The sequence below is a fragment of the Artibeus jamaicensis genome, unplaced genomic scaffold (genome assembly GCF_021234435.1).
Source record: "Artibeus jamaicensis isolate MK-2021 breed Jamaican fruit bat unplaced genomic scaffold, CSHL_Jam_final scaffold_1964, whole genome shotgun sequence".
NCBI lineage: Eukaryota > Metazoa > Chordata > Mammalia > Chiroptera > Phyllostomidae > Artibeus > Artibeus jamaicensis.
The window spans coordinates 25,262,416-25,506,208 of record NW_026522030.1 but is presented as its reverse complement, the minus strand read 5'-3'; the positions used below and the strand labels follow the sequence as shown (position 1 = coordinate 25,506,208).

General features: G+C 40.5%; 1 protein-coding gene across 1 annotated transcript; it reads left to right on the top strand.

Annotated features, from left to right (window-relative positions):
* Nucleotides 1-12,042: 12,042 nt before the first annotated feature.
* On the top strand, nucleotides 12,043-159,164 carry LOC128626019 (BDNF/NT-3 growth factors receptor). Its single transcript, XM_053656207.1, has 8 exons — nucleotides 12,043-12,061; nucleotides 13,827-13,874; nucleotides 19,592-19,780; nucleotides 77,604-77,734; nucleotides 91,560-91,732; nucleotides 97,516-97,750; nucleotides 157,948-158,106; nucleotides 158,979-159,164. The coding sequence occupies exons 1-8, from the start codon at nucleotides 12,043-12,045 to the stop codon at nucleotides 159,162-159,164; spliced, it is 1,140 nt and encodes a 379-aa protein (XP_053512182.1).
* Nucleotides 159,165-243,793: the final 84,629 nt, after the last annotated feature.

Here is a 243,793-nt window from a genome sequence, read left to right as displayed (position 1 = left end):
ATGTGGGACCACCCATTCTGCCAGCCACTGCCTTGCCACAAGTGTTCTCCACTCCAGCTGCCCATCTCCGACCCTCCTATAGGTCTGGATGAATGTTTCTTTTTTAACTTCTTGGTTGTTGGACTTTCATACAGTTTGATTTTCTGGCAGTTCTGTTTTTTTGTTTTTAAATTTGTTGTTGTCCTTCTTTTGGTTGTGCGAGGGGGCAAAATGTATCTATCTATGCCTCCATCTTGGCTGAAAGTCAGAGGTTGTATATTTGGAACAGATACTCTTATTTCTTAATATGTTACAATGAGTTTTGAAAAACTGTGCACACTTATTATTAACATTAATTTATTATGCTTTTATGTACACATTTATGTATGCTTTAGAGAGTACATATGTGGGTGTATACTCTCTAAGCCATACAGATTGGAGTCCTTTTATTAAATAAATGCCGCATATTTTTATAGAGAAGACTGCCTTTTAATAAGACCCATTTGGAACTTCACTGTTGTATCAGTCTTGGTAGGCTAGGTTATGTTGTAGAAACAAACAACCCTTAAAACAGAAAAGATTATTTCTCTTAATGCCGCATGTACAACACAGATTGGGAGGGTGCTGTTTTTCATCTTAGCCTCTCAGGAACCCAGAACCTTATGATTCTACCATCCGAACATGAGGCTTCATGGTTCTCTGCAGCAGGATGAAGTGGAAGTAGAAAACCCAGTTTACATCAAGTCTGACTATTAAATTGTCTGCCTAGGTGTGACACCTGTCACTTCTCTCTTTTCATTGGCAAAAGCAAGCAACATGGATTGATGATGGTAATGGGGGGTAGAATGGGGCCCAAGCCCCTGCTGGGCCAGGAAGGGGAGGTGAGCAGTATAGTGTTTAACACAACCACAAACCTATGTTATACCAAATTTGGCTCTTGATCAAAGAAGGTAAAAGTGAAGAGTTAGATTTCACTCATTTGTTTATTCAATAAATCTTCATTGAGCACCTAAAATGCACCAGACCCTGTACTCAGTGCTAGAAGTACAATGAGGAGACAAGACAGAAATATTTGTTGCCCATGAAGAACTTGGGGGAAGTTACAACAAGTCAGTAGATAATTAGAATTCAGAGTGAGACAAGCTATGACAGGAAAAGACAGTGTGCCTCGGAAGTACAGAGAATAGTAGTCAACAGTAATGAATGTAGCTTCTGTTGCTGTCTATCTGTGCTTCACAACTCAGTTTCTACTATTACTGTGGTGCCTTATGCCCTACTTTTAAATTCTTCTAGTTGGACCTAATCAGCAGTTGAGATATTTGTTGAGTACCTCCCATGTATAAAGTACCTCCTTTAGCACTGTTATAACAGTTAAGAAGCTTATGAAAGAGGGTGAAGAATTGAATTAGAAGATTTTTCGACTCAAAGTATTTCAAATCTAATAGGAGGAATATGATTATCTAAATAATTAATACAGTGAAGAATGTGGTTTTACCATGAGAGACAAACAGTCCAAATGTCAGTTGGTGATTGGAGAATAAATGGTTCATGTGAAATGAGTTTTAAGGTGGATTTGGTTGAATAAATGGGTTTAGGGATCAAAGATGGAGCTTTCCTTTCAAGTTTAAAAAACGTGGTACAAAGAAACAAAATGTAGAAGCTCCATATAGGCAGGGGCGGTATTTTATTCTATTCTTTATTACACACCCAGCATTAATCACATTGTCTAGCATGTCTCAGGTGAATGAATTAATGAGTAAATAGGAAAATTCAGGGCATGCTTATTTAAGAAATGCAAACTGAGAGTTTCTCTGGTATGTTGCCTGTGTTAAGGGGATTCAGTAATAAAGCTGAGGTCAAGTCAGGTTATGAATGTCACTGAGCATTTGGAACTTTATTATTTCCTTAGCCCCATGTTTATATAATCCTAGAATATTTACACAGGCCTTACATGCACATCAGCTCACACGATCCTAAAGCCGCCCCAGCAGGTGGCCAGGGCAGTAATTATTGCTCTGAGGGGAGACAATTATTAGAGGGACCAAGTCATTGTGGCTGTTGGGAAATGGTGGGTCCAAAACTGAAGCCCAGTGCTTTGAGTCCAAACCCAGTTTCTCTGCCCTTGTACTGCATTGCCCCTCTTTTCTGGGACCGGAACAGCACTTTTTGATGTTTGGGAGCAACAGAAATGACAGTATCAGAGCTCCTTCTATGAGGTGCCAGGTAAACTGAGGGAGAATGGGACTGGCAGCAAGAAGGCCAGTGACAAGAGCATCGGAAAACATAAGAGGAGACTAAACTCCCATGGGGCAGTGAGCGGAGACAGGCTAGGGTTTCTTTTAACAGAGATGGAAGGTTCTAAGGCGAATTCTATTCGGCTGGCCCATGACCTAGGACAGTGTTTCTCAGTTTTGACACCCCTGGTGTTTTGGGCCTTAAATTCTTTGTTTTGGAGGGCATTCCTGTGTGCTGCTGGCCATCTGGCACTATTCCTGGCCTTTATCCATTAAATGTGAGTAGCATACACCCTCCACCTCATTCTCCCCCATTGCAACAACCCCAAATGAACCTGGACATTGCCGCCTCTCTCCTGGGAGGTAAAATGGCCCCTATTTGAGAACCACAGACCTAGCCAGTCAGTTTTGATTAGTTGCCAGAAAAGTAGTGGATCTTAAGGAACATATTGGACATTAAGTGGGAAAACACTAAAGAAAGAAATGCAGTTTTATCTCATGGGTTTGGGTTTCTTCCACTGACAGTGTGTTGCCACTGCCAGTGATACTAAGCAAAGTGTCTGATCATTGAATTGTGTGTCTGGCATTGCATTTTAAACACTGGGTTTTTATTTCATTCTATTTTATGGTCATTGTATTCAATTGTTTTTATTCCACACCCAGCTTTAGAAGTTTATATAATCCTATTATGTCCTATTTCTTTATGGGAGCATCTTAATAGGAGAGCACACAGTAGTAAAATTAAATAAGTACCTTGGTTATTGTATTGGCCTTACACATTTCCTGACCTTGGCCGGATTCAAGATTATGGAGGGGGTGGTGGGATGGGAAGGGAGACAGTGGGTCACTGAAAAGAATAACAAAGGTACTGAAGGGACGATACGGAGCAGGTCACCATGTTCTCGGACCGCAGGGGAGAGTTTGAATACAGTTGATGATGGGAAATAACCTGTAGTGAGAATCATGGCTTGAAAAACTTACCAAGCTTTTCTCCCTTCAAAATTTCATAGTACCCCACAATAAACAGAAAGTCCTATGTGATGTTTTGCATTGGCTACAATGAATGTCGGTTTAGAGGAACTGAAAAAAAAGAATTTGCATGTTTTATATACATATGAATATAAATAACACAATCATAAATATGGATATAACCATAAATATGTAGCAGAAAGTGCATAGACATTTTCAAATGCATTCCATGTGGCAACACACCTTGTGCAAAGAAGAGTGCAGAGAGCAGCTTTCCTTGTTTTTGGCCTCACTTGATGACGGGGCACAATGGGCAGGTCTGAGCAAGTCAAGGAGGCCAGAGTCATTGTTTAAGTTTTCCATGGAAACAAAAGCTCATGGGAACTTGGCATAAAGTATAGGCCAGCCTCTGTGGGCTTGTAACTGTCTTTGAAGGTCACTAACACCACTTCTAAGGTGATTCCCTGGGAGTCATCCAGTTTCCCTCCCAAAGGCTGGCTCCCCGTGCTTATCAACATGGCTTTGCAGAGAATTTGGGGCAAAGTTCAAGCAGGCACTCGCCTAGTGTTAAGCCAGTGTGAACAGGGAAGTTTTCTATGTGTGCATCCAGGCATCACTTGCCTTCCCCGAAGGGAGCTTGTGACAGCTGAAAAAAAGTCTTCTTTGAGCATTTTGAACTCTCACTAGGGTTGTGCAGTAAGAAGGCAAAGCTTTAATTAGAATCATCCTGTCTGTCATCCCTTGTTAGTAAGCAGGGGTTGCCCCTGCCGTTCTCAAAGTTCCAGGCTTAGAAATGAATTATTTGGTATTCCAGGTTCCATTTTTACCCTTCAGGAGAGACTGTCACTACCTTTGTTAAAAAAAAGTTTTTAAAATTTACAGTATATTTTTTTTCTTTCTTTTTTTTTTAATTTGGCAAATTTTATTTATTTATTTATTTTAATTTTTTTATTGATTATGCTGTTACAGTTGTTCTATTCCCCCTTTATTCCCCTCCACCCTACCCCCCATCCCCACCATCACCCCCCCTTTAGTTTATGACCATGTGTCTCAAGTCCTTTAGATTCTATATTTCCCATGCTATTCTTGCCCCCCCCCATCTATTTTCTATCTACTGTCTATGCTACTTATTTTCTGTACCTTCTCCCCCCTTCTCCTCCTCCCACTCCCCTGTTGCTAACCCTCCTTGAGATCTTCATTTCTATGTTTCCACTCCTGATCTAGCTGTCCTTTTAGTTTGCTTTCGTTTTAGGTGTGGTTGTTAATAACTGTGAGTTTGTTGTCCTTTCACTGTTCATGTTTCTTTAACTTCTTTTTCTTAGATAAGTCCCTTTAACATTTCATATAATAAGGGCTTGGTGATGATGAACTCTTTGAATTTGATCTTATCTGAGAAGCACCTTATCTGTCCTTCCATTTTAAATGAAAGTTTTGCTGGATAGAGCAATCTTGGTTGTAGGTCTTTAGATTTCATGACTTGGAATACCTCTTTCCAGCCTCTTCTTGCCTGTAAGGTCTCTTTTGAGAAATCCGCTGACAGTATGATGGGAACTCCTTTGTAGGTGACTGACCCCTTAGCTCTTGCTGCTTCTAGGATTCTCTCCTTCATTTTAATCTTGGCTAATATAATGATGATGTGCCTTGGTGTGTTCCTTCTTGGGTCCAAGTTCTTTGGGACTCTCTGAGCTTCCTGGATTTCCTGGAAGTCTATTTCCTTTGCCAGCTTGGGGAAATTCTCCTTTATTATTTGTTCAAATAAGTTTTCCACTGGTGGCTGTGCCTTTCCCCCTTCTGGTACCCCTATAATTCGGATGTTGGAGCGTTTAAAGATGTCCTGGAGGTTCCTAAGACTCTCCTCATTTCTTTGAATTCTTGCTTCTTGACTCTTTTCTGTTTGGCCATTATTTGCTTTCTTCTGGTCCACTCCATTGATTTGAGTCCCAGTTTCCTTTTCATTGCTATTGGTGTCCTGTGCAATTCCATTCATTTCAATTAGTTTCGCCTTCATATATTTGTCTAATTTGTCAGTATAATCAACCAGTTCTGTGAGGATCCTGATCATCAATGTTTTAAACTGTGCGTCTGTGAGTTTTGCTATTTCTTCACCGCTTAGATTTATTGGCTCTGGGGCTCTGAGATCCTCCTGCGCCATTCTTGGTCTGTTCGGGGCCCTTTAAGAAGCGGCGCCTTGGATTCCCAGGTCGCTGGGTTGTGACGCTGTATGTGGGGGCGTGGCCAGAGCGGGAAATGGCGACCCCCTTTGCCGCTTCTCACAGCTGGGTGCGGAGGAGCAGTGCCTTAGGTGGTTCACCTGGGCTGGGCCGCTCAGAGTCGCTGGGTTATGACGCTGTATGTGGAGGTGGGGTCAGAGCAGGGAAATGGCGGCGCCCTCCACTGCAGCTTGCCGTGGGGACCTGCCGTCCAACCGCCCACTCCCTCGCCTGTCCACCCTCGCACAACTGCGCAACCTCAGTCAACACGCAGCCCCGGGCCCGGCTGTCTCCCCCGCGGTGGCTCGCCTGGTTGCTCGCTGGGTCGCTCACTAGGTCTGACCCTGCGCCTGGATTCCGCCGGCCTGAGTGTGTCTGGCCAAGTCCTCCTGTGCAACCCTGCTCCGCCAGCCGCTGGTTTCGCCCCTGACCGGTCAGGCTGATGAATTTGTTGTTAACGGACTTCCGAAAAGTTCAATTTTCTGTGTTCTGGCTGTGTTTTCTGTTGCTAATATTTAGTTTTCTCTAATCTTGGTTGTGTGAGAAGGCATGGCACATCCACCTATGCCTCCATCTTGGCGGAAGTCCTACAGTATATTTTTAAAAACAACATCTTGTCCAGTTTAATTGTGAATGAGTAAGGTGTAGATCAGCTGAATTTTCTTTGAAATAGTCTACATGTTCAAAACGAAAGGTGAAGTAGTTGGCAATTTTGTTTTCTCAAAATCAGATGTTTGTAATATCAGATCAGGATATTTCGCCACATTCCAGGCAAGTCTAGTTTCATCTATTGCTACTTGAGACTTCAGAACTTTTTCTGTAGGATTTAAGGCTTTAGTCTGCTTTTATTTTTTGAATGCTGCAATAGAAGCTGACCAATTTTCTCTAATTGAAATAATATCTAATCTCTGGTAAATTCCTGGCACATAGCAAGTATTAAGTAAGTAGTGCTTTTAAAAGTTGCTTTTGCAGAGCATGAGCCCTTTTCTCAAGATAAGGATATAGTGACCCAAAAGCATCTGAGTGTTATTCAGCAGGAGAAAATCTAGGCCAGTTGACAGAGAAATTTTCTTTAAATTGTACATGATCTCACATTCCCAAAATACCCTTGAAAGTTGTATGGAGCCATGTGGCAATCTATTCTCAGTCCTCAGTGCCTAATGATTAGTATTGTACTGTAGACTGCTAGAGCTTGAGCAGGCCTTCCATGCCATGTCTCACCCTCTGTCTTCAGAGTGGGAAATAAAGCCTAACGGGGTGGGACAATGATGCACCCAAGCTCACAGTCATCCACAGTGTAACCCACTGGCAAATGTATCCATCATGGGCTTCCTTCTCCTCCCTCTGTTACTTTCTCACTCCCCTCTCATGTTTCTTGGATGCCTTCCTCAGCAACTGCCTTCCCCTGAATCCTTGTGTTATGCTCTGTTTCCAGGACAGTCCTCTCTAAGATGGTTACTGACTTCCTAGAGCTCAAGTTCTAGTAAAGGACACAGATAATAAACAATAAATCAAATAAATTAGGTGATTTATTGATACATAGTGAGAGGAGAGGGGCTGAGAGAGCTTCTGGTTAAAGCGGTGAGGCTCAGGCCACTGGGATGTGACAGTTGACCTGAAACCTGGAGGAGGGGAAGTGCTTAGGCATAAGAAGAGCCAAGAAGATGATCCCGGGGAGAAAAAGTACAAAGTGAGCAGAGACAGGAAAGAGGCCACACTGTGGCCATTTATGAAATAGAGGGGTGAGGCGACTGTGAGGATTGGCTGAGGCGGTGGCATGTGAGACTCTACAGATAATCAAAAGTTTGTGCTAAATGCAATAAGAAACCTTTAAGGGATGTTAAGCAGGGGAATGAAATAATCTGATTCACACTTGAAAGTTATTACTCTGGCAGCCCTGTGGAGAAGAGATTAGGGGAGGCAAGAATAGAGCAGGAGTCAAATTAGAAGACTGCTGCAGAAATCGAGGTGACAGATGATAGATGATTCTCAGCACCCAGATCAACCATTGATAGGGAACGTGATTAAATAGAATATCACCACAGAATACAATGCATTTATATGTGCTTCAGTGGTTCTTAGCATTTGAATGTAAAGAAGCCTCTGAAAGTCTAATAAAATCTGTGGACTTTCCAGAAAAGGCAAATATACATGGATACACAATTTCAAATTTGTGATGGTGGGTTGGGAAGACATGAAGTCAGTTAATAAAACCTTAAATAATAAATAAATAATTTTAAGATCCAATTTACATATATTTTCAGGTGTACAATATAATGATTCAATATTTGTTTTTTTTTTAAGATTTTATTTATTTATCTTTCGAGAGGAAGGGAGGGAGAGAGAGAGAGAGAAATATCAGTGTATAGTTGCCTCTCATGAGTCCCCCGCTGGGAACTGGCTTGCAACCCAGGCATGTGTCCTGACTGGGAATAGAAACGTGATCCTTTGGTTCACAGGCCCATGCTCAAACCACTGAGCTACACCAGCCAGGGCTCAATATTTGTATATATTGCAAAGTGATCATCCCAATAAGTCTAGGTATCATCCATCACCTTACATAGTTACAATTTTTTTCTTATAGTGAGAACTTTTAAGATCTACTATCTTAGCAACTTTCAAATATGCACTACAGTATTATTAACTGTAGTCACCACATTGTAGATTACATTGCAGGACTTAATCATGTTACAATTGAAACTTTTACCTTTGACCCCTTTCAATGATTTTGTTCAACTCTCTCAGCCCCCACCTGCCTCTGGCAACCACCAATCTGTTCTCTGTATCTTTGGGAATATTTTTCTGTTTTCTTTTAAGATTATACATACCAGTGAGATGATATGGTATTTGTGTTTGTCTGACATTTTTACTTAGTATAATACCCTGAAGGTCCATCCATGTTGTTGCGAATAGCAAGGCTTTCTTCTTTTTTATGGCTGAATAATATTTTATTGTATACATCTATCACATTTTCTTTATCCATTCATCCACTGATGGGCACTTAGGTTGCTTCCACATCTTGGCTATTGTAAATAGTTCTGAAATAAACACGGGGGTGCATACATGTTTTTGAGTTACCATTTTCATTTCCTTCAGGTAAATACCAGGATGGAAATTGGTGGATCATATGGTAATTTTATTTTTAAGGTTCTTGAGAAACCTCCGTATTCCTTTCCGTAGTGGCTATATAAAAATCCCCAAAAAACAAAAAAAAATGTACTTTTTCTTTGTGTATATGTATTAGTTAGGGTAGGCTCCCCATCATGATAAATAGGTACCAAAGTGGATAATGGTTCAAACACAATAGTTCCTGCATATGAATGAGAGCTGAAGAATAAAGAAGCTCAGCTTTTTGGGACCTCAGTAGAATAACTCAGTTTCTACACTGTCTACACTCACTGGGAGAATTAGCAGAGAATTTCTCTGCTAACTTCAAGTCATAACATCCAAGTTTTATATAAATGTTATCTTCATTCTGGATAAGTAAAGATGAAAGCGTGGGGTAGCATGCATGGGAAGTCTTGATGGGCCAGGCCCAGAAGTGGTATCCATCACTCTGCCCACTGTCCGGTGCCTTTAATTCAGTGGTATTCCCACAACTAACTGCAAACAGGGCCAGTCACTGTAGTCTAGCTGTGAGCCTGGGAAACAAAAAAGAGGAAAATAAAGATTTCAGAGAGCAGCTAGCAGTTTTAGCTAAAATACACATATTTTTCTTCATATTTTTTATACCGGAGGTAGGTGTTCAGTGTTACTTGGAAAACAGTATAATAAGTCACATTGGAGTTTGGTGTTGGTCAGGGGGATTCCAGAACCTTTGTATTTCCACAACCAATTTAACTCAAAGCAAGTCCACTTCCTAGTCAGTGGGTATGGAACTTATATATAAAGGTTGTGTCTTTAAGTGAAAAATTACAATTAAATTTAAGTGGAAACTTGGCCCCAAAATACACTGTTCAGTAACCTGAGAAACTGGGATTTATTTGAAGCAAACTATTACTCACTCTGATTGTGTGTCAGTTGGACAAGGAGATGTGTATATTATCAGTGAAGCATCCATTGCATCCACTTCTTCTCCACTTCAATGACCAGTCCTTCTAGCTCCTTATCTGAGGTAACAGGCAATTGGCTACTCCATCAAGCACTGATTGAATGTCTACTCTGAGCTCAACACTGTCCAGTTCACACTTTCCTGCAACAAAGGCAGCTAAAAGCTCCTCTTTTGTGTGTCCTTTAAGGAGTGGGTATGGCCATAAGAAATTGGAGGTAGAGTACATTTCTGTCAATGAATTGTAATTTTCCGTTTGCTTCCTTTAGAATGTTTGAGATGCTTTTCTTGGGGATGGAGGGTGGTAAGTCTTGCCTTAATACATGAAGAACTTAATCTGAGAACACTGCAAATTTTAATTTCTCTAGAGTTAAAAGGGAGGGAAACTGATTTTTCTCCTGACACACTAAAATGATTTTTCTGTAACTTGACAGAAAAAAATCCAGAAATTGTATTCTCTGGAGTTCAGAACCCTTCTAACAACCTTGTTTAGTGTGTGTGCGCAAGTCAGCACCCACTGGGAAGATTGAATTTCTCCACTTTGCCTGTTCATTGCTCCTTCCTCTGATTCTCCTGCTGGCGTCATAAATATTCCTTTTCAGCTCCCCAAATTCTAGCTGTTTCCTTTGGGAAATGTTTGAAAAGCAATCTTTCTAGACATTTATTTTATTTAGTTTAAGTCTCCTCTTAGACTTGTCAGTGTGATAATGCGCTATTTTTTTTTTAATACCTTTCTTTTCTCTGCTCAGGGAAGATTGAACTTTCTTCAACATACAATGGATTTAATTGGTTAATTTCATAATTTAGAATCCTTGTTGGTCTAGATTCCAAAAGGGAGAGTTCCTTTAAGCACACTGCAACTACATTTACTTTTGAAGGAGCCCTTTATTTTGCAGTGAATAAAGGGTCTCTTATTAAACAGAATATAGAAGAATGTTTGGCAAGACTTGACTCCCAATGGGTGAAACATCACAGGAAATTGAGAAATTGTTTCTTTTTGGCCTTGTGGGAAAATTTTGCTGGTGAAATTTAGTGTTAAAGTTTTAAGAGTACTGCTTAAATCCATCGTGAAAGAACTGCCAGACAAGGGACAGCTTCTAGGGTAGGGGAGGTGGGACAGATGTACCAGTGTGACCTTGCTAATCTGGTCCATTAAATTTTCCAAGTACTCTGAGGTACGATCAGGAAGATTGTATTCTGCCTTACATAATAATTGTGTTACTGTTAAAGAAAACTTAGAAAAATTTTTTTAACAAGTTAGGCATAAGTTTGTCTTAAGTTAGCCTCAGCTGGATGCCCTTTTGTTATTTTCCTGCAAAACAGGCTGTCTTATGTACCCAAACAAGAAATGTGTCCTAGGTACAGGATCTAGCTTCTGCTTTCCCATAAAACTATGAGATTTTGAACTTGGGCAAGTCCATTCTGGGCATTAGACATGTATATTGTCATCCAAACACCTGTCCTTACATAGACGTCTTAATTTGGGATTTGTGCCTCACACCAATGTTGTCACTTTAAACTCCTAACCCTGTTTTCCTTCTAAGTTCCTTGGAGACACTGGGAGCAACATCATCATACATCTCATTGTCCAAACCCATAACCTTTGTTGTTTACTTCCCATACTCCCCTCATTTTGCAATCAGTCACCATGTCTTGTTGATCCCCCTAAATATGCCTGACAGCCATCTCTTTGTCTTCCCTGTCCTCCCCTCCCCAGATCCTGATTCAGGCCACAGTTTTCTCATGCCTTGCTTTGTCTAAGAAGCCTCCTTAACCAGTCTCGTGCCCTCTCAAAATCTTGTTTGTACACTGCAGCCCAAAGGATTTTTCTAAAACTAATCTTGATCTTGTTACTGCCTCGTCTGAGATTTCTTTGGGGGATGGTGAAGAGGAGTCACCTATAAAATGTAAACTCTGGGCCTGGCCCTTAGTTTGTTTCTCAGCTCCCTCCACATCAGCCCCTTGACAGAGGCAGGACTGCCCATGCTAGCCATGACTGGATTACTACACTAAGAATGCCCCCTGCTTTTCCCATTCTTAGCTAATTCTAACCTGTTGTCCAGAAGCCAGAGAACTCTGCCTTAACTCCTAGGCCCCACCCCTTAGAGTTGGACAGATGCTTCTCCTTTGAGTCCCATACACCCTGGACATACTTCCAGGGTAGTGGATTTTTTACTGTAAACTCTTAGAAGACAGAAGGCTATGCAGCTCATTTCTCTTTGAACTCTCTGCTATGCCTGTTGAATAAATAAATGATAATATATGACTATTTAAAGTGTTTTTTTATATATAACATTGAATCCTGATGATAATGTTGTGAACTTTGGCTAATTTTGGTTCTTTTTGGAAGAGCAACTCTTAGAGAATAAAAAAATAACCCCTAGCTGAGTCACTGTGGGCTGTTACCTTTGCTAAGTCTATCAGCCTCTCTGAGTCTCAATTCTTTGTCAATGAATAGAGGATAATATATTACAGGGTTTGGCTGAGGACCAAGGGAGAAGTGACCAGGGTTGGGGGAGGCACTTGGTGAATTATAATGACTGCACAAGTGTTATCTGCCTTATTCTGATTCTCTCTCTAATCCGCAGTCCTTTCTGTAGCCATGCTGAACACCAGCTCAGGTACATGAGGTGTGAGTGGTTTCCTGTGGGACAGGTCAGGGGTAGGTATTTTCCAGGTCTCTGCTCAGTTAGGTGGAGACATACCAATGGAAGGATGGATGTAGGAAATGATTCACCCTTATCTTTCTTATTGGAAATACACTCCTACCCTCTCATACACTGTTTGTGACAGTAAACCAGATACAGTGGGAAAGCAATTGGACTACATGTGTTGAGAGCCTTAACAATATTCATCTTTTTGATCCAATGATTCTGTCTCTGAGATTTACCCTGAGGGAATAATTTTTGAAAATGAGGATGGGAACACTTCAGATGTGTAAAGATGTTTCTTGCAGTTGTGTTTGTTGTAGGAAATGAATGAAAATAACCTGACCTGTGTGCATTGGTGAGGGATGGCTATGTCCTTCAGTGGGTTTTCTGTAAAAGAGAAATATTGTTTTGAAGAAATGTCCAGATAGAAAAGCAGTCTTAAGAATTCAATATACAGTTTAATCAAAACTATATAAATCAAACAAATACAGAAAACAAAAAGTGATCAGTAGGAAAATACATTCTGTTTTGGAAGAGATTGGTCATAGTTAAGGAATCCACAGGCACAGCCCTGCCTTGCTAGACCCAGGACCCTGTGAATGCGATTCACTGTCTTCTGTGCAAAGGAATCTTTATCTGGCATTGGATAGAGGCCAGACCTTCATCCCATCTCCCACCTGTCTTCTAAAACCTGGAAGAAAGCATTCACAGGAATATCAATCAGAAGGAAAATCAGCTTAGGATTTGGAGAACAGAAATTCTAGAATGCCAGTGAAGGAAAGGCTAAATATACTTGAAAAAAATAGTAATCATGACAACAATTTTGTAATACATTTTTGAGTGTGCAAATGGCTTTCTATACATTCTTTCATTTAAATTGGCTCTTCTACACAGCTTTTTATACTAATTTCTGTAAAAACCACTACAGATCTAAAAAATCTCAGAAAAACAGTTCCTTACTTGGGTTGCATTCCTTTATTGGCCTTGTATCCAAGGATTTCCCCGCTGTGCAGAATTCACTTTGGGCCCAGTGGAAACTATCTGGAGGAAAATAGTTGGGCCCAGGAAACAATAGACATTTCATCGTGGCTTCATTCACTGGAGTGCCTCAGAACACTTGGCAGGCCTTGCCTTACACGTGCCAGCGGAGCCTTGTGTTGTAAGAGGCACAGCTCTGCCTTGAGCTGCTCCTCCGGCCACCATCACACAGCAAGTCTAGTCGTGGAATCCATGTAGGACCGATTCCTTTTTTCCCTCTTGAATCCCCATCCAGCCCAAGGGTCAGTTCTCCCACAGGATTTCATGGTCCTCTTTTACTGCCTGTCTCAGCTCCAGAAAAAAATCTGCTTTTTCTTCTTATTTTCCTACATGGCTGAGGTTCAGAACCTCAGTGCATTTGTCAGATGCTTTGTGCAACTTTTCTGTTAGACTCCATGCTTTGGGGAAAGAGAGAAACCCAGGGAGGAAGAAAACTGCTTAGAGCTTTTAACCCTGGGTTTTGGCCATTTTTCTTGAAGATGGGCTGCTGTCCCTTATCTGACTTGAACTTTCATGTTCTCGGGATGAGAAATAAATCTTTACACACAAATCCAAGGGTTGGCTGTTTTGAGAGGAAGTGTCAGTCCTCAGTGGAGCTTTTTGGGGACCTGGAGTTATTTTAGTAAGGACAGTGCTGAATTCCTCTCTTTTCTGCTTCTCTTTCGAAGTTTATTTTATGTTTTGTTGTGGTTTTCAGATTTCTCATGGTTTGGATTTGGGAAAGTAAAATCAAGACAAGGTGTTGGTAAGTAGTTACTCCTTCTTTGGATAAGTAATGAGCTTGTGTTAATTCAGATGAAACTGTTTAGCCCTCTTCATACTTGTTGTTCCTTGAATCATTTTTCATGTTCTGGTTTCTGATTTGCTAAAGAAAGAGGCCTAGAATTCTTCCAGAAAAAGCATTATCATTGCTAATTGAGTTAAGTTATGGTTCTGTATTTTTGAAGTTGACTTGTCTTTACCCTATGGGGACATGTCAACTGTCAACTAGTTCTAGGTTACTGATGCATTTTTAAGAAGGTTAAGGATGCCCTGGCTAGTGTGGCTCAGTGGATTGAGCACAGGCCTGCAAACCAGAGGATCAAACCAGAGGTTTGATTCCCAGTCAGGGCACATGCCTGGGTTGCAGGCCAGTTCCTGGCAGGGGATGCGTGAGAGGCACTAATACATTAATATTTCTCTCTCTCTCTCTATTTCCCTTCCCCTCTAAAGATAAATAAATAAAAATATTTTTAAAAAAGAAGGTTAAGGAAATAAAACAGCACAGTTGACTGAATACTCTAGTCAGGAAAAACTTGGTTCTTTGCTTCCTCTCATTGGCCAGGATGAGAGGAATACATTTCTGATGCAATACATTTCTGAATTGGTAAGTCAGCTGTTTGTTTATGACTATTTCTCTTCCAAAACAAGACTAACATCCAGACACTGTGATTTGTGCTTGATTGCATTCTATCCCTTGCTGTTGTGTTGACAATTAAAAAGCAGAGCTTGTAACTACCAAATGAGTGAAGATAATGTATCTCATCTCTAGGACTGAAATCAGGTGTAATCTCCCAGGACCTCCAATTTGTTCAGTATTTTCTCTGGGTATAGGGACAATGAACAGGAATTGTCTAGAAGGCAAGAGAAGACAGATTTTCTTCCATTTTGCACATGCATTTCCAAGATCTAGCCATTGTGGGTATCTGTTGGTTAGTATCTGTTTTGTTTGCAAGGTTGACTGTAGGTAAAATTGCAAAGAGAACTGTATCAGTGTCATGGAGCCTTTCAGTTCTGAGCCACCCACCCCATATGTGTTCATCCATCCATATGAGGAACCCTGCTTCATTTCCCTTTTTGAGCTTGATATCAATCGGTTTGACCCTCAACCAGCCCCGTGAATTCCAAGGGAAAAGCTTTTAGCCAGCAATGGAAAAATGGAAATATGATCAAATTGGAACCTTAAGCTCAGCCACCTCAGTATTTGTCAGAGACTCTGCAGGGCAGATTTCAGATATTGCTGATCATAGTTGTTTCGAGATACCAGGGAGTGTCCTGCTGGACAATCTTGAAGGTGCCCTGTTTTACGGCTTGTGCTGTGTGTGTATGTCATGGAGGCAGGAGGAGCTGGGTGATAAACTTTCCTACACCAGTGCTGTGCGATGGGGTCTTCCCTCCACTAAACAGCAAATCACTGCAACCACTAAAACATTGTTCAGGCCAGTTTGCCCTGCACAGAGGTGCTGGTGCCTGGGAAGCTTCGATTTCACCCTTTGAGGCCACAGCAGAAAGAATCCTTCAGCATTGTTCTTTCAGCTACAGTTCATGAGAGGTGCTGCTGCTTTAAAATGTTGGTTTTGTTATTCTGCAGGTACGGTGAGGCCAAAAGGTCAGGAGATGACTGCCATTGATGAACAAATAATTCATTATTGATAGTTCCCAAGAGAAGAGGGCATGCCACATCTCAGGGGGGCTCCGGGGGGAAGCACCTGGGTCAATCAGGAGATAGAGGGAGTGAGGGGAAAATGTGGATTAGAGCCTTTATTATGGTTTCCTCAGGAAGGCCTGGTGAGGCAGGGTTAGCAGGTTTAGGATCGGATGGCTTGAGGAACTTCAATGGGTGTGGGGTGTAGGAGCTGTCCCTGGTTTTCTGATACCTGGCTCTGGGGTAACCAGGCACATGGATAATGTGCCTGAGGAGTGATGGTTTGATAAGAAATGTGCTTGGGGTGTTGGTTATGGATTAGTTAGTTTGTATATGAAAGGTACACTCAGGGGCGAATTCTTCACTATCTGTAGGAACTGGGTGACCCTTGATGGCTCCAGTGTCACCAAGGCCCAAGATGTTAAAGCATGAGAATACAGAAAATAAATGACATGCTTAACATGGCTGCTCAAGAACAGTTATCTCTCTGGTCACCTTGAAGGCATTGTTGGTCCTGAGAGATGACATTCCTTACCGGATGACCTTCATTGATTTTTATTGCAGGAAAATAGGGTCTGTAAAGTCAAAGATGTAGGGCATATTACCCAACAGCTCTGAGAAAAGAAAAATGCCTCTTTGAACTTGAGGCATATTAAAAAATAAGCTAAAAATGTTTCCAGGCATAACTCATATTTGTCAGCTCAGTAATTAGAACTCTCTACTCCAAACTCAGCAAATTGCACATACCCAGCAATTTAAAACTTCTTATTCATTTTATAAGACATTTTCTCAAGTCCTCATGTGAAATTCTTATAACACTGTGATGTGCCCCTGACTCTTCTGTCTGTCTTTTCATCGTGTCTCCTCAAGCACGTGCACAGACACAAAATGACACATCGTGTGACATGCACAGACAGGCTGCTGTCAAATTATGTAGACATTCATTGTCCCCGCTGAGAGCTTTTCTTCCCCTGCCCAACTTTGCTGAGCTCCATTAGATCAAAATGTTCCTAGAAAAATGGGCTGAATCCCTGTAACCTTGCCAGCCACATCAATCTTCCAGGATCTGGAGCATCAATAATGAAGAAAACAGCACTGGAATTAATATTCCAGTTGATAAATGGCTGAGGTTTGTATGTTGGTCAGATTTGTCAACAGCAACCTTCTGGCAAAGTGAAAAGGCTTCTGAAAAATTACCTCTGGTCCTTTATATCACTCCTATGCTTAAAAATTTATTCCCTGCCCCCAACCCTAAAAGAGAGCCCGTTTTCTTTAGATCTGTTACCTCAGAGTCTGGGGTTTTAATCAGAAAGGCCAGGGGAAGGAAAGGGTGTCTTTTGGTGGCGGCAGAGAAGCAAGAGCAAGCCTCTCAATTGAACTCTTTAAGTTAGAGCCCTGCTGTGTCTGTGGCAGATGATTCAGAGCTCAGATTCCTGGAAGAATCCCAACATTGTCTTCTAGGTATCAGCCTTCTCTGAAATGATGAAATGCTATGGGAATGTTGGTCATCTTATTCGAACTTGGGCTGGAAGAATCAGAGATGAAAGCAACTGGGATCAGTATGTTTCTAATCGTTGCCGGGGCTCCAGGAGCAAGTATCGCTGGCCTCCTGGCAGCATGTGGGGTATTTGAACATGACAATTCTTGTATTTCTGAGGGTAAATGTGTAGCCTGGAATTTGTTGAGAAATGTGTAGCCTTGACTGCTTAGCAAGTTCAGGCAGTAGCCTACCTGGGTAACCTCAACAGAGGGGTAGCTGCACCAAGAACAGTGAGGGAGCCAGCGGGGGGAGGTTTTATTGACAAGAGGTAGAAACCTTAGCCCAACACATTTGTATTTTCCATCTCTGGGTTTAAGCTCTGGGTGATCCAGGCCTGCCAGGAAGCAAATCATAAAACAGGGATGGTTAAGGATATTAGAAAGAACTTGTCTTTATTCTTGGCAGAGTTTCCTCTCTTTGCTAATGCCAGTGATCTCGGCACAAGATGAGCACAACTGGGGAGACTGCCTTTGCTCTGAGTGTTCTGTGACTTCTAAATTGGCTGTGTGAGGACTTGTTTGCAGAATTAAGCCAGGGTGTATCATTAAAGGCATCTTAAATGCATATCCCCTTGAGAGAATGTTTTTAAAAATTACCTATAATAGCAGTTGGCTGCCTCCTGCATAGTTTGTTTAAGATTCAGCTAGCTGGAGAATGTCCAATTGTTATCACTACATACTGTGATAATCCACATTTGAGGGGGAAAACAGACCTAGAATTGAGAGATGGATTACTGATATTTCATAGGGGGTTAAAAATGTATGACACAAAAACTTTTGTTTTTAGAATTGTGGTGCATCTCATTGAAATAGTTAAGTCTGAGGGAAGATATAAAGAATGGATGGAGGTGCTGAAACACATATCCTGGGGCTTGGATGAGTACACATACTCTTACTCAGGAAATAGTGATTCAGTCTTTCCTTTCCCTAGTACACATTTGCCTTGGCTGTCTATTCCATTCTGCCTGTTACAGCCTTCCCTTTGACTTTCCTCATCATTCTTTCCTTCCTATCTCCCTCTTAGCTTATGGTGATAGTCCTAGCCAGTGAGTGGTTGCTTTCCATGGGACCCTGCACCCATTCAGTACACTGCAAAAACACCTGTCATTAATATATGTCTAGGCAGCTTTGTCTACTTTTTGTGTATGAGTGATCACCATGAGCCACCAAGATCTTAATTGTTTCGAAGCTTTCATACAGATCTCTTTCTTTGTGAATCTACTTTTGGTTGAAACAGTATGAGTTTAGTGGCCAATGGATAAATGGTTTAGACAAAAGACACTAGGCCACATTTGTTGGCATATGCATTCTTGAGACCAGACTAGAAAGTTAAAGCGTTTTATGAAAAATTCTATGGTTACTGCTTTAGTATAATGACATTCATGGAATGACTCTGTAAATAAATAATATTATGGCTAAAGACAAAGCAGGTAAATTACTATGGGATGGAGCCATTATATTGTAGGCAAAAGTGGTGCAGCTATGGACAGCATATACAGAGAGAGGAACAGAGTAATTGCACAGTCCAAGGTAATTCTAGGCCAGCAGTTGTAAGTTCATTTAGTAATACCATAGCAATTCATACTCATGAAGCACACTTAAATTTACAACACAGTCTCATATCAGTAGTCTCATGAAATAACAAGTAGATAACATTTTAGAAATGTAAGTGAATGCAGAGGTAAAAAGAAAGTAAGTGTCTTGTCCGAAGAATAGAAAAAGAAACTCAGATCTTTGAGCTTCTAGTACATCAGGATCTTAGATTGATGCTGGGAATTTCAATGAGTGAGTGTTCTAAAGATGCTCAGAGAACAGAGAGGAAGACTGCATATTAAATTACAGAAGAAGGAAGTACAGAAATTGAAACACTGGCACGTTGCTGGTGGGAATATAAAATGGTGCTGCCACTTTGGGAAACAGTTTGGCAGTTCTTCAAAAAGTTAAACAGAGAGCTACCATATGACCAAGCAAGTCCACCCCTAAAATAAAAAAAAATGTATGTCTACACAAAATCTTGTACATAGCAGCATTATTCATTATAGTCCAAAAGTTAAAACAACCCAAATGTTCATCAGTTGGTGAACGGATGAACGAAATATGATATATCTGTAAAATGAAATGTTATTTGGCAATAAAGAAGAATAAAATAATGACACATGCTACAACATGAATGAACCTAAAAATATTATACTAAGTGAAAAAAGTCAGTATTATGTATGACTTTACCCAAAAGATCATGTATTATGATTCCACTTATAAGGCATTTTCAGAATAGGTAAGTTCATAGAGATAGAAAGTAAATTTATGGATGCTTAGGGCTGGGAGTGGGAGGGAATGGAAAATGACAGCTATTTGAAATGATGAAAATGTCCTAAAATAAGAGTATATTGATGATTCCATGACTCTGTGAATATACTAAAACTCTGCAAATTGCACACTTTCAGTGGGTGAATGCTATGTATGTGAGTTACAAAGACATTAAAGCATTACAGAGCAGTGTGTATTTTTTCCAACTCCAGGCCCAGCTTCAGTTATCAGCAATGATGACGACTCTGCCAGCCCGCTTCATCACATCTCCAACGGGAGTAACACCCCATCGTCTTCAGAAGGCGGCCCTGATGCCGTCATCATTGGAATGACCAAGATCCCTGTCATTGAAAATCCCCAGTACTTTGGCATCACCAACAGTCAGCTCAAGCCAGACACATGTAAGTACAGCTGTTTATACTTATTGGCCCATTTGCTGCATAGCTGTATCTATAAGCATGCTTATCAGAGCCCTTGACAGGGTTGACTCAAGGAAGGGGGGCAGTGAAATGTCAGGATTCTTGGGGCTTTGGGACCATGGAATAGATTCTTTACTTTGTTGCTTATGGAATTCTAAGGGTGTGTCTCCTGCTGGGCTTGGGACTGTGGGCAGTTACTGGCTTCTCTTGTAATCCATTTTCCAAAAACCATTTGTCAGCATGAAGTTGGAATCAAGGCATGCTTATCTTGAAAAAGCTAGAGAAAGAAACCAGAAATATCATTAGAATGCACTTATATCAGTTACTGAAAGACAGGCAATTGGTGGGATTTAAATTTGGTTTATTGAAAATCATTAAAATGTACGCTCTAGGTAGTCAGAAAGTGCTATGTTGTGCACAGGTGGTATCAGTTCTGATAGTTCTGTGTTCTTTGTTTAGTCCTAGTTCTCAGCATGAAACTTGTTGTGATTGCACAATAGCAAAGAACATGTTAAGTATGTTGACATATTTTTTAGAACATAATTAACCCATTAGCCTCTATCAAAAACTTAAAATTTTTTTCAGAGACTCTTACTCTATTGTTTTTGGACATTGCTCCAATATAAAAAATGGAGCACAACCTTAAGGACAACAAAAAAATAAAATCACAATGGACAAGCAGGCCTTATACCAGTGGAACTCCAGGACTTCCCTCATACATGAATAAGGAGCTATGAAGGAAGCCGATATCCCAGGGTTCTCTGGCACTGAATAATGGGTACCTTATGCTTATTTGCATATTTTCACTCCATCTTAAATGCTGTTGTCCTGCACTGCCTCAGAAGTGAGGCAGAACTATTACAAAGTTAGCATTTGGGGATTTACTTTTCACTTACTCTTCATGGGATAAGGTGGCTTAGTAATGAGTATCAGATTGGCTCACAGATGAGAAAACACATGTTATTTCCTACTATTTATTCAAATTTACCTCAAGATATTATCATAGTGGATTTGAGTTTAGTTGTTAGGAAGAACAGAATTATAAGTCTGTAGTATGTAAGTCTGGACCCCACCATAGATTTCAGTTAAATATGTAATATGACAAGATAAATAGAATAGCAGATGCAAAGACTATTGAGCTTCTTGAAATAAAATGTATTAATTGAAATCAAGGTATTTTTAATTCTAACCTTGTCATTATGGTGTTAACAAGATATGTGGAGGCATTTCTTAAAGACGTGTATTCTTTGTAGAGATAAGCATCCTCCAAAAGTCTTTGAAATACCCTTGCAAGGCAGTCAAATATTGAATAAGGCAAAGCAAGCTATTATGATGGGAGAGCATGCATCATTTTGATTGTTCTCCCTAGGAACACAGTACTTTGACACTCCTGTCACCACTAGTATCAGGCTATATAATATACTTCAGTAAGCCTGAGGCTGTATTATATAATTGAGGTTGACTAAAATCAACCTGTCCTCAAGAGTTTGCTCTCCTTTGTCGACAGAAGAAAACATAAAGCTGAATAATCAAGCAGATAGCATCATCTCAACAAGTCCAATAAAAGAAAATAAAAACATGCACAAGAAAGCAAGTAAACAAACAGATTAATGAGATCCTATAGAAGAAAGTGGACTATGTAGATGCTAAGTCTGTGGTTCTATCTAAAAGTTCTTTCTTCCTTTAGGACTCCCACGAGAAACTTTCCACAGGTCATTTCCTTAATATATAGTACATGGAGATTTTTATAAAGATTTCAAATTGCAAATTTTTATTGTTTTGGAGGAGTCTTGGTTTTGTGGCTTAACCACTCTATACCACCTCCTTTAGAAGGAATTGCAAGACATTTGAGGAGACCTGTAGCCTCCCTCAGCTTCTGTCCTCTACTATAGGGATCCAGACCATTGATTCTCCATTTGATGGTTTCTTCCTTCGACAGTTGTCCAAGGCTCTTCACCCAGCCATCCTTACTCAGCTTAGTATTTTCCATCACTCAGTATCCTATAGCAGAAGAAAATTTTTTTCTTCTAGGCTTCAAGTCATATACTCTTTCATGATTTAAAGAACATTTACAATTATACATCTTTCATGAATGCTTTTTTAAAGAAATGAGAATTAATAAGCAATTTACTTCTCTCCTTACCTTTAACCTTTTTTAATGTTATTCTTTACCCCCTAATTTTTCCCTTTATTTTCAACGTATCTGTTGCCTTTGGTTAAGAGTATGCCCACTCTCATATGTGTGTTTCTGTAGTCTTGTTTATGTTAGACTGTAAGCTCCTGGAGAGCAGAAACTATATCTGCTGAATTATTCCTTCATAGCATGAGACATGAGGTACTTTTAATGTTGGCCAGATGTTGACCAGATGTGGCTATATATTATTTGAAATGTTAATTACTAACAGACTTGCAACATGTAAAGATGACCATAGCCTTTTTCATTGGCTTTATTCCTACTAAACTTGCCTACCTAGTAGTTTATTTGTTAGACATGTTTTCAATACTATATTAGCCCATTTAAACAGATTTAAATAACAATTTTAGCAGGAATAAAATTTTAATAAAAAATCTAATCTTTGAACATCCTGATTGTAGGCATTAAGAAATTAAAATATTTTAAAATGCGTAGACCTTACATACAGAGAGATCTGTTGCTATAGGCCTATACAACTTTGTGAGATTATCTTTTAATTAAGTGATTCCTATTGAATATTTTTACAATTAACCTCTAAAGAACCTTTAGAGAAGGGATCTTCAAGAACTTGGGTAGGTTTCATCTGGAAAACAAATTTAAGACCATCTCACAAAAAGTCTAGAACTTTTCTCACATGCTTAAAGCAAAATGTCACCTGAACAGTACATCACCTACCTCTGGACCTATCAGAGGCTTAGGCCACAAGCAAGCATACTTATTTCTTTTTTCTAAATCTTCTTGGCTACCCAAAGATGTTGGCTTTCAAATAGCTGTGTGATCTTACAAAGAAAGAGTGGTCTCAGTTTTATTTTACTGAATTGTAAGAATCTAATGTAGCAAAGTTCAATTCACTAAATATTTATTGACTACCTATAATACTTCTACAGTGCTAGGGACTGCAGATTTGGTGATAATGATGGCATGTGTGTTGCTTTCCTTCAGGGGGTCTTGTAGAAGAGGCCAATGGTTAAAGATATCATCCTTTAATTATAATGCACTGTAATAGGATAGCTTAGAGGAAGGGTCCCAAATTCCAATTACTTATAAGATTATGCAGGTCAATCAATGTGAGAAGCAGACCAGATCAGAAATATGATATGGCATTTTGATGGCTGTGCTGAAACAGAGCCAGGTATTACTAGATACTCTAATTTTTCTAGTGAGAACAGGCATTTATTAAAATATTTTATGTGAAATTCCCAAGATTTATAACACTGGGTGGGAACAATAAATGATACCAGATTGATTCAGGGTACTTTATTTTACAGACAATGCTCAGAAGTGGCTTTTCAAAAATTACTCAGCCTCCCAACTTGTGTAACTCTGCTTTCAAAGCAAAACAAACAACAACAAAACATGAGCAAAAACAGATTTCTTTAAATGATATGTAAGATCATTTAAGTGAAAGATGTTAATACATTCTATCCCCAGAATTCATTTTTTACTACCAGGAGCTATGTCAGGTTTTCATTTACCAAATCTAGAGATGGTTTGCAGGATTTTAGAGCAATCTGAACAGGGCTGAATTGCTCCTGAGCGCTTTCCAATAGCAAGTCTGTCTACTTTATTGCAGGGCCCAGAGGTTCCCCCAAGACCGCCTGATAATAATTTGGTATTTGGAGGCTCCTGTGTCACTGCAGGAACTAAAGGAGGCTAAATCCATGCCTGATGGAGGAGAAGAGTTCTATGGTTATCTGCAAATTCTGGCCAGACAACATCTTGACGTCACTCCTTAGCTTCCATAACCTAGCCAAGCAAGAAGTTACCTTCCAAAGAGAAAGCAGTGTGCTCTAATGACTAAACCCTCAAAGTGCTATGCCACTTTAACTATAGACCCATCTCCTCGATCAATCAGGATGGCAAGATGGAGCTGAGGAGCTCAGCAACATCAAGTCTGGAGTTGGTCTTTAATTCAACTAGTCTGTATAGACGTGTCTGAAAACCACACCATCTGACAGTGCGGGGTAGTTTCCCAATAGGATTTACAAACTCGGCTCAAGGGCAGCTGTGCTGCTATTCTCTCCTTGACTGCTGAGAACATTTTTGCCAGGCAGGGTACAAAGGGAGGGAGCTGAAAAAAAGGAGGAAATAAAAAACACTAACCAGCAAAACCCCCAAGTCATCAATCTTGGGTTCTCTTGAAGGATGGGAATGTGTTATAGCTTCCCCTGCAGGAAAAGTAAATGCCATAGACCTACTGTCATTCCTAAAACTGTGTCTTTCCTGGAAAAATCTTGTAAATTAGCTGGGGTCTTAGGCCCAGGGCCTACATTAAATGAGAAATGTCTCTAAATATGTACTGTGTGTGTTCTCACTGAGCATGCCCTCTATGGATATCTAGGCTGCGTAACTCCCTGGGGTAGATGCATATAAAGAATTGTGACTTTTCCCCCCTTCGATTCCATTTCCAATTAAGTGGATCTTTACTGATTTTCTGCAGAATGTGCCATACTTCTCCAGTTATTATAGTTCATGTGGTGTATATGTATGTGGTGTGTGTGCACACATGTGTTTTCCTATTGGTTACATGCTTATTATCCAATTATGTACATAAGCACAGATTCATAGACCAGCTAATAATAAGGAAATAAAGTGTAATAAAGGGAGGGAGTGCTTTAAAATTAGTAGAAAATATCATGCAGGGCCCTCCTGTTCCCCTTAACTGTCATACCTACACCGTCATTGTGTTACCAACAAGGAGAGGAAAAGGGTGGGCGATATTTTTCACAGAATTGCAGAAGTTTTGAACACATTTGCAATGTTACTTTGAGTACATATGAGCAAAAATTTTGAATTATGTCAAGGGCCCTAGAAGCTCATTAGGTGAATGGGTGAGATCACAGTGAGTTACCTGAGGTTATTTCCAAACTTGAGTACACTCTGTGCCTATGGTCCATTTTGATGGTCAGGGGTAGGATTTACAAACACGTAGAAACCATTGCTTTAGCACTTATCTCTGTCCTTTGCTTCTTAATTTCACCTTTCAGAAATATATTTTCATCTAAGCATTTAACTGGCCAAATAATAGCTGCTTTGGGAACTGTTTACATCCCTTTGAAGGCCATGGCCTGCACTTTGAAAATAAGCTAAGTCCATTCTTCCCAGTGTGAGTGTTAGGACAGAGAGGATGCAGTTATTTTAGGATCCTTAGAAATTGCTTTGTTTGTGGCACACTGATTTGACCATTCATCCCTTGGGGGTCTTCATGGCACGTTGCTTGAATCCTGTAGGTCCCAGTTCAATTCTCCTTCCCTCTTGGTGCCATAGTCCTCCATTGCTAGCTATAACAGCTTGATATTATATTCTCTTTTCAACTCCAGAGGAGATGGTAAGAAGCTATCAAATAATGCGTTAAAAAGCACCTTGAGTCTCTAGAAGAAAGGAAATGAATACATGCTGTATAATTACACTTACAATGTAAGTCATATTATAAACTCCACTGAGGTAAAGATTTGCTAGCAAACGAGTTTCAATCAAATTTGCAAGAAGTAAAAGAAGAGATAGCACTTTATTAGCATTTGACCACTGGGTGTTATTATTTGTTTTCAAAAAAGAAATACCACCCAATTAGAAGATACCTAGATCCATAGAGAAAACACTTCTATCCCACAGGTAAAAGCTGAAAAGGAAAAACAATTATGGATTTAGGTCAAGGAGACCCTCATAGTGATATTTGGAAAGCTGTTCTACTTTCACATCATCAGCCAGCCAAGATGGAATTCTGTAGCCCCCTCACATCAAACATTACAGTCCAATTTCACCAAATCATCAGTGCTATGTGAAAAGCATGCCAGCAGATTCAGAATCTTAATGTGTTTATTCTGGGTGTTTCCTAAGGCCCAGTTCAACTGGAGGGTGGATACCAGCAGGATAAATCCAATCAAGTCACACCCCCATTTGCATTTCCAGTTGGTCACTGTTGCATGTACCAGCAGATTGTGGACCAGAGCCAGCTCAGCAAACAAATGCAGAGGAGCCTCTGTGTTGGGAAAAAGCTCCTGCTACCCAGATGCCTTGAACAATTGAGTGTTCCCTATGGTTAAGTTGAGGATGGCACAATGGGAGTTTCTCTTGGATGTGATACTCAATCCTTGATGGTGGCTGTTGTAACAGATGCAGATTTTCTCCTTGGAAAGTGCATGTTTTCTTTCTCTTTATTGATTCTGCCAGCCTGGGAGGGTAACCCACCATGGTTGGCTTCTTCTCAGATTACTCATCATGCCATCTCTCCTTAGCAAGACACAGTCTTGCTGCCCTTTCTTTATCCTCATTGATACGGTAATCGTACTTTTTTTGTTTGTTTGTCTATTTTAGTGTTCCTTTTCTGGTCGTCATTTCTTCTCTTGAAAGGCAGGTAAGATGAATTTGTTCCATAACACGGACAAGAAAAACATGGAGAAAGAACTAGTTAGTTCCACTTGATAGCCATACCCAAAGGCAATCGTGCTCCTCAGACTCAGTCCCTCAGCGGGAGCAAGAGCTGCCTTCTCAGGGGAGTCCCCAGTGGTGTTGAGTCCATGCCACCCTCTGTCTGGCCTGATCCCTTCTTCTGAAAAAATGCCTCTGGTTTCTGAATGAAAAAGCAGTATTTGTGGCCTATAGGGAAAGGGAATGTCCGTAGTTCAGTGACCACCTGGACTGAGGATATTTTCAATTTTAAAACCAGGATATTCTCAGTCAAACCATAGGGGCTGCCTGGCCACCCGAGTTGGTAGAGACCTGAGAGTTTCTGCCAATGAGACAGCATTAAGTCTCAATTGCCCCCAAATAAAATACTTTAAAATAAAAATAAATAATATAGTTTATAGTAGAAAATTTGGAAAACATAAAAAAAAGATGAAATAAAAAGTCTCCTGTAATTCTAATAAACATAACTGCTGACAATATTGTTTGTTTATACAGCTTTCTAGTCTTGCAAATGTCCTTTTAATCTCCTGCAATATAAAGTCTACTCATCTGTGCCCCAGCCTTTATTTGGACTGGGCTTTGTTCATATTTCTATAGCAATGGTTCATTTCGGGTAGATTGTGCTGGAAAATTTGTAGTGGGTATATTACTGCCAGTTTTAGATTTTATGCTCACTTCATGATCCGCAGGTTAAGACAGAGGTGGGGGCTCGATGGGCCACATCAGGTCTGGTCTAGAGTGATCCTAAGTCCATAAGAGCTCTGTTCATACATGGTGAACATCATAGAGAGGATGAGACATGTATTGTGAGCTGGGAAGACTCAGGAAGTAAGGGGCTCCCAATTCTGCCAAGGCAAGCTGGGAGTCCTGGTTTAGGGTAGATACTCTTGATGACTCCAAATGTAGATCACTGCTCAACTGAAGCAGCTGGCCACTTTTTGTCTCCCAGTTCTTCACCCTGGCTAGCCAACTCTTTTCATGGAGCTCAGTGTCCTGTATCTTAAAGGACCAAGGTAATTACATCTAATATATTTTCCACTATTCAGAAATATCTTTCTTCCACTCAGGTCTCTGGGCTGTGCAAGGACCTCTGATGACCTGTAATCTCCCCTTAGGCATTGAAACTTGCCTAAACTTGATGCAGTTAGCTGCCCAATAACCTCTAGTTTTTTTCTGATGTCTCAGGCATCTAGGCCTAAACTGGGTTCCTGGCAAGGAGACCTCTCAGTGGTACTCTCCAGTAGTATGCCAGTGTTGGTATTTTGCACAATAATATCACAATTGACATATTCTAAAAATGAGCTCAGAACAGGTAGATTCCTATGATTTATAAGAGATTAGATTTGTATAATTTTGAAACAAAGGGTGGGGGGAAGAATTCTAGAAAGAAACCAGTAATCTAATGCCTAGTTTTTATATTTTTCTTATCATTATTGCATAAGCTATGAATATATATAGACATCAGCATTCTTTTTACCCTGTTGCTATTATTTAGCACATTTATTTAACCATGCCATTGACCTTCTGGGTCCATTAAAGTAGAACCCAAGCTCATTATTAGATAATGATGGCATTTAGACCGAGTGCCATATTTCTAATGTTCCAACAAAGTGGTTGGTATAAAGGGGGCAGGATAAAATTCTATACCCTCTAATTATATGAAAAGAGCTAGTCTCCATGTTAGGGAATATCTTTACTACAGGAGGCTACATGATATGTCTGCTTGTAAAATAAGCAGAGTTGGCACCACTGACCAGCCACCTGGCTTATTTTCCTGCAAAAGTGATGGAGCTTCAGATTCATTTATACTCTCATGCCCAGTACTCATTCCCACCCTTGCTCCTGAAAAGAGTATACTTTTGCACATGAGTTGGCCTTCATTCTGTTGCTAAAGAACAGAGAGAAACGAACTGGTGACCCAGGGACAGATCCCACATTCTTCCCTTCTAGTAATAGAGTACCCCAATCAACTGGACTAACTGGGTCTCATGTCTCTGTCCTAACCCATAAATATCAGTTCCTCTGTTCAATTTGTTCTGCCATCCTTCCTCCTTTTCTCTGCTTGTAAGTTTCAGAAACCCTGATGCTGATGATCACATTTCTTCCTAGTTCCTAGTTCCATTAGTGCTGTTTCCTGATACCCACAGAAGCAATTATGAATCCATATCGCTGTTTGACCCTTATTTAGTAAGGGCTATTTTCTTCTTTCCCAAGTGCTGTTACTTTTAGGGTATTTCTTCCCTCTTAAAAGCTTTTGTCTTGAACTGATGGTAAAATTCCTCTAGTTACACATAAGGTTTTAGTTTTCCTTGAGTCCTATCTAGGCCTTTATCAACAGTGGTTTTTAAAGAGGAAAACCCTCATCTTCTTAGTGAGATATTGGTGGAGGGGAACTCCACCTTTGATTCCTTAACTCCTGAGCTTTGGAGAGGGAGTCAATGGCCAAGGAACAAAAGGGATCAGCTTATCAGCCACTTCTTAAATCCTGCTTCTCCTGTGGGATGATGTGTACTCTCTGCTATTTCCTGCACGTTACATCCCAAGTTTTAATTAAAGTGCATGTTAGCTAGATGGGGGGGTCTAATAACTGATACATGGGTACAGTCACTGGTGTGAACATCCCAGTGCTCTCTTTTGTTCTCTTAGAAGAAATCCACATTAAAGTGCCATGATTCTGTGTATGGGCCAAGCTATGAGATGGGTTATTGGCTTGTGGGTGAATTCAAGAGGTTCCCATATCCTCTGCCCACTTTTGAAAGGGGGGACTTCCGTGGGTGGGTATGGATGATGTTCCTCAAAGAGATCCTTCCACTGCTAGGTGCGCAGTCTGGGTATTACAGAGATCCTCTTTCAGAGGTCTCTTTGCTTGCCTTCCGCTGCAGTCAACAAGCAACCAGCCTTCTACTGCTGGGCTTTCTGCTGCCTTGCAGTGCTGGTCTCAGTGGTTCTGCCCTCTGATGGAGGTTCTGCCCTCTGATGCTGCATCATGATCTAAGGGGGTGGGGGGAGGTAGGGAGGGGCCTCTGTGGACTGCTACACATTGCTAAACTTTATTTTCTTCTCATATTTGATGCAAGAGAGTGGGCCTAAAACATGATTTGCATTCTTTTACTATGTTCAGAAACTCTAGAACTTGTCCACACATATCAATGTGATCATTGGAGCTTGGAATTCTTTATTATGCAGACATGTTCATGAAAATAAGATCTGTTGTATTGGAATTTGTGATGTAGTTTATCCTTCAGAGACAAACACGTATGCCAATAAAGACAATAGTGTCAGATCTGTGGTCTCTGCTGCCTACTTTTGTCACCCACTAATTATTCTCACGTACTTGAGACTATAACTCAGTGTTGGGATTTCTAAAAGCATCACAAACACCTCTAGAAGTTGTCCCCATTTGTTCCCATTTGGCTCCCAAGCAGCCCCCTTCGGCTTTTACACAGGCCCCTTGGCACCCAGGCAGGGCCAGGACTAGAGTAAGGTGAGTGAGGCCCTCCCTTAGGGTGCAGGACTTAAGGTGGGGGGCACCAAGAATCTCAGAAATCAAGATAAGTGATATTTTAATGCAATATGTTAAAATACAAAAATTAATGAAAAAACAATCTATGAAGAAAATAGCTAAGTTTTACGTAAAGACAGGATCCGAGAGGGCTGGGATAAAGTAAGTGTTGTCCTGACCCCTGACAGGGTCAGAGCCTACAGTTATTTACAGTTTTAACATTTTTCACCATAGATGTTTGCATTAATTTTTATTTTAGAAAACATTGCCTTAAAATACCATTCATCTCAATTACTGAATTTTGGGTGTTCTCTTAAATTTTGTGTATCAGGCATGAACCTCACTTCCCTGACCCTAGCCAGGCCCTGGACACAGGATCCTTGTGGCCTAGGTTTCGTAAACCTCTAGTGATTGCAAAGTTCTGTTTTGTATATATTTGCTAGTGGACTGGTCAGCCTTTAGTCTCCCCTCCCTTCCTGCATTCCTGGCCTAACTGTGCTCCTTCACCCCACCCCACCTGCACCTGGAGACACATTTCCCTTTTGCTCAGCCAGCCTCAGCACCTGCAGCACTAACCAATCTTATGCTCCCTGTGGAAATATCTGCAGAAACATGTATTCTCACCTTCCCACCACGATTTTAAATGTAACTCTCCGGAGGGAGGAAATAAACATGGCTGTGGGGAGAGAGAGAGAGAGAAAAAATTTTTTTGCAGGTAAAAAAGTTTATTTTAAATTTTACTGACATAAAAGATGTATAGTTAACAACTTACAAGTAATATTAACATATGCAACACATTTTATTGTAAATCTCATATAGCCAGCTGATTATCCCAGAATGCTTTAAGTTGATTCTTGCTGAACTCTTGTATCTGCATCCAACCTATGACTGCAATCCAACTATAGTTTGACAAAATCAGACTTCAAGTAGATGCTTGATTACAATCTAATTCAATAAAGAAGTTACCCATACTATGACATTATTGATGAATGAGTTCAAAATCCAACATGAATGACATAACAAAGACTTAGCAGAACTTGAATCATTTGTCAATGATGTGAAATATTTCCTTAGAGAGGAAGATAATAGTTTTCAAGTTACAGAAGACTTTCCTCAATTTTTTGTGTTATTTACAATGTAACAGCTACAAAGATGGCACAGTTTGAATTAAGTCTAAGATTAAGAAAAAAAATGGTAAAAAAGCAAGGAAGGTCAGAGGACCTTCTCAGTAAACTTGAGAATAATTTGGGAAAAAATTGGCTAAACTAGCAAACTATAAGTGAAATTCTTTTATAAAAATTCATTAGGTTTTGCTTTATTTTCCCATACTTGCAGTTTTATTAGCACACTTGCCGAATGAGAAATGTAATTGAGATTTTATGTTCTGTACCTGACTCTGACTCAGCCTGTTTCTTACTGTCACGAGCTCCCTTTCTACCATGTGCACTGTTTAGAATTTACACAACCAATATCTACTGCCCGGTATGCACTGGGCCCCAAGAGTTCTATTTTCATATTTTTAAAAATTAATTATTATTAGTGCTGGAAATGGTTATTATTACTCTGTTTTGAAGCTGGGAAAACTGAGACTCAGAGAGGTTAGGAGGAAAAATAAACCTAAATTATACCCCAGCACGTGGGAAAGTTTCTATTCAGGCCTAAATCAGCCTCCTGAAGTCTCGGGCTCTTTGTAGCCATCTGCTACTGCTGACCTTTTCAAAAAATAATATCTAGCAATTTTCTAACTCTGCAAGAGGAATAGTAGTGTTCGTATTGCACCTTTCATGTGGGTTTATCAAGGTATGCTGAGCGTATTAACCTTCTAACTTAAAAGCTGGAGAATGCCAGATGGTGGGCAGTGAACTTATCACTGGACAAGGAAGGAACCAGTGGTCGGTTGGCTGATCCAGGACCGGGGTTGGCACAGAGCCCACTGGGGCAGTCGTGAGGTTTTCTCAGTGAAGGTGTGGGCAGAAATGCTCAGCAATCATGAACAACCCTCGTTTTTATTTATTTTTTAACTTTGTGTTTTTAATTTATTTTTCAATTACAGTGGACATAAAATGTTATTTTTACTTTGGGTATACAACATAATGATTGGACATTTGTATTTGGGCAATTAAAATCCTGTAAAAATTCCACTTCTCCCCCCCACCCCACCTCAACCAATTCTGAAAGGTTTGCTTTTTTTGTTTAATTTGAGGAAATCTTAGGTATAGCATTCAATATCATAGATTGCTAACCCTTCCTGAATGCCTTCACTACTCTGAGACTGTCCCATGACATTTCCTAGGGGAACTTGATATCCATCTTTCCAAAGACAGAATTTGAAGAGTGCTGAGTGTTTTAAGAGAAATCTGAGGTACACACATTTGCTGAGTTTTCTTTTAGGCGATGATATGAATGAAGGTTGAGGCACTCATTGCACCTGTCCCAGTCACCCTGTTCCCGGAGGCCAAGGGGACGCAGAGCCAATAATGCCGGCTCACTAGCTATTCCACCAGCAACTGATGTGGATGCCAGCCATGTGAACATTGTGCAGCACAGACAAGTCACTTATCGGGCTCACCCTCTTTGATGCATTCTTCTATTTTCCGTGCAAAGGCCCACGTTTCCTAAAAGACTAATTAAAAGGGGTCAAAGTCCTTGTAGATCTTTAACCTTTAGGGAGTCTTTTGAAAAACATGAGTTGGCATTGATAAATGGCATTTTTCCACAGGAAGAGTGGGCATCAGCACCTTCATAAGGTCAGGGGACATTGAGGAGCTTATATTTTAAGCACCTACTTTATCACAGTCGCATATGCTTACACAGATCAGAAATATAGCTAATTTAACTGATGATATCTGAAACTTTCTGATCTCGCCCACAGTTTAAATCCTGAAATTACCTCCTATACTATGAAAAAGCACCTTTTGTGTTCTAAATAACCTATGATAGCACAGTGAAGAATGGTGAAGATCAGGATGTCAGGATCTCATCTGTGATGGAGAGCTACCCAATGGCAGCGACATGGCTTTGGGAGGTGATGGTGGAGTCATGGGGTAGCCCTTTGTTTGAGGCTTTGCCCAATCTTTTTCTTCTCAAATACCCAGCAAAACTGCGGGGCACCACTGCTGGATCAGACATGTCCTTATTTACCTTTCGCCCTGCATCCTCTAGCTAGCTAGGCAGCTGGAAACTGCTATTTGCAGTTTCCAGCAAGCAGAGTTCAGACCTGTAATCCTCACTGTGTGGTCCTTGTAGTTACTGTTATTGTTGTTGTTGCTGTGTGTATGGGAGACAGAGATAATGACTAGATATGCTTTGTAAGAATCAAATCACAGCATTCCAACCATTATCCATCCAATTTGAATTGATTGAGGACAGACCAGAAAACCTGCCTGGTTACAAAAGCCTCAGATGACTCTGAGGCATGTTAGAGTTTGGAGCTCATTGCGGTAGGCCAGACCCACTGTGGAAGGCTCTTTTCTGGAAAGACCATGAATCTGGGTGAGATGGGAAGGCAATTGCCCTAGGCACTGGCTCACACCTTAGTTGTTGGTGAGTTTTACCCGATTCTCTCTCCTTTGCTGATATTTGGCTGCCCTGTCTGTTCAGCAGAGAGCTCTTACTAGTCTCTAAACATGGAAATATCTTACTCCTGATGGGTTAGGGCATAGGAATTGTGATTGGGAGAGTATAGTATAGCACAGAGGTTTAAAAGGCATTTAAGGTACAGTATGGTCATCCTAAGCACAGGTGCAGTGTCTCCAAGAGAAAATGACTCCTGTTTCTAAACAGCCATCTGTTAACTAGATGCATTTATGAACTGAGGATTGCCCTGCATACTAACCCTACACCTGACACAAAACAGGTAAATAGCAAACGAGAGGAATCTCTACCTAATAGTTTTTTCACAAATACTTCATAAAGTTACTAAAATGCAAAAACTCAAAAACTTCACTATTTCAAGAGGAAAAGATCTGGTAGTGATTTGGTAAATTTTGTAATGCACCTAACCAACAAAATGCAGAAAGGTCCAAACTGGGACAGATTAGGTTCAATACTTCTTATAATCCTATGTTGAAGTGATTAGGAACTACGGTTACCTCAAAAGTTTACTTTAAAAAGTCAAGTTCACTAATTCAGTTAATTTTCTTAAGAGAAAATAGGCGATCATATTGCAAAATGGTAATAATGTTAACTTGTATCCATAGTATAAAGAATTACTGGGATATTATTTTATCCCTCCTCACAAATTTCTGTTTCTTTTGGAATTTCATCTTATGGGATTTGATATGTACAAAATAATGTAAGGAGAGATAATGGGATTTAAGGAGAGAAATGATTGAATCACCATGTCCCAATAAAAAGTGTTCAAATTACATTTGACTTCATAATGAAGTCTGCTTCAACTTACTATGACATAAATAAGATTGGGTAAGAGAAACCAGAAGTAAATCAAATAAATTAATAAAACTATCAGAGCTGCTTCAATGTTGTCTCCCAGACAGTGTCTGCTTACTTGTATAATAAAATTTGCTCTTATAAATTAAAACCCTGGCATGCCAGTTGGTGGAAAGCAAAAATTTAAGGAAGAATTACTAAATTGTTGGACCCGATTAGGGTGCCTTCTACTTTCACCGTTATCAGTAGCCCCTTTGAAAAATCAGACTTGAACCCTAGAAGAGCTAGGTTTAACTTTTGACTAGACTTTTTTAAAAATGAGATTAGAGACATGGACATGCATATGATATCAGTGATTAGCTAGCTGTTCTTCATGTTTTCCTAATTACACACATTTACTGAACATGAGGAATTTTCTCCTTCTGTCTAGATGGAGGCTGTGTCTCCACTAGCACAACGGTCTTTGTGAATCTTGTGCAAAACTGAATTTGCATTTCTGCTGTCACTTGTTGGGAGTTCATTATCTTGCACTACGACCACTGGGGAAAATACAATTTTCAGTGTTTAATGAAACTATGGTCTTCTCATAATGCTTATGATGCTCAAGCAATTTGTGAAGCAGTTTATCACGGATGCTTAACACTAATTACACTGTGTATGGTGCCAGCAATGGTGATTTTAAATATTTCCTTTATTTAATATATGTCAGGGCAAACAAGGTATTTTGCAATTGCACTATTATTGGTATTTCTCAGAGTTGAAGTGTGTTTTCAAAATATTAGACATTAAAAATAAAGCCCAAGCTAAACATGCAAGGAGTGAAATACGCTGGATGTGATGGAGAGGCCAGGAAACCAATGGAAAAAGCTGTCTGCATGCTTCCTAGTTAGCCTAGGGCAGTAGAAAGAAATAGTGTGTTGTCTGGCCTGCAAAATGTTTCCTGGACTAACTAGTAATTTATAACTCTCTCATGTAGAGATGATCACTGAGGCCCCTTCAAACTATTCAATTCCAAAATCTACAATGTAATTAAGCCCATTTATCAAAAATCATTTAGCGTTTTATATATGGCTTTACTAACTGGAAACCTAAAAGACCAGAAGCCTGTTTTCTGATGATCCCTTGAAAATGAGGTTCAAGTAACAAATCACTGAAAGGGGATCAAGTTCTAAATAGTGAGGCCGAGCCCCCGAAACATGATCTCCAGCTATTAAACAGCTTCTTGAAAAATGGCTATTGCACACACAATTTTAGAAGCTCTAGATCTTTATATTAAAGACATGATTTAAATGTGAACCACATTTAGTGTTCATTGTGCTATAATAAATTGAGTACGTGAAATGAACTTGTAGTTGAAGTTTTCTTTTCTTTTTTCTTTTGCTTTTAATAATCCTGAGAAGCATTATGCCAAGCACATGTGAAAGGCCTAAGATGAGCAATAAACAGAGTTAGTTCGGGCAACTTCAGAAGGAGAGGGCATCAGGAGGACCTATTTCCTGTGTGGTTTATTTAAACAAAGTATTCAAAATGGCTTTCCAACAGCAATCTTGAAGATACTGTGCTTTTTTTACATTGTGTTCACCAACAAATTAATTAGCCAGAAAGATGAGGTCTTCAGAGAACTCAGAACATTGTAGATAAAGAAAGGAGCTTTAGCTCTTTGTGTCAACACCATATGCTTTTGTAGATGTATGTGACCTATAGAAAGAATTTGCTGAGGACTCAGCTAAAGAAGTTTCATGCAAAGAAATTTCCAGAAAGAAAGTTAAGGTTATCATATTTTGTGAATTTGAACTTATATCCCCATATTTTCCTTCGAAGGTGAAATTTTGGTTTGGATGATGGACCCATGAGAAGTTGCTTCCCAAGTGCGCAGAGCTATTGGTCCCCTAACCTCTTCAATGCCCAACATTTGATGGTTCAGGAAGAGGTAATCACTACCTGAGCAGTGCCTAGGCTTGTGCTCAAGTCCAGCCTAGTGCGCTCCAACTGAGTACCTCACACTGTTTCAGACCAGCTTTGCCCTGGTAACCTGTGCACCCTGCATCTGTTTGTCTGTCCCAGTGCAGAGGCATCTGAGGCTTGTCACTGGACTCTGTTGGCTGAATACTCTCCCTGAATGTATTGAATGAGAAGATCCTTTTTGTGTCTTTTTATCCTACTAGCTCCCCATTACTTTTATCTCAACATCTTCTCCTCGACTTGACCCTTCACTAGCTTGAAACCAATCAGTTCTCACTTCTAGATTTTGCTTAGCTGGTGTTTTTCCTGGGCCACTGAGTATTTTTCCCCTGGGTTAAGAGGAAGGAGACAGAGCAAGCCAGGAAGCAGATGTCTCTTGGGTGGTGTGTGTCTTTGAGAGTCATAATTTAAAATCTGTATGAAAGGAACAGTGAATGAGTATGATTAGTCAGGCCAATGAGGGAGTAAATCCTAGTAAGCATTTTTTCTTGACTGCCTTAATGGAAGGCATGAGCTCTCGGTTTCTGCCAAGCTGGCTAAGGGTGAAATGGCATGGACAAAAGATAGATTCTGTGTGGGCTTGGACTCTGTTGCTTGGGGGAGAGGTATGCAGTTCAGTTAAAAAAAAAAAAGAAAAAGGAAGGAAGAGAGAAAGAAGGAACTTCATGCATTTTATTTTGGAAGAATTGATCATATATTTCAAGAAATGGAAGAGGTTCTTACAAAATCTGGCAAAAGCCAGATTTTTGGCAAAACTGATATTTTGTGATCAAGTGTGTGTTGCTCATTTTCCTCTCATTCCCTTAAGCCAGACACTTCCCCTAGGTCAGCTTTCAAAGCAAAGGAATACTTCAGGATTCACTTAAGGTTATCTCCCATCACCCCCCACCCTCCCCTGGTGGTGTGAATCTGGCTAACAGCTGCCAAGGGCCTCAAGACCTATTCATCATCAAGTAACTAGTTAAGTGCCCCCAGGAGGTGACGCCTTCCTGCTGTCAAAGGAATTAAAAAGCCATACTCCAGCATCATTTATGACAAGTAGAAAAGGCCTTGGAGCCGAATGATGTGGGGTTCAAGAAGAAAATGATTTAATATCCAAAAACAAAAGTGGCAGCCTCTCTGGAGCTTGACTGTAAGCTGTACTAAGCATTCGTCACATGGCAAGACGAAATACATCACTATATATAAGCATGAGTCCAGAGTGTGGTCCAAAATACTGTTTTTGTTTCTGGCCATCACTAGTTGCTGCATTAGGTAACCGTCTCCGGCAAGATGGCAGCATCCATTCTCAGCTTTGCTTTGTTATATAGATTTCAGCTTTCTGGCTTAGACCCGACTAGAAAAATCTAAGTTGGGAAACTACAGAAGGGCTGTGTTCACTTATTTTTCCTTAAGGAAAAAATTATTTGTTAGTGTTACTTAAGGTCGTAAATTGTTTTCTGGATATTATAGAGAACAAGAGGGACACATGATCTTGTTTTGTGTCCTATTTGCTTAAGATTTAAATAAATTTCACAAGGAGTAACAAAACCCATTTTTTAAAGGTACATGGCATTTTGACAAACCACAGAGTAGAACAGAAAACAAAACAAATCCAGCCTCGTTACTTTCCAAGTAGTTAATAAGGCAAACAGAAGTCAGCCAAGACAAAAAAGGCAGAGGAAAATGTTATTCTTGGGTTCAGAGGTTAGTGATGAACATTGGCAGAACTCAACTTGTTCTGGAAAGGGAAGGGGAAAGGAAACTTTCTTTTTGAGACTTATCGGAGCTAAGTGTTTCCACGTACATTATGTTGGATAAAGTTCACATTCAGGCAATTTCTAATGGATGAAGAAAGTACGATTTGGAGAGTTTAAGTAAAATTCGTAGTCTAGGCAGAAATCGACAGACAAGACACAAGCCCACATTTCCTGGCCTCCAGGTCATCTGAAGTCTTTTGCCTCCACCACTCATCACCGAGGGCCCAGTCATCAGCCCTGTGGAAACCCCTAGGGGTTGGGCTCAGTTCTTAAAGTTCTCCACACACCATGAGGTTGACCTGACCCCAGACACCCACTTCAACCCTTAACAGCAAATGGTTAAGTCCATTATCAGGACAAGTCACAGGTGACAGAATCTGCTTTGGTGTAGATCCCTGAGAAGTTCAGCTTTTACCTATTGGCCAGCTGCCTTAAGAATGAACTTTCTTCATTTGTTGACAACAATGACTTTTACAAATGGCCCTTCTAAAACATTTTTTCCTCCTTGCAATTCTAGAATACCCTTGATGCTTTCTTTCATCAGGACCCCAAAATGTTTTTGTATTTGAAACTCGATATAACTTTAACATATTGTTGCTTGTCATATTCTAAGGGTACAACTTTTTCAGCCATCATGGTGGGGGGGGACAATTGACAATTCTTTTTATAACACAATCATCATTACTAGTACAGAGACAGTGACATCGAACAGACTTGGACTTTAATCCTGGCCCCACACTGGTGCTCCCATGACCCTAACCTCGATCAGCCTCAGCTTCCATTTTGCTGAATGACATTAACAGCACAATAAAAATACTAATGGCTACTATCTGGAGGCACTTATTAAGGGCCAGTTGCTGCACTAAACACTTGGCCCACATCATTGTGGTATGCATACAATAAGACTAACGATGCCCACTTGCTCATCTTCTGCTTCTGCTGCATCTTCCGTGATTTTCAACGCATATAACACATCTAGCATCATGCCTGGCTCATTGTAGTCAGTGGGTGTGAGTCTTGTCCTCCTATCCTTTTACTGTCCTTTTCTTTCTCTGCCTTACCTTGGGTCATACCAAGTTCTCAAATACTCTGGATCTAGTGCTGGGTAATAATAGTGGGTCCATGGATGTGACTGATCAATACTAATAACTGTGACCCTTGTCATCCTCATGAGACAGGTACTGAATAATTACTCATAATTATTCATTATGTTAACTCAGAGATTTTAATCTGTCAGAGAGGTGCTGAGGGTCTTGCTAGGAAGGGACTATTTGATGAACTGCTAGAGTGATGGTTTATTTCTTAGTTTGAGCTTTAGGTTGTCCTGGGTAGAGCAGACATTGACCAGACTTTACTGATATTTTCCCACTTTCTAGGGTCAGTTACATCTGGCCAAATGAATGAAGTCTCTTAGTGACAGAAGCAGGAATTTGAGAGAAACATAAGTAAGAAATCTGGAGGAGAGTGCCAGTTATAAATGATGTCCCTACTTACACAATGTCTTAAAATGCTCCCGTTAGCAATCACCTTGGTATAAATAGGACTGATTAAAAAAAAAGCTTAGCTCTGATCACCTAACAAAGGCTTAAGGTACAAGCTCCTCTTAATCACATATCAACTACAAATTATATCTGAATCTGGGAGATTATCTTCTTTAGAATTATATTCTAAGGAAATGCTTCTCCATCATGTCACTGAAGTTCCCTGACTGACTGGTGGATCAAGGTCTCAGGGTATAACTCTAAATGCCTTCTTCCATTGTTAAATTTTTTTTGAAATAAAAATTGTATTTTAAACATGTGCTTTGGTTATCTAATTCTGTGCCCCAGACCACCCCAAAATTCAGCAGCTTAAAACAAGAACATTTTATTATTTTTCACAATTCTAAGGATTGACCAGGGATGTTCTACATTATACTCTCTTTGTTTGGACACTAGAGAGGTCCAAAATGGTCTCTTGCTCATGGAAGGTTGTTGCTGGCTGGGAATTCACTGGGCTTATCAGCCAAGAGCTTTCATTCCCTTCCATGTGGACTTCTGCACATGGATGCTTGCATTTCTTCACATCACCGAAGACTCAAAATACTCAAATATTTTAAAAAGCACATCAGAGTGGCCAGGTATTCTTACAACTTAGGGTCTAGAAATAGCACAGTCCCACTTTCACTGCCTTCAATGGGTTAAAACACGTCCTAGGACCAGCCTGGACTGAAAAGAGGGAACTTACACAAAGGCATGAAAATAGGGTGGTGTGGTTTATTGGAGGCCACCAAGTATTAATCCATAGCAAGAAAATTGTACACACTATTCCAGAATGTATGGTATATGCTGGTATGAAAATATATTACCCCAAGGAGCTGAGTGAAATGAACTCTTCTGGAAATTATCAGTACTCATGTCTTGGTTTTGCTTAATCTTGGCACACTGCCATGGAGATGCCACTTAAATAGCAAGTTACATTTGCCTTCTTTTCTCAGTTGGGTCTTGGGACCCAGTGGGGTTGAACTGGGAGGAAACTAGGATGTAGCCGAGATGGTTACTCACGTATTCGTCTCACTTAGTGTACATCTGTGACTGAGTCCTAAACCCAAATGCCAGTGATTTCTATTGATATTCGTGTCCATGTTTTCATTCTTTCACCCTTAGAAATAACAGTTATAAATTAGAACCTACAGAAATATAGAAAGAACCCTGTTTTGTTAAGATTTCCAGAGATGGAATTTAAGTTGTTTTACGCAGGCAATATATTATGCTTTAAAAATAAAGAGGAAGAATTCTTTACCCACATATGTCAACCTAAAAGTATTTTTTTAATAGGTGAACTTAGGTCAATGTGATAGCAAGATGGATGTTGGCTAGGAGAGCTATAGGGTATGGTTCTAGTAATCCAGTCTAATTCATTTTTTTTTACTGGTGGGGGAGTTTTTCACCGAAAGCAGTAACAGAGATAAGTTTGAAATAGCACAGCAGCCAGAAAACAAATCATATATCTAAATGCATCTGCCCTTATTTCAGGTCAAAGCCTGCAAATTATCCATAGGACGTTTTTCTTACTTAAGTTATCTGAGCTCTGCTGCAGAGCAGAATTGTATGTTGTAGTCCAGTAGAGAGAGAGGCCCCAGCAGCAGAATCCATGTGAAGTACAGAGTTGTATGCACTGCCCCTCACATCTGAAGCCTTCCCTGTGAGATACTCCATTTGGCACACCTGTGAACTCTGAAACCTGACTTCTGAAGTGTAGAACTGCATTTCTTCCTTCCATTTCCTATCTTATTGACCAAAAGTTTCAAACATACAGAAAAGTTGTAAGAATTCCTCGGTGAACACCCATATGCCCATATGGATTCTGCAATGGAGATCTCTCTCTATCATCATCAGTACATCTGTTTTTTAGAAGCATTTCAAAGGAAACTGCAGGCAACAGAGCACTTTAGCCTTAAATACATCAATAAGCATAAGCTAGAGTTCGATATTGGGGTTTGGTTTCTATCCCTTCCTCCCTCCGTCCCTCCCCCTTTCCTTCCTTCTTTCCTTCCTCCCTCTCTTCATTCCTCCCTTCTGTCATTCTCTCTCTCTATCATTCTCTATCTCTTTTTCTGTTTCTTTTTTTTCAGACAAAGTTACTTGTAATGAAATACATCACTCTTAAACAAACTGTTCCATGACTTTGACAAATGCATACTCCCAACTAACCCAAACCCTCATCAGCAACCAGAATATTACTACTCACCCCATCAATTTTCTTCCTGTGCTTTTCCAGTCAATCTCCTTCTCCAGCCCTCCATCAGACAACAGATCCTCACCATTGTAATTGTCTTAAATCATAGATTCATTTAGCCTGTTCTAGAGCTTTATATAAAAGGCAGCATATGATATGTATTCTGTGTGAGAACTGGGCTTTCTTATGAAATCCTTTCTGACCATTGTAAACCCTGGAAATGTGCTTCTTTGTGCTCCATTCAGAGCTGCTTCTGGAACCACTGTGTGTCTTGCTGCCTCACAGGAGTAAGAATTGTTGTTCTTGGAGTCATCCCTGATGCTCAGCAATTTTGGAGCAGTTGACTCTATGTCCTGATATTAGCAGCAGCTTCCCAATGACAAGGTGGATATGGCCATGTGGGTTGGTGCATGGCAGAGGTGAGAAGGGATAACATCCCCACACAGACACCAAAAAAAAACAGACACGGCTGTGTTTATTAGCGAGTTTGCCTTTGTGTCTACAGATCAGATTCTGTATTATTGATTTTATTTCAATTATTCCACAAAGCAAAAAAGGAAATAGTTTGTTCAAAACATGCGGCATGATTCAGGGGGAGAATGGTGTGTATCTGTGGATCAGAGTAAGAACTTTTGGCCAACCAGGCAGCACCGCTCGCTCTGCCTCCATCCATTGTAGAAGAAGCATGCATGCAGGAACTGACATTATCTTTGAGGCTTTTCCAAACCCACAGAGCTCTTTTGACAACAAGAAACGGGTCACTCTACTTTCCAAGGTAGACATGGTACATTCAGTAACAAAGAGAGGGCGGCACAGATGAAATGTGCCTCAGGAGGCCTCTCCAACCAAGTGTTACAGGGAGATATCATTAGGCTGTTAATTCCAGAGGGCCAGACTGTGCAGCGAGTATTTACCCAAGGCAGAGCCACTCTGTGTAATTCAGATAAATGAAAACTCTAACAGGTGCCTGACAACTGCATGCACTGGTCAGATCCCATGCTTGGAGGGGTTTTAACCCACATTCATCTAAGAAAGCTGTTGCTCCAAGGCCTTGAATGCATTCCAACTGTGAGCTGGTCCTCTGTGTTTTGCATCTCACATACTTAATTTAATAGGACACAGTTTGTATAACCAGACCAGCAGCAATCACACTTATCTCCACTAACAGATGATTTTATTTAGCTTTGTATGTTAATGGGTCATTGGTTGCTGAGCTAAAGCAAAGTCGAGCAATTTTCTTTCTTTGCTTATTGCAGCTTCACCATCCCAATTCTCTGTTCTATCTCATTACATGGACCAGTCAGGTTCCACTCAGCAAAAAACAGGGCTCCCTGACCCTCCACACACCCTCTACCTAAATATCCTATCTGAACTTCAGCATGCCTGACAAGGCTAACCAAAAACAGAAAGCTTCTTTGACTTTTACAGTCTGGCAAGATTGTGGTCATGTAAAATGACCATCCAAACAATAGGTCATCCACAAAAATCTTACCATGAAGCCTAATTTACAACTATATCGAACATGAGTGATGACAGACATCACACGAATAAATTGCCCTTTGCATGGCAAAAAAAACCCCAGTAGATACTATTGATCATCTGTATTGTTGTCTATGATGATTTCAAAAAAACACACAGAATTGGGGACACAATTTGTAAGCCTTTTCTTCTAATTAGGTACAGACAAAGCTTAATAGACAGAGGGAGATTAGACAAGCATCAGAGAAGGTAAGCATTTTCAACTTGGCTCACCTGGGTTAAAATTGCAGGAAAATATACAGGATTTAAGTTTATCCAAGCAATAATGGGGAAAATGTTATAACCTTTAGATAATAGGCAACTTGAGAAAATAACATACAACTTACCAAAGTCAGGACAAAGAGAAGGAAGTGTAGGATATTGACAGTAAGCCTGGCAAAAGGACAGGAGGATCAATGGATTTTAAACTTAAAAAATGTTTTTTAAATTCTAAAGACATACTTTACAAATTTCCAGCTTTAACGTTTAAGCAATGATGTTGATGCAGACATTTCCACTTTCTCTGACTTGCTGCCTGCATGTGATTTTGGAGGTGGATAGGTTTGGAATTTCCTGGCACTTTGACCCATTGTCTGTTAAGAGCAGCGATCTTTGAGGAAAGCCTTTTAAATTATTTTTCTCCGGAAATGATTCTCCCCAAGTAGCTCTTCTCCTCTTCTACATATTGTCCTGTCCTGGCAGCCAGATAATCAAATCTTGAGGAGGGACAGGACTTTTCTTCACATATTTCTGGAGCCAGTGACCAGGCACTCAGAGCCACAATCAAGAAAGTAGAGATCAGAAAGGCAGGGTTGGTCTAGGGGACTGTCTTGGCTTTTTGGTAAGGTTTTATGTCTTTTAAACTGATGCTATTGTCTCTTTAAATGTTAAAGAGGAAAGCCCCCTTGAACCCCTGATGGCATTCAATTATGGTCATGATTATAAAGTGTCTCAGATCTTCGGGGATTGTGAGAAAATCGATACAGTGTTGCAGAGGAGGGAACATAGAGCTCTTAGGAATTGCCTTTGCCAAGTTTCACTCCCTTCTCCCTTCTTACTGTGGCAGCAGGAGAAGCTTAGAGTGTGAGGGTCTTGCTTGCTGAGTGGAGGGAGCCTGAATAGTTATTACCTGATAATAAAAGACAAATGGTGCCCTGAGATCTTTAACTCATTCGATGAGATTTCTAAAGGGTGTGATAGGCAGGGCACTTGTCTGTGTTGTTCTCTCGTAGAAGTTACATTAATTTCTAAACAGCATTTTCCTAGGATCATTACACTGCCCATTTGAGTAAGCTTCTCCCTCTCTCTTGTTTTTGTTGTAGTTCTGTTGAGATAGATTTTTAATTATGGGAAATTAATCATGGTTGGCTGATTTGTTTTTAGGTTTTTTTCAAGGCAACATTGGTTGTGGACATGGCTACACTTTTGGAAGAAATTATGTAACTACTTTAGATTTAACCGGATGATTTGCTTATTAGGATAAAAGTGCATGCAGGCATTCATTTAGCAACTTTCAGTGAACACTGTTTGGTGCCAGGCACTGCGTAAGAGTATAAGCTCCACAAGGACAGGGACTCTGATTTCCTTTACCCACTGCTAAAACACTGCCTGGCAGAGAGGGGCACGGTAACATGTTGGATGGATGGATCGTGCAGTGATTGAAATCTGAAGCACACATTGTTCTCTCCAAGACTAACCCAGTACGAATGACTTGTGGTATCCCCCAAAAGTGGAAGGAAAGAAGGAAGGAAGGAAGGAAGGAAGGAAGGAAGGAAGGAAGGAAGGAAGGAAGGAAGGAAGGAAGGGAGGGAGGGAGGGAGGGAGGGAGGGAGGGAGGGAGGGAGGGAGGGAGGGAGGGAGGGAGGAAGGAAGGAAGGAAGGAAGGAAGGAAGGAAGGAAGGAAGGAAGGAAGGAAGGAAGGAAGGAAGGAGTCTTGTGGTAGGCCTTCAAGATGTCTTTAAAGTGATTTATTGTGCTCAGTATTCTGGCTACCCAGCCCTTTTACACATCTCTGAAACAAAACTATCAGAACATATGTTCATTTAACGGTTCTGCTTGGTACTCTACCAAGGGAGTTATAGCAGCCTCTACCTGATACATAGAAATAAACACAGGGAGGTGCAAAAATGAGGAGACAAACACGTTCCATGTGAAAGAACAAAACAAAATTCCGGAAAAGGATCTAAACAAAATGGAGACAAACAAAAATCTACTAAGATGCAGAGTTCAAAACAGTGGTTGTGGGGATGCGCATATGTTGGCAGGCACTCATGTTAGACAGGGCAGTGGGGAATTTCATCTCCTGCCACACAAAGATCTGAAGAAGATCAGAGAAATGCCGACAGAAAAGGCTTGTGAGGGAAAGACCAAGGGATGTTTACATCTTTGTAGCCATTGCAGCTGAAGCTTAACCCTAGGGTGGGGAGCAGGCCAGACCCCCTGTTTAGTGCTCAGTGCTGCCTTTGCTTTGCAAGGAAAGCCCAGGAGATAAGACAAAGGGTACAGGTCCTGCCTGCTGCTGCTTATTCTTTCCACAAGATCTAGAGTTGGCTTTGTAAACCATCCTTATAAGGCAGATTCATCTCTAACAAAAATGCTGCTGCCTCTGTGGCTTTAGCGTGAAGTGACTGTAGCTGATAAGATTTGATAAAGCCATATAAGAGAGGCTTGGCAATGTCTAACTTCTGGGCCTGACAAAGTCTGCTTCTCCCTCAGAACTGCATTCTCTGGTGCCATCATTTTCTCAGAAGAATGCCTCCAATTCACCAGTTGTTTGTGGTCTTCCAGGTGATGTTGTGATATATAAAATTGTGTCTGCCTGTGGCCAGCCACAGTGTACTGAGTGAAGTAGACCTCTGTGTGGATACACAAACCTTGTTCCTACTATGTACACAATCAGACTTGGCTTAAAAGGAAAGATGGTTTGTTTCTTTTAGTGTTTTCAGCTTATTTCTGACTGAGGGCTTGTTTTACTGAGGTACTTGTCTTCAGTGACAATGAAGTCGGGCATAGTAGGTTTTTTGGAGTGATTTGAACTCTGAGATTTGGGGGGCAGGTAGATGCTGATCCTCCAAGCTCATGCATTAATGGTTCCTTTGGGAAGGTAACAGCATGGATGTTTGGCTCCTTGTATTGAGGAATACTAAATATGTTTTCAAATTCTAATTACCTAGAGATTTTTTTCCTCTTACCTAGTTCTAAAGCAACTCACCATCAAAAGCTGAACATGTATTTCAGGACATAACATAGGTGAGAGTACCTAAAATATCTAAGGAGGCACACAGAGGACCCCAGACATGGTAGCAATTCATTGTCAGCGTGTACCAATCCAAATAAAACATTTAACAATTTGGTCATGCTACTGATCATTATTTTTTTCTCTCTGGAAAGCTGGGAGGGCACCAGTCTTACTACCACCAAGCCACACTCCCAGGTCTGGTATTCCCACTCCTGCAACTGTTTCGTTAAAGGTCAAAACAGCAAGTTTGAGAAACATTCTGAGTATGGGTCAGGAATCTGAGCCAGCTGATTGTTGAAAACAACGTGTCATACTACTCTATCGCTTTTATGTGAGAATTGAATTTTTTTATTCCTATTGTGAAGATTTGGTCCTAGAGGAAAGAAGGGAAAAGGAAAGAGAGAGAGAGAGAGTCAGGGACAGACAGAAGAATGAACAGAGCAGCACAGTAGAGTGGCAGACCCCCTAGGTTCCCACAGATCAGGATTCTGGTCCTTGATTGGGTGAACACTCAGCTCCTTCAATTCTTAGTTTCTATCTTAGGACCATTTAGAAAATCCAAGGAGGGATGAGATATAATAATACCTATTAGGTTGGTATAAAGGAAGGAGTCCATGTTAAAGGAACAACATACTTTTGTGCGCATCTCAAGTAACACACATCTCAAGCTGCATCTTTCTCACAAGATACGGCACCAAAAGCTTCTCTTATTGGGAATCAGACCAGTTCCACTGATATCAAGGAAAGAAAGTGATGGCTTCTCTATAACATGATTGCATTCAGAATGTTAGTGTTGTCTGGGACCTTATAAATCATCTAGTTCTACTCTTCATTTAAAACATCAGACAACAGTTTGAAGAGCAACTGGTCTAGGGTCTCATAGCTAATAAATAGCAAAGATGGGATGAGAAACCAATCTATTTGTTTTTGTTTGGGGCTCTGTTACTACCCTTTCCTTTTGCCCATACCTGCCGAGATCAGAGGATGCAAAGGATTTTGTGTTTCTTAATGTGTTCATGGGGTTGTGGATAGTGAAGAAAGGATATTCTTGAAGCTTTTATTTTTAAATGTGGATCCCCAACAAAGAGTCCTAAGAATACCAAGGGCACAGTGATGGGCTAGCTTCTATGGTCCTTTGCTCATCATCTGTAACTCCCAGCCACAGCAAACCTGAAGTGAACTGAAGCAGCTGCACTTCAGAGGCATGCTTTGGTAAAGGTTTTTTTAATATATACTTTTTATTTTGTTGATTATGCCATTACATTTGTTCTATTTCCCCCCTCCATTCCCCTCCACCCTGCACACACCTCCCTCACCATTCTCCCGTTTAGTTCATGAACACGTGTCTCAAGTTCTTTAGATTCTATATTTCCCATACTATTCTTACCCTCCCCCTATCTATTTTCTATCTATTTTTTATGCTACTTATTTTCTGTACCTTCTCCCCCCTTCTCCTTCTCCCACTCCCCTGTTGCTAATCCTCCACTTGATCTTCATTTTTATGGTTCACTCCTGATCTAGCTGTTCTCTTAATTTGCTTTTGTTTTAGGTGTGGTTGTTAATAACTGTGAGTTTGCTGTCCTTTCACTGTTCATCTTTTTTATCTTCTTTTTCTTAGATAAGCCCCTTTAATATTTCATATAATAAGGGCTTGGTGATGATGAACTCCTTGAATTTGGTCTTATCTGAGAAGCAATTTATCTGTCTTTCCATTCTAAATGAAAGCTTTGCTGGATAGAGCAATCTTGGTTGTAGGTCTTTGGTTTTCATGACTTGGAATACTTCTTTCCAGCCCCTTCTTGCCTATAAGGTCTCTTTTGAGAAATCCGTTGACAGTCTGATAGGAACTCCTTTGTAGGTGACAGTCCCCTTATCTCTTGCTGCTTCTAGGATTCTTTCCTTCATTTTAATTGTGGCTAATGTAATTATGATGTGCCTTGGTGTGTTCCTTCTGGTCCAACTTCTTTGGGACTCTCTGAGCTTCCTGGATTTTCTTGAAGTCTATTTCCTTTGCCAGAATGGGGGAAGTTCTCTTTTATTATTTGTTCAAATAAGTTTTCTACTCGTGGCTGTTCCTCTTCCCCTTCTGGTACCCCTATAATTCAGATGTTGAAACATTTAAAGATGTCCTGGAGGTTCCTAAGTCTCTCCTCATTTTTTTGAATTCTTGTTTCTTCATCCTTTTCTGTTTGGTCATTTTTTTTCTCTTTCTGGTTCACTCCTTTGATTTGAGTCCCAGTTTCCTTTCCATTGCTATTGGTTTCCTGTGCATTACCATTCATTTCAATTAGTTTAGCCTTCATATGTTCCTCTAATTTGTTACTAAAATCAACCAGTTCTGTGAGCATCCTGATCACCAGTGTTTTGAACTGTGCATCTGAAAGTTTGGCTATTTCTTCATCACTTAGGTTTATTGGCTCTGGGGCTCTGAGTTGTTTTTGAGCCATGTTTTGATCTTTCTGCACCTGTTACCTATGAGGAAAGGCACCTTAGGTGTGTACCAGGGCGAGGCTACCCAGGTCGCTGGTTTGTGACGCTGTATGTGGGGGAGGGGTCAGAGAGGGAGCAATGATGGTCCTCTCCGCTGGCCCAGTCCACTTCACAGCTCGCCCCCGCCTGTTTATCTGAGCACAAATGTGCAAGTCCGCTGCCCCGGCCACTGGGGCCTGAGCAATCTGTCTCAATGCTCACCTCTTCACTGGTTTATCTGCGTGCAAATGCGCAACTGACTGCAGACAGCCAACCATGCCTTTTCCCTGGGTTCCATCCATAGCTAGCCCGCAGCTGGGATCCGCACCCTCAGCTGCCTGTGCACCACCCTGGTCGGGGGATCTTTTTTTTCCTGACCCGCTCCGCTGCTGGCTTTGCCTCTCTCACCAATTTAGCTGAGCGGTTTGTTATTTTCGGACTCCATATTGTTCTATTTTCTGTAGTTTGGTTGCATTTATTATTATTAAAACTTTATTGTTTTTAGATTTGGTTGTGCGAGGACGCAAAGTGTTTCCACCTACGCCTCCATCTTGGCATAATTTGCTTTGGTAAAGGTTTGACAGTGCTGTTTAAAAAGTATTTGTGTTTGTGAATCTAAAAGTAAATTGTCAATTTTTCAGTGATCGGACCATTAGCATTGCCTCCTCCAGTCACTGAATGGGAAGGAAGCCTCCTCAGCTCTTCTGAGATGACAGCCTGTATAAAATTCAAAGCCTCATTTCACTGATTCATTTTAAAATCCTTTCCCCAAGTTTTCAATTTAAAAGTTTTCATCAGTAAAAAAAATGATCAACTTGAGTACAAAAACTTTTCTTTGCAAGCATCAAGGAGCAGCATATTGATCAAAAGATGAGTGAGTGGGTAGCAGGAGGTAAGGAGCCAGTGTCCTAATGAGCTGCATACAGGCAGTTCACATTTTAACTTAGAAATAGAATCAGTAAGTGGAGCATGGTAAGTAGAAGGTGCTTTCTAAGAGAAAATGTGCAGTTACAGATTGTATATTTGATTAAGGGTTTTTTCAGCAAATAACTCATAGATAGGACCCCCCAAAAGAAGAGACTAATATAGAGTGCTATAAGCTATGTAATAATTTTTTAAATTTAAACAATGCTCTCTAAGCCCCATTAAATAAGCATAAATCTGCTACTATTAAGTGTATGGTTTTAGCCACATTGCTCAACTGAGCCCTAGACATTTTCTTTATGAAATAGGTACAATAAAGCCAGCAAGGTCTAAATACAATAATAATTGTCAAATCACCAGCATGGTTTCAAATGCTTACAAATTCTTGCAGTGATTCTGCATCCTCTTCTCCAGCCCACCTCATTAGGGTCACCATGTAACTTAAAGATGAGAGACTTTAAAAATTCTATTGGATTGCCCAGCTGAAAATCTATGCATATGACTATTTAAATAAATTAAAATTAAATAAAATTTCAGTTTCTTATTTTAGATGTCTATGAAATAGGATGACACAGATAGATCGTTTCCATCACTGCAGAAAAGTCTCTTGGACAGTGCTCTCGACTCTGCAGTATCTCTAAGTGTGACACAGTTCTGACCAATGCAGTTCTAATGAACACAAGTCCTTGGGCAAAGCTTTCTGGGAAGACATCTGGAACTGCCAGGTCAATGCTGTGACCCTGGGGTGACTTTAAGGATGGAAGCCCAGAGTATGGCATGGAGCTGATTATTGGGAGATATTTTACAGCTAATTATATTCTCGCAATTTTTCTCATCTTTCCAAATTCCTATGTTATGATCACCCCAGCACTAAAATACTTGCTAACTCTGTTTTTGTTTTGTTTTGTTTTGTTTTTTATGGGAAAAGAAGTCAGCTAGAAGAAGCAGTGTATTCTTAGTAGGCAGGAAAATCTTTCCTTCTTCTTCCCCTCTCTCCCTCCCTTCCTTCCAAAATATGCTAAGGGCATTAACTGGCCTGAGAACACTGTTTTTTACTGAATCTGGAAATGCCTCACTCATGTCTCTATAGAACTTTCTGCCTGGAGTATTACTTAGCAGATGCTCCAACTATTGCTGAGCAGCTGCTTCAGGCTGTTCAAAATTAGTGAATCTAAATGAACAGTACCTACAATGCCAAAAAGAAGAATTGAGAAAAAAGATTTGCTAGGTGCTGCAAAGCAGATTAAATATGGAAATACCCTTACATTATTCTCTGGCTTCCCTTTCTTAAAGAGAAGTTTTTACATATTGTTGTTTCCTACCCTGTATGCTAGGAACATGGTGTTGTGAACTGAGAATTCATGCATTCTAATCCTCATTGTTGGATTGCCTTTTTGCCTAACCTTGGGCAGAGGACACCCCCTGTCTTTAATGTATTCCTCCAGGAGTCACTGAGGATGCTGTAAAGAGTTTAATTATTAACAGAATTTACAGAGACTTGCCTAGCTGTATAATTCTAGCAAAACTTATTTTTAATCTTTAAGTTGTTTTTTAATTTATTGGTTTTAGAGAGAAGAACAGGAGAGAGAAATATTGATTTTTATTGTTCCACTTATCTATGCATTCATTGGTCGATTCCCGTATGTGCCCTGACCAGAGAATGAAGCCACAACCTTGACCTATCAGGACAACACTCTAACCAATGTAGCTACCCAGCCAGGGCCCTTTCATTTTTATATATACTTTTGAGTTTTAATAAGATATGTTTTAGCAAGGTAACCACATATTCTCCAAGCATGGGTTCTACTTAATGGTTTCTTTACATGCTTTCCTTAATCTCATCTTCCTCCCTCCACTGTAGGTGGCATTTTCTACCATCACCCACCACCATAGTATTTTATCTTCTTCTAACAACTGCAGCTTAAGAATGTAGTTAAAGAAATGGAAGCAAGTTGCTAAAAGGGACATCTGAATTTTCTGTGAATATTTTCATTCAAACTATGTTTATCCTTTGATATCAGAGATGAAAATTTAGTGATATTACTTCAAATAACAAGGTATTGTGTGAAGAGAGGAGATATTTCTCCTACATTACAGATACTTGTTGACTATAAGGCCATTTTTTTGAAAGTTGGAATGCCTCAATCTTACAGGAACTAGTTTATAAGTGGTGGTTAGACTGTGAAGGTGACTCAACAAAAGTCTATTTCACTCAAGGTCAGATCTCTAGTTTTGCAACAAAAAGTAGTGGAAAGTAATACTGTTATAATCCAAGTATTTAAATAAAATAGAAAACACATTTTTTTTAGTTTATAAATATCTGGCTTTTTTCTCCTTTAGACTAATATTTTCCTAGCCTTACCTATATTTTTCAACCTTAAGGAGCATTATACATTAATTTTCTTAACAAAAAGGAGAAAGAAAGGTAGACAATAAGATGATGCTGATGTGACGGTATAAGCATTAGGTGAGAGAGGAAGGCCCACAGGGGTTGAGATGACACACACATTCGTGAGAAAGGATTTGCTAGTGTAGAATTATCTTTATTCTGGAAGGAACAATGTAAGTGAGGGGTGGAGAAAGGCCATTTCAGAAGGGGAAGAAAGAAGGTGATGATGAGGGAAGGGGTATTTCCTCAAGGGAAATACCAGGTGTCACTATTATCCCCATACCTATGCCATGGAGGAGTTGTAGAAGGGGTGTGTGTGTGTGTGTGTGTGTGTGTAGTATAAACTAGGAATATGCAAGGAAATGATGTGTACAGAAGTGCAGGTCTAAAAGTGCAGGGCAAAGTGTCCATCAATGGATGAATGGATAAAAAGAAGTGGCATAACACATATTTATTAGCCTTAAAATAGAAGTAAATTGTGTCATTTGCTACAACATTGCTGAACTTTATAGACATTATGGTAAGTGAAATAAGCCAAATGCAAAAGGACAGATATCTTATCATTCCACTTATGTGAAGTAGCTGGAGTAGTTAAATTCATAGAGACAGTAAGTAGAATGGTGGCTGCCAGGGGCTGATGAGAGAAGGGAGTGAGGAGTAGTTGTTTAGTGGGCACAGTGTTTCAGCCGTTCAAGATGAAGAGACTTCTGGAGATGAATGGTAGTGATGATGGCATAGCAGTGTCAGTGTACCTAATGCCACTGAGTTGTACCCTTCAGAAATGGTTAAGATGGTAAAGTTTATGTTATGTATAGTCTACCACAGTAAAAAAAATGTTTTAGGCATGATTAAAGAATCATGAAATTTTCTGTTTCACTTGAATGGTAGAATATAGGATGTAGAAAAGATAAGAGGAAAATAATTTTCTACCAAATTATCTTATAAATCTGTACTTTTTAACATACATGCTTCAGCTCATTAGTGCATCATACCAGTCACTTTTTAAGAAAATAAAATTGAACCCAGTTGAGTTTTAAAAAGTGCACCATCCTAATGAAAGTAAATATGCTTTATGAAATCTAGGGTGAACACTGGCATATGCATCTTAGGTTGCAAGATAAAAATATTTTTTATTTGGATTGCAGTCAAAGTCAGGGAGTAATATTGTTGGTGGGGTGCCCTAGGACAGTACACCTGGAGTATCAGGTAGACAGATTCTACACAGGAGACCATTGTATTAATACAGACTAAAGGAGGAAGGGTCTTGTCAGAGTGATGGCTTTTAATAGAATGAATGAAGATAGACGTGAGAGAAATCATAGAGGCAGGATTGATGGCCACTGATTACATGTACGCTGTGACAGCAAGGAGAGAATCTAAAGCAATTTGTATCAATCTGGGTGTGAAAGAATAGTGAGAGAGATATGAAAGACATGGGTGGAGGGTCAGGACGGGGAGGCCGAAGGTGCCGTTGACTTCTAATACTTTGCATTCCAGGAGTAGAAAAGACATTCAGGGCAAAATGTTCTCAAGAAAGTTGCAAATGGGAAGTCGGGTCAGAAGAGCTCTGAGGTTTGAAATATTGATAGAGAGAGATCTGTATAGGAGGATGATTTGAGGCTTGAAAATAATGTGTAGTTGGAGTGGAAGAGAACATGTAAAAGCGGAATAAGAGGGCACTGATTCTGGGGTTCCAGGCTTGGGACTGCTGAGAATTCAGGAGCAGCAAATAGAGGCAAAAGATGAGGAAACCCAAGAACTAGTGCCATGGAAGTGAAAAGACAGAAATTCTAATGAGTGGGCGACAGTGTCAAGTGATGCAGCAAGGACAAAGACGAAAGCTGAGAGAGACACTGGGTTTCTGAGGTGGAGCCAGTCGGTGACCTTGGAGGGCAGTTTTACCGGACCACTGATAGGCAGAGTGGGGAGATGACGAGTGTGTCAGAGACAGAAGGACGAGTGGCTGCGGTGATTTGATCAGGCTCTTCCCATGGACTGGCTCTTCCCACTCTTGCCCAACCACTGCATCAGTGATTCTGGGTTTGGTGTGTTTCCCATCAAAATGGATCCATCCCCTGTCCCTCCCTCTCAGAGCAGTAGGTTTAGTGGATGGCAATGAACCCTGTCCAGTCACATAAAAACCAGGTAATTCTGGCCCCAGCAGAGAGGCTGAAGGCAAGTGAGAGAAGTTTTCAGAGAGAAGTGGGCCCTGGTGCTTTTAAGACCACATGTGGCAGCGATTCTGTCTGTGGAAGACTGCTTTCAATATTTCTGTTTATGCCTATGTAAATTGTACCTCATATAACAGCCTGCCCTCCCAACCCTCCTGGACTTATTCTTTATCATTTTTCTTTTGTAAAAGTGATTTTTAAATAGGTGTTTCTTTTAACAGAAGGATATTTAAAGCTAATTATATGGCTTAAAAAATCCAGTACTCTTTTGGGGAAATTCAAAGCATTTCTGTGAGATGCAATGGGGATGAGGGTATGTGTGGCCATCCTCCAGTGAATGTGGAATCAATATTGGTTGAACTGAAACATATGAATCTCCTTCAAACCACCAAAAAATGTATTTAGCATCACTAATAACAAGTGGTGATAAGTGTGAACTTGACATCTGCAGTTCTGTTTGTAGCTGGCAGGGCTGCTTCTAGTGCAGGTTTTAACTAGATGATGACATGAAAGGCAAGGACGTATGGTGAACCCAGTTAGAAGGTCCTCACCTGTGAAGAATGGGTTTCATTTGGATAAATTGCATAGCCATTTCCATAGCAACAGAACATTTTCAGAAAATGAGCTGAAAAATGTGTTGCATTTGGGGTTCCAAGTACATTTTAGTAAATGCACTTTAGTATTTGGTAAAAGTCTAGATTCTATGGTTCCCTTTCATTGTCAACAGGAGCAATAAACAGAATTATACTCTCTTGAGTTAGTTTGCTTCTTTCTCAAAATGTGGAACAAAAAAATAGCACACACATTTTTGTACCTGCCTTGCAAAAAAAATACCAAAAGCTTTGCTTAATTTTGCTCAAGCTGGTGGATAAAATTTACACCAATACAACTATCAGGAAATGAAAATAATGCATTTTTTGTTGATTAAGTAGATTTTGCCTGGTTCTCTTCAAAGGTATTACTTTTCCCGCCTTTTAAAGAATAAAGTTTTTCAAAGAATATAGATTTGACCTAAATACAAAGTGGTTATGAACTCCAGCATCTTGTCCTGTGTTGCTTTTTACTTTGTTCTTTTTCTGAATGCATTTGAATATGTGGATTCAAAATCTTGCCCAATTTTACAGTTTCTGATCTCTCAACCTCATATATAAAGGCTAGTTTTATATCCTTTGGCAGATGTCCCCTGGAGATGTCCCCTTTAGTTCTAGGAAAATATTCAGTTGTGGTTATAATTAACCAGAGAGCACTGTCCCTTTAAGATGTCAAAGTACAGGAAGCTTAAGTTATTCTGATATTGGCCACCAAAAAGAGAAACAAGACCCCCTCTGGTCGGACCCTTCAAACAAGCCGGTCCATTTCATTTCCAGGAGAGTGTAGGGAGCCCCACTTCCCTCTGGGTCCACATGACTGCCTTTGGCAGATCCTCAACATACCTTTGTTGGATGGGTGACTCAATGAACACGATACCTGGAATCGTACCCTTTGGGCAGCTATGTCAAATTGGAAGTGACTTATCCAGTCATTGAAATAGGTACCATGAAGGCCTTTACACATTCCTAGACTGTGGAAGTTTTCTGTAGTGAACATTGATGACTTTTGCAATCAGACAAAAACAAAGAGAGAAAAAAGTAAACAGAACACTAGTAAAAAGAATCCAGAGATCTAATTGCTTTTTTAAAGATGGCATTAATTTACTTCATGACACATTTCTTTAATATTTTTCTCATTTACAGCAAGCAATGTTTTAGCAGTACACAATACACATACTCACATGCTCAATGCATTACTGATAAAAAACATTAAGCCAACATTTATTGAGCACTTATTACATAGCAGGGTGCTTGCTAGGCACTGTGGGGGATTTATGAATAAATAATATACAAGCCAGGCCCTCAAAGAGCTCTCTTTTGATGCAGGTGGGATCAAAGCCATAATTGTTATTAACGAATGGTAGCTTTTAGTGGCACACAGTTTCGTACAAGCGAGCAATGTGCTTTGTTCATATTAAAACATGTCCAATGGCGTAAGGCACATCTCTGACATTTTTTAACGAAACGTTTTTTACTTTGAGATAATTGCAGATTCATATACAGTTGTAAGAAATAACACAAAGCAATCTCAAGTACATTTTACTCAGTTTCCACCAATGACAATATCTTGAAAAACTATAGTACAGCATCGCAACGAAGGTAGTGACATTGATACAGTCATGATACAGAGCATTTCCATCACTATTAAGATTCCTCATGTAGCTAAACCTTCTCCCTCCTTAGGCTTCTCTCTCTTGTCCATAACCCTTGGCAACCACTGTGTTCTGTTTCTATAGCTCTGTCATTTCAGGAATGTTTAAATATGTGTGTGTGTGTATTCATCCATCTATCTTTTATTTTCAGCTTACCTATGTTGTTATAGTTGAGTGACTTTCTTACAGGAGCCATTAGAACTGAGTCATGTTTCTTAATTCATATGTCAATTTCTGTCTTTTAATTAGTGTATTTAGATCATCTTACTTAATATAATTATTGATATGGTAAGCCTTAAGTCACCCATTTTATTTATTTTGTTTGTTTTTTCTTTTCATTGTTATTTTTATATCTCTTTTTTCTTCCTCCCACTCTCCTCTGGGTTACCTGAGCTCCTCTTTTAGAGTTTTCTTTTGATGTGTCTGTAGTTGTTTTGAGCATGTCCTTGTGCACAGTGGTTGCTCTTTGTATTATATTGTACTCAGGGTGGGGAAAAGTAGGTTTACGGTGGTGAGTGTGCACACCACAGAGTTTATTCTTGTGTTATAATTTATTAATTACTGCATTAGTTTCCATACCAACAACTGTAAACCTACTTTTGCCCCACCTTGTATGCATAATGTATTACCATCTACTGATTTTGAAAGTTCAAATGAAATATAGAAACCTCATTTTTTCACTTATATTATAATTGCTTTCATTATTTCTTCTACATGTATTTAAAATCACAACAGACAATATTATAATTTTTGCTTCCAAAAAGAAATTAGAAAACTCCAAAGGAGAAGGGAAATGTATTTGTCCAATCTTTCCTTTCTCTGTTCCCGAAGGATATTTTCACTGTACATACGTTTCTGGGTTGATAGCATTTTTCTTTCACCACTTGAATAAGTTTGCGCTGCTTTTTTTCTGGGTTCTATCATTTTATATGAGAAATCCACTGTCGTTCACATAGATTCCCCTTTCTGGATAAGGTATCATTTCTCACACTGGCTTCAAGATTTGTTTCTCTGTTTTTAATTTTCTGAAGTTTGACTGTAATCTTCATAGTGTGGATTTCTTTGAATTTATTCTGTGTGGTATTCACTTCTAGAGTCTTCAGGTTTGTCCTTTGCCAGAGTTGGAAAGTTTCAGTCTTTATTTCTTTGACTACATTTGGACCACACTTTCTTTTCCTCTTCTAGGATTCTGCTAACGTCAATGTTAGATCTTTTGTTATAGTTCCACAGATCCAGCTGCTTAGGCTCCATTATTATTTTCAGTCCATTTTCTTTCTGTTGTTAAGACTGGATAATTTTTATAGTTCTATTTCAAGTTCACTGAATGTTATCCTCTGTCCCCTGTATTTTGTAGCTGAGCCCATTTATTGAGTTTTTAATTTTGGTAATTGTATTTTTTGGTTCTAAATTTCCCATTTGGTATTTGTTCATATCCTCTATTTCCATGCTGAGACTATTTTTTTCATTTCTTTTAATGTGTTTTTAGCTGTTCGTTGAAGCATTTATGATAACCGCTTTATAATTTTTGTCATATAGTTCTAACATTGCTGTTATCCTGGTGGTGTCATCTATTGATTTTATTTTTTCATTCAGTTTGAGATTTTTCTAGTTCTTGGTATAATCAGTGATTTTTTTATTGAAGTTTAGAAATCTAAGGTATTCTGTTTTGAGACTTAGAGTTTATTTAAATCTTCTGTTTTAGCTAGCTTTCTCTGATATCATCCTGGTAGGGGAAATGGGGAATCTGCCTTGTTACTGCTGGTTTTCCACTCAACCTCTGTTAACACAAAAAGGCAGTGTCCTTGTTACTGTTCTGGTGCTGTTGGGAGTTCCTCTCCCTATTAGGCCTCCACTGATACATACCCCTTGGTTGGGAGGGGTGGAATGCCTTTTACTTCTCCCCACATGGCTTCCCCTGATACTGCAGTATATGGGAGAGAAGAGTGGCCTCATTATTGCTGGGTGGTGGTGGAAGTTTTGACTCCCCACCTGAGTCCTGAGTCCCCCAAAGTGGGGACTCAGCTACCTCTGACATCACCCTTGCAAGGAAGAAGAGGGTTGTCTATTTCCTGCAGAGTGGGGATGGAAGTACAGGCCCCTGCATTGTCTCCAAGAATACTGTAGTGGCGGTGGGTGGACACTGTTACTGCCTGGTGGGTATGAAAGTCTCAGTTCTCTGCTTGGCCTTTTCTCTGATATCATGTGGGCCCATGGCCGGGTACCTTATTACAGCCTCATGAGGATGGAAAGCAGTCCAGGCTCCCCACATAGTCCTTGCTGGCATGGCAGAGGGTGGAACCACAATTTTCCTGTGGGGGTTGGTAGGAGTAAAGTGGTAACTGTGTTAAGATTTTTTTTCTGACTTGGCTGCTGCTTTCCTGGTCTTTTTAGAAAGAGAGAGTAGCCTTTTTCTCTGAATATTTTTCTGCTTGTGTATATTCAGGTTCCTGGCTTCTTCATTTCCAATCTGAGAATATATGAGACAAAAATATAGTTCAAGGAACTCATCACTGTGTAATTCCAAGGTTTCTAGTCCATCTCTCCACCTTTCAGAGTTTTCTAATGTTTATTTTCTATATATTGTCCAGGGTTCGTAAGTTTGTGGGAAGAGCTGAGAAAAATATGTCTAGTCCATCTCCCTGGAAGAAGTCACATCTCTTACATTCTAAATTAGCATTATACATCCCAAAATGCTGAGCTTTTTGGAATATTAATAAAACTACTTAAATGTAGATTCAGGACTGGGGGCACTCACCTACCTGACTGAAGTCTGGCATCTAAAATCTATTAGTCCAGAGTTAGCAACATACAGTGCTCCAAAGGCTAAGTTGGGTCTACCTCCAAGCTGAGGAAGTCTAGTTTAGTTTGTGGATAGTGGTAGAAAGAGCTGTTTAACAAACAGTGGAGTCCTAGTTACAGTTAATCTGCCCTGCTAGAGTTGGGACCCACCAAGAACCTGGGAGGATGAGAAATAACATGCAACCATTTGAAGAAGGGGCCTGGAAGGACTTGGCTGGGCTTTCTAATGGGTTCCCAGCTCAGAAGAGAACTGAGATACTGTTTAGGAAACTGAAGGAGTCCAGCACTGGCCAACAGACAGGGTTAATCAGGATGATCAGAAAAATTTAGTGCTTTTACATGTTAAAACATGATGAACCTTGAAAATATTATGGTAAGTGAAAGGATGCCAGACATAAAAGGACACCGATGGTGTGATTTCATCTATATGAAATATCCAGAGTAGGCAAATCCATAGAAAACCTATTAGTGTTTGCCAGAGGCTGAAGGGAGGGGGAAATGGGAACTGACTGCTTCCTAGGTACAGAAGTTCTATTTGGGGCAATGAAGAAGTTCTGGAACAAGATAGTGATGACGGCTGCACAAAATTGTGAATGTACTTAATGCCCCTGAATTGTACACTTTAAAATACTCAATTTTAGGTGTATTTTACTACAATTTAAAAAATGGTGGAAAATGAAAACAAAGCAGACACAAAGAAACAGCAGCAGTGCCCAGCAGGCATTACTTGTGGTCAGGGCTCCCTTTCCCATTCAGCCTCTGATCACCATAATGTTCTACGCAGGCATTTCCAGTTGATAGAAGATATAGATGAAGAAATCTGGTTTTCATCTCAGGCAAGGAGCTGATTCTGGGCACATGGCCATCCAGTCTCCAGTGGGACAATGGATCCTAGGTCCTCCCAGGAGCAGGCCCAGGGCTGCTCATTTTTTACCTTCCTTAATCAGAATAGGTTCAGGGCCTGGGTGCGGCTGAGCCTGCCTCCAGTTACAGCAGCCGAGATTAGTGGAGGGCCAAGCGGCAGAGAAAAAAAATCATCTCGTTTTTTCATGTTCAGATCCAAGACATAGCAGGCAGCTCAACAGTGTTAGTTCTTGAAGATTTCGTGGCAGCCTGCTTGCAAGTAGAATTTCAGGGGAGAGATGGGAGTGATTTATGGTGACATCTATTAAGCTTTTATAGAACATAATACATGTGTTCTTGCTCCTACCGTAAAAATTAATTGTTGCTAATTAGTTAGGGCTGCCAGCTCACTTGTGTATGAGTCTGTCACACTCCCTTGTCCTAGTCCTGTTAATTAGGCTTCCGGAGTCTCATCCCATCCCAGTGTCCTGTAGCTTTCCTCCCACTGTATATTTCTAATTTAAACAATCAAGCCTGCTTGTTAGTGTCGACTGGTCTTGGAAAGAGGTTTAACTTTGAGGGCGTAGAGGTCCTTGTAGATAGTCTAATGATGTCAGGTGAGACTAATCTTTTTTTTTTTTTTTTGCATACTACCAGGCATTATGTAAGTATATACAATCCAAAATAAATAACTGTTTTTCAATAATTCTTTTTATGGAATGTAAAAGTCCTGCAAAATAATACACCTAAGTTCACAGGTATTTGTTTTAGGTCATCAGTTTCAGGGTTGCCAGAGCCTGAGATGGAGGTCATTCTGCTGGAATGACGGCCCATAAACGTGTGTGCCGCACTAGGAGCAACTGGGCTGGGCAGCTCTTGGACACAGGACAGCTGCCTGGCCTGAAGCATTATAAGTATCAGTTCTAAGGGAGATGCTAAAGGTGCTGAAGATGTCATGAGAGTGATGAGCTGTCCACAGTCTAGCAGCCCTCGGAGGGGCTCTGGTACATTTGCCTAGGGAGTCCCAGTTGTGTAATTGCTGTTGACATTTCCATGGGAAAAAGGAGGACACTTCTGTTGAATTTTTTTTGAGAGCCAGGAGCTTGCTTTGTCCATCCAGTGTGAATTTCAAGGTGACAGTCTCGTGAAGTTATTACCACCTAAAATGAAAATAAAAAGACCAGGTTTTTTTCTAAATACACTTCTGTACCCAATGACGCCTTTTCACTCCTCTGCTCAATAAGCCAATAAAACAGCCAGGCGCAGAAGACAGAAAATTCCCGTTTACACTGATTGCATCGTGTGCCTCTGCCCACCTCCTGTGAGGCGGCTGATTTCACACATCCCTATGGCAGAGTAATGTGACTTCATTGACTGGCAAGCAGCTGTCAGTGCAGCGTGTGAGGTGTCTGGGTGTGTGTGTGTAATGCCCACACACTGCAGTGAAGAGGGAGTAGAAAGCACAACAAAGCTATTAAAATTTAAAGGGGAAGTGTATCTTTATCACAACTCACTTTTGAAAATGAAGGCTGTAGCTATGTTCAAATCTAACCATGTCTATGAACCCACCTGGCAAGCAAAGGGCAGGACCAATTGCAACCCTTAGAGTTTATTGTGTTGGGGCAGGGCTGGGAAGGCAGGATGAAGTACAGAGACTCCAGCTGGCCCAAGCAATCAAGGTATTAGGATCCAGATGATCCATGTACCAGTGCCATGCTTGTCGCTGTCCTCCTGCCTCTTGTCCTCCTCATTCTCTGCTCTACATCTGGGACTTTTTGCATTGGCTTCTGCTCTCCATATTCACCTGTATCTCCTCAGAGCAGATATGGGCCCAATGGGTCCACATGACAACAACTTCTGATGGTGCAGAGATTCATATGACGTGAATCTATAGTTCCCTGAATAGAGAAGGTCTGAGGTGATCCCAAAGGTGTTTGTGCATGGGTATAGTCATTCTATTTTTGGGTGTTTGTGCATGGGTATAATCATTCTATTTTTGAGAAGCCCTCCAGGATAGAAGACTAAGGGATGAAATAAGGAAGCTTTCTGACAAATGCATGTGATTTTTAATGAACTCTTTGCTTTGGTAACTAGATTATTTAATTTGGCAGCAGAGTTAGGGGGAAACTTGATTGAGAAAGGCATTCATGTTTCTGAGAATCATGTGGAGTATGGTAGATGAGCGAGTAATGCTTTTACTTCCATTATTAAATAACACAGGTGTTAGAATTTATAACTTTCCTTTATTTATTTATTTTATATTTTCTTTTTTTCCTTTTGTTTATTTATTTTTAGAGAGAGGGGAAGGGAGGGAAAAAGAGGAAGGGAAACATCAATGTCTGGTTGCCTCTCACGTTAGCTTCCACTGGGGACCTGGCCTGCAACCCAGGCATGTGTCCTGACTGGGAATTGAACTGGTGACCCTTTGGTTCGCAGCTCACATTCAATTCACTGAGCTACACCAGCCAGGGCAGCTTTCCTTTTATTTTCATTGCCATGACTCTAAACCACGATTTCATGACTATGCTTTTATTAATGCAACAATCTCCTAGCTACTTTCTCAGCTTCAGTTCACATTTAATACACTATGCATATCCCTACCAAACAATATACTAAATATATAATGCCCCCCTCTCATTCAGGAACCTACAATAGCTTCCATATCCTTATAGAATCAAATCTAGACCCCTCAGCTAACCTTCAGGCTCTCTATGATCTGCTCCTGTTTAACCTATTGAAACTTCTATTGTGGTTTCCAACCCATCACCTCTGATCATGCCCCTTGTTGAATAGAGTGATACTATGTCCACTATCCTTCCTTTAAGCCTTTGTTTCTCCTTCTTATTAAGAATCCATCTTTACCTTCAGTTATTCAAATGAATCAATTTTTTACATTTCAACCCAGGTCTTTTTTTTTTAAGATTTTATTTATTTATTTTTAGAGTGGGGGAAGGGAGGGAGAAAGAGAAGGAGAGGAACATCAGTTGGCTGCCTCTCACATGCCCCCAACCAGGAATCTGGCCTACAACCCAGGTATGTGCTCTGACCAGCACATTGAACAGGCAATCTGTTGGGTTTCAGAATGATACCCAACCCATCAAACCATACCAGTCAGGGCCAGACATTTTTTGATCTGTGAAACATTTCCTGTAATTATCATCCACATTAACTTCTTTCTTGAGTTCATATGCTTCTAGCAGGCCATTGCTTGGCATTATTTCTTGCATTGATCTTAGTCTCTTTTCTACAACTTTTGTCTCCAGAATGAACTTTTTACTTTCTTGATTCTTAGATTCCAGAATGCCTTCTGTGCCACTTGGGTATAAAGAACATTTAGCTTGGAATTAAAAGGCCAAGTTTGGGGTCTGGCTCTATAACTGACTAGCTGTGCAACCTTGGATGACCCCCTTGGCCTCTCTGAGCATCTGCTTCTTCGGCTATAAGACAGAACTCAAAAAGGTTTCACAGTTTATTTAACAGAGTTGTTCAAATGCTCAAATAAAATAACATGTGAGAGTGCTTTATGAGCCTTAAAGCATTCTGAGACCAGAAAGCCCATTGTTATTGTAGTTGTCTATAATATTTAACATTAAATTGAACCAATAAAATGTATCTGTAAGGCACTGTGTACTCTTAATTGCCAAATTGTTATACAGTTGTGGTCACACTATATAACATTTATAATACATTTTATTTGTCATTGTGGTTTTTATTTAGAATACCATTTGTTTTTGTTGGGGTTCCGGGTCAGGTATTTTTATTCCCATCATACAGCTAAAGGAAAGAAATCAAAGTTGGGCAAAGACATTAACAACTGCTTTGAAGTTGTGTAATTAGTTATTAACAATTGGACTGAGGCCTCTCTTTCTTCCTCTTAATCTCTGCCTGCAAATTCTAGCCACTTCACTCAGTGCTCCCCCTATCGCCACCCTGGGCCCTGTCCATGGGACATTTTCCTCCTTGTTTCTCACTTTCCTTCCCCAATGGGCCTTTTCCTCCTTGGCTTTCATTGGGTCTTGTACAGCTAGGTGGTTTCATCTGAGCTTGTAAGGATCTCTGTCCCATCTATTTCATTATAATCATGTGCATGTTCATCAGGTAGAGGGACAAAATATAAGACTATGTTACTGTCCCTTACAAATACTATTGAGTCTCTCAATTATTTTTAAGTTGAGGAGCCTAGATCAGGGAAGTGACCTGAGTCCGATATGGGGCCTTCACTGTCAGGTTCTGGCTCCACTGCTCTGACCTCCCACCCCACCCCCGCCACTGCCAAGAAGTCAGGTTGTCCACCAGGACTACCAGGCAGGGCTGCACAGCGTTCATCCATACCCACAGGGACACACTGTTGCTGCTGATTACTTCCTCAGCTTCAGCATACTGTATAATTTAAACTTCGACTTGTTCTTGAATAAATTTGTTAAACATTATTTACTCCAAATATTTGATGCCATTTTAACACTTTAGACCATGCCAATCCCAGATGTAAATGGTTCATATTAACATGTAAGAACAGATTTTTTAGTCACCCAGCTTAATTTCCCTTTGTCTTAGTGACATTGAAAATCTCAGAAGTCAATTTTTATGAGACTTCATTACAAAACTTGAGGAATCATACGAGCAGCCGAATTTGTGTGACCCTCTCCAGAATCCTCAACAGGACCCCAGAGTCCAGGAGGCGGGAACATCTCTCTCCTTTCTAAAGCAGTGTGATTAGGTAAATGCGACTCAGTTGTGCACTTTTTACAGCCATTCTCCACAAGCTGAATTTGTAGCATTGACAGCAAAGTTTGGAAGTGCTCCAGTGCACAGAAGAACACACAAGTCCTTATCAAAAGACAGAGAGGAAAGGAACCCAAGCACCATGACTCTCACATTATAAATCTACTTCCAGCTCATAAACTGCCTTCAACACTGTGCTTCTCGAAGTGAGTTCACACCCCAGTTTACAGCTCATCAGAGATGGAGGGTGTAAATAGACAGAGAATGAAGGAGATAAGCCTGGTAGCTGCAGAGAAAGGGTGATTTGGCTTCTGGGGACAGGATATAGCAATATTCTGCTGACTGCATACAGCCTTTAACTTCCCTGCCTTCCCCTGTTTTTATGCTTTTGAGCTATATACTGTATTTGGTTGATAAATGTCTGTAATGAGAAGGATCAGGGTATAATTAAAATGGCACTAGATTTAACATTGGACATGTGGAGAAGAAAATGCAGTCTGTCACCCACTTAGCCTTGCAATACACGGTATTAAGCTGGTTCTATTGACACAAATTCCATTTATTGCTTTCCAGTTTATAGAAGGGTAAGGCACTTAATTGTATCATATTGTGAGTTGATTGTACATCACAACAGTTTTGGCACAGTTGCAATAAAGATCAAACTCATAGAATATGGGAAGTGATTAGGGCAGAGGAAGGCAGGGGTGCTAATATGCTCATCATATACAAAATAGTATCAGGATACCTGAAATAGAGATGCAATATGATAGATATTAAATAGAAGAACTGAAAATAATAGTTATCAATTATTGGTAGGATGTGGGAGATAATATGATAGTTTTCCTCCTACATTGTGGAAAGTGAGTAAGTGTCTTAAGTTAGGGAAAAAAAAGAAGGTATAACATGTTAATTAGAATTATGGATATAATCCCTAGAAAAAACAAAATTCAAATTGGATCAAACCCAGGAGAGCAGGACTGAAGAGAGGAAGGAACATGGAAGTGTACAATTTCTTTTTTATCTTAAGCTCTTTAGAAGTACTTATTTGTTACCAGTTGCATGTATTGCTTTGCTTAATTTTTTTTTTAAATTAAAAAATGTATGGATTCTTTTCTAACATTCAGAAGTTCTATTTGCAAAGATACAACCAAGCAATAAATTAGGCTGATCCAAATGAAATAGCCGGTATTTGTCTCATTTGGGCCTGCACAAATGAGATTGTTGAAATTTCATTTGGTTCGACATAGATGGTTTTCAGATTTTAGACTTAACATGAAGGTTCAGTATATGATCAAGTCAGTGACACACTGGCATTTTGGAAATGTCATAATTCATTATGTCTTACAAGGCCCTTCTTACCAACCAACTCTTCCAGCCCAGCTCACCTTACAAGGCAAAATTCAAATGGCACATCCTCTCACCTCAAACTCTGTACTCAGAGGATTTGCTTTCTTTTCCTTTTAAACACCCTTAACCCTGTATTTTTTTATATCTGTCATGGAAATTTTTATGTTCTGCCTTTAATGACTGTTACTGTGTATTTCTCTCATCTCTCTAATAGCCTGCCCATCCTTTGGGGAAAGATTTGTGTTCTATTGGGAAAGACTGCATGGGTTTTGAAGTCGATCCTACCTTATCTTGCCCACTTTCCAGCTGTATGCCTTTGGGCAAATTATTTAACATCTCCAAGACTCAGTTACCATATTCCTAAATGGAGACCATATTCCTAAAATGTTTCCCCATTGGTCCATCAGGATGTCTGAATAAAAGAATGTATGTACACTGCTTAACACAATGCCTAGCATGCAGAATATGTGTATTCTCTTCCCCTAAACACTAAACAGTTCTTTTGGGGGGGGTGGAGGTGGGGTGTGGTATCTTGGATTAAAAGATGCTGCAAGTATTGCAAAACCCTTTGAAGAAAAGCTATAAGTAAGGATTACCTTTTGAAATATGGCTTCTCAAATAAGCTTGTTAAGGAATAAATATCAAAGGACTCTGCTTTGCATAATAATTAGAAGCCATCCAGAGTTAAAAAACATTTGGGGTGCATCCCCCAAAATCTTCTCTGGGACCCTCATTCTTAGACAGTAGCCCTTGTCATTGGTTATGAGCTCTACTGAGCATCTGCCTTTCTCTGGAATTAGGACAGAGTCTACAGCTGAGGAAAGCATCCTGGGAAGCTGGCATGGAATCCTGGACCTCATAAATGCTCACTGACTTTTCACTGCTTATAGACTAAGGGCTTGCCCCTTGTGTTCAGAGCTTTCATCCTAAAGACTCCAATCCACTTCTCTGAAGTTCACTCAGTGACTTCATGGAGCCTCTCCTGATGGGTCCACTTATGTAGCACTTTGCTTGCCCCTCTCATCACCACCCTCTGATAGCATTATTGTTATAGCTGCATTCCTCTTACCAATTCCTACCCCTCACTAGAGCATATGTACAGGAATTTCTGTTATATGTATATAGCATGTATATATTATATATCTACTTCTGTTAGGGTAAACTCTTAAAAATTAATACACAAGTCAGGAAAGCCCTGGAATGCACGTGGTGTGGTTTGTGAATGATCTCCATCAAAACCAAATTTCTTTTACAATGGGAGCATCCCTGTGAAGGTACATTGGCAAAGGCCAACTAACTTGAAGAAGTCATTTAGGAAAATGTAGTAGCTACTGGTTTAAACTATTAAGCAAAGGAAAGTTTCCATAATGTGGGCTCAGGAGTGGAGGATCCCAAATGATAGAACAGATACCAGCATAGGACCCTTAAATGGAGGTGTGGGCACACAGCTGGGACTGGGGAAGTGGGGTGTTAAAGGAATATTTTCCATCCTCAGGAGCAGAAGGAACTTTAGGGCTTAGGAACACAGGGTCACAGAGATAGGCAAAAACTGACTGGCCTACCTGCCAGGGTTTTGTATAATCACTCTGCATAATTATTCTTGAAAATACAAACATTGCTGGAGCTGATTGACAAGTATTGTTCCAGCAGGGAGGGGTGTCAAGGCAAATCAATCCAATTCTACCACATGCCAATGTGAAGAACAGATATAATTTTGGCTCTTAGGGGCTGTCAAAGCGAAGGATGTGCCGTATGTGTATTTCAAAGAATGGTGTTCCCTACAGTCTAACAACTTGAAAGATTTCTGGGGCTTTCCCCCTCCTTGCCTTTTTTCTACAATAAGTTTTGGTAATTTAACTTCAAATAACTCAGTTGCATTTATCTACTATAATGATTGGGTTAAATTAAGCATTACTCTGGAATGTTGCACAGCTATCCTGCTCTCATTCAGCATGAGGGCACCAAAGTTTGGTTTAGGAGGGAGGGATCATTTTGGATGCCATTAGATATTGTGTGGAGCACCCGGGTTGGTACCTGTTGCCCTCCCAAGAATGCAGAGTTACCTTGCAAGAGTCTATCTTGTCTATCACTGGACCTATTTCAAGGCTTAGCCTAAAGGCCCACAATGGGGCCCTTGGGGATCCCTGAAAGTCCACTTCCTCCTTCAGTGACTTAATGCTGTGATGAGCATCAAGGCCAAGGCCCTCAGAAGTGGCTCACTCAAAATCTTTCTTCTGTTTTAGAATTTTGCTGTGCCCTCCACTGCACTGTACTCTCAGAGGCTTCCCCCCAAATCTCACTCCCAGTTTTCCTTCCTCTTTCCCTCACTTGTTCCCTCCCTCCCTCCCTCTTTTTCTCCCTCACTCTTTCCCTTCTTTTCTTTTTGCACCTTTTAAATTTCTTACTCCCTACTCTTCTTCCTAGCTTATAAGCACTCCCAAATTTCTCCCTCCTCAAATTCCCCTCCAGCCCCATCTTCTAGATCCAAGGTGCCTGCTATCTAGACTGACCTGTCTGCCCCTGATCTCCCATAAGAGCAATCTCCACCCACCACCTCCATGTCTTCACTCACCACTCACCCTACTGCCCCAATAGTCTGATATTTGCTCTCCTTAAGCTCGTTTGTGGTTCCTTCTTTTGCCTCTCTGACCTGTCCAATTTGGTCCCATTCTATGACTCATTGTTCTCTGTCTTTCTCTGAAAACATTATCCTTGGCATCAACCTCTATTTTATTTGGAATCATGGACCTGACCTCAGCTTCCCTGGGAGCAGTCACTCTGAGCTGTGTGCATCCCATGAACAAGAGGCTGGAGAGGAAATATAAATGATACCTGAGTGGAGCTCACCTTTGGCCTAGCACAGGTCTCTGTGCCAATGAGTTCTATAGCTACAGCCTAATTGGCTTCTCTGCCTCCAGTTTACCTTGCCGGAATAATCTAATAATTTGTACTTAACACTCACCCATGCTAAAAAATCTTCAATGATTCTTGCTAGAACTCATATACAAAATAAAGTCATGGACTCACAGGTTGCAGGATGTGTGTGCTGAAGCCGACCTAAGATGCCATTTAGTTCAAATATACTCATTTAAAGATGAGGAAGTGAAGGCAAAGGGCAGTGACATCATTGTTCAAGAGTCTATACCTTTTAGTGTCCAAACTTGTTTAAACTACCTAGTGAGGTATTCAAAGCCTGTTGTGCTCCAGTCTCATCCTATTCCTAGAGCATATCATCTACTGCCTCTTCAGGAGTAAACCAAGATAAATCATTATTTCCCCAATACACTCTGGACTTCTCCTCATCATCCTTGCTCCTTCTCTCCCCCACCTATAACACTCCCTTCCTCATCATTTTTATTTCTTGTTCAATGACTCATCCATTCTTACATTTTCATGTTATTATTTATTCACAGAATACTTTAGATTGCTGAACATGTTCTAGACCCAACAGTGGTTGTGCAGAAATTATACCTGTTCTTCTACCCTGTCCCCAGAGCATCCCCGAGTGTGCCCACAGACATTGACTTTTATGCCATTGGATGATGAGAGCTGTGGACGACTGCCTGTGCAGTGCTTGGCTGAGGGTGGCTTTTGTGTCACGTTTCAATCTTATTGAGTTCTGCTTTGAGAAATAGTCTTAGGAAACTCACTATTTACTCTAGGGCCAATGTGAGGACATTGATTCCCTGTGTAAAATCCATTCAGAACATTCCTTTGAAAACTAAATGCTATAAAAGCTCTTACCACAAGGAATGTCTGTACTTTTACTTTGGGTAGTAAAAATTTTATAAATTACTGTTTTTCTTTTGGCTTCTGCTGCCAGGAAGCTCAGAGTCAAATTATTACTTAATTTTAATAACCTCGTGGGACCCTAGAATTTGCACGTTTGCATTTCTACTTAATGCCTTGTCTTTGCTTTCCTTTCATTTTCCTTGACTTGAGTTCTTACTTAAAGTTTGCTTTCCTTGCATAGTCCCGTAAAGTATTTAAAATCTTTTATGAAGGAAGCAAAGGTATAAGTAAGGTATGATAGATATACGTATTGTATTTTTCTGTCCCTTTAGTTTGTAAGTTTCTTGATTTTTTTTTTAAAGAATTTTATTTAACTAGGGTCTACTTTGCTCATCCTTTTTCTCTAGACCTTAGAAAAATGCCCAGGCCATAGTAGTCACTTAATAAAAGTGTGTTGAACTAAATTGCTAAAAGTAGACCCATGATTCCCTAGGTGAGCAAAATCTACCTGTTACCAATGGTACAAGCTTGGATGAGTTATTTAGCTCATCTGATCCTCTTCTTTCTACTTTAATCTGAAAACAGAGATAAGGGTACCAGGCTAGATTGCTGTGAAGATTGATAACCCCTGTAAGCCTCTCAACACCTGTGCTGGTTCTTAATAGCAATCAGCACATGTTAGGCCCCCACTTCTCTCCCTCTCATTTCACTGGAAATAGCACTTGGAAAAGGATAAGTGTATTGCTCTATGACCACAAGTAAGTCAATTAATTGTGGTGTCATCTGTAAAGTAAATGTGACTATTGACCTCATTTAGAAGGATATGAAAATTAATTGATGGTAATGCACATTGGGATTTTTTTCTTGAAAAGTGCTTAAGAATGGCTCAGTATTATTATATTTTATTTCATCATTAATATTATTTATGAAGACTTGGCCATGTCTTTTCCTGGTGTGTTTTATGTCTGTGGTCTTAATAGCATTTATTTTCATTTTATTACCAACTTTTATCTTAATAAAAATGTAGATGAAATTCATAAACATAGTTTCCATCTTTTATGCAAATTTAATTTTATAAGGTAGATGATTTTACCTGTTTTGATATGTTGCCCATGAAACAGACATTAAGATAGATAGTAAGTAATTTTTGTTTATTATATTTACATCAAACTCAAGCATTTTTCAAGGTATTTAACTTTAATATCCTGCTTTTCACACTCATATTTTATGTTTATTGGTCATTTTTAATGAAATTCTTCATTATGAGATGTTTGGTACATTTCAGATGATAAATGTGAATGCTTCAAGCATTTCTACTAGAAAAGATAATTAACTAAATGAAATACCTGTTCCCATATTTACATCAGGAAGTGCTCACTGCCTTCAGTCTGAACTAGGGCCTGTGTTACAGAGTCCAAGGGTGGCTCTTCTGAAAGCCAGGACAACTGAGTCCTAGTTCAGCCACCTTATACCTGTGCGGCCCTGGGAAAGTTGCTGTCCTGACCAAAGTCTCACGAGTTGACTGTCAAACACCCAGGAGTCAGCCTCACTGATCTTTAAATTCTCTTCCCATCACAGCATCCAATCCTCTGAGATGGAACCTACCTTTGAGGCAACTGGCCCTACATTTAGGTCTATAGAGAAGCAGAGAGATTGCTTCCAATACAGAACATTATCTTCTGAGTCTGCATGACTTTTTACATTCCTATTCAAAATTTATCTTTCCTTTGGGCTGTAGATAACTTAGTACTTGGCATATACAAGATTCAACAAATGTCTCAACTTAAGGTGTGTGTGCTGAGCAGGATGTGTCAACGAGGCCAAGGTTCATTCTTTCTTTTCTTTCTTTCTTTCTTTCTTTCTTTCTTTCTTTCTTTCTTTCTTTCTTTCTTTCTTTCTTTCTTTCTTTTATTTTTTCATTTAGTCTTTATTGTATTTTCCCCATTACCATTTAGTCTCCTTATACCCCCACCCCACAGCAGACCATCTGAAACTGCCAGCATCTTTGTAAACTACTCAAGCTACTTTGTGATAAAATGCATTTTTCAGCTGTAATGTAATATTACTACAGAACAGGGAACCTACTCAACTCTGTTACATATGAAGCAAATGACCAAGGACACCAGATTTCCACTCTGGAAAATTCTATTAATGACAAAGATGGCCAGTCAGTTCTCAGCCACTCATCTCGATTACTATTGCTGGTCATGGACTTCTCCTTGGTTCTATAGAACAGATTTATTTGTACAATAATCTAATCATCTGCTTTGTTTTGACTGTTCTGATGTACACAGATCAGTTTGCAGGCCACATGAGTTTGGTGGTATATTACTTAATACCACATACGCCTCTTATTGATGCCTCCTTCTCTTTGAGCAAGGTACAAAAGAGAAATTTTATCTATAATACTTTTTTAAAATCAATTATTTTTTGAGTTTTTCTTCAAATCAAGGAAGTCATTTATGGTACAGTTTGAATATTTATTTATTTATTTATTTATTAGTTATTCCTCTGGGTTTGGATGATTTTAATTAAGTCTCTAAAGTTCAAAATAGGGAACTGTCTGACCTCAGGGAAAGGAAGTACATAAAAACTTTTCATGCTTACCTGACAGCTTATTTATTGTGGAATCCTTAGTGCTAGTCCACAATGAAATAAGGAGCTTGTCTGGAATCAGCGTATTGCTTCCTTCATTAAGAAAGTCTTGCTTCTATCAAGTCATTTTATTGCCATGCACTAGCAAAACCAAACCCTCACAGATCCTCACCTTTTAACTGCAGGGTAAATGGCACCCCAGTGTTTCTACAGCTTATGCAAGTTGTAGAACCTGTCTGTGTCCCAGTCCCTGAGAGGGATGGCACTGGCAGGTGAAGAGGGAGCCTGTCAGCCAGGAGCTCCGTGTGTGAGAGGAGTAACCCAGATGTCAGCAAGGAGGGGGCAGAGGTTGTTTAGGCTGATGGCTCCCTAAGACAGGCACTTTGTGATAGCTGGGGGTCTGGCAGGGGAGAAAGAAAGAGCCAGGAATCAGGCCCAAGGGATACTTATGGTTAAGGGGTGGGGATGGCTTCAGTTTGGGAGGGTGGTAGGGTGAGTTTGGGAATAAGCATGGATGTCTTACAGGCATAGCCAAGGTTTTACTTGAGTCAAGGAGGTGAAGGGAAGTTTAAGGAGAGCTCAGGGGTGAATGGTGGTAATCCAAGAAAGTCCCACAGAGGAGTCTGTGAAGGAGGTGAAGGGGTGACATCAACTCAGACTGGGGCACTTACCAGAAAAGCTGGGTTGAGAGGGCAGATAAAAAGGGATGCCATAACATGGTACCAAGGACTTTCTGTGGTGATTGCAGGAAACAGGAAGTACGGCAGGTTGGGACAAGTCCTGATGCTCTTTGGAGGAGAATGGAAAAAAATTTCTTAGCTCAGTGATGTGATTGCCTCAGGGTAGTTGTCATTCCCACTCCTGACATCTGAGAGGATTGGGCTACTTTATTGCTACATACTCGATTGAGCTGTTGTCAATTGACTGAAATAATACAATTAAACAGTGTTTGCCTGAGGTCTTATTAACATTCAGCACATATTTCAACAAATATTTAATAGCAGCAACTGTAAAGTACTGTAACACCTAGTCAGGAATGCAAATGTAAACTGTTACCTATGCCCCTGAATGCCTTTCAATCTTACACAATAAAAGAGAGATTAATTCTGTTTAGGGGGAATACATTGGCAAAAGGCCCCCATTCATACAATCTGTTAGTTCCCAAACCAGCAAAGTAAATTAATGCAAGATAGCCATTTTTGTTACAGAACAGACTGAGTGGGGCGGGTGGTGAGTGATATATTATTACCAAAAGGACCCTCCTTTTTCTCCATGGGTTCCCCACCGGAGTAGGTTCACTTTGCCCACCACCAGAGGAAAGACTTCTCTCAATGCCAGAAACTGGTGAAAGGGAAAGGAATTATTTATTTAAAAGTTATACAGACTCAGAGTAATGACTTAATATCTTCGTTAAAATACTAAAATTCTTTAGAATACCCACAAATGTGCACAGTCCTTCCTTCTCTCCTTTGCTCAGTCCAGGGTACCATATCTCAGGAACAAAAGTGGAAGTCCATGATTCAGGCTCCCAGCATCATCAGCTGTGTTGCCGCCACAATCTCCAGTTAATCCAAAGCCATGTGGTACCTTCTCATGGCCAACCAGCAAGAGTCCTTCTACCCCCTTTCTTCCAGGAAAAGTCTTTCCTGCTGCCTAAGCCACATGGCAAAAGGGAGCACCCCAAAGCTGGTGGTCCTAACTTTCACCCAAGCCATGTGTTTCCAACTCTTCCCACAGCCGTGTGGTCCTCTCTCTGTATGGCTGCTGCACCTCGGTTTAAATCCTCGAGCCAATCTTCCTCTGCTGCCCCATTTCCTACTCCTCCCACAATCAATTATACCTGCCAGCATTCCCATATTTGTCCAGCTTTACCGGGCTGCCATAACAAGTCTGGGCAGGCATGGACCCATGGTGTGGAGCCAATCATCTCCAAGCTCTTTCACAGGCACTGTAACCAGGCAGAGTTGCTTCCCAGTTGCATCCTGGGTTGAAGTCATCCCCATCCCCTTGGCCACAGCTATTTAACGTATCTATGAAACCAGTTAAAGGCTATAGATATGTTAAATGACCATGCCAGAGGTTAGTTGCAAAGCCAGTTGCTATGCAAAACAGCTCTCAATGGCTCTGCTCCATGTGTCCCATCCCCCAGCTCAGACTGGTTTGGTGAGTGTGAGGACATCCTATATATATATTTCTCTAATATTTCCTGAATACCCTGAATTCTGGACCCCATTACAAATCTCTATTTGTGGGCCCCCCTTGGCTGCACCCTGTTACAATTTCTTAAAGAAAAGAGGCATTTAATGCTTTCAAAGTTAACATGAAAAAAACTGGTCTCATCCATTTTAGTTTTGGAGGTGATGAAATTTTTTTTAATCTATAGCTTTATAAACTTATTTTCCACCAACTTTTTCTCCTCCTTGGAAAACGTTTTTAAAAATAAGAAGAAAATGTAAATCAAATAAAAAAAGTTAAATACTTGCCTCAACCTAGTGAGAGTATAAAGTAAATCAAGTGGCTATTTAATTCCCAGTGAACATGTGACAACCATGTAGTTAAATAGTAGATTTAAATAGGGCAGCTAATTCTCTGCAAAATTACCCTTGTCTCTTTATGTGGGCACTCTACCTAATGAACACATTTCTCTCCGATTAAATCCAGGCGTTTCTATTAGAGCATGAGATATTAATTAATATACATTCTTATAGTCATTAATATAGTTGCTCATAAAAGACTTTTTGATTTCTATCATCCTGAGTTCCAGAGGCCCATGGAAGCCCTCACTAATTCGAAGCACATGAATTACCAGGGGAAAAGTCCTATTAAATTAAAACCTTAATCACCACTTGCATTTTATATTAAGTTGTATCTAAAAAGAAACTGTGTAGCATATTCATCAACATAGAATGGATAAAACAAATGGTGGTACAGTTCTTCCACAAAATATTATAAAGTAGTAAAAGCAAAAAAGAATCACTACTACACACACATTGTAACTCAATAAAACTCAATCTGAAGGGCATTGTTGAATGAAGGATGTGAGATATGGAAGAATACACATAAGTATGATTCCATTTATCTAGATTCAAAACCAGGCAAGGCTAAACAATATCTTGTTGAGGAGATAGCATGAGTAAGCAACAATAGAAGAAATGACTGACACAAGTTCAGTGTAGTAGTTACCCCTGGGAGGAGAGTAGAGAAGTGGATACAGTCAAGAAAGAGCACAGTGGTGCTTTTGAGTACTAGTGACACTCTGTTTCTTAGATGGAAATTTGGATTTATGGGCATTCATGTTATTATCATTATTTAAACTGCACAGATACGCTCTGTATTTTCTTTTGTTTTTATAATGCAGTTTGTAGTAAAAAAAAAACATTTAAAGAAAGGTTATTCAATTAAACCACAGTAACAAATCCTTTCTCTGTGCTCAGCACAGGAGATCACAGGAGATAGACAGGGCTCGTCTTAACCTCCGGGAGTTTACAGATGTGAAATAGTTAAGGGATAAGTCAGAATTCAACTAAGCATAAGCCATGATATAATTTGAATCCAGAGGGGGTCTTTGGTGATCAGAGTCACCCTGGAAAGCTTTCTGAGAGGGTGAGGATTTGAACTGGCCTTTGCAGGGCAAACAAAACAAAGAGGAGGCAAGGGAGATTATTTTGACTATTTACTATATTACTTATATATTTTTATCTCTCTTGTCATGCTCAACACAATTTGCAATTAAAGAGAAACTTTGTGGTGTAGGAGAAAAAAATAGACTCTGCATTCAGACAGACCAGTGTTCAAGTCCCAACTTCTCACTTCCCACACAGGATCATTGGAATTCCTGCAGAGAGCACTGCTTCATGAGGGTCCTGAGAGTGAAATGAAAGAACACTATTGGCCACACATTCCAAGCTCTAGAGAGTGCTGCAATCTTTTTTTAATACGGCCATTTAGGGATGAGGAGTTCAGAAAAGAATGCAGTTGATGTCCTGGTGCTCCCCTTGTGCTAAGGGAGTTCATAACTGACATTGCTGGTGAAGAGACATGAGCTTGCACTGCAGTGCTGTCTTCTACGGCCTCCTTTTGGGCTTCTCCACCAGCCCCGTTCTGAGGACTACTGTGCTCTGCTCTCTACCTCGCAGCTAATGGGCTTCGAAAGGCCTTTGACTGCCTCCTGCCTTGTTCCCCAGAAAGGAATGTGATTGAGTGACAAGGGCCTGCTCTGCTCTACACCAAGGAAGGAAATATTCGCTCTTCCCCAGAAGCATTTCTTTGTTTTGAAGAGCCAAGCCTAGGGCATGATCTTAGAAAGGGACTAAGAAAGGCAGCTTTTGGCACAGCCTGGAAATTTCTGGTCCCAACAAAAAGAATTACTGAGGATCAACCACGGTCTAGCCCACTCACCAAGAGACTAGCACTGGGGTGAGGACAAAGCTTTAATTCACAATGCAGGTCTTGTATTTTCCTTTTGTGTCCTTTGAGCCCCTCTCCCTCAGGAGCCTGAGGCAGTTTAACAAAGGATTCGGATTCCTAACTGTCTCTCTGCCTTTCCCCACTAGACACTACTAACAAATGTGTGCAAAGCATCTGGCTTGTAAGACTCCTGCCATTAAGGTCCATTTCTTTCTCATTTTCCCCCTTTCCTAGTCTGTGAAGTCCACTGATGACATCCTGCAGCCAACAGCTAAGTCACCACTTTAGTTCTATCAAAAATAATAAATGAGCTCTGGAGAGCAAGCCGATGCAACCGCCTCCCAGCTATTTGGGGTGGACAGGGAGCATGGACACTGGGCTTCTCCTCTGGTCTCCTGTGTGTAGAGAAGAGCTCAGGATACAGGCCACTGATCCTCCACCCTCTGCCTTCACCTCTGTGTGCTTCAATTCCAATTTCCATTCTTTCTTTGTTTTACAGTTGTTCAGCACATCAAGCGACATAACATTGTTCTGAAAAGGGAGCTAGGCGAAGGAGCCTTTGGAAAAGTTTTCCTAGCTGAATGCTATAACCTCTGTCCTGAGCAGGACAAGATCTTGGTGGCAGTGAAGGTAAGAGAACATTCCAGAATGTCTTATTATCCACAGTCGCAGTAATGTGTGGAAGTGTTACTTGATTTTAGTGGCCAAATCAGGAGCATTATGTCTGCTATGAAGGATATGTTCAAATTCTTTTAACTACATGGACAGTGAGAAGGATATTTGGGGCACATCCAACTGTTTTAGGTTCCTTTAGGGGCAGTCTACCAGTCTGCAGGCTGTGGCTAGCTTGAGCTACTCTTCCAAGTCAACTTCAACTTAATTCTGGATGGAGGTCATTGGGGTCAGACAGAATTTAACCGCTAAGTCTTGGAGACGCAACCCGGCTCCTCAGATTGCTTGGTGCTTGTGCCCAACTCAGCTGGACCTTGTCTTATGTTGCCTTTCCAGAAGGGAGACTGTGGAGTCCACTCCCTCTCAGCCTCTGTTCCGCTGAGATCTGTTATTCCTTATCTAGTCCCTCCCACATGTGTCCAAGGCACCAGGGCTGCGTATAGTGCAGGCATGATTGCATCCTGGGGTGCATGGCATTTCTTGTGGACTCTGCCTCCCTGGCAGATACAAGGTTTTACTAAAACAAGAAAGCCTGAAATTCCTTCCTCATAGCCATTTTCTCAAAAATTCAGAAAAGAGACCTGATCTTCAATAAGATAAAAATTATTGAAGAGGGTAAAATTTCCACTGAGCTCTCTAAAACACAAGAATTAACAAAATCACACAAAAAGTTCTGTAGATCTTTTACATATGTATTGCTGAAATTTAAGAGAAACTCATGAAAGTATTGAATAACATATGTAAAACACTTAAAAGGGGCAAATATTTATAAAATGAATTAAGTGGCAAATGAATGTGGACATAGCTGATATAATCATATGTGAATTCTTGACTTAATATAAGATGATTGAACTTGGGGTTGTTTTTTGTTTGGATGTTCCTTTGTTCTGCCAAATGCACAATATTTATATGGATGGTATTTGTTTACTAGTTATAGCACGCCAACTTAACTTTTTTAATCAAAAGTATATTCCATTACTTTATGGAATGTTGTTACTTTATTTAATGTTGTACTTTACATTAAAATACTTCAGTATATACAAAATGGGTAACTGAGGAGAGAGAAAATTATTCTTGAGCTTACCCATCCTGCAGACTAAACACAGTTTCTGTTAAAGTCCATTCAAATGAAAACTGCATTTGCTTTTCTTGTCATCAAAAATAAGTCAAGCAGCATCAGTACTCCTAGACTCTCAGAAAAAGCTCCTAAAATCTGCACTTTGGAGTGAATAAAGGTCAGACCTTTCTAGGAAGGATACATGTAATAGCTATCAAATAAACGTTATCCCACTAAGAGAGCAAATGGGGTGGAGGTGAGATAGAGGGGAAAAGAGAGGAGAGGAGACATAAGAGAAAGGTGAAGTCAAGTTGGGTTAAGGTGTGAAGTTAGAATTCTTCAGTGACTTTGGAAATGTTTAATCCCTGCTATTGCTTCTTCTTTCATTTACTCAAAAAGTTGGTTATTTTTAAAACATAAAATGTTCAGAACATTTGGCAGTGTTAAATCTTCAGTCTTTGCTTTCTTCTTCTGCTAACTTTTTTTTATAAATAAGACCAAAAGGTGCCTCTATTTTTGTAGATTCATAGAACTGATAAAATGTTAGAACTAGAAGAAGCTTGGGGAACATCTAATTCTGATCTAGCCATGTGTTATAGACAAAGAGACCGAACACTGTGGATTTATGTTCTGGGCCCAGGTTTCCCACTGCTATTTGGGGGCCACCAGGGAGCTAAATCAGGCCTTCAGACTCTGAATTCACTTCATGGGGTCACAAGGTGAGAGAGGCTTTGAATGTGAGAAAATCCTGGGAGGTTAAGGAATCCTAGGTGACAGCGTAGGAGTGGCTGAGAGACCTCAGCCAAATATATAGATGCACAAAATTTCTTGGTATAACATTTCACCTTAGTATCATTCCTTATTCTGTGCTTGCCTCTCTGTACTTCTGGTGCCCTTAAGGAAAGGGTGTTACATAGCTAAGCCTGGGCACAGTCAGCTCTATGTTACATTTCTTCCCAAACACATGCTAAGATCACATCAGTTCTTGGCCTGGTAATGACAAGGGATTAGTTTGTGACAGCCATGTATAGCTGGTTATCCTGCCCATAGCGTGCTGCCAGCTGGGCATATCTCTCATCACCACGGTCAGGGAGACTTCTCTCTGGTTTAAATCCCAGTCATGGCCCTGATCATACCTCTGACCCAAACCCAAAGCCTTGTCCTCATGCAGTTCCTGGATTTGCCAAAAAGTGTCTGCACTTTTGAGGAGTGACTTAAGAGGAGTGTTTGTTCTTTAGTTAACATTGCTAAACAAAACAAAACAAATGGATCTGCCCTTTTGTAAAATCCTGACTCCTTCTGTTTGCTAGTCCCCTTCTTGAAATTCCAGTGAAACTATTATCTCAAGCAGAGGACAAAATGCCTACAACTTAAAAATTCATTCCAACTTCAAGGTCACACACCTAGGAAGTCTCATTTCACTAACTTTGAATGTGCATTTTTGCTGGAATCAGAGGCTTTGCTTATGTTTGCTAGCATGATCACAAGCTTCCAAGAGGATGCCCGTTTTAACTTTCCGGGATCCAGAGGCCGCAGCCATGCCAGGAACAAGTCAAATTCTCCATGGACTCCAGGGTGAATTAGATCAAAATAGCAGAGGAACCAACCTTTCATGGAGCTGCCTCTTGCCAGCCTGCCAGCCTGACCTGCTCATTGTTAGGGCTGTGGGCCAATTGGAAGTCTGTTCAAAGGCTATCTAATGAGGCTGGGTGGAAGATTCTATGGTTCAGTCCCAACTAGAATAAAAGGATTTTTCTGAGGAGTGAAACAAACTGGACACTGCTTCCAGATCCTGCACAGCCTGTCACCTCTGAGGAGTGGCTGCCAGGGCTGCTCTTCTTCCATTGGAGGCACCCAGGGATGTCTTTCTGCCCGTTGCCTAGCAACCCCTGCAGCATTGATTATGCATGCTAAGAAATAGCAGCTATTGTCCTTTTTTCTTCTCTGGAAAGAACTGACTGGTTTGAAATCCAAGGCTTTGCATTCAGACTGACAAATGTCAGGTTCCTGTAAATTTGGGTGTTGTCTGCTCCAAGTGATTTAAGAGCTTGAGGGATCCACAGGAGCCAGTTTAAGATGGAAATGAACCTAAGGCATGTGCGGGGCACTCAAGGGCATGTGGAGGCGGAGCTCGTCTCTCCCATTAGAGTATCTGCATGTTTGGATTCAATCTGATTACCCTTTTCTTGATATTTTTGGATGACCTTTTTTTTTAGTGAAATGTATTTGTCAGCCATTTCTCCCTTTACACTGAATTACAACTGAAGAACCCACAAAAAGGATGAGATGCAAAGAAACCAGTCTTTGATCAAAATGAGTTAATTTACCTTTAAGTACCTCAATTGTCAAGGAAACATTTCACTGTAGTTTCCCTGCATTCCATACATGAGCTATTTTTGGCTCTATCCAACATCCATTTCAATAGCTAGAATTCCTACAACATTGTATTATGAATGTTTGCTAATTTTTGTTTTTTAAATACAGTCACAAATACTAGTGGATTGATGGCCTCTTCTTTCTCTCTCCACTAACTTAGGTGTATTAATAGGAACATCAAGTGCTAAATACGAGAGAGCCCTTAGAAATCATGTATATAACCCAAGTTTTCTATGTGATGGATGAAAAAACTAAGATCTGGGCAAGTCAAGTGACTCCCTCGAGGTGTAAGTTAAAGTGAGCGAGAGGTGCTGCCCGGGAAGACTTGAGAAGATGAGAAATGGTGAAACCTATGGTCAGGAGGACTTTCTGTGGGATCTAACTTAGAATTTTTGCTTTTCATGTTTCTGAATATCTTCTTGTTAGCAGAGGACCTAATGATAACTTTTTTCACCAAGGATTTGGAAGAATTGATTGATAAGCCCTCTGGCACATTACCCTGAGGCAGCCACAAGTACCACCCAACACATTGCTGCTGTTCCATGTCTGGGGGCCCCTCCATCCACACAACTCCCACCAACCCATCAGCTCTCAATTCAAGGTGCCTTTCTTTGGGGAAACTTCTCATAGCCTGTGCTCCCATCTAGGTCAGATCACCCCTATTATTTGCTATGAAGGCATCTCTTGTCCTTTATGGCATTTGTCAAGGTTGGTGATTATATATATATATTCATGGTCTTATTTAATCAGTGGCATGAATGTCTGTCTCCTTCACTTGGGTGGCATATTCCTGAGGGTGGGGACCATGTCTTTAAGCACATGGCCTAATATGTGTAACATGCAGTAAATGCTTGTTAAATGAATGAAGGGATGGATGGCAAATGAATGGGCAGATAGACCATAGAAAAAGTGATGAGTTGGCAGTTGGCATGTCTAGGTAAGGAAATGATTTGATGAGCTATTGACATTCATAGAATTTTATAGCTGAGAGGAACTATGAAGATAATATGTATAGAACAATGTAATCTAATGAAGAATTATTTTAGAAATGATCAAATCACTGTACAGATACATAGAGCTATTCTTTAGCCTAGGTCCCATATTTTGCCAATGGGGAAGCAGGAACCCAGAGGAGATAAATGACCCACCCAAAGGCATACAGCTTGCAGGAGGTCATTTAATGTCACACCTAGGACTAAAACTCAGGGTTCCTCATGTCTATTGTGCACCACACTTTTACTTATTAAATTTTATGTATGTCCTGATAAACTAAATTGAGAAAATTCAACACAATGCCACTTATGAAATAATACAAAGGAATGTGTTAGTTGTTCTCATTTGCATGTAATGGTTAGAGGCACTTACATGCTTTCCAAGTAAAAATGTAATTCAAGGGAATAGGTAGAAATAAAGAAAGTGGTTCTTGGAGTAAGGGTTTTGGCTTCAGCAAAACATAATCAGCTTTGAGGAGAAGAGCAGTATAATGCTCATTGAAAACTAGTTCAAGATGGTTTAATCAGAAAAGGGAATTTATTTACTCAAGATAATGGTAAATAAACTCTGCTATAGGTATCCTAGCTTCTAGCACTGCAAATTTCAGGGAATTAGTTCTTTCTTTCTTTTTCTTTCTTTCTTTCTTTCTTTCTTTCTTTCTTTCTTTCTTTCTTTCTTTCTTTCTCTCTTTCTTTTTCTCTCTCTTTCTTTCTTTCTTTATCTATGTATCTTTGTCCTGCTTTCCTCTATATTGACTTGCATTCTCAGGCAAGTTCTTCTGACACCATGGTAAAGATTTGGCAGTAATATCTCTGGGCTTAGGTCCTGCCAACCTAGCAACATAAAAGAAAGCTTTTCTTTCCCAACAATTATGCAAAAGTCCAAGGTCTGACTGTTACTGGTGTGCCTTCAATTGTGCCACCAGGACCTATGGCCAAGGGAATAGAATATTCTGATTATCCAAGCCAAAGTCACATGCATATCCCTGGAAATGGAGGATTGGACTAACTCTACCCAACATACATGACTTAAAGTGGGGCATTGATTTCCCAAAAGGATATTAAAGATGCTATAGCCAAACTGCAGGACAAATAGGCCTCATTTCAATAGGAATAGTTGGGATCCAAAAGTTCCCTAAGGACTTGAGGTTGTCCTATGACTGTCCCTTCTTCATTCTCTCAGTAAGACACTAGGGATTGTCCTCTAGGCTTCCTTGCTAATGTAGTGCAGCTCTCTCTCATCTCTGCTGTTCTCTAACCTTTGACTGCAGCTTCCATGCCAGCTGCTGCTCACATGGTCTCTATTACTAACAGTATTATTTCTCAAGCAGGAAAATACTCTGTGTCCAGTTATTCCCCTTAGTCTTTATGCCAGGCAATCTATCTGTGGTCCAACCAGCCAAAGAATTCACATGCACAGATGAGACCACCTATGGGAAAGAAGTAACTAAGAGTCAGTTGTCTCAGAATATGTTTAAGGACAGAATACAAGCTTGAAAGGGAAAGCTCATTCTCTCCAATTCTGGAATAGTAAAACAATTCATAAATGGAAAAGTGCATCAAGCATTCATCAATTCAAATGCTCTACCCAGACAAGTTTATTTCTGAGACAGATGGCTATTGTCTTTCAGTCTTTCTGTTTTGTGTGTGCATGTTTGACAGTCATCATATTCATACTCACATCTTGATTACTGTGGAATCCCTCTCCCATTCCTCCCTCTTCCTGTGCTTCCCCTCCACTTCTCCACTTGCACTGACATGTAAATCCTTGTTCCTGCAAAATGGAAATGGATGGTAATAAGATTAGTGTATTTAGAAGAATTTTTGTTGTTGTTGCCCTAACAGGACATAATGTTGCACAAAGTACTATCAATTCCATCTTTACTTTGTCTCTAAGAACAGCAGTTGTAGAACTTCTAATGGTGGCTAGTTAAAAGACTTAATCATCCTAATGGTCCAGACATTGCTTCATTGATTTCTATTATTTTTTAGTGCAAGTGTATTCTTCCCTGGTGTGTGTGTGTGCACACACACGTGCATGCTTACATGCATTGTAGAATGGAGAGCAGCAATCCCCTCTAAGAATTCCTTCTGCACTTGAGTCAGATAGGCTCTAGTTATTAAGTCCCAATAACTTCAACTTTTAACCTTTGTCAGGAGATCTTTTTTTTGTCTTGTTAACCTTCTTCCCTGCTCTATCTCTAGTTTATCTTCATCTTTTCAGAAATGCTATAACCAAAACAGTGCATCACTCTGTTGAGGACTGATCTGGTATCAAACGTATCTGGAGGGTTCATGCCACACCTCTGAATCTCTAGAATGGGTCCACTGTGGTAGCTGTGTTGCTTTTGAATCGATGTTAACATGATAGCTCAACTCACAGTGGAGTCACAGTCTATAGGCTCCACCAGTTCCTGAGTAGCTGGTAAAATTGACTCAGACAATTGTATGCTGGCATATTTAAAGCCTGTAAATATATTGCAGTTTTCCATATTGGAGACCAACTTCTAATTCACTCTTTTGGTCAATATTTCCCTATCAGTTAGTTTCATATCTTCCCAACACTTAGCATTTGTAATATGCAAGTTTATGTAATATGTACACATAAACCATCAATTTTGTCCCCTAGATTACTGAGAGTATTTAAAAGTATGTGAGTTAGAATTTAGGCTCATGTTTATAACTGGATGGTCAAATTGTTAGATTCTGAACTATTAAAGTCAGCACAGCTGTGAAAAATAGATATAGCAGCAATCAACACCCTGGCTATGAACCTTGTATTTGAGGTTGTCACTTCATATATAACTGAAGCCCTTCCTCACACAGGCCAGCTGTGTACAATTGAGTTGATACGCACAGAGAAGTTGATATGCACAGAGAAGTTGATATGCACTATGTTTCTAGTACATAGTGACCACTGTCTTAGTGTTTGTCATCATTATTATTTTCTTACAAGGATTTAATTTGTTTTTTACACTTGTAGGGACATGGGGGAGTCACCTATTATAATCTCCTTAGTTTCTAAGATTTTATTTTTACGAAATCTTCCTACTTCTGAATTTATTAAAATATACTCTTCCAAAGTTCACTTTTATGAGAATTTGTTGAAGCTCCCTGTACCTTTCTTTAGAGGAGAACCAAAAGTTAGAAGAATCATACAGCAGTGACTGTGGCTTACTCTAAATATTTGGCTAACCATTGCCTGTAAGAATGTTATAAGAATGGTGTCTGTCTTAATTCTGTTTCAGTCTAGCATTGCTCCTTAACATTCCCGAGAAGCAGGTTGGCCCATTAATAGCCTAATGAGGTGGCTTTTGTAGAACAGAGCTGTCCAATAGAAGTATAACATGAACTACAACTGCAAGCCACATTTGCATTTTAAATGTTCTTAGTATACATAATGAAAAAGAAAAATAGGTAAAACTAATTTTATTAATATATTTCATTTAACTCAACATATCTAAATATTATTACTTCAACATATGAATGAGATATTTTATCGATATCAAGTTTTCAGAATCTGGTGTTTTATACTCACAGCACATCCCAATTTGGACTAGTCATATTTTAAATGACCACTAGCCACACATGACTATTGGTTTGCATTTTGGATAGTGCAGGTCTAGAAGATATCAAAAGAGTAAGAGTCTCCCTTAGCAATAGGTCTTGACCCCAAAGATCCTGACCTGGAAGGACTTAGGCATGTTAACAAACATTCTCATGCATTTGGTTGCCTCATATGAGAATTTACTTATTGCCATCTATGTTTTAAGCATGGTGGTGGGCATGGGCATAGTGAGGTCTTCCCAGAATAGTCTCTTCAAAAATCTTTTACTTTAACTCTGTTTCTGTATACTCTAAAAAGTATAAGAGAAGAATTTAACATCACTATAAAGAAAAGGACACCATCTCTATTTTACCCTGTGTCTCCTAAACCACCTACATTTTGAAGTTCAGAATCATTTATCATGTCCTACAACATCCAATAACGGGATGATTTTAAATAAGCTCTCTTGCCTCTTGTACTACTTTCCTGTTAGCCTTATTATTTGGCAGAAACATTTCAGATGAATATGAATTTTCCTTTCTTCTACTTTACTTCAGTAACTTCTCAGTTCTGTGCTGAAGTTTATTTCCTGCTATTTCATTCTTTCAGCTCTAAATCAATGTGTATGCCAGGCAGTAGCTCACGTTAGCTCTGGATGGGACCACTTCCTCAAGAGTGTCTTCAGAAAGGCTGGAGGTTTTGGAGTGTCAGGAAATTCATGATAATAGGTAGAAATGAAGTTACAAAGCAGACACTAGGAGTAAGAAAATAGCAATGCTCAATGATGGGGCAAATATGCCTGTCAAAATGAAACTTATAAAGTAGAGGGAATTGTCAGGGAGAGAGGCTGCCACCTTATGTCCATTGCCAAGGGACTCCAAGAACCAGCCAAGCCTCCCTTAATTGAGTAGAATGACAATCAGCATGGTACTAAAACAGAGATGATTTTTATAAATAGAGTTGATAGCAGGATTTTTCCAACTTCTGATTGCTGTCTGGCTATGGTTCCACCCTTAGAAAAATTCTGTCCTTAGAGTGCCAAATTCAGAAGATGATTTTGCCCAACTCGTTACCACCCTATTTTCTGAATCTCTTAAAATAGAATTGAATCATAATTTAGAGAAAGAATCCAACATGCAAAAATGGATGGGCACATAGGATGAAGCCAAGTTTGTGGATGCATTTGCCCCATGAATAGTGAAATATTCTCTCTTAAATCTGAAAATGTTATTGAAGCACATTTTTTGAAATTAAAGTAAAAGTGAACTCTCTTCTCATAGTGGTTTGCTTTTGGGAAATAGAAATATCAGATGCTTGTTAACTCTGTCAGTTTTTGTCCCCTGTCCCAAGGAAAATACTATCTTGTCTTCTCTCTAAGTCTACTCCTCTATCAAGTTGACATTCCCTGCCCCTACCTCACCCCCACTCACACACACACACACACACACACATAGACACAGCAGTATTTGAATCAACACTACATAGCTAAAACTTGAGAAGAAAGACTACATGCAGAATTTGTTCATGCCTTGTGACAATGACTTAAATGTGTCCCATCCCCTTCTCCAACTCTCTGTTAAAGACACATGAAGGGCTTACAACTACTGCTATCTCAGAGACTCGGAGTAGCCTCTGAGTAAAGAGACTGGATCCTTTAGAAAACACTGCAGGGTGGAAGGGCTTTTGGGAGGGAAATGGTGGCAGCATCAGGAGCAATACTGCTCTTGGGTCTTGCACTGTCCCCACACCTTATCCGTGAACATTTTGTCCTTACCGGGTCCTCAAGTGAGCAAACTGAACACAGGCCTGTTGTGTTTTCAAATGCAAATCTCCCAAACATTACTTCTACAGGGACCCTGGAAGGCATACAAACTTACACTGTCTCACCCAATCCTCCCAGTGGTCCTGTGAAGTAGATGATATTTTACCCTCACTCTACAGAGGAGAAAACCAGAGTTCAGAGAAGTTCAGAGCAGGGCCAGGATTTGAACTGGATCTTCAGATTTTAAATTAGCATTCTTTTGATTTGAGCACCACCATTGTGAAGATCTGTCTTTTGACTAGAAAGAGAATACAAACATTTGGGACCGGCTTTTCAGGACAAAGTGCATTGGAAAGGGCCCCCATCTAGTTTGCATTCTCCTGCCTGCTTTCTTTTCCTGGCACTTCCTTTATTTCTGTTCTTTACTTGGGGCCATGTTCTTTCCAGATGAGCATTCATGGTTTGTTCCTTTCTAATGCTCTCTTACCTCTGGTTTACACAGACTTCATGGGTCAGGGCTTCTTTGGTTGCCCGACACTAGTTTAGGCAGATGGTGATAAACAGGTGAACCCAACACACTTCTGCTGTCAAAGAAAGTAGGGGAGAGAGACATATATTCAAATCTGTAATGCAAGTCCAAGTGTGAGAAATGTTCAAATGTGTGCATTTTGTTCTGTGAACCCAGGGGAAGGATCCAGCTGAAGACAACATCTCCTTCGTGTTCATTTCTTTGCCTCATCTGCTATTTTTGTACATAGAAGTCCAGTAAAACAAAATAGCAGGTAGATTTTTTAAAAAGACAGATAAAAGCATACCCATAGATAAAACCAACCTATACAAGTCACCAACATAAACCCCTCCTTCCTCCCTGTGTAACAGAGGGTTACAAGGAGTTTGTTTTGGGTGGTAAAAGCCCTGTTTCTGAAGCTTTGAGGGAGCAGTTTCAGATCCTAGATTCTTGGCCACTGTTCATTTTGACATTAAGTGAAGAAATGTGCAGTTTCCATGGAAATGGACCTATGAAAATTCGATGGCCTCTCTGGGCACTTGCTGGCCCAAATCTTCTCACTGTTCAAAGCAGAACTGGTGGTACTTCTAAGAGATATTTCTTAGAAAACCATTTACTAAAGTAGGAAACCCCATCACCAGACCCTTTTATCTAATGGTATCTTTAGAATTTGGCATAAGAATTAACTGCTTTGGGCCTAATGAAAACTAGACTAGTAATTTGTCTCCTTGAGTCAGGTCACCAATGGGGAGAAAGCTTCAAATTTAGCCAAAGGCAGTTAGTGAAAGTGCTAGATTCCAAGTGAGGATGATAGCAGAAAAGATTTGGGGATCTTGTTGCTACCTCTGCCATCTAGTCTTTCCACATGGCAGATGTGAAGCAGGCCCTGCCTATTCACCTGTGCCCTCCTGTGTGGAGAGCAGCCCCAGGCGTGGTAAACTGCATATTGCAAACTCATCCTGTGGAGACTCAATCTTGAACCACCTGGTTCTTCTCCCCTACTCACTGGAAAAGCTGCAACAGTCCTCAGCTGCCAGCTTCCTGTGAGGGCTCAGCAAATTCTTTCATGGTCACACTTCCTTCCTAGGGTGGCCTCCAGTTGATGGCTGATTGATAATTGGTTGTAATGGCTCATCCCCATTGGCCCTACTCAGGACAACTCTGAAGGGTCATCCTCTAGGGTCAGAAAAGGCTCTGTGGAGACTGCATTATAGCTCAACTTCATCCTCTGCCCAATTCTTCCCACAGGTATTAATCCCAAGAGCATGCCTTGGTCAATGTCTTGTCTACTAATCTCTATCTGCTCTCCAAGAACTTGACCTGTGGCAAAACCCAAGGTCTATAGGTTGTCCCAGTCAGGAGTATCCCCCACAGGGAAAGTGGGTCAAGGAAGTGAGCTACAAATGACCATCAGGTATCTGGCAGTGCTCCTCAACACAGGACATAGCGTGCAGTCTTACACTCAGTCTGCACCCGGTGTATCACTGTGCTTTCATTCTGTTCCCATTTAAATGAATGTGGTGCTCACATTTGCAGTCTGACTTTGATAATGACTAATGGCAGTCCCCTGGTAAAAGTATCCACACACTCATGCCACCTCTACCAAGAGGAGTCCTCTGGGCTTTCCTCTTCTTTGTCCCTCAGTTGAAGCATTTGCTGCCTTTCCTCTTTTGCTCTTATGTTTGCTTCTTGTGGCCTTGATTATTTAGTCTACAAACCTCTGCTGAAGACTTGCCATGTGCCTGACACTGTGCCCAGTGCTGGCAATGCAGATGGAAGGCTTGAGGAGCCCACCATCTATACCAGAGATAATCAACTACACATGCAATTTGAATGTACTGTCACTAGTGATATGGCACAAATTAAGTATGAGGTGTACCAGTGAGGGTCATCCAACCTAACCTGGGGCAGAGAGGATGTAACAGTAATGACAGGGTCAGGGAACATTTCTCAGAAAGGTGATATCTGAGCCCAGTCCTAGAGGACTGTTAGGTGTTAACCAAATGTATTAGTTTCCTATGGATGCTATAACAATTACTGTCAACTCAGTGGCTGAAACAACACACATTATTTATCTCACAATTCTGTTGGTCAGCCATTGAGAACCAGTTTTGCCAAGATATCAACAAGTCTGAGTCCTTCTGGAGGTTCTAGGGTGGAATTCATTTCCTAATCTTTTCCAAGTTTTAGAGGCTGCCTATATTTTTTTTGCTTGTGGCCTCTTCTTCCATCTTCGAAGCCACCAGCATAGTATCTTTTCTCCTCTCCAACCTCTGCTTCTGTCTTTACATTTTCTCTTCTTGATTCTCCTGCCCCTCTCTCCCAAGTCCCCCTGTTTAGGATGACGATGGGCCCACTCAGGTAATCCAGGATAATCTCACACACCAGGATCCTTAACTTAATCACACCTGCAAAGTCCCTTTTGCCATGTAAGGTAACATATTCATGTGTTCCAGGGATTAAGATGTGGACATATTTAGGGGGGCACTATTCACCCTTCAACACCAGTGACAACACCTGAGTCAACATTCCAGGCAGAGGGATGAATATGTGTAAGGACAGGAAAGTGTGGCTCGGTGTCATTTGGGCAGCTACAGACATTTCATAAGGTAGATGCATAAGTTTCAAGAGAGGCATGTCAAGAAGACATCAAGCTGGACCAAAAGGCAGGGGAGCCAGTTCATTTAGAACATTGTGTTTTAAACTTAACTTATCATATGTAACTTATCTCCCTATTTGCATATGAGCACCCAAAGCCAGGATTTGGGTTCACGTCTTTTAGATGCCACCATAGCTCTGGCTCAGTGACTGGCACAGGACAGGAGCTCAGCACATGTATGTGGCATCAACACATGCCAGCTTTGCCCTGCCATGACACCGTGGTGTCAGAGTGGTTTGAGCCAAGAACCAAAGGCTGGTGTGATCCTGGGCATCTTCATCCTGGCACTGTAGCTGGCCTGCTGGCACGGATGTTTCCTGAGCCAGAAGTGTGTGTGGTTACCATTGGGAAAAGGATTTTTAGAGTTTGCCAGATAAAACTGGCAAAATGGTCATTGTCAAGCTGGAAGATGGGTACATGAGAGCATATTATGCTTTTCTCTCTACTGGATATTGCCATAATATAAAGTTTTTACAAAGTTATATGAGCAGAGGTAAGGTGCACATTGCATCCCTAAAAAGCACCACGGGCACCAAAATGGGAGACAAGTCCATGGTAATAGCTGAGCCTAGACCAGGGTTAAAAGGGATGAAGACTCTAAAGCACTCAAGTCTATAACTTAATGAGGTAACATCTGTGCAGGTGCTTTTAACCGTAAACCTCTGCATACCCATGAGAGACTTTTCCTCAGTTATTAATGCAAACATTATCTCCTCAGAAATGAGGCCATTTTTATTCTTCTGTGTAATTAATGAGTTGAATTTCCTTCCCATCCAGGAACCTCAGGGCCCACCGAAGTAGTCCCTTCTCCATGTAACCTCTCTTTAACATGCTTCATTTAAGATATGCTTGTTTTCTCCCCTCTCTGTCCCTCATCCCCAGACACTGAAGGACGCCAGTGACAACGCACGCAAGGACTTCCACCGTGAGGCCGAGCTGCTGACCAACCTCCAGCATGAGCATATTGTCAAGTTCTATGGTGTCTGCGTGGAGGGTGACCCACTCATCATGGTCTTCGAGTACATGAAGCATGGTGACCTCAACAAGTTCCTCAGGTAGAGCAGCGGGGAAGGGCCAAGGCAGGAGGTGGGCTCAAGGTGGGAGCAGGCAGTCATGGTTCAGACAGCCTGAGTTAGAGCCTCCTAAGTCGTGTCTGCCCTAACATGCTGTTTTCTTTCAAAGAGAGCTGCCTTAGGCTTTGAAAGATGAGCAAATGTGCTGCCCGTGATTTCTTGGTAGATGGTGTAATTTAAAAGAAACAGGAACGATGTCAGGGGCAGGTGGCTAATTTGCACCTGCGTTTGCTGGCCTCAGTTTCCTTCCATACAAAGAGGGTATAACACTATCCACATAAAGGGCTAGTGCCAGGACTATTGTGATGGGAGCTAATCAATAAATGTCTCCACACCTTTCTTCTCTGCCTCATTTTCCTGGGACATTTAGTATACCTTCTGTGTTATGGTAACACCCACACCTCTGTTCTCTTCTGTTTTTTGTGGGTGCCAAAGAGGGCTTTCCACCAAAATCAGTGCCAGTAGCTTCATGCAGCCATAGGAAGATTCAGAAACTGTGCAGTCTAAGGAATAAGCCGATTACTGAGAGAGCAGTAGAAGGAAAGACTGTACTTCTGTGTTCAGAAAGTTATCATGTGGCCGTTTTGATCCCTTTCACCATCTCTAGTCTCATAAATACATGTGCACTTAGTTCTCCTTTGCGAAGATGGGCCCCATTTTTCTGCTTTGCTTCTGGCTGTGTGGGTGATGAAATGCCAGGTAAGATTAGGAATATGGAACCAACTCATGGTGTTCAGAGACAGTCATCCTAATCATGTATTATCTAAGGGCAGTAAAGTTTTTCTGGTAGGGGATAGGAGAATGGATGATGGTAGTGTTTGCATACCATCTTGTCGGACCTAATGGGAAAGGAGAAAAAGAGGCTGAATTTGGTTGAGGTCTACCTGTTCATAGGAGAAACAGTTTTTCTTTGTTCCCATGCTCTGAGCTACTTCTTTAATTACAAATGGTGCTTTCCCCAAACACATAATAAATCCACATGTGCTCACCTGGATACAATTAAATGGTCCTGTGAGCTCAAACTGTGCACACAAGTGTAGCACACATGTGTATCGATTTTTTCATTTTTCAGCTCCATGCCTTCTCCCTAGCTCTCCTTCCTGCCCTCCAGAGGGAGCCCGCACCAGGTTCTCTCTTGGCATCTTACGCAGGGCATGAAGCTTTTGGAAACGTCCTTTGCTCCATTTTAGAACCTGCTGAACTCTGGGAACAAGAGGTTTTCCATGCCAAGACTCAGGTTATTAGGTGTGATATTGTGCCGAGAACAGTCTATCCAAAGGGAACCCAGCCCTTAAACCGCCACGAATGCATTCCCACGTGTCATTGGCACTGCCCTATGAAGACAGATGCCCTCAGTTATCTCCCACCCTTTTTATTTCTCCAAAGGGCATCCACTGAGTGCCAACATGGTCAGGCTAGCTGGGAAATGAGCAGTAAAACAAAGACCTTGGTTTCAAGGAGATTAGAGTTTCTCCTCTAATCTTTCCAGAATCCCTGTCTAATGAGGAGAACATAAACAAGGCTTTTTTCAAGCAATGAGAACTAATTTTATTAAGCCTTTCTGAGAATTTTAAGTGTTGTAATTTGTATTAACTTTATAAACTATTATTACCATCATTATAATTTTACAGTTGAAGAAACTGAGTCACACAGCTAGTGAGTGACAGGGCTTGGATTCAAACCCACAGCCTCTGGCTGCAAAACTCATGGCTTTTCACCACCGCTATCCTTCCCCTTGAGGTAGCTGTTAAAAAAGCGGAAGTAAATCACCATGCTATGGAACTCCAGAGCTGGAACAGTGTGGCTAAGGGCCAACTATAATCTGCATGGAGAGTACAAGCCAAGGAAGGGTGAGCAGCTGAACCTTCCTGCTCTCCATGCCAGGGGGCTGATGGGGCTTTTTCCCTCTTAAAGAATGTTCTCCTGGCAGAGATGAGATGTGTTTTTCCCAAGAGCTGCAGGGTAACCTGAAGAGTGAAACAGAGGGCTGTTGTGTTAACTTTATTTATACTCTTCTTAAGAGATTGCTTAGAAAACTTACCTGTCCTTTATTTACAGCAGGACTTTCTGTTCAAGGGAAGCGAGCAGACGCCTGCCCCATCCTAGGCATGGTTGTGCAGAGTGTGGTAGGCTTTGGAGGACTGCCAGCTTTCTGGAGCCTTCTGAGTGTGAGGCTAGAGGACGGGGTTTTGTGCAGAGATGGCCTTTTGCACTGACCTCTAACTTTTACTTTTCCCCGGAGTTTTTGAAGGGACAGATTCTTAGAGGAGTCTAGGCTGTGGCTAATCAACAACTTATTTCACTCTTTGCACTAAATCTTGAGGTTTTCACACTGGCTTTGATTCTTTGGATATTTCAGGATTTCCCATAGTTTATGTGCTCCCCTAGGTCCTTCGCCTGGTACTGAGGTCACATAAGGTTTCCTGTGATGAGTGAAAACATTCTCACTTTCCCTGCCTCTTAGTGCTGGGAAAGAAAGGTTGGGCTTGAACAAACTTTAGTGAGGTGGGAGGGGCCAGCCCCTCAGAAGCCCTAAGAATGCGGTCACAGGCCTATCACAGAAAAGAAATACCTGAAGGAGAGGTTGTATTTTCACTTCACCTCTCCACTTATTTTTTAAGGAAGCTCTTTGGTCCTGGATGGGTAGATCAGTTGGTTAGAGCATTGTCCTGAAATTCCAAGATTGCAAGTTTTATCCCTAGTCAGGGCACATGTAAGAATCAACCAGTGAATGCGTAAATAAGTGGAACAAGAAATTGTCGTCTCTCTTTCTCTCTCTCTTCTCCCCCTTCCTCTCTCTATAAAATCAGTGAGTATAAATCTTAAAAAATTCTTTTTAAAGAGGATCTTTTTTTGCACAGCCATTCTCTCTGCCTTTTTTAAAGAAGATTTTATTATTTATTTTTTATAGAGAGGTGAAGGGAGGGAGGAAGAGAGGGAAACATTGGTGGGAGAGAGAAACATAGATCATTTGCCTCTTGCATGCACCCAAATAGGGATCCAGTCAGTAACCCAGGCCTGTGCCCTGACCAGGAATAGAACTGGCAACCTTTCGCTTTGTGGGATGATGCCTAACTCGCTGAGCCACACCAGTCAAGGCATTCTCTCTGACTTTTTCTAAAAAGTCATTAAATTTACTGGGTGACATTGGTTAAGAAAATTATATAGGTTTCAAGTGTACAATTTGATAATACATCATCTATATATTATATTGTGTATTTTCCACTCAACATCAAATCTACTTCCATCACTATATATTTGACCCCCTTTAGGGGCATCAAACTCATTTTCGACAGGGGCCACATCAACCTCACGGCAGTCTTCAAAGGGCTGAATGTAATTTTAGGACTGAATAAATATAACTATGCCTTAACTAGGAGCAAGGACCTCGGTGCTGCTGCTGTGCAGAAACAAGGTGGAGGGCCGGATTCAGCCCATGGGTCTTAAGTTTGGCACCTGTACTTTTTACATAAAAGTTAAAGGAGGTAAAAACATTTTAAAAAGAGAAGACAATAGCTATGCAATTTCTAAGTGAACTCAGCCTAAATAGGGATAATTTGTGACAACAAAGACATAAAAGGGGAGGGATAAAGGTCTCTCTGGCTTTTTGATGAAAAGCCACAAAATACCATAAAAGCAGAGTTTTGAATGCTCCTCACTTCAGTGCACTGAGGGAAGTGCAGTCAGTATCTCCACTTTACAGATGAGGAACCAGGTCCAGAAAGGTTCTGTAGCTCACCTGAGGTCAACACTAGTGTGTTAGGACAGGATTCAGACTCAGTTCTGATGCCCAAGAGCCTTGCCCGCTGCACAGGAAGACTCTTCGCTCCAGCAGGAGATCGCTGAGCTGAAGAGACCCTGGAGGCATTTCCTTGTGTGATGCTCCCCAGTGTGACAAGAGGAAGTCAAGGACTGTGGTTTGAGTGGAAGAGAAATAAATGTCTTAGAATTTGCCTTGAGCAAAAATAGAAAGCTCCTCCCTAAGAACCATCCAATCAGATATTTAGAAATGGAGGGGACCTAAATGATCACAGCATAATATCCTCCTATGTTTCTGACTGATGGGGAAATCACACACTGGAAAAGTTAAAAGGTCCCCCCAGATCAGGTGCTGGACACCCCAGCGACTGAGAAACTCCCCACCTCCTTGCCCAGTGCTTGTTCTTTAGGAATAAAAGAACGAAAGAGCAGATGGTCGTATGTTTTGGAAATCAGGGAAAGGGGGAGCCACTGTGTGTTGGAGCCCTGATGGATGGGATAAATGCCTGTGCTTGAGTTAACTCATCCCACTGAGGGTGGGGCTGGCAGGGGTGGGGGTTGGGGAGGGGCAACACTACTAGATGGAGGTTCTTGGAGAATTCTGCTCTCACATTTTCAAACACACAGCTCTAGAACCTTGCAGGTATAGTCACCACTTTAAAATTCATTTAAAATTTTCTGTATTTATGTTAAGTGTCTGGAAAGAGATGTTATTAGCACTGACTTTGAGAGGGAGAAGCCCTTTGACCTTGCTTTTTACTTCTTGCCCCACAGCGCCACCTCTGGCTTCCAGGAGCAGTGACATCAATCCTGGCTCACCCCTCAGGGTTCCAGAGTGGGGATGCAGGTCCTGACTACAGATCCTGAGACTGGGACCCTCCCCTCCCTGGAACACCTAGAAGCGTTACAATGCCTTACATCAGTGATTTTCAACCGGTGTGCCACAAGAATTTCTAAAACATGCAATGCCTGACTATTCAGTCATAGGCACCAACCTCTTTTCCCCTAGATTGTCAAATAAAAAAAATGACAACAGCCAAGCAAATACCCTATCTGGTGTGAATAAATCAAAATGATACCCAATTTTGGTGAGATTTACCAAAAATATAATATACATTTTGGTGTGCTGCAGAATTTTAGTAATTAGTTTATGTGTGCCATGAAATGAAAAAGTTTGAAAATCACTGCCTTAAATCATTCCACAGTTGGGAAAAGGCTGATGTGTAGGATGGGGAAAAGAGAAGATACAAAAGATCACAATCTAATCCCCAAAAAGTGTAAGGAATGAAAGTTCCCCAGGAAAAGAATAAATGTGTTGTGATTCAAAGACGCTCTCCTACATGGTGGCCAGTGCATGAGCTGAGATGGGTGGGGAAGGAGTAGGCACAAGGAGATGATATTTTTCACAGGAAATGAATGCCCAGGCCAAGTGCCCTGGGATTCTGCTGAGATGGTTTTGCAGGAGATGAGGGCAGTTTAAAAACCACAGAGCAGGTGGAATGGGGGACGCTGGAGATGCCAGCTCCGGCCCTGGTGGGGCACTCCAGACGGGTTGGCCTGGGTGGCAGGTACTCAGCTGCAGCATGCGGCCAGGAGGAATGGGAGGGGTGGGACTCAATGACCCACTGCTCTAGGAGAGCCAAACTCTCTTTTTAGTTTGGGTTTTCTGTCTGTTTTGTTTTGTTTTGTTTTGCTTCAGCCACCTACTGCTTTTCAGGGGCAGGGGGTCTGGCCAGTGCCTGACCACCAGCATACTTCTGGAGGCCCTAAAACATGAACCTGTCCGTATGTTGGGGTGGGGGCACCTTCAGGTCCACATGGAATTCTAGACTTTCGGGAATTGAAGCCTGGGTGGTGTTGAAGTATAACTGTGGGTGAAGCGTGTTTTCCTCCTCTTCCTGCACAGTTGGGCAGCATCTTTTAGCACCAGCAGCTGATGGGAGCCAGAGGGACAAAGGGCCCCTCCAGGCAAAGAGCTCCAGCAATTCCTTCTATGTCCTCTACAGGGCACATGGACCTGACGCCGTGCTGATGGCCGAAGGCAACCCGCCGACGGAGCTGACGCAGTCACAGATGCTGCACATTGCCCAGCAAATCGCAGCGGGCATGGTATACCTGGCGTCTCAGCACTTCGTGCACCGAGACCTGGCCACCCGGAACTGCCTGGTCGGCGAGAACCTCCTGGTGAAAATCGGGGACTTTGGCATGTCCCGGGACGTGTACAGCACTGACTACTACAGGGTGAGTCCCTGCGCCCACAGGAGGACCCCAGGGCCCCGTTTCCCTGGGAGTCCCTGCTTTTATTAGTTTGCTAGGGCTGCCGTAACAAACTACTGCGGGCTAAGTGGCCTAAACAGCAGACGTTTATGTCCAAGATTAAGGTGACTGCAGGATTGGTTTATTCTAAATTCTCTCCTTGACTTGCAGAGAGCACCTTGTCCCTGTGTCCTCACATGGATTTTCCTTGGTGCGTGCACAACCCTAGTGTCTCTGTGTGTGTCTAGTTTCCTCTTCTTATGAGAACACCAGCCAGACTGGAGTACCTCCCACTCTAACAGCCTCATTTTAACTTAATCACCACTTTAAGGCCAGGTCTCCAAATACGGCCATATTCTGAGGAACCGGGAATTAAAACCCCAGCGCATACCTCTGGGAAGAGCACAGTTCAGCCCACAACACCTATCCTGCTCTTTTCGTGCGTGGTTTTCCAGAGCAGTGTGTGATGTCTCGACAAGGAAAGTTCTCAGCCTGAGAATTTTGCCAGGGAAATTTGAGGGCTTGGGGGAATTCCTAGAGGGCATGAAGTTAAAGAATTTTAAGGTTTGCACTTGTTCTGTGAAATTATGTCTGGAGCCTTTGTTTGAGGCCTGGCCTCAGGTAAACTCTTTATATAAATAATCATACACCAGGCCTTGGAAGTTTCCACACAGAGCCATCTTAGTTGACAGTGGATTAGCTGGTGGCCTTGGTGAAATGTGAGAAGTTTCATCCGGCCTGTTTCTGAAGAGCCCCACCCAGCCCACCTGGGGTTCCACCACTAAACACACCAAGGGATAGTTATAAACAATAATTCATATCCACTGCTTACCAGGAACTGGGCCTTTGGCATGTCCTATTTGTTAACTAAGATCTTGGGATTCAGGTATGAGACAGCTTTGCTGATCTTGATGAACATCTAATGGAGAAATGTGTGGCCTAAGCAACAGCTTTCTCTTTAGCAGTAAGTTAACCAAGGTCGCAGAGTGCCTGGCACAAAGTAAGTGCCCAATAAATGTTTTCAACCATATCATTATCTGAATCAATAAAGTTATGCTTTATTTCCAAAGCTAGGACTGAGCTAGGTAGAACCCAATGTCCTTTTCCACAGTCTCTAAAATAATAATGCAAAGGAAAAAAGCTGGAAACTCTCAACAATGTGAAAGTAAATCACTCCATTAAAACATTGGCAAAGGATTTAAGTAGAAATTCTTCAAAGATAATATACAAGTGGCCAATAAGCACATGAAATGATGCTCAATATCATTAGTCATTAGGGAAATGCAAATCAAAACCACAATGAGATACCACTTTATACTCAATGGGATGGCTGTAAGAAAAAATAGACAAAACAAGTGTTAGTGGGGGTGTGCAGAAATTGGAACCATCCTAAACTGCTGGTGCAAATGTCAAATGGTGTGGCTGCTTTGGAAAACAGTTTGGCAGTTCCTTGAAATTCAACAATGAATAACCCAGCAGTTCCACTCGGAGGCATATACCCCAGAGGATCGAAGTTGTAGGTTCACACAAAAACTTGCACAAAGATGAAATAGCACCATTATTTGTAATAGCTATAAAGTGAAAATAATATGTGTCTTTCAACTGATAAGTGAAAATATCATAACTTATGCAGTGGAATGTTATTTATTAATTAAAAGTAATAAGTACTGATTCATGCTATAACATGGATGAACCTTGAAAACATTATGGGAAGTGAAAAAAGCCAGACACAAAAGGTCACATATTTTATGATTCCATCTACATAAAATATCCAGAAAAGTCAAATCCATAGAGACAGAAAGTAGATTAGTAGCAGCCAGGGACTGGGAGCAATAGAGAAAGAGTGTGAAAGCTACTAGATATGGAGTTTCTTTCGGGGGTGATGAAAATGTTCTAGAATTGTGTACCGGTTGTTTGGTATATTTATAGATACACTGAAAACCATTGAATGTGTATGTTAAAAGAGTAGATATTATGGCATGTAAATTATATTTCAATTTTGAAAATCTGAAAAAGACAATTCTAGCAAAATGACAACAGTAGACATAATGGGTTAGTCCTGGTTGTTTACACATCATGAGAATATCTTGCCATCTACCTTATTTTATTATATGTTACAAAGAAACATATAATAAAGAAAAGTCCCCACTTAGATGCCTTATTCTTGAAGTACTTCCTTCTGATTGATTGAAGAATGATTTCCAGTTCCTTATTTGTTAAATGTTCCTGGAGCTAGCCCAGTCATTAAGATGCCACCTTTATTCAACCCCCTGCCCCACACCATGGTCTCTGCTCAGGTGCAGCTGCAGGGTTCATAGTGTTTCCTTGGTTGGTTGTTGTTCCCACTGAGGAGGAGGAAGAAGAAGAACCAGACTTACATTGGCCTCTGGTGTAGGCGGGAAGAGCAGGTGAGGAATGTAAGACCTGGCAATGTGATAGTAGTTAGGAAAACCAAGAAATCAATGACTTTCACTTGGCCTTCTCTAAGATTTCAAAATGATGTTTTGAAAACATCATGGAAACTTTTTGGTTCCATGATAGTATTTATCATGGAATTCCTCTGCAGAATATTTTTTTGCTTATTAAAACATCAAAAGCATATCAGTGGGGTCCATCCTGTTGAATTTGTGAGGCAGACAAGCAGAAGCTGTTGCTCTGTGTTTGCTGGTAAACTTCAGAACATCTTACAGTGGCGATTCCCAGAACACTCTTGGCTGTCACATCAATTATCTACCTGTTGTACCACCTGTAAGCTTGGTGTTAAACCCCTCCCCATCATGGTGCCTCTTCATCTCCTCTGTCACAGCAGCTGGGAAATGTGTTCACTTTACAGTTTGGGTTTCTCCTTTGCAGGCACCTCTTCTTTATTCTCCTCTAATCTTCTTCAAAAGCCTGCACCCTCCACAGTGACGGGATGCTGTAGATAATGTGACTTGTGTTAAATATCCTTTCCGCCATAGTGATGAGGGAGGATTTTTGTGTTAGCCGAGGCTATTTTATATAGAAGGATGGCGATTGGACCTGGAGTCCATTTTACTGAGAAGTAACATGTCCCTTATTTTTAAGCAAGAACCAGTCTCACTGGCAGCCCAAACGGTCTCCTTCTGGTGACTTATGAGCAGCCTTGTGGGGTGACCACAGCTCTGTGCCATTTGGGGCGGGAGTGGTGATGGCAGCTGTTTCTCCATTGGTGGTGGAGCGAGGGGAGCTGGAAGCACCAGGAAACGGCTGCCTCAAGGCTTCCACCCTGTTGCAGCTGAGCTAATTATATCTTCCCAATGAAGGAGGAAATCGGAACGCTACATTTGCATTGAAACCAGCCTGATATGGTGGGTCCAAAATTACTCTAGCATTTATGTTCTCTGAATTGTTTTAATTAGCAGCTCTGCAGTACTTGTCTTCTATTTTGCTTTTATTCCCTCCCACCACTGGCAAAACCTGACATTTAGGGAACATCTGAACCAGATTTCTGTCACATTTTATCTATCACAGACCTAGGATCTTGCTCTACTTGGTCATTACTATGCCACAGTGGATCCACTGAAATTTTTCTAATGTGCACTTTGGTATTTTTCGTCATTTGGATCTAATGTGTGCTCAAAATGAATGTGATCTGTTGGTGAATAGAGAGCCCTAAACCTCTGAGATCCTAGCTTTTATGTCTTTTTCTCCTTTGGGCTTTAGTGTTATGTTAGACTGGTAAGGAATTCTATTCTTTAATTCATCTTCCACTTAAGAGGGAAAGAAAAGGAAGTGGATTAGGCATTGATTTAGGGTAAACTTTTAGCAAAGTAAATGAATATAACTTGACCAAACAAGACCATGGTCAGAATCCTAAAATGTTAAAATAGTATTAGTAACAAAGTCCAAAATTCATCTTTAGGTGCTCAATCCCAGGTTGTGAGCTGCAGAGAGAAAAGATGGGTTGTACTAAAATCAGCTGATAGAACAAAAAATAAAAAGAACTGATTTGAACTTCAGAACTTTTTCCTGCCCACACTGGAGTGAGAGGGGTGATGGACTAGAAAATAAAGTCCTAAACCACAGAGGAGAGGGGAAGGTTTAGATGTTTTAAAAACTGGACAAACACATAACAAATAATCAAGGGTTAACTTTCATGCCTCAGTCTTTGAAAAGAATGTATTTATTTTTAAGGAATATTTTCATGTAATGTGAACCCTTCTAGATTATATGGGTAGGTAGTCAGATTAGATAGATGATAGATAGATAGATAGATAGATAGATAGATAGATAGATAGATAGATAGATGATAGATAGATAGATAGATAGATAGATAGATAGATAGATAGATATTGACACATTTCACAATTGTTTTCAGTGAGTGGTTGTGTAATATGCCAATGTCATTTCCTTTGTGAGAAATATAATTGCACCTCCCTGGTGAATGACTGCTAATTCTTAAGAGGTAATTCTAGCTTCACCTGCTCCCTGACTTCCTGCAAACAGAGTAAGTGCTCATGAATCTGAAGTCTCTCAATACTTTATATAAATCAACATTACAGTGTAGAGCACGTTGCATCATGGAAATTTGTTTATATATGTTTCCCACTAATAGGAGAGCAAAAACAAGATGATAAGTTATACATCTTTGTATCCACACAGACTAGCTATATCAGGCAGTCAATCAATGACTATTGAACAGGATGCACATCAGGAAAAGCCTTTATGAGTGAGTCTTTTTAGCCCTGTAGATAAATAGAGAAGATGCTCAGATCACAGGTGTGCCTGGCTATGAGACTAGGAGCACTGACTTTAAGAAGTAAAGCTAGGGATACGGGGAATGTCCTTATCTCCGACAATTTCTTTTCAATGGTGAGCTCAAAGCTGAAACTCATTTGAGTTTATACTATAGTGGAAAAACTTCCTTTGGTATACTCTGCCTAGAACCTTTAAAAACTAGGCACAGTGTCCAACTTAAGAGGCAACACATCCCCTTCCCAAAAGAGGAAAGTCCTCTATGTCATTAACTCTCTGCATGTATTGTTTCCTTATTTTTCCCTTTAATGCACAATACTTACACAAAGACTCTGAACTTTCACATGAGCAATTACAGAGCTTTCTGTTCACAGTCATTGGATTAAACTGGTCCCAGAAACATAGGAGGTTATTATTTTATGAAATCATCTTTAATTTATGTCCTGTACAACATTTAGAGAGAGCACAGCTTAGAAGAACCTGTCTGCCAGAGAGAAATCAGAACATTGAGTTCAGACTAATTCTGTATTAAACTAGATTTGCATAAATTGTTTCAAGATTCTAAATTGGCTTAGTTAGCACTCAAGTCTTTCTAAGAACCCTTTACATATGCTTTTGGGAGTTGCAACAGTGTGGGTGATTGTCTTTTCATTCACTCATTCATTCATTTATTCAGCACACATTTAGGAAATGGCTCCTAAGTGCTAGATGCTGCACTAGATACTAAAGGAATCCAGATAAAAAAGACACATGGGCTGTGACTTGAAGGAGTTTTCAGACATGTGACAATGTGATAAATACAGTAATAGAGTTAAGTACTGGCAACTCTGAAGAGGAAGTCACCAGCTTACTTTGGTAAATCAGAGCAGGGTTCACAGAGCTAAGACACTGGAGCTGGTATTTAAGATACAAACCCTAAATTGTTCTATTGGCAAGAAGGCTCCAGGCCAGGAAGAAAGAGAGACATTCTTGGCATAGGAGGTAGTATCTGAAAAGAGATGGCAGTGTAAACATCACAGAGTGTGCGGCCAGGGAGTGGGGGTTCCTTTGCATACATCTAAGGTAACAAAGTAGGCTATTTAGGCTATTATCAGATTTTGCCAGTGCCTGCTTGCCATGCCAAAGACTTTGGACTTGGTCCTTTTGGCAGTGGGAAGCCACCGAGTGTCTTTATGCCAGAAAGTGACATGTCAGATTGCATTATGTCAGTTTATGAAAGTAGATCCAACCAACAGGTTCCTAGATCCCCCCTTCCTGTGCATATTTGATTGGCCTAGAGCAGTGTCTCTTCAAACTGGGTCTATGAGCTGTCAGTGAGTGGTCACCAATAAGAGAGATCTGTGATCACTAGGTAAACAATAATTTCCTTGCTGCAGAACTCCTCAGAGTCTTTATTTCCTTGCTGTGTGGACTTTCAAGAAGGGCTGTAGAAAGTGGCTGAGGCCATCAGAAAAGATTTTGCCTGGAGAACCTTTGCCCAGGTCCCTGGTCCTATCCATTTCCGAACCAGTGAAGACTGTTAGCTGGAGATGGGATAAATCCCTCATGTTTTTTCAGTCCTCCAAGTCCCTTATTCCTGAAGTCAATAGCCCATCTACTTTGTACACAGAAGTGCTATATGCAGAAATTAAGTACATGTTTAAGTGCATTGGAAAGGATGGTAGGACATAGACCATTGGCTTGGAAGGGCCAGAAGGATTCTGATTTCTTAAAGTACTGAGATGTATTTTCAGCATGGACTTTCTCCCTTTTCTATTCTATTTTTAAGGCAGTCAGGCCTCAGCTTCTTATGCTGGTTACATTTCATACTTTTGCAGTACTCAGACCAGAGCCCCTTATACAAGGAAGGTAGCAACAAAGAGTTAGCTGAGGTAAAGAGAAAAGAGCATCAGACTGGGGTCTTAGAGGCAAAGGTTCAAATCTTTGATTTGCCTTTTCTAATCATATGATTTGATCAGATAGGAATACATTTAACCAAAGGTGGAAATATGCTGCTAGTGGTGGCCTAAGAAGATAGGGAGTTGATTTCATTCTTTACAGGAAGTTCACAGGTGAGCAGTTTCTGATTGGTTAAGAGGCTTCCCAATGTGAGAGCTATGGCTTGGCACTTTACATTTTCTTGGTTTTTTCCTCATGACTACAAGATGGCTGTAGCAACTCCAAGCATATTAACACTGTAATCCGTAGAGGAAGGAGTCAAGGCAGCTGCAGGGAGCATGTAGTTTCTCCCTGCACATCATCTTCTCCTTAGGAAGTAAATTTTTTTCAGAATGTCTTCTCTGCAAAAACTCTGTGAACCTCACTAGCCACAAGTGTGTCAAGACTAAGGGCTGAAGTCACTTGCACAGATAAATGGCTTGTTACCAAAGACCTAGACAAACTAGGATTCTACCACGGGGATGGGGAGAAAGAAAGTGAAAGCAAATAGCTCTAGGAAAAGAAAATTATGTTATATTCACCTTATGTGCCATCATAGCCTGTTTTCTTATTTGCAATGAGCTCCTGCCTTTAGCGTTTGTTGAAGATGATAAATTGAAGTGGGACATAATCATTGCTTTTTGTTCCTCTGTATGTGATGTTTTTTTTTTCTTAGGCATCTTTAAAATTATCTCTTTATTATTCATCTTGAGCAATTTGATTATATATGATTTGGTATACTTTTATTTCTATTTCTTGTCCTTGGATTTCTTAGATTTGTGGGTTTATAAATTGTCATCAGTTTGAATTTTTTTGATCATTATTGTTCAACTATTTCTTCTGTTCCCCCTACTTGCCCACTAGGGACTCCATTTTCACTTATATTTAGCCTTTTAAAGCTATCTCATGGCTCATTGAGCTCTTTTTAGAATCTTGGATTCTCTTCCCTTTGTGTTTCACTTTGGATAGTTTCTACCACTCTGTCTTCAACTTCCTTTATGCTTTCTTCTGTAATGTGTAGTTTTTTTATTATTTCTATCATTTATTTTTCATCTTACACATTGTCATTTTCATTTCTAGAAGTTCAACATAGAACTTCTTAAAATTATCCGTGCCTCTAGTTATCTTTTTAAGCATGTGGGATACATGTATAATAAATATTTCCATATATTTGTCTGATTAATTTCCATGGATTGAGATTTCTCATGGATTGATAATATTTTCCTATTACTTGGTGTGCCTGGTAATTTTATATTAGATCTAGACATTGTGGATTTTATCTTGTTGGATGCTGGATATTGTTTCATTCCAATTTGTATTTTTGAGCTATGTTCTGGAGTGTGGTTATATTGCCTTGAAACAGTTTGGTCCTTTGGTGTGTTGCTGTTAAGATTCAACACTACCTGACTAGAGGTTACTTTAGAGTTAATGATTCCCCAATACTGAGGCATAATCTATTGGGCACTAAATTCCCCCATGAATCATGAGGTTTTCACTCTGCTTCATGGGAATCCACACTGGTCCTGGTTCTATGTGAGCACTGGGTACTACTTTTGCTGACCCTTTGAATAGTTCTTCCCCAGACACTGACAGTGTCCTCACAGGCATGCACTGCTCAATACTCATCTGAATACACAACAGGCACCCTTTATAGGTGCTGGGAGTTCTATTTGTGTATGGCTCTCTCTTCTATGGCATCCTGTCCTTTTCACCCTACCCACCTGCGTCTCACCAGACTCTCAGCTCCATGTTTTCAACTTAGGCAGCATGCTTGGCTCCACTTGGGTTTCCCTCTCTGTCTCTTGCAATGAATTAAACTTGATGAACACAGGATTCGCTATAATTATTTCCATCTATTGGGGATCATTGTCCTTCATTGCCTGCTTACCTAAGGTCTTGGAATAATTGTATATATATATTCAAGCCATATTTTTGGTTGTTTTGGGTAAGTAGTCAAATCTCTTTCCTGTTACTCCACCTTGCCTAGAAGTAGAAGGCAATTGCCATCTCTCTCATTGTGATGAATATGTCATTTCAAAAATCTGTGAACCACTGATAAACTGCAGTAAAGAAAACAAGTTTTCCCACCTCTTTAGAACAGCTCCTCCCTGTGAAGGCTCTTTCCCCCTTTTTAATTAAGTAACTTACATTTACATAATACTTCTTCTACAATTATAGTTTTCCTGCCTACACAAGATTATTACTTAAGTAGGAGAGTAGATTTTTCTCTATCTCCAGTGAATATTGAGTAAGAAGAAATTATCTTAGCTTTCCTGTTACCTCTGAGAGATTCCTCGTCTCCAAATGTGAATTGGTTCAAGAAGGCTTTGGGAAAAGATGTGTGGACAAAATATTAATAATGCTCCACACTTTTTACATTTTCCCCCAGTCTGTCCTTCGGTTAGGGACAGAATACCTTGGATGGACGAATGACTGGATTAATTCAAGATGGTATCATGTTTCGTGCATAATTCTTAGCCACGCCTCTTCAATATGTACTGAGTGAGACGTTCTATTCCCCAAAAAACCCACAAATCTCTTGGGGAGAAAAAACAAATGAATCATTCTAATACTAGGCAGTGTAATACATGTTGTAAAGTGTAGAAATACATTGATTTTTTTTTACTAGAATGTGACATGAAATCTGGAAAATTCTTTGGAAGAAATAAGATTTCACTTGGGTCTTAAAGGCAGCATAGCAGATGGAGTGTTGTTGAACTTAAAGACTATTGCAAATGACTGAAGTTATAAACAAGAGTGATTACAAGTGTTTCTTGGAATGTGTATCTTCTAATTTTGACCTCCATAATGCCTTACAAGGCTAGGCACTTCTAGGTTCTTCCTGATTATGATAACTGCCTAAAAGAAGGTTCCAAGAAAGATGATTTGATATTCTTCTTGGAAGTCCATGAAAGTAAAGATGCTTTCCATAGTAGTGGATCTCCTGACTGAAGATCACTCCTAAGCCCAAGCATGACTTGACTAAATCTCTCCATTCTCCATAAAACATCTGTCTTCAGGTAGTTATTTCCTATGGCTGTTTGGTCTATTTGTCCATATATTAAAAAGTATACAACTCCAAGACATTCATTTTGTATTGCATACAGATATTAAATTATGACATTGTACACCTGAAACATATAACGTTACATAGCAATTTTACCTCAACTAAAAAAAGAAAACTTCAAGAGATTGTTAAAACAACCCAATCTAACACTGGGTGCATATCAAGACATTGAAAACACAGGACTGATCCTCCTGTGGAACTGCAGAAGCTTCTCTGGGTGAACATTCCACCGGTAGTCATGAGAACCTAGTACAGGTGTTTAACCCAAGGAGTTCTACCTCCCAGATGCAAACAAGTGCTACAGTGGGCACCACTAAGAGGACTTTCAAACCCAAAGTTGCCAGTAATATTTGACTGTGAAACAGCTTCTCAAGTTCTTTTTCTCATGCTAATAGATGTATAGCAGTGTTATTTCACTCGGCGCTAGAGCACCTCCCGGTATTGCACCCCCAAGTACAACTGCACATCTGAATAGCTCAGAATGCTTTCCTCAAAGTCTTGATTACTGAGCCTCACCACAGAGATAATGATTCAGCATCTCTGAGGGAGGAGAATGGGAATTTACATTTTTAACGAGATTCTTAGGTGAGTCCGATGTACAGTCCAGTTTCAGAATCGTATTGGCCCTGCTCAGCAGCATTTATAGAAAGTAGCCACGGACATACTGTAGTCTCATCCATGCTAAGATTCAAATGGTAACATTATAAAATATCTTACTTAGCAAGGTAAGATTGGAATTGCAAAAAAAAAAAAAATTGGGCTAGATTTTTTCTTGCAAAAAAATGGGCTAGATTGCTGTTAAATTTTTTCTCAAGTTTGACCCATTATTTGCCTGATGGTATTACAGTAATTAATGGATTTTTAGAACTTCCAATGGGAAAGCTTTGAATTTTAATCACTATTGCATTCCCCTTGCCATCAGAACCTAGATTCATTGAACCATGGCATGTTCGCTTGGTAAAGGGAATACTCTTGAGGATCTCCCCTCTCTCCTAGGTGGTGAGCTTGGCTCATTAGCTTTATCAAGGACACCACAGAGCTAGAGAGAGAGAGAGAGAGAGAGAGAGAGAGAGAGAGAGAGGAAGCAGCAGGTTCAAACCGATGTGACCTGTTCCTGGAGAAGCCAACATCCCAGCAGCCAGGGCTCCCCAGCCGCTCTGTCAGTCTCGGCAGACCCCTGCTGGCCTTCTCTGTCACTGCACGGTTGTGTTTCTGTGTGGGTGACTGGTGGGGGCCCTGCTCAGGAAAAGCCAGAAAAGGCTTGTGAGGAGTCAAACAGCTTGTCAAGGTATCCTTGTGGGTGTCTATATTGAAGTGTCACAGAATGAAGGCATTTTATTACCAGCTATTTTAGAAGCCTAACACTGAAACGGAACAGTTTCTTCCCTACATGGCGTTTCCAGGCTGGCTTCCTCCCTCACAGCCCTACGACAGCATCAGCCACCTCCTAGGGGGGTGGAGAACATGACGCTGGGTTCCTCTTACAGCAGAGCCTGGCTCTGTGGCCCACGCCCTCAGCCCTGGAGATAATTTGGTTCATTCACATGTTGCTGATGACGGGGATACGGCAGCGGGGGCCGAGGAGGATTCAAGGCTCCCACCCTGCCTTTGCACACAGCACCGAAACCTTGCTGGGGTTTGCAAGTGTTTAAAACAGATCGATGCCCAGTTTTAAGTGCATAGGGGGAACATATTTAGCCTGAAACTGCAGAGGGAGTTAAGTCAATATTAGCATGTTTTCTTGCAGCTATCACAGGTGCTCAAATTCTTCCCAGCTCTTTGAGGGCAAGTCATGAATTTCTTCTAGAAAACTCATTAGGCTTCATTGTAGGAAACAATTGTGTTGTGACCTTAAAAGACTCCTGTTCATGTCTTAGAGCAGGGCTGTCAAACTCATTTTCACTGGGGGTCACATCGGCCTTATGGTTGCCTCCAAAGGGCCGAATGTAATTTTAGGACTGTATACAGGTAACTACTCCTTAACAGTTAAGTGAGAGCTCGTCACTGCTGCTGGGTAGAAACAAGGTGCCGAGCTGGATAAAACAAGGTGGAGGGCTGGATTCGACCCGCGGGCCTTATGTTTGCTACCTGTGTCTTAGAGGGTTGATGTTAGGTCTTGTCAGGAAGAGTAACATTTATTGGCCTCCGTTCACATCTCAGCTTGATGTTTAACCTTCTTAACCATTTTTAACAATATACAGATGAGAATAATATTCAGAGAGGGTATCTGAATAATATTCAGATACCATGGCTTATCCAGTTGGCAGAACTAGCATCTGAACCTCTGTTCTTGAGTGCCATGCTCTTCCCACTGTGAACTTCCCCGATGCCCTCAACACAAACCTGCTCCTCCAATTTTCTCCTTGGAAAGTGGAAGAGTCGCCTGCCTGGTGGATTCTCAGAGCTCTGCCCCTAGTGGCCATAACATTTATTGTGCAAGACAAAGTTGTGTAGCTTTACTGGCTAAAGGAGGAAAAGGAATACCATATTTTTCAGACTATAAGACACATATCCCCCCCCCCCCCAGTTTAGGAGGAATAATGGCTGTTAATGCTGCTGTTGAGTTCTGTTTATATTTACATTACATTTACATTCTGAACAGGGGCTGAACAGAATCCCATGGCACGTGCTGGGCTCTGCCTTCCACGTTTGAAGGAATGCTCTCTTAGATAAACATCCCTGAAACTGGGATGGGTTCCTTGGAATGTGAGCGCTGTCTCTGATCTTTATAGACTAGTTCCTGGGTGTTGCCTTCAGGGCACATACATTGGCCTTCACACTTTCTGTATCTTTCTGTCTCCTGAATTTATGATATACCGCCCACAAGTGTTTCACAGCCAATATTCACACACTGCTAGTCAACCCTTCTTGACTGGAATGATGTGCATGAAGTCTTTGAGAAGGCCAAAGGACTCCCCTAATCTTTACTGCTGATCTGGACTCTGTTTCTTTTATGCACTTAAAGGCAACTCTAGCTGCCACCACAGAAAGCGTATTTTAATATTCTGTGTATGTGATATGCTTTGTTTGTCTGTTGGTGGTTGGTCCAGAGCTATCACTTGCTTGCCTTTTATAAGCCCTTATGAGTCATAACTATTTGCCTGGGCATGAAACGCATGTGATAGAAGGAAAACTGTCATGGCACCAACCACGCACCCTGCGGCACCAGCTCTGCTCAGAGAGCACAGAGGCGGCTCTGCCCTTCGGCAGGCTGAGGAAGCCCGGGGACCCTTCCCCCAAGTAAAGCTTTAAATGCACAAAATAAAATGCAAAGAGTTACAAAAGAGCACTGCTACACCGAAGTACAGTTGTAACATGTTAAATAGGTAGTATAATAACACATGTGGTTTTGTTAAAACATTAAATGATGCTATCTGGTGGCAGATCAAATAGCCATTGTCGATTCAAAGTAATGAATATAAATGATGTTTTGAGGTAGCTGCAACAACAATAATGTGATATGAAAACAGCTGATTTCTACAGGTGACAGCTTCATATACTCTTCTGATACTACTGGGGGCTCATTGCCTACATTAATAATTAAAGTAAATGTTAACTTTCTATTTGACATTAGTGAAAATTAGATGCAAACCAAATGTATAGAACCCTGTGAATTCTATCTATGAATCCTTTGAGAGTCTGTGCATTACAGGCAAACAACTCCTACTTTAGAACATTGCAGAGTAGTGCAGAGATGCTCGTTAATCAGGTATCATATAATCTGCTGGCTGAGAGCATCTGAAGCATGGAGATAGAGGTGGGGATATCATAAGGAGAAGGTCTCTGGAGCCAGACTTTCTGGGTTTACGTTCCAGCTCCTCCTCTTACCTAACTGCATGGCCTTGAACAAGTTGCTTATCCTTTCAACACTCAATTTCTTTCATGTTTAAGGGGCAACAACTGTAATATTTTCTCAAATTGCTATTGCAGGGATTAAAGGCACTTTAAACAGTGCACACCTCAGAGTGGGCATTTTATGTGTCAGCTATTGTTATTATAATTACTACATAATTATAATAGAGAGAACATTCAATGAAAATATCTCAGAGAGAAATAGCATTGGAGCGAATCAGCCCTGGGCAGGGCAGTGGTAAGCTGGGCTTGCACATAGCAGTGTTTGACTAGCTGTGAGCTCAGCCTACATTTCTCTACTTCTCAAGGATATCATGGGGAACTTTTTAAGACTCCTGATGAAATCAGTACACTTTATGCCCATGGCAGTCTCCCATCTGCTGTCCTGCAAGTTCTCCTAACAGAAACTGGGTGATCATTTGCTATGACTTTATCTTGATAAATCCATACCTGCTCCTAGTCATCACTGCTTCCTTTTCCAAGTGCTTTCAAACTGTTTTTAACTGTAAAAATTTTGTCTGGCACAAAGGTCATGTTCAGTTACCTGTTGTTTCTGGAGTCCTGCTTTATCGCTCTGTTTTGAGGATTATATCAACCTTTTTTCATCTCCATTCAACATCTTTGTTCCTTCCTTTTCCCGACTTTCTACAGTGTGCATGAATACCAAGCTTAATATTCTCAAGGGGAACAGGCTGAGACATCATTTAATAATGCCTGGGGACACACATTTTTTTAAAAACAACTTTGAGCTCTCTATCTCATCTCCTTTGGATTAAAAATTCCTCTTGACCATATTTGTTCCATCTTTTCTGGATTTAATATCGATTCTCCTTATGGAACAGAGAGAATCAAAATAGGAACTGCATAGTTAATTCATACAATGAATACTTTTGAGCACCTTAGGTGTACTAGGAGACAAAAATGAGCCAAAAATAGACGCATCTTAGCCGAGTGGAGCTAAGGGTCTGACTGTAGAGCCAGGCATTAATAAAATAATACCAATATAAGTAAATAAGAACTGTGAAAAGTATCATGAAGCAGATATCCTAAGGGCTATAAGAACCTGTAACAAGATAATCTGACTGGGTATAAGAGCTCCTGAAAGACTGAAGCAGGAATCTTTGAGCAAGCCTTGCAGATTGAGTTAACTAGATCAGAAGGAGAGAAAAGTACACTCCAGGCAGGAGAAATAACAAGAAAGAAAGCCCTGTGAAAAGAGGCAGAACATGATGAAAGAAATAAAGATGGTCAGTATGCTGAGCACAGAGCATGATGTGCCAAATTATGTTGGAAAAACGGAAGGACGCTAAGTAACATAGGACCTTGTCAGATGTGCTAAGGATTTTTCATTATCATGAAGCAATGGGACGCTGCTAAGAGTTTTAGGCAAGATGTGGGATGGTACAACTCTGGAGGGCCAGAGTAGCTGTGAGCAGATGGGTTAAGGGCTCCTGCAGAAGCTTAGGAGAGAGACAATGATATGGCGGTCAAGGGTATGCCAGTGGAGACAAAGTCAAGTAAAGAGACTTATGAACTGTTTAAGAGGCAAATTGTAGGACCTGGTGTGTATGGAAAATGCAAAGCAGAGGGAGAAGTCAAGGATATGAAATAGTTTTCTGACCTGCATAATTGGACAGATGATTTTGTCATTCACTATCCTAGTTTGGAATGAGCTGGGGAGAGACCAAAAATTCAGTTTGGTATGTGTTGTATTTGAGGTAATTTTAAGTCATCTATATTTCAAGGATGTCTCTAAAAAGCAAGAGAGCACTCAGAGAAGGGCGATCAAGAAGTCTGAGACCATGCTATAGGAAGGATAGGTGAGAGAACTAAAGGCATTGGAATGAGAGAAAGGAAGACCTACATGTGATCAAATTAGCTGTCTCCAGCCATGCAGATGAGGACACTGGTTCCAAGGCCAGAAGTGGTACTGTTGGGGAGAAGTTCCACGAACCGGGTTTGGCACAGTATAACAGGAGCTGCCTAAGAGTGAGAGCTGTGGCATTGTTGCCTGGCCAAGAGAGGAATTCCTGGTCCCTGGAGGGCAGTGTCCAAGCACAGGCTGTCTCTCTTCCACAATAGCATAGAAGGGCTCAGTGTTTTGTAAACCATGGAACCAAATAACATTGTGAAGAGGCCTCAGTAATTGATGCTATAAACAGCTAATTTAAATGTCATGTGCTTATGTGTTATAACCATTAACATAATGACTAAGTGCATTGTAATCATTAATAAAAATGAGTGGAAACCCACATGCTCAGATGGGTTGTATATAAGATTTTAACACCTTGGGCAACAGAGAAACTTTAATGTGATTTTGTGGTTTAATTTATGATACATAAGTGTTGCCAATTTGAAGTTTTAGAAATAAATTCATACTAATATGTTGCATTTTTATCTGATTTAGTTTGGGGTATTTTATTTTCAGATTATATATGCTATAGATAACTTATAAAGACCTTTGTAACTCAAAGATTCTAGAAATTTTATTCCAACAATTAAAATCAGCTACCATATTCTCATTACTGTAAATTATTTTAGCCCAAACATAAAAGATATGACTATGTATAGGTTCTCCATGCACAAGGAGAAATTATAAAACACTGTTTTCAGAATCAAATATGGCTCTAACTCACCCTATGCTCTCTGATAAGCCCTCATCTACAACTCTCCTTGGTTCTTTCCCAGTTACCATACTTTATCAGGGCTTTCCAAGGCATGGGTTATATGTGCATGGACTATTCTGAAAAGTCTGAAGCTCAGTATCTCATTATACTTCAGACATAATTACTTAAATAGCATAAGGACAATGCCCAACAGTTTCTCCATGTCATAGAAAAGATAATGCCTAAATGTTCATGGCTTTGAAGCACAACTAACTGTGAATAATGAAGTAGCAGTCTTTAAGAGGAAAAAGAAATGGTAAGCAGATCGGGGAAACCCAGAGAATGTTTGATTCAACTTTTTACCAGATGACGGCTTCACTATTCTCCAAACTTTTAGAAAAACTCACCAACTTTGAAGGAGAAAGAACATTCACCCAAGGACACACTTGGCCGGAATTCCCACTGTGTCCTCAAATAGTCCCACTGAAGTAAATGAGAAATAAATAAGACTATGCTGGTCTATTTCAGCTCTTGCTTGGCATTCTAGGTTCTTCATTCCCCAAAATATATACCTCAAAACACTTTCAAATAAGAAGCAAGGTTTGCTTGCTAATAAGGTCAACTGCCTGTGGTCACATGAAGCCAAAGTGTCCTAAGTAATGATTTCTGTAAATTAGGTGCCACTGATGTGATCTGTATGTCATCTGGGCAAACCAGAACCTTCTTGGACCTCAGTGTGTAGGTATCAATTGTGAAATGGGGACAGTGTTTGGTTCAGATGACTTCTACAGTCCTTTTGGCTTTAAAATTCTTTGGTCAATTCCAAGTTTCATTGAATTAAATAAAAATACTTTCTGCACAGAGATGACTTAAGGACCAATCTTAAAGAATTTACAGATCTGGCCAAAAACAAAAACAAAACACCCTCACAAATAAACAAAAACCACAAAGCCACAGCTATGTTCTTCTGTAGAAGGTGAAGTTTTTCTTAATGTTATTTTTAAAAATGTGTCCCTTAGTTCCACAGCCATCAACCAACTCCCATAAAATATTCAGAATTTTCTTCCGATGCATTTATATCCTGGTATTACAGATGAAAGGATTAGGCGATGTCATTTTCTTCTACCTTTTTTCTCTTACAGGAATATCCCTATATTATTCCAAAAAAGCATATTTATTAGCTTTATGCTAACTTTCTTTATTGACATGGCTTCTTTGTTTTGAGTGTATGTGTGTGAAATACATAAAATGACAAAGGAAAGCAAGGGTATATAAAATGTGATAACATCTTCATGCCAGATGTATCTGCTATCATATTATAGATCAATATTGTGCATAGGCTCTCCTCATGACAAATATCTTAGCATGATAAGGAGGCAGAGGAACCAATATAAACACAACCATGAAATGGCCTTCATCACATAGTGCAGCCAAGGCAACATGCCTTGTGCTACTTGGCACTATTTAAGTAAGTTAAACATTGTCAACAGTTGTCCATGTCCTTCTTAAAGATCTGTGTTATAGAAGGTAATTTAAAGCCTGATAAGTTAAAGGACTTGCCCAACATGGAGCAAGATAGCCTAGGAGTTTTCTTTACTTTTTTAAGGCACAAACACGGAGGGCTCCAATCTTACCCCTCTCCATACTGCACTTGGAAGAGAATCAGCCTTTATTTCTTCAGCATGGAGACTGAGCAGGTTGGAGGATGGGATGTTTGGGTAGGAAGTTTCTAGTTCAGAATAGTAAATTTTTCTCATATATCAACCTAGTTTAGCTTTTATCTCTCCTCAGTTCCCACCTGCTGTAGGTCAGCCAAGAACTTCCTGGTGGAGGTAATATCTTCTCTTTCCATGTCCCTGTTGTCTTCAGCTTTCCCTAAGTAGGCTCGAGGTACTCACCCACCAGCAGTTTAAGAGTTAAGAGCAGTAGGCTTGGACATTCCCTGGGTGTGGCATGTTTCCAGGAAAGAAAGCTACAAGTGAAAAGAACAGTGTGGGAAAGAAATGTCCACTTGAATGAGATCAGGATGTTCTGAGCTTTGTCCTGGTGCCACCAGCCAGGGGCTGCAATTTGGCAGTGCCAGGAGGCACTTGGTGCCCCACGCAGCTCTGGGTGCACCTTGGAAGGCAGTACCCGCCCCCCTTAGGAGGACACATGAGTAGAGCAGGCAAAGAAAGGCCACCCACGGGGAGTTCTCAGAGGAAGGAAGGTTCCTTTGAGGAGTGGTCAGCAAGACACTCTTACCCTGGGACTCATGAGAAGTGGAGTTCTTTTTCTTCTTTCCCAAAATGCAAATAGCCTTTGTCCTTGGAATTAGGAAGATGTGTTGCTAGGCAATCACTTCTAAACAAGTACTCCCCCTGCCCCTTTTTCCTGACCCTTGGAACAATGGAGACTTTTCAGCAAATGGAACCAAGATGGAGAAAAAGACATGGCAAAAACACAAATGGAACCAGAGACTATGGAAGGTCTGGCTCATAGAGTATGGGAAGAAAAATGTAATATTAATAAGCTGTGTTCCAGGCAGACCAAAGGGGGCTTTATTTCTTACTATCACATTGGCACCGTCATCAAAACCAAGTGGTACAGGCAATCCTGCAGCCACTGTCCTGCACTGATCCCACTTGTAATCATTCGGGTGACTCGGGAAATGACGTTATTACCAGTTAATTAGGTATTCCTAAGTCTCAGCCTCTCTCTCAATGAAAGAGTATTTGGAATTACATTTTTTTAAATACTCTTTTTAATAATTCCCATACTTTATTAGATCCTCTCAGGGTCTTGAAAAACATAGTTGGCACACTGAAATTGAGTAATAGAACCACATTTCAATCAGAGGACTCTACAACAGGGAAGGTAGATTGTAGGGAAACCACAAAAGATAGAGTAGGACCTTGTCATTTATTGTGACAGAGAGAATGATTACCTAGAAAATCACCTGAGCAAGAGTTATGACTTTTAGTAGAAGGATGTAGCCAGCCAACAATAACTCTACATACAACCTGTCCTCTGAACCTAGTGGGAAGCTGGAGGGCAAGGCTACTGAACCCAAGGATATTAGTTAGCTCAGGCTGCCATTGCAAGGGCTGAGGGGGGGGGCTGCCCCCAGTAGACTAGGGGGCTTAATCAACAACAATTTATTTCCTCACAGTTCTAGAAGCTGGAAGTCCAAAATCAGGGTGCCAACATCATCAGTTTCTGGTGAGAGGTCTCTTTCTGGTCTGCAGATGGCCACCTTCTCACTGTGCTCTCACATGGTAGAGAGAGAGGGCAAGCTTGTTGGTTCTTATCAGAGAAGCACTTCTGTTGGATCAGGGCTTCCCCATTATGTCCTCATTTAACCTTAATTACCTTCTCAATATAGTCATGGGCTGACTATTAACAGCCCTTAATATGGTCTGTTAAAACAGAATATCATAGACTAGGTGGCTTAAACAACAGAAATTTATGTGTCACAGTCTGGGATCAGAGTGCCAGCATTCTTGATGAGAGCCCTGACCAAGGGCCCTGGCAGGGCTCTTGATGAGAGCCATGCCAAGATATGGCATGTGCATGAAGGGGGAGGCTTTGTCTTCTCTTTTTATAAGGGCATTAAAGAGGGTCCCACCTTCATGAACTAATCTACTGTTAACTCTACTTCCCATAGGCCCCACTTCTTAATAACATCCCATTGTGGGAGAGTTTCAACATATGAATTTGGGGAGACAAAAGTCAATCTATAGCACCAAGTAACAGTTTAGAGTAGACACACTGAAGACCACAATGCTAGAGACCTAAGAGAACCAGATTCTCTTCCTGGCAAACTTACTGCAAGATTGTGATGTGTACATTCATATAGGTCTGCTATTATTCTGACCTCTTAGTAGGGCCAATTAAAATATTTCAAGACCAGATGACCTGTCCAAAGAATAAATACAAAGGACACATGCTGGCCAACCTGCTGAGTTTGACAGAGGTAGTAAGGACATTGATTTCAAAAGAACTGTATAGAGAATCAGAGAACTCTGTTATCATTCAGCAGGGATTCTTTGACTCTTTTTCCACTTTAAATGTTTTTATAGTGAAAGCAATGTTGTAAAAACATTTTTGAAATTTTAAGAGAAAAAACTAAATCTATCTCTAAAACCACATAATTATATGTTTGCATATTTAAACACATAATTCTCTCATAGTGTACCCTTTATATATTATATATATGCATATGTGTGTGTTTATATACTTGTTATTATTACTATATTCTTATTATAAAGGGTAGATGTGTTCTATAAAGTCACTGAAAACACTGAGTTTGCAAATGCTGATTTCTCCTAGGGGACATACAGGGTTAGGTTCCTGTGAACCTGTGGTCACAACATTTTTGTCAAACTATCAATATATACTCTTGTTTTATGTGTGTTTCTGTTTAAAGACACATCTTATTTAATAGAAGTAGTTGGTTCATTAACATTGAGCTAACTCACAGCCAACAGCACTATAACTCATGCCTGAATGAAGCATATTTAACACAAGTATTTTCTCTGGAAAGCACATCACAGTCGTCTTGCCCTCAGGAACACTAGACAGCACTTCAGCACTATACTTGTGGGTCATTTTAATCAGTGAAATTATGAAGAGAAATTATAAATATGCAAAAATGTGCACTAAATTGACCATGAAAAAGATGCTAATTTACAGTATGAGAGCTAAGACAAGAAGGTAGAGCATCCGCTTGCTCAACCTTAACTGGGAAGATCAGATGAATCAAAATTTTTGCTGCTCTGCATGGACTGAATGACTATGAAAACATGCATTTGATTTGGGGATTACAAATAAATTGTAGGGAATAGGAAACTTTGCAAAAACAGAGCATTCAAATAATGAGGATCTACAGCATATACACAATGTACATACACATACACATGCATTACATAGTTGTAATCATCTTGAACCTACAATTTTTTACTCATTTTTTGTGCCTTGTCTTTTATTATAAACCTTTTTTATTATAAAAAATAATCATTGTATAATCGTTTCTGATGATTAAGTCACATTTCATCTAATGCAGTTACCATAGTTGTCCCCTATTATTGGACTTCTAGATTTTTCCTTCTCTTACTATCTTAAATAACTGTACAGAGAGCATGATTGCATGTAGGACTATTTTCTTCTTTTGAATTATTTACCTAGATAAGCTCCAACAGTTGACTCACAGGCTCAAAGTATTATGAACAGTATTATGAATCTTGGTCTATATTGTCATCCTATTTTTAAAACAGTTGCACAGGATACACCAGTATATGAATATTGCTAACCACCAATTCCTGGGTGTCTCCACTGCATTGAGCCCTGAGAAAATTGGTGATTACATAAAAAGTTTTGCAAATTCCTGAATAAAAAACTCTCCCCAGGTGTGAATCTGAATTCCTTTGGTTATTGGTGCATGATCTCTGTCTCTGGGGCTGATTAATTCCTCTGGGGCAAGTCAGGAAGTTAACAGACAGAAAAGTCTCTTACCCACCATTTTAGTCTGAAGTGCAGAGTGAGTGGCATATCTGAAGAAGGAAATGCCAGGCTGAGCTTGGTTAGTGGGTCCAAAATGAGGCATCAGAGATTTTGATGAATGTGATCCTCAGCGGGACGTAAAGAAAGGCCCTGGGAGGATGAAAGCAGAGTTTGCTGGGTCATAGCGGGAGAGGACAGGGGTCTAAAATAAAGTCTTCAGATACCCATGTCGGGTTTTGGTTTTGGTTTGGTTTGGTGTTTGCTTCGGAGCTCTTTAATTTGCAGACTCTGGACAGAATTTATAAAACTTACAAATCAACAAATATTTATAATATAAAACATGCTTCTTGATTAGATTCTACAATATGGCTTTCAGTGAATGCTGGTAAATGCTATTTCAGTTTACCTACTGAAATAGGTAGGTAATACCTACTTCTCCTACCAGAAGTAGGTATTACACCAGAGATCAAATACATCTATAAATAGTGTAAATATATATAGCAGAATCAGTTTGTAGAATCTAAATCTCTCTACTACACTTCATGTGTGAAGGGATCAAGTATTACTAATCCAGTTTTAGCTTTATTGCTCTGTGTTGTGAACAGTGTAGCATATGAACTTGTGAGTTCATATTAACTCAGTGTGTGCGTGTACACACACATCTGTAGTCCTACTTACATAATGTAGAATGCTTTTGCATTACAGGCACTGAATGGAATTTTAACATACACATGTTTTTTTAAAATGACTTTAGCTTTGTAATGTACATTTTACTTAATGCCTCCCAACACCTAGTTTTGGCTGTGTCAAGTTTTTATGTGAATTTGGGCAATGCCTCCACTGAGGGGCAGATCTGTCTGAAGGGAATGGAGAGGATACTTGGCAAAATCAGCTACTCCCCAATTTTTTGGAATCCACTTTTGTTTTCTCTTATGGAGATTTTATGCTTGTGTGCTTTCAACACAAGTAAATTTTGAGCTCTTCATTTTTTTTCCTTCTAAATGAATGTTTCCTTAAAATGTGTGTGTGAAAATGTGTTTATGTGTGTATATAATTGTTCATGTATAGGTAATGAAACAAATATTACTTTTCTATCTGTTTTTTTCATTTATTCTAGAAACAAAATACAGTTTATTTAACCTATAGTTCAAATTTCCTAAAAATTGGAACTTGCTGATTTTTTTATTGTCTTCATAAATTAATTGAGAAAGTGTAATACCCCAATATTCTTTTTCTCCATAAGCAGAAGAATTGTATTTTTAAAAAATAGCATTGTACTTTAGCCATTATGTTCACTGGATAAAAAAGAAGAAGTTTTGGAAAGGGAAACTGTTTTGAAATGGTTTTGTTTTGAATCACTTAGCAGTCTGACCTTTAAAAAATAGTTTCTGGGTTTTTATTGATTAGTCTAAGGAGGAGCCTATGCAAGCAAAATAATTAAATTGGCTTAGCCAAGATATTAGCTAATTCACTGGGAAAGAGGAGATCAATCTAGTTGACTGATTAATATTATGTGGAATACCTAACCAGCGAGTTTAATTTCTAATTTTTTCCAGCACTTTGTTATTGCGTAGATATTCTGATTAATGAAAATATAAATTACTTAATAATGGTTTGCATTTTTCTTAGTGCTTACATATAATGCCATTTTTCATTTTGATTGGGTTGAGTGACAAGTTATACACCCCCATGGAACGAAGTTTCAGTATTAGATATTGAGGAAAGGGACCAGAGTTTGCTCTGCTACCTTTCCTCCAGAAAGGAGGAAAGTTTCCTTCCCTTTCCCACCAGAGGTGGCCTTTAGCCAAGATCCCTTTTAGGAAAACTCATCTACTGACACACTGAGAGGACATGTGTCAAAGTTTCCTGGGTGGCTCTTACTGACTGAGGACTAGCAAAGCACAACTGAGTAGCATTCTTTCTCAGCAGGACCTTGACCTTAAATGAACAAGAAGAGACATTTAATCTAAATCTACTTAGTATTCAGGTTTCTCTCTCTCTTGCATGCTAAAGCCACATCACCCAAGTCCTTCTGCTTTTCTCAAGTCCACTTTATCCTCCTTGTCCCAGTCTTTCCACTTAGGTTTTTTTTGGCTCCTTCTTATTTTTTACCTACAAACCAATGTGCTGTGACAAAATTACCCTTTTGTGCCACAGAAATAAAAATGTGAGGTAACTAACATTTCTCTAGTACATGGGATAGCTACCGTTTGATATTCACATGACCACCTGGTCTAAAGGAAGAAACTTACGTGCTTGGACTTTAAAATTGCTTAAATGATAGGATATATCCTAAATCAATCTCCATCCCACAAAGATATGTAGGCAAAATATAATGGTGTGTGATTCTCAAAGGAGCTGGACAGCATGCAGATGAGCAGATGAAATAGGGTTGTTTTTTTTTCTCATAGCTATGATGGTTTTTCCTTTTTTTCTGTTTCATTCTTCCCTCACACCACTTTTGTTGGGTGAAGCAAAGACAGGGAAGTGGAGAAGGGTAATTAGCATTCTTACCTTACTGAAGTAAGCCTTGGTAGTAAGGTCATTTTGCAGATGCAAAAGCTAAAGAAAAAGGCCCCTAAGTGTCCCCATTTCTAGTCTTAAAAGTTACAGCCTATTTGACCTGAAATAGCATCTTATGCCAAATTGCTGCCTTTTAAGTTTATAATCATTTCTGTTTCCATGGTTCCCTGAAAACTTAATGACCCCAAGGTAAGATTGATGAAGAGGGAAGCAGTGTAAAATGAAATATGCAACCCCTTAAATGTAGGCCCTGTCCTGAGATTAGCCTCGGCAGATTCCCAGACAAAACCACAGAGCACCTATAGTTCTTTGAAAAGTATCTTGAATGACAGCTGTCAAGACTTCCATCGGGGGGTTTCCTCTGCTAATTGAGGCCTTCACCATTATTTTACCTATTTGTCTGACAATAAAAAATGCTCTTTGAACCCTTGAGCTTGTTCTAATTATGGAATTGAGGTGAATTGCATTTTTATCCCTTCAGAAAATAAGTGCCAACCACGTGAAGAGTGTCAGTGGTCAGCATGTTCTTCAGTTTCAAAGTTGCAATAATGTAAAAGAGACCCAAACTCTGCGAGCCTGCATCCCACTGGAACTGGGTATTTGTGTGATCATTCCCTAAAAAAGCTCAGGTTTCCACTGTTGAGTGTGACAAACTGGGTATTTTAACACTCCATCCCTCAAACGAGATCATGGGAGTGGGGGGACGTGATAAGCATCATTTTAAATGTGAAGGTCTGTTGTGAAAAAAAGGAATAGAAATCTGGATAGGAATAATAATCTGATTTGACCTCTTTCTAGTAAAGCCCTTTCTGACCATTGTAGTTGTTGAGAGCAGTGGAGGGGTGGGCTTAGAACTGGGGCTTCTGGAGTCAGGCCCATGTAAGTTTGCACTTCAGTTTTCCCTTACTGACCTCAAGATCTCAGAGAGGCTGACCATTGTTTTAGAGCCTTGATTTCCTCATACCTAGGATTGCAATGGCAGTATTACTTATCTTGGGGTTGTTGTAAGGGTTAAATGAGATAATTTAGTTATTATTAGTCTCCTTGTTCTAGGGCAGTGGTTCTCAGACTTTGGTATATGTGGGAGTCACACGGAAGCCTCAGGAAAACAGATTATTAGGCCCCACCTCAGCATTTCTGACTCAGCAGGTCTAGGGGTGGGGCCTGAGAATGTACACTTCTCACCAGTCCACAGGTAAAGCAGATGCTACTGGTCTTCAGACCCCTCTCCGAGGACCACTGTGAAAGGGTATGTCAAAAAAAGCATAGTATGTAGTCAGGTTTTTAAAAATTAACTGTAGGTCATGAAGAAGTAGTTCATGTGTATGCTAGCAAAAGCATACACATGGAGGTACCTAAGAGAGTCAAGGTACCTAAGTTCCAGTCTTATCCATGCTATTAATTCATGTGTTGCCATTGGAAAGTCTCTTACCCTCTTTATTTCATCTTTGGTTGTCCTCCTCCTGTATCTTTGGCAGGTCATTGTGAAGATCAAATGAAATGACATTTGTTACCAAAGTTTTGAATGGTATTAGTATATTACACAGCAAGCCAGTAGAGCGGCTGCTATTATTGTAGTCTGTGAGCATGACTTTACCATCCTGTCATAGACATACATGCCTTTGACTAAGCTACTGGTATAGACTGTGCTTCTTAGAAAAAGGAGATTAAAAAATCACTTATCTGTCCTTGCAGAAGTTTTTGCTGGAACAGCCAGGCCCTGTGTTAATATGTTATTTTTATTCACACAAATCAGGCACATAGAGAATTACTGTTCAGGTACGGACCAACCTCTTGCTGTTATTTTTGCATCCTTGTTCATAGTGGAAACAAAGTGAAGCTGACTTTTCTGAAATCCTCGTGTCTCTATTTGAAAGAGCTGTGATTAGCTGGCTGAAGTGACTAACACTTATTGAGGCTTACTAAGGACAAACCCATCTGAGTTCTTTGCAGGTGCAACTCTCAAAGTGTATCCAACTATTCTGTGAGTGCACTGTACTCTACTGTCAAGGTAAAGAGGCGCTGCCTACATTCACACCATCCATAAATGGATGGATTTATTACCACTAAATGCCAGGAGTTCAACTTGCATAGTAGTTACTGCACAAACTAAGATCTTAACTGCCCCTTCTGTCAGAGAGGTAACTGTTACACAGTTGACTTATTAAGGGTGATATCTACCCACTAATAAATCTTTATGCTCTCTGTTTGGTATAACATGGATAAATATTATTGTGGGGTGTTCCTAAAGAGTAAAATCCACCCATCTTGAATTGGTTAAGTGTAATTTGTGATAAGAATGAGGATTTTAAGATGCATGATTCATTTGCATGGAAGCAATATTTTTGTGGACATCATTATGGGCAAAGGGAATGCCCGTTAATTCTGCAGACATTACCAAGGCTCTTTGCTAAGACAAAAAGGTCATGCTTTCATGGAGCACCTGGTTTAGTTAGGAAGTTGGAGTAGTAGGTGTCTTGCAGTTTTTCTGTTGCAGTTTCAGAGATGAATAATACAGCCAGAAAAGGCAGGAAAGAGGAGGAAACAGAAAAGAATATGGGAGGGGGTGAAGAAGACTAGGAGGGACTGGTCTCCAGGGCTCTTTGAACTTCTAATGAGCAGGTCCATGCAGCTGAAGTTTTAGAGGTGCACTCTGTGGTTTTGGTAGAACCACCCCTTAGAGTTGAAAGGTGGCTGCTATCTGCAAGGCTCATATGAACAGGTTAAATTACGGTTATTATGTGGTTGCTATTTGAAGGCCAGCAACAGCTACCATTTGGCAAACAGCCTACAAACCAGTTCAGACTGATAGTAATTCTTTAGAGAGATTGCTCCAGTAACCTCAGAAACTGTTTTAGTCATCCTTAAAACTTCTTTCACTTACAATATCAACAAGTTTCATGATCATGTATGCATCTCATTTATTGATAGAGTTGATTCCTTTCAGCCTACTAAAATGATTTGACAAATTATTGGAGAAAGTGAGCAAGAGAGATATAGAGACAGAGTGAAGGGGGCAGAGAGAGAGAGACAGAGAGACAGAGGGAGACCTTGTGCTCATAACTGAGCCTCCATTGTCATATTCACTATGTTTAATAAGTCCAGAAAGGTGATTTTAATTTAACTGTTCCACCCAGGACATTCTAAGGTATAGATAAACACCATTTAAAAGTATCTTTAGGTCAGAATAGATTATTTTATCATTGTTTGTTCTTCAGGAAATGTGGAGTTGGTTAGCTAGGGCTCTTTCTTATGAGGATAATGAAGACAAATCACACTTTCTCCTATAAATGAGATTGTATGTTTGATACCTTTTGATTTTTAAAAGTGAGCATTGGAGACCCCCAGATGTCCTAAGTTTGCATTTCAGGGTGGAAGGAAACCGTTAGGAAGTTCAGCCTGTCAGCTCCCGTCCCCATGGAAAGGGCACAGTGTAGTTCTGTGTCGTCAAGCACCGGGGTTGAATTGGATGGGCTCTCACTGGTGCCTGGTAAACACGTGGTGTGGGGAAGACAAAATGACCCAGTGATGATATTTAAACAGCTTGGGCACAGGGATTGTAGCACCGTTTTGTGAACTAAATGGGTGAGGGACCCCACCCCCGTTTTCTTTTATAAGTTAGGCAAATGTAGGTAGTTGTGTTTACTTGGTGCAGAGTGAACTGAACACCAGTCCTTGAGGAAAAGCCGTGAGTAGGTATGTTCTCTCTGCTGTTTCCCTTTCTTTACATTCCCCTCTTAGCCTCACACACGTTCCAAATGGATTATTCATTTTTGAGGCATCAAAGGGCAACAAAGCATTAAAAGTAAAAGATCAGTAACACCAAGTTGAGCGGTTTAAAAGTTATTGTTCTGAGCAGAAGCATTAACTAAGCAATGGAGCATGTGAGGAGATAATTCTGCTCCTGCTTTTCTCTTTAAATAATTTCTTCTTGTTGTTTAACTTACCACTACTGAATAATGCTTATCATGCAGACAATATAAATTTAAATTTATTTTTACAAGATGAATTTTAATGGTGGAACTTCTTAATTTTTATTTTTATTTTTTTTATGATCCTGATCCACATATAATTAATGTAACGTATTTGCCTATAATTCAATGTTATGGACTTCTAATTTGGCTCCTTAAATGCTGCAATTACTTTCTTAAAATCATTAGCATGTATTTACTACCCGCTAATCAATAAGTGCTTATTCAGCCCCTCCTGGGCGCTGTGGGGACACGGGTGTGTACCAGTATGGCTCTCACTGTACAAGAGTTTTTAATTTAGTTTTTAAATTGAATGCATTTGACATAAACATTTTTAAGGTGTATAGAACATTACTCTGGTACATTTATATATTGTAATATGATTGCACATGTAGAAGAGTTTTTAATCCAGTTGGAAAGACAAAATATACACAGAAAGTGAAAACAGCACAAAGTTTAATCTGATAAGCAGTTTAATCAGAAAGAGTAAATGCTAGATGCTCTCATGGGTTGGGAGTTTTCATATAGTGCTCCCAGATCCAGAGGAAATAGGAATACATTTTCCCAAGACACACAGCCACAGCAAACGGAGGCATAGGAAGAGCCATAGACAGACCTCACGGCAGGAGCCATGGGTTTCTTTCACAAGAGAGAGATCTAGGTGTTAAGTCCTTGAGCGTGTATCTGCACAATAACCAGGTTGGCATAACCTTGGAGACACTGTCAGTGTGCCAGTGCACAGGCCAAAATGCCAAGGAGCTGAGGGTACCATAAGTAGCTTATCTAACTGCAAGAAAATGACTGAAAATAACATGTATTTCTGATATAAGGTAGGATGCTGGATTTAAATCTGGTACTTGGATTGGCATAGATTCATGCTTTCTTGGAGATGGGACAGGAGTAACCTCATTTTCCAAATGCAAGTATCTAGGATCAGAGAGCATAGGCAACTTGGCTACTTAGCAATAAATAAACAAATTAATCTTAAGAAAACAACAGTGGAACTGAAGTAGTAAAATTAAAACTTCTCCAGATGTACCCACCCAGTACACCCTACTTCCCCCAAGGCACTATTCTGTTTCTTGGTTACATGACTTTTGTTTTTGGCACAACATACTCCGATACACTTCTCAGAAGGACTTTCTTTTGCAATCTCCAGTTTGTCACCATGAGAAAATTCTTTTCTTTGCTCCCTGGAGCAAAGAACATTCATTCCTCATTCATTCATTTACTCATTCATCCATACCTTCATATATTTATGAAGCAAATATTTATGAAATGTCTATTTTGTTCCAGGCATTATGCTGTTCATTCTTATCATTCCTATAGTACCTGTTGGAGGAGACCTCAAAAGGAAAAGACCTTGAAAATGCTATTTAGTTTTTGACATTTGACCAGTTTAGGCAATTCAATAAATACACATGTAAGTAACATTCAGTTGCATTATTTCTAAAATTGTATTTGATCAACATTTTTCAGGAGCTGCTGAACAACGTATGTAATTGCAAACGTGTCTGGTCAGTCATGCAGAATTTTAACTGCAGTTTAGAAGTAACCTGGCCTAATTTCCTCATTTCCCAAAAGCCACTGAGGAGGGCCAGCCTGCCTACCTTCTATGTCCTTGGCCAGTAGTTTTCCTACCTCATTAAATCACCTCTTTGAAAATGTCTTCTTTGCAGTCTTCTTTGAAAGTAAAGCTGGTTTTCTTTCTGAATAAAGTGTCCTCATTTTCAAAGATTTCTTTGAAGGCTAATTTATTTAATCTCCCAAGCGGGTATTTATGTCTAGAGAGCTGTGTGCCCTGGTATCTAGAGAACACGCACTTGTAGCACCTAAAATTTCTAGTGCCAAGTGAGTTGGTCATGTCAAGGACAGCACCCCACAACACTGCTGGCAACTTTTGTCGAGGGTTCTGCCCCTCATTTCCTTCTCAGGCAGTGCAGGCCTTACCGAACACAATAAAGCTGTCCCCGGGATTAAATTAGCTGATGTGTGGAGTGCTTTGGAACCTGGAAGTAGGCTGCAAATGTTAAGAGATTGCTATTATTTTCGATACCCACTAAAAGAAGTGCCAGCACATATTTGTCTTTGTATTTCTGGCATCTAGCAGAGTTTGTTTCACAAATATTTGTTGAAAAGAAGTAAATGAAAGATTTGTCAGATGTCGCCTTGAAAGCCTGGGCTTGGGAGTCAAGCACGTTACAAAGTTTTTCTGTCAAAAACGACATCAGAGGGACAAAGGTGAATGAGACATTGTTGTGTATCTTACTTAATACAACTGAATAAGCTTTTCTCTGTGCAGTTTGCTCCATCTGAAAAGCAATTGCCTCCTGTTTTTGTGTGGCTTCCAGTGCTTCACTCTCCAAGTGCAGGCCATCTCCTGCTCTCAGGGTTTCCTGAGACTTGGATCTGAAGCCAGCGCCCAGCCCTGGCTTGTTTCTGGGAGTTGTCAGGCACAGATAAAGGCACGGTGGAATTTGCCCACTCCTTTGAGAGAAGGGGATTGTCAGAAACACAATCAGCTTGTAGTTGGCCTTTAGAAACTCTCTCCCACATTGGTCCCGGAGAGAACATTAGTGTGTGTGTTTGCTTTGGTTTTTGAGAACTAACACCCCTTTTGACATTATGCATGCCAGCTCCTTAACACTGGGGTGTTTCAGAAACGATGCCATGGGCTCGTGACGCAAAAAGCACTGCCTTGCCTTAGAAACAGAAAGAAAAGGGACCTGAAGGGGAAACTCTGAGGAACAGAGGAGAATGAACTGAAGTATTTCACAAAGGACTGGGCTTCAGACAATGCCAAGGGACTCTCCAGAGTTAGAGGGGATCGTCAAACACGCTTGTCTATTGCTTCTGTTTTATCCTATTAAAGGGGATTCAGTGGCTCCAAGTGCTGTTGCCCTGCTGTCTTTCCCCTTAGCAAGCTCAGCAAGTCTTGGGTCCTATTGGGTGGGAATAGGCTGTCTCCTTGCAAAAGCATATCTGGGTGGTTTCTCTCCTCTTCTGGAGCAACTCAGTGGGGAGACACACGAGTTAGACTGATCTTTTCTCTTTTTTCAAAGGAGGTATAACTGTGTTTCAAATATGATTTTCTGCAGAGCAAAAACAATAACAAAACCCTCAGTGACAAAGTCCACATTTTGATCAGGGCATATTCAATCTCTACTTACTAATATTTTAGTGAGTACATAGGGAACATTTTATTAAGGAGGCTATTGCAGGCATGTTCCTACCCCCATTCTTCTGCACTGGACATCCCGTGAATGAGGTGATCTGAATATTAGCATATGTAGGTGGTGTCTCACAGTGTCCAGCTCTGTCTGGTTTTGTCTCTGCAGTTTTACATGTCTGAACGCACATTTGTATAGGGCACCTGAGCCCTCAACGAGGGAAGCTCCCTATCTCCTACTACATAATTTCCCAAACCTTTGTTCTCTCTCTCCCTTCCCTTTGAGCCCTTCTTTGGAAATTCTACTGTGGAATTTTCCTCCCCACCCCTCTATGGTGAATTTTCCCAGCATTGGAAGGCTGGGTTACCATGGCAGCAAGCCTCCTCCAGTGGGAGCAGGCGATTTCGGAAGGGGATTGTTGCAGTTGGAGGGAGGGGATGAAGAGTCATTTAAGTAAGCCAATTAGTATGCAGGACCGGAGCCTTCTGTTACAGCTTCTCTCACACAACAGCCAGTGATCTCTAAGTCCCACTGGCTGAGATGGGATGAAGCACAGTTTGGGGAACCTCCCAATGCCCCTGGCTAAATGAGGCTGAGGCCAGCTCCAGTCCCGAGGGGATCCAAGCCCCACTGCCCCTTTTCACCTGCATCTCCTCCTTGGCCCCCACGCCTCTGATTCCCTCCATCTTGAAAACAGAACTTCACACAATGTCCCCCGTTGGGGGGAGCAGTTGGAACGTGGCGCAGCAGTAAAATCTATCCTCAAGTTTCATATACTTATTTTTCTGGTTGTTGGCCATCCACCAGCCAGAACGAGAGACAAATATAGAACATGTTCTATGATTCTGTTGGCTGTTTGATACCTGGGAGTAGCCAACTTGGGTGTTATTGGAAGGATAAAAATGTTCAAACTTTCATAGGAAGGAGTGACTACATACAGGGCTCAATGAAATCTGCTTCTTGAGATTCAGGGCAACATAGGAAGCAGGGACCTCTAAGAGGCACTGGAATGGAAATGTCAACAATCAGAATTCTGAGATCCAGGGAGGACTTGGTTATGTGGTTGGGAGATGTAAGCTCCTTCGGAACTTGGGGTTCAATGTGTTCATCTGTAAAATGGGCTTGTTAGAAACATGTTACTCCAACCCATTAGCAAAAGTTCCTTCTAAAGTTCTATTAGAACATGTAATAACTGTTAAATGTTTGGGGCTCCACTGCAGAAAGGCTCTCTGCTCTTAAGAGTTAGTAAAATCTGAGAGGCATCAGGAAGACAAACTCCCCGGAAAAATCTGTCCTGAAGGAAAAGACTCGATGATGCTTTCTCATATACTTTCCTCATATACTTTCTTCCGACACTGCCTGAGGTTCAGAGGACATTCTCAATGACTCACTACTGGACTTCCTATCCCTCTGTGTACTGTGGCCTCTGACGCTCGTGCCTACTGCCAGGTGTATATTTGTATCCTCAGCTTCCTGCTCCCCTGATTCCTTGTCCAGATCCTGTGGACGTGAAGGTTTCTACAGAGCTCCACTCTGGTGTCATGCCTAGCACTGAGCAGCATAGGACAAATATTTACTATCTACCCTGCCTCTGTTTCCTCTTTCCACTCCCTGCCCTACCCACTCTGATTTGATTTCTGGTCCTATTGCTCTATCAAAGCAGCTCTTAGTGTCATCTGATTAAGGTCTGTAGTTGAGCTAATTGCATTGTGCCAAGCTCACTTTCCTGGTTTTGACATTGTGGCTGTGTAAGATGCTATCCTGGGGGGAAGCTGGGCAATGGGTACATGGGCCCTCTCTGTAAGTCTCTTATTAATTCAAAGTAAAAAGTTCGGAGAAAATACAGCAGCTCTCACTAAGCCCTCAGTGAAATCTCTCTGGAGAGCAAGCACTTTCAGTCCTCTCATCCCATTAAACAGTTGTTGCCCTCTCTCTCTCTTTCTTGAAGTGTTCTGTTTCCTTGATTTCAAACCACAGTGTTTTCCTTGTCTCCTCCAGCCCCTCTTTCTTAGTCTCCTTCACAGGTAAAGGTATGGCTAGTAACTGTTGAAACTTCTCAAGGCCCCCTCCTACTCCACTGCTCTTCCCTAGGCTGTCTCTTCCACAGTCCTGGCATCAGTGACTGCTGCTGCAAAGGTAGCTCAAAAATGCCTACCACTCTCCTCCACTCTGGTTTCCTCTTAAATACTGTAGTACCCTCTTCATCACAACATGGTCAGCCCCTCTCCCTTCCAACGGTCTCTCTTTTGGCTTCTTTTACCAACATCCCCAAACTTATGGTAGTGTTTCCTATCTCAGTGAATGACCATCATTACCAATTCAGCAAGCAAGACACTAGATACTCTCCTCACCCTTATTACCTAGTGGCTCCACCACTATGCAATAAGTCTGAGCCACCAACTAGTGGTGGCTCACTATCCTAGTCTGAGCCACCAACTTCTCTGCTGGATGACTTGTAACTGTGCTTCCACTGCAATCTCTGCTCTACACAGCAGAGATTATTCTTTGTAAAGTGTTAATCTGACCATGCCATTCTTGGCTTAAAATTTTTAATGGCTTCCCATTGCTCACTGGATTTCTTTCACTGAACTGCAAGATCCCATGTGTTGGGGTTCTTGTCCAGTTCCCCACCCTCAACCCCAGCCTTCATTAGGCTCCTGTTGTTTAAAGCACTCTAGCCATGCTGGACTTCTTTCAGCTCCTCTTACACATGTTGTTCCCTCTTGTTTCCAGCACTGGAACATATGATTTTTATCCATCTTCACAGAGGCTTTGAACATGCTCCACTACTATGCCTACAATAGTTCTCCTTTCCACTTAGTTATCCTTACCTGTTCTTCAGTTCTTGGCTCAGATGTCACCCCTCATGAAGCCTCTTACCAGCCTTCTAGCTCGGAGTGGAGTCTTCTATTATAAGCTCTTTTGCAATGACAATATTCAGCCAGAACACTAGTTACAAAAATTAAAATATCTCTGCACAAGTTAATAAATAGCCACCCCCTGAGTTCACTTTATTCAGCCACTAACAAGTTGCCTCCAGACATAACATGGAGCCTTTAGGCACCAACACTGCGAAGGTTGTGAATATCTAGGCTATTTTTATCTACAGCATTTATTGCACTTGAATTTCATACCTATTTTGAGATTAGTTGATTAGTATCTCCCCCACTCTAAGTTCTATGAGGGTGAGAACCATGTTATGCATGTTTTTTTTTCATATTGAAAACAAATAGGCACCCTATAAGTATGTGCTTTATAGATCAATCATTTAGATGAATGAATGAACAGACCTTTCTCAGATATCATCCAGTTTGACCCTGAAGCTCCATAAATATGAAGCTGCTAGTAGCTAAATGGAGCACAGCTGAACAATAGTGGCAGAGCTCAGACCACAGCTCAGCGGTAAGGCCCCCACCCAGAGTTCTTTCCACTCGCCCACCCTGTTCTCTTCAAGAAGACTGCAGAAGGCACATTTTTTATTACCAGGCCAGATTATTTCAGTGCTCCTGGACCCTTCAGCATCCCATATCCTCCATCCTGTCATCATGACCTACTTTTAGACTTTGAAATTCAATCATTGCTGACAGAATCTGTGTGTGGCTTTTTTTCCCTGTTCTCTAAATAAAACATTAAATCAGAATGGTCATGTATATACCATCTCAAAATAGTGCTTTATTTAGAGAGAGAAGGTGTTAGTTATTACTGGCATTTAACATTTGTTGAGTGAACAAAATCTGCTGAACATTGAAGAGAACATAGAATTAAAGAGTTCCTGCCTGGTGTGTGTTGTGGCCTAAATTAGACTCAGACGAGCCACTATTGTGCAGCAAGGGTGCATCTGCATACAGGCCCATTGCAATGCATAAAACATGCTCCAACTAGAAGGACAGGATTTTCCCTGAGAAAAGCCATATTGTGGTCAGGGCTTAGAGGTAACCCTTAGACCATTTTTAAAAATAGCAAAGTGAATGATAAACTCCATGTGAGTTCTTAGACACAGAGAAGTCTTGGAAAAACTAGAGGGTTTTTTTTTTTTTCTTGCAAGGACTTCCTGTAGCGAAATGCAGTTCATAGCTGCCTACTGAGATGCAGGAGTTTCTGGACTCCTGTCAATGTGCCCTGTAGACAGCCTACTGGCTTTACAAAGAATCACACTGTACAGAACAGCATGTCCAAGAAGAAAGACTGCATAGCGTTGTCATCATTGTTGTTTCAGAGTAGTTACAATATTGGTAGGATTTAAGGAAAGACTTCTCTAGCCTGTGATTTTCTTCTTTTCTTTTCTTTCTTTCTTTTTTTTCCCATGGTGTGGCCTATAAGTCTCATTTTGCCCCAGCAGTTCCATGGAATCCCAGGTGCCCCAGCAAAGAGCACCTATAACTTCTGTATATTCTGAACTGAATCCAAATAATAATTCCAGCAAATTGGAACTGATTTGGCCTGGGAGCAAAGGTGCTGCTTTACTGGTTCTGCCACACACTAGGGCACGTCATTGATCCAGTTTCTTTATCTGAGAATTGGACATCATAAAGCCTCGCTTGCTGGGTTGTTTTGAGAACTACATAAATTAACATATGTAAAGAACCAGCATATGGCCTGGAACATGTGTTGGTTATGTTTCCAACACTGGAACATACCATCTTTATCTAGCCAACTGAACAGAAACTTGAGATGAAGTCCAAATTTAGGGTAAAAGTTCTAGACTCATAAAGTTTTTTAATTTAATAGATCACATTCACTTGTCTAAAGATAATTAACCTTTAATAGGGAACAAGAAACACTTGGACATTTGAGACCCCAAGAAGTCAACAGTCTCTTTCTAGCTTACCCAATTGTATAATCCTAGAAAAATAAGGGAGGCAGATATTTAAAATAAAAATATCTGATTGGACACAAGTCCCAAATGTAGCAAGATGCCTAAAATTGCCTTAACAAAGAGTAATTTTTATATTGTGAAGTGAGCATCATATTCTTTCAATTTGAACATTATTGTGAACATATGAGGCTGCTATACACAGGTCATAAACACGTTTAAAGAGTGAACTGATTTAGCATGAAATATTTACCTTGGGAAAAAGCATTTTGAAAGATGCAACCCCCTTCACATTAATGTGAATTAATTTAAGCACTTGAAATTTATTAATTCTGCATGAAAAATACTGCTATGATAAGACTCAGCAATGATCTCCATCATGGTTTCTAACCCCACCAAGCTTTACAAACGAAATCTTTAAGGCCTCTTGTCAGAAGGAGAGCTAGAGCAAGATGGTGACTCTGACCCAGGTGGCTGTGAGCTAGTGAGCGAAGCACAGATGCCCAGAGGCAAGTCATTGAAGCTCATCTCTTGCAGATAGAAAATGGAGCTATTTCGCACTCTGACTATCTCCTGACTATACCAGACTGGAGGATAGAGATCCTGCACTGGGGCTCAGAGTCTGCTTGCACCATGTGATTCCCAAGAGAGGTCACAGGCTGGTGCCAAGATACCATGTGATGGGAGGTAGCATATCCAGCCAGAGAGCTAGGGCTGTATTCAAGGTCTATAATCAGGAAGCTGCTGGCCATGGGCAGGCCTTTAATATTAGACCTGCCTTATATGAGGTCTGTCCAGAAGATATCCAGCCATGTACTATGAAAAATAGAGACATTTATTGAAGAAGATACAAGATGCAAGGGACATTGTACATAGGACAATAACATGTCAGTCTACTCTCAAAGCAGGCACCTTGAGACCTCACACAGTTCTCCCCATCACCATCAGCTGCCCTCTTGCATTTTCCTGAATCTTATCAACAGTCTGAAATCTTTTCCCTTTCAAAGGTGATTTTAGTTTTGGGAAAAGCCAGAAGTTGCAAGGTGCCAAATCTGGGCTGTAGGGAAGCTGAGTCACCTGAGTGATCTGATGCTTTGCCAAAAAAACTCTCCAAGAGATGCATGAGCAGGCGCATTGTCATGATGAAGCTGCCAATCACCAGTTGCCCAGAGCTTCAGCCTTCTGAATCATCGAATAGTTTCTGAGAAGGAATGTTCAAGCTTAACACAAAATTTGATGCAGATTCATCACTCTGCTTACTCAGTCATTTTGAAAGCAAGACAGCCATTTGTACAGCAACACAGTACACATGCTCACTCTATAGCATCTACCGCCACTCACTGACTAGTACCGTGAAGTCATCATTGTTCACACATGTACCTTTCGGTTCACTATTTTTGGCTGCCAGGTTACATCAGTGTCATACAAACCATTCTTATTATATTAACAATGGCTGGAATTTTTCTGCACCAACCTTGTGTATTATGGTATTACATGAAACATAAAATGGAAAGAAAAACTGCAGAAGAGGTCTAGATATAGAGATAGGAAAAGAGAAAAAGTACCTGATAACAAGCCTGTCCCCTACTTCATGGGTGTGCCCCAACACAGCAGGCGGTCTGTGATCAGGCTGATTTTCTAGTGTCCTTCACTGATTGACCCCCTTTATCTCTGTAGCTCTTTCCAGGCTAGTGAGCCCAGTTTTACCCATGTGCAGAATTACCTGGGTCTTTGTCCCCATTCCATTCAATGACTACTAGGATGTGTCTTTATCCCCGTCTCTACTTGGCCATGAAGGTGAGCATGTGCACCTTTTGCCCTTTAAGAGGCTTGCAGAGTAATGCAGGAAGCCAATTAAGGATGAAGTCTCTATCAGTTCCTGATTTGCTCTTATCTTCATAGTGTAGCATTTGTAGAGAAGACATGGCAGCCAAGCATGGTATGTGTAGAGCCAGGCAGGTGCTAGGTTTTAGACCAGGGCACTACAATGGTCATGTCTAGCTTGTGATAGGTGCAAAGTTAGTTTCTGAGATTACAAACAATCTCCAGTCCAGATTAGGGGTCAAGAAAAAGCTAAGTGCTCCTTGAAGTGGATGGACCCCCAAAATGAGCAGTCTTATGCATAGGTATCCCAAAGTCATGTGAATCAGGAATTGGCTATAAGGAATCTGTCCTGGGGGACAGGGGCCTAGGCACTGAGATAGTATTTAAGGGGTACAGATTCAGGTAACTCTAGAAATTGGGAGGATAATAAGGTTACTAGAGTGATAACTAGAATGGAAACCAAACGGAATCCCTATCAGAAAAGGGACCGCCTAGAGAAAGTATAACACTATAAATTTTGAGCTGTGAGCTATGGGGAACATGGTAGCCAAAACAGACACTTGCTACCCTTGGGGCAGGTGAAAAATAAGAGTTATTTTAGGCATAAAGTAGTTGCTGAGTGGTCAGCAGGGAGACACCAAGTTGGCCTGACGTGGAGACTGATTCTGCATTCAGCAAAGCAAATTGAAGACAGGGAAGAGCTAAACAGGCTGCTTAAGCAATGATGGTTCTGAAGACCTGTATGGGAAATGCTGTGATTCAATCACGGCAGAAGGAAGAGGTAATGGGATCTGTTGCCTAACCACCTTCCTATAGCAGATATCTCTTATGTGCTGCCTCAGATCCTCTAGGCTTTGCCTGTCTTTGGGACCACTGGCCATCTTGTTCTGTTGCAGCCCTTGTGATGACCAATTATGTACAGGTTCCCCACTGACAGCAAAGCACCTTGTACCTCTCACGTACACCACCTCTCATCGCACACCTCTCATATCATGGCCTGCTGAATCCTTGTCTATGCTGAGATATGAAACTCCACTGGATTCACTCTGATGCCCACACATGCTCAGCAGGAAAATGAAGGAAAGACAATACCCATTGTTGGAATCTTTGAACAAGAGGAGTCAGGAGCTTGCAAATAAGTTATTTTCTGTTCTCCCCTTCAATCAGACTGTCCTGAGACCCAGTATTTCCCACAGCCTCCCAGAAGAAACTTACAAGGAAGCAATTGGTCACATGGACACCAAAGTGTGGCTAGTTTAGCAATTCTTCTTCTCACTGTCTCTCCATTCTACCTTGCCTCACTCTTCTTATCCCTCACTCTTGCTTCCCTGGCCTTATGCTCCATGAGAAAGTAGGAACAGATAGGCTTGAACCTCAGGCTCTGCTTTAATAAATTCTCACTTAGAATTTGACGTAAGGTGAATCCATTCAGGAAAGAAAAGCAATTTGCTACTGGAAAGCGCTCATTTATACATGATACAGCATCACCCTGTCATGGTCCAGCAATCTGGACTCAGATGATATCATTTTAATGAAGTGCCAGTGTGTGAAAGTTTGCCCAAATGGACTCTCATCTGTAGTTGAGGTTGTCAGTCTCATTTTGGGAAACCCCTAAGCAGCCTTTTCTTTATCTGAGCCAGAGAAACTCTTCCCTTTTGTCTTTTCATCCTGAGGCTCTTAGTTCATCTTTTGAATACTCTCAAGTGCCTCCCAGGGCCCCTCTCCTTGGTTCACATAAGAGAACCCAGCCATTTACTGATATGCATAGGAGGAGCCCACGGGCTTTATCCTCTCCCTCTCAATACTCTTTCAGTAACCCAGTACTGAAGTTTTCTCTTACATGACTGTCTGAGCCTGTTGGAGCTTACAAGCTCTAGGATAAGTCATATGACATTCACTCATCAGTAAGTTATAAAAGCTCTTTTTGTACTGTTGAAAGTCTAATATCTTTCAAAGAGAACTGTTACGATGAAAGTCATATTCTAATAGCTTGAGCTATGATACTGTCAACATATTGGACTATTAAGGCACAAATCATTATAATTAAAGACACTTCTTACTAATATCCTTCAAACCTTTCTTTATGTAATTTATTCTAGTTCAATACTTTGACTAGACTGATATGCCCAACATAAGGATTTTTGTAATCCTTTTCGGCAAGTTTAGCTCTCAAGTTCTCAAAATTAAATTTAAAAAGTCTATTTCTTTAAAAAAAAATATTATGACAGGCAAAGTGTGTGTGTTCCATGGTAAACTTAACTTCTGGGTGAGAATGGTCCTGCCCCACATTTTCTTGGCCTCTTTCCCAAACACTACTGTGTCCCCATTTCAGAGGCTTCTGAGCAGAGTTTCCAGTTTCCCGGTTCCTATTAAGAGTGGGCTTCCAGCCACACCGACTTCCGCCCAGAGGCTGGCTGGGTGGACCACTCTGTGCCACCATCCTCCCCACTGCGTGCTCTGTTGTTTTCTCCTGAGCCACACTTCTGTGCTTGCTGCTCAGGGTCTGAGTTTCCACAGAGCACTCCCACAGCTTGTGAACAACAGCAGATTGCTGCAAGGACAGGGCAGGTCTGGCAACCTTTTTTTACTGAAACTTTTAATGGCACAGATGCAGACCAAGCAACAGAGCTTTGGTAACTGCTATAGCTTTGTCCTCATTGCAATGCTTTAAAAAATTGACTTTATGTTCTATAGAGTACTTGTAGATTCACAATAAAATGGAGAAAAAGGTACAGAAATTACCCATAAGTCCCCTGTCCCCCTACATGCACAGTCTCCCTCACCAGCATCATCTCCCATCAGAGTGGGACATTTGTTATCATCATGAACCTGTAGGGCACATTGTCACCAGAGTCTATAGTTTACGCAAGAGGTCACTCTTGGTGTTGTACATTCTAAGCATTTTGATAAATGCATAATGACATGTAACCACCATTATAGTTTCATACAAAATTACTTCATTGTTCTAAAAATCCTCTCTGTTCTGCTTATTCCTCCTTCCCTCCTCCAAGGCCCTGGCAACCACTGATTTTTTAAAATGTCTCTATAGTTTTGCCTTTTCAAGAATGTCATGTATATAGTTGAAATCATACAGTGTATAACCTTTTCAGACTGGTTTTCTTCCCTTAGTAATATGAATCTAAAATTTCCTCCATGTCTTGCTGTTCACCTACAGCTACAAAACCAGTTAAATCCAGGTTACAGCTTCCTTCTCCCATTAATGTCAAAGCTTCCTCTTCCAGCATCACAGAATGGACTTCTCTCTGCTCCTCTTGTGTCTCTAGTTCCTATGGTTAGGAGCTGGGAGGAGGGACTGAGGATAAAAAGCAGTATCTCTTTACTTCTCAGTCGTCACTCTCTTTTGCTGTCACTATTTCTCAGTGGACACCTCTGTGGATCAGGTGTCACCCGTGGGAAGACAGGGTACAGACAAGAAGGCTCAGACATAGACATTTTCCACAAGTCCACTTATCCCTTCCAAATGATGAGAGAGCAGGCTCTCCTCCTGCCTATTTCAGCCCCACCATCTTTCCCCATCCACTTTCCTTCTCCCTGACAGTGCATACAGTCTGATGCCTAAATAGAAGCCTAAATGCAAAAAGTGGTCCCTATCTCCTCTTCTTAAGGCACCCCATTCTTTATGAAGACTTTTCTTAAAGCCCTGTACTTGATTTCAGGTTGAGGATGGAGGGGAACAGAGAGAAGGGGAAGGGAAGGAAATGACCTCATTCCAGGAACATTCCAACTGTGGCCCATCAGACCATTGCCCCATTGCTCTTGCCCACTCCCCACCCCCCGTCTTGCCCCATATAGACAGAGAGGACAGATTATCTAGGGTGGTGGGTGATTATTGTAGGGCTTTTTCTATTATGGGAGCAGGAGTCTGATCCAGCTGTCTGTTACTATGCTGGGCACTGACTGATATAGAGACTTTCATTGGAATAGGTGGTAGCCAGGACAGTTGAAGGCCTAAGTTTTTTAATTGGGGGAACCTCTGGAAAAGCCCCCCAGAGTATTTTAATATAGAATATCAGAGGGGTTCAGAAAAGGGGACTTCACAGCTGCCCTCAGCCTCATCCAAGCATGCAAGCAGTTAATGACCTGTTGGTCATTAGTGTCAAAAAGCTGATTATATCAAATATGAGATCCTCATGTGACAATTGACCTTCACCTTTTCCTGACCTGCCCTTGGTGATGAGCAGTTGGGCATTATTCTCCATCATGATGATATTGCCTCATCACTTGAAGATGGTGTCCAGGCCACCCTTTTCACCTGCTTCCCTCCTACCTTCTACTGCCCAGCTTCCAGATTTTCTGACCAGGACGTGGGTGATATAAATGCAAAGCAAGCCTGGTTGTAATTTCTGAAGACCCCAAGGGAATAACTATGAGAATGAGGCCAGTTCTGATTGGCTGAGTTTTCATTAGCAGAGATCATTAAGAGCCTGACCCCCGAGGCTCATGGTCCATGTCTGGTGTGAGCCTCAGATGTGTGGATATGCAGGGCTGCCCAGACGCTATTAGTTGCTGCGGTTTCTCTGCAGTGTTTTACCTTATTAAGATCGCTTTGGGTTCTCCTTCTGCGGAACGTAATTTTTCCCTTCAGGAGTAACCACCTTTCCCACTTTAAAACAGTGGTGCAACTTCAGTGATTTAATTTAGCGAGGCAATGAAGTGACCATTAACATGTTTAGCAAATGGATAAGAATCCTTTCACAAATGCCCCCCAAAATAAGCATTCTTCTGAAAGTTTTACCAAATATAGCCTGTAACAAACTAATTACTTGAGCATATATTTTTTGTTACCTGACTGCTCCAGTATTAACTTCTATTGAAATCTACTTACAATGAGGGCGGGAAGTAAAATCTGACCCTTGGGACAAAAAAAGAATATCATCCCATGAATCATTCCTGTGGAGCTGGGGCAGCAAGAATAGGCCACCAACACCATGAGGGAGTTTCTCAGGGGCAAGGTAAGGAAGGGTATCTTCAAATGATGTCCTCTGTCTCAAGCCAGGCTAGACTAGGATGACAGAAACTCAGGTAGGTTGCCTGCTGAGTTGGGGCTGGAGCTGAGAGAGCAATAGTTTAGTCCATGTGCAAGTAGGTGGTGGCTTAGACTCACAGGTGACAGAGGAGATGGGCAAGTGGGTGCATTCAAGATATGTTTTGCGGGTGGAGTAGAATGAACCTGATGATGACTTGGATGGGGATAAGAAATAATAGAGTCAATGATCTCTTAGGTGTTTAGCCTTAAACAAAAAAATAGTGGCTGGTGGTGATGGTGGTGCTATTTAAAGGGATGGGGAAGATGGAGGAAGGAATGAGCTGAAAATGGGGAGGAAATTGGAGGACATTTAACCTTTGAGTAAGAAGAGGACAACCATTGGAAAGGGTGATGTTTTGAAAAGTCCATTGTTCTCAAGTTGGAAATTATCTCTGCCTGTCCCTATGGTTTCCAATTAATTTGTAATAGCTTATTTTTCAGTAGGCAAGGGTGTTCAACCTGTGGCTTGTGGACTGCATGCAGCCCAGAATGGCTATGAATGAGGCCCAACACAAATTTGTAAACTTACTTAAAACCTTTTTTCTCATCAATTTTCATTAATGTTTGTGTATTTAATGTGTGGCCTAAGATGACTCTTCTTCCAATGTGGCCCAGAGATGCCAAAAGGTCGGACACTCTGTCCTTCTCTAGAACGTTCTTATCTTCATCTCTGAAGACCAGTTTAGGGCTGAAGAAAATTGTTGTTATTCCTAAGTCTGTATTCATAGAATAGACTGTAGTGCTCAAAGACCTTTATGTGTTTCATGAAAGCTATTTTTATAAATGGAGTCAAGTAGATATTAACCAGTATGTCATTGCTAGAAATAAAGACCTTGGGAGAAAAAAGTTGAAAAATAAAATGGCAGGGTGTGGGGTTGACTGAGAGACAGAGGCAAGGAGGAAGGTGCATGAAGAAAGAATACTGATGGACCATCATTAAGGACTTCAGCATTATGGAGTCTTTTCTCTTTTCCCCTGGGATACCACAAGGACAGCTTTCTTCCTCAAATGAAACTCAAATTGTTTTAGGAGTCAAAGAATGACCTGAGTAGTAATTTGATCATATAACTAATGGAATATTGGGGAAATAATCAGGAAAAACAAGGTAATGTAGAGGGAGTCTCCTCTCATGCACCAACAGAGAGAAGCATGTAGAAACCATCAGCATAAATCCTAAAGCTAAATATCAAGGGGACTATCACTAATCATCCTCAGAAACAGGAATACATCTGGGCTACTGAAGGGACTAGAAGTAATAGAATCTTTCTACAGCTCCCTCCTCATTCTATTGAAAGAAAGCAGTGGGAGATCCAAACATCCAGACCCAGTTTGTTTCCTCAGTTTATCACTTTCTGTGAAAGAAAGCGTTGGTTATTTTTGCCATGCAATGATGTCATTGTCCAATTCTCTGAATTGGGGAAGAAGGGATTTCCTCCTGAACAGGGCTCAGAGAAAGGGACTGGATTTAGTGAGCTGGTCATGCCACCAGGTGGATTTGGGGAAGTGGCGCAAAGTAAGAGGGAAAAGCAGAAGAGAAAAAGACAAGATTAGTGGATTTTAAATATCTGTCTTTCATTGCCAACTCAGACACTGATTCCAACTATGGTCTTGCATTTCTTTGTCTTAATTTCCCTAGTTAGTAAGTGGCAAGTTAGGTCATAGATTATGTGTTTGTTGTAGATTACGTGTTTGTTATAAAGCTCCATAATATTGTCACTTGCCTTGAAATGCTATCTGATGTAGCATATTATTTAGATATAGAAGTAAAGATATAAAATAGATGCTGATATGGACATGTAGCTGTAGATGACACACCCTCCAGTGCAGCTGCACTGTTATATGAAACCTCATCAGTGATGGCCCAAGGTTACACTCTACTCCTTTCCCACCATTCACCCCCTTGCTACAGTCACTTCATCCACACTGACCTCCTTAGTCTTCCAACACATCAAGGTTGTGTCTACCTTAGGGCCACATGTGCTGACCCAAATGCTCAAAATGTACTTCCTCCTGATTTTGCATGTCTTGTTCTTCCACTTTATTCAGATCTCTGATTAGATATCACCTGCTCAGAAAAGCCTTTGCTGACCTTCTTATCTAAAGAGTACTCCCCTCCACCTTCTTCATCCACTTATTCTTTTTCTTCACAGTATTTATTACCACCTGACATTGTCATGTCTAGCTGTCTGTGTGGTCTGTGTCTCCCACTGAAATGAGAGCTTCATGAGGACATGAAGTGTAAAGCAATCACCCACTACTTTCTCTCCATGAGGACATGTCCCCAGTGCCCAGAACAATGCCTAGCACCTAGAAGGTAGCTCTGTAAATTTTTGCTGAATGTGTGAATAATACAAAACAAACATATGATTATCAACTCAGTGACTTAAAAAATCAATCTGTACTCTGTGCAATGAGGGTTTGAGAATTCAAAATACATCGTGATAGTTTTTCTTAACAGTATCTACTACAGTACAAATGGATAATGCTTTATAGATGAGAGTTAGAGTGTAAGATGATGCAGGAGGTAATAGTGATGCTGAGGGCTGGTGTGAGGGCTGTAGAACTATTAATCTCCATCTGCCTCCTTTACTTTTCCAGCCATCACAGCTCAACATAGGTGGTGCCATAGAGGACAAGCCTCTTCTATCCCCAGGCATCTGTCACCAGAGTCCTTCCCATGCAAATTCCGATGGGACCCCAAGGGGGCTTCTATAAGCAGGATGACTTCTGAGAGTGAAGTTCTGATGGCCAATGGGACATACCACCGAAGGAGCAGAGGGAAGGGAACCCCAGGGACAAGGCACTCAGCCCTTCCATTCTCTCTGACTTCTCCCAGCAGCTTTGCACTCTCTCCTCAACCAAGGGGTCACTTCAACTCATTAATTTCGGCTTCCATGGCTTTCCTTGGTAAATTATCCCATATGTTGGTTACTCTGTGTACAGCATATGTATGCTTCCATTCCTTATTTGCAGTGTAAATTAGAAACAGGTGTCACTCTGAAGCAAATTGGCTACTGCCCATTTTTCCTTATTCCCTCTGGATAGTACTCTCTGCTCCAAGGGGCCTGTGCTGTGAGCCCTGTGCAGGGCTAACAGGAAGCCACCTTTCTGGCTTTAACCCCTTGTTCTCTTTTTATATTTATTTCATTGTTTACCCACAAGGCCTGAGGCAGCCAGGTACACTCTCTTCATTGGACAAGTATCTGTTGAGCATTCAAGCATTGCATAGTGCTTTCTTTCAAGAACTTCATAGTCAGAGGGAGATAGAAAGCAAAAACTATGCAAAAAGCCCATCATTATAACTGACTGGCATGATGAGGGAGAAGTAAGCAGGACTGCTGGTAGTCTAACATGAACTTGATGTCTAAGAGTATGGTATTCACGTTAAGTTCTGAGAGACAAGGGGAGGTCAGCCAGGTGAAAATTGAGGTGCTGCATGCATGAAGCACCTAAGGGGAGAAAGTGCTAAGACATTCAAGGCCCAAATGGATAGGTCATTCAGGGAAAGGGGGGAAACATAAAAGGAGACTGAGAAAAGAAGTACTCAGATCAACTAGGGTGCTATGAGCCACTTCAATAACTTTAATTTTATTCTAAGGGCAGTGAGAAGTCACTGAAGAGTTTATAGCAGAAAAACAAATGATTTTAATATATTAAAATTATTGCTTTTGCTATTAAATGGACAGTGGATTGGAAAATGATAAGAAGGGAAATGGGTAGAGGGTATGCCAGTCAGGAGGCTGTCAGCCTAGGAGGGCAATGGCAGAACAGGGAGATGAAGATGGAGGCGGAAGGAAACAGGTAGATGTGAGCAGTCTCCCGAAGGATATCACTGGAATGACTCCTTAGAGTGTTCCACCAGCCCTTGAGTATGTACTTCAGGACTTCCACTAAGTGAGAAAAACCCATATGGTTAAGCCACTTTTTCTGCCACTTGCAGCTGATGAAATTTCTGACTGGGGCGCCCTCTTCATCCCTGCATGCACTAAGCTTGTGGTTCCATGCTGTTCAGTGAAATAATATGTGTTGACTTCTTGGTTGTATCTTGTACATGCAGGCCTGCAGTGAATGGTAGATAAATGTGGAACCCTAGCCATAAAGCTAAACACAACTCAACCATCACAGCTTCCCTGGGGCCTTGTGGTCAACTTCTTGTTAGGAAACTTCAGTGAGAAATTGGGGTCTTGATTATCTTTGAAAACTTTCTCTTGTGCTATTTTTCAATAGTTTCTTTTCGTGATAATCTCTGGACAGAGTGGCAAATGCTCAGGCATCGTAATGTTGACTTCTTAGTGGAAGGGAGTGGAAGGCATCGGTAGATTTAGGAGTGGGCCAAACTGCACCAGTATCACAACATACAGCCAGTTGTTCACATTTCCACTGCGGCATCAATTCTCCACCTTGTATCATGATCATAGAACAAACTCTGGTGGTCGAGGACCTACCATTCAATGTTGTTTCCCCAACATTGCTGTGTATGACACTATGTATACTAAGTTGTACATACAAATGTACATACTGATGTATATACTAATTTGTATGTACAAATGCACATACAAATTTGTTGAAATGTTCTGAAGTAAAGGCATATAAAAAGCAAGATTAATGATATAGTACATGTGGATTGGGTATTACCATGTAAGCCATACTTTATCTCAGTTACCTCACTTGAGACTCACAGATAAGACATAGTAAGTACCATTGTCCTCATTCTATAAGTGGGAAACCTATGGCCCAGAGGCAGGCAATGACTTGCCCAGAGGCAGGCAATGACTTGCCCAAAGTCACCTGGAGAGTCTTACAAGCACCAGAGTAGAGCTCCAGGTTTCTGATGTGGGTCCCCAGGGTTGACAACTCTAGAAGGGGGCATTTACATGCACTGCAGTGTGAATGGAGTCCTCAGAGCTATGCAGTGGGTAGACCACATGGAATCCTGGTGCAGTGCAGGTCTCTTTCTGTTATCTCAAGGCTATTGCCTGTATGTTTCCTTTGCTCACTTCTGGCCATTCAGATGTTTATCACCTCTTTTAGAGCTTAGCCTGTTGGGGAAGGGGATTGGCTTGATTTAGTTTTATAAGGTTTTATTCTTATTTAGATGCAAAGGAAAGACTCTAAGACATAAAATACTTTATTTTTATCTATTTAGTTAGTAAGTGGTTGAGCTAGACTGAAAACCAGGTCTGTTTACTTCATAACACTTTCAATTTCTGTCACCAGTGCTGCTCAAACCCAAGTCTCAGTAGACTTTGAACACAAAATTATGTGTCCAGAACAGAGACTCATGAAGACACACACACACACACACACACACACACACACACACACACACACATGGCCTATGTTCCTAAAACATAAATTTTAATAAATAAGTTTGGGACATATCATCACTTTCACAATGCATTGTAGAGTCTAATATTGAATACAATAATTATGTTAGATGTTAAAGACAAAACTAAGACTTGAAAATAATACCACACTTGCCACAGGCATCTCAGGATAGATTCACAAACGTGGTCCCAACTATTCCCCACAACTCTGGTCTTTTACTTACTTCTGCATTTTTAGTTGCTTTGGTAGAAAGGTTTGAGAAACAACCAGGTATGCCCACTGGTTTTCCATAACACTGAGCTGCCCCTCTTCACTCTGCACAGAAAAGCTGCTGGTCAGAGAGTGAGTTCCAGTTTCACAAGTGCAAAACAGCAAAAGCTGCTGCTTGTAATATGTGCATTTTCCACAGGTACATTTTATCTGTGGGTATGTTGGGAGAAGTACAAGAAAAGTGAGTTTTAAATCTGCACAGTGGCTTTAACACAGAACATGGCACACAGAGTTGGTGCTCAGTAATAAAGAGTTACTATTACCGTGATTTCCTTCCCCTCAGGAACATGATAAGAAACCATGTATTTTATAACTGATATCACAATCTCTATGCATTCCATATATCCCAGACATTGCAGAAAAGGACCATCATGATGCCAGGACAGCATTCAGAGCTCACTGGAGAAAGCAACTTTTTACTCATGTGGGTACAGGCATCAGTTTCTATATCAAAATGAACTGAGAGGAAAGAGGACCTTGTTCATTTTTAACTGGCTCTTGTGTATCAAGTCCTCTTCTCGGGTTAATGGTGGAATGTACATTCTGGCAGTGTCTTCAGCGTTAACTAAGAAGCTGCGGTTAATGGTGGGACAGATGTGTGGTGTCCACCCAGAAACCCGATCTCTCCACTTACTGGACATAATGCACCATGGGCAGCAGTAATCACAGTAATCCCAGCTGGCATGCAGAGTGCTTTTCTCACCCCCTACTCTGTTGACAACCCATTGATTTTTTTTTTAAAGCTAGCTGGAATACCAGCCTTTTTTAGTTATTTCCATAGAAACAATTTCACATTGAAATTTATGCACTAAACTATCATAATGCAATCACCTCAACATAGACAATGACATGAATATATTTTGCCCCTGCTTTTCTGGTGGCCTTTGCTCAGTACCATGTCAGTCCCTGTGGCTTTTCACCCTGACAGAATGCAGCGCTCTAATTTCAAATGCTAAAGAGTCAGATGGTCACTTGGGTTAAAAACCATAATGCACAGGAGGCCATGAAAAGCTCAGTAATATTGAACATTAAAAAAATGGCCTCTTGATGAAATGTCTGTCATTGGAATGTACAAATTCACATTGCCGAGTGATGTATTGGATTGGCCAAAAGGTCTGTTTAGTTTTTTCCATAACATAAAAGACACATTTTTCATTTTCACCAATAACTTTATTGATTTCAATATTTTGAATTGGCTATCTCCTGCAAAGTATAACATTGATTGTTCTCAACTAATGTCTCAATTTGATCACTATCAACTTCAACTGGTCTACCCTACTGTGGAGCACCATCCGGCAAGAAATCTGTAACACAAAATTTCAAAAACCACTTTTGACACTTTCGATCAGTCACAGCACCTTCTCCATAAGCTGCACAAATTAGTTTTTTGCATTCGGTTCTGTTTTTACCTTTCTTGAGATAATAAAGCATAATATGCCAAAACGTTGCATACTTTCTTCCATCTTCAATATTAAAATGACTACACAACCATTCACTAATTTTTTATTTTTTATATATTTTATTAATTATACTATTACAGTTGTCCCATTTTTCTCCCCTTTATTCCACTCTACCCTATACCCCAACAATTCACCAATTTTGATAAGTTTTTCTTAAATGTATGCCAATATGACAGCTGTCACAATACAATGTAACAAAATTGTTTTTGAATGAAGTTAAAGACAACTAATCACTACTAGAGCCATCATACAGAAAAAACGAATGAACTTTTTGGCCAACACAATATAAGTACAATCATCACATGCTGGTGGGCATGCTGTATTAGTTCTTTCCAAAAGCTTTGCCCTCCCATTGTTCACTCAGGAAACTCCCCTTAGATTGATAAAAGTTGGTGGGCTGGGGTGGGGAGAGGCCCTCAGAGGAAGGAGGGGCATGTCTAAGTTCACTCTATTATTAAAATGAACCCTCCTTGTTTCTATATCCCAATGTGATTCTTAAACATCAGTGGCCAGTGTGGCTCAGTTGTTTGGAGCATCATCCCATAATCAAAAGGTTATAGGTTTGATTCCTGGTTAGGGCACATACCTGGATTGTGAGTTTGATCCCTGGTTCAGGTTGGTACAATCCCCAGTCCAAACATGTACAGGAGGTAACTGATCAATATTTCTCTTCCACATCGATGTTTCTCTCCCTCTCCTTTCCTCTCTCTCTGAAAGTAGTGAAAAAAAGGTCCTCAAGTGAGGATTAAAAAAATGGTGTGATTGCAGTTTCATGCTTTACTGAGAGAAGACTTATTTGCTCCTGATTAGAGTAAATGTAAAATAAGGTGAAACTATAATCACTTTTAGATCTGGAACTCTTTGATTCTTTTTTAAAAATATATTTTATTGATTATGCTATTACAGTTGTCCCATTTTGCCCCTTCACTCCCCTCCACCCTGCACACCCTCTCCCACCCACATTCCCCCACTTTAGTTCATGTCCATGTATCTTAAGTTCTCTAGCTTTTACATTTCCCATACTATCTCTGCCCTCCCCTTGTCTATTTTCTCCCTATCATCTATGCTACTTATTCTCTGTACTTTTCCCCCTCTCTCCTCCTCCCACTCCCCTGTTGCTAACCCTCCATGTGATCTCCATTTTTGTGTTTCTGTTCCTATTCTAGTTGTTTCCTTGGTTTGGTTTTGTTTTAGGTGTGGTTGTTAATAATCGTGAGTTTCCTGTCATTTTACTATACACGTTTTTTATCTTCTTTTTCTTAGATAAGTTTCTTTAACATTTTCTATAATAAGGACTTGGTGATGATGAATTCCTTGAACTTGACCTTATCTGAGAAGTGCTTTATCTGCCCTTCCATTCTAAATAAAAGCTTTGCTGGATAGAGCAATCTTGGATGTAGGTCCTTGTCTTTCATGAGTTGGAATACTTCTTTCCAGCCCCTTCTTGCCTGTAAGGTCTCTTTTGAGAAATCAGCTGACAGTCTGATGGGAACTCCTTTGTAGGTGACTGACCCCTTAGCTCTTGCTGCTTCTGGGATTCTCTCCTTCATTTTAATCTTGACTAATATAATTATGATGTGCTTTGGTGTGTTCCTTCTTGGGTCCAACTCCTTTGGGACTCTCTGAGCTTCCTGGACTTCCTGGGAGTCTATGTCCTTTGCCAGATTGGGGAAGTTCTCCTATATTATTTGTTCAAATAAGTTTTCCACTTGTTGCTGTTCCTCTTCCCCTTCTGGTACCCCTATAATTCAGATGTTGGAACGTTTAAAGATGTCCTGGAGGTTCCTAAGCCTCTCCTCATGTTTTTGAATTCTTGTTTCTTCATTCTTTTCTATTTGGTTGTTTCTTTCTTCCTTCTGGTCCATTCCATTGATTTGAGGCCCAATTTTCTTCCCATCATTATTGGTTCCTTGTGCATTTCCCTTAATTTTACTTAGTGTAGCCTTCATTTGTTCATCTAATTTGTGACCAAATTCAACCAATTCTGTGATCATCCTGATCACCAGTGCTTTGAACTGTGCATCTGATAGGTTGGCTATCTCTTGGTTGCTTAATTGTATTATTTCTGGAGCTTTGATCTGCTCTTCCTTTTCAGACATTTTTTGTCTTGTCACACAGGGGACAGTAGGACCCATGCAGGCTGTCACTTGAAGCAATGTAGAGTCCAGGAAGCCCTTCTGCCTTTCTCTACACATCACTAAATAGTTCCAGGGTCTGTCCACTCTCCCTTAGTGACACCCATGGAAATTGGGGTAGAGTGTGGGGGTGACAAAGTGAAGATTGAGATTGCCTTAAGTTTCGCACTAGAAATGGGTTGAATTTGAGGGCTACTGTGAAGCAAAGGCAGGTTTAAACCATTTGCTAAGCTCTAGAATTAGTGGTACCTTGGCACCTGTCATTAATTCATTCCAACAAGTGGTAAGCAAGTGAAGATTGATTAAATATTTTCTCTTGCACAAGTTCTGGCAAGTGTGGTGAGTGGTAAGCAAGCACCCAGTGCTAATTTTTTTTTCTCATCAAAATGCAACAAGTACCAGGTTTGACGAGTTCTGAAGCTGGCAAGTACCAAGGTACCACTGTAGTTGATTATAGGAAAACTATCAAAAGACACCCAGAAGTGAAGAGAGTGGTAGGGGTGAGCCTTGGGACATAAAGTTGCTAACAGACGACCATGGAATTGCATTCTGGACAAGAATTGCACAGCTCTTCATATTTGGGGCTGTTCTTTCTCTTCCAAGTGTATTGGAATAAAAAAAATAAGCATTGGGCTAAATGTTTGTGTACCCCCCAAAACTTATATCTTGAATCCCCACCCATGGTCTCTGTATTTGGAGATGAGACCTCTAAAGAAGTAACTTAGAGGGTAAATTAGGTCATAGGGTTGGGCCCCAATCCACTAGGGTTAGTGTCTTTATAAGAAGAGATACCTGAAGCTCACTCTCTGTGCATACACACAAGATACATGCAGCCATCTGCAAGCCAGAAGCAGAGCTCTCACCAGAAACCAAACTGCAGGAACCTTGATCTTGGACTTCAAGCCAATGTGAAAAAATACATTTTTATTGTTTTAGCCACCCAGTCTATGGTATTTTGTTATGGTAGCCCAAGCTGACTCTGGCAGAGGGCTTTTCCTATCCCCAGATCTGACTGCATGTCAGACTTGAGGCAGAATGGAAAAATGCCATCCATTTGGACAGCTGGGTCCTAGTGTAGAGTCTAGCACTTCTTTGCTGTGTGGTCTTGGGTAGGTCACTTTGCTCCTGAGCCTGGATATTCCTTACCTCTTAAACTGGGATAAAAGAATGCGGGTGACTTACCCCGTTATTGCAAACTTAACATAAGAATAACAGCTAATATAATTTACACACTTATTATATACTGATCATTAATGTAAGAGCTTTATTTATTTATTTTTAAGTCAAGTATTTTGAGGTATAATATATGTATAATAAAATTCACCTTTTTAGTGTACAGTTCTGAGTTTTGGCAGTCATTTAAGTGCCACCACAGGGGGATTTAGAACACTGCCACCACCTCACAAAATTTCCTCAGGCCCCAGTAGGGCAAGTCTCTTTGCCCCACCATGAATTCCCAGCCTCTGTCAACTGTAGGTTATTTAGACCTACAGTTTTGCTTTATTAAGAAGGCCTAATCATATAAATGGCATCACACAATGGCACCACAAAGCTTCTCTAACATTAACTCATTTAATCTTCACAACCATATTTTGAGGCAAATATGATTATTATAGAATAAATAAATGTGGTTCTGCTATAAAAAAACAAAAAAGGCATTATAAAAGCATGAAGTATTATTATTATTATTGTTATTTTTATTATTTGCATTATTATTATTTTGTGGTAGAATAAAGATAGAATTCTCAATGCAAAATTTTATTGAATTTGCCTCACCTGTTCACCTAGAATTCAAATGTTAGGAGATAGCAATGATAGCTCTGTGACCTTCCCCTTCCAAACATGATCATTTGCCCTGTATTGGCAGGATAGAGATTTAATTGTGAAAAAATAAAGATTTGCAGGAATACTGTTAGCAATAAGGTCCAGCATGCCTTCTCTTTGATTAATCCCAAAACACTTGGATTGAAGTTACTCAATCATGATCCTTCTGCTACGACCATTATGGTAAAAGATAGTGAAGGATTTTCTAGGCTACAAATAACAGCAATTTTAGGTGTAGTGATAACCAGCTCCCACTGTACAAGAGGGTGACCAGGTCACCAGCATCTCTCCTGACTCAAGTCGATCTGAGTTCACTCAGGACTTCTGGCAAGGCTGGAAGGCTGACTTTCTTCCTATGAGGTATCCTTTGGTTCAGTACCCATGAACCACAAGAACAGCTCATCACTCTTTATAATTGAAGAATTCTGGTCTCCGTGGATGTGGTCAGAAAGTGCCCACAATCTGACCACAGTGGTTCCAGTTTCTCCAAGGAGAATATTTTGCATAAATTGTTTCTCCCTCCGTTTTTTAGCTTCATGCTACAGATGCAACACAATAAATAAGTAAATAAGGTCCAGCTATTTATTAAATTTACAGATTTCATGGATTGTTAAGGAACAGATCAAGAGAAACTACTGAACAAAGCAATTGGGTGAAGGGTGTGTGAGGAGGTCTAGGGGTCTCTTCAATATTTAATGTTGCCAAAAGCCTCTGACAGCTAATCATCTCTTAATGTGGCTTGCCCTTTGGCCTGCATGTTTCTAAGGGAGTAAAATGTTTGGCTTCCAAACAAGTTATCACTCACTCACTGACTGAATAAATACCACAAACTGGAAGTGGCCTCTCAGGCATCTTTGGTTTTGCTACTTGAGTTTACAAGGTCCCAATTAGCATTGCTCACTTTATATCACCAGTGGTTTCCAAGCCAGCTGGGCATTTTTCTGTGGATCTATAGAAAGACTTCAGCCTACCACTGTGGCTCTCATAAACACAAAAGGAAAACGAGGCATCACCATGGAGAAATAATGAGTTATGGTAAGGATATCATGATCATTTGGAAAGACAAGAAAATGGCCCATGAACGGAGACAACAGGGTGGGGATTGACTGTGAAAGCAGGAGGTGGGCAAAGCAGGGGAGGGCAATAGGGGGAAATTGGGACAACTGTAATTGGACAGTAATGAAAAAAAAAACATGATAGGAAGGAAAAAAGAAAGGAATTAATTAGGCAAGACTATATGCAACATTGGTATTTGAAATGGGGTCGGACAAGGGAGACTTGAGAGGATATTCAAAGAATTGGAAGTAGGAATAGACTGGGAAGATGGTAACACTGAGAAGAAAAGGTGCAGCGGAAGAAGAGATGATGAAGAAGTAAGGAGGATGGCAGATGAGTCTTTCTGTGAAGCCTAACAAAAAAAAAAAGAGAGAGAGTTAAGCTTGTCATCTCCTCTGTCATCTCCCAGTGTACCTGGAAAGTGAGTTGTGCACTCATCGTTAACTTGTACCAGGGAAAATAATGCTTTGTATATTTGTAAAAAATGAAAGAACTAGGTTGTCAGCATAAATAATGGTGGGGTAGCGAGGTGTTTTCAACACTGCTGGTCATCAATTCACAACTACCCTTCCTCAGCAAGTTCCTTGATTTCCCTCAAGTCCTAATTTTCTTATGTAGAAAAATAAATCATATTGTTTGTTAAATGACAAGGAAATGTTCACAATTTACAACCTAATGACCAGAAGTATGTGCCCAAAGAGTATTTCTTGGATAAGAAACAAATATTGCAGTTCTAGTGATTAGATGTGTCCAATTTGATTTAAAATTAATAAAATCATTGATTTCTAGTACAAGACAGTTGTACCAAGGGCCTTTTAGTATTCTGTCCAGTATTTATTGTGTTAAATACCTTTCAACCAGGTTGACTTAAAGGATGCCCAGAACCAGGTGTTTTAAGTAGTACATAGCTGTTATTTTTGCATTTAACCAGATCATCTGATACATATCACCATCAAAATTGTGAGTTGTCATAGAAATCACATGAAGAGTTAAATGAAAAAGTTTTTTATTCATATGTTTTAAAAACAGAACTCATTATTTTCTGTAATTTGATTTATTTTAGCCACTTCACGATTTCTGTTTGGCCATGGGCCTCAGATATTGTTCTGGTTAGCTTTGCTGATTTCACCATGTTGCAATGATTAGCAGCCGTGATGGTCATTCAGTCCTTTTCTTTTCATGGTTTAGCTTTCTTCTGAAGCCTTTGTCCTTGTTCTCCAGCCTCCTAAGGTATGACACACTAGTCACCATCTGTAGAACAATACTCCCTTCATGTTATGCATTATGACATCTTCTTAGACTTTATTCCCAGAGTAAATGGTTCCAGGTCTGCACCATAGACACGCCTCCCCCTAGCACCCCAACTACTCTACAGATGGCAAACCTAGGACTGTGATTTCTCATACAATTTAGCTTTTATACTCCCTACAAACCCCAGTGTCTTGGGTTGCATTGTTTTAAGAGGTTACAACTTTCATTGAATCGTTCTTATTTGTTGTGTCAAATAGGTGAGCCAGTTTTTATTCATTTAATCTAAGACTTGGTTGTATCAAGAGTTTAGAGAAGTTATTGGAGGATGGATAGGAAGGCAGTGAACACTGATATCTTTGAAAGAACACTATAAGGTTTTCTTCCCAATATCAGTACTCACAAGAAACCCACTTGAAGACATCATATGCTTATCAACCAACCCCCTCATGCCCTGCCAGACATAACTGATTAGCATCCACCTTTCTTGAAGTATGTGTCAAGTAGCAAAAAAAAAAGGGAGTGTCTGGCCTACAGTGTTACCAGAGCTCTACCAAGTGGGCATAGGGCTTCCTAGCACTTAGAAAAGGCACTGAGCTGTAGCAGACACAGAGAGTTCCTTGAAATGGTGGAATTTGAGCTTGCCTTTACTAGGTAGAAAGGAGATCAAATTTTCTAACAGGCTTGAGTAGGTTTGGCCTGGGTGATGAGCCACAACTAAGCTTGCTGGCTAAAAACACAGAGCATGTGTTGGAGACTGCAGAGGCTGGAAACAAACAGTGACCCATCAGAATGAGTGCAAGATGTTCAGGGGGAAGGCACTATGTGTGTGGCTCTAGGTAAGCTATTAAACTTTTTGAACTTTGGGGGTACTGTTTTTAATATGAAGGCGAGCCAGTCTCTACCCAAGAAGGTAACTGTTGGGTTCAAGTGAGATAACTGAGTGCAAATTCTTTGTAAATGTGAGGGACTAAGAATTGAATAACTGGTGATAATGTGGTGGTGCCTAATTACAGGACCAGAACCCCTGTGTCTAGGGTCAAGGAAAATAAAAATTGCAAATCTAAGTGAAGTCCCAACCAACTGGATTTCCCATCTTGATCAGTTCAATCTGGTGAGTTTAGCAAAAGGCATGTGGCCTGACCCACATGGATCGCAGGAGAGTCTCCTCAGGCACCACGGCATAGCCAGCAGCTGAAGCAGCAGTTCTGACTCCCAGAACTTGAGATTGCATTCCATGTCACAAACATTTGAGCAAGGGTGTGAGAGCAAGTTGCCAAGTAGCACAATGGAAAACAAATGTCTCATTGTGTTTGTTGCCACACACTGGTTTTGTGAGGTTCCAAAAACCATCCAGGGATTGTGACCGAAATGTGACAGTAATTTGTAACAATGGTGACATTTTTTTGTCTACTTTTGTGACATCTCCAAAATCTTGAGAAAGGGCTGCGAAAGAAATGTTCAGAAATGTTCTAAATGGGCTTAGAAAACTTGTGAACCCTGTCTGAACTTTCATTAGATTCTCCCACTCTCACCCATTTGACATCAGAACAAGGAGAGCATTATTTATAACAGCATGTGTGAAATCCCAGAAGGGATTCTTGAAAGAATTAAAGTGAAAAATCTGTCCAAGCATAAAATAAATGATCAGATGGGAAAACACGTAAATCAAAATTTGAACCTTATTTTTTCTCCTTTAAAGGAAACAGGAGCTTTTTCTTTGGCCATTAACAGTGCCAGACAGAAAACCTGGCAGAGTAGGTGCTGTGGTCATGGGGTCACAGGGCACTTGTCATCGCACCGAGGAGTGTGGGAGAGATGTATGTGTTGACTGACTCTCCTTTGAGTCTCCAGAATAGCTGCTTCCCTTGTTGAGGAACTCAGACAGTCAAATGACAGAGAAGGAAGCAATGCCTTCAAACTATTTAGTGCACTGAAATTTATATTATCTCCTTAGGTATTAACCTCACAATAACCCTGGAAGGTATTCACTGGTACCCACATTTAATATTTGAAGAAAGTAAGGCACAGAGAGGTTTGGCAACTAGTCAAGTGTACCCCACTAGGAAATGGCACACTTAGGGTATGCCCCGAAACCCAGCATTTCCAGTTTCATGAATTGAGTGTTATCACTGCACTGCGGCTGGGAATCCACAGTGAATATAGGAAGCCTGGTATCTGGCTGGATTAATGCATCCCAGAGTGTGTTTTTTAGCTGTCTGCTTCTAGATGTTTCTAAATGGTTCTGTACCTCTCTCCTTCTCCCCCACAAACACACCTTCAAATTAGTTTACCACCATCATCCTTTCTGGTCAGCCAGTGCCGATGTCACACAGGTTGTGTTTCAGGTATCAGCCCTGATGGTTGAGTATTGCCACCACTCTCAGTCTTGTCCATGCAGCTCCATGAGGGAAGTCTGTGCTCATTGAACAGTGACTACCTGTCACTGCAGGGGTGAGAAACAAGTGAGAAAATCGAAAGGCAGTGAAAGACAACCAGCCTCTACTTAGTGTGAGGGCTTTTGGTGTCTTCAAAACTAAACAATAAAAATATGAGGGCACCTTAACCCTGAGCCAGCAAGTTGCATTCCTGCTTGTCAGATTTGGAGTCACTGTACAGAGAAGAATGGAAAACAACAAAAAGCACCATCCTCCTTTCACATGTGTGGGTTGTTGTTTGTTGTTGTTGTTATTGTTATTGTTGTATGGTTTTTTGAGGCATTATTTGAAACCATCAAGCATATTAGACATCTCTGACCCTCCCAGCTCCTTGGGCTCTGAGTTAAGCAGCATTTCTCAGGCACTGTTAGCCCACTTCCTTCCTTAAATGAGTCAGAAATGGATATTTGAGACTTGTAATTGTGGCTTTAGTCTCAGAACCCAGAGACTAAGAGGTGTCCACGAGGTCAAATTCCTGGTGACTGTAAGCTCCCCTGCTGCCCAGTGTCAGGCACGACATTTGAGCTGATTGTGCTGAGGTTCACCAGCATGAAAAATGGGACCTACTACCCATAGTGCTACTGTGCAGAAATCTGATCACAGTTGTAAAATCAGACAGCCCCAGTGGGCTACAAACCTGAAAATGGAATGCTTCACTTTTCTCTAGGAAGTAGGAAATTGACAAGTCTTCTTTATCAAACAAAGTTCTCTTTGCCTATACTAATGCTCTTGAAATTTAATGCCTCAGCCACCATATTTTAACTGAAATGGGCTTTTCAGAATCATAGTTACATGTTTATTTTTGTAAATACACTCAGCTGCAGTGCCCTGTCACAGAGAAAAGTTCTGAGCTTGGAGTCCAAAAACCTGACTTCTTTATGTAAATAGTCATCTGAACCCCAGTTGCCTCATCTGTAAATGGGAATAATTTCTGTCTTACTCATCTCTGGATTGTGGGAAAGGTGTTTGAAGAAGCACTGTACACTTGTCCTAACACCTTAAACTGGAAGAAAATTCTGGCCTCAATAAGGAAGTAGAGTCACTTGGTGGACCATTTGGGAATGAAGAGACCCTTACTTATTATCCTGGTAAAAGTTATCTTGTTCATTAGAAGGCTGAGTCATCCAGAAAATGTGTGTATGTGTTTTACCAAATGAACGTCCACCTAATTATCAGCTCTGCTCCTGTCTAGTTTCAAGAGAGAACTGGAAATATGAAAAAGATTTGTTGACCATTCTTTGCCTTCTTTCTCTGGTGCTTGAGATTATAAAGAAATTGTATTTTCTTTATGTGTTTATAAACAATTAAAATAATAAATTTAAATAAAGGAATGGAAGAAAAAATTCCCCCACATCTCCCTTCTACGCCTTTTCCATTTATGGTGGGAACTTAGTTTGGGGGTGACTAATGCCTCTTTTTCACCCCTTATCTGCCAGGTTGGTGGCCACACAATGCTGCCTATTCGCTGGATGCCTCCAGAAAGCATCATGTACAGGAAGTTCACCACAGAAAGTGATGTCTGGAGCCTGGGGGTCGTGTTGTGGGAAATCTTCACATATGGCAAACAGCCCTGGTATCAGCTGTCCAACAATGAGGTGCGCAGTGGGCTGGGTGAGACCCTCTTAAAAGGCTGACACCAAGAGGTGCCCCTTTGCCAGAAGTTAGGACGTGATCTAATGTGGCTTTTTTTGGTACAGCACTTCCAAAATGGCCTGCTATGTGCCTAAATGCCATGCAAAGAAGAGTCACTTGCAAACTTTAAGAGTTAGGAAAATGACTGTTTGCTGACATGCTTGGCATCCTCTGGTGATGGGACCCAGGAATCACTGTGTGCTGCTCATCTAGCAAATTAATAACATATGTGACATTCTAGCACCCTTAGAGTGCAGCTAGCATTTGTGTATTATTCCAATAAGGTCTCAAGTTTCTTTCCTTTTTGCACATTTCACTACACCATGCATTTCTGGTGAAAAACTCATTTTGTTTTCCTATTCTAACCCTTTTGCAAATATGTCTATATTTGAGGCATAGATTCTTGGTCAAGCACCTCACATCTTCTTTAGGCCCAAGTCTGTCTTTTACCTAAATTCATTACCCAAAATGAACACTTATTTCTATACTCCAGGGGATCCCTCATCAGTCAAAACCCTGACGCAGAGGTGACCTAGGTTCCATCTCGGGCTGGTAAAACTAAAACACATTGCAATTCTAGGGTGAGATTTGGGACCACTTATACAAGCAAGTTTTCTTCTCTAGTCTGGTGAAATCAATGTGCTTGAAAATGCACGTTGTAATACAATGTAATACAGTTAAACAAAATATGCAAACCTATAATAATTGCTCTCCTCTTTCTGAAAAAAATAAACACCAAGTGGGTTTCTTTAAAGCAGCTCTCTCTTTGTGCTGACATTTATTTTATCTGTATTGTTTTTCCTCTTGTCTGATCCCATCTTTGATCTCCACCCAGGTGATAGAATGCATCACTCAGGGTCGAGTCTTGCAGCGACCTCGAACGTGCCCCCAGGAAGTCTATGAGTTGATGCTGGGGTGTTGGCAGCGAGAGCCCCACATGAGGAAGAACATCAAGGGCATCTATACCCTCCTTCAGAACTTGGCCAAGGCATCTCCGGTCTACCTGGATATTCTAGGCTAGGGCCCTTTCCTGCAGACCAATCCTTCCCAAAGCACCTCCTCAGATGGGCCGAGAGAGTGAACGTCTTTTAACTGCTGCTGGATGCCATCAATCTGCTGTTCTCTACTCTGACAGTATTAACAACAAAGACACCAAGAAGCTTTCAGAGGGAAGCAATGTGTACTTCTCCATCCGTAGACACAGTATGGACTCCTTTTTGGCATTATCTCTTTCTCTCTTTCCATCTCCCCGGGTTTGTTCTCTAGTTTTTGTTCTCTTTTTGTTTGTTTGTTTCTTTTTTTTTTGGTCTTCCCTGCTTCACAGTTCTTACCCTTTCTTTCTAATCAATCTGGCTTCTGCATTACTCTTAACTCTGCATAGACAAAGGCCTTAACAAACCTAATTTGTTATATCAGCAGACACTCCAGTTTGCCCACCACGACTAACAATGCCTTGTTGTATTCCTGCCTTTGATGTGGATAAAAAAAGGGAAAACCAATATTTGACTTAAACTCTGTCACTTCTGCTGTACAGACATCGAGAGTTTCTATGGATTCACTTCTATTTATTTATTATTATTACTGTTCTTATTGTTTTTGGATGGCTTAAGCCTGTGTATGAAAAAGGAAAACTTGTGTTCAATCTGGGAAGCCCTTTAATTATGGGAGATTAAAACCAGAGAGAAAGAAGACTTATTATAAACCACAATATGAGAGGAATAAAGACAACCATTGGGATCAGCTGGCGTCAGTCCCTGCTTAGGAAAAACCCAGCAACTGTTAGCTGGGAGGAATGTATTTGGCATCTTCCCTTGAGGATCGTTCTGAGGAGTAAAAAGACTGTTGAACTCTGTGGCATGGACTATTCATTTCCCATCACCAGAAACTCTAGAGTATAGTAGAGAGAAAAGATGGCTTCTGCAAGACACAAGATGGTATGTCACATGCTCAGAGAGTCTTGTCTTTGTAGATCACGGTCATAGCACTGGGTTGTTGTCCTAGTGTTATCCAATGATCCTTTGTCAAGTTCTGTTGAAACTAGGTGGATTCTTGGCCTGAGATCATTTCAGGGTTGGTTAGGAAAGCCAAGTATTTGGAAAAGATAGGACAAGCTATACATTCAGAGACAAGCTTCTCTTATATTGAACTTTTCAGATAGCACTTCCCTCCAACCCCTACCACCACCCACCTGTCCTTTTAACTGTGCAAGCAAAAATGTGCATGGTCTTCGTCAATTAATACCTTGTGTGCAGAAACTACTGCTCCAGACATTGTGCCCCTGATATGTAGAACAGATTTATAAAAGGTAGAACTTATATAACTAGGGGAAGCTGATGGAGTTCATTAGCCAAGTATAAATGTCTCTGGGCTGTAGGGTGGTGATGGGTTTTAATAAACATGGACCCTGAAGCCTGGGTGTCCTCATGCACGTCGAATACGCTGTGAGACTGTGGGACTATGGGAAAGGCGAAGTCAATGCCCGAGGGAAAGGAAACCTCCTCTCTGGGGATATCTTATGCGTTGATGTTCAGCGTACACAGGCCAAGTCCTTGCTCTGGGCTCCGGTTGGGAGAGTGGTTCCATTCCGAATGTACTCCACAGTCAGTGTGCTGTTTTGTTTTCTTCACTCCATTAAAAGAAGTAAAGTAAAAAATTATGCACAGCATGCCAATGAGAAGCTATGCCCAGACCAAGCTTTGGAGGTGTGCTTCTGGGCACAGTCACAGGTTTTGTGAAATGAGGTTGTAAATTTAAATAAAAATTTACAGTTATTCAGATGATCAGTTACACCAAGGAAGAAAAATACTTCTGTTCCTCAAGAAAACTTGCTACCCTCTGTGAGGGGAATTTTGTTAACTTGATATCTTTATAACACAAGCCAGATTGAAAAGGAGTGATTTTAATTCATTTTAAGTCATTTTATTTCATATTTGTTTCTGAAGGTGCAATTGCTCTGTTTAGGTTTTGCTTGTGCCCTTAATCACTAGAATACCTTATTTTCCATTATAGGGTTTGAAAGCCAGTTCTCAAAAAAATAAAAAACAAACAAAAATATTGATTCACAGAGAACAAGAGGAAATCCATTAGTGTCTGCAGTCAAGTGAAGGGGGTCGGACAAGACAAACCTTACAGTCCCTTCAAGTTCTGCGCTGGCCTATGAGGCATGGGAGTTGAGTTGTTTGTTCTCTTTGTCAGTGAAAAAACCCTCCAGAATACATATAATAATATAATGAAAGCCATATCTCCATGATATATACCTGCACGTATATATCCTATTAAGGACCCATGGTACTGTTAAAACACTGTGGCACTCTGTGAAGCAGTGCAAAGGGGCAGATTTGTACAAAATTTTTCTAGATTCCATCAGCAATGACCTGAAAACCTACAAGGTTTGCCATTTGGCCAGCTGCTCTGGGGGAAGACACTGCAACTTCTTTGTTGCACTTTAACAGAGAGCAAAGAGGCAGTGCTCTAAAGGATCACATCTGAGGAGGGCTGCGCAGTTTTAGAGCAAGGATTTTCTAAGGCAAATGAGAAGACAAGAGCATTCCATTCCATTCCATTCCATTCCATTCCATTCCATTCCATTCCATTCCATTCCATTCCAGTATTGTTTTCTTCTGGAGAAAAAAAAAAGCAAAAACAAAAAACAAAAAAAAACCCCAAGAAAACAAAAATAAAAACAAAACAAAACTCTCCTTACCTTTTGACAAGTCCCTCAAGGTCTTGGAATGAAAGGTCCTATGCAAGTGCAAAGCTTTCTAGTTATTTATATTGCCGATTATTATTTTTCCTCTGTTGTCTCAAGAGTATGTACTGATTTCAGTGATGTCTTACATTGAAAGAATACCAGATCATTTTTAAAGTAGTTGAATGAACTACAGAGTATCTTCAAATGTCCCACACTGGTCCTCCATGATTTTCTCTTCTTGTGCTATTCTTGTTTTTAGAACAAGAGCAACCTCACTCTAAAACATAATGATCACAGAATACGGCCTGCTATCAGATTCAGTAAAAACCGCAACAATAGTTGTGACAAACCTGATTCTCTTGCCCAAACTCTGGCAATCATTTTCATTAATAAATTGTTTCCTAGTTTCCCAAACAATTTTCACAGATGTTAGCAAATTATTCTCATTTTTTTTAGTAGTTGAGGAAATTGAGACTTGAGGAAGTTAAATGGCATGCTAGAAATCTCCAGGCTAGCTTCTGGCACCACTGGGACTAAACCTAAATGTTCTGACTCTGAAGTTCATGATTCAGTCCACTAGACACTCCAGTCCAGGAAAGAAAAATGCTAACAAGTTCATGGGGCAGGATATGAAGTTTGAAGAGCAAAATGAAACATGTGAGATGACAGGCAGCTGAGATATAATCAATCATGCTCATAGCTTCAGCTAAATACTTATACACTAAACCAATGTGAAAATCAGGCTTATTTAGATAATATTTTGAACTATGCTATAAAGAATTATATCAGAATTCATATTATACATATGTGTTCACATCAGCATTACCTGTGGTATGTTCATGCATTTATATGTGTTATAAATACTTGATTTATACATAGACAAACACACATATGTAGTGTGTTTGTGTGCTTATGTATAAATTTATAGGCACACAGCATTAGAAATAAGTAGGGTGCAGTATGAATAATTTACTTAAAATCTGCTAAATAACCAAAACTTTTAACATCATTTGCCATTAATACTTCCATTCTCCATATGGATAGGACTACACTGCTCTTCTCAATTCTGTGCAGTACTATATGGGTGGAAGGCCTAGTTAAGATAATGTGCTTCCCAAAACAACTGACTCAAAGCCATCCCACCACACTGAGTCCTTTCTCTGGCTCCTTGCAAAGGAAATGTGAATTGAATTAGATCTCCTTATGTAAAGGTCCAGGAAAGGAAAAATGGGCATCTTTTTATCTCTTTTGCACATTCGTATTATGTCATCTTGTCCCACTATGACCCCTTTATACGGGTGTTCAGAGTTCCAGCATTCCAGAAAAGAGCAGGAATGCTGGGAGCCCAGTGTCTCAAAGGTCAGTGGGGAGAAGTCTGAGACCCCACAGTGAGGTGAGAGATTCTGAGGAATTCCCACATCCGAGTGGGAATGCAGACAACAGTGTGCAAGGCTGTCCTTTGCAAAAAGCCATGACAAAAGGAGCCCCTGGTCAGAAATGGGCTTATTTTTTCCCCTTTCCTTCTGCAAACCGGACTCTCTATAATGCTAACAGCATTAAATTGTATCTCTAATAACTTAAATGACTGCATATATGCACTCTCAATTTTCTTGCTTTCTCTCTCTCTCTCTCTTTATCCTGCCAATCAAGGACTTTTATTCCCAATGTTGAGCTTTGGTTAGGTCCTCTGTCACTGTTACAGAAAATTCCATGAGAGGGGTGGCTGGAGATAACAACTCCTCAGATGGCTCAACAAGCAGTTAAAGCAATTTCTTTATGATGCATCATTGTGGAATGCAGAGACTCCAAGGTTGTGATGGTGAATGTTATCCTGAAGAATTAGAGGTGGGCAGGATTTGTAGTTCAATACGACAGCACATGAAGAATATTTCCTTGTTGTTAAGGCTGCAATGAATCACTACTTCTCGAGTCAGAGGTTATTCAATTATCTTTAGGTTTTGAATTTCTCCCTTTCTCCTCCACTTACATTATTTATTTATTTATTTATTTATTTATTTGCTTCATTTATCACAAACACAAAGCAAAGCAAAAAAATATATTTGTGTATGTGTTGCAGGCAAAACACTGTGAATTTCACAACAGCAACCAAGCAACTATTTTGCCATCTTACCATGCGTCTCAGGAGATGAAATGGGGAAACGTGGGATGTCATTTTTTTTAGGCTATGCATTCTAGGCCAGGTCTGTGTTTGTTTCATTTCTTTAGTCTGTGCATTCATAAAAATGATCCTGAGTGAAGGATGGCTGAATGTTGAACATTCTGGAGCAAGCATCATAAAAATTGCTAATACTCATGTGTTTGAACTGGAATATAAAAAAATGGAGAACATAAAATGAAATGTAAAGGCCTCCATCTTGCAGCTTGTATATCTTACTATTGCTTTCAAAATGTGTAAAACCACTGGAAATGTTTTCAATGCAAGGTCTTTGAATCAAATGTGGATTTAAATATGCCATCTCTTGACAAATGGCCAAATTATGGTAAAATGTTGCTCCCTGCCATTGACCATTACCTGTCACTTACAAATCTGCCAAGAGATGGGGACACTCTCTGCATTTGCTTCTGTGCACAGAGAGATGTTTGTATATATCCGGGCCATACACACACATACACACACACACATGTACACACACATTTTAATATCTCTCTGAAGATATATTGCCCCTTAAATTGTGACCTGGTATTTGGAACTCTTTATTTGCTTTATTTTCTTTTAATGTGACGTCTCTGTGCTGATACTTACTGGTTCCTGTTTTGCAATCTGTTTTGAGGTCCATTGCTTTACTAAGACCCACTGCATCTTGGCTGATTTCAAAGTGACACCAGAATATCAGTGTTTAAAAATAAAAAAGTTTTGTTTGTAAATCATGTGACCAGCTTCTCTCAACCTGACATGGGAAGTCTCTTGTACTACAGTGTATTTAATAAAAATGATGTCTTACAATAAATAACATCCTCTAAAAGAGAGACTAAAAATGACATGATTACTTAAAATGTATACACTTTTCATAAGGCATGATGTGCTCCTTTATCCTGTCTGTCTGTCTGTATTTTAGATATAATCACTATAGGTACCTGCAGTGTTCATTAGTTGGAGGTAATGGTAGTAAACAGGCTTCAGTACAAGTTCCCTGGCTGATCCCTTCATAGCCCAATACTTTCAACTTATATCTTGGATAACTAGAATACCATTGTCCAAGAGGACTTTCTGCAGTGATATGAATGGTTAACTTGTACCATCCAATATGGTAGCCACTGGCCACATGGGGCTAGTTGGCAGTTGAAGTGTGGCCACTGTGACTGAAGAACTGAGTTTTAAATTTTATTTAATTTTAATTAGTTTAGATTTAAGTAGCCACATGTGGCCCATGGCTACTATGTTAGACAGCACAGAGGGAGAAGATAGAATCACCATGATTTCTGAGATATCAGACCTGCGAGACCTGCCAAGGGAAATGTTGGATCTCATGGCATTCTAGGGTTGGGTCAGCGCTGAGAATAAGAATGAACCACAAGCAGAAGTAGTGAACTTCAAAATGCCACAGTCCCTTGGCCTTTCTGTTAGCCAGTATTTCCAAAATCGTAAAGGCGAAGGAGCACAAAATAAGGGTGGTTCCACGGGCCTCTTGGCCTGTCTCCTCCTTGCCATAGGAGCGGTCTGCCCACCCTTCTGTTTCTCGGTTTTGCACAGTTATATTTCCCAGCATCTGACCTCTTCCCCATGACCTTTGAGAGGCACAGGGAACATCTCAGCAACATTTCCAGTGTAGGCTTCATGAATATAAGATTTAGCAGTGAACTGTCTCAAAATCAAACTCCTCAGGAACTTTGCCTCATGAACTCCACACTCCTTCAGTCATGCAGGTATGTTTTCCTTGAGTTAAAAAAAAAAAAATCTGTCCAGGTTAAAGCTCAGCAGGGATTTGAGGAATTCAAAGTTATGTAAGGGGCAGAAGGGAAACAACTTGTCCAAAAATCTAGATTCCAAGGACCATGTGTCCCTGTGGGATCAAAGTGTATATCCCACTTCCCACTCAAAGAAGCTGTGGATTAAAAAGATGAAAGTTCAACTGCTAATAAGTGCCTTGGTCAGTCATAACCCTGTTTGAACGATTAAAGATCCAATTTTTAAAAATATTTTATTTATTTATTTTTAGACGGGGGAAGGGAAGAAGAAAGAGAGGGAGAGAAACAGCAATGTGTGTTTGCCTCTAGAATGCCCCCAGTTTGGGAACTGGCCCACAACCCAGGCATGTGCCCTAACTGGGAATCAAACCAGCAACCTTTCAGTTTGCAGGCTTGCGCTCAATCCACTGAGCTACACCGGCGAGGGGAAGACCCAATTTTTTACCAGACTATCTTTTTATATTCCTATTATTGGTGCAATTACAATGCTATCAGTTTAAAGTCCAAACTACTGAAGTTTTCTCAAGCCCTCAACTGTGTCTATAGACCCAATCTATCCTTCTCCTCAAATATATCATGTTGTTTATTCTTAAGGATGCCTAAAATCTTAGATGAGAACACTTCTGAAGTACTGTAATTAGAAAGTTCATTAAAACAGGTACCCTTACCCTTATAATAAATTGACTAATCACACAGATGCTCAGGGTGTGCCAGGATGATGTGTGTGTGTTCATTTCCTGTGGCTACTGTAACAAATTACCACAAGTTGGGTGGCCTGAAACAACGGTATTCTATTCTCTCATAGTACTGGAGGTGACGAGTCTGAATTAAAGTGCTCACAAGGCCACAGGTTCTGGGGAGACTTTAAGAATCTGTTCCTTACCCGTTCCAGCCTCTGGTGGCTCCAGATGTTGTTCAGCATGTGGTCACATCGCTCTAGTCTCTGCCTCCTCCTCGTCATATGTCCTCTTCTCTGTGTCTCTTCTAATGACACATGTGATTACATTTAGAGCACACCCAGATACTCTGGGATAAGTGCCTCCTCTCAAGATCCTGACATCTTTAGCCTTATAAAATCATATTTACTGGTTCCAATGATTACTACATGGGCATATTTTTGGAAGCCACTGTTGACCCCACTACAGTCTCCTAACTCACCCAACTCTTACATCAATCCTGGGAGGTAGGTACTATTGTTCTCCCCAGTTTACACATGAGAAAACTGAGGCACTGAAAGTTAAGGAACTTACCAAAAAGCTAGGTCATAAGAAATTGACCAGTAAATACATGCTTACTCTTTGCCAGAGAGGAAGTCATTAAATCCTCAAAACAGGAGAAATCAAGTGGTTCTACTCCAGGCAACAGGCAGAAAGGCAGGCACCTGGCTGGCATTGTGAGGCCCTTCAAGTGGGGTTTGGGCTGGCCATTCAAGTTGGTGTTTAGGGCTGGGCTGTGGGCCCCTTGGAGACTGATCAAAAGCAAGTCAAAAGCCCAGCCCTGCAGAAATGAGGTCATCAGTAAAAGCTAATGCCAAGACTCAAGGTCCAAGGGGACTAGAAATTTTCTATGAAATTAAATCTGCAGTGTCAGACTTTGGTCATTGAGGAAAAGGTAAGAATTTGGCCACCACTAAGCCAAGGTTCAAAGTCAAGTGAAAGCCCCTTTTCAGTGCTTTCCTAGAGTCCAGTGCTCCTAATTCCATTCTCCCACCCATCAGTCTAGGGGAGGGTGAGCCTGCAGGTAGAAGTGGTGGTCTGAGGCTTGAAGTAATGTTAGAACACCTCTAACTGCAGTTATACTTACCTCTTCCTCCACCGGAAGTTATACTCAACGGTAGATGCAATGATGTACTAATGGTAGGACCAGCCTGGCCTTTGTTCAGTTAGGTGACAGAAAGGGACAACAGAAGACCCAAGAAGCTCTGGTCACTGAAAACTGTGCTCCTGGCATTAGAAAGCTGGGCTTACTAGAGTGTTCTGCCTCTTTCATGCAGGAATAACAGGGCTTGTACAATAGTTCCACTAAATCTTCAATCCTCAGAGTTATCTTGCACATACACAATTTTTAATATCCCTTATGCTAACTAACAAACCCTGTAGTTTTGGTAACAATATTTTATATACCAATTAACTACTTAAGTGACTTCTCACCTGGGCACTACACATGGTATCTATATACCTATATGTCTTTACATGTGTCATGAAATCTAGTCATTACTAGTGTATAAGCTAGATTTAACATGCACATACACATCACATTGTATACAATGACACACAGTCAGTTGCCACATAGACAATATAACAACCTCCCTATGGACAGGTAAAGCCTTTTCTCCTGTGGTAGATATGGATTCGTAGATACCAACACAAGTGTGGAAAATGCCCCTTTCATTTCCTTTAAATCATGCTGTTTAACTCAAGTCCACAACCTTCAGGGACAAAATCGGTCTCAGCAATTATTGGATATGTCTCCTTTTCCTAGGGAAACCCATGGATCCCAGGCCTCATTGATACCCAAGAAATATGAGAAATGTTTCTAGTTTACTGTCCAGCCCATTCCAGTAGCTCTGGTGTCAGAGCTGAGGGGCCTGCATATTGGACACACATCTTCTAATACAACACAGCCATCTGCCAAACCCCACACCTCCCTGATGCCCAACCCCCTAGGTATTCTATCTGCTCTCAAGATGGGTCACTAAGCTTTACTCCCAAGACCTTAATTTGACTTTTAGTTTCATTGAGTTCATGGGGATTTTTCTTTTTTCTGTTTTGTTATATTTTATCAAGCATTATGTACATGTTCAAAACAAGAGGGCACCTATTTGGTCTTCCATTCTCCCTGGAAATCTCAAAAAAGTCTTTCTTAATTTAGGATAATGGTTCTCTTTACGCAGATGGTTTTGTGGCAAAATGAGTATTAAAGCAGTTCTTCTCATTTGTCGTGAATCAGAACCACATGGACAACTTTGAAAAATCTAGAAGCCAAAGATTCACCCTGAAAAAATTAGTTTCTACTAATCTGAAGTGGGAGTAATACATAAGCATTTTCTGGGAGGAGGGGTCTCTAGGTGTTTTTAATGCACTGCTGGGGTGGAGGTTGTTCTATGGGACAATAAGGCTTGGTCACAGAATTTCAGTCATCCAAATACAAATATGTGGTGCTAGACCTAGGACTTGACTCAGCAGAAAATGGGCCAGACAGAGAAGGGCCTTGAACTTTAATACAAGAATGAAAGAGCACTAGATAGATTTTAAAAATAAATTATCAGTAATCAAGGAGTTCAGTAGTAAACTATATGTTCTCACAGAAAATAATTTTCCTACAAAGTTCCATGGAAACCATTTATGGCCTAATTATTAAGGCAATCAGTCAATCAGTCACCATCAATTAAAAGGCTGGGATTTCAACTCCCTATTATGCCAGAGCAGCTGGTGATTCTCTAGGCATGGGTTCTGATAAGGGTCATCCTGCTGCTAACTTGATATAACATGGAAAGCAAACACATGCCAGTGGCCCATGAAACTGAGCTGGCAGGATACCCTGGAGTTGAAGTTCAGCCACATTGTTGTTAGATGCTAGCTCTAGATCACTGAAGGAGAGGGGCTGTTACTTCCTTAACCATGCAATTTATAAGCCCCAAGCCCCAAGGCCAGGATCCTTCTTCAGGAGTCTAAATTCAGCCATACCAGATAGATGTGTGCAATTCTGGAAGGAGATGGGCAACTGAACAGGGGCTACACATACAAGGTACTGATTCTGTCAACATGAGTTTTATCCCAAACCATGATATTCCAGCTGGTGTGCTGTATGTATACCTAGTCATTTGCCATTTTTGTATGACAATTTTGTAATTTTATTTACTAATTTAGGGGGCCATTTCCTGATTAGTATATGACTACTATGTTTTATACAGACAGAGATTTTGGTATTTCTGGTTCCCTGCCTATGATGACTCCAAGCATGACACTAGGTGTCAATAATTTTTGAATGAGTGAATAGATGAATGAATAGATGGGTGGGTGTTAAGAAGCTTAAGAGGTCAAGAAACTAGGCAGGGAGTTATGGGAGACTGATGCTTAGAAATGGGGTATAACCACATGCAAGTCACTTTAACTTTCCTAAACCTTATATTACTTATAAACTACCTAATGTGGGCTTTTCCCCCAGGTTCGGCTGAGCTAAGTTGTGCTTTAAAACCATAAATTAAATTATTAGTATAAATGACTTCAAATGTTCCCAAATGAAAGGAGAGTTATTTTTCTTCCTGACTTAGTTTGGGGACCCCACACAAGCTGCCAAAAGAAGCAAGATTACCATGACTAAAAATAAGAATGGTTAGATTTTTATTTTCAAATGGGCAATTGAATTACCATGGTGGTAAAAAAGGATCCATATCTTCAGAAATATTGAAAGTGTCTTGGAGAGCCCTAGCTGGGTGGCTCAGTTGGTTGGAACATTATCTTGACCACCAAAAGGTTGCAAGTTCAGTCCCTAGTTGGGGTGCACATGGGAGGCTGCCGATCAATGTTGCTCTTTCATGTTGATGTTTCTCCCTCTCTCTCTCCCTTCCTCTTTCTCTAAAATCAATAAGCATTTCCTCACTGAGGATTAAAGGTAAAAAAAGAATCCTGTGGAGAGGACTTCCCTCTATATTTGCTGGAAATTGAGCAATTATTCCAAATGAAAATGCATAAAAATAATTCTGTGGTATCTTTAGGGTAATGGTTATTTTGTTCAATTCAGTCTTACTAGGGAACTTTTCTCTTGTGGACTTCCAAAAAGCACTTTACAGAGTTATTAATACCTTCCTTGATCTAGAATAGAACTTTTTGGAGACAAACTGTGCCCTTCCTGGCTTTGGAGTAGAGGGTGGAGTTGGGTAGACGGGATCTTCTGGATCTCCTACAGTGTCACAGACTCACAGGTTGGAGGGGCCATGCAGGGCAGTCCTTTGCACATTCTTGTTGAGGGCCAAGTACTAGTGAGAGGAAATGAATCTTAATACCTCCTCCTGCTTCCAAAATCCCCAGGTCCAGTCCACTTGCTTTTCTACAAAGCTTCCTTAGCAAGCATTTTCTGGTGCTGAACCAACAAATGCTTCTCATGGGTTTAGATTTCTTGGGAGTGCACAGAATAACTCTTATTCATTATAACTTGGCATCCCTTTATGACTTTCTTGTGGTCTTCCATCCTTTTACAGAAAACTCTGCATGCTTGCCAAATACCCAGGAGAAAGGCAAGGAACCCAGCTCTGCCTGAAGAAGCTAGTTCCTGGCCCACAATCCCCTGGTTACTCTTTAGTTGCATCAGCTCACTTTCACCCAGCTGTTCTCCAGGATGCAAGTCATTCACAGCACACAGAGAAAGTAAACTTTTTAAGTGATCAGAGTGATCAAAAGGGAGGTATGTCTCCTCTTCTCCGTGGAAAACAATTTATCAGTGGCATCAAGACAATTAATAGAGATTCTCACTGCTCTTGAGTCTGAGGTCTATCCAAAATCTCCCTAGGTGTTATTAAAATCAAGGAAGAGGAGGGAGTCTGGGCCTTCCTTCTACAGGATAGTAAGCTTTCCTATCTCTGAAGAGAGAGAGAGAAAAAGGGAAGGCATTGCTTATTTGTCTACTCAGCCAACAGTGGGGGTGTTTGCTAACCTAAAGATAGCCATAATTTTATTTGTTTTTCCTAAGGAACATCTGTTTGTACAATGATTAGGCACTGGAATTCATTAACACAGGAAGTAAAGTGTCTGAGGTTTGTGTCACTGGGAGTATTCGAGAACAAAATAAGACAGACATTCGTGGGAGTGATTTCAGAACATTTTTTCACACTGTGCAAAGGTTCAGCCTAGGAAAATGTCTAGCATCCAGGGGGTGCAATCACTAACAATTCAGTTATCTGTAGTAGAGGGGAGTCATTCTTCCTAGAACTGTGGGATCGGATGGACAATGGATGGTAGACCATGTGTCCATGCCACGTGGATGAGGGTCTAATGAGGGCCTAGTAGGAGCAGCATCTCAGAAGATGCTCGCTGAATAAATAAATAAATTTCTCAGGCACACAGTAAGAAGAATGCAGAATATTCTGTGCACCATTTCTGTATTTCGAAATGTGTTTACATTTATCATGGCCTTTTTCTTCCTAAAGTTCCTATGACGACTGGAGCATGGGCCTCTCTAAGCCCCATTTTACACATACGGGTCTAGTCATGGTCCCATGAGTTAGGGATTAGTCAGAACCAGAAGGTGAGTCTCCTAATTCCTGCATTTTAACTTTTAGAACACAATCATCTGGCCAGTGACTTTAAGGAAAACTCCCCAGATTCTTAGTTCTCATTTATAAGATCAGAATATAGTGTCAATACAGCATCACCCCCTACCTCTTTCCACCCTCCTTCCTTAGTCTTAAAAAAAGTGATACTATGAAAGTGAAATTCAGACATGTTAAGTATTGTATGGAAAGCATGATAAAAAAAGAAAATAATACAATTTAAATCAGTCTTCCCGCTCACAAATCTACTCTTCCAGCAATAGGTAATTGAAAATACAGTAATCAATTGGGTTTTCCCCATCAATTAAAAGAAAGAATTGAACACCTCCATTGTGACCCAATATGGCATTGTCCCTTGGCCAGAGTAGATCTGACACTGTAATAAAGTTGGAGATATGGAGCTTGCCTTGGGGATGCTCAACCTGTTGGGTTACAAAGGAAGAAACTGAGGCACAGAAAAGTCAGAAGAGTTATGCCTCTGTTAGAGGCAGTGCTGACCCTCACCCCCCGTTTCCTAATTTCCAAAGATCCTGTACCTGTCGGATTTGATATTCTATTTCTTTGACTTCCTGTAACTGAAGCAAGCATTGTGATCACAGTGAACTGCATGTGTGCACAAGGGTGTGCATGCTTGTGCGCATGTGGGTGTGAGTCCCCTTCCCCACAAAACAGGCTTCCACACCTATAATCAAGCACTATAAAGGGTATGCATTTACATTTTAAGTACTACAAAGTAAGATTAAAATATTTCTCCTAGCCTTGCTGTTTATCAATAGCAAGAATGAAAAACCAAACCACATTGCTTCATAAATTTTAGTTACCTCCAATTTCCAGGTTTCACACAGAAGCTCAATCCCCAGTAGCAGAGCTGGGGAAAGAATCTGGGAAAGCTGTACAAACAGCTCCCCATTTCTGTCCCACATGTGGGCTCCTCCCCACCTCCCAGTTTCAATCTTGACTCTTGGAACCCTCCGTCCTCTTGGGAAGTGTCCGCCCTCCATCATCCTACCGACTGTCTCCGCATCTCTCTCACGTCTTTCTAAAGAGATATTTTGGGAAGCAGCACACGCACATCCAGAGACCAATTACTCAATCTCCTAGCAAGTATGGAGATGATGGAAGTATAGCCCTTCCGTCTCCTAGCAACAGCGTGGGGGGAGGCTGGAAAGGGAGCTGGTTGCCCAGCACCACCCTGCGTAGAAGGCATTTGCGCATTTCGCTTTTGTTGTCTTTGACGGCCATTTCTAAAAGCGGCTCTTGGAGGATTTTAGACACTTAAGTTATTCTTTTAAAAAGATCTCTGCTGACATCCACAGGTCCTATAATTAACATCTCAAGCTTAACAGGCCGGAAGTCTTCTAAAAATACTGAGTCCCAACTTGGTCTTCCTCCCTTGGTTTGTTAGGAGTGTGTCCAGTCCTCTGTTCCCTCCATGCCCTCTCTCACCATTACATTTATTCACCCCAGATGTGAACATTCAAGCACTCTTTTCTTTTTTTCTTTCCAAGTTTTGATCTTTGCCCTCTAGAAAAATCAAAAGATTACAGTCATTGGACATCTTATTCAGCTTTCTTTTTAACCTAAAAAAGACTCTAGCTAGAGCAGGTTTCCACACCTGTTGTCTCAACACCTCCACAAAAAAAAAAAAAAATGTGTCGTTGACAAAGAATATATTGGATGTACTTGAATAAGAATTGATTAAATGAGGGAGGAAAGTAGGACTAGCATGATAGCTGACCTCCTTAACTGGAAATACTCAGGATCCCAAGAGAGAAGGCTGATGAGTGGCAAAACAGTTGTTTCTATTGTTTATGGAGAGGGGAAGGGAATAGAGGTAGGATCAGAGAGAGATGTGGGATTTTCATTATCAATAAAAGAAAACTGAAAGGATGAGAGAGTTGAGAAGATCTGGGTCTGTTCTTAATCCAAGAACCACATCTGTTATTTCTGACCCAGTGGCCCCTCAACTTTGGAAGCCCTCAGAGGGTCAAGGCTTCTGGCTAAGGCTTGAGGATAAGGGAGGGCCGATAAGAATGCCAAGGACTGATATAATTTTGTGGGGGATTGCCAAAGACCAAAGACCAGGAGGTGGGACACAGAGTCCTTTGTTGCAGGAACATTGATTGAAAGAACAGGACAGGGCTTTAAGCCGGCCTTCTTTACTAAGTTTACAGCCACTTCTCAAATATTGGGTGTAGAAAATGATGGCTAAGATGAGGAGCTGGGATTATTAGCTAATCTTCCAAATTTTATGTCAGCCAAGTAAGAAGCTGTTTTCTCTAATAAACAGAAATCTCTCCATTCCCCTTCCTCTTCCTGTCTGTGCCTCAGTTCGCTCCTTGTGTCAGGAAGTTTGCATAGATGATACCATTTCTATCAGCCTCCCTTCTGGGGCCCATGGCTAACAGCACAGAGCCTTTGCCAAGACCTTTTTTTCTAGTTCTTCTGAGCAAGTTCCTGAGAGATCATGACCATCTTGGTTTTTGATGGAATTCAAGCCAGAATGATTTTGCTCTAAAACTCTACTGGAAGAAGTGGAAAAGAAAAACAATCCTCACCCTGTCTCTGAGTCCCAAGACAACTTGTATGGAAGGACCCATACCCACCCATGGGCACATAAGCTTCTTTGCATTCCTGGGCCTGACTCAGTAGCTGAATGGAGCCTGGGCTGGAAAGCTGAGGGATTCTGAGAAGGGGGTGGGGGGTGAGGAGACGAAGGCAGAGCAGGACCTGGTCACTGCTGTGTTTGTCATACACCCTAGAAATGAGAAATTGAATAGAGGTGACCAGGCTTCACGAAAAGTTTTGCTCTTGTGGGCTTCCTCGTGGTGTCCTCAGTCCCTACAGACATGAACTGTAGAAAGTCAGTGTAGCTTAGGTACCTACTCCCTGCAGGAACACTGGAATCTGCTAGTTTAACAGCGAAGGGTGACTCAATCAGGACCTCTCCCTGACTCTCCTAGCACCAGTTTTGAGAGGAACATGAGGTTAGAGATCTGGGGCCCTCCAAGGGCATCCAAGTATGTAGGTGTGAAACAGAATGCCGGTTCAGGGAGGATTATCTGCTAGTTCAGGGCAGAACCAGCGGCTATATCTCAGAACTGGACTCAAGGCCAGTCCTCTAAAGCCTGCATCTCTGAAGACTCAACACCAGCATGAAGGTTCTGCCTAAAGCTGTCGTCCTGACCCACAGGTCAAAATAGAACAAGAGGCAGAGCCACAGATATTGATTGACAAGGGAGCTAAAAGACTGTAAAAATAGCCTTTCTTCTACCATTTTGCTTAAGACCAGTCAGCGTTCAATAAATTCCATGAGCTGCCTCTCAGGACTTCCCAACTTCATAGACAAATACAGCCAGGAGCAAACCACAATTCTCCAAACTGTTATTTCTGAGCCTACTGAAGTTGATTCTTTATTTCATCACTTATCTGAAGTTCTGCATGTTCAAGTTCTGCTCTGACACAGGCCTTTGTCAGGAGCCCAGTTACCATGGCAGTACCTCCAAAATAGAACAAGTCCAACACACATCAATAGATGGTACAATAAATAGAATAAGTACTACTTACCATGCATTATTCAGTTTCTACTGGGTAGTAATTTGTACAGAGAGTTGAAAATAGCTACACCTCCCCCCTTCATTTAATTAAAGGAGAACAATTCCACAAATCGGAAATGTACAGTTGTTTGTAACAGAGTGGAACTTGAGTGTCTACGTGATTAACAGGCCAGAATCATGGTTGAATTTGCTCAGGAAAACTTAACACATTAAAGCTAGGGCCATTTAGAGAATCAGTGAACCACTGTCTCTTAAAACACAACTTACAGTGTGGCTTGGTTTGAGGCACCAGCTAAGTATGAACTAAGAATGGTACCTAAATCCATTACAGTTTTTCCCAATAGTCAGGTGAGCATTTCTCTGTTTCCCCATGGCCAGTCTGATTTATACCTAATGTCTCATGATACTTGAAAGTGTCCTGCTTCATATAAAAAATTGTATAAGTACTGTAATTATAGGAGAATCCAGGGTTTAGGAGGCTGGTGGAAGACTCCTCTGACCCATCTCTATGGTAAATATTTCAATAAATATTGCATAGTTTGGACTGTTTCTGGGCAAATATGTGCCTCAGGGCTTCCATTCTCTCGTGTTCTCCAAGTGGCTCTCTGTTTTGGGTGGCACAAGTAGTTTGACCAAAAGGGGAATGCATTGCCTTTGGAATCAGGCGGGACTAGTTTCCGGAACCAACTTTGCCTCTTACCCCGTGCAAGTTCCTTCATCTTGGTTTTATTTGTGTATAATAGTGGCGGATAACACTCACTAATTGGCTTGCTGTGAAAATTGAATGATGTGTAGGTACAAGTGCCTAACACAATGTCTAGTCTATGGTATGAAATGAACATTAGACTTTTTTCCCACAACAGCTGTAGCTAACATGGTAGACATCCCAAACATGGTCTTTGAAGTTAGTTGGGCCTGAAAGTGATAGAACCCTGGACAAGTTAGTTAACCTCTAAGGCTCCTTGACCTGACTCTTAAAAGTAGCTACCTCTCGCTCCTGGCTGGTGTAACTCAGTGGATTGAATGCAGGCCTGCGAACCAGAGGATTCCCAGCCAGGGCACATTTGTGGGTTGCAGGCCAGTTCCCAGCAGGGGCCAGTTCCCAGCAGGGGGTGCACCAGAAGCAACCATACATTGATGTTTCTCTCCCTCTCTCCTTCCTTTCCCCTCTAAAGATAAATAAATAAATAAAAAGAAGGCAGAGGTTGTGAACAACAATGAAAATTAAAAAAAAAAAAGTAGCTACCTCACAGGCTGTTGTGAAGAATAACAAGACGACAAATGTAAGTCACCTGCAATGGAATCTGACAGTTCATAGACACTTGTCATAGGCTGGAAAACAGGTGCTGGGATGAAGATCAGCATATAAGATGTTTATTAAGGAGTGCCCTGAGAATCAGTACTTCTCAGTGGAAGAAAAGGAAGAAGGACTGGGAATGTGAAAAGGATCCAAGATAGCTTGACCACTTGACTCCAAGTGGACAATTTTTCTACTTGACAGATGGTGCCATGTCAGTGATGGACTCATTATTGGCTCCTGTAAATGGCAGGTTGGACATTCAGCAGTGAATATAGCTGATAACCCTTAATAAGCTGGAGTACATGGTGATGGCCCAGGTGTAGCCTTCATCCCTGGCACTGTGGCCATTCACTCATGTGCCCTCTGTGCCTCTACTGGAATGACAAATGACAGAGGCTCCCTGAAGTTAGTGGGCCAAGATAGTTTATCTCTGGCAGTTTAGCGCCTGTTTCGAGGGTGAATTCTCTCTGAAGGATGTTAACATGTTCTGCCACTTATCAAGTTTCAGCCTCCAAGCTTTTTTTTTAATGAACTGTCATTTTAGAGCAGTTTCTAAGCCTGACAGAATAATTGTGGAGATAGAACAGGGAATCCTTGTATATCCCTTACCCAGTTTTTCCTATTTCTCACATCCTACATTCATATGGAATGTTCGTCACAATTAATGAACCAATATTGATACTTTATTACTAACTAAACCCTGTTCTTTATTCAGATTTCTTCAGTTTTTCTCTAATGTCTGTTTTCTGTCCCAGGAGCCCATCCAGGATTCCACAGGCTTATCTTGGTTGTGACAGTTTTTAGACAGTCCTTGTTTTAGATGTTCCTTTGTTTTGACAGTTTTGAGGTCAGTTATCATATGGAATACTCTTCAATTGGGTCTTGTCTGAGGTTTTTATCATGGGGAACTGTGCTTTTGGCAGGAAGACCACAGAGCTATGGGCCATTTGCATGACGTCATTTAAAGAGTACCTATTACCCTGACCAGTTGCTCAGTTGTTTGAGCATTGTACTGCAAAGCAAAATGTCACTGGTCTGATTACCAGGCAGGGCACGTGTCTGGGTTGGGGGTTTGGTCCCAGATGGGGCATGTATGAGAGACAACTGAGCAATGTTTCCCTTACATTGATTCCTCTCTTTCTTTCTCCCTTCACCTCTCCCTAAAAATAAATAAATAAAATATTTTTTAATTAAAAAAAATAAACTGCCTGTTGTCAGTATGAGTATGACATCAAGCTGTTGATGCTAACTGCTCACCTGCTTGAGATAATGTTTATCACATTTTCCGCTGTAGAGTTACTCACATTTTTTCTTCTTTTTAAAAAATTTTCTACCACCTTGAGGGTGGAGGAGTAGCTACATAAATTATTCAGAATTCTTTGGCATGGAGTATTTGTCTATTCTCTCCCACTTATTAATTTATTCAATTATTTATTTATATAAGGACTCATAGATGTTTATTTTATACTTTGGGCAATAATTCAATACTACATTATTTATTTTGTTGCTCACATCATTCCAGCTCTGGCCATTTGCAACTTTCTCAGTTGGCATGTGAATCCCTTTGACATACCCCTATTATTGTGGAATATTTTCTGTGGATTTTTGTTTGTTTGTTTGTTTGTTTGTTTTTGTTTATAGTACTTTCTTGCTTTCACTGACTAGAGATACTCAGGCTTATCTAGTATATTTCCTGTTCCATTCCTAGAATCAGCCATTTCTCCAAAGAACCCTGATTCCTTTTATTGGAGAAAGATATTACAAACCAAGATCTGTGTGCTGGCTGTGCTTGTTGCAATTAGGATGTCACTGCTTCCAGGTCCTCTTTCTCAGCCAGCGGATCAAAGAAATAAATATGTGTGCACTAACCAGTGTTAGTTTGTTAGATATATTTATATGTATAAATATTTCTACATATAATCATGTATATCTATATTGAACGAAATACAGGTTCATAGTGATGTCTCCAGCTCTAATCTGTTACCATGTAGAACATTCCTGCCTCCTCCCCTTGCTTATCTGTAACCTTCTACTCCAATACTGTGAAACCTGGCTCCCATCACTTACTGAATTGTTGAATCCAACTCTACACGTACAGTGGTTTCAGTCTAGTGGTTAACTCATACACGTGTGGAAAAATCTGCCCACTAGAGTTCAGTGCTTACATAGATTCCCTTTTGCCTTTAGTCTTACAGACTCCACTAATTTCCAAAGTGACATAGGTCAACACTTTATTCCTCTAAACCTATTCTTTACCCCACATTGTGAAACTGGTGATGGATCCTATGAACATTTTCTCTTTGCTAACTGTCATGATAAAAATCTTTGTTAGTAGAGGATACTTAGAGGGACACTGGAGAGACACACAGAGAAGAGCAAGTCCTTGCTCTCTTCCCCACTTGCTCCTATGACATTGTGGCAGCCAGCAGCATGTAAGACATCCAGTGACACTCACTTTGTCAGCAAGTACTTCCAGCAGGGCTGGCTTTGTAACAGGGTACAGCGAAGAGGGAGCCCCAAATACGGATTTATACTGGGGTCCAAAAGGGCTTGGAGATAATTGGCTCCATGCCACAGGGCCACACCTGCCCAGAATACTGGCAGCTGTGGCCAATTGTGGGAGGAGCTGGAAATGAGGCTGCAGAGGAAGATTGGTGCTGGGATTTAAACCCTGGCACGGCAGCCATTTGGCGTCTTTTCGGGACCATGTGACTTGGAGGAGAGTCAGGACCATGCAGCCCTTTTTGCCACATGGATGGTGCCCAGATCCTGAATCACGGACTTCTACTTCTTTCCTGAGATACGGTAACCCAGACTGGGCAGAGGGAGAAGGAAGGACTGTGTGCATTTGTGGGTATTCTAAAAAATTTCAGTCTGTATAACTTTTAAATAAATAATAATTCTTTTTCTTTTCACCAATCTCTGGCATTGAGAGACGTCTTTCCTCTGGCAGTAGGCAAAACGAACCTAGTACAGGGGAGGAACCCCCAGAAAAAAAAGGGTAATAGTATATTGTAATAGTATATCGGTAATAGTATATTGTTCACCACCCGCCTGTCTGTTCTGTAACACTTTCATGGGTACGCAACCAGAGTAATCACATAGAACCCCACTCTCACAAGGGGCCACATGCTTGGTTTACTACCCTGTTGATACCATCTTGAAATTGTTAACAATTTTATTTTTTATAAGTGAAGTCCAGTGGGACACCAGAGTATGCATGTGCACAGGGGAGAAAACCAGGTAACAGGGTACAGACACAAGGGCTCAGGCTCATGGGAACAGCAGGCAACGTTCAATGTGCACGCCAAGCCCCAGGGCTGAGCGCCTGGTGCACACAGAATACCTGGGCAGTTCAAGGCCCTGAAGACACCAAGGGGTGGGACAGCAACGGCAGCAGAAGCAGCAATAGTGACAGCCCTGGAAGAAAGGAGAGACATGTCAGGAGTTTAATGGTGGGACTTGTGGTGAAAGGCTTGCTTTCACCTCCAGTCCTGGAAACTCTCCCTATAGCACCTACACCTACATTAACTGTGTGGCCTGAGCACCAAGGTAGGAACTGCCTGTGCTCAGCCAGTAGACTTTTCAGTGAAATATTAAAAAGTGAAATAATATATAATACATCACAGTATACAATAAGAAATATAGATTTGGTCCCCATCCCCATTTCTGGCACAGAGCTCCTAAAACCTCTGGAATTTTGTGAGTCTTGAGAGCTACAAAGATGTCTTCTGTTTTGTTAATGAGGTTACTTTTGGAAAGGGTTGGAGCTGGTTGCCAGGACAACCAAACATATGATTAGCACTTTGGAACTTTCAATTCTACCCCCTGACCTCCAGTGAGGGGAGAGTGGGTTGAAGCAATATTTGATAGTTTGATTGATCATGTCTCTGTAATGAAAACTCCATAAAAACACAAAACACTGGAGTTCAGAAAGCTTCCAAGTTGGTGAGCACGTGGAGATTTAGGAGAGTGGCAGGTGGCATGCCTGGAGATGATGGAGGAGCCCCAACCCCTGACCCATACCTTGCCCTGTGCTTCTATTCCATCTGGCTGTTCCTCTTTTATATCTTTTTATATAGTAAACCAGTGATCTAGTAATTAAATGTCTGAGTTCTGTGAGTTACTCTAGCAAATTAATCAAACATAAGAAGGGGGTCATTGGAACCTCTAATCTATAGTCTGTCAGTCAGAAGCACAGATGACAACTTCAAGTTGTGATTGGCATATGAAGTGTTGTGTGAGGAGGGGGTGAGGGGAGGGGACTGTCTTGTAGGACCAAGCTCTTAACCAGTAGACTCTGACACTGTCTCCAGGTCAATAGTGTCAGAACTGAGTTGAACTGTGGGACTCCCAGTGGTGTCCCAGAATTGTTTGGATGTGTGGAACATCACCCCCACCCCACCAAGCACACACATACACACACATAGAAACTGATTCTGGAATGCCTTAGAAAGAATACACATGAACATTGCAATGAAACATATCAGGAAGTTCCTAGAATTCTCCAAACAGTTTAGAATCTCTAAACTTGCTGCAAAACTGAAAAGTAAAGATCCACAGGTTTAAAAATAGAAAATATATTTTTAAAAATTTCTGTATCCAATGAAAAAACAGTGGTTTCATACTAACTTCCTAATGAACTTCCCATAAAAACTTCCTAATGTGCAAGAAAGGCAATTTTAAAATTAATGTTTTCTTGTCATTGAAGATATGGCAATAGATTCCATAACAAGCATTTTGAATTATACACAAATCATGAAGTCACTTTTGGTTTCTTGTATAAGCTCTACAAGTTACAGGAAATGTCAGAGGAAGCATTAAAATGTCATCCTATAAATTTATGTTTGAAATTAAACTCCAAGTTACACAAAAGTGATTTGTATAAAGAGTTAAATCTCTTTAGAGGAAGATTTAGAATCATGTTCTAGATATGCTAAAATATTATTTTGGAAGAATTTATCAGAAATTTGACCCAGTGCTGTCACAGCCTGTAATCTACTCTTAACAGCTTCAATAATGGTTAGTAATGGTTGCATCAGCAGAAAGACCCTTCTCAAAATCAAAAATTATTTTTGATCCTACATTTACCAAGAGCACTGACACAGCTTTCAATTATGTTATTGAAATGAAGTTGTTAACTTTTGATGACTTTGTAGAAAAATGAGCCAGAAAAATCGTATAATCAAGACATTGCATGAATAAAGTCTTATTATTTATTGTATTATATAAAATTATGACACCCCAAATATTTTTAAAAACCATCCTCCCAGCACTTTGCCTCTAATACCATAGCATCTTTCAGGCCCTACAGGTCAAATAGCAGAGCTGTTTGCACTGCACCGTAGACCTGATACAAAGCCTTTTCCTGCTATGAATACATGAAGCTGGTAGCCTTTCGCATCACCCAGCGTGGAGATGGACCCTAGGGTGGTCCCATATTTATTCTCTGAATAATTCTCTTCCTTTGGAGTGTGGGCAGGACCTGTGATTTACTTTCTCCAAACAGATTACAGCATACGTGATGGGATTTCACGTTTTATCATCCATCCCTGATATTCTTAACGGTACAAAATGAGCAGTATCCTTGTCAGCCACTCATCTATTCTGCCCCACAAGCGTGCTGTAGTCCGTTAACCGTCCCCATAATCCTGCTGCACTTCCAACCTTGCCACTTAATATTATATTTTTTCCCCTGACTTCTGATGGTTAAACTTGGCTACTTGGCCTCTGTTGTTTGAGGGTTCTATTCTTTCCATTGCTATCAATAAGCCTAACTCTGTCCGGCTTTCAGCTCTGACCCAAGGGAAGAGCTGCCACTGATGCTGATGCCCTCTATCCAGTGTGTGAGTTGGGAGTTCATCCTTCTTTGCAGTCAAGCTACTCTGGAAAATAAGTCCTGGACCCAGTTCTTAGATCTCTGTGTCCTTTCTCTGAGGACAGGAGCACCTCTTGGTAAAATTCCAGAGGTTCTATGGCTTTCACACTGACCTTCCCATTGAAAATTAGTGTACTCAGCTTTTTCTTATCTTTCCCTAGATCTTTAACTTAGCAAGAGCCACCAAGTTATATTTTTTATAGTTAATATGTCCCCTAAATTTCTCAAAGTCCTCACCAGCTAATGATATCCAAATTCATCATCAGTGTAGTTTTTAACAATTTTGTGGCCATCTGTGCAAAAAGTTATGTGAACTTCTACCATTAGTGCTGACTCTGTTTCTAGTAAGGGAAGTGACCCAACTCCAAAACCTGTCTTAGCACCTACTTTCCTAGATCATTCCTAGTACCTGTTGTGATAGAGATTAACATAAAGTATAGTTGTTAGAGTATGTTCTTTGGGTCAGCATCTGGGGAAGGGAGAGGGAAGAAGAAATATTGGCTAGAGATAAAAGTTGAGCTACCTGCAGGCCCAAGAATAGCCTTGGCAAAACCCCCATGGTTCTGAAGCAAGAAGACCCAACAGAGTTGGCCTGAGATAGCCAGGTTTTCACATTGCTACACTGATCAGTCATGGGCGTGGGGCACCACATGAAGGGTCCTGACCTTGCGCGCAGAGTTCTCTCCAGGGAAAAGAGACCTTAAAGTACTATTGAATGAAGGCTATCTGCTGAAAGTACTCCTAGCATCTGGGGCAAAAATGCTCTCATTAAAGGGGTACTAGGGCAATGTATCACAGTATCCATCACAGTCATTAATGAATTTCTGTCCTATTTCTTCCACACATAAGGCTTAAATATAGTATAAGAAATAGACACAGCTCCTATTTGGCATACTGGAACATCTGGAAAAACAATCTGGGCATCTGGGAAAACAGACTATTATCCTGAAAAACTGTATAACCCAAGGTCAGCCACATGTAGAGGTAAATTAGGTAGTCTCTTCTACATTTTATGCTTCAAAAAATCTCTATTCAACTTTAAAATCTCAACTATAGTCTTAACTTCTTCCCATCACCCTCTCTTCCCACACACTAAGAAAGAAATTTGGATAGTTATAAAACTTTATGCATCCAGTAATGGAAAGTAAAATGCCCCCATCCAAATTCAATATGCTAAAGTCCACTTCCCTCAGGAAAGGAAGCCTAAAAGCTATATTAACAACTAGATTAGGGCTCTGAAAATCTGTTATATCAGCATCCTTGAGGATGACCCAAAGAGCTAAGATGATTATGGTGTCCCCACCATCCCTAGGTAGAGGGTGGATAATGAACAGGGTTTGGGATTTATTCCATGAATCTGTGTACCCAGACGATGGTACTCAGAGGGTAGATCTGGTGTCCCTGCTGCATACATATTCACATCCAGATTCACTATGGCACCAAGTATTCACAGATTTTCTCTGACCTAATAGTCCACAAATAATGCATCCTTAAAAGATGTGGACACTGTCAGAAGAGATAGAGAGACATTGGGAAGGGGTGATTTTACTATAGCTCTCTTGTGCTACAAAAATTTGCCCTAATTCCTATGAGTTAGTATATTGGTTTTGTATGTCCTGCTCTGATTTGATAAATACTTTTGTTTTTAATTAACTGGCTAGGTCTCCAAGATGGAGAGTTGAATGAGGAAAGAAAAAGAGAGTTAGAAGCCTGGGAGCCTGTTTTCAATTCTAGCTGTTAAAATTCTTTGACCTAGGGCAAATTCAGAAGCCTGATTTTTATAGAGAGAGTGCTCCCTAATAATTTGAGTCCCCCTTGCCCACTTCCCCCAGGGTGGAGAGGTAGAAAAACTACCTGTACCAGGAGTAGTCAGAACTAAGAACCAGGACTGCAGGACAGATGGTGGTACACAGGCAGACTGAGCAGAGCATGAGGTATGAGGAAGCTGTATTCTCTCTCTCCATTTCCTCCTTTTATAAATTTTAACCTTTTAACACAAACTTTCCCCAGGATTCTTATTTCTGTGGCTAGCTCTTTACTTGTTATTTCATTTTACTCATAAATCTGCTAAATGAATATAGTAAATGACTGCTGAAGGTCGACCAGATGGCTTGATGACTTCATTTACACTCTTTGGGAAAACAATTGAAAGGAATCTCAGTTATTCATTCTCCTGCAGGCATGAGTGTGCAATGATCACTTCTGAAAATGAAAAGATAAACATGCTTATTGTGTGCTTGGAAGCTCTGGGGATACCAGAGACACTTTCTACCTCACCATTTTATTCCAGAACATAAGGAATTAATTGTACACCTTGCTGAGGGAAAAAGGTACATTGTATATTCCAAATATCAAGATCTTTCTTTTAGGATTAGAATATGTAGTTGACACAGAGAAAATACTTTCAAGATGTTGTAGGGGAAAAAGCCACAAAAACCTTAAGACTCCAGCTCTTCAGAACTCGATATTATTCATCACCTGCAGTTTCATATCTCAGTGGGGTAGGAGAGTCTATTGTTTCTCAGAGACCATAACCCGGACATCCATACTCAGACATGAGTTCTCCCAAAAGATACAGAAAGAAAGCAGGGGAGAAGACATAAGAACTCTTCCCAAGAGTTTCAAAGTATTTCCAGATATGAGAACTTTAAAGAACAATTTCCTTCTTGGGGATTTCTAGGCTTCCCAAACTGAAAGACAGGTAAATGTGCTGCTTTGCATTTTTTATTCACACCTGATTCCACTGTGAGTCCAGCATACCAACTAGCTTTCTCTACCTGTGCAGAGGTATTCAGACAACCAGTGGGGGAGAACCAAACAGGGGGATGAATGCTACATTTACAGCCATGCTTAGGTTATAATCCATTCCCAGTTGTTAGTTATGTGCTCTTTCTGTGCTTCAGTTTCTGCATTTGTAAAATGAAGTAGGTGATATTTACCTCATGTTTATTGCAATATTCAAATGAGAATAATAGGCAATAAACTCCATAGACAAAAGAGATATTTAATAAATGCATGTGTGGTTAACTCCACAAGAGCAGGACTGTCTTAATCATCAGCACTTGCCAGTGCCACATACGTAGTCGGTACTCAAGAATATTTATGGAATAAATGAATCATATTAATTATTTTTCATTTCCCACCACTATAACCCTATAAACTAAATAAAACATTCTACCTCTAATAAAGGTAGGACTCATTGCCTTACAAGGAGGAGCTGCATTAGAACCACACATCCTAGGTTCATGTACTCTTATATTCTGCTAGTGGGAGTATAAAGTGATACAACCTCTTTAGAGAACAATTCAAAACAGTAGTCTACTAAAGCTGAAAATGCATGCACGTTGAGACCAGCAATTCCATTCCATTTCTAGGTGTACACCACTAAGAATATACCTTGTAAACAAGTCTATACCTATCAAAATATTGATGTCAGTAATAGCAAACTGGAAAACAACCTAACTATTGAGCTTCCCTGAACTACACTCACAATCTCAACCAAGCCACCACAGCTTTGAACTGTATTTGTGAACATCTATGCTTTATCTCAATTTGTTTTGTGTATCCATTAGAAAGATGTGTCCTAAGGTATCAGAAAAGTGTAAGAGAGCTAATGAGGTTGATAACACCTAGTGTAAAATTGTTCATAATTAAGAGTTTAGATTGTGGTGAATGAAATAATGATAGCGTGTGTGTATTCAAGTTGCCTATGCCACCTTTTGTGCTATTTTCATACAGAAAGAAAGAATCTTGAAAGCTGAAGAATTTACCATTGGTTCTTCTAATATCAAGGTGGTCTCTTATTTGGTATCTAGTAATGGATAAAATAGAAAATACATTGAGTGGATTGATAGGTATATAAGCATGGTATTCCATTATCATGTACTTAAGGAGAAATCAGACAGTTTTTAATAAGTGAAACTACATTATATGTACATTATTTTGATTTTATACAGGCTGTGTATTTATCCTATTATTCCTAATTTTATTTTATGTTGGTGTTATTTTAGATTTATGTGTTACTTTGTATGATTTGATAGTTTATTTTGGGGGGTCTATGAATGCTCAAAATTTTTCTGTATAAATTAATGGTAATTGCTTCTTCTCTTAATGTAATGCCATTTTGGTTTTTAAAAAGTTTCATAGGAATGTTCTACTTCCTGATAGTGGGAGAAACCTGTATTGCTTAGAGGTACAAACATACAGCGTGGGGCAAAAGTAAGCCTATAGTTGTGAGTAGGTGAAACAAACAGTTTATTCTTATATTATTTGTTAATTATTGTATTATTTTCCATATGAACAACTATAAACCTACTTTTGTCCCACCCTGTATATAATTAAAGTATAGAGAAAAGAGCAAGAAATAATAAACACTATATTGAGAACAGCCATTCCCTCTGAGGCAGAGGGAAGGAGTTGGAATCAGAGAAGCTAATACAAGGGAATTTTGCACAGAGAAGTATTGGTGATTTTGGTGTTTTAGAAAGGTGATGGGCATCAAGGTCTTTTTATATGTCCTAAAAATGAAAATGTATGTTTAAAAAGAATCCCATCATGTAAGACCTGGAGACATCCTATAGTATTAGCTCCATCTGTCCATTCTAAAGATAAGCAACCATAGGCTCAGAAAAGTGAAGTAGTTTTGCCTAAGAGTACACAGTCAGATGGTGACAGAGCTGGGATTGAAATCCAAATTTTTCAGGCCCCTTGCCAAAAGTTTTACATTGCTTTTTAAACTTGCATTTGGTCTAGTTCCTTTTTCCTTCTTGTAGAGAGGAAATTGAACACACATGTGAACAGCACTTCAGATGGATTGCAAGTGAGCCATTCAGAGAAGTTTCCAAGAGAGGACTCCTGATTCTGGGCAGACAGGTGTTCTTGAAGAGCTGTTTAAGCAGTTTCTCAAAGACAGTGGTCTTCCTGCCTCAGAAAGGTCATGGGGAATCAGGGTCATCTCCACTTGCTCACATTTTTACTCCCAGTCCCCAGAAAACTAGGACCAATGGTGGCAAATCTGGGTTTCATTACTAAGACATCCAGACTTGTAGAGAATTCTAAAGGCTTGTGTCCTTGGAACTCTCAGGATTGGAGAACACAGATAAAGGTTTCAGATTCAGCAGCATTGTGGCAACAAGTTTATGAATAAGTAAGTGAAGCTTCCATGTGTATTATTTCATGTATACAAAACAAGACACTATACATAAATGACATCAGTTCTCATGTACAATGCACAGTGAATTTTTACACTTATACTTTTAAGTTCTCCCTCCCATTAAGTTGTAAATCAAATCTGGGAAGTTCAATTTGCCTTTTTCTGATGACAAATTCACAGGGGTATTAGTGTCACTTCTTCCTTTCTACATTCTGACACCTTTCTGTTTGTTTTTTAACTCTAAGTTTTTAATGCAAATTTTTTTCTGTTCAATGCATACCCAAGAGACACAGAGTAACTAGGCTTCTTTATGGAAAAAGTTGAGGGTTTCCCTATTGAACCAATTTTCTCTTCTAGCCTGGGGACTTTCTCAACCTTATTCCTTATCCATGAGTCATGTAGCTATTGCTCAGGGCAAGGACCTGTCACTGTACCTCAAAACAAGACAGCTCCACACCCCTAACCCTTCCCCAACCACAGCCAAGCATTCAGCCCAAGGCCAAGGAATAGCTGACCTCATCTTCCCTAATCTCTCCTCGCACTTTTTAAAAATCCCTACATTGTTTAGACTTGGTCTTTATTTCTTTCCATTTCTTCCTTTAGTAAACACTCCCAAGTGGATCTGTGCCCATATCAAAGTTCCCCCAAGAAAGCTTCTCTAGAAAACATTTCTTTCTATAAGAGTTTTGTTCAAGGAAGTTTCATGAGTTGGATACAGTTATTGGGTTTATATTTATTAAGTCACAAAAATTCCTATCAACCTACAAAAGTATTCCATGACCTCCGGGGCCACCATGGACCCATATCTGATGAAATTGTAGATGTGGCAATGTTTTCAGCCTTAGCTAAAATTTGTACCTCCTATTTCCTTGTGTTTTTTATTTTTGTTTTTGGTTTTTGCTTTTGTTTTTGCTTTGTCTGGGACTGATACAGGGTGCAGCCAAGGGGGGGGGCCCAAAAAAAGATTTGGGATGGGGTCCAGAGTTCAGGGCGTCCAGGAAATATTAAGATGTCCTCACCCCCCCCCCCAGAGGGAAGGGACCAATAGAGCAGGGCCATTGAGAACTGTTTTGCATAGCAACAATTTTGCAGCTAACCTCTAGAATGGTCATTTAACATATCTATAACCTTTAACTGGTTTCATAGATATGTTAAATAGCGGTGGCCAAGTTTTGAGCCAGGGAGAAGGGAGTGGCTTCTACCCAAGAGGTAACTAGGGGCTGGGCCCCTAAGTGAGAGCGCCTGAGTGAGAGGACATGAGGGGATAACTGCCCAGGTGAGGAGAGGGCCAGGTGGTTTGGGGCAGAATGGAGACATGGCAGTCATTGAAGGGAGAGCCACATGGTTTTCAGCAGAGTGAAAGAGTACCACTTGGCTTTGCCAGAATGGAGATCCCTGCAGCCAGGTGAAGAAGAAAGCCACATGCTTTTGGTGGAGTGTGAACCCCTGCAGCTTTGGTAGAAGAGGCCCACGAGGCTTTGGGGTGCCCCTTTGGCCATGTGGCCTGGAAAACAAGAGAGACTTTGACTGGAACTTGGTACAAAGAACTCTTGCCAGTGGACCGTGAGAGAGTGCCACATAACTTTGGATTAACTCGAGTGCCTGCACAGTGTTACAGCTGACAGTGCCAGCAGCCTGAAACACAGACGTTTGCTCTTTTCCTGGTTTACGGTACCCGGAGTTGGGACAGTGGGAGAAGGGAGCACTGTGTGGGTGTAGGTGTATACCCTAAAGAACTTTGATATTTTAGTGGAGGCATTAAGCCTAAATAGCATTAAATAAACATTTTGTTTCCTTTTCACAAATCTCTGGCATTGAGAGATGTCTTTCCAATTGGCGGCAGACAGAAGAGCCCAGTAGATATTAGTACACCGTCCTTGGGAGGGGCCCCTGTTATGTAGCAATATTTGGCATCTCTAGGTGGGCCAGATATTGCCTCCCCCCTCCCCTGACCTCTTGTTCGGTAACAGGACCACAGGTACCATGTACCAATTGTACCATGTTTCTATGCAAGAGTAAATTTATATATTTTGCTTCCCTCTACCATTTTGTACAGATTGTTAAGGGAGAGGAGTGTGTGTGATGTGTGAGAGAATGAGTTATATGTGGAAAAGGAAGGAGTGAGGCCCAATGGGCTCCATGGGCAAGAGACCAGAAGAGGGAAGGCTGGACCTCTTATGTTATGGGTGGAATTCATGGTCCACTCATATCCAAGCCCTTACAAGAAGAGAAGACAAGTTGAATGAAAAAACACAGGTATTTTCTCTTGGCCATTACCACTTGCACAAAACTGCGCCCAATGGCGATCAAGGCTAAGCTAAACCAGAGCAAAGCCTCACTGGTGGGCCAGAGGGCAATTTGGAAGGTTCTTCACATCCACAAGGGGCCTCAGATAAAGTTACACAGAGAGTCTCCAAGAAGTATAAAAAGGAATGAAAGGAGGTGCTCATTGTACAACTGTCATTAATTCATGATAAATTAATATTTTTGGTAAATTATGAAGCATTTTTACAAAAAGCATAATTACATTGTTATTATACTTCTCCTGAAACTGTAAAATAGCTGTTAATTTTTACAGCCGTGATTTATTATTTATTTAGTTTTAAATATACGTTGAGAATACATAGTTTATATGTTTTAAATATACTTAAATTTTACTGAAATCTATCTATATTTTAAACGTATGTACTGGTACGTGCTTCCTTGTTTTGTTTCTACCTGTAAGGATCACTGAATGCACAGAAACAGAAGTGAAAGGTAAGTTGATATCTTTGACTTTTTCCCTTTTGCTCTGAATTTTCCTTCAGAGAGGTGAAACATAAAATTGTAGACCTCACAAAAATGACGCAGCAGAATGATTCTTTGGTCTTGTGAAAATAATGACATTTGCTTCTTTTTTCCCAAAAGAAGAGCTGAAACGTAAACCCTGTAGGTGGCCCGGGCCTTGCTGACAGGAAACACAGAGCTGGAGGGAAATGATCTGTCACCAGAAGAAAGATACTAAGGACCAAACAGAGACATTGGGAGAGAAAGAGAAAAAAAAAGAAAAGAAAAGAAATATTGTATTTTCTTCAGAAATATTTGGGGCTTTGCATTCCATGTTTAGAGAATTTGGGGACAAATTATTTTCTTATTGGTGCAAGTTGGTAACTGGAAGTTAGACTCAGATGAAACCACAAATACATTCTCAGGCAACCCACTAACCAGAAACTCCCTGCCTCACCAAGGGGGAAAGTCTCTTCATGCATCCTGATTCCCAATAAGAGGAAAACCCAATGCAGGGCTATTATTCGATCAACACTTTCTAACCCTTGACAGTATCCTTCAAAAAAATGGGAAAATGGGAAGGAAGAAGGGATAGAGGGAAGAATGGAGGGAAGGAGGGAGAGGAGTAGAGAGAGGGAAAAGGTCTCATGCTGGGAGGCTTGGAGTCTTGTTTTCCAACTGTCTATTGATATGAAGTTTCCTTTACAAATATATTTATTTTTGTAAAAACAGGAAAGTAGATATAAAGAAAAGTATTAATAAGCAGTATGTGTGGTTCAAGATATGGCAAAATTTTGAGCATGTCATATGAATGACATGTTTGAGAAGCAGTGTTAACACATAAACAATGCATATATCATGGCTTTTTAAATATTTGTTCTTTAAGCCCAAAGTGTCTATGTTTACAGTATAACTTGTTAGTATGTCAGATCTTCATAGATGCTAAAATAAACAAACAAACAAACAAACAAACAAATAAATAAATCTAAGTCATTTATCTCTCTCACCCAGTCCAGGGGCATCATGGCACTTTCCCAATGACTTGGGAGTATTAGTTCCCAGTAGAATGATGTTCCCTGAGGAAATTTGTTTTATGACAAACAAATTTAGATGAGTGCATTTGTTTGGAAAGCTTCTAGGATCTTTGAATATCTAGTGCTATTGATGGAGAACAAAAACCATTATGTTTAAACTCCAGTCCTCGCCAATCGATCTCCCTTTTTCTGTGGCTGTTCCTGCTGTTAGATAATAAGAATGGAAGGAAAAAATGTGGCTTAATGTGAAAGTGATATGTGAGGAGGGGGTGGGAAAGAGGTGGATGGGCTGAAATAAATGGAGAAGGAAAAATGAAAATGGATAAAACCTTGGTGGAGAAAGGGTTTTATAGATAAACCATTCCAGAGATTGCAAAAAATATATCCTTTGGAAACACAGGTGTGTGTTCAATTGTTGGCTTCACAACTTACCAGTCACAAGTCTGAATTTCCTTATTAGTATAATGGGGTCATTCATTTGGAGAAAAGGCAGGAGTGGGGCAGAAAGGGAAAGGGACGATGTCAGAAAATGGCTCTGGGTGGTGGATTGAGACAGGAGCCCCCTCACTAAAAGAATTTGGAAGGCATAATATAATGTTCAGTCATGGTAATTAGGGTCTATAGAAATTGTTCTCATGAAGATCAATCAAATTCCATCTGTTGTCAAACAGAAAATTTTCAGAGCACAGCTAGAGAACAACATTGTTCTCTGATTGTTTTTTCAATAAAAGCACAGGTGATTTTTTTTTTAGGATCCATCCAATATTAAATTGAGGTCTAAAATCATAACCACATTTGCCCATAAAGATGTGAATGCTGGTTTCTTTTACAGTATGGGGAGTTTGGGCCTCTTTCTAAGCATCTATGGAACTGCAGGATCCAGGTGCTGCTCTCAATCAGCTGTGTTAAGGGAAGAAGAGGTTGGCCAAATTGCCCACCCAAAGCCGTGAGTCATATTTTCAACATAAAACATGTTCTCCTGCAACAAGCAACTAGCTCTAATCCCCCATAATTTCTTACAGATCAGGGGCCCTTGGATCTAAATTAATTTGCATGTCTGTTACAAGGGGCTAGCATTATGCTGAAAATCTGGTCCCAGCATGTTAAGAAATGCAGTATGAACACTGTCATTTTTACTCAGTCGGGACAGTCCCCTAAGTCTAAATGCCAGTGATTAAAAGTGAGTATAAGAGGCAGGGAGCAGAGCACTCTTGGTCTTGGTAACAGGTCTTGGTGAAGTACAGCAGAGTTTGTTTGGGTCGACACACATGTGATAGACAGTGGGTTTAATTTAGGCATGAAGAAATATGCAGATGGAGCCCAGACTTGGCAGAATGGCATTCTTACACTCATTCTTGAGATCCGAGTATGAGAGGGCTGGGGATTTAAGATGAGGCAAAGGCATCTAATACACTAGCTAGTCAAAGAAGTCAGGGAGGCCCCCCTGTCCAAAGCAGGAACTGGGTAGATTAACCTTTACTGACCATCTGGAAGGTGCAAGATGGGCCCACAGCCATTGGCAAACTTTCCTCATTTCACTGAAATACTAGAATCAGCTCATCACAGTGTGCTGCCAAAGCTGCGTTGGGGGTCAGGGATTTCAGTTTCATGCATCAAGAAAATAGCCTCATCCTTAAAACTCTTGTAGCTTACATTTGTCTTAGCTCATTGTCCAGCCACACTAATTTCAGAGAGTCTTAGAACAGAACTCATTTTGAGGTCACTGATTTAATGAGAATAATGTAATGGAAAGCATGTTATAACTGGAGAGCTTTATGCAGCTCCTTGAAGGGCAGGCTTATTAATAGATCATCCAGTCCTGTGGGTGTTAGGGGTCCAGCTTGGGATGCCTGAAGGAAGGAGCAAGGAAAGTAAGGGTCCTATGAGATGCTAAGGGCCAAATCCTCACTCCTCATTCAGCCAGAGCATTTTCTTTATAAACCGATGTTCATATTGGGGTTCTAAGTCAGATTCTTTTAAAATTAAGGGTAGTTCTAAGGCTAAAATTGCCATTATAACCACTTATCTGACCCAATCTCCCCATTTTCCCAGAGAGGACTTCAACATGAATGTTTTCCAGTTGCTGTCAGATATGGGCCTGCAACAGTGATCAGGAAACAGTACCAAATCTCTTGGAAGTCACATTGCACTAGGGTGGAAGTGGAAGACATATAGGTATCAAATGCAACATTGCTTTATTATAAATTAAGATGAATTCTAGATCAGCTCAGAGTGCTCCAGCATGCTTAGTTAGACTCTTTAAAAGTCTAGCTCTTTCCTAGTCCTCGTTAGGGTTCCAGAGGTCCCCTAAATTTACAGATGCCCATGAGCTCTGTTCACATGGGGGATGGAGAGTGGCCGAGGTGCAAATTACTTGGAAATGCCACTTGAAGAAGGCTGCCTGGTGGGCTTGCTGCTCTCTGATGGCCCTCACTGCTCTCTGGTGGCCTGCCTCTCATTCCACTTACCAGATACTTCTAGCAGCAGATCCACTCAAGGAGAACTAATCTGGATCAAGCCCCACACATGGAGTGCCCATGAAGTGCTCATATCTACAATCTTCTTTTTATCTCCTACCTACTCCACCTGTGGTGCCCTAAGTCCCTGCCCTCAAACTCTTACTGTTTTAACTCCAAATCCCTGTATCTGTTCCAATAGAACTTTGCCCATCAGAAGACTGAGTCCCTATGAGACCTGTTCCCAAACTATTTCCAACAGAAAACATCTTGTGTTTCTCTCAAGCATATGATGCCCTGGACTTTAGAAAGAATTGCAGTGGTCTATGTGAAGTGGAAAGAGTAGAAGGAAGGAGGTATTTTTTCACTCTGACCTGGAAAGAGTCACCTGTGCATCAAGGATGGGTGAAATGACTCTTTACACCCCAAAAAAAACACCAAAAAACACAAGGAGAGAAGAAAGGGAAAAACATATAAATTTCTGCATACCAATGATACATTGAATATTCAAACATTAAGATACTGTTACGATTTCCATTGTGGTTAATGGTTTGATAGAGAAATATAGAGTAAAGTGAGACCTTGTAATGAGGGGCTCTGATCCAGCTTAGGACAATTAGGAAGTCATCCGTTAGGGAGCAAGGAGGGAAGAGAGTGTTCTCAGCAGAGGGAACAGCAATTTTTTTAATGCACTGGGGCAGTATGGAACCTGGTATAGTCAAGGCATTGAAGGAAGGCCACTGCAGCTAAGAGACAAGAGAGCAAAGGGAGAGAAGGATGGTGGATAAGCTTGGAGAGGTAAGTGTACATGAGTCATTCAAGGCATGTGGGCCATGTCCCAGAGTAGCTTCATTTTATAGGAACAGCGAGCTGATGAACAGTGAGTTGATGAACAGGTATGAACTTGTGTTTACTGAAATTGGAGGAAGGTAAGAACTGACAGGGGTGGGTGAATTGGGAGACTGGCTATCACTCAGGAGAGAAAGAATGCTGTCTTCCCTTAGCTGTTGAGAATGCACATGGGCAGTGTGGATGAGTCTAGTGGTAGAACCATTGAGGTCTTGTTGGGTTACATCAGAGACATGGGTATTTTAAGATTGACTCCAAGGTTGGTCATGAGAAAATAAGGATGGTTAACTGAGAGAGGGAAGACAAGAAAGAGCATCACAAGCTTTGCTTTAGACATGCTGCACCTGTGATTCTTGTGAGCCCCCCATCCAGAGCTGCTGTTTATACAGGTGATGCACTGCTTGGATCTAGGGGGCTTCTGCCAAGAACAAAAGGTCAGCAGTATTGAGGACCACCCTAGAAAGTGATCTCTAATTGCTGGTCTCTATCTTCAGGTTCTTAAAATTCCAGGGTGCCATTTTTAAGAAGTAATTTTCTCTAGAATTCCTTTGAGGAGGTCATGTTTTTGGCCTAACTTTGAAGTCAGGTGTTGATGATACACAGACTGTGAGGGAAACATAAAAACTAAAATCAAAGGAAAAGTTTTAAGAGACACCCTTAAGTTCTTATTTCAGGAAAGCAAAGAGGGGTATGTATTAATGTTTCTCACTGCCCAGTAAGTCTTTAAAATTCCACTCACCAATTAGCAACAAGGAAAGAATTTCTCCAATTGTGTGGCACATTTCAGAGGTGATGATCAACCAGGGTTTCTCACACATCAAAAGAGGCCTCTTTCATTTTTCAGAGAACCATCATGTAGTAAAAAAAAAATGATTTTAATGACAAAACAGAGATACAAAAATTGTGCCATATTTTAAATGTTTCCATTGAAGAATGTAATGCTCATGACAAACACTCAACACCATGTGATGGAGCCATTCACAAGGGTGTTGAGAAATATATAAAGTATATTAGGTCATAGTTCAGTGTAGGCAGTGTGTCCTGGTAACAGGTGTCAAAATATAATTTTTTAAATACTTAAAAAATATATCACACAATGCAAGGTGAACACGTACCAAAGATTTATCTGACTCATGAGTACGAAAAACAAAAGGATGCCAACACCGGTTCAAAAGGAGATTTTGAAAACTTGGGAATTTTGTAGTCAATGGGAAATACAGGGATGCTAAAATAAGATTACTAAATTAGATACTACCTGGTGAATGTGCCCCAGAGCAATGAAATCACACCCTTTGGTGTTTCAGAAAAGAAACTCATCACCCCTTATTGGTTTCACAGGATTGTAAATATCTGGATCTTATTCGATTGTGCAAACCAAGTTACATTCCCCTAGAGTCAGGTGTCCCTTCAGCAGGCTAGTGAGGCAACACTTCAGCATCACGTCAAGGACGCATTAATGACCCTTTTGCCTTGTTTCTAAGTTGTGGGTAATTTTTCCCAGCAGAATGCAAGTTTAAGACTGTGTGGTGGACAGCTTCCACTTTTGGTCCTGTCACTGTGTCTCTGTGACTGGTTGTCCTTGTGCCCCAGAAGCCAGTACAATAGCCCCTCCTCTCCACCCCCAACAGCATCCTAAGTTTTAACATTGAACTTTACAAGCTCCAAATTGAAAAATAGTCTACACAACTGATAATTGCTTAATAGTGAACCAAAAATTCATCAGGCAGATTTCTCGTGTTTAAAAGCCCTGCTGTGCTCCCCTGTCGATGTGGGAATTCACCCGAGAAAGCTGCGGAAGGGTGAGGAAAGGCCGTATAAAGTGAGGGAGAGCTTTTTTTGGCAGTAGTGTCTGAGGAGTTCAGTACAGAGAAACAGGGACAGACTGAGATTTTTATATAATGGAAGACATTGTCTCAGAATGCCATTTTTAGAAACAAAAATTCTACGACTGTAACCAAAACACGCCCATCCAACACTAAAACCTCTTCCACAGTGAATACTATTAGGGGCTTATTGGGGAGTACGCGTTAATGTTTGAAATCTACATGTAATACTTCTCATTTTTTATGTCACTCTACTAAATCTGCTAGATTTATGTTTTCATATACATCAATAATTTTCAAAACCAATTCTAAATTCGTTTTGAAAATAAATTACAGGGAAAGTTACAAGTAAGATCATTGAAAGCGTATAAATACCCACTCTAAGTCAACTACTAGTCTTTTCTAATTCAGCAACAATTCTGAAAAATATTCAGGCAATCCAGAAACTGATGTGTCCCCACAGTCCTATGCAGACACTATTTTGAGCTCTAGCTGAGCAGAAACGAAAGTGCCAAGAACTGAGACCTGTCGCCTGCATTTTCTGCAGAGGTTTGCTGAAGGCAGCTTTAAGTGACGTGTCAGCAATGCTCACCAGACTCCCCTGGGAAGAGTGGGACATTTAGATGGTACGTAAATGGGACCAGGTTCTATTTCTCTCACCTAAATTCCTACTTGGTTGGACTTTAGGGCCATCCTGGGATTTTAATCAAGCCCTTGTTGACTAGCAACTATATGCTGCCTCTGAGTTTTATTTCCCCTTTCCCTGAGGATGGGTCCTCATCTTCTTTTGTTGATCCTTTTATCTCCAGCACACATCCAAGTCAGTGCCACATTTGTGGAAAACGCACAATGAATGCTTGTAACTTGACTGCCCACAGTTAAGCAGCTCTGCCTCTCAGGGAGGAAAGCTGAGGAAAATCACAGTCATGGATTTTCTTCCCAGGGCTCCAGGGTGGCACAATGCCAGGAAATATCCTGGGAACTAGGCCATAACTACTTCCTTCCATGCTGGGACAGGGGAAAAATAATGCAGGTAATTTTACACAAAGTGTCTATTACTACTGTAGTAGGTAGTAGGCTGAATGATGTGTCCTATAGATATCCAGGTCCAAATCTCCGAAATCTGTGTATGTTATCTTGTTTGTTTGGATGAAAGGTCTCTGCAGATATGATTAAGGATTTTGAGATTATCTTGGATTATCTGGGTGGGCCCTAAATGTAAGCAGAACTGTCCTTATAAGAGAAGAGCCAGGTGGATTTCTGCTGCACATGGAGGACAAGGCCATGTGAAGACGGAGCAGAGGGAGTTTTGAAGACGCTGGCCTTGCAAACTGGAATGATGAGGCTGCGAGCCAAGGAAGGCCACAGCCACCAGTGCTGGAAGAGGCAAGGGATGGATTCTCTCGAGTCTCCACAGTGAGCACAGCCCTGCCAGCGCCTTGATTTTAACCCAGTGATGCTGCTTTTGGACTTCTGGCTTTGACAACTGTGAGAAAATAAATTTCTGTTGTTTAAAGACACCAAATGTGTAGTGATTTTTTACAGCAGCAAGAGGAAACAAATGCACTACTGTCTTGGTCCTTTTCCCAGCTGGTTGCCCTGTTTTAACACTCACTTTCCTATTCTTTTCACAACCCCAAAGCGTGTGATAAGAAGGTCACTAGATCTAACACTAGAAGGCCTGGCCTTATATGCTCCCTTTTTATGTAATGGCTGTGTTCACTCAGCCATGCACATATGTTCCCTAAGTTATATTTGGCCTGAGGACAGATAAATAAGAGGCATGATTTTTTACCTTCGAGGAACTCACAATTTAGTGGGTGAGACAAAGAGGCAAAGGACAGAGCTCTCGGGACCTCACAGGTGCTCACGAGCCCCTCACTCAGGCTCTAGGGAGGACATTCCAGAGCATGTGATGAAACATGAGTGCAAGTAATGATACTTAAAATACTAGTAGCCAACATTACTGAGGCTATCTGCCAGCCACAGCAGCAGGACTGCCGGTGTCGGGGGAACGTTGCTCGTAGAGAACACGATGTAAGTGTGCCCCCCAGAGTTAGGTGACACAGCTGTCTTCTGTCACACTTCCAGAGTGCTGTTCAGAGGAGCTCACTGAATTCTCAGGTAATAAGTAAGGTGCTAATTTTACCCCGATTTTCCCAAGCAAGAAGTAAAGGCAGAGAACGAATGACCAGTTTCCCCAAACTCTTATGATTAACACAGAGTGGGATGGGAGGTCCTGGGAGAATGACACTCAGTCTTCACTCACAGCCCCTGCGCCTGCCCATGCCTGGAGAGCATGTCACTGTTCTCAGATGTGGATTGTTGCATAACTCAGGGATGCAAAAACACAATGTTGTTTATTTCTCTATGATAAAACATTAAATAGCTACAAATCCCTATTTCTACTAAGGGAAAAAAGAAAGGTAACCTTGATATTCAATCACTTTGGATTAAACTGTCAATTTTAGGTTCAGTGTGTCCCTTTTGGGTGAGTACCCAGTCAATTCAGAATTGACCCACTCTCTTATTTCTCCTAGAGTGACACGTGAGTTTATAGATTCCTTACTTAACACAGTAGTTTTGGCTACAGGTTTGTAGAATCCAGACAAGGGACCTTCTTTTGTACTCAGTGGTTCATCTGACTTGTCCTGCGTATCAGCTCTGCACTCTGCATATTCATAGGTGACCAGGTGCTTCTGTGGCCTGAGGTTGTCAGGTTCATGTGTTCTCTGTCCTCCTTCTCTACCTGCTAAGATACTTTGTCCCTTGGGCTGTCCCTCAGCAAGTTCCAGGCCTCTTAGGTATCTTGGGTAGTCTCATAGTCAAGGAAGGCCATTGTTCTGTGTTAGTATTGCTACTCCAGGGTTGATGGCTAATAAATGGTATGCTAACTCTGTGACCTTGAACATGTTGTTTAGCCCATTTGTGCCTCTATTTTCTCACCTGTGAACTAAAGAAAAGAATAACCCTCTGTGGTGGCTTTGTAATGTGTTAACTTGGCTGGATTGAGTTATATGTCCTAGAATACCTTTTCTTTCCTATATGTCTTTGGTTAGTATAGGTCACAAGAGACCGTCTTTCATGGAAGGGTTAGAAGAGAGTGCAAGAGAAGCAGCAGCCATGTTGTAGCTCACACAGGTCAATGGCATGAGGCCACACCTGGGCCTGCAGCCACTGCTATTTCCTCTAGCCCTCAGCGCCTCTCACTCCTGAACCAAGTGTGTGTTTAGCTTCATGGCAAAGGCCTCCAAACCTCTGTATGACCCACCACACCATCAAGGTAAAAGGCAAGAAAAACCAATACTGATTCCTGTCAGTCCCTATGGACTTCACAAGGCTCCAGCTCATCCTTCTGATGCTTGTGAGTTTGGCCATGCTCACCCTCAATTTACACCCATCTTCTCTGCCCCACTGCCTGCCTGGTAGACTTCACACTCCAAGCTCAGATGTAAAAGCCATGAGGACTGCTAAACCAGATCCCACACTGGGTCAGCTTAAATCTCAGTAGCAAACATGTACCTCCAATGATTCTGCTTTGTTGGTAGTTAAAAGATTAGTGAGATGAAAAATGTTATAGAATATTTACCAGTATACTACACATTTAATAAGAGTTCAATCATGTAATCCATTCCAGTTTTTTCTTTCTTTTTTATTTTCATCCTTTTCTCTCCTTTCTCCTTCTTCTACTCTTCTTGCTCACCACCAAAATCTAATAGAGAGGAGACAAAAAGTTGAATCCCCAGAAGGAATCTCAAAATCCCAAATGTGAATGAAGGACCCTCAAAGCCCCTTCCAGTCACTCTTCTTATCACTTGAAGAAACTTTATATAAATCAGTGCCATCCAAGAAAACCCACTAGCTACCCTCTCTGGGAAACCTTCTGAGAAAACTATTAACAAGTGACTTAATCCCTCTGGACATCGGTTCCCTTTTTCTATAAAATTGCTACCCTACATTTAGGCACTGAAGGCCCCTTATATTCTTGAACTATTTCACATGTGACTTTCCATCTTCTGGCTGGAACTCTCTCCTAAACATCCCCTTAAAATCCCTCTCCTCACAGTCAAAGTCCTTTCCATCCCACGTCACCCTTCATGGAAACAATGAACTACAGTAAAAACTACAGTAAACATGCCTCCCAATATTTGCTCAGAAAACTGGATGTTGTTATAAAGTTCACATCATGGAACAATTTTACATCTCTGTTCTAAATTACATATTTTAAGTCCCTAATCAAAATGCTATGTCATATATAAGGAAAACACATTCTCTCAGAAATCAGTTTTTTCTCTATGGCTCTTTTTCAATATTCCAGGTTACTTTACTACCTTGTTGTCAGGCCATTGGTAAGAATGGCACACTCCATGTATAATGCTGTAAATATGCCTCAAATGGAAAATGAATCAAAGATTCATTGTTGTTGTTGTTTTACTTTAAATGCAAAGTAGAAAATCTAATCACTCGCTTGTGTGATTTCAGCAAAAAGGTATTCTGGATGCTCATTTGCAGCCTTTTCCTCTACTTATCCCCTTCCCCCTCCCCTCCCTCCTCTTTGCATTCTTTTCATACTGTCCTCTCTGAGTCTTTCTTTTCTTTCTCTTTTTTCTTTCCCACCCTGTCTCTTCAGTTGTAAACTGGGGATGTGATTGTGATGTCTGCAGGTGTTTTGAGAATGAAATTAAATAATGTATTAGAATAATAGGTCAATGCTTGACACATGGCAATTATTTAATACTGTAGAATGCAGAGAGTTGAATGGACATATTTAGTTTAATATTACTGATTTACATAAAATAGTGCTGTACTCTATTTAATATTTTAAATTCTATTCTTTCTACTCAGTTATTGATTTACCTTATCTATACACAGCTAACTTTTTTTGTGTGTATGCTATTTATGTGGGTCTTTGGAAATGAACATATAACAGGAAATTTTTTATGTGTGTGTTGGATAAATGAATAATTGAGAGAATAAATTAATGAAAATAAAGAATCACCTAGAATAACAACTCACTGGTATGATGGAGCAGGAAAGTTTTGCATACTGGGAAATTACTTGTGATGGCAAGAAATGTCTACTGCAGGATTCATGAAGGACTTACAATAAACATTAATGGTAATAGTTTTCTTTGAAAAAGGTTAATAACAATACTAATTCACTTTTGCCAATGTCTCAATAATATAAAAGCATTTATTAAGCAACAGCTATATGCCAGGCACTGTGCTAAGGGATAGCCTTACATACTTTGCAAGTTATAATTCATTTTGCACATTTTGACACATATCTTAAACATACCTTAGCCATAGAAAGGGGTTTTACTCTTCAAACCCTACTTCTCAGTACCATTACAATAGCTTTACAGAAATGCTCTTCATCACTCATGTGAAAGTGTGTAAAATGGGCTGAGATGCATATTCACTAAATACCTAAGGTCTTGGTAATTAATTTATATAATCACTGAGAGGTAAACTGAAGGAGGAGAAAGTTATAAAATCTCTTCCAAGGTGTTATCAGGTCTTATTTTAATTAAACTGTTAACATTTTTCTCTGTTAACTGTTTTGGAGGGAAAAAAATCACATTAACTTCTTGGACTCCTTCCAATACAATGATTCAGAGAAACCTACCAAATGAAATTGCTCCAATTTCATGTAACCCCAGATTCAAATATGTTAAAATCTAATTGCTAAATAAGTGGGCAGAATCACAAATATAAAGGGCCCATCTCTTGTCCACTCTCATGATTTTCTCTTTCTTCCCTTTAATTTTACAATTGATTTCTGGTATCTATAGCACTTAATTTTTCACTACAGCAGGCACTGTAAACAGAGCACATTGAGTATAGAAATGAGGAGAATAGCTATATGTTGGTTGGAAACAACATCCAATACATTGAAAACCACAAGAGAGGTAAACCAATTAGAATCCTTCCAAGGATTCTAACCAAGGAGACCTGAAAAGTATATACAGTATTTTATTTACTAGTGTTAGGACTTTGATAGGAAGAAGAGGTGCTATGGACTTAATATTTTTGTCCCCTTAAAATGTATATGTTGAAGTGTGATGATATTTGTAGGTGTGGCCTTTGGGGGTTGATTAAGCTATGAGGGGAGAGCCTTTATGAATGGGATTAGTGGCCTTATAAGAGGAGACATGAGATGATTTTTCTTTTTGCCCTATGAAGGCACAATGAGAAGATGCTATCTATGAACCAGGTAATAGATGTTATCAGACACTGAATCTGGTAGCTTCTTACATTTGGTCTTCCTAGCCCCCAGAACTGTGAGAAATAAATTTCTGTCATTTAAGTTATCCAGTCTGTGATATTCTTGTAAAAAACACCCTGAGCAGATTAATACGTGGCCATATTTGCCAGTATGAAGACTTGTCATTCTTAGCATAATCTCCCTTCTTCCTTAAGAAAAAAAACTTGAGGGAAATGACCAATGAAGCGATCACAGGGTCCTTTGATACATGCTCATCCAGGAGGCTAGAAGAGTAGGGTGACTTAGATAGGGTCTGATATTCCTGTCAAGTTCTAATTCTGAGAATGAGGCCTTTATTTTACTTTCTTGAGAAACTTTGGTCTTTGGGGAGGAAGGGCTGTCACAAAATACCAACCTTCACCCAAGCCCAAGTTCTGAAAAGTTACTTGCAGGCATTTCAAAACTGCAAGTTAAACATGACTTAACTGGTTGCCATTGTTATATCCTTTCCCTATCAACTCTTTATTATCAATAAAAATAAAGATCAATAAGTAAATGGAAAAAAGTCTGCTGGGAACTCAAAGATTTTTTGAAGAAATACAACGGGTAGGTATCATTTTGAGCCCTCTGAGCAGAGCCAGCAGGGAGGGCCCCGATGGAGTAAGGAAACCATTAAGAGACTAAGCATAATTAACCATTAGAATTCATTAGTGAAAACTATCAGGGTGCTTAGCTAATTCTGCAGATTTAAAATTAGCCTTAATTTCTAGAAATAAACACACAGGGGATGTTTCTGCTGGTAAAGCAGTTAGAAATGTCTGAAAACCTCTCTTTGCCTTCAGAATGAACTTCAGATTCTGTTAGATTCTCTGTAAACCATGGTTTCTCCACAGCTGAGAGGGACCCCATCCATGACCAGTCTTGCTTTTTGAAGAAAGTTAGCTTATAAAGTATGAGATTCCTCATATCCAGGGATTCATTCATTCATTTTCTTACTCATTCATTCATTCACTTAACAAATACTGATTGAGTACCTAATATGTCCCAGGCACTATTGTAGGTGCTGGAAATAAAGAGGTAGACAAGATGGACAGAATACTGGGCTCTCAAGAACTCACATTCTAGAGCATCGGTAGGCAAACTTTTTTCTGTAAAGAGCCCAATAGTATTTTTGACTCTGCAGGCTGGCTGTACAATCTCTGCTCCACCATTCAACTTTGCTTTCAGAGCAGGAAATAGATAACATTCAAATAAATGGATATAGCTGTGTTTCAATACATAGATAGTCTTGACTTACAATGGTTCAATAACAGTTTTTCAACTGCAGGATGGTGTAAAAGCAGTGCACATAGTAAATTACATCAAGCAGTCAATGCTTTATTATAAAATAAGCTTTGTGTTTCATTATTTTGACTAGTTATAGGTTAATGGGAGGTGTTCTAAGCTCACTTAAGATAGGCTAGGCTAAGCTATGTTGTTTGGTAGGTTAGGTAGGTGTGTTAAATGCATTTTTGAATTATGATATTTCCAAGTCACAATGGGCTTATCAGAATGTAACTCCCATCATAAGCTGAGCAACATGTGTAACTTTATTTATGAAATAAGCATTAGGCTGGATTAGCCCACGGATTATAGTTTGTTGAGCCCTCTTCCAGAGATTCATGATCAAGTTTACTTTCCCCTTAGGTTTTCCTCCATTTTTAGTTTTAGTAGCCTGATACACACCTTACTCATTTTTTCAGTCTCCTTCACCTTGTTTTAATGGGCAATACTTCCGCCCATTGAAATAGAGCCAGGCAAGATATCCAAGTGTCAAGAATTGAGAACAGATAGATCTACCCCATGTGTGATTAGCTGCTGGATTCTCTCTGTTAAGCCCCTGTCCATCTGTATGGATATTGTGTGACTGAGCCTATGTAGACCCTCTCCATGCCAGAGGAAGTATTAGACTAATCCTTTCTCTCTGTTGCCTTTTGTCACCAAGTTTGGACTTTCTCTTAGGACCCCAAATGGCTAAAAAACCACTAAGCCCACTAAGTCTCTGCTCTACTCAGTCAGTAGTTCTAATTTCTGGGTTAGGTCTAGACCCCAACTGTCTAATATATTGCTCTGCAATGAACCAGCAGAAACTTAGCTGGGCCATGAAAGCTATCAATCATTTTCATTCACGCAGCTTTTAGATTGGTTAAGTTGCTTTACAATGGAAATGGAGAAGAAAAGAAAGAAGTGTGTACATGTGGAAAGCTGTGTGTGGTTGTTGTTATGGTATGATGGGGGCTGTTAAAAAGTACCATAAATGCAGCAAAGAAGAGAACATTTTCTGATCTTCACTGTTGGCACCAAATTTCCATTTGGGTACAAAAAGGGAATTGTCTTTGTAGAGAAATTCTGTGTAGAGTTAAATATGACCCACTCTTCTCCTTTCTGTTGGGAAAAATTCATAGGAAAGGGTATAACTTGTCTTAGCAGAAGTAGAATAATTGAAAGCTAATACAGCAATCCACTGGGGAGGGCAATGAGCAGAGACAGAGGGTTAGGATGGGGATGAAGATGACTTCAGCATGTTAGTAAAAAATTTCACCCTAAAATGTCTTTAATAAATGCCACTAAACCACAAAGATTTGGCATGAGAGTTCTGTTGGCTATTGGGTAGGGACAATAAAGAAAAATCTGTGTTTCTGCTGGGATTCATGTGAGATGTCCCACAGAAAATAGTGAATAAACTAAAGTTTAAGATACAAAGGAAGCAGAAGGTAACACTTCCTGGAACTTTCAAAAATGTTTGGGTGAGATCAGACTGTCCAGTCTCCCCTAGATCTCAAGAGGCAAGAAGGCTCAGAATTGACATCTATGTATTACATGAAAAAATTCTAAATTAAATTGTATGTATCTTAAAAACATAATATCCTAATTAAGCCAGTTCCACAATTATTGTAAAATAAACAAAAGTCATCCTTGTAATTTCTAACTTCCTCTCTTTGTGCATTTGGTTCTCTGATGGGATCTGTCTCCACACCATCCAGCATTGTCATCTTGTCCCATCTTTTCACCACAGTAAATCCTACTTTAGGAAGCTCAAGAATTTTTTATATCAAAGTATGAGAGCCCACCACATCAAGACTACTTCTCAGGAATGTGGACCAGAGCCCTGAGACAAAGGTATGATGTGCATACAGTGGGATTTCATGGACCAACCAGCATGCAGAAGGCATTCTAGAAAAATACCTGTTTAAGTGTCCTGAAAAATACACCAAGGCAGACATTTAACTTGGAACTCTCCTAGGTTTTGCTCTGGGGATACAGTGGGCAACCAAGACAAAGTCTCTGCGTGCTGGAGTGTGTAAGCAGTGAAGGGTGGAAGATGTTAAAAAGAAAAATTCCAACATCTCAATGAACAAAAGCATGAACTGGCAGATCCCATAGAATCAAAAGTAAAAGATGACAGTTTATACAATGGTATACAATGATATACAATGGAAAGCCATTTTTACCTAGAAAATTAGTAATTATAAGGCTCAATGTTAAGGAAGATGTTAGGAAAGGATCCCTTAATTGTTGGTGAGAGAATGAATGGAACAACTTTTCTAGAGGGCTCCCTTACTCTTTAACTCATCAATTTCATATCTAGGAATCTATCCTTTAGTCATATTTACTCATATGTACAAAGCTATATAGAAGGATTAAAAATTGGGTACTATTTGTAATAGATTAACACTGGAGATTATTTAACTTTTATTAATAAGGGAATAGTTAAATCAATTATAGTACATTCAGCCAAAAGAATACTACTCTACTATTAAAAAGAATCCAGATTTATATTTGCTCATGTGGAAAGATCTTATTTTACTAACTTAAAAAAACAAACAAACAAGAAAGCAAGAGCCATGGCAGTGGTGCCACTTGTTCCTACCTGAATAAAATTAAAGGTCAACGCAGAATAAGGATGCACAAGAAACTCTCAATAGTCATTCTTCTGAGTTGGGGGTCCAGGGTGAAAGATAGACTGTTTTCATTACAACTTCTATTTATTAAAAAATTATGTGCATATATTAGTCTTTCAGTTGAAAAATACAAGTGTATCAAGTATTTTGAAGCTAATCTTGGACATTAGAATGGACTCATGTGGGCAAAGCCATGTAAGCAAAGCCAGGAAGATCCCCAGGGAATGGGGCTGACCCTGCAACTTCAGAAAGCAGAGTCTGGTTGTTCCTAGGCCCTGAGAGGACCTACACTGGTGGCCGTGAAGGCGATTCTATAAATGGAAATACCCACAACACATTTCCCTAAGTCATCCAGGCAGCTTGGTTTTCTACAGTAGGTGTAGAGGTAGGGTAGGCACACTCTTTCTGTGAAGGGCTAGACAGTAGATGTTTCAAGCTTTGGGGACCACATAAGGTCTTTGTCACATATTTTAAAAAAGACTTTCCTTTAAATACATGAAAACCATTCCTAGCTCTCTATGTGACTATATGTATTCTCTAAGAATACACGACAGGCTACTACGCTGCTGGCATTGGCAGATGAATATTTTTCCTAAACCCCGTAGACTGATCCCAAAGGCTGTGGTCTTTCTCTGCTCCTCCCACCTTCTACACCCCTGGTATAGGAAATGGAATCTTAAGTCAGGGCCTGAGTTGTCAATCCTGTCATAAAAATGCTTCCCTGTTCTCTCTCTGCCATCTCTCCCCCCACCCCACCTCACCCAATCCCCAGCACACAGACATGCTGTATCTACATTCTGGGTAAAGTCTCACCTCTCTGTCACCCAAAAGAGATAAATAGAAATAATTGACTCATCCCTCACTCACAGAGGTAGATTCAGGCTCTCTCTTCCTCTCTTTATCTACCTTCCAGAACTTAGTGCCTGCTCATAAGGTCAACCAAAATTTCCCAGTACCAGCCCAGGTCTGAGCAGACTTTTCCTGTGTATACCAGGCTACCAGTCAACTAGCTTTTGTGTGGGCTCTAGAATTTCTGTTCCTACCGCAGCACTGAATACTTGTGCACATTGACGTTTTATGGAAGAACTCTCTGATAATGATAAATTAGCATCAGGAAAGGATACTATTTTTTAAAATAAATCTGGCAGCAGCATCATATTAGGTGAAGAAGGATTTTAGTGTTAGCCTTTGGAACAAAAAAAAATGGAAATCTTGAGTCTCATTGATAAGTAAGTTGTCTTTATGGTGCAGGATGACAGTAAATTGGGAGGGAGTTTAATTTATTTTACCTGGGTTGTATGAAGGTTGTTTCAGAGTAAAGCAGTTTCCTGAGTACTCTGAGCACAGGGCAGATCTGTGGAGGGAAATGAGCTGCAGTCTGTGGTAAAGGCTGTGGGAACCACAAGACAGATGTGGTTGCTGTGTGCCTGAGCCAACTTCTTGCCTGAAACTGGAGCCTCACACTAACCTCAGCTGTAGGAATAGCCCTGAGACTATAAGAAGCTATGTGGCTTCTTTATGTATAACCATCATCAAGCCCCAAAGACTTTGGTTCTAGATTAGTTCCATTGCAGATTTAGACAAGTTACATGTCAATTTTCTCATCTGTAAAATGAGAGGATTGAGCAGTGGTGATATCTAATGTCTTTTTCATCTCAAATATTTTGCAAATTTTAGACACTAGATTTAAACGTTCCAATTCTAAGCCAGAACCCCAAGCCCAGATGTTTTCTGACACTAGTGGTTTTATTTTTATTTCATTTTCTTATTATTCTTTCAATTTACCATCCCCTTTTTCCATCAACTCACCTAGAAAGGAGAATCTGCTGGAGTCATTTCATACAATTTTCTTCTTTATTTAACAGAATGTTAAATGCCCACTGGGTACCAAGCACATGGCTAGACCCAAGGGCCCCAGCTATTAGAAAGTTAATCATAGTCCATATCCTTACAGAGCTCACAGTCTAGTCAGAATCAGACAGGTAAGTGATAATAAAATACATACTGTGACAGAGAGGTAGAGGCTGGGAAGGGCACCTCTCCCAGTCCTCAGAGTACCATGAAAAGCATTTGAAAAGCAGAGTTGAATGTGTTGTAGACAAAGGAGACCAACCTCTACAAAGACTCAAAGGCAAAAGAGAGAATGACACATGTTAGGAAAGAAAGAAGTTCCAGATCAATAGGGCTAAGAGTGTGAGAAGAATATGGTCACAAGTAAGAGAGGAGAGATGAGCCAGAGGTCACTCATGGTGACAAGCAATAGCCTAAGGGCCACTGAAAGATTTTAAGCAAGAGAGTGACATGACCACGTTTGAATTTTAGAAAGTTGGTTTGAGCTACTGTGCTATGACTGACCTGTGAGAGGAAAGGTAAGAAGCAGGGAGCTCTGTTGGAAGGCTGCTCCAGTTAATCAAATGAAGGTGATGGTGGGTGTAGCTGGGCAGTGGCAGGGGAAATGGTGAGAGCAGGCAGAGAGATGTGTGTTTGGGATTTAGAATCTATGAGAAGTAGATTGGCCATGGTGGGTGGAAGGCCCAGGTTTCTTGTTCCAGGTGAGTGGTGGTGTTACTTATAGAGGTAGGAGAAATAGGTAGAAGGGCATATAGAGAGGTAAGGGGAAGAGAAGACGTGTTTTGTTTTGGATATGTTGAGAGCCTTGGGGATATTCCTATGATATGTCTATTAAAATTTGAAGCTCAGGAGAAAGCCCTGGCTCAGAGCAATAAATTTGGGACTCACAGCAATTAAGATCAAGCCATGAGTTGGCAATGACTGAGGCAGAGTGTGCAATGACAGTATAAGCAGGCCCAAGGAAGCACCATGAAGAACACCAGCATTTAAGGAGAAAAGGGAAGAGAAAGAGAACCTTTAAAATGACATCAAGATGCATAATAACAGAGGCCAACCAGGGATGTGTGCTGTTGAGAAGCCAGGAAGGAGTGCTTCAAGGAGAGCAGGGCCAAGTGCTTGATTGAGGGCACAAGCAACTGGGAATGGCCATTGTGTTTAGCATCAAGAAAACCTTTGGGGATCTTGGTGAGGATACAAAGAGGTGCAATGGGGATGAAATATGGATCAAAATGACTGGGAAGTTGGGGTGAGGGATTGAATACAGGTCATAAATTGCTCCTTAAGAAATCAGGCTGTGAAGCAAAGAGAGAGATTGGAAGCACATGTATTTGTGAAAGCATCTCTTCTTTTTAAGATGGGAGAGACTTACATAAGGATGTTTAGATGCAGATGGAAATAGAAAGGAAGAGATGTAGAGAGAATAGACAGGTCATAGTAAAGTCTCAACCAGGAGGGAGGGTTTGGGATGGAAGCAGTACTAGCTGTGCATTCTTTTCCTTATAACCTAGCAGGAAAGAGGGGAAGTGGTGGGTACATGGAAAACACAGCAGGACAGGAGGACTTCCTGTTCAACAGCCAGCAGTTTCTTCATAAATTCCTGCTGCTGTGTCCATGTTCATGCTGTTGCTTTCACCAAGAATGCTCTCTTCATTGGCTTCTGCAGTGTAATCAACTCTTCTGCTCTGCATGATTACAGACTTAACCCTCTTTACTGATCCCTAAAGATGACCTGTGCTTTTATGCCTCCTCACCTCTACCAGGTTGATGACCCCCATAAGGGCAAGAACTAGCCCATACAATTGTTAATATTTCCCATTGTGCTGGGACACAGCAGGTTCTCCAAAAAGTCTTTTTGGTTTGCTGGCTAAAATGTGAAAATATGTTGCTCCTGAAAGTCATTAAGATCTGCTTTACCCTAATCTCTTAGAATACAGAATGGAGAAGGCAGGGAAACCCCAATCAGATACTAGAAGGAAGGAATCTATAGACAGAGAATTTGGAGTTAAGGATCTTGACTCAGACATTTATCAGCTACTTAACATGATGGGCAAGTCTGTTAAGAACTTGGGATCTCAGTTTTCTATTCTCTAAACTGGAGTTAATGTTATCTATGTACCAGAGAATAAAAAATGTCAAGTATCCTTGCTGTTTAAGACTTTTTAAGTCAGAATTTGTGTCTGCAACAAAAAAAAAATCTTAACTTCAATGGTATTACAGAGTAGGAGTTTTATACTTAATATAGGAGGATGGGCAGGGTCCTTTAAAGTTGTTCAGTCATAGAAGTTTTTAGATGTGACATGATTATATGACAGTGTGTACTATGTGAAGCATAATATATAATAGTATGGAAAATGATCATGTGGTAGTATGTAACATGTGGTACCTGATATATGCAATAACACAGTATAATAATGTAGCCTATGTGGCATGTAATATATAATGATAGCATATAATATAACTGTGTGGTACCATGTGACACATGATCTCTGGTAGGGTGTGATATGCTTATATGGTAGTGTGTACTATGTGATGTGCGAATATGATAGCATGGGATATGATTGTGGTCATGCCCTGGGAAGATTAATCCAGAGCAGCACAGGTAGTTCGGACTGGAAAGTAGAAAGCAGAAACAGAGGCCTGTAAGAGGCTGCTGAGTTGGGCCATCTAAGTGGTGAAAAGGGATTGGAACTAGGGTAGATATGAGAGATAGGACAGCATGATACACCACCTAAATGTCCTACAGGCAGTACAAACTCAGCTTGTCTAAAACTGAAGTTATTATCTTTCTCTACAAGCCTGTGCTTCCTTCTTTCTCTTACAAGTGATGACAAAATTCGGTTGCCCAAACAGGAACCTCTGAGTCATCATCCCATTCACTCAAACACACTGTGTTCTTGGCCATTGAGCTGTATCAATGTCAACAGATTTTTTGACTCCCAGGTTCTACTCTGCTTTCCTAAAATTCCCTCAGAGCTGGCTGATGTTCCCAAGAAAAAAAAAGAAAGGCCAAGGGCATAAGCTTGGTTACATTTCAGGAACAGAAGGAAGTACAGAAGCAGTCTTAGGAGTAAAAAAGTAATAATAGAAATCAAGGAATGACAAAGTTTAAACACCCAAACCAATAAAGATGTCAAGGAGGATGAAGGCTATAGGAAAAAAGTATATCCATAGTTAAAGCTGCTACTGACTTCTTGACACATGAAAAGTAAGGGAAAGGCTGTGTTGCCATAATTCTGAGACATAGAATACAAAGACAAAAAACACACGCAAATCATCTTTTTAAGCACTCTGCAAACAAGAAAAAATAAGGGGCAAGTTATTGAATTAAAACTTCAGGATGTAGAAAGCAGATTCCTTAGTTCAAACTAGTATAACTCGTATACATTTTCCTGTTGAAAAACAGGTGTTGAAACTAAATGTAATGTCTTCTTTTATTACTTTATTGTTGTTCTGCGTTTTCTTCCCACTACTTGTCTGTGTTTTCTCCCCACCACTCCCCCCCAACCCCAGCCAAACCCACCTCCTTCCCTTGCTTCCACCCTCCCCCTTGGTTTTGCCCAGGTGTCCTTTACAGTAGTTCCTGAAAACCCTTCTCCCCACTGTCCCCTCTCTGCTCCCCTCTGGTTATTGTTCTTAATTTCAATGTCTCTGGTTATATTGTGTTTGCTTTTTCTTTGTTGATTATGTTCCAGTTAAAGGTGAGATCACATGGTATCTGTCCCTCACTGCCTGGCTTATTTCACATAGCATAATGCTCTTCAGTTCCATCCATGCTGTCACAAAGAGTATTAGCTGCTTCTTTCTCTCTGCTGTGTAGAATTCCATTGTATAAATGTTTTTTTTATTCATTCATTTACTGATGGGCACTTAGGTTGCTTCTAGCACTTAGCTATTATAAATTGTGCTGCTATGAACATTGGGGTGCATAGGTTCTTTTGAATTGGTGCTTCAGGGCTCTTAGAATACAATCCCAGCAGTGGAACTGCTGGGTCAAAAGGCAGTTTCATTTTTAGTTTTCTGAGGAAATTCCATACTGTTTTCCACAGTGGCTGCACCAGTCTGCATTCCCACCAACTGTGCACTAGGGTTCCCTTTTCTCTGATTCCTCTCCAACACTTGTTTGTTGATTTGTTTATGATTGTCATTCTGACCAGTGTGAGGTAGCATCTCATTGTGGTTTTAATTTGCACCTCTCTGATGGCTAGTGATGCTGAGCATCTTTTCATATGTCTCTGAGCCCTCTGTAATGTCTTCTTTTACCTACAATAGAACTTAGCACCTGCATTTCCTTTTTAGTTAAAAGCATATTCTGAAATATTCCATATAAAATGGCATAGCTGCTATGGAAAATAATGTGGCAGTTACTCCAAAATTGATTTAAAAATGAAACACAGATAGAATCACCATATCGTCCAGCAATTCCACTTCTAGGTAGATACTCAAAAAAATTGAAAAGCAGGAACTCAAAGAAATATATGCACACTCATGTTAATAGAAGCATTATTCATAATAACCAAAAGGTGGAAGAAACTCAAGTGTTCACCAATGGATGAATGAATAAAGAAAATGCGGTATATCCATGTAGTAAAATTTTATTCAGCCTTGACAAAGGAAGAAACTCCTGTCTTATGCTACAACATGGATATAACTTGATGACTTTATGTCAAGTGTAATGAGCAAGATACAAAAGGACAAATACTGTATAATTCCATTTATGTGAGGTCCCTAGAGTTCTCAAATTCATAGAGGCAGAAAGTAGAAGAGTGGTTTCCAGGGGCTAGGGAGAGGGGAGAATGGGGATTTAGAGTTGAATTTTGTGTACAAAATTCTGATTTGCAAGATGAAAATAGTTCTTGTACTGATGTGATATTTAATGCTACTGGACTGTACATTTAAAAATGAATAATATGGGCCCTGACTAGCATGGCTCAGTGGGTTGAGCATCATCCCACAAAGTGAAAGGTCACCAGTTCAATTCCTGGTCAGGGCACATGTCTGGTCCCTCTTAGGGCACATGCCAGAGGTGACCAATCAGTGTTTCTCTCCCTCTCTTTCTCCTTCCCTTCCCCTTTCCCTAAAAATAAATTAAAGTTTTTAAGAAAAAAAGATGTTAAATGGTGTGTCTTACCACAATGTTTTTGAAAAGAGGTAAGAAGCAAGAATATTTCCAAAGAAATACAGTCATTTAACTCTTATTTTCAGGCTCTTTAGATTTAAGCACAGGAAATAGAAGGTCTATTTGTCCCTTTTCTTATGTGGGCTCACTTGACATCATAGAATCAGAATTGGGGGAAGGGGTGAATAAGTGTCAGATCTGTGATAAACTATCCTCTTTGGGCAGCCAATGACCTAGCTCATCCAGACTCTCAGACCCACGAGGGTCCCCTACCAGAGTGTCCCTGCCAGTTTCTGCTGCAGGACCCCTTCTGGTCACCATGTACCCCTTTCCAGTCAGCCAGCTTTTGGTAGACACCAGTTGTTTCCAGTATGAAGCCAATTACAAGTAGCATTGCTATGAGCATCCTTATTCATGTTCATGGTGAACATGTTTGCATTTTGTTGGGCATATACCTAAAAGTGAAACTATTTGGTGATAGAGTCTGCAAATGTTCAGATTTAGCAGATACTGCCACACAGTTTTCCAACATGGCTTACCAATTTGCATTCCCACCATCAGTGCACAAGAGATTTGATTGTTCCACCAAACATTTGATAAGTTTTGTTGCTATCATTTTTATTATTCTGGTGGGCATGTTGAAGTAATATATTGTGGCTTTATTTTGCACTCTCCAGATGACTAATGAAGCTGGGCATCTTTTCACGTTTATTCACCATTTAGATACCTCCTTCTGTGTCTGCTCAAGGGTTTTGTCCTTCCTTCTAATGGTTCTCTTGACTCTTTATTAATCAGTAAAGTTGTACATTTCTATAAAAATATTATATATAATGATACATAAACACACTCTTACATAATACATAAATACATGAAATGCATTGTATATGTATATATCTATTCTGTCTATTATGTACATGAATCTCTTGTTAGCTATACATACTGCAGGTAATGTAACTCCGCTCTGTAACTTGCTTTTTCATTCCCTTAACAGTACGTTTTCATACACAGAAGTTTGTCATATATATCAATTTTTTCCTCTATGACTAGTGATTTTTGTTCTATGTTTAAAAATCTTTGCCTAGTCTCATGAAGACTTCTTCTAAAAGCTCTATTGTTATACCACTCATATTTTCATCTGCAACCCATCTGGCATTGATTTTCCTGTGTGGGGTGAAATAGAAGTCAAGATTTACTTTTTTCTAGGTAGATATTCAGTTGAACCAAGACCATTTATTAAAAAGATTCTCCAAGCCTATCCTTTCCTCAACATATTGCAATGTCACTGTCATAAACCAGGAGACCATATATGTATAGGCCTGTTTATGGCTTCTGTTATGCTGACCAGTATGTCTACCCTTGGGTCGATATCGTACTAGCTTAATCACTACAGTTTTATAACAGTTTTTGGTGTTTGGTTGAGTAGGTCCTCCAGCTTTGTTTTTGCTCTTCTTCAAAAGGGTTTTGATTATTCTTGCTGCTTTGCGTTACTGTATTCACTTTTGAATCAGTTTTTTAACTTACACACATACACAGACCTGCTAGGATTTTAATTAGGATTATATAAAATCTATTGATAAATTTGAGGGAAATTGGCATGTTGATTTTGGATTGCAGTCGATCACAATTAAGGCATATTGTTCCATTTATTTAGATCTTCTTTAATGCCCCTTAATAATGTTTTGTGGTTTGCAGTGTAGAAGACTTTTCTATTTTTACATGTATTCCTAAGCATTTCAATGCTTTCATAATTTTCTCTTTCATAACTACATATTTATTTTCTTGCTAAATTCAAGTATTCATTTTAATAACATGCAGATTCTCTTTTCTTAGTTTTCTGTTTGTTTCTGGTATATGGAAATCACATATGTTCATGAGAGGCATCATTCTGTAATATTCCTTCTCACAGTGTCCTTGGCAGGGTTTGGTATCAAAGTTAAGGTGTCCTCATAACACCAGTTTGAATGTGCTCCATCTTTTCCTTTACTTTAGAAAAGCTCATGTAAGATTGATAATATTTTTTCTTTAAATATTTGAAAAAATTCACTGATGAAGCCATCTGGGCCTGGAGTTTTACTTCTAAAATAAATATTACTGAATTTTTTAAATTTTTTATATTTTCTATTTTCTCTTGGGTCATGTTTGGCAATTGGTGTTTTTTTGAGGAATTGGTCTAAATTTTAAAATTTATTGGTGTAAAATTGTTTATAGTATCCTCTTATGATCTTTCTAATGTTTGTAGGATGCGTAATGGTATCCTCATTTTATTTGTGTCAGTGATAACTTACTTTTTTTCCTTAACTAATGTCATTAGGAGCTGATTGATTTTAATTAATATTTTCAAAGCATCAATTTTGTTGCTGTTGATTTTCTTTATTGATCATTGATTTTTTTTGTTTTTAATCATTTCTTTCCTCTGGTTTCTCTGAATTTCTCTTGTTATTCTTTCCCTAGCTCCTTGAAATGGAGGCTTGCATTAGGTATTTTAAACCTTTATGTAGTTTTTTCCTATAAATGTTGGTAAATATTTCACGCAAGTTTTTTAAAAACAAAGTATCCTCCTTTGTCATTAGTCCTAGTATTCTGTGGGTATCAGTTACGTTGTATTTGTTGTATTGTTAAGATCTTTTGCATAATTTTATATTTATCAGTAGAGACTGGTTTAAGTCTCTAAGTCTAAATTGTTAAGATTCATATAATTTCTTTTCTTAATTGTATCATTTTTTGCCCTGTATGTCTTGAAGCCATGCTATTGGGTGCTTATATATCCAGAATTGTTATATTTTCCCAGTTGATTTGCCTGTTTATTATTATGGCATAACTTACTCTATTTCCAGAAATGCTTTTTGCTGTAAATTCCTCTGTGTCTGATGTTAGCATAGCCACCCCTGCTTTCTTTTGGTTAATGTTTAAATGGTATATTTTAAAGTATCATTTTACTTATTAAGGTGTGTGTTTTGTAAGCAGCATTTAAATGACTTTTATATTTTTGTTTGATAATCTGAAACCTTTAATTGGAATATTAAGTTATTTTCACTTATTGCAATTAATATATTTGAGTTTATTACCACCATAATACTCCTGGATTTCTATTTGCACATGTTAGTCCATTTCCTGTTGTTTTATAATCAGCTTTTACACTTTCCCCCCATAGTTCTCCCTTTTTCCCTCTATCTTTGAACTTTAGATATTTTTATTCACTCATCATTCAGTTTATCAGTCTTGCCTGTCTGCATCTAATCTGCTTTCAAATATATCTATGTATAAAGGACACATGGACAAAGCCAAAGTCAGGTAGGATTGAGGGTGGGAGGTGGGGATGGGGGAGGGGGAGGGAGAGTGAGGCAGGGAATGGAGACAATTGTACTTGAACAACAATAAAAAAGATGAATTTAAAAAAAGAACATATATATATGCATAGCTATAGACACAGACAACAGTGTGGTGTAAGGCCAGGGGACCGAGGGGTGGGCTAGGCGAGGGCTGGGTGAAGGTAGGCAAAGAGAGGGAAATGAGGGACATCTGTAATAGTCTCTACAGTAAAAAACAGTTATACATAAAAAACCTGCTATGGAGTTGTTAATGTCAGATGCCATATTTTTCAGTGCAAGGGTTCTTATCTGACTCTTTTTTAAGGATACTAAATCTGTAGTGAAGTTTAATTCAGTACTGATTTCTTAAACATATTAGTCATAATTATTTTAAGTCTCCCCTGCTCATTTTAATATTATAATTACTCAGGTGTCTGTTCCTAAGTCTTTTATGTTTCCTCTTAGGTACCTTATTTATTTTTGGTTTTCCCTATTGCTTTGTGAACTGGGGCTTTGGCCCTGGCTTATCTCTCTGTACCATGCACGCTGCTTCTTTCTGTAGATATGCACATGGCTTACTCCTTCTCTTCCAAGTCTTTCTGCGAATGTTACCTTCTTGCTGAAGCCTATCAGGCCACCCCATTTAAAACTGCAACTCACTCCCCTAGCTCCTTAAAATTTTCCTTTTATTCCCCGAGGCACCATATCAGCTTCTAATGAATAAGTCATTCCCTTATTTGGCGAGTTTATTGTAAATTGTCTGCTCTTCCCACCAAAACACTATCTCTAGTTTCAAAAATTTTTGTCTATTCTTTTCCCTGAAATATTCCCATCACCTTATCCACTGCTAAGTCTGTGTAGATACTTGTGAAATATTTGTCAAATTAATAAATACAAAATTAAAAGATACTAAAGTTGTGATGGAGGAGGTAGATATAAAACTGCATGTTTTCATGCTCAAGGATTAGGCAAATTATATATTTTAACTCTTCATTTATTATTCCCTGGAAGAGAACCTGGATACTTAACCTGAACCTGGATACCAGCATTACAATTCTGAGGAGAAAACAGTTAACTCAGTCATAACCAGGACCTTTAGCTCCTGAGTTTCCTGGCAGGGATTCAGAACTGGAGAAGACACTTACCATGTCTCCTCAAAGCTTTGATTTCTCAATCTCAAATCATTATAGTTTAATTCAAAACATCAATCCTGTCCCCCAACCCCTCTCCTTTTATTCCCTCCAAATCACAGAATAGACTTGTCCTAGGCAGGAGAACAGAAAGGGCATAGCCGGAAGGGAAGTGAAGAGAGAGAAAGAAGAGAGAGGGAAGTTACACAATTCTGCTTTTCTCAAAGGCACCAATTCACCTGGGGGTACAAACCACACATCTCTGCTCCCACTTCTTCCGTTTGAGTCAATGAATAAGCTACAAAAATGTCAACCTGACTTCAACTAAACTCACTTTTTAGTGATTGACTCAATAATATTTTTAAAAATATAGTACCTTTTTAGAAATATTACATTTAGTTCTTTAAAGATTTTTAATACAGTGCAATTTGTAATTTCAAAAAATAATAATGACAGGAGTATCAAAGAAAAAAAACTAAAACTAAGAATAACTCCTCACAAAGCATTTTAGGACCATGATAAAAGCAATAAAAATTTCTTTGCCATCCTCAATGAGCAGAATCACTAGTCACATTTTGTGCCTGCCTTATTCTTTGCATCTGGAAGTTGCTATAGAGACAGATGCCTTCTAGGGCCTGGTAGAGTAGGCTAGCAGCCTCATCCAGTTTATTCTGAATCAGGTTAATGGAGTAAAATTTACAGTGGGATTTATGAGATTTTTTTACTTCCCTTGATCCCAGGTCCATGTTCAGCTACACCATGTAAGAGCAGTCTTGCCTTCAGGGTTATAGGAAGAAACATTTGGGTGCCCTAAACTGACTTAGTATCTAACATTCTAGATGCTCACCTACTCTTACCCCTAAACTCTGCCTGATCTATCCATAAGAACCAACTCAACTAAACCTTCTCCATAAGGGTGTCCTTGGTGCTTTCTACCAGAGGTGAGTGGATGTGAATGTTGCAACTCTATAGATTTCAAGTCAGAGTTTACAAATTCAATATTCAGTATCCAAGTAAGTACTGTAAATAGACCCAACAAATCAAAGAATGCTGCCGCTACCAGCGACTGGGACATTTGAGGAACAAATCTTTCTCTAGGGCCTCTGAAAGGAGCATAGTCCTGCCAACATCTTGATTCTAGCACAGTAAAAGTGATTTTGGACTTCTGGCCTTCTGAGCTGTGTGTTATTTTAAGCCACCAAGTTTATGGCAATTTGTTTCAGCAGCCACAGGAAACTAATATGTATGGGCTAACAATATGACATGGGTTAATACACATAGGTTATGCACACAGCCATGCATGCACATATACATACACATGTGTGTGCACGTGTGTATATGTGTACACGTGTGTGCTTATGTGTGCAAAAGTGACACGTACACATGTCGCATGGCAAAATAAAACACATTTCAAGGTAGATCTGTTCCTCAGATAATTAATTTGCATCTGTTTTAAATATTATTTCTTACCTTTCTCATATCTGTAGCACTGTGATCAACACCTTTATCAAACATTTTTTTGAGTTACTACCAATGGAATGTAAAGGGTTTTGTAATACATCATTTGTATTCCCCTACATACCCATGCAGAGGTATAACAACTCTAAATTTTCTTTACCTTCAATGCAACTGTTTGAGAAAAGAGTGACCTAAATACTGTGTTCGGGGTCAATTCCTTAAGTGCTGGACACAATAAGGTGCTGTGAGTCAGGAGGCAGCAAACAGTCTAAGTGAAGGAGTGAAATGCCTCCAGAACCTGTTCACTGAACAGCATGTGCATATCGATCCATACAGATTTTTCAGCTGCCTTCACTAGAGCTCTGTAGATCTGGAACTGGCCTCTGGCCCCAGCTGCATAGAGTTTCGGGGCTATGATCTCAGCTCCTAAATTTCCATGAGGTTCCACGTTGGTAACCCTAAAGTAAATTCTTTCCTTAAGTTGGCTGAAGTGTGTTGCTGTTGCTCACAACCAGACCAAGTTCGGTGGCTTCTTCAGGTGGCAGCTCGGCCATCTCCCTTCTACCATGAACTACGTGCGGCACTGCTTCCCAAATTGTCAGTCCAGTCGAGACAAGAAGTTGCACCAGACTGTGAAATCAAAGCACACTTCCTTCTTTGAGAAAGCTGTGTGAATTTCAGCCGAATCAAAAAGTGTGTTTAGTGATGGGATAGATTTATATTCCCTTGCATGTTCTTTGTCTTGTTAACTGTAACCAGCAGTGTGAAAACTGGCAGCCAGTCCACAGATCTCACTTAAAGTAGCCCTGGCCCAGAGCTTCCCCTGGGACAGAGACGTCTAAGGGTGTAATTGGCTTCTCTCTCCCTTCCCTGCTTCCTCACAGAAGGTGGGAACAGAATGGGAGAGAAGAAAGGTTTTGCATTAAAATGATGCCGCTAGTCTGTACAAAATACAGCCTTTTCTTTTTAATCATAAGGGAATAATTTTTTTCCACTTAACCATCACTTCTACCCTTTGAAGTCAGATCTTGTGCTAAAATCTAATTTGCATGAAATGGTCCTGTAGGAAACTTCCTAATCACTCACAGGATTGGCCTGTTTCTGATGCAGAACTGCCTTGGTCCCTGAAGTCACTCACATGCACTTACTTGGTACATTTACCAGAGGGAAACTTTAAAAAATAATTGAAAATCAGATTAACAAGATTATAAGCAGAAACACGACAGAGCTTTGTTGTGCTCCCTCCTTTTGGAGTGAGGGAAGGGGCGGGTGGGGGCATGTCTGGGAGTCATTTTGAAATTGGGACATTTCTTTAAGGTAGAAGAAAGGAGCCTTCAATCTACTTGGCAAGTCTGCTAAAGTTTTTCACAACAGTGTGCTGTCGAGCGCCTCAAGGCATCTGCTAGACACAGGAGGACGTTTTTTGGTCCAAATAAAACCAGGGATGAAAATAACAGTGAGTTAATTAAACAGAGCTCCACGGTCCATGGCACTGGATGAGGCATATATGTGAAACAAGAGGTTAAATTCATTATATGGATTAGAAATAGGAGGAAAAAATAAATAGCAGGAAAAATAAACTAAACCACAAGATGAGACAGAAACTCTATCAATGCCAAAAATATGTTTTTTTCAAACCCTGAAAATAGACATGCTGATTTCTCCAGGAAACGTGTATTTTAAACTGTTGGAAAACATAAAAGCAAACCTAAAAGTAATAAGGGGACATGTGTTAGAAATGAGGCCCTCTAACAGCAAGCATTTTTGTGCTATTATTAAATAGTTTTGTTTTTCCAAATGTTTCATTAAAGTCTCCATTATTAATTAAAAACTACGTATGTGTGTACCATGAGGTGGGCCAAAGGGAAACCTCTAAATCTCAGGGCACCCTGAGAAAGACTGGCCCCCTCTGTGCCCTCACCAGTTGGAATTCATGTCACGCCAGGGTTCCCTCCCTTCTAACTTACCTGTGTACATTCTTTTCTTGGTGTCTGCATTTCTCATAGGACAATCAGTGATGACCCTTCGAGAAGAAATATCCATTCATGCACTTATTTAATAAGTTTTCACAGAGGACCCAGGTATGACATGTCACATTTTAGATGCCACAGGTAACTTTGTGAACTGATAAAGCAGGCCCCAGCTGCCCTGGAGCTTATACTGTGATACAATGTGCCAAGCGGAAGAATGTCCACACCATTCAAAAGATGCTGCTCACCTTCCACCTGCTCTGGATATGTCCGACTCTTGAATGCATTATAATTGGGGACCACCTGGTTCAGATTTTCCATATAATATTACCCAAAAGTGTCATTGACCATTGTTGTGTTATCATTTTCAAATGTAATGTGGTCATTCACAGTGAAGCTCACTCAGCAGCCAGCCTGGAGCAGAGTGTCTGGAAGGGGCAAACAATCTCTGCCCAGGCTGTTCTTGGAGGATTCGGTCAAGAACCTAATGCCATTCTGATGCTCGGTTTTTTGTTTCCAATTTTCTTTTTTGTTTTACTTTTTTCCTCTCTATACCTTTTTCCTTGGTGTTCTGAAATCCCACAGTGTTTATGAGTTTGAATCATGTACCATTCATGGGGCTGGATGTTTGTTGGGTCTAACAGGGAGCCATGTGTCTTTGAGGTCATAGAAATTTTCCATATGATTACTTAATAAATAGCTCCCCTGCATTGTTTTATTTTCCTTCTGTAATTCCCACACTCTTAATGGACAAAGAAAAAAAAAAAAAGACGTGACAAGAATCTAGACATTAGCTTATTCTCAGCAAGAAAATTACAACATCATAAAGACATCAATCCTCTCAAGTTAAATATAAATCTAAAGCATTCTAAATTTTCAGCTAAAATCCAATGACTATGATTTTTGTTTGCTTTGTTTGAGAATTAGACAGGCCAACTCTAGAGTTTATATAGAAAAAAATAAGAATAGCTTGGAAAATTCTAAAAAATAAAAGGAAATGAGAGTGGGCTTAATTTATCAGGTATTAAAACTTGTTCTAAAGTCTCAGTAAATAAAACAGTGATACTGATACATGAATGGAACAGAATTTTGAAAATCTAGAAATACACTCTAATGAATGACACTTTAATATATAACTTAAGTGACATCTTAAATTAGTGTGGAAAAATGGCCTGTTCAATACAGGGAGTGGGAACAGTATATGTGGGAAAAATGAATTTGGCTCCATAACCCATATGATAATCCAGAATGAATTCTAAATGTATCAAAAATGAAATGGAATAAAAGATTTGTCTTTGAGAGCTCAGCAAGATAAGGACTACTGACAATATGACAATATGGTTGAGTTTCAGGAGGTAGGTGTGATAGAGCTTGAGAAGCAAACCTGTAAGAGCACATGCTGTGTTCCATTTGTGCAAAGCTCAAGAACCGACACATTAATCTAAGGCATCACCTCACAGGCTGGAGGTTACCGAGGGGAGGGGATGGTGACTAAAGGGGGCATGCAGTCTTCTGGGGTCCTGTTTGTTGATCCACATGTGATACTTACATGTGTGTTCCCTTTGAAAATTCATTTCTTATGCACTGTGATTTGTGCACTTTCACACATGTACATTAACTTGAATTAAAAAGGTTCTAAAACTACACTGATACCATTTTTTTTCACCTGAGCAGCATTGATCCAAAGTATTGGGCAGCACGCATCATTAGGCTGTGGGGAGACAGGCGCTCTGACACACTACTGGTCAGAAAATAAATTGAGGCAATCCCCACCGCAGAGCTACGGAACTGGGATCTGCATTTTTTAATGAGAAGCCCAGGCAATCTGCAGGCATGTTACGGATTGAGAAGTTAGCCCTATGGAGACATTTTACATGTTTAAGAAATGCCATTAGGAGCAGAAGGCAAGGTGCTAGGTGAAGGGGGGCCAATCCGAGTACACATGTCTGTGAAATACTCTTTACCTCTCAACATGTGTGGCACATGGATGTCTTGACATGCTCATGATGGAAGGTGAGCAGGCCGTGGGAAGTCATCCACGAGTAGTCCACATGGCATGTTCAGAAGAAAGTATAACTCTGAGCCAGTCCAAGGGAGTATAGCAGAAATTCAGCTTGTGGAAACTTTGGATCAAATGGAGAGGGGGGTTTCCCAGGAGGGCGCAGCTGGAAGAAAATAGCTTTCTTTTAAACAAGAAATTTCCAGGTAAATCCACAGGAGATAGAGGCTCTGGATTGCTTAATGTTATATCTACAGAAAGAACAAATTAGAAAAATATTCAGCATCTTCCCCTCATACCTTACTGGAGGAAGGGGAGTTGACAGCCCAGTAGTGCTTCTTTCCATCCATCAGGCCTGGAACTGGGGAAATGCAATGAGATGCTCAGTGTACTGGGCAGGGGCCAGTCAGAGCCAGCAACCAAGGGGCGCTCTCCCACCGCTACAGAGGTAAGATCAAAAACTTTGGTGTAGGCTTTGAGGGGGTACAAGCAAGTTAGACCACATGTTTCAATTTTTTATAGGTAATAGACACCTAATTCCGTGGTTCTCAAAGTGGGGTCCCCAGATCAGTAGCATTAATATCACCTGGGAATATGTTAAAAATGCAAACTGTTAGGCTCCATCTCAGACCTACTACATCAGAAACACTGGAGAGAGGGGCAGTAACTTGTATTTTAACCAGGATTCCAGGTGATTCTGATACATGTTCAAGTTTGAGAATAATCAGTCTAATTTGTAGAAGGAAAAGTTGCTTTTCTGAGACCCAATCCATCTCACTCAAGTTTTTTATTAGGTTGGGAATGAGCTAAAAATGGCATTACTTTGTCTTCTATTTGCAGTTTTTCACCCTGTGGTTACCTCTGCTGCTCAAGCTTATTTCATGAAAAGGTGAGTTCTCCAGAGGCGTGATTTAGGGAACTGTGTCCGCTGGCCACAATATTAGCTAAGAAAACCCTGATCTTACCTTGGCTTTCCAGGAATTTAATACTTTATTTGTCTCTAAAACAGTCTAGCTGGAGTATTTAGAGCCAAAAGAAGCTAGCCACAGCATAGTTCTAAAAAAAAAAATATCTTCAGTTTACATCAGTAAATGTTGTAAAGGCTCATATGTTGCAAGAAAGAAAAGGGCAGAGAGCTTCTCACAATGAGATATTCCATTTATTTAGGTTTGTGAAATATAGAAACCAGACTGTTTGCTAAGCTTGAAATGGTAACACTGCTCCCACCTAACAAGGACTGAAGAAAGCATGGTGACCCACACTTTACCTCTGTGGAGAAATCACGACACCCACTTTTACCAGGTAGTTTGGATTGGCGCTTGATGTGGATCATGCTGTGGCCAAGTTCCTATCATATCATGGTCTATCAGACATATTTTGTCCGTCATGTTTAAAGGGCCTGGCTTCATGGGAAAATCTGCAGTGTTCAAGCAAATGTTACAGAAAGCAACCACCAAAATCTCCCATTTTGCTGCTCCTGCCAACTGAAAAAGAGGGCCTGGTTGCCTGAGCAGTTTTATAGCTAAAGAGAAAGTGAGTGGTGAATTGAGTCAGGAAGTCACATAAAACAAAATTCAAGCTCGTGATTTATTTATTTCTACCATGCTGTTGCCAGTGCTATTAAAATAAGGTCAAGGACATAATGATGACTCTAATGAGATATTGATGGTGGATCTGACAATGGGTTAGAGCCTAAAGTAATGAAACCTCATGGTAAAGTGCATCGTGTAGCCCCTTGCATCGTTAAAGCGACTCCACGCGAATGGAAAAGCATCACTGAGACTTCCTTTAGATGCACTAAAAGGCTACCCTTCAACTAATAGCTCTCAAGCTCCTAACTTGGGATGATGGATCAGGACTGAAACTTCCACATCTAAGGGAGAATAAAAAGAGGGTCTAAACCAGATCAAGCACTTTACCTCCAACATGCACACATCTTTAATAAAAGCAGGCTAGTTATTAAAATGTGAAATATGTAATCCAGGCAGATATTTCATGAAGGGCAATTAAAGCCCCAAATTTACTTCATTCCTAAATGAATCTCTAAGTGAGATGGTTTCTTCATTTCATTACCAGGCTTTTTTCCATGCAGCTAATGATGTTTTCAGAAGTCACTGTTAGGATGTGAGTTATTTAGAAATACAGGGCTGTTTTTCAGGATTTCTTTAAAATGTATTGCCATTATTTTTCATTCCTTTGGCCTGAGTTACGAGAAAAACAAACTGGAGTTTAGAAAAAGTTATCTAGCTATCTCAGAACACAGCTCCTTGCTTATTGCCTTTTGATCTTTGGATTTTGAGAGTTTTCACAGTGGATTTGATGTGCTGGCCCTTTGTATTCATAAATTTCATGAGTCATCGTCAAGTCTCCATTTTGCTTTGTGCTATGTATGCAGGGACAGTATAATGACAACAGAAAGGAGAAATGAGGGAGAAGGGAAGGAAAAAGAAGGAGAGGGAGGTGGAATAAGAGAGGGAAAAGGGATGAAAATAGAGAAGAAAGAAAAGGAAGGAAAGGAGAGAAGAAAGACAAACAAATTTACACCACTATTTCAAGAGAAAGTAAGGAATCTAAGTGTTCCATAATGTATCGTCCCATTAACTAAACTCACCAATTACTCAAATTTTAACCTATTTTGATTGTGAAGTGAAAATAAATGAAGTACCTTCATTTCTGAGTTTAGAACCCAAATCTTGGATTGAGGATCATGCCACAGTTCATATGGGATCGAAAGTGACCAGCGTCCAGGCCATGTATTCCCAAAGTTAGATGACAATGTCAGTGGCATACCAAGGACACTGCCAAGACATAGAACCTTTCGATGGTTGCATCACTATAATTCAAGGAGACTTGAAATGAAAGCAATATTGTTAAAACTTTTGAATTATGATGAAGTGTTTCTCCTCATCAATGTACAGTTGATTTTTTTATTATTCTCAGTGATTATGCCCTATAAAGTTGCCTCAAACAAAGAACTAGCTAATACCAAACCACTGCTCTTAGGAGAAATACAGAGTTAAGTTCCTGCAAGCCTATAGTCACAACATTTTCTTCAACCAATCAATATATGATCTTGTTTCATGTGTTTCTATTTAAAAACACCTTTTTTACATAAAGAGAATATCTATATATATGATTCATTAACATTGAACTCATGGCCAACAGCAACATAACTCATGCCTGAATAATCCTTATCTAACACACAGACTTTCTCCAGAAGGCATATCACAATCTTGTGCTTAGAAACTTTAAACAGCACTGCAGCACTGTGTTTGGGGGATATTTTAAACAGTGAAAGCTCCAACAAATAGTACATAAATGCAAAAAACTGCAAAATGGACACATTTATAATATGGAAGCTAAAACAAGAAAGTCAAGTGTCCCCTTGTTCAGACTCAACCAGGAATGTTCATGTTGAATGACTCAAATTTTTTTGCTGTGCCGTGCATCTGAAATGATAGCAAAGTACCAGGAGTACTGATCATTTACACTAAATATTTGTGAGGACTTCAAGAGATTCAGATACATGTGTCCATGGTCAGACAGCTAATAAGTCATAGGACCAGCACTTCAACCTAGATCTTTTTCTTTTAATCCTCACCCGAGGATGTGTTTTTTCTCTTAATTATTGATTGAGAGAGAGAGAAATAGTGATTGGTTGCCTTCTGTATGCTCCCAGACTAGGCACATACCTAGGCTGCAGGTTCGATTCCTGGTCTGTTCAAACATGCAGCCTTTTGATGTGCAGGAGGATGCTCCAACCGACTGAGCCACCCAGCCAGGGCATCAAACTAGGTCTTTAAGTTACTAATTGCATTCACCTTCCATGAATAGAATTAAAAGAGCAGATATAGCCATTCATGAACCTTTTATTAAAACGTGCAAAATGGTAATGTTTCTTATATTTATTTACAAAGCCCATACTAAATGTTTTTCACAATCTTTGAGTGATAAAATATCAACTCCACAAGGACACATTAAGGTCATTTTCACAAGGCAACATATGAGAAAATGTAGAAAGTCATTGAGGAAAATTAAGACAAGGCATCTAGGAAGAAACTATTCCAGCACTGGTTATTAGATGGATTGACCTGGATTGTCAGGAACAGTTTAGGAAGAAGCTCCTGAGATCACTGTAACTTGTATTCTGATGACATCAGCCCCAAGAATGGGTTGTTAAATGGTGAGTGAGACACTATGGGAAATAGTTTCTCTGAGATAAGAAGACAGCTGAGATGCTTCAGTAGATTTCACTTAGTAAAAGTTGGTCTGAGTTTGCTGTATTTGAGTGGTAATTCTTGTTTTTATGTGAAATCTCTGTGGCACAGACAGTTGCTGCTCACCCCAAATCCACAAGCATCTCTACACTTCCCAGCCCCCACTGCAGTTTGGTTAGAATCATATGACAGTTCTGTCCAGTGGTCTGTGACTAGAAGTGAGTGACACATAAATCATTGGTTCTTTTACAAATAGCGTTGTCTCTCTTCTCTCTCTCTCCTCTTTCTCTCTCACTCTCTCTGTCTCTCTCTATAAATATAGATATGTAGATATAGAAATAGATATAGATATAGATATAGATATAGATATAGATATAGATATAGATATAGATAGATATAGACACAGATATAAACATAGATATAGACATATAGACATAAAATCTCCCTTTTCCCCTCTCTCCCTCCCTCACTGGGACTATGACTTGGTTGTACCTCAGATTTATGTTATCTTTACCCTTGACTAGATCCCTTTAGAATGTTCTGTTTTCTTCTTCATGCTTTTTTTGTCACTAGATTTTAATCATCCATATAAATGTTCAAAATGGAAGCTAATTTTTAAGCTATCCTCATTGCTATGTGTGGCCTTATAAGTTTTAGTCAATTAGAAGTTGCTATTTGGGGACTGTGCCCTGTCTTGCCACATATGTCTTAATTTTGCCAGTTTAAAGCAGATATTGTGAAGAACCACATTGGGCCACATGGATGAGAAGGGGACTGTAGTATCTACATGACACTGTGGGGTTGCCACATAAACGTTGGATCACTTTTGTTTGGATTGAGAAAAATTAAACTTCTAATTGGCATAGGTACTCTTTGGGGATGGGGGTTGTTACAGCAGTCACACCGTATCCTAGATAATTCAGGCATTAGGTGCTATGTCTACAGCTGTAACTCCTTAAAAATGTTGGGAATAGAGTTAAAAGAGTTTGGGTGGTAGCTCAATGTACTCATAAAGAGTATCAGCTTTGAAGTCAGAGAGAAATGACACTGAATCTCATTTGGCCACTTACTAGGCTAAGATGATTACTATCTCTGAGCTTAGTTTCCTTCGCTTCATATTTCAGTAAGAATAATACATCATTGGGTTGTGGTAATGGTTAAGTGAGCCAATGTATATAAAGTTCTTAGCACCTAATAAATATTCAGCAAATGGTTGTTGCTGTTGTTCAAGAGTCAGACACATTAAAGAAGTAGGATGGCAGAGGAGAAGGTGGGAATGGCTTCATCTGCCTGCCTTGCTTTTGCAATTGCAGTGACTCGTAAGTGCCATGGGCTGCCAGGAAGATGGGAAGCAGCCAGTTAGATCTGTGAATTCCTAATCACACCCTGTCATTCACTGCTCTCCTCTGGACAGAAAACACCATTTTATGGCTGACAGACATCTGGACTTGCTGTGCTGTGCTTGTTCATCAAACTTCACTATGACCTCACTCTGTCTGAGTGGAGCAGAGGCTGCTTATCCTGCCTTGGGCTGCAGGTGTTGATGGAGTGAGTCTCCTTCCCAGGAAATGTGTGGTGTAACCCCATCACACTGAGTCAGTGCTGACAGTCCTAACACTCTGCCCAGTGCCAGAGTCCACAGGAAAGTTCTGAATCCAGCTGCACATCCCAAGCAAGCACGCCGATGAAATGCCAAGCTGTTTTGATGACTTGAGCAATGCACAGCTCCAAGGCCTGGTAGGCTGGTGCCAAGGCTTGGGAGGCAATCCCAGGAGTAAGCAGCTGGGGAAATGGGGCATGAATGCCCACTGTAAAAATAAACCCATCTCCTCCTGGTTTTCCTCTTGACCAATGACCTCTCTACCTCACTAATTAGCTTCTCCAGAGTGGCTGATGCAGCCCAGGGTTTGTTGAGAGCCCGCCTAGTTGAACTTCACATAGACAGTCAGCCTCTATCTTGATGATAATTGATGTGATCTGGGGAGAAACTCTTCTTCATAATTTTCTCTTGACAACCATGTTTTTCTAAAACTGTCCAGCAAAGATTTATTTCTTTTCTTTCTTTATTTCTTTTTTTTTTTTTGCTTTGTGAGATTTTTTACTGTTGTTCAGTGAGTTGTCCCATTTTTCCCCATTGCTCTCATCTGCCCTGTCTAACCCCTGCTCTTTTTTAAAAGCCCTTGACCTGTGAGAGTATGAGAGAACCATAGGGAGAAAATAAAATTGATGGAGCGAAAAGTCAATTAAACTGCCATGTGTCTGAAATAATACATAGATGAATTGAGTCCATTTTTGTTTATTCTTCTCCTTAGCATTTAACTAAGATCAAGGTCAGACAGAAGGAAATAGCTTGGGTCCACTGTAGCTCAGGCTCACCTCAGTGCCTCGGTCCAGACCCTCTGTGTTTCTATCCCTTCTCCACCCACCTGAACACACAGCTTTCCCTCACCTCCTTGGTGGGGATATCTCCTATTTCTCTGCAAAATTTCAACCATGTTTCTGCCTTAGCAAGTTGAGATCAAGGTGTTAGTCCACATAGCAACACTCTTAGCTTTAGTGGTCAAGTTCTGTTATGACCTCAGTGAACATCAGACTCTGGTAAGCTGGTCTTAAGACCCAATGTCCAAACACAACCTATTCTGGGTTCTAACACAAACCTGTAACTGGCCTTAGGAACACAGCAATGACAAGTTTGAGAATGTCTGCTCATGAAAATAGGCAAACATCTAAGACAGCATAGGAAGAACCAGAGTGTAGCACATAGAAAGTCATGTGGGAAGAAGTCACCAACATAAGGGATAGAGTTAAAGCCTTCATTTTAAGTTTATTTGCAACATTAATCAGTTTCTCCTTTGCTGAGGAATGAAGGAAGAACTCAGAAGAGGGAATGAAGGAAAGAGAAGCAGCTCAGAATGGAAGAATTCCACCAGCCTCTTCCCCAGGAGACAAGCTGACCTGTGCCTTTCCCAGACCCAGCTGTGCCCATAAAACCAGAGGTGAGGCTGTTTCATTAGAAAGAAGAGAAGCAGGCAGTCTGGGTTACACAATCCCCTGTGCCTTGTCTGCATGAGGGTGTTTCATTTCATGTGGTCACTCAAGGTTTCAGGGATGAGAGTCTAATTTTAAGTAAATATTGACATTTTATTGTGTTTTTGATTAACAACCCGCCATGTCTCAAGTTCAACTTTCTCGGGGAAAAAAAAAACAATCACAAAGAAAATAAAGTCTCAGAGAAAAGAACTTGACAGAAATCACAGGCACAGAGTTCCATGGTCAGTTCCTGTTCTGGAAAAGCACGAAGCACACTCAGGCTCTCTGTCAGCTCACTGCATTTGACCATCCATGTGCCTTCCACAATGGTTTTTTCCTCAAATCTTCATTGCACGTGGGCAGGCACAGTCTTATTTGCCCTGTTTCCAGATGCTCATTTTGGCTAATGGCAAGAGCTACAGGGAATCTCAGGGTGAGCTCCTTCTGCACAGTTTTAGTGTATGTAAACATTCAAGTGAACAAAGGCTGCTACCAAGCTCTTAGCAAGCAGACAATTTTGAAGTAAGCCAGGGGTAAAAAATGGTTAGGAGGGAACCTCACATTCCCACTGGAGAAATGAGGGGTCCCGGCTATGATGGGGTCATTTTGTTTATTTCTGTCTCCTCTAAGTTCCCAATCTCACCTTCCCCAACATGAGCAGCATTTTGGCTGCATGGAGCCCAGAGAGTGCTTCATTCCTCTAAGTTCCAACAGTCCTTCCCAGTTTCCCTCCTTTCCTTACTTAAGTGGACAAGATGTGTCTCCAAGATCACCAGCTGCCTATGATGTTGTAAGCAGGAGGGAGAGAGGCTGGCTCTCTAGGGTGATCGATACAGTGCATCAAGACCTTCCTTTTAAACTGCTCCAGCATGTTTCATTTCTGGAGTCAGCGAAGGCACTGGACTGAACGCAGGCGCTTTGTTTGCAGGCTGTCATGTGCACCAGCAAATACATTCTGAGACGTCCACCCAGTGTGTCCATTTTTAAAATGTCCTGTCTGAGGTTTAAATAATTAATGCTTAAGATTTGATTGGCATGCTGTGGACAGGTGTGTAAACTGCCATGAAAAATGTCAGAAAGCAGAGATAAAGAAAGTCCATTACCTTGATCTGTTGCTCTCTGAAAAGTGATCTCAATTTGGTCAGGGATCAACTTGCAAATACTAGAGCTATCAGCCCCTAGGGGGCTCTTAAGTGCCCTGTAGGATTTCAATTAGGGGGCATAATATTCAAAGCCACGTTTCAAAATAAACAGTTTCTCCCCAGATTCAGGACACCTCTCACAAATGGGGAAGTGGACTCTACAGAAAAGCAAGAGGGAGGTGGTGCATTTCTTGCCATACAGAATAAAGTTTCCATGGCTGTCAGATCATCTGAAGGAAATTTCAAAGTCAAAGGCATTTTGAAGTCATGGAACAATTACCAGATTTAGAATTGGAGCATTAGACTGAAATGCTTTTGAATCCTAATGCTTCCACTCATAAATGTTTTCATTCTCTCAGGTCTCCTTTTCCTCATCTGTAAATTGAGGTAATAACATGCACCTAAAAGGTCTTATGGGGGGAAAGTAACTTCTGTAATGTACTTAGACCAGTGACTGGCAAAGGCTGGTACTCAGTGCACTTCAGTTCTCTGCCCTCTCCTGTGCATATTCCTCCATCAACCACAGGCCACTTAGTTGTAGGTAGTCTACTGACAAACTGTCACCTCTTGTTACAGAAACATGTGATGGGATACAGGGATTTTTTTTTTAAGTAGATTCAGCCTCTACCCTTTGAGAGCTCATAATTTTACAGGGAAGGTGAAGCATGTACAACAACACACACTGACACAGAACACAATGGGGTGATTATCGTGTTATCAGAAGTTCAGTTGCATTCCAATCCCTTGGATGTTTAGGCAGAGGCTGGCTGGCAAAGGTATAAACTGAGTAAATTAACATCAATAATAGAAGTTGAAATGTTTACCCAAAACACACCCAGATATAGTTGGTCACACCTATACATCATCCTCCCATAAAATGTGCTGCCTGGGAAAGCAAAGTTTGCTTTTCCATCCATTTTGGCATACATGAGAGAGAGAGAGGAAAAAAATGGAGGATTAAATCCAGGTATCTCCCACTTAGTAAAATAATGGAATGTAAATGAAACATAGAAATGGCTCATTTACTCACTTAGGGTTGTGTTGTTCTTGTTACTGTACATTGTGGCTTCCCAAAATGAACAATAGTTATAGTTGGGCAGTGAGAAAAGGGAATGTAAGAGCTCTCTCTTTCCAGCTCTCTCTCCTCTCCCTTCCTCTCTTTCTCTCCTGAGTGTGCACACAGTTTGTTCTGCAATGGTCCTGCATTGGTTTGAGCCACTGTCAACACTACTGGATGGATCCTTTTTGAACAGAACTTGCTCCTAATTGAGTCTTTTTGTCCTAGAACAGACAGAGAGCAAAGTTTTCTGGTTCTGAGTTACTTCCCAGTGAACTGTGGTGAGTGAAAACTCATTTATACTGGAGCAAAAGATAGCTCTGGAAGCAACTTAAGTTGCATTAAAATTTGTGATTCTAAAGTCCATTCTCCTCCAATAAATCTCTGATCCTGTAGCTTACAATCCCCAAAGGATAACTTGGTCACCAGCTGAGATTGCTTAAGTGCAGGTAAAGCACAAGCAGAGTGCTTGTGCATCATGTTTCTTTTCAGTTATGACCAGAATCTCAAAAAACTTTCTTCTCAGTTATAATCAGAATCTCAAAAATTTTTCTTGAAAAATAAAAATAGATACAATAAGTTATATATATAATGTACATAATCTTTATATTTTATGTTTTAATTATATTTTTGGTTTTGTATTAAAATTTTTAATTAGTAATTTAGTTAGTAATCTAAGTAGTTAGCAACACATATTTATTTTAGAACATTTTAACAGTAAAAAATGAACAAATAGCTACATAGGAAAAAATGTAAGTTAACTACATAGAGGAAACCACAATTGACATGTTGTATACTTTCTTCCAGTCTTTTTGTTATACATGTTTTTATGTAATTGAGACAATACTTTAGATTTACTTTTGGATGTCACTTTTTACACATAAAACACTCCTCCAGGATATTACACTACTGTTGCATATTTGAGAGTACAAAAGATATCTGGTTAGACTAAAGGGGTGGACTTAGAGGAGACGTGCTGACCCTCCATGATTACGATAGTAAGGATTGCCACAGAAAGCTTAGGGTGAATCTCTAGACAGGTCTAGAGTCCTACCTACAATCATGGGAGCTTGAAAAGAAAGAAGACTATGGACTCAAGCTGCCATTTCTCAGAATAGAGGTGGACAGTATGAGTTCAAAAAAAACAACCACTGGAGCTAAAACTGGGTGAAATTTTCCAACTAGCTTCTGAAAAGTGCATGATTTAAAATGATCAAATACATGTTAAACCTCTTTATTTTATAAACAAAGAGAAACTGGATCCTTAAATGGTAAAGTGACTCATGCAAGCCTCTTAGTGTGGAAGTTTGTGGAAGACTCGAAGTGTTTAGACATTGAATCCAAGGATCTTTCATCTGGATCTTCCTGCCTTTTCTTCTGCTTGACTTTTCCCACAACCCATGCAAATACAGAAGAAAGAGTCACCACTCATGATAACTGTCTCACAGTATGGTGAGGACCAGGTGGTTAACAGATGTAAAAACTCTTGATAATCTATAAAATGGCCTGAAAAGAGTAAGACTTCATCGATGGTAATGATGATAATTATTTCCTCCTTCTGAGGATGGACGCAACCACCTTTGCCTCACTATTCAACAAATATTATTGACTATGCCATGCACTCATTCTATGCACCAGGGATAGGTCAGTGAACAGACAAAATACATAAGGAGTTTATATTCTACAAAGGAGACCAGCAAAGAAGTTATAAAGTTTGATAGTTAATGGTAAGTTAAGAAGAAAAACATAGGTAAGGATAAGATAGGGAATGTTTTAGAAGTGGAGTTAAGTGTTAGATGTTGTAACCAGGGAGGAAGTAGTGTGTATATCTTAGGGAAAAGCATTCTCGGGAGGGAACAAAGGCCCCGAGGTAGGAACATACCTGTGGTTTTAAGAAATGGGGATAGCTAATGTGGCTGGAGTGTAGTGAGCAAGGGAGGAGGAAATGAAATGAGCAAAGGCATGATAGGAAGCTAGATCATGTAGAGTCAGAGAGGTTGTGTTAGCAATAGAAAAAAGTAAACGAAGCAGAGGAAAGATGTTATCTAACTTCATTGGGTTTTAAATAGAATCACTTTAACAATGCAAAGAATAGCCTCAAGGTAAATGAGGGTGTGGGCAGGAAAGTCTTAACTCAGCAGGCCTGGGTTGCTCAACAATAGTAACAACAAAATACTTTTAGGAGAAGCCTTAGTTGGGCTTTAGGGAGTTAGCCTCTGAGCCCCTGGAATACTCTGCTTGATGGTAGCATTGTTCCTGAGGACTTGGGCCTGGCCGTTCCAGTCTCACCAGGCAAGAGGCCTGAAGTCTGAGTAGCTGGGGGTCAGCTCCACAAATACCACATGCCTATGTGATTGACCCCTAATAAGAACCCTGGACACCAAGGCTTTCCTGGTTGAAATACTTCACATGTGTTGTCATGCATTATTGCAGAGAGAATTAGATGTGTCCCAAGGAACTCCACCAGAAAGATGTATATGGGAGTTTGTGCCTGGTTCCTCACAGAGTTGGCCCATGTGCCTTTTCCCTATGTTGATTTTCACCTGCGTGCTTTTGTTTCAATAAACTACACCATGAATATAATAGACTTTTTGAGCCCTGTGAGCCCTCTTACCAAATCACTGAGCCTGACAGTGGCCTTGAGAGCCCCATCACATGGTAGGAGCAGTGGAGACCAGCTAGGAGGTGAATATGCTTAGTCCCCATGAGAGATGATGGTGGGTTGTCTGCCATGATTTTGTCCCAGCAGCATTCTAAGGATTTCTGTTGAAACTTTTGAAGTTTGTTGACAGGGAAAAGTGTCAGTTGACATAATTATTAAATGGTTAATTCTAATCCGATCTGTCAGTGAATCTTTTCTGCTTCCCCCCCAGAGAAGTTTTTGAGAAATGTGATAACTGTAAGATGCAAAAAAAAAAAAAGTTTTCTTGTTTCTCTGTTGGCATGAGCCAGCAGATCTGTATCCAGCTGCAGACACGATTGTAATCAGAGAAGCACAGGAACAAGGAGAGGCTGCGCAGCTCAGAACCATCTCGGATCCTCATCTTCCTGAAATGGGCATTAGGTATCCCATCAATATACCACATGAGTGGACAAGATACCGACCTCAGAAGGGTCAATATAGGAAGTAGGAGAACATGAGGAAAGACATTCTTAAACTTCTACTTAAATGGGGAAATGAGAACATTTCTACATTCTAGGTAATTTTATTTATTATAATATCTTACCCTGAATATTAACAACAACAATGGGGGTCTATTAATGAATCATGCCAGTCAATAGATGTTTGAAAGAAAATGCAGTGAGTATCTGTGGATGAAGCCCAAGCCTTTCTATAAAGCGAATGTTCTATAGCAAGGCTTGGGGAGGAGGGTATAGTGTGCTTCACACAGCTGTACAGCTTTGGAGAACTCAAGAGTTTTTATAGACAGGAGAGTAAACTTTTTCTCTAAGGAGTTCAATGCATGCTTAGAAGACAGGAGGTAGAAGCTGAAGCTGTTGGGAGCCATCTGCTTCCTTCGTTCTTTACCTGCCTGAATTATGCTCCCTGTCCATCTAAAATACAAGGGAGAAGGGCTACAAGAAGCTACTCTGGGGAATGTTCACTCTTGTGTGTTCAGGGAAAGGCATGGACCAAAAACTCAACCAGATACTGGATCAAATTTTGTCTCTACCACTTGCTAGGAGTATAATCGTGGGCAAGTTACTTGGGCAACTTCAGGCCTCTGAGCTTCCCATTCTTCCCTCATTAAATGTGGATTATGTTATCTGCCTCCAGGTATCAGTGTATGAGGTTTAAATACCCTATGGCTGGCACCCAGCTCATGACAGACCCTTAATAAATGTTCACTTCCTATTTCGAGATATTCCATGTACTAATAAATAATATCAAGAATATCTGTGTAATTTGAAGGAGAAAAGAAAACAAGTGACTTGCTCTGGCCAGTGGGAGAGGCTGTCTTTAAACTGCTTTTGTGCCAGCAGAGTTTGGAGGGTGACCCCTGCCTCAGAAAACCATAGTTTCACTGTTTCTGTTCATGCTTTTTGTCCCATACATAGTTGAATTTTAGTGGTACACATGGTCATGGTCATGTGGAGGTTTATGCCTTGCACTCTGAGTGAGAAGGGCAATGCTGTATCGGTTGTTAAATATTTTAATATGCCCCTTAGTTTTTGCCAATAGAATATAGATAGCCTGGTAGAGTAGAGCATCCTTAGTTTTTTAGAAGACGTCAGGAAGTGCTGGCTATGCCCAGATAGTCCCGTAAATCAATGTGAGGTAGAAAGTCAAGAGGTGAATTGACACGTAAGGAATTTAAGTTTTGGAGATAGGAAGCAGGGAGGAAGAAAGACTATCACAGGAAAAGGAGGCCCCCAAAGATCCCACCGAGATGGCGCCCATGGAGTCCTGGCTCCTGATAAATTCTCCGTGGTGCAGAATGTCTGGTGAAACATGTGGAGAGTAACATCTAATACCCAAGAGGAAGTTGTTGATGGTGCCCAACTGCACAGGAGCCTTCTCCTGTTATTTCAAACTTTCTGTACATTTCACTACACACAAAAGTCTTAGCACTTTGAGGGAAGAAAGGTTTTGAACTGATTTCCAACGTGGGGTGAAGGAAAACAACAAAAGAAAACCTAAAGCTGTTACCAAACTGGGTGCTGTGTGGACTCAAGAGCTTCCCAGAAATCTCCTGCAGTACAAGAGGAGCACCCCGTGGAGGGTGGGATGGCAGCCTGGGATGTCTTACCAAGCAGTCCTGAGAAAAAGGCGAACTCCAGAGGTTTGATGGATTTGGGTGATGAATTCTGAAGGCTTCTGAGTATTTTGTTTCCTTAAGTGCACTTGGTAAAAATAATAAAATTACTTGCAAATGTTCTTAATTTGTATCTGCCTTCATGAATGAATGAGCTATCCCAGCCCCCAACTTCAAAGGTAATATTGTGGTAACCCAGGGAGCTTCAGAGGACAGAAGTCTGGGGGTTCTGAGAGTGGAAGAAAGGAGGGTGTCTGTGTAGAGTATGGGAGAAGAGCAGGTCCTCCCTGTTTGTTTATGAACAGCTTGATGAGAGTTCTATAAACAGTGGCTGTTGAATCTATTAGCAGAGTTGTAACTCTTGAAGTCCTTGCATGCCCAAGCCACTGAATTCTATTCCGGGATTTGCCTTCAACCCCAAGTGAAAATTCTCAGCCCCGGTGTTCATGTCCTGCCCTTGAGTTTTTCATATCAGATTCCAGGAAAGAGTTTCAGACAGAAATGTCAGTTAACTACAGGGAAAGCATTTCCAGGCAAAGGGTGTTAGTAGTTTTAGAGCAAGTTAAAGACGCATTTCAAAAAACCTTCAGAGCATTTTTGCCAATGGCGGGTTCCATGTCTGGCAACTGGAACCCTGTTTGTAGGTGCTTTGTCTTCGAGGGCTTGTAAGATAGATACACGCTGTGCAGATGAAGAACAACATGCATATATTAAGGGTAAGATATGAAACGATTTTTCCTTCATGAACTCTGAAAACTTCACTGGCACATATATGAGACATAGGTGTCAGGAATATTTTTGAATTTTTCTTTGGCTCATGCTCATCACTAACATACAAGCCACTGTGAAGGAAGTACTATATTTTGCTCAAATGCCATATCCTTCTGTTTCAGAAAAAAATTAAAGCATACCAACCATTTGGGCCTCTATTTGGGCCTCATTTCTATTTGGACCCCTTTGTCAAAAAAATAAAGGGGAAAGGAACTGGGAAATATCTTCCCTTGCTCAGAGTGGGGCAAAGGAAGGACTACTTAATAAAATATATGTACTCCTAAATCCCTCCTGGAAACAAAGAATGATATAAACAAGCCATGGCTCACAGTTTCAGTATCCAGTAAATTATATTTATGGCTGTGCATTGTCAAGATAAGTAGCTAATGGTAATCCAATAAGCAGATAAGGATAATAAAATGCACCGATGCAGGGCAGATGTCAGACTTGGTGATGGGGACAGCCTTTCACATTTGAGGCCCTCACAGACCTCATCAAATGTTTTCAGACAGGAATGATGGCCAGACCAGGGGCAGGCGGCTGGGTAGAGCTGGAGAGAAAGGTCATTTTTTGTTTGTAGCCCTTCAGTAATTACAGAACACTTACCACTTTCTAGTCTTATCATAGTTGAAGCGATACATTTTATAAGAACAAATCTCCAGCAATATAGAGAGGAGAAATATTTCTGCCTCTGAGAGATTTTAGGGGGAAAAGAACAGGGTGAAAACTAGGATTCTTTGGGAGAATATTGTACCTAAGCAGCAGAATAAGCACTAAACACATTTGCAGGCTCGAGACTAAAATTGAAATCCTAGCAATTGTCGAGCTCCTAAAATTTGCCCCAACTCGTCCAAACAGACTCCTTTAGATCTTCATCTGTTGTGTTGGGGCTGAGTATACAGGAATAGATACAGCTCCAAGCCCTCTTGTCTAAGGTGTTCTGTGCTCCAGGTGGCCTCCTAATCTTACTCTAACAAAGGTTTGTGGATGTAGCAAGTTGAGGGGAGAAGGGAGAAGGGTCACTGTGCAGGCGGCTCTCAACAGTACAGTCTTTTAGTCACTGGAAATGTATAAATAAGCAGTCCTGCTGTGGATAATAAAGAAAATTCTACCAGGTCAATTCTCAGCTTTAGATTTATATCAGGCCAGTGGGTAAAAGAATAAACATATTCATGCTTTCATATCTCATCCTTAGGCTGAATTCCACCAAGGAAAGCATAACTGTCCATAACTGGCCTTGCTTGAGCCCTTGCTGTCCTTTTATGCATGAGGACTTAGAACCTCAGGCTCTTAGCGACCCAGTATACACAGCTCAAGAGAAGACAGCACGTGGTAGAATACAAGACCACGCAAAGGAATTAATGGAATTCTCTAGTTTCTCAACTTTTCTCTTGCATGGACTTATTCTTCTAGAAAATTCTAAAAATATGCGGACTAAAGGTTTTTATTGGGTCATTCAGGGAAAGTGATACAGGGTGCAGCCGGGGGGAGGGGGGAGCCAAAAAAAGATTTGGAATGGTGTCCAGAATTCAAAGTGTATAGGAATATTGGAGAGACATATAAGATGTCCTCACCACCCCCACCCCCAGGGGGAAGGGACTATGGAGCAGGGCCATTGAGAACTGTTTTGCATAGCAATAGTTTTGCAGCTAACCTCTAGAATGGCCATTTAACATATCTATAACCTTTAACTGGTTTCATAGATATGTTGGGTAGCTGTGACCATACTCTGAGCCAGGAAGAAGGGAGTGGCTTCCACCCAAGATATAACTAGGGGCAGGTCCCCCGAGTACAGCGCCTGCGTGAGAGCTTGGAATTGATTGGCTCCAGGACACGGGCCATACCTGCCCAGACTAATGATGGCAGCCCAGTAAAGCTGGGAGGGTATGAGAGTCCTGGCAGGTGTAACTAATTGTAGGAGGAGTCGGAAATGGGGCCGCAAAGGAGGATGGGTGCGGAGATTTAAACGAAGTCGTGGCAGCCTTTGGGGGAGCGAGCCACACGGTCTCAGCTGCTAAGATCCCCTCCTTCTGAGGTGAGGAGCAAGCCACATGGTCTCAGCTGTTAAGATCCCCTCTTGCTGAGGTGAGAAGTGAGCCACATGGTCTCGGCTGTTAAGATCCTCTCTGGCCGAGGTGAAGAGGAGAGAGAACCATGCAGTTTTGGCCAGAGTGCAGACCCCTGCAGCCAGATGACAAGGAGAGCTACGTGATTTCAGCAGAGTAAGGATCCCCTCTTGGCCAGGTAAAGAGGGAGCCAAAAGAGGGAGCCATGTGGTTTTGGCAGGGTGGGGACCCCCTCTTTCCCAGGTGAAAGGGAAAACCACCCAGCTTTGCCAGAATGGAGATCCCTGCAGCCAGGTGAAGAAGAAAGCCACATGGTTTTGGTGGAGTGTGAACCCCTGCGGCTTTGGTAGAAGAGGCCCTCGAGGCTCTGGGGTGCCTTGCCAGTGGACCATGAGAGGGTACCACAGTACTTTGGATTAACTCGAGATCCTGCACGGCGACACAGCTGATGGTGCCAGCGGCCTGAAAAAGGGACGTGTGCTCTTTTCCTGATTTATGATACCCGGAGTTGGGACAGTGGGAGAAGGGAGTGCTGTGTGGGTGTAGGTGTACAACCTAAAGGACTTTGATATTTTAGTGGAGGCATTAGGCCTGAATAGCATTAAATAAACAGTTTGTTTCCTTTTCACAAATCTCTGGCATTGAGAGATGTCTTTCCAATTGGCGGCGGACAGAAGAGCCCAGTAGATTTTAGTATTTTGTTTTTGGGAGGGGCCCCTGTTGTATAGCAGTTTTCGGCATCCCTAGGTGGGCCAAATATTGTATTGCCCCTCCCTCGGACCTCTTGTTCGGTAACAAAAGTAGAAAGTACTTGGTATTTGTTGTCAAACCTACCTGGGTCCAAATTTCTGCTCAGTCCCTATGATCTTGCACAAGTTGTTTAAATTCTTAGAGCTTCACATTCCATTTGCAAAAGGGAAAAATTATTCTAATAGGGCAGTGTGCTAGTGATGATTAGAAATCGTGTGCAGCAAGATACTTGGCATAGAGACCACACCCATCTAACAGCAGCTGCCACTAAGCTCTTCTGTAACCAGACTGCAAATACTGACACAGATGTCAGTTATCCTGCACCCAAAGTTTCCGTGCAATGTTTATTTAAGGCCCAATTTGCTGGAGTTTATAATGAGTAATATCTTTTAAGTGTCTAGACTTCAGTTCATAAAAAATTTTTCACAGTTATTATTTCACATAATTCTCACAACAAAAAGTTTGTATTATAATTATCTTCACTTAAGAGTTTAAGAAACTAAGGCTCAGACTAAATTACTCATGGCCTCAAAGTGAGTAAATTGGCAAATACGAGTATCGATACTTCCAGGTTGACTCTTCGTTTATCATGACAGCCGTGTTCACACTCGTGCACACCCTCATTCTTCACTGAACATGTATTGTTCCTCTGCAGGCCCTGAGCTAAGTGCTGAGAATACACCCATGAGAAAAAAGTCACAGGTCTCGACTTCAGAGATTTTCTATTACTGCAGGGACACGGGCATTAAATGACACAGGAAAACAAACAACTTGATTAAAAAATGAGCAGAAAACCCAAACAGACATCTTACCAAAGGAGGTTTACAGACAGCAAATAAGCATATGAAAAGATGCTCTGTATCATATGCCATTAGGGAATTGTAAATTAAAACAATGAGATACCAGTACATTCCAATTAGAATGGTCAAAATCCAATACATTAATACCACCAAATGCTGACAAGGGTGTGGAGCAACAGAAACTCTCATTCAGTGTTGGTGGGGTTGCAATACAGTAGTCACTTTGGAAGGTGGTTTGGCAGTAATCATGCTCATCATGCTCCTGTATATTTACCGAAATGAATTGAAAACTTGTGTTCACACAAAACATGAGCACAGATGTTAACAGCAGCCTTATTCATAGTTGCCAAAACTGAAAACAAGCAAGATGGCCTTCTTTAGGCGATTGGATAAATGAATAAACTGTAGTGCACCCATATAATAGATTGTTTCATGCTAAAAAAATGAGCTATCAAACCATGGAAAAACCTTTTCATGGAGGAGACTTACGTACATATTAATAAGTGAACGATGCCAATCTGAAAAGACTACATACTATAGTATTTCAACTATATGACATTGTAGAAAAGGCAAAACTCTGGAAACAGTGAAACAATCAGTGATTGCCAGGGTTTGGTGGGGGGCAAGGAATACACAAGCAGAACACGGAGGATTCTTAGGGCAGTGAAACTATTTTGTATGATACTATGATGGTAGACACATGTCATTGTGTATTTGATAAAACCAAAGGAATGTACAACACCCAGACTGAACCCTAATGTAAACTATTGACTTGGAGTGATAATTATGGGTCAGTGTGAGCTCATCAATTATAACAAATATACAACTGTGGTGCAGGATGTGATAGTGGGGGGAGGTTTTGAGGGGAGGCAGAGTGTATGTAGAGACTATAACTTCTGTTCGATTTTTCTGGGAATATGAAACTGCTCTAAAAATAAGTCTACTTTTAAAAAAGAAAGCTATGCTGATTGTGAAAAATGCATTAAAAGACACAGTGCAGGGACCTTAGCAGTCTAAGATAGTCCTGCAGAGTCAGAAAAGCAGCTGGTAGCAAGTGAACCTTGAGCTGTAATCTAGAGCATAGAAAGTGGAAGTATCAATTGTGCTACAAAGCATAACTGGACTAACTTTAATAATCATATGGACAACACACTTCTGATAAAGGACAGTAAACAAAACCCCTTAAGACTGTCATCATACATAACCAATGTGTAAAGTGTGCGTCGGATCTGGAGAAAGAAAACATGGGAAGAGACCAAATATTGTCATGGTAACAGAGACACAATGATCCCCTGCTAAACGGTTTCCAATAAGCAAGAACAGCCAGGGTTCAGTAAGTAGCTTTCCATGGAAGTTAACATCTGTTATTTATTTGTTGA

Bases quoted from the DNA above. Each gene is read 5' to 3' on its own strand.
- LOC128626019 (XM_053656207.1), top strand. The intron at 91,733-97,515 runs GTAGAGCAGCGG...TGTCCTCTACAG, and splicing joins GACCTCAACAAGTTCCTCAG to GGCACATGGACCTGACGCCG. The intron at 97,751-157,947 runs GTGAGTCCCTGC...CTTATCTGCCAG, and splicing joins ACAGCACTGACTACTACAGG to GTTGGTGGCCACACAATGCT.